The sequence below is a fragment of the Cornus florida genome, unplaced genomic scaffold, assembly GCF_030987335.1.
Source record: "Cornus florida cultivar Cherokee Brave unplaced genomic scaffold, ASM3098733v1 CherokeeBrave_3.0.0_Hap2_Chr04, whole genome shotgun sequence".
Lineage (NCBI taxonomy): Eukaryota > Viridiplantae > Streptophyta > Magnoliopsida > Cornales > Cornaceae > Cornus > Cornus florida.
Genome location: NW_026775574.1, coordinates 50,131,387 through 50,419,744, shown reverse-complemented (window position 1 = coordinate 50,419,744; position 288,358 = coordinate 50,131,387). Strand labels below are relative to the sequence as shown.

General features: G+C 37.3%; 1 protein-coding gene, 1 non-coding gene and 3 pseudogenes across 2 annotated transcripts in view; 3 read left to right on the top strand and 2 right to left on the bottom strand.

Annotated features, from left to right (window-relative positions):
* Positions 1-142,926: 142,926 nt before the first annotated feature.
* Positions 142,927-143,024, bottom strand: LOC132305798 (small nucleolar RNA R71; annotated as a pseudogene).
* Positions 143,025-147,614: 4,590 nt separating this feature from the next.
* On the top strand, positions 147,615-271,276 carry LOC132304954 (uncharacterized; annotated as a pseudogene).
* Positions 271,277-276,904: 5,628 nt separating this feature from the next.
* Positions 276,905-277,003, top strand: LOC132305796 (small nucleolar RNA R71; annotated as a pseudogene).
* An 8,295-nt stretch (positions 277,004-285,298) lies between these two features.
* Positions 285,299-285,370, top strand: TRNAP-UGG (transfer RNA proline (anticodon UGG)). The gene has a single exon. It is a non-coding gene; the product is annotated as a tRNA-Pro (tRNA).
* A 2,523-nt stretch (positions 285,371-287,893) lies between these two features.
* The window catches only part of LOC132303232 (uncharacterized), a 6,052-nt gene continuing 5,587 nt past the window's right edge, over positions 287,894-288,358 (bottom strand). The window contains exon 2 of the mRNA XM_059800414.1: positions 287,894-288,358. This exon is cut by the window's right edge and continues 1,218 nt beyond it. The gene's annotated coding sequence lies outside the window, so the exon portion shown is untranslated.

Below are 288,358 nucleotides of genomic sequence, written 5' to 3'. Positions count from 1 at the left end.
AGTTTTCACTTTTTAGAGGGGCCATTGTGCAATTAATGAAAGTTATTGCTAAATGCCTTGTTTTGAGCCTGGATCCTCATACGGGATTCATTTTCACTTTTCGTCGAGTCGTGTACTCATAGAATTTCCTTCTGGTTGTTTTTCTCCAGTTTCAGGGTTTTTGGCCCCAGTTGCCGCCGAACTTGTTCGGGGCATAACTTTTTGATCGGGACTCAGTTTTTGATGTTGTTTCTTCTGTTATTTGTATTTTCTCATTTTAGTTCTTTTCCGTTCATGGAGTTTTGCCGTTTGAGTGCGTCTGCGCGAATTTCACTTTTCCAGACCCGGTGGGGCCCGTTTAGGGCACTTTTTGAGATTTTCTATAAATAGGGGACCTTTAAGTGAAAAATCAGATTTCTCACTCTCTCTCCCCTCTCTTGGCCAGATTCCATGGTAGCCAAGGGCTGCCACATTCTCTCACCTCTTTTGAGCTTCTTCCTTTTAGTAAAACATCGTAGTGCCTTAGTGTTTAATGCTTGTCTTGATAGCGCGCATCTTTCACCCTTATTAGAACCCATTTTTGGCCAATTTTTGAGTTCGGGTTTAAGGCCAAGTTAGGATTTTGGAAGGTCCTCTTTGGAGTTTAATGTTCACGGCGATGTCCCCGACAAAACCCCGAAGTATTGTCAGATTTGAAGCTGTTTCATTTTGGTAGCTTTTGAGATTTTCATCTCAAATTGAGGTAGGGGATGTTTTAGGATTATGTATGTGTTGTATTGGGTGTTTTCTATGATTATACAACTTGTATGCATACTTTTGTTCATAATCTAGAATCTAATTTAATTATTTTTTATGGTTAAGATTTAATCCTCATGATGATGTATAACTTAGAATTAAATTGTGGCATGTGAAAAAATTATGTTTTAATATATTTGTTAACATATATTAAATTGGGATTAATTGAATAAGAATTGCACTTTTTATTTAATATTTTTCTTTTGTGAAAGATTAATTATCATGGTCGTACCTTCCATGAAATTAAGTTCTGATATGCTTTTAAATTAAGTCTTGGTATGTTCTTTAACATACTTTAATTTGAGAGCATTTGGATAAGTATGAAAATCTAGAAATTTTAATTAAAAGGATTAATTATGATCTATTTAAGGGTTCCATTGGCTTAATTGAGTTTTTAACTTGACATTTGGGATGACTAGGACATGTATGATAGTATATATTAAATTGGGACCATTTAAGGTTCTTTTAGAAGTTAGAGATTTAATTACCATGATTTAATTAAATTCTACTTTGTTGTTCCATTCGCCTAATTAAGATTTTTAATGGATGTGTGTAATGACTATGCTATGTTGTTTAACATGTGTTAATTGGGGTTATTTAATTGAGATTTGAAACTTAGAGAAATTAATTAGGTTATGTAATTAATTTTTGTTTCAATTACGTTAATGATATAATCATGTGTTTGACATAGGTTATATGTTTAAATCATGATTTTTGGACTTGTAATGGAATTATGAGTTATGCTTTCAATATTGAATTATATTGTTATAGCGTGTAACGAATCACACTCTGAAGATTTGATATTGTCATCCTATAGTAGTTGTGAATTTAGAGCATGTAATGTGTGGTTTTAACCTACTTGTGCATGGAAGGTGATTTCGTGCATTATATAAATTATGTATAAGTTGTGAACTTATTTGGATTATTTTGGAGTCTTGTGACATTGTTATAAGTGACATGGCTAGAGTTTGGCTCTAGTGCGGGAGGTATGAGTTCTCCCCATTTCAGATAGTGTGCACTAGGGTGGTCTTTCCAGCGGGTTAATACCCGGAATAACCATTTAGTTCTCGGCAGAAATCCGAGACGTGTTGTCCAAGTCTTCCACTATTTGATTTTGCATTCAATTCCAAGTTGACAATCATGTTTAATTGTGACTTGTGGTTTTGGCTATTGGCGATTTGATGTTTTAAGTACATCCATACTAAATTGTTATATTTAGTTGTTTTCACACTTTTAGATTTCAAGTTGATACTTAGAGAATATATATCTTGATGTGTGGTATTAGAAATTCTAATTGTACTAAATTGTTATATTTAGTTGTTATTGCATTTTAGATTTCAAGATGGTAACCTTGAGAATCTATATCTTGATACTTGTGTAGCATGCTTCTATGTTGGTTAATTGCGTAGATATTGTGATTGGTGCTTTGTTGTTCAAATATAACTTTGGAATGATCCTATAGATTTATTTGGAACATAGACTTTAGGTGGCATGATCCACTATAGTTGTTTTAGCATTTTAGATTTCAAGTTGGTGACTTTGAGAATCTATATCATGTGGCTTGTATAGCATGGACCTATGTTGTTGAAATTGCATGGAGAATGTGATTTACGTTAAAAATGATCTAAGGTAGTTTATGATACTCCCTAAGTCTCACCTTTGACATAGACGCTAGGTGGAATGAACCACAATGATTAAATCATTCAAACTTGTAAAACGTTAGGTCAATGCATGCTCATTTCCTAAGAATAGCTTTATGTTGCTCACCCTAAAGTTACTAGGGTTTATTTTTGGTACAGATTTCAAGATCTGGAGATTTGCACTTGCCTTGGGTGCTTTGTAGAATGAGCTTTCTTTTAATGCATTTTGTTCATATGCAAGTGTTAGCATGTTTGTGTTTTGCCTTAGAAATATAATTTTTCTAACTTTAGAGGTTTGAGATGTCAAATCTTGTAAATGTGATGTAATGAGGCCGTAGGCCATTGTAACATATTTAAAATACCATTTTAAACTTGCGTGTATGTTTACATCATCACACATTAGTATATAATGTAACTGATCATGCCATCGGGAATTCATATGAAACTTAGGGATTTTTCTTCATTTTGGTGCATAATAGGTTCATATGCACTTCCTCGAGCCATTTCGGTCGACCGAAATGCCAGTTCAGTCGACCAATTCCCTTTTTGGTTTCATTTGTTTAGCAAAAACACGCATTCCAGTAGGCTTTTCCTCATTTTTGACCTATTTCGGTTGACCGGTTTGTCATTTCGGTCAACCGAAATGAAGGTTCATTCCCTTCTTTTCTTGGCTTACTTCGGTCGACCATAGCATCATTTCGGACGACCGAAATGATGCTGTCGTGTAGGTTTTGGTTTGGTTTGTTTCCTGGGCATGTTAACTCTGTTTGTTGGTTCCCACAGGACCTTGCTTATTTCATTTAAGCCATTTAATGGCATACGTTGTCTAGTTTGAACTAGATTTTGTTCCTTTGGTTGTCATTGGTGCCATTGGGTACCATTTGACCTTTTTACTCTAGCTTTCGCTTCCGATTGTTTCCTTGAGTTCCGTGACTTCATGGAAGGTCACACTTGTGTGTTAGGGATTGTTTATATCTCTAGAGACTTTGGTTTTATGTTTTGCTTCCGCATTTTTGGATCCGGTTCGGGTCATCACTGACGTACCGGGTTGAAAAACTCGGGTCACGACATGTGGTATCAGAGCTCCTAGGTTTGAATACCTTAGAAGACAGGCTTTGGGTGCATATCATGTTTGTGTTGCCATGCTCTATGTGTTTGTATGCTTCATGATAACATGTTTTGGTTTGATAACATGTTTATGTGTTTATGTGCTATATGTGACATATTGTTTGTTTAGCACGTTTTTATTCTAATGTAAAGAGCATGACAGATGTATGCTAGATTACAAATGCATACACATAACTGTGTTGCATATTTAGCATGACACGGGATTGGTCATTGAGGCACGAGTTGAGGTTGATGGTGATTGTACTCACAGTTTCGTGGTTGTGTAGGTTGTTGTCGACTTAGCATTGGTTTTGAGGTAAGTGGTGAGTCACCTTTTGTGTAGGCCCTCGTGAGGTGGGTCATTTGGCATTGCCATAGTGCATGATTTGTTGGTTTTGGGCCATGATTAGGTTATGGACCTCTTAGGATCCTTGATTGTTCAGGATGATTCTTTTGGAACTTACGTTTTTCGTGGGTGGGTGCATTTGTGGGTGGGTGCAAGGCACTGTCATGTTACCGTACTGGCTAGCTACAAGTGCAGTTCGGATGGAACGAATGTTGGTTTTGTTTGATAGGCATTGTTCTTTTGATCAATGATGATGACAGTTGTTTTGGAGATCAGTCGTGGTGATTGATTTGGTTGTTGTTCGTATGGTTGTAGTTGCCATTTTCTTTGAGTTCTCCTTACGTGATGACGCTTTTGGGATCAAGTCGATTGATTGATGTTTTGGGTAAAGAGAACATTGCATTGTTAGTGTCACTTATAGTGCATCTTTAGATTCGGAGATGGATTGTTAGAGTCTTACCATTGTGGTAAGGGCTCACGTTTATTTTCAGATAGGTTGTTGTGGCACTAATTTTTGGAGTCAGTTTATGGCTAGGACTGGTCTTTCCTTTCACCTAGGCACTCTATGACACGATGTCCATAGGGTTCATTGTTGCTGTGACGACCCAAGTTTTTCAACCCGGTGCATCAGTGATGAACTGAAAGTTGATCCGATAACGGAACCGAAATGCAGAAGCAAATGATAAACCAAGGTCTTAAGAGATAAGATTCACTCCTAAGACACCAATGTTACCTTCCCCAAGATCACGGAACTTAAAGAGAACAAAAACGGTAGTAATGGTCCTAGGGGCAAAAAGGTTAATTCACAATAAAAGAGAGGAACTTGACTGTAAACAAGTCAACCAAGGTTAATAAAACCTAATCTAATCATTTTGAAACATTCCAAGAGGTTCCATAAACATTGGCTAAGAATCCCACATAATGCCCTATCCCGGTTGAAGTGAAGACTGACACTAGTTCAGTAAAATAAGAATAACTCCCACTGTGTTTGGAATCTGAAGATGGAATTGGTACCATTGGAAAGTGGACTCAAAATCTATGAATTTAGGCTCAAGAATCACCCCATTTGGATTAGAAACGAAGAAGTTATGACCCGTTGAACTCGGATGATCAGTGCTAAAACTCAACAGAGGTTAGGCTCGGATTCTAGCTATTTCGGTCGACCAAAATGAAGTTTTGGATGACCGAAATGGAGATACTGAGACCTAAAGTCATGAAGAAAAGATTTATCCCACTTCAGTAGACCGAAATAAGGGTTCGATCGACCGAAATGACCTTTGAATAGTGTATTTAGCTACTGGAATGATGAATTATTGTTCAAACACAAAACCATTTGACATCGGTCGACCGAAATACCGAAACACCTTGAAATCCTGCTGCTGAACCTGGTATGAGCCTAAGGTGTTAAGGTACTACCTCAACTTTGAATCCCATGATGAATTGGTACAAAATGAATGTGCAAAACTGATTTTTCATGAGTTTTGAGAATGTAAACATGTCAAGAAGTTTGATATGAGTAAATGAATATAAAACAATGGCCTATAGCCTCATGCACTTCATTTACAAGATTTTGATTTCTCAAACCTCAAAATTTGATTAAAAGACATTTAAAGCAAAACTTTGTTAGCAAAAGTGTCTAAGTACAAAAGTAGACATGCTTGGCCCTTGGCCTCATTACATTCATGCTTAAAATGTCAAAAGTTATTACTTAACATCTTTACACATCAAGAAAATTACATAATCTTCAAAAGTACCATACATACATGGTATACAAAATATAACTTCAAAAGTTAAGCATGCTAAACACTTGCATGTTAATATACAAAAATGCTTCAACAAGCTCAAAAGCTTCTAAGGATGATGAGCATCCATGAGCATAGTCTCTTTACCTGAAAAAACAACCCAAACCACTAGGGTGAGTAATTAAGTTACTCGTAGGAGAAACATATGCGTATACCCTAAAGTTTCAATATCATTGCAAGATCGATATAGACAAATACAAGGGATCATTCCACTTAACGTCTATGTTCAAGGTATTCTAAGGGATCATCTTAAGCTAACTTAAAATGATTCTTTAGCAACACAAATCAATATCAATGTACTTAACAACATCAATTCGTAATTAACCAAAAATTACAAGTTACAATTAAGCATTGGTTGTCAACTTGAAATTTAATGCGAAATCACATAATGGAAAACTTGAACATCTCGTCTCGGATTTTTACCGAGAACAAATATGGTTATTTCGAGCACCAACCCGTTGGGAAGACCACCCTAGTGCACACTATCTCAATTGGGGAGAACTCATACCTCCCGCACTAAAGCCGAACTTTAGCCATGTCACATGTAACAATGTCCCAAGAGATTCCAAAATATACATGAAGTTCAAAACTTATATATATATAATAAGGCATACCAACCACCTTCCATGCACAAGTATTTTGAAACCATACAAACCATGTCTTAGGGTTCCAAATCTAGAATGGCATGCCAAATGACAAGTACTTATCACGATATTATGCATAATACAACACCACTAACTTATCAATTCTAGTCATGCCTCAACAATGAGCTTTATATACTAATTATCAACATTTTAGCAATAAGCTTCTAAATTAATCACAATTTGTAATTCATAAGAATATAGAATTATTGTCACGACAATATAGCAATTCAAGGCAATACAAATTGCATATAACATTAATAATTCTATAAGAGTTCTATATCACAACACATGTAAAATTACTAGAATTTAGCATATCAGTAAATTATAAAATCCTTCTACACATGGTTCACACGTATCATACATGCTTAAATCAATAACCCTAAGTCAAGATGTGAGGGTTTCCTATAATATGCAAGACTATCATATTAAAAGCATGTACACAATATATATTAAACCACAAGGACTATAAAACACTTAGAATATAAACATACTACAACCGCTACCTCAATAGAGAATTGAATCTCTATAATCCAAGCAACCAAGCTCTAAATGGAAAACAAGTTTAGGGTTCTTGAAGAGGAGAGTGAGAGGAATCTTTTCTCTCCCAAGGTTTTTACTCTAAGGTGAATGGATGTGAGCCAAATTGAAGGGATAAGCTATGAACTAAGCTTTCCTCCAATGGAGTCTTTGCTAGGGTTATGAAGAACAAGTGTTAAAGATGAAGGAGAAGGTGAAAATGGTGAGTGGAGGGGCTAGTAATCCTCCACTCACTATATGCTCTTACACTACCTCTTACACACACACAATGCAAGACTAAATCATGAGCTTACAATTGTCACAAATCCAATGCCTCTTCCAAGACTTAATCCTAGACCTATACTTGTCAACAATTAATGGTTATATGTGTACCAATCCTAGGCCAACACATGGATGACTCTCCACCTTCCAATTATCAAGAAACTGTGGTACCAAGTCTCTTCACCCAAATGCTAACAAGTGGCTCCATGAGAATGTGATACTTGTTACATTTTCCAAAAATTACAAAATGGTCCTTTTTCAAAATATCATCTAAAATAAATTATAAAAAGGTCCCTAAAACAAAAAATAATTATTTTGCATAATTACACTAAAAGCCCAAAAGTTAAGAATAATTACACTAAAGTATGCATTCATACCCTTTACAAGAAAAACAAGCAACTAGCATGCTTTTCCACAAAAGTAAAAATACTAATGTCATGGAAATCAAATATCATGAATGCATGCAAAACCGAAATCAAATCCGAGCACAACAAGTGAGGTTATGCAAGGAAAAACAAAAAATAGGAAAAAGACAAAATAAGGAAAAGACAAAATAGGAAAAAGATGAAAAAAGAAAATCACCAAAATGAAAAAGGAGGAAAAAGACAGGGTCATTATAACCTACCCTTCTTAAAAGGATTTCGTCCCCGAAATCAAGTCGTACCTGAAAGAGAGAACAAATGGCGATACCGAGAGCAAACCTCCTGTTCGAGCTCCCAGGTAGCCTCTTCAACGCCGTGATGTCTCCACAAGACCTTAACTGAAGGAATGGTCTTGGTTCGCAAAACTTGCTCCCGTGAATCAAGAATCTAGACTGGACCCTCCTCGTAGGTCACATCCTCATCAAGAACAACATCTGTCCACCGTAAAACATGTGATGGATCCGGCTTGTACTTCCTCAACATAAATACATGGAAAACGTCGTGAACCCTATCTAGGTCTGGCGGCAATGCCAACCGATAAGCAACTTCACAGATGCCCTCCAAAATCTGAAATGGTCAAATGAACCTAGGAGACAGCTTGCCCGTTTGCCGAAATCTCAGAAGTCCTTTCTGTGGAGAAATCTTGAGAAAGATGTGGTCCCCTACCTCAAAGGACAAGGATCTCCTCCTCTTGTCAGCGTAACTCTTCTGCCTGCTCTGAGCTGTAGCTAACCGCTGCCGAATCAACTTGATCTTCTCTGTAGTCTCAAAGATAATATTGGGACCTAAGGTGACTGTATCACCTACCTCGGTCCAACAAACTGGAGATCTGCAAGGTCTGCCATACAACGCCTCAAAAGGTGCCATGCCAATACTAGTCTGGTAACTGTTGTTGTAGGCAAACTCAACTAAGGTTAAGTAGTCTTCCAAACTACCCCCAAAATCCAAAATACAAGCCCGTAGCATATCCTCCAATATCTAAATGGTACGCTCCGACTGACCATCAGTCTAAGGATAGAATGCTATGCTAAAATGAAGCCCCGTGTCAAGAGCCTCCTGAAAACTTTGCCAAAAGTGAGACGTGAACCTGGGATCCCTATCTAAAACAATAGATACTGGAACCCCATGAAGCCTGACAATCTGCCCCACATACAGTCCACTAAGTCTCTCTGCGTCATCTGTCACTTCCATAGGCAAAAAGTGAGCCGTCTTAGTCAATCTATCAACAATGACCCAAACAACATCATTCCCTGCCTTGGATCTCGGAAGTCCCGTCACGAAATCTATAGTGATGTGCTCTCACTTCTACTCTGCCACTGGTAGTGGTTGCAACAAACCTTCCGGTCTCTGATGCTCTGCCTTCACTTGTTGACAAGTAAGGCATTTAGCCACGAACTGAGAAACATCCCGTTTCATACCTTTCCACCAAAACTGTCTCCACAAATTCTGATACATCTTCGTACCACCAGGATGAACTACGAGTCGAGAATGGTGAAAATCCCGAAGAACAATGTCACGACAAGACAAAGGAATAACCATTTTCCCTCTGTACCTGAGACCACTATCTGAATGCAAGGTCCAACCCTCTACATTCTCGGCGCCTGAAATCTGATCGTGGATGGACTTCATCTCCCCATCCTCCCATTGTGCCTCAATAACTCTGCTAACAAGAGCCGGTTGAGCCACAAGGCTAAACAAAATAGGCGGCGAAACATCCTCATACAATTGCAAACTAAGATCTGCAAGCTCTTCTAGCATCTTCCATCTGTGAATGGAAATGCTAGCAAGAGTACCCCGCGACTTCCTACTCAATGCATCGGCCACCACATTAGCCTTTCCCGGATGATACTGCAACTCAAAGTCGTAGTCCTCCATGAACTCAACCCATCTGTGCTGTCTCAAATTCAAATCCTTCTGAGAGAAGAAATACTTGAGACTTTTGTGACCAGAGAAAACTTCAAACTTTTCCCCGTACAAATAATGTCTCGACCCTTTCAGGGCAAAGATAACTGCTGCCAACTCTAAGTCATGTGTCGGATAGTTTAACTCGTGAGTCTTCAACTATCGAGACCCATAAGCAACCAACCACTCAGTTTGCATCAGAACACAACCCAAACCTTCTCGCAAAGCATCACAATAGACTACGTAACCCAAACCACGTTCAGGTATGATCAAAACTGGAGCTGATGTCAACCTGACCTTTAAATCCTGAAAAGCAAAATCACAAGCCTCATTCCATATGAACTTGACCCCGTTGCGAGTAAGTCGAGTCATAGGTGCCGCTAGATGAGAGAAATCCTGAACAAATCTCATGTAATAGCCGGCTAGGCCAAGAAAGCTCCGAATCTCAAACACTATCTTTGGATGTTCCCAATCCATCACAGACTCAATCTTCAATGGATCAATTGCAACACCGCCCCTGAACATGACGTGTCCAAGGAACTTCACCTCTGGTAGCCATAATTCGCATTTCTCGAACTTGACATATAGCTGGTTATCCCTAAGAATCTGTAAAACTGCTCTCAAGTGATACTTATGCTCTTCCCTCAAAGCTGAGTACATGAGAATATCATCAACGAACACCACCATAAATTTGTCAAGATAGTCACTGAATACATGGTTCATCAAGTCTATGAAAGCTGCTGGAGCATTGGTCAAACCAAATGGCATCACCAGAAACTCATAATGGCCATACCGTGTTCGAAAAGCGGTCTTGGATATATCCTCATCCTTAACCCTCAACTGATAGTAACCTGATCTCAAATCAATCTTTGAAAAGCATGTCGCTCCCTTTAACTGATCAAATAAATCATCAATCCTAGGCAAAGGATACATTTTCATGATTGTAGCGTGATTCAACTTGTGATAATCGATACAAAGTCTCAAAGACCCATCCTTCTTCTTCGCAAAAAGAACTGGTGCTCCCCATGGTGAAGCACTAGGATGAATAAAGCCCTTAGCTTTCAAATCATCTAGCTGACCTTTCAACTCATCAAGCTCTGCCGGTGCCATACGGTACGGTGCCATAGAGATGGGTACCGTACCGGGAATGACATCAATGGCAAAAATAACTTCCCTTAAAGGAGGTAACTCTGTCAATTCCTTAGGAAAGACATCAACAAACTTTTCAACAATTGCTGGAAGAACACGGCCTGAACTACTATCCTCGTCAACTAGTAAACTAGCCAAGAAGGATCTATGGCGACTCCAGTCACCAATGCTGAAAACCATAGCCGGGTGGGAATCACTCCGATCTCCCATAAAATGGAAACAATCTCCCTTAGGAGTGCAAACAGAAACCCTCCTATGGAAGCAATCGATCATAGCCCGAAAGAATGACAACCAATCCATCCCAAGAATGACGTCAAAACCTGTCATGTCGAGAATAATGAAATCGAACTCTAAAGTCTACCCAGCTATCTCAATAGCACAACCCTGACAAACACGATCCAAAGACATTGGACCCCCAACTGGTGTGTCAATAGAAAGAAAACTGTCCCGAAGTGTTACCTCCAAACCCAATGAATGTGCAAATGATGCAGAAATGAAATGAAAGAACGAATGCATACGAAAAGGAAGGCTCAAACGAAAAAACTGAATAGAGGAGAGGTACTCGGTCAGTCAAAATCCCTGCAGAAGCATCCGCCTGTGGGAGAAAAACAACCATACGCGCCTTGGCATGCAGCTTTGGACACCCCCTCTTGAAGTGGCCCTGCTGCTTACAGTAGTTGCAAGTCCCGTGAACTACACTGACAGCAACAGCCGTATGCCGAATGATTTGAGCTTGAAGCCATGGGCAATGAGGCCTGATGTGCCTTGGCTGGTGGCAATGGTGACACATTATCTCATGAGTGGACCCTGTTGTCAAAGAAACTGTGGTCGCAGGAAGGATCTGTTGTACTGGCCCCCGCGAGTAAGCAATGTCCCCAACTTTAGCCATTTTTGCCTGCACCCCTAAAGATGAAGCCTCATCCTTACATCACTTCCTAGACTCCTTAACCCGTACTACATCCAAAGCCTCTGCCCCGATGAGTACAGCCCACTGAATCAAATCCTTATAAACCCTTAAGTCTGGGAGTGCAGACCGTGGCCTGACCTCAAGCTGTAAGCCATCTTGAAGTCCCCTAAGATACTCCGAAACCTCAAAGACTATTGGTGCCGGTACCGGTGCCGGAATCTGCATCCCTGCCACCTATCTGCGTACAACTCCTGTAAAGATTTAGCGATCTCCTGATTGATCCCATGAGCCACTCACTACTCATAAGTTGGTGCCCGTGGTGGATTAGCATCCACGCCACGATTTGGAATCCTGGGCCTCCCGGGACCCCGTGTGAACTCGGTGTCAGCCACCTACTCCTCAGTGCCCAAACGCGAAGACTCTCCACACATGACAACCATGATGCTAAACGTACGAAAGAAAGAAAGCCAACAATAACACAAGTTATTATGATTGAGTGCAACTCACACCATGAATGCATAAGATATGAAGCAAGACAAGATATGCAACATACTGTCATGCTAAAATAATTAACTAAAACTTCTTAAACAGTTAAGCACTTAAGCATATAAGCATACTGTTGGGATTTATATGCCCTGGCATAGCAAATTCCTGTTTGGATTAATTGACATATGTTCCTGACATTTCTGAAATATTTATGTTATATACAATTGGTGAATTCAATGTATTATATTTCGATTCACTATGAAATTGATAGTGTCCATGTAATTACAAGAAATATTTATATATATGTATGTGATGGCAATCAATGCATGATATATAAATAGTAATTATAAATTGTTCATAGTCGGTAATTATGGATGGACTCATAATTAATTAAGACTTGAACTGGATCCGCGTTAGGTTGAGATATATTGCGAGAGCCGTCGTATGCAATTGCTCCCTATCACCGTCATGGCATTTGACTCTTAAGCATGAGAAAAGTATAGACTCTTTTATTAATTAATAATTACTTTGATTTGTTCGGCGGATTCTTCGGGATCCTTAGACCGACACTTCGGGTAGTTATGTAATTAATAGTTAGAGGTTATATTTTCAATATTTGCATCTTTGCTACTTGTATTTATTTTGTATTGATTATGGTTGATCACAAAGTAAATTCGAAGGCCTTCGTATGATTTTAGACAAAATGATTTATTATATATTTATTTATTAAATTATTATTTTTGTCGAACAAATGTTTTATTGTGATCGAGCCAGAAATAATCAAAGGTACCAAAATAAATATATTAATTAAGTAGTCGGATTGATGGCATTATTTATCCGATAACTAATTATGCATAGAGGGGTCAAAGTGCAATATTGACTTAGAGGTTATTTATTATTTAATTGGAGTTCAATTAATTTCTTTTAGTGGAGTAGAAATTAATTTATGAATTAATTGAATTGGGTCCATGGACTGGGCCAATTATTAATTCATTGTAGCCAATAAAATAATAGGCCCAATGGATTCTCACTCATAGCCCAACTTGATATTGGAATCATATTAGATTTGAGACATATGAATTAGAGATGGAGAAGGATTTGTTGTTTCCTTTTCTTTATTTTTATATTGCCTATAAATATACATGGTCTATGTATATTTTGGGGGGTGATTTTTATGAGAAGGAAAAAGGAATAAATTTTCTCTCTCTAAAAAATTAGGGTTTATGTTCTCATCTAATGGAGGCTCCCACAAGCCTAGTTTTCCAAGGTAATTCATGGAGGCTTATGAGTGATTCCTAAAGGCAAAATAATTACCAAGAAGATGGAGATCCAAGGAGAAGGCATCTTGCTAAGGGATCTACAATAAGTGAGAACATTCACTTTAGAGGAAAGTTTTAAAGGTTTACTCAGACCTTTGATGTAAGTATTCAATCTGTTAATTGAATGATACATCATATTTTATTTTTGCGTAAAACTTGTCTCTATGTAATGAATCAAGATCTATGAATTTAAATCCCTCGAAAAGTTTTTAAAACTTGCACGTTTCCCAACAGTGGTATCAGGGCATGGTTTGATTCATTACTAAGGATCATGATTTTATGAAAATCATCATTCATGGATCCAAAATTATATTCATATATATTTTTATTGATGTATGATTTAATATGTTGATATATATTGATATATTATGATGTATGAATAATTGTGAGTGAATGATGATGTATGGTTGGGCCATGGATGAAGCTTATAGGAATATTGAATGTAATTTTATCTTTGGATGAATGTAATTAAGGCTTTGATTTAGCCGTTTGAAAGTTCAATGATGTAATTTATTTTTACCATTGTATTTCAAGTTGTAAATATTTTTAAAGCCATGTAATATTCATCAAAGGATGCTATGAAGCTTTAAGAAGATCCAAATTATGCTTCAGTAATTTTCTGGAATTTTTTCGGATTTTTTGGAATTTTTCTGGAATTTTTTGAGGCTTAATTTAATTTTCTGGGAATTTTTCTGGAATTTTTCGGCGTTTTTCCGGTGGCCGTAGCATCGCCGGCGGCGAGAAGAGGCGTCGGAGGAGGCTGGGATCAGATGTGGTGCATGTGGGGTGAGCCTGGCGCGTGAGGAACACGCGCCAGGAGGTGACATATGCTGGCGCGTGCATTGCACGCGCCAGCCAAGGTTGTAGGACCTCCACGTGCGTGCAGGCGCGTCCCACGTGCCCCGCGCGCATGCCAGCACGTGGGGGCGCGTCTCACGCGCCCCAGGCGCGTGCCAGCGCGTTGGGCCCCGTGCCTTCACCTGCAGCATGCCCAGGCGCGTGTGAGCGCGTGTGGGGCCCTCCAGGCGCGTTCCAAGTGGTGTTTTGCTTCTCCTGGTGCGTACCAGCCTTATGTGGGTGTTTGCAAGCCGATGGATGATCTTCCCGCGATACTTAGAGTAGTTAAATATTAAAAGCTGATTCCATTGGCCGTTTTATTTGTTTTATCTGTTATTTATTTATTTATGCAATGTATGAAATGCATGGAATATATAATTGTTAATTAATTATTTTTCATGCATTGGATCCATGATATTTATTTAAATGGCTTGATTTACATTAATAAAATTATGAAAATTAATTGGATTAGATTACTAATTAATTTGAGGGCACTTATTGGGAAACGAAAAATTATTTTTGAAAATTATTTTTAAAGTGTCCTCCAATTAAATATTAGTGAATCATTTAAAAGTCCAATTATTTTCTAAATTTAATTGGATTAAAATCAAGACATTTTGCATGCATTATATCATGTAAATGAATAAAATGAAAACCCTAATTATGGATGATTAAAAATTGAGTGGGAGCGGGGATTTTTATACATTGCCCCATGGCCTTCGTTATTAACACCATTGTAATTAGGTCTTCAAAAATAAGGCCCCACGCATGATTTGAAGAGTCTTAATATTACAAGAATGGTTATCTCATAAAAATAATAATATTAAATGTTCATTGTAATTAGATCTTTAAAAATAAGGCCCTACGCATGATTTAAAGAGTCTAGATTATAATGACAAGATATTTAATATTTTATTTTTCATTAGAGCATTAATAACGTTATACACTCAATCTAAAATCAATAGTGTTAGCTCCCCAATGGAGTGGTCTATACTAGGTGATTTTAGAAAGGGTAAACATAATCGGAAATCATTTCATATAAATAGACAAGGCATTGTCTTAAGAGATATGGAAATGATGGGATTTGCCTGCCAATAGTAATAATGAACTTCGCCAACCGAATAAATTATTGGCGTATTGGTTATTCGATTTTTCATGCAGTGGTTAAGGGACCTACATAGTATTATTTTAATGGAAGTGCTCGCCTAATAACAAATGAATCTCAATAATAGTAATAATAAACTCCTTCAACAGGATAAGTTATTGACATATTGATTGGTTGATTTATTATGCTACAGAGTTAAGGGGCCCACATTAATTAAAAGGGATTGTTCACCAATAATGATAATGATCTCTTGTTCGATTGAGATTTATTGTATTATGTGGTTAACAAGCTCATTTTAATTTTAAATATGCATGACATTATTAATAATTCACCTTGCATATTGTATGAATGCATTTATATTCAGATTAATTATGTCTAATCCAGTTTATCTGCTTGCTTACATATTCAATATAACTGGATCTTATTTATAATGACTGGAAAATGAGCTTAGATATTTTATTCACAACGTAAGGGTACAAAATGTGTTTATTACTCTTATACCTATCTCTTTTACTTTGAGATACAAAATTTGACATTAATGCTTTTAATAAATTAGATAAGGCAAATGATATGACTTGGTGCAATATTCTAGAGTTTAGCTCGAATATACTCCAAAGCTAACATTTGTATTATTTTATTTTTTTCAAGCCTCATATTAAATGTCAATGAGATATTTTGGTGAGATTAGATAGAGAGTATGCCAAAGTACTATGTCAGACTTGAATAGCATCAAGATAGCCTAAGGAACTCCAGTATGAAATCGAATTTTGAAAAATGATTGTTTATTATTTAAAAATTAGCTGGAGATCAATAAGGCTGACTTGGGTGGTAAGTTTCAAGTTGACATGATTATTGCCTTGTTACCAAACTCATTCGACTCTGTTAGAGTGAACTAAATAAGGAATCAGTTTGAGTTCTCACTCGCTGATATTCTTATAGAATTGGTAACAGATGAAGGGATAATCAAGAGTATGGGCGTTCCTATCAATCTAACCTAGTCTATACCATCTTCTTCTAGGCCCAAGTGGACGGGCAAAGCAAAGAAGAAGGATGATAATAGGACTAGACTAGCACAAAACATGGGTATTCAAAAAGGTTAAAGGGAATAAGGCAGTGTATGTTGAGGGCGAAGAAAACTGTTTCTTTTGTCGCTAACTAAAACACTAAAGGACGAACTATTTAAGCAATGACGTGGCATAGGAAAATATATATTTAATCATTGAGCCATATTATGTGGTTGTGTCTATTAATTCCTGATGGATAGATTCTGGAGCCACTAAACATGTTTGCAACTTATTGTAAGGATTTCAGGAATCCAGAAGCCTTGATGATATGGATATATATTTATCTTTTGGCCTGATGCCAAGGTTGTAGTTAAGTCAGTGGGAGTATTACATCTGAAATTAGAGAGTATGAGGATATTAGTATTAGAGAACTATCTTTATGCACAGAAGTGAAACGCAATCTCATTCTTATTTCACTTTTGGTTTATAAAAACTGTGTTGTTATTTTGTAAAACTGGTTTTATAAAATTGAATAGATATGCGATTGCTTCTGGTGCATTGAAAGATGGTTAACATACTATAATCACAAACTCTTAAGATTTGTAGGATGTAGAAACTAATGTTGCATCTTCTAGGTTGAATGTTAAGAGAAAAATTGTTATTCCTGACTCATTGTATTTTTAATGTCTATTTTTGGGTTGTAATCAATCAAAATGAGATTTAAAGATTGGTTAAAGAAGGTTTATTACCTAGTAAGGCAGAGGAGCCTAAACCAAACTTGTGAATCTTGTTTTGAAGGATAGATAACTCTAAGGGCTTAATCAGCCAAATAAAATAAACATAAAGAACAATTGGAGTCGGTACACACGTACACGTGTAGTCTTATGAACATCCAATCAAGATTACTCACGTTTTGGATAAATTTACCTGTTGCGACACAAGTCTTATACTTTTGGTATATTCCGAGAGGGTCAAGACTTATGTGGAGCACAGATTAGGTAAACTTATCAAGACACTTCGATCTGATCGAGTATTTAAGTATTTCTTGGGATAGTGCAAAGACTATATGGTCAATGAGGGTGTTGTGTACCAGTTTTCCGCAATTGACGCTAAATTAATTTAGGTGTCAAATAGGAATAACAGAATTCCACTTAACATGGTTAGATCTATGATTAGTAATGCCACATTATCTCTTTCATTTAAGAGTTTAGCGTTAATGACATCGATGCGCATTATGAACTGCATTCCATCTTAGTCTGTCTCAAGGATACCATTGAGCTGTGTTTTTGACAAAATATTAGTTTGAATCATATGCGCATATGGGGTAGTCTTGCACATGTGCGCTTAATATGGACAAGTAAGTTGGAAGCAGATCATAGGCATGCTAGATTTGATAGCTGCTCTAAATGTCACTAGGATGGATTATTTTATGATCTTAAAGATAAAAGTTGATTGTTTTCACTCACTGTTTATCTATAGGAGAATCATATTATGAATCACATACCTAGTAGCATAATGTTAGAGAATTTGGTATGAGTACCAGATGTACCAGATGTACCACATGTGAACACACTTATTATAGAGATTGAGAATAATATATGAATTCCCTATTGATGCGTTAGCATCATCTACTACACAGATTCTTGCATCGGTACATTGATGTAGTGGGAGGATTATCATCCAATTCGACAGAATCATGTTTTTAGGTGAGACCATTATGGACATCCCTGTTAAACATGAGTTGGACCCAGTAAGCTACACGGAAGCGTGAACCAATGTGGATACAGATCGTTTTGGTGAGTTACTATGAAATCAGAGTTGGAATCGATGTATTCTAATAAATTCTGGAATCTTGTAGAACTTTCTAGTAGGGTGATTCTTATGGAAGGCAAGTTAATCTACAAATAGATACCAGAAGATTTCTTAGTGAATAAATCATGATTGTACAAGGGAATGTCATTGTTTTTCTAATTCTATATATATATATATATTGATGACATCCTACTCATTTAGAATGATGTGGAAGTTTTGTCATTAATTAAAAGGTAGTTGTTCAATTACTTTTAAATGAAGGATTTTCAAGATGTAAGCTATATTCCTAGGATCAAGCTTTTGCAAGATCAGGTTAAAAGGAAAATAGGCTTATCTTAATAATCCTACATTGATAAAGTTTTGACCAGGTTTGGTATGCATAACTCAAAGAATGAGTTCTTGCTTTATTGATATGGATCGCTCTCTCTAGTAAGTAGTTTTTCAAGACTAGCAGAGGAGATTGAGCAAATGAGACTGGAACAATATGTTTCGGCATATGAGAGTCTCATATATGCCATGGTCTATACCAAATAGGACATCCGCTACATAGTAGGGATAGTCAGTAGAGATCAGTCCAATACTGGACTTGACAACTGGTCTATTGTGAAAAATATCATTAAGTACCTAAGGAGAACCAATGATATCATATTCATTTATGGATGTGATGATATGGTCCTAGTCAGGTATGCTAGTTCTGATTTTCAATCAGAAGTAGATACTATGAGGTTCATGACTCAGTGTAAGTTCACTTAATGGAAGGGAGATCAGTTGGTAGATTGTTAAGCAGATTTCAACTGCTGACTCAAACCTGTAGGTGGAATATATTACAGCCTTAAAGGCAGCAAAGGAAGCCTATTAGTTTGATCTCACTGATTTAGAGGTTGTGGAGTATACTAGCCTGCCTATTGAGCTACGTTGTGACAATAGTGCAGAAGTAGTCCAAACCAATGACCCAAGGTTCCATAGAGGAACAAGATACACTGAGAGGAAGTATCATGTTCTACATGATATTATCCGGCAAGAAAATGCACTTGTAGTTAGAACATTGCATTAGAACACAACTTTGTTAATCCATTATCAAAGGTGTCATTGATCAATAATTTTGATCATCATCTGGATAACATTGGAGTTAGGTGCAATTTGAATTGGCTATGAGGGCAAGTGGGAGCTGTTGGGATTTATATGCCCTGGCATAGCAAATTCCTGTTTGGATTAATTGACATATGTTCCTGACGTTTCTGAAATATTTATGTTATATACAATTGGTGAATTCAATGTATTATATTTCGATTCACTATGAAATTGATAGTGTCCATGTAATTACAAGAAATATTTATATATATGTATGTGATGGCAATCAATGCATGATATATAAATAGTAATTACAAATTGTTCATAGTCGGTAATTATGGATGGACTCATAATTAATTAAGACTTGAACTGGATCCGCGTTAGGTTGAGATATATTGCGAGAGCCGCCGTATGCAATTGCTCCCTATCACCGTCATGGCATTTGACTCTTAAGCATGAGAAAAGTATAGACTCTTTTATTAATTAATAATTACTTTGATTTGTTCGGCGGATTCTTCGGGATCCTTAGACCGACACTTCGGGTAGTTATGTAATTAATAGTTAGAGGGTTATATTTTCAATATTTGCATCTTTACTACTTGTATTTATTTTGTATTGATTATGGTTGATCACAAAGTAAATTCGAAGGCCTTCGTATGATTTTAGACAAAATGATTTATTATATATTTATTTATTAAATTATTACTTTTGTCGAACAAATGTTTTATTGTGATCGAGCCAGAAATAATCAAAGGTACCAAAATAAATATATTAATTAAGTAGTCGGATTGATGGCATTATTTATCCGATAACTAATTATGCATAGAGGGGTCAAAGTGCAATATTGACTTATAGGTTATTTATTATTTAATTGGAGTTCAATTAATTTCTTTTAGTGGAGTAGAAATTAATTTATGAATTAATTGAATTGGGTCTATGGACCGGGCCAATTATTAATTCATTGTAGCCAATAAAATAATAGGCCCAATGGATTCTCACTCATAGCCCAACTTGATATTGGAATCATATTAGATTTGAGACATATGAATTAGAGATGGAGAAGGATTTGTTGTTTCCTTTTCTTTATTTTTATGTTGCCTATAAATATACATGGTCTATGTATATTTTGGGGGGTGATTTTTATGAGAAGGAAAAAGGAATAAATTTTCTCTCTCTAGAAAATTAGGGTTTATGTTCTCATCTAATGGAGGCTCCCACAAGCCTAGTTTTCCAAGGTAATTCATGGAGGCTTATGAGTGATTCCTAAAGGCAAAATAATTACCAAGAAGATGGAGATCCAAGGAGAAGGCATCTTGCTAAGGGATCTACAATAAGTGAGAACATTCACTTTAGAGGAAAGTTTTAAAGGTTTACTCAGACCTTTGATGTAAGTATTCAATCTGTTAATTGAATGATACATCATATTTTATTTTTGCGTAAAACTTGTCTCTATGTAATGAATCAAGATCTATGAATTTAAATCCCTCGAAAAGTTTTTAAAACTTGCACGTTGCCCAACATATACATATCAAACAAAGGTGCTCTTAACCACATAGGCATATAAGCATAAAGACATGTCATACTACTAAGCTTGTTATCACGAAACACCTAAACATGTTATAAAGTCAAAACATGTTATCAAAGCATGTGAATGCATCAAAGTACATCAATAAAAGCATGATATGCACCCAAAACCCATCGTCCTAAGGTATTCAAACCTAGGAGCTCTGATACCACTTGTGACGGCCCAAGTTTTTTAACCCGGTGCGTCAGTGATGAACTGAAAGTTGATCCGATAACAGATCTGAAATGCAGAAGCAAATGATAAACCAAGGCCTTAAGAGATAAGAGTCACTCCTAAGACACCAATGTGACCTTCCCCAAGATCATGGAACTTCAAGAGAACAAAAATGGTAGTAAGGGTCAAAAAGGACAAGAATCGTTATCCTAGGGGCAAAAAGGTCAATTCACAATAAAAGAGAGGAACTTGGCTCTAAACAAGTCAAACAAGGTGAATACAACCTAATATAATTATTTTGAAACATTTCAAGAGGTTCCATGAACATTGGCTAAGAATCCCACATAATGCCCTATCCCGGTTGAAGTGAAGACTGACACTACTTCACTAAAATAAGAATAACTCCTATTGTGTTTGGAATCTGAATATGGGATTGCTACCATTGGAAAACTGACTCAAAATCTATGAATTTAGGCTCAAGAATCACCCCATTTGGATTAGAAACAAAGAATTTATGACCCGTCGAAGTCGGATGATCAGTGCTGAAACTCAATAGAGGTTAGGCTCAGATTCAAGCTATTTTGGTCGACCAAAATGGAGTTTCGGATGATAGAAATGGAGATGCTGAGACCTAAAAATATGAAGAAAAGGTTCGTGCCACTTTGGTAGACCGAAATAAGGGTTCGGTCGACCGAAATGACCCTCGAACAATGTATTTAGCTACTGGAATGACGAATTACAGTTCAAACACAAAACCATTTGACATTGGTCCACCGAAATGGAGTTTTGGTCGACTAAAACACCTCGAAATCCTGCTGCTGAACCTTTTATGAGCCTAAGGTGTTAAGGTACTACCTCAACTTTGAATCCCATGATGAATTGGTTCAAAATGAATGTGCAAAACTGATTTTTCATGAGTTTTGAGAATGTAAACATGTCAACAAGTTTGATATGAGTAAATGAAATCAAACAATGGCCCATGCCCTCATACACTTCATTTACAAGATTTTGACTTCTCAAACCTCAAAATTTGATTAAAAGACAATTGAAGCAAAACTTTGTTACTATCTCAATTGGGGAAAACTCATACCTCCCACACTAAAGCCGAACTTTAGCTATGCCACATGTAACAATGTCCCAAGAGATTCCAAAATATATATGAAGTTCAAAACTTATATATATATAATAAGGCATACTAACCACCTTCCATGCACAAGTATTTTGAAACCATACAAACCATGTCTTAGGGTTCCAAATCTAGAATGGCATGCCAAATGACAAGTACTTATCATGATATTATGCACAATACAACACCACTAACTTATCAATTCTAGTCATGCCTCAACAATGAGCTTTATATACTAATTATCAACATTTTAGCAATAAGCTTCTAAATTAATCACAATTTGTAATTCACAAGAATATAGAATTATTGTCACGACAATATAGCAATTCAAGGCAATAGAAATTGCATATAACATTAATAATTCTATGAGAGTTCTATATCACAACACATGTGAAATTACTAGAATTTAGCATATCACTAAATTATAAAATCCTTCTACACATGGTTCACACGTATCATATATGCTTAAATCAATAACCCTAAGTCAAGATGTGAGGGTTTCCTATAATATGCAAAACTATCATATTAAAAGCATGTACACAATATATATTAAACCACAAGGACTATAAAACACTTAGAATATAAACATACTACAACCGCTACCTCAATAGAGAATTGAATCTCTATAATCCAAGCAACCAAGCTCTAAATAGAAAACAAGTTTAGGGTTCTTGAAGAGGAGAGTGAGAGGAATCTTTTCTCTCCCAAGGTTTTTACTCTAAGGTGAATGGAAGTGAGCCAAATTAAAGGGATAAGCTATGAACTAAGCTTTCTTCCAATGGAGTCTTTGCTAGGGTTATGAAGAACAAGTGTAAAAGATGAAGAAGAAAGTGAAAATGGTGAGTGGAGGGGATAGTAATCCTTCACTCGCTATGTGCTCTTACACTACGTCTTACACACACACAATGCAAGACTAAATTATGAGCTTACACTTGTCACTAATCCAATGCCTCTTCCAAGACTTAATCCTAGACCTACACTTGTCAACAATCAATGGTTACATATGCACCAATCCAAGGCCAACACATGGATGACTCTCCACCTTCCAATTGTCAAGAAACTATGGTACCAAGTCTCTCCACCCAAATGCTATTAAGTGGCTCCATGAGATTGTGACACTTGTCACATTTTCCAAAAATTACAAAATGGTCCTTTTTCAAATTATCATCTAAAATAAATTACAAAAACGTCCCTAAAACGAAAAATAATTATTTTGCATAATTACACTAGAACCCCAAAAGTTAAGAATAATTACACTAAAGTATGCATTCGTACCCTTTACAAGAAAAGTAAGCAACTAGCATGCTTTTCCACAAAAGTAAAAATACCAATGTCATGGAAACAAATATTATGAATGCATGCAAAACCGGAATCAAATCCAAGCACAACAAGTGAGGTTATGCAAAGAAAAATGAAAAATGGGAAAAAGACGAAATAGGGAAAAGACAAAATAGGAAAAAGACGAAAAAAGAAAATCACCGAAATGAAAAAGGAGGAAAAAGACCGAGTCATTACAGTTGCATCGTTTTATCTTCTGCAGTTTCGTTTACTACCATGTTAGTTGTTGAATTATGATATTGTGATACATGAGTAGGTGGAGATCTATTCACATTTGCCTTCTTATTGTGTGGCATTAGCATGTCTTCTTTATATGCTTAGAGATGCCATGTTGTTACTGTACTTTAGTGACATGATTTTGTGCTTACGTGCAGATGTGCTGCATGTATCCTTGATTTTTATCTGTGCGAGTAGATTCACTTTCTTGGTAGTTGTATTTCCTCATTATTTGCATGACTTCCATGTTTTGTTGTTTTCCTTTTTGTTTCCCCTCGGTCGCAGTTAGTGTGTATGTGGGTTTCCGTAAAGGTTTCGTTATGACATTCCTCGTAGAGGAGTTGTCACATTTGTTTTGTCTTGAGCTGTCCACTTCCCTAAGGTGGGAAGGATGCTCCATTTTTGCGATTCTCATGTCGACACTTGTGGGAGAATGGGGCTTCTCCTCTTTTTCTTGGTTCGTGTTAGGGACTTCACAAGGAGTGAGTCTCTTCTTTTCGTCACCTTGTGCACGGTTTTGGGGTTTGTTGGTCCATGGGGATCACCATCATTGTCTTGAGTCCTTGGTGAGTATTGATGGATTTTAGTTGACTTACTTCCGTGTAAGGGGTGAAGTCTTTAATCATGTTGTCTTTCATTTCAGAGAGAGAGTCGTGGTGTTGTCCTTCTTAGGAGTTGTGGTTCCCTTTGTCTTCCCTTGGGGAGTTTTGCCATGGTTGTTGACGGAGTTGTGGTGCTTAGAGTGAATTGATTGGTGTGAGATCATTTAACGGAGACTTGTGTCCATTTGATTGAGGATTTGGTTGACTCGTTATGTGAGTTTGACACTGTTTAGGGATGTCGTTTGGAGACTTGTTTCAGTTTTGGAGACCTAGATATGGTTGACTCTTTGGAGAAGTTTTGGAGGATTGCTGTTGGATATGACTTGTTTGTGGAGTTTTCTCATCCTAGTTATGTCTGGGTGTAGTTTTGATGAATCGTAGGTCTAATGATTGGTCGTGGATTGAAATTGAAGAATTTTGATTGAACTTGGTGTTTCCAAGTACAATTTCGAAAGATTCATTTTGTGACCTTAATTGTCAGGATTTTGATGTGTGTGCCACTTGGTGGACTTGTGTTTTGAGGATTTAATTATCCATGATAGGAATGTGGATCTGATGGTTGATCACGGTGATTGGTCTTGTGGTTGATCTATTTCAGGGAGATATGTGGGACTTTCGATGAAATGTCTTGTTATAAGATTCGTTTTAAATTCTGGAGGTTTCATTTTTGCTTTTCAAGCTCTGGATTCGTGATTGATGTTGTTGATGGTAGTATTTTGAAACATAGGAGTTGTTAGTTTGTTGTATTGAGGATTTAAGGCCTTAAGTATAGCGGTACCTATGGCATTGTTGTCAAAGTTTGGGATTAGCCAGGATGGTTCGGCCGGACGTCTTTGGACCATATCTCAACTCTCACAAAATGTCTGGCCTCCGTGGTGCTTTTGGTAATGATCATTGTTGACATTGGTGTCATTTGTAATAAGAGGTTTTATGGGTAGACCTAATGGGGGGCAGGTTATGAACTAGTGCCTTATACTGTCATGCTACCATACAAAGTTATGTGTTGTGGGCGAGTGCTGGTTGCCATCGATACTACCTTATTGATGAGTAAGTGTGGCCGGGCACTTGGCACTGTCATTGCTACCATATATTTGAGTACGTTGTGGGCGGGTTCTGGTCGCTATTCGTACTGTCACATCGTCTTGTTCGGTACCTTGAGTTTATATGTGATTATCTTGGTGTTCCTTTGGTGGTTGTTTTTGGATCGGTATGATGGTTCAGCAGGAGGGATGGTTACGGTTATTGTTTTCTATTCCTTTATCTGATCTTAGGTTCTGAGTGTGACCTTTGACTTGTCGTGTAGCCATATAGTCACTTTTCCTTTGAGAGGTTGTCTTGTCATGAGCATGTGGGTGCAAATGACACTGGTTTGTGGGGTTCCTTTCAGCTTTGAGGTCACTGGTGTAGCGTGTTGTGTGGGATACTCAGAGATGTACTCTGTAGTTATCCTGGTTTTGCCTTTTGTTGGTTGGGGCTGGATTTCGGGGACAAAATCCCTTTAAGGTGGGATGGTTTTGATGACCCGGTCATTTTCATTCCTTTCCCTTTTCTCAGATTTTTATGGATATTTTTTTCCGTTGATCTTTTTCTTTCTGAGTTCAGTTCCTCATCGCTTAGTGTCATCTCGAGTGCTCTAGAGTGATTTCCGAGACTCTTTTCTTTGGATTGACAACTTCCTTTGAGGAACGAGTCATTTTCACATTTTTCGTTTTTCAACACTATTCACTTTTAATCCTTTTCCCAATTTTGCCTTTTCCCTGTTTGTCACTTTGTTGGGATAGCCTCACTCTTTGTGTTCGGAGTTGGTTTTTGACTTCGTGTATCTTCATTCTAAGTGGTTTCCATGAAATACGTATCTTTACTTTTGTAAGAAAGTACTCTGGTTGCTCCGGTGTCCATAGGGGCATGGATGCATACTTCTTTCGAATTATTTTCTTTTCTTGGGGTATTTTTCTTAAATATCTTTTCAAGATATTTTATTTCAGGGGTTTTTAAGAAAATATTTTTGGAAGATATTTTCATTCTGGGCCAGTTGTGCAGTTTTCACTTTTTGGAGAGGCCATTGTGCAATTAATGAAAGTTATTGCTAAATGCCTTATTTTGAACCTAGATCTATGTACAGGATTCATTTTCACTTTTCATTGGGTCATGTACTCATAGAATTTCCTTCTAGTTGTTTTTCTCCAATTTCTGGGTTTCTGGCCCCGGTTGCCACCGAACTTGTTCGGGGCATAACTTTCTGTTCGGGACTCAGTTTTTTATGCTGTTTCTTCTATTATTCATATTTTCTCATTTTGGTTCTTTTTCGTTCACGAAGTTTTTCCGTTTGAGTGCGTCTGCGCGAATTTCACTTTTTCAAACCCGGCGGGGCCGGTTCGGGGCACTTTTTGAGATTTTCTATAAATAGGGGACCTTTAAGGGAAAAATCAGATTTCTCACTCTTTTTCCCCTCTCTTGGCCGGTTTCCATGGCAGCCAGGGGCTGCCACCTTCTCTCTCCTCTTTTCAGCTTCTTCCCTTCAGTGAAACATCGTAGTGCCTTAGTGTTTAATTCTTGTATTGATGGCATGCATTTTTCACCCTTATTAGAACCCGTTTTTGGCCAATTTTTAATTTCGGGTTTGAGGCCAAGATAGGATTTTGGTAGGTCCTCTTTGGAGTTTAACGTTCCCGGCGTTGTCCCTGACAAAACCCCGAAGTATTGTCAGATTCGAAGCCGTTTCATTTTGGTGGCTTTTGAGATTTTCATCTCAAATTCAGGTAGGGGACGTTTTACGATTATGTATGTGTTGTATTGAGTGTTTTCCAAGATTATACAACTTGTATGCATGCTTTTGTTGATAATCTAGAATCTAATTTAATTATTTTCTATGGTTAAGATTTAATTCTCATGATGATGTATAACTTAGAATTAAATTGTGGCATGCTAGAAAATTATGTTTTAATATGTTTGTTAACATATATTAAATTGGGATTAATTGAATAAGAATTGCACTTTTTATTTAATATTTTTCTTTTGTGAAAGATTAATTATCATGGTCGTACCTTGCATGAAATTAAGTTGTGATATGCTTTTAAATTAAGTCTTGGAATGTTCTTTAACATACTTTAATTTGAGGGCATTTGGATAAGTATGAATCTAGAAATTTTAATTAAAAGGATTAATTATGATCTATTTAAGGGTTCCATTGGCTTAATTGAGTTTTTAACTTGATATTTGTGATGACTAGCACATGTTTGGTAGTATATATTAAATTGGGACCATTTGAGGTTGTTTTAGAAGTTAGAGATTTAATTACCATGATTTAATTAAATTCTACCTTGTTATTCTATTGGCCAAATTAAGATTTTTAATGGATGTGTTTAATAACCATGCTATGTTGTTTAACATGTGTTAATTGGGGTCATTTAATTAAGATTTGAAACTTAGAGAAATTCATTAGGTTATGTAATTAATTTCCGTTTCAATTGCGTTAATGATTTAATCATGTGTTTGATATAGGTTATATGTTTAAATTATGATTTTTGGACTTTTAATGGAATTATGAGTTATGCTTTCAATATTGAATTATATTGTTATAGCGTGTAACGAATCGCACTCTGAAGATTCGATATTGTCATCCTATAGTAGTTGTGGATTTAGAGCATGGAATGTGTGGTTTTAACCTACTTGTGCATGGAAGGTGATTTCGTGCATTATATAAATTATGTATAAGTTGTGAACTTATTTGGTTTATTTTGGACTCTTGGGACATTGTTACAAGTGATATGGCTAAGGTTTGGCTCTAGTGCGGGAGGTATGAGTTCTCCCCATTTGAGATAGTGCTTACCAGGGTGGTCTTCCCAACAGGTTAATGCCCGAAATAACCATTTAGTTCTGGGCAGAAATCCAATATGTGATGTCCAAGTCTTCCACTATTTGATTTCACATTCAATTCCAAGTTGACAATCATGTTTAATTATGACTTGTGGTTTTGGCTATTGGCGATTTGATGTTGTTAAGTACATCCATACTAAATTGTTATATTCAGTTATTTTCACACTTTTAGATTTCAAGTTGATAACTTAGAGAATCTATGTCTTGATGTGTGGTATTAGAAATTCTAATTGTACTAAATTGTTATATTTAGTTGTTATTGCATTTTAGATTCCAAGATGGTAACCTGGAGAATCTATATCTTAATACTTGTGTAGCATGCTTCTATGTTGGTTAATTGTATAGATATTGTGATTGGTGCTTTGTTGTTTAAATGTGACTTTAGAATGATCCTATAGATTCATTTGGAACATAGACTTTAGGTGGCAAGATCCACTATAGTTGTTTTAGCATTTTATATTTCAAGTTGGTGACTTTGAGAATCTATATCATGTTGTTTGTATAGCATGCGCCTATGTTGTTGAAATTGCATGGAGAATGTGATTTATGTTAGAAATGATCTAAGGTAGCTTAGGATGCTTCCTGAGTCTTACCTTTGACATAGACGCTAGGTGGAGTGAATCACAATGATTAAATCATGCAAACTTGTAAAACGTTTGGTCGATGCATGCTCATTTCCTAAGAGTAGCTTTATGTTGCTCACCCCAAAGTTACTGGGGTATATTTCAGGTATAGATTTCAAGATCTGGAGATTTGCACTTGTCTAGGGTGCTTTGTAGATTGAGGTTTCTTTTAATGTATTTTGTTCACATGCAAGTGTTAGCATGTTTGTGTTTTACCTTAGAAATGTAATTTTTCTAACTTTAGAGGTTTGAGATGTCAAATCTTGTAAATGTGATGTAATGAGGCCGTAGGCCATTGTAACATATTTAAAATACCATTTTACACTTGCGTATATGTTTACATCATCACACATTAGTATATAATGCAATTGATCATGCCATAGGGAATTCATATGAAACTTAGGGATTTTTCTTCATTTTGGTGCATAACAGGTTTATATGCACTTTCTCGAGCCATTTCGGTCGACCGATACCCTTTTTGGTTTTATTTGTTTAGCAAAAACACGCATTCCAGTAGGCTTTTCCTCATTTTTGACCTGTTTCAGTCGACCGGTTTGTCATTTCGGTCGACCGAAATGAACGTTCATTCCTTTCTTTTCTTGGCTCACTTCGATCGACCGAAGCATCATTTTGGACGACCGAAATGATGCTGTCTTGTGGGTTTTGGTTTGGTTTGTTGCCTAGGCATGTTAGCTTTGTTTGTTTATTCCCACAGGACCTTGTTTATTTCGTTTAAGCCATTTAATGGCATACATTGTCTAGTTTGAACTATATTTTGTTCCTTTGGTTGTCATTGGTGCCATAGGGTACCATTTAACCTTTTTACTCTGGCTTTCACTTCCGATTGTTTCCTTGAGTTCTGTGACTTCATGGAAGGTTACACTTGTGTCTTAGGGATCATTTATATCTCTAGAGACTTTGGTTTTATATTTTGCTTCCGCATTTTTGGATCCTATTCGGGTCATCACTGACGCACTGGGTTGAAAAACTTGGGTCACGACAGACAGAGAACTGAAATACGTAGAGAATCTTGAACGATGGGACAGAGAGATGAAAATATGTAGAGATGGTGTTCGATCGATCAAAAATCTCTTGTGATCGATCGAATAGGGCACTAAATGCCTAATTTTGAGATGAAACCGCAGAAAATCCTATGCTAAGCCCCAATGATGGTAACAAGAATGGAGATTGAAAAATGGATGGAACAATGTACACAAGAACAAAAAATAAAAAGAAATGAGGGATGAATGGAGTTTTGAAACACTACGAATACTAGTGTTTAACATCTCTAACAAGACGTATGGTCGATGCACTAGTCGAACAAATGAAAAATTGGATATAAAACATCCTTATTGACCCTCTTTTCCATTTTCTCATTTAATGCCTCACTTACAATAATGAAATCATCCTCTAAAATAATGAATTGAAAAGAAATGAAAGAGATGATTTCAGTCCTTTCATCCACAGTCTTGAAAATAAAATCAATGATAAGTGGCCTTGCACTTGGCAAGGCAAAGTCTTTCAAAGACTCAATTGGAATATCAAGAAACACCTTCTCTTCCTCCTTTTACTCTTCCTCAAAAATAACCATCTCTTCACCTTCCAAGTTAGCTAAGGAGTCCATTAGAGAGTTCATTTCATTTTTGGATCTTTCAAGGTCAAAACCACAATTTTCATACATTTCCAGAAGGCACTCCTCAAGAGGGTGTTTGGAGATAATAGAAGGAAGGCCCTCTTCAACAAATTCCTCCTATTCCTCTCCTACCTCTATAGTGGTAAATATCTCCTCACTCTTTAAAGTAGCAATGGTCGGGATAAAATCATGATCAAAACAAGGAAAGTCCTCATTAATCATGTTATGCTTTATTGGATTAGCCACTAACTCACTTGCCACTTCCTTATCTATTCAAGATAGAGTGTTAGGAATTAGCTCACTTGCTACTTCTTCCTCTTCACTCTCATCATCCTCATCTATATAAATTGAAGTTCTCGCCATTTTTTCATTTGCCTCTTCCTCCTTTTTTTGACGAGAAAGAGTACTTGCAATTTGCTCAACTTGAGCATCAAGCTTGGCTAAAATTTGAGAATGAGAATTAATAAGTAAAGTTTGTAAAAAATGCATATCAAGTAAAGCTAACACTTTATCTTCAAATCCGGGTGAGTACCTATAAGGTGGTGGAGTTGGTTCATCATAAAATGGTGGGGGAGGATAATAGTCACAAGAAGGATAATGAAAATAGTCAAGTCCATAATAAGATGATGCATGTTGAAATGAATTGGACTCAAACTCATAAGGATCACAATATGGTAGAGGGACATAAGGTGAGGGGAAGTAATTTTCCCCCAAACTTCGATCAAACAATGTATAATGACCCGATCTTTTTTCTCCTTTTTCATTTTCGGCGATTTTCTTTTTTTAGTCTTTTTCCCATTTATCAATTTTCCTTGAATAACCTCACTTTTTATGCTCAGATTTTATTCTGGTTTTGCATGCATTCATGATATTTGTATTTTCACTTTCCTAAAAAAGCATGCTAAATGTTTACTTTTCTTGTAAAGGGCATGAATGCATGACTTCTTGTAATTTTTCTTGATTTTGGGGGTTTTAGTGTAATTATGTAAAATAATTATTTTTCATTTTAGGGACCATTTTACAATTTATTTTGGAAGATATTTTCAAAAAGGACTTTTTTACAATTTCTGAAAAATGTGACAAGTGTCACATTCCTATGGTGCCACTTGTTGATTTTGTGGTGGAACCACATGGAGACTTAATCTCTTGACACATGGAGGGTGGAGATTCACCCATTTGTTGGCCTAGGATTGGACTACTTGTTGGCTTATATGGTTGACAAGTGTAGGCTTAAGATTGAGCCTAGGAAAGAGTTTTGGATTTGTGACAAGTGTAGGCATGAAATTAAGTCTTGCATTGTGTGTGTGTGAGAGGTAGTGCAAGAGCACATAGTGAGTGGACAATCCCACCACTTTTAACTTAGGGTTTTCATTTCATTTTATGTCATTCATCTCTTTCCTCTCAAACCCTAACCTAGCCACCATTGGAGAAAAGCTTGGTTAATAGCTTTCTTCTTTATTTTGGCCTCCTTCCACTCACCTTAGACCTAAAAACTTGGGAGACAAAAGTTTCCTCTTACTCTCCTCTTCATTAACCCTAAACCTATTTTCCATTTTAGGCTTGGTTGCTTTAGATTATAGATATTAAATTATCTATTGAGGTAGGGGTGGTAGTATGTTTATATTCTAAGTGTTTTATAATCCTTTGGGGTTTAATATATATTGTATACATGCTTTTAATATGATAGTTGTAATGACCCAGATTTTTCGGATAAATTTTTTTCCGTTGTCTTTTCCCTTCTGAGTTTGGTTTGTTGTCAATTAGGGTCGTCTCGAGTGTTCTGGAGTGATTTCTGAGACTCTTTTCTTTGGATTGACAACTTCATTTAAGGACCGAGTCATTTCCACATTTTTCGTTTTTTGACACTATTCATTTTTCGTACTTTTCCCTATTTCGTCTTTTCCTCGTTTCTCACTCTGTTTTCGTAACCACACTTCTTGTACTCGGAGTTAATTTCTGACTTCGCGTTTCTTCATTCTCAATGATTTCTATGAGATACGTATCTTTAATTTCGTGAGAAAGTACTCTGGTTGCTCCCGGTGTCCATAGGGGCATAAATGTAAAGTTCTTTGGAAACTTTTTCTTTTCTTGGGCCATTTTTCATAAATATCTTTTGAAGATATTTTATTTCAGGGGTATCTAAGAAAATATCTTTTGGAAGATATTTTCATTCTGGGGTAGTTTCGCAGTTTTCACTTTTTGGAGGGGTCATTGTGCAATTAATGAAAGTTATTACTCAATGCCTTGTTTTGAGCCTGGATCCTCGTACGGGACTCATTTTCACATTTCATCAAGTTGTGGACTCTTAGAATTTCCTACCGGATGATGTTTTCCAGTTTCAAGGTTTCTGGCCCCGGTTTGCGCCAAACTTGTTTTGGGCATAACTCTCTGCTCGGGACTCAGTTTTCAATGTTGTTTCTTCCGTTGCTCATATTATCTCATTTTGAATCTTTTTCATTCACAGAGTTTTTCCATTTGAGTGCGTCTGCGCAATTTCCACTTTTTCAGACCCGGCGGGGCCTATACGAGGCACGTTTTGAGTTTTTCTATAAATAGGAGGTCTTAGAAAGAAAAATCAGAATTTTCTCTTTCTCTCCTCTCTCATGGTCGGTCCAAGCTCCATCCATGGCTACCATCTTCTCTCTCCTCTTTTGGACTTCTTCCCTTTATTAAAAAGTGTTGATGCCTTTGTGTTTATTGTTCCCCTCGGCGAGGCCTTCGATTCCAACCGATTCGAATCTTGTTTTGGCCATCTCTTGAGTTTGGGTTTGAAGTCAAGTTGTGTTTTTGATGGGGCTTCCTTGGGATTCATGTTTGTGGTGTTGTCCCAGACAAAACCTAGGAGTTTCGTCGGATTCTGAGCCGACTTATTTTGGTGGGGATTTGAGATTTCATCTCAAATGAAGGTAGTGAATGTTTAGGATTTTATATGTGTTGTATTGTGTGTTTTCCATGTTTATACAACCTATATGCATGCCTTGTATCAAATCTAGGAAATTTGAAATATTTAATTCTTTGTATAAGATTTAATTTTCATAATGATGAGAAATTTGGTTTTGAATTGTGGCATGGTAAAACGCTTGTTTTAATATGTTTGTTAACATATATTAAATTGAAATTAATTAAATAAGAATTGCTCTTTTTAATTAATATTTATCTTTTGTGAAGGATTAAAGTTCATGGCCGTACCTTGCATGAAATTGAGTTGTATTATGCTTCTAAATTGAGTTTTGGCATGTTTGTTAACATACTTTAATTTGAGAGCATTTGGTTGAGTTTGGAAATCTAAAAACTTTAATTAAGAGAATTAATTAAAATCTATTTTTTTTTTGAGGTTTCATGGGCCTAATTAAGCTTGTGTGTAAATATATGTAATGACCATGATATGTCTATTAACATATATTAAATTGGGGCCAATTGGAAATGATTTGAAATCTAGAGAGTTTAATTATTTTGATGTAATTAAATTCTATCTTGTTTATCCATGGATATAATCATGTTTTAGAAGTTGTTTCTATTTTAAAAGCATGGATTTAGACTTGTGATGTATTCACTAGATTATGTTATATGCATTGAAGAGCATTGTTGTTAAGTTTATATTCATGAGAGTATGTTTCTAATATGAATATATTGTTGGCTTGTGATTTCGTAGCATTATGGATATGAAATGCTTATTATGCACATTTGAGAGTTATTTTGCTAACTTGTTACTGTGTAGCAGTAATATGTATAAGTTATGAACTTATTTGGCTTATTTTGGAATCTTGGAACATTGTTGAGTTGAGATGGCTAGGGTTTGGCTCTAGTACGGGGACGTGAGTCCTCTAAGTCATTGAGATAGTGCGCACTTAGGGTGGTCTTCCCTGCGGGTTAGTGCCCAGAATAACCATTGAGATCTCGGTAGAATTCCGAGCGTTATGTCCAAGTATTCTACTGTTTGTTTTTGCATTCAATTCCAAGTTGACAATCATGTTTACCTTGTTAACTTGTGGTTTTGGCTATTGGCGATTTTGATGTTATTAAGTACATCCATACTAAATTAATATATTTAGTTGATTTCACACTTTTAGATTTTCTAGTTGATAACCTAGAGAATCTATGTCTTGATGTGTGGTATTAGATATTCTAATTATGCTAAATTGTTATATTTAGTTGATGTTGCATTTTAGACTTCAAGTTGATAACCTTGAGAATCTATACGTTGTTCTTCGTGTAAGCATGCTCCTATGTTGTTGCTTTGTGTAAGCATGAACCTATGTTACTAAAATTGCATGAATGATGTGATTGATGCTAGAAATGATCTTAGTTAGCTAGGATGCTCCTTGAGTCTCACCTTTGACATAGACGTTAGGTGGAATGAACCACAATTATTAAATCATGCAACTTGTAAAATGTAAATCGATGAATGCTCATTTCCTACGAGTAGCTTTATGTTACTCACCCCTACGATACTGAGGCATATTTTAGGTACAAAAATCAAAGTTGAGGTCTTCATTATGCTTGGATGGTTTGTGGACTTGGAGACTCCCATTTTTGGTGAAGGTTGGCTTGGAATGCCAATTGTAGTCTTTTATGTCAACATGTGTACATTTGATTCCTTATATGTAATGTGTACATGAGTACACTCTTTACGATGTATTTGACATGTATGAGATGAGGCCAGAGGCCAATGACATGTAAATTGTATCGTATGTAAATTTTGACTTCATGGAATATTATGAAAGTATTGTAAAATATTAAGTTTTTGATTCACCATGTTTGCATTGGGTGTGGGAATTCCATTTTGATTCTTCCATTAGCATTCACTCACCATGTATGAAGTGTGGCCAAGGGCCAAGCGGCATTTTGAAACCATTTCATAGTTTTGAATTCCAAGTTTTCGTTCCAAACTTCATTTTTGGCATTTTCGCCGTTGGGGGGTTATATTTTGCATCGGCCATATTTTTGGGCCATGGACCATTGTAGCACATCTTACTAGGTAATTTACATTTGTGTGCATGGTTGTTTCCGGGCAAAGCTTCTTCTTTGGTGAAATGAGCCTCCTACGGACTCATTTTACACTTTTATTGCATTTTCTTACCTAAGGGTATTTTGGGAATTTTCTTTGGGAAATAAATTCTTTTCTTAACATAGTTGAATAGAAAATATGATTTTAGGAGGGGTTTTTTTTCGTGTTTTTCCAGAAAATGCCATCTTGGCATCGAAAATCGCATCCGAAGTTCAGCTCTCTGTTTTTAAATTTAGCAGCTTTTTGGACCCTCTGGACAGTTTTCTTGGGAGGGCATTTTGGGCATTTCACGTTGTGTATTTTTTTATTTTTCTTGCGAATCACGTAGAAAGCTCGATTTTGAGGGTGGTGTCTTCTTTGAGTTTTTCCAGAAAATGTCATCTTGACCCTTAAATTTCCATTTTTCCCAGAAAAACCCCTGCTGCCAGGTTTTTGGGTTGCACTTTACTGCCCTCTTCACATGTAAACGGTTACGAGGGCTTTCGTAACTGGTTACATGTGCATGGGTAGTGTTTTGGTCGTGAATTTTGGCCTCCTAACCGGTTAGGAAGGTCTCCTAACCGGTTAGATGTTCTTGGGTTTGCTATTTTTGATCGTGTTGCCCCTTCTTCTTCCAATGGTGTGCTCGGTGGCACCCACTTTTATGCTAGAAATGATAATTTTGCCCCTAGGTACATTCTTGACCATTTTTGAAACATTGTTTCCGCATTTGTTTCCTTTGGGTTCTGTGACCTCATTGAGTGTCACATTGGTGTCTTAGAGATGCGTGGTATCTCTAGAGACCGTTGTTTTTTCTTTTACTTCCGCATTTCGGATCCGTTATCGGGTCATCTTTCGGTTCGTCATTGGGGCACCGGGTTGAAAAACTTGGGCCGTCAAAAGTGGTATCAGAGCTCCTAGGTTCGAAAACCTTTGGACGACGGGTTTTGGGTGCATATCATGCTTTTGTTGCCATGCTCTATCTATTTATATGCTTTATGATAATATATTTTGGTTGATAACATGTTTATGTGTTTACGTGCTACATGTTATATGTCGTTTGTTTAACATTATTTTATTCTAATGTAAAGAGCATGACATGTGACATATGCTAGATTAGAATTGTATATGCATAATTGTGTTGCATATTTGGCATGACACGGGATTGGTCATTGAGGCACGAGTCAAGGTTAATGGTGATTGTAGTCACAGTCTCGTGGTGATGTAGGTTGTTATCGACCTAGCATTGGTTTTGAGGTAGGTGGATGGTCACCTTTTATTTAGGCTCTTGTGAGATGAGTCATTTGACATTACTGTAGTGGTGGATTTGTTGGTTTTTGGCCATTATGAGGTTATGGACCTCTTAGGATCCTTGGTTGATCAGGATGATTCCTTTGGGATTGCAATTTTCGTGGGCAGGTACGTTTGTGGGTGGGTGCATAGCACTGTCATGCTACTGTATTGGCGAGCTACAAGCGCAGTTCGGGTGGAATCAATGTTGGTTTTGTTTTGATAGGCGTTGTCCTTTGATCAGTGATGATGATGGTTGTTTTGGCGATCAGTCGTGGTGATTGATTTAGTTGTTATTGGTATGGTTGTAGTTGCCATTTTCCTTGAGGAGTTCTTGCGTGATGATGTTTTTGGGATCAAGTCGATTAATTGATGTTACGGGTAGTGAGAGCACTGCACTGTTAGTGTCACTTGTAGTGTCACCTCTAGATTCGGAGTTAGATTGTTAGAGTCTTACCGTTGTGGTAAAGGCTCACATTTATTTGGAGATAGGTTGTTATCACATTGGTTTTGGAGACAGTTTATGACTAGGAATTGTCCTTTCTTTTCTTAGACACTCTAGGACACGATGTCCATAGGGTTCATTGTTGCATCATGTTGTCTTATGTAGTTTCGTTTACTACCATGTTAGTAGTATGATTTATGATGTTGTGATGTATGAGTAGGTGGAATTTTGTCCACATTTGCCTTCTTGTTGTATGGCATTAGCATGCCTTCTTTATATGCTTAGAGATGCCATGTTGTTACTGCATTTTTGTGATATGTTTTTGTGCTTACGTGGAGTCGTGTTGCATGTACCTTTGATTTTTATCTATGTGAGTAGATTTTCTTTCTAGTAGTTGCATTCCTTGTCATATGCATGACTTCCAGGTTTGGTTTTCCCATTCGTTTCCCTCGGTCGCACGTAGTGTGTATGCGGATTTCCACAAGGTTTTGTGTTGGTTTGTGTGAGGGACTTTACAAGGAGTGAGTCCCTTCTTTCCGTTGTGTTGTGCACTGTTTTGGGGTTGGTTGGTCCATGAGAATCATCGTTGTTGTCTTGAGTCCTTGGTGAGGATTTGTTGGATTTTGGTCGGCTTACGTCCATGTAGGGGGTCAAGTCTTTGACCTTGTTATCTTTCGTTTCAGAGATAGAGTCGAGGTGTTATCCTTTTTAGGATTGGTAGCTCCCTTTCTTTCGTGTCTTTCCTTAGGGAGTTTTTGCCGTGGTTGTTAACGAAGTTGTGGTGCTCAGAGTGAGTTGATTGGTGTGAGATTATTTTTTTTGGGGACTTATGTCCATATCATTGAGGATTTGTTTGATTGTGAGGTGAGCTCGATGCTCTTTTGAGAATGTCTTTTGGAGACTTGTTTCTGTTTTGGAGACTTGGATGTGGTTAACTTCTAGGAGAAGTTTTGGAGGATTGCTGTTGGATATCGCTTGTTGTGGAGTTTCTCGTCCTAGTTATGACTAGGTATAGTTTTGAGGAATCGTAGTTCTGATGATTGGTTGTGAATCAAAAAAATTGAGGAATTTTGATTTAGCTTGGTGTTGCCAAGCATGGTTTTGAGAGATTTATCTTGTGACCTTAGTTGTTGGCATTTTGATGTGTGTGCCACTTGGTGGATTTGTATTTTGACGACTTAGTTATCCGTGATAGGAATGTAGATCTGATGTTTGATCATGGTGATTGGTCTTGTAGTTGATCAGTTTCAGGGAGAAATGTAGGCTTTCGATGAAATGCCTTATGGTGAGGTTCGTTTTGATCTCTGGAAGTTTTGATTTGCTTGTCAGGTTTTGGATTCCTTATTAATGCTGTTAATAGGGGAATTTTGAGACATTGGAGATGTTGGTTTTGCTGTATTGTTGTCAGAGTTTTGGGATTGGCCAGGATGGTCTGGCCAGACATCTTTGGACCATATCTCAACTCTCACAAAATGTTGGTCTCCGTAGTGCTTTTGACAATGATCATTTTTTACATTAATGTCATTTGTATCGAGAGGTTTCATGGGTAGACCTAGTGGGGGGCAGGTTATGAATTAGTGCCTTATACTGTCATGCTACCATACGAGTTGTGTGTTGTAGACGAGTACTAGTTGCCGTCGATGCTACCTTACTAACGAGTAAGTGTGGGCGGGCACTAGATACTGTCATTGCTACCATACATTCGAGTACGTCGTGGGTGGGTTCTGGTCACTATTCGTACTGCCACGTTGTGTTTGTTTTGTACCCTGATTTGATATGTGGTTATCTTGGAGTTCTTTTGGTGGTTGTTTTTGGTTCCTTATGATGGTTTGTCAGTAGGGATGCTTACGGTTGTTGTTTTCTGTTCTTTTGTCTGACCTTGCATTCTCTGTATGAGTTTAGACTTGTCGTGTGGCCATGTGGTCACTTTTCCCTTGAAGGGTTATCTTGTCATGAGCGCGCGGGTGCAATTGAAAGTGGTTTGTGTGTTCCTTTCCGCTTCGAGATCGCTGGTGTAGCGCGTTGTGAGGGATACTCGGAGATGTACTCTGTAGTTATCCTGGTTTCGCTTTCTGTTTCATTGGGTTGGATTTCGGGGACGAAATCCCTTTAAGGTGGGAAGGTTGTAATGACCCGGATTTTTCGGATAAATTTTTTTCCGTTGTCTTTTCCCTTCTGAGTTTGGTTTCTTGGCGATTAGTGTCATCTTGAGTGTTCTGGAGTGCTTTCCGAGACTCTTTTCTTTGGATTGACAACTTCCTTTGAGGACCGAGTCATTTCCACATTTTTCGTTTTTTAACATTATTCACTTTTCGTCCTTTTCCCTATTTCGTCTTTTCCTCGTTTGTCACTCTGTTTACGTAACCACACTTCTTGTGTTCGGAGTTGGTTTCTGACCTCGCGTATCTTCATTCTCAATGATTTTTATGAGATACGTATCTTTACTTTCGTGAGAAAGTACTCTGGTTGCTCCCGGTATCCATAGGGGCATAAATGCAAAGTTTTTTGGAAACTTTTTCTTTTCTTGGGGTGTTTTTCATAAATATCTTTTGAAGATATTTTATTTCAGGGGTATTTAAGAAAATATCTTTTGGAAGATATTTTCACTCTGGGGCAGTTTCGCAGTTTTCACTTTTTAAAGGGGTTATTGTGTAATTAATAAAAGTTATTGCTCAATGCCTTGTTTTGAGCCTGGATCCTCGTACGGGACTCATTTTCATATGTCGTCGAGTCATGGACTCTTAGAATTTCCTCCTGGACGATGTTTTCCAGTTTCAGGGTTTCTGCCCCTAGTTTGCGCCAAACTTGTTTTGGGCATAACTCTCTGCTCGGGACTCAGTTTTCAATGCCGTTTCTTCTTTTGTTCATATTATCTCATTTCGAATCTTTTTTGTTCACGATGTTTTGCCATTTTAGTGTGTTTGAGTGATTTTCACTTTTCCGGACCCGGCGGGGCCCGTTCAGGGCACTTTTTGAGTTTTTCTATAAATAGGAGGTCTTAGAAAGAAAAATCAGATTTTTCTCTCTCTCTCTCCTCTCTCATGGCCGGTCCAAGCTCCATCCATGGCTGCCATCTTCTCTCTCCTCTTTTGGACTTCTTCCCTTCATTAAAAAGTGGTGATGCCTTTGTGTTTATTGTTCCTGTCGGTGAGGCCTTCGATTCGAACCGATTGGAATCTCGTTTTGGCCATTTCTTGAGTTCGGGTTTGAAGTCAAGTTGTGTTTTTGATGGGGCTTCCTTGGGATTCATGTTCGTGATGTTGTCCCCGACAAAACCTAGGAGTTTCGTCGGATTCCGAGCCGATTTATTTTGGTGGGGATTTGAGATTTCATCTCAAATGGAGATAGGGAATGTTTAGAATTTTATATGTGTTGTATTATGTGTTTTCCATGTTTATACAATCTATATGCATGCCTTGTATCAAATCTAGGAAATTTGAAATATTTAATTATTTGTATAAGATTTAATTTTCATGATGATGAGAAACTTGGTTTTGAATTGTGGCATGGTAGAAACTCTTGTTTTCATATGTTGGTTAACATATATTAAATTGGAATTAATTAAATAAGAATTGCTCTTTTTAATTAATATTTATCTTTTGTGAAAGATTAAAGTTCATGGCCGTACCTTGCATGAAATTGAGTTGTATTATGCTTCTAAATTGAGTTTTGGCATGTTTGTTAACATACTTTAATTTGAGAGCATTTGGTTGAATTTGGAAATCTAAAAACTTTAATTAAGGGAATTAATTAAAATCTATTTTTTTTGAGGTTTCATGGGCCTAATTAAGCTTGTGTGTGAATATATGTAATGACCATGATATGTCTATTAACATATATTAAATTGGGGCCAATTGGAAATGATTTGAAATCTAGAGAGTTTAATTATTTTGATGTAATTAAATTCTATCTTGTTTATCCATGGATCTAATCATGTTTTAGAAGTTGTTTCTATTTTAAGAGCATGGATTTAGACTTGTGATGTATTCACTAGATTGTGTTATATGCATTGAAGAGCATTGTTGTTAAGTTTATATTCATGAGAGTATGTTTCTAATATGAATATACTGTTGGCTTGTGATTTCATAGCATTATGGATATGAAATACTTATTATGCACAATTGAGAGTTATATTGCTAACTTGTTACTATGTAGTAGTAATATGTATAAGTTATGAACTTATTTGGCTTATTTTGGAATCTTGGAACATTGCTGAGTTGAGATGGCCAGGGTTTGGCTCTAGTACGGGGACGTGAGTCCTCTAAGTCATTGAGATAGTGCGCACTTAGGGTGGTCTTCCCTGCGGGTTAGTGCCCGGAATAACTATTGAGGTCTCGGCAGAATTCCGAGCGTGATGTCCAAGTATTCCAATGTTTGTTTTCGCATTCAATTCTAAGTTGACAATCATGTTTACCGTGTTAACTTGTGGTTTTGGCTCTTGGCGATTTTGATGTTGTTAAGTACATCCATACTAAATTGATATATTTAGTTGATTTCACACTTTTAGATTTCTAGTTGATAACCTAGAGAATCTATGTCTTGAAGTGTGGTATTAGATATTCTAACTATGCTAAATTGTTATATTTAGTTGATGTTGCATTTTAGACTTCAAGTTGATAACCTTGAGAATCTATATGTTGTTGCTTTGTATAAGCATGCTCCTATGTTGTTGCTTTGTGTAAGCATGAACCTATGTTGCTAAAATTGCGTGAATGAGGTGATTGATGCTAGAAATGATCTTAGGTAGCTAGGATGCTCCTTGAGTCTCACCTTTGACATAGACATTAGGTGGAATGAACCACAATGATTAAATCATGCAACTTGTAAAACGTAGGTCGATGCATGCTCATTTCCTACGAGTAGCTTTACGTTACTCACCCCTATGAAACTGGGGCATATTTCAGGTACAAAAATCAAAGTTGAGGCCTTCATTATGCTTGGATGGTTTGTGGACCTAGAGACTCCCATTTTTAGTGAAGGTTGGTTTGGAATGCCAATTGTAGTCTTATATGTCAACATATGTACATTTGATTCCTTATATGTAATGTGTACATGAGTACACTCTTTATGATGTATTTGACATGTATAAGATGAGGTCAGAGGCCAATGACATGTAAATTGTATCCTATGTAAATTTTGACTTCATGGAATATTATGAAAGTATTGTAAAATATTGAGTTTTTGATTCACCATGTTTGCATTGGGTGTGGGAATTCCATTTTGATTCTTCCATTAGCATTCATTCACCATGTATGAAGTGTGGCCAAGGGCCAAGCGGCATTTTGAAACCATTTCATAGTTTTGAATTCCAAGTTTTCGTTCCAAACTTTATTTTTGGCTTTTTCGCCGTTGGGGGGTTATATTTTGCATTGGCCATATTTTTGGGCCATAGACCATTGTAGCACATCTTACTAGGTAATTTACATTTGTGTGCATGGTTATTTCCGGGCAAAGCTTCTTCTTTGGTGAAATGAGCCTTCTACGGACTCATTTTACACTTTTGTTGCATTTTCTGACCTAAGAGTATTTTGGGAATTTTCTTTGGGAAATAAATTCCTTTCTTAACATGGTTGAATAGAAAATTTGATTTTAGGAGGGGTTTCTTTTTTGTGTTTTTTCAGAAAATGCCATCTTGGCATCGGAAATTGCATCCGAAGTTCAGTTCTCAGTTTTTAAATTTAGTAGCTTTTTGGACCCTCTGGACCAGTTTTCTTGGGAGGGCATTTTGGGTATTTCATGGTGCATATTTTTGATTTGTCACACGCGTCACGTAGAAAACTCGATTTTGAGGGTTTGAGTTTTTCCAGAAAATGTCATCTTGACCCTTAAATTTCCATTTTCCCCCGAAAAACCCCTGCTGCCAAGTTTTTGGGTTGCACTTTACTGCCCTCTTCACATGTAAACGGTTACGAGGGCTTTCGTAACCGGTTACATGTGCATGGGTAGTGTTTTGGTCGTGAATTTTGGCCTCCTAACCAGTTAGGAAGGTCTCCTAACCGGTTAGATGTTCTTGGGTTTGCTATTTTTGACTGTTTTGCCCCTTCTTCTTCCGTTAGCCATATCTTCTTCATTCGGACTCCGAATCAAGTGATTTTTGAGACTAAGTTCATTAATTTTTCATTGTATTTCCAATGGTGTGCTCAGTGGCACCCACTTTTAAGCTAAAAATGACAATTTTTCCCCTAGGTACATTCTTGTCCATTTTTGAAACGTTGCTTCCGCATTTGTTTCCTTTGGGTTCTGTGACCTCATTGAGTGTCACATTGGTGTCTTAGAGATGCGTGATATCTCTAGAGACCGTTGTTTTATTTTTTACTTCCGCATTTCGGATCCGTTATCGGGTTATCTTTCGGTTCGTCACTAACGCACCGGGTTGAAAAACTTGGCCGTCACAATAGTCTTGCATATTATAGGAAATCCTTATGATTGACTTAGGATTTATTGATTTAAGCATGTATATTGTGTGTGTATCTTGAGTAGGATTATTAAAGATGTATAAAACTCTTATTGATTTGAATTACTATACTATTGTGATGTTAATTCTACATTCTAGTTGATTACTATTGGTAATTGAAATTATTTTAGAAGCTTGTTACTATAATGTTGTAATCTAGTATATGAAGCTTATTATTGAGGCATGGTTTAAATTGATGAGTTGGTGGCATTATATTGCATATTATATTATGTTAAGAACTTGTCATTTATTATGCCATTATAGACTAGGAACCCTAAGACATGGTTTGTGTGGTTTCAAAAATACTTGTGTATGGAAGGTGGTTTATATGCCTTAAATTATTATATATAAGTTTTGAACTTGATATATATAGTTTGGATTCTCTTGGGATATTGTTACAAGTGACATGGCTAAAGTTTGGCTTTAGTGCAGAAGGTATGAGTTCTCACCAATTGAGATAGTGCGCACTAAGGTGGTCTTCCCAGTGGGTTAATGCCTGGAATAACCGTATTAATCTTTGTTAAGTCCGAGACGTGATGTCCAAGTCTTCCATTAATTTATTTCGCATTAAATTCCAAGTTGGCAACCAATGCTTAATTGTAACTTGAAATTCTTGTTATTGGCGAATTGATGTTGCTAAGTACATTGATGTTATTATGTGTGTAAAGAATCATTTAAGCTAGCTTAAGATGATTCCTTAGAACACCTTGAACATAGACGTTAAGTTGAATGCTCCCTTGTATTCATCTATATTAATCTTGCAATGATATTGAAACTTTAGGGTATACGCATATGCTTCTTCCTACGAGTAACTTGATTACTCACCTTAGTGGTTTGGGTTGTTTTACAGGTAAGGAGACTATGTTCTTGGATGAACATCATCCTTAGAGGCTTATGAGTTATTTGAAGCATTTTTGTATATGGACATGCACTTGCTTAGCATGCTTTACTTTTGGATAATGTATTTTGTATACCATGGATGTATGGTATTTTAGAAACTAAGATGGCTTCCTTAATGTGTAATGAATATCTAACAATACTTGAAGATGCCTTATTTTGTATGTATAACATAAGGCCAAGTGCCACGTACATTTATGTCACATGTGTGCTAGTTTAATTCCATAGTTTGTTTTTATGAAATTATGAGAATTCGAGATTTGATAGGTCATATTTTGTATATGACGTACCATAAGGCCATGGGCTATTGAAACACGTGTATTTATTCATTTTACATATGCGTGCATGTTCACTTTGGCATTCAACACCATTCTTGATGAAATGAACACTTAGAGTAGCATTCATTCTCATATTTTTGATAAATCTAACCTTAAGGGAATTTTGGGGATTTTCTTTAGGAAATAAATTCCATTCTTGACTTCGTCACATAGAAAATGTGATTTTAGGGGGAGTTTCTTCTTCGTGTTTTTCCGAAAAATGTTATATTGACCTCATAAATTGCGCTCTAAGCTTAATATTCTGCAAAAAACACTATTTCTGCATTTTTAGAGGTTCCAGCCCACACCACTGCTGCATTTGGCGGGCCCCCGCAGCTTTTGGGTGGGTACCCATGGGGTTCTGCCATATTTGGTGGGCCCCCATAGCTTTAAGGCGGGCGCCCGCGGGGAACTGTTCCTACTCCTGATACCTTTCTTCAACGGGCCATATCTCACTTGTTTTAACTCCGAATTGTTCCGTTCTTGAGTCTAAAATGACCTTGTTGAAATAAGATTTCCAATGGTACCAATTAGAGCTTTACATTCCATTTTTAGCTCAAGTTATTCATGTTTTAGTGAAGTAGTGTCAGGATTTGGTTCGAACCGGGATAGGGTTTTCCTTCCTTCGACTTTGGGACTTGATATCTTTTACGTCCGGACTCCGAATCAGGTGATTCTTAAGTCTAACTTCACTATTTTTTCGTTGTCTTTCCAATGGTATGCTTCATAGCATCTATTTCTCTATGAAATTACCATTTTTCCCTTGGTTCATTCCTATAGGGTTTGACATTCTTGCTTCATTGCTTAGCCCAATCGAGTTTCATGGCTTCATGTGGGGTTATTTTGGTGCCTTAGGGATGATGTACATCTCTAGAGGTCATTTTTATCTTTTGCTTCCGTATTTCGTATTCGTCAATAGGTCTACGTTCGGTTCATCATAAGATGCATTGGCCTAAAAATCAGGGTCGTCACACAATGACTCCATCCACATTCAAAATCCAAATGTAACAAATAATGGACTCCACACGGGCCGATACTTGGACAAAAATTTAAGAAATATAATGAGCCTCAACAAGGGCTATCACAAGCATGCAAAGAAGTGCAACAATTAAACTACGAAATTTTCAAGAAAATGCTCACAAAGGTCCTTAAGCAACTTCAAATTCCAATGCTAGCTTTAAGCTCTAATGATTGCTTTAAGATCCAATGTTTGCCTTCCTTGTAGTCAAGTACCTAATTGAACAAATAATATCAAGAATGAGAAATGAACATACAATGGAAAATAAAATAAAAATAGAAGCAATCAAATGAACACTATTGTCTAGTCTAATTCCAACAAAACCGTTAATCCCCAGCAACGCTGCCAAAATCTGACGATGGCCGCTTGTATACGCCAAAATAATGTAGTGAATATGCAATTCAAGAAAAGCCTTTTAGGTCAAGTTTAAATTTATAAAAATCAATAACACCACTACTACTAACGTAGCAAGAGTGAGTAGGGATTGTCCCAAGGGATTATATGTGTTGGAATTTAGCTTCGACTTTAGTGAATCATAAGATTGCAAAGAGAGAGATTGGTTGATTAAACTAAGATGCAAACAGATTAAAATGCAATTAAAATAAACTAAACTGAGATAGGGATTTAAGAGATGAGAAGTGACGTCTTGGGGTTAATTGGAATCGCCACTAAGCTCGTTCACCAAACCACACACTTTCAACTAATTTGGGGAAAACATTCTTGTGAATAAAATGTGGCTACCAATTGCAATATTAAGTATGGACCATCAAATTCATGTATGAATCGTCTACCTAACCGACAAATAAACTAAGTGTAGCACAATCCATCAATTCTAAGCATGACCCACCAAACTAGTGATAATTGTAGCACACATCAATTTAGAGAATCATGGAATTTGCAATAATAAGCCATGGAATATCAAATCAAGTAAAGATTGTCCACCAACCTACAAGCATGAATTAAATTGTAGAACAACCCATCAAACATAAGAATAATCCATTAAATTAATTGACAAACCCATTCAATGAATACCATGCATAGCCATCACTAGATCCTTAATTAATCACACATAGACATGCAACCAACATAGAGAAAGTAGTGTAAAGATCAATTCCTAAATAATCACACATAAGACAACATGTAATCATAAAGAGAATCAATAGGAAGAATTAAACCATATGAATCATGTGAGACATAATTCCCAATTTAATCACATAGATATGTAAATAAATTAGAGAATTAATAGGAAGAATTAAACCACATAAATCATAAAAATATACCAAGATACATTAAATTCACAATGCTAGAACACTAATCATAAGATATTATTCCCTAAAAAGTATGAAAAAGATAGAGGTTTAGATTACAAACTTGGGGCTCATCCAAGCCCCAAGGAGAAGTCTAGCCAATCATAGAGGAGGTGGGTGTGATCTTAGAACCTTCAAGGGCAATCCCCAAACATGACTCCATCTTCTTCTTCTTATTCTTTGTTGAATTTGAGAGAGAGAGTGTGTGTAGATCTTGAGATGTGTTCTTGGAGCCTCCAGTCTTCTCTTTTCTTCTAACCCTAATCTCTAACTTTTCTAGAGAGAGAAAAAAAAATTTACAATGTAAAAATAAAATGATGAAAAAGCTTTTTTACAAAATGGTTCAATTCCCTTTAAATACAAGGTCCTTTTCTTAGTCACTAAGTCAGAAATACAGCCCCAAAAATATCTAATCCCGTAACTATGTAGTAGGTGGTGTTCAGGCGCGCGAGAATAAGACAGCTCGTTACCAACACATTTTTGATCGATCCAAAATATCTTCGATTGATCCAACTTGGCAGTTTTTTAAGCATCAGCCTCCTTTTGCTCCAAATCAGCCTCCTTTTGCTCCAGATTCTCACCAAGACTTAGTTTGACTCCAAAAAGGCCTTAAGAAACCATTTTGAGCCCATCTTAACATTATTGACCTGAAATAGACAAAAACATGAAATTAGACTAAAACTAGAAAATAAGATAGAATATGTGACGGCCCAAGTTTTGTAAACCCGGTGTGTCAGTGACGACCAAAAGATGACCCGATAATGGATCCGAAATACAGAAGCGAAAGGTGAAATAACAGTTTCTAGAGATACCATATATCGCTAAGACACCAATGTGACCCTTAATGCGGTCACGAAACCCAAAGGAAAACAAATGCGTTACTGACATTTCAATTACGGACAAAAAGGAACCTAGGGGCAAAATGGTTATTTTGCAAAAAGTGGATTCAGGTGCTATTGAGCACACCGCTGGAAAGACAATGACAAATTAGTCAAGTTCAAAAAAAAGTTTACTCAATTTGGAGTCCGGACGGGGGAGAAAGGTCAAAAACAAAAATGATGTCGTAGCGGCCCGATGAGGACAACCCACCACTGCTGCAACTGAGAGTAAAAACGGGCATCTAAACGGACTTTTTCTAGAAAAACTCAAAGAAGAAACCCCCCCTAAAATCAGGTTTCCTACCTTAACACATGAACAGAAACAAAAAAAAAAAAATGCATTGTAAAATGCCCAGAATGCCCCCAAGAAAATGAGGTCAAGAGGAAAAAAATAATCCGAGCTACTGCCCAAGTTTTGGAAATAGGGCTTCGGGAGGTTTTCAAATTGCCTAAATTGAAAATTCAATCTTAAAATACACCCACAAGACCCCCGGAAGTTTCGGATTGGTCGTCACGCTTTTCAAAAAAAAGTCGATGAATAGTACAAAGTACATTTGCACTAAAGTCTACGAAAAAACCTGGCAGCAAGTTTTCTGGAAAAAATGGGTTTTTGATTGCTACGATGGAATTTTCTGGAAAACCACAAAGAAGAAACCCCCTTCAAAATTGAGTTTTCTACGTGACTCGAGAGAAAAAATGAAAAAAATGCATTGTGAAATACCTAAAATGCCCCTGGAACATAATAGGATCAAAACTAAAAAATGTGCAACTTTAGGTTTTTGTTTCATCAAGAAAGGTATTGTTTGACAAAGTGAGTATGCAAGTGCATGCAATATGATAAAATAGATGTACCAACATGGCCTAAAGCCTTTTTACATTTCATTAACAAGTTTTAGCATACAAAGCCTCCATTTCTCACAAATAAGCTATGATGGCAATACTTGAGTTTTAAAGAGAACATGCTTGTAGTCTTTCATGTTAATGGCTCTTGGCCTCATGCTATACATACAAAAAAAGCATCAAAAGAGTACTTAGCTACACATTACATGAAGGAAGCCATCTTAGCTTCTAAAATACCATACATCCATGGTATGCAAAAGTATTACATCCAAAAGATAAAGCATGCTAAAGAAGTGCATGTCCATATACAAAAATACTTCAAGTACTCATGAGCCCCTATGGATGACGAGCATCCATAAATATTGTCTCCTTACCTATAAAATAACCCACACAACTAGGGTGAGTAATCAAGTTACTTGTAGGATGTGGTGCATGCGCATACCCTATAGTTTCAAATGTAATTTGAACCAAGCATAGATCATCATACAGGTGCATTCCACCTAATGTCTATGTTTTCAAGGTACTCTAAGGGATCATCTCAAGCTATACAAATATTTGAAATGACAATCACATAGCATCCAAGTATACATGAACAAGTACACTAACCACATTGAAACTAAAATCACCAAATCACAAGCTACAAGAACTCTATAATTTACAACTTGGAATATAATGCAAAATCAAATAATGGAAAGACTAGGATATGTGGCCATGAGACCATACAAGTTATTTTGGGTAATTATGACCCACAAGGTATTACCTAGTGCGCACTATGACTTAGGAGAATTCCTATCCTCCGTACTAGAGCCAAACTCTAGCCATCAAACATTTCATATCCTTACAAGCTTCCAAAAATCAACAAGTTCATGACATTTATACAATCTCAATGCATGAAACTACCTACCAAGCACAAGTAGGGTAAAACCACACAACCCATGTCTTAAGGTTACATGTCTAAAGTGGCAAGTTAATGATATTACATATCATGTTATATCAATTTACTATCAATATAGGCCATAATTGCAAATCATGAAATATAGTAATCTACCTACAAGTAATTATAAGAGCCACACACAAGATTTTCATACTAAGCTTTCAATGAAATCTATATTACTTAACATCATAAATGTAATCTCAAGATATCCATAATAAAACCTCAATGGAATCATAAGTATTAGGCAATTTATTAGACAATAGTCTACCTATATAATTTAATAGTCACATACATGCTTTAATCCACAAATCCTAAGTTAAGCATATAAAATCATTATTTACATGCTAGTACAAGAATTTAAAAAGGTCTGTAATTAATATATATTAAGCTCCAATATATATAAAACCCAAAGAAGATAAACATACAACCACCCCTACCTCAATAGAGAATTGAATCTCTATAATCTAAGCAACCAAGCTCAAAATGGAAAACAAGTTTAGGGTTAATGAAGAGGGGAGTGAGAGGAAGCTTTTATCTTCCAAGGTTTTATGTCTAAGGTGACTGGAAGGAGGCTAAAATGAAGAAGAAAGCTATTAACCAAGCTTTTCTCCAATGGTGGCTAGGTTATGGTTCTTGAAGACAAGTGAAAATGAAAATGATAAAGTGTAAAATGGTGAGTGGAAGGGCTAAAAATCCTCCACTCACTATGTGCACTTACACTACCTCTCTCACACACACAATGCAAGACTAAATGGTGAACCTACACTTGTCATGAATCTATGGTTCATTCTTAGGCTTAATCTCAAGCCTACACTTGTCTCCATCCTATGTAAACTTCCAAAACTTAATATTGAACCTACATTTGTTATCCATCCATGCCAACAAGTGTACCAATCCTAGGCCAACAAGTGGGTGAATCTCCACCCTCCACATGTCATCATCCAAAGCATCAAAGTGTTTCCACACAAATATCAACAAGTGGACCAATGAGAGTGTGACATTTGTCACACTTTCCAAAAATTGCAAACAAGTCCTTTTTGAAAATATTTTCCAAATTGAATTGCAAAATGGTCCCTAAGACGAAAAATAATTACTTTGCATAATTACACTAAAACCCCTCAAGTTTAGGTTAATTACCAAAAAGTAATGCTTTCATGCACTTTACAAGAAAAGTAAACATCCAATATGTTTTTCTACAAAAGTAAAAATGTAGATATCATAGAAATGAAATATCATGAATGTATACCAAACCAGAATCAAATTCGAGGACAAAAAGTGAGGTTAGGCAAGGAAAAATGAAAAATGACTAAAGGACGAAAAAGGGAAAAGACGAAAAAATGAATAGTATCAAAAAATAAAAAATGTGGAAATGACTCAATCCTCAAAGGAAGTTGTCAATCCAAAGGAAAGAGTCTCAGAAACCATTTTCGAGCACTTGAGACGACACTAAGAGGCGGGAAATCGAACCCGAAAAGAAAATGACAATGGAAAAAATTTATCCGCAAAATTTGAAGAAAGGGAAAGAAATGAAAATGACCGGGTCATTGCAGAATAAGGTCCTAGAATACTCAAGCTTAAGGGATTTAAATGTGCACTTTTCAGCACTCATAAATAGACTATGGAAACATTCTTTTATAAAAAATGTTGGAACACCATTATATGACCTCTATTCTTATGTCCAGCGGGGCTTTGCCAGATACCGTCTTATAAGATAGGTTGGGAATAGAAAATAAATAATTATATCTAAGACAAGGTAATAAGAGTTTATAATCTATTTAAAGCATGAAAACCAATTGAGTTGTCTCAATTGCTCATAGTCATATAATCATAACATAATATACATTAAAATAATCACAGAGTTAAGAACAATCAAACCATAATATTAGATTGAGTTACATCAATGCCCTAAGAGAGGAATTATCTACTGATGACGATATCGAATGTCATTTGTGTTGGAGTTGTCTCCATTGTCACGGACGGTACTTCTCTTCTCAGGATCATCACCTTCTAAGGTTGTGAAAACCCTAAAAGCCACCACCATAGTATTAGCCTTCTAAATCACACGAGAAAAAGGACTTGGAATTTCAGACCTCTTATATCGTGGCTTAAACCTTCTTTTATAGAAGAAAATAAGGATTTGGTGGGCTTTTAGGTCTTTTGGCCCATCTGGAATGAGATACGGCTTCAAAAGAAAGCAATCCCGTAACTTAATCTGACATGTCATAGAAGGCTCGACCTTTAGGAACAAAGGCTCGAGCTTTAAGGTTCAGGCTCGAGCTTAAGGAACAAGGCTCGAGCTTCTCTAGATTGATGCTCGAGCTTTAAGAATTGGTGCTTGATCTTCACTTTGACACTTAGCCAAATTTCTCCAATTACTTTCCAAAGTGTCTTTTTCTTCAACACTTAGAATATTCTCAGGCTTCATCTCTTTTAACATTGCTCGATCCAGGTTTCATGGGCTCGAGCATTTGGTACCACGCTCGAGCACTAAGTAAGGCTTGAGCTTCAATGGATGGTGCTCGATCCTTGGGCTAAGGCACGAGGTCTGGAGCTTGGAAATCAACTCTTCAAATTTTGATGCCTTGTGCTCGAGCTTAAGGGTCAAGGCTCGAGCACCCTATGGTCAGGCTCAAACACCCTTTGTTCAGGCTCGAGCCTGAAGGTACAAGGCTTGAGCTTTAATGCCTTGTTGATTTTTCTTCTTTCACTTGTCAGGCTCGAGCCTCAAGACTTGGGCTCGAGCTTTGGATATTAAACTCTCCTAAACTTCAGCATTTAAGCTCTCGGCTTGCTCTGAATGACCGGCAACGACTCTGTAAGCTTCAATATCATCATAAAGTCGTGGTTTTAACCATTTCTCTACGAGAGTACCTACAAACACACATTAAGCATAAATCAGTCTAATAATGGATAAAAGTATTACTTAAGGCCTTAACATAGTATATTTAAGGGCTCAAATATGCAAATATTCAAAGTCTGGATGAAGAAGATATGAAACTACAAAGTTTCATAAAATCAAACTTTTAGGTTTGAAATCAGTGCAGCATGGGTACTTTGTAAGGGGTAAAATGGTCCTTGTAGACAAAACTAGATACAAATAAGCATACCATCAGATAGTCAAGGAAAAATTAATAAATCTAGACTTAAGAATCACTTGATTTGGAGTCCGGATGAAAAAGATATGAAATGTCAAATTTTCAAAAAAACCAACTTTTGGGTTTAAAATAAGTGCGGCAAAGGTACTATGCAAGGGGTAAAATGGCATTTTTAGATAGCATTGGATGCAACCGTGTATACCGTTGGATAGAAAAGCAAAAGTTAATAAACTTAGACTTAAAAATCACTTGATTCAAAGTCGGGACAAAGAATTTATGAAGTGTCAAAGTTTCAAAAAAACTAACTTTCAGGGTTTCAAGCATATGCAGGTCCTGCACAGATTTTCGGAATTCAAATGGGGTTTTGAGGGCTTAAACAACATTTTTTGGAAAAAAGTTGTGAAGAATCCCCCCCCCCCTAAAAATCATGTTTTCTACATGACCATGTCAAGAATAGTTTTTATTTATCAAGTAAAATACCCGAAATGATCAACACTTTTTGTGGAAAAACCTGAAACACGCCAGGTTTCCAGATCTGCGAGTTATTTTCGGCATCAAAATAATATTTTTTTGTAAAAACATAAAAAAGAAACCCCCCCTAAAATCATGTTTTCTACCTGACTTTGTGAACGAAAATGAAAAAAACACAATATGAAATACCCAGAATTCCCCTAGATCAGAAATGGCCAAGAAGGTTAAAAAGCTGCTACAAGCGTAGCAGAAAACTAAACTTTGCACGGGATTTCTGGCACCAAGACGACATTTTCTAGAAAAACACAAAGAAGAAATCCCCCCTAAAATCACGTTTTCTAACTAACCATGTTAAGCGCGGAGTTTATTTCCTAAAGGAAAATCCCAAAATGCCCTTAAACCTGATTATATAAGAAAAATGTAAAATGAGTCTATAAGAGGCTCAAATCATAAAGGAGAGGGTTTTTCTTGAAAACAATCATGCACATAGACGTAACTTACCTATTAGGATGCACTACAATGATCCACAGCGTAAAAATATCACCGATGCAAAGTATGACCCCCCCGACGGCCAAAATGGCTAAAATGAACTAGAAATGGAAAATTTGAAAACCAAAATTAACAAATGATCTCAAATTACCATTTGGCCTTTGGACACAAATCAAACATGATTAATAAGACCCTATGAAAGAATAAAATTGGAATTTCCACACCCGATGCAAACGTGGTGAAGCAATGACTTGGCATTTTTTAATATTTTCATAATATTTCATGAAGTTAAAAGTTACATAGGATACATGATACATGTCATTGGTCTCCAGCCTCATCTCATACATGTCAAATATATCGTAAAAGGTGTACTTATGTACACGTTACATATATTAAATCAAAGATACAAGTTTTGACATATAAAGCTAACAAAAATGACTTTTCAAGCTAACATTTGCATGAAATGGAAAACTTTAAAACTACAAGTCGTCCAAGGAAGGATGTGTATCTCGAACCAAGGTATCCATACTTGAAAAATAACCCGGTAACTTTGAGGGGAGTAAACAAGTTACTCGTAGGGAATGAACATGCATAGACCTAGCATTTTACAAAATTATCACCTTAAGGTGAAACATGTTAAAGGGGCTCATGCCACCTAATGTCTATGTCAAAATGACACTCAAGGAGCATCCTAAGCTACCTTAGAGTATTTATGGCATAAACCACATCATTCATGCAATTTAAACAATATAGAAGCATGCGGTACATGCAACAAGATATTTAATATACAAGTATACGTACACAAGTATACAATCAAAATTGAAATGCACTTAAGACAAGTATACAAGACATAAGTATACTAGGTTATCTAGAAAGTAAATCATCAATGTACAAGTGTACATACCACGTGCACTAAGCAATATTGAAATAGAATACAATATATATATTCAAGCATACATTTCTAAGTATATTAAGCAATGTTGACATACATGGCATACAAGTATAAAAATCCAAGTATACAAAACATTTTTGATATATAGAAGGTGTACAAGTACACAAATACAAGTATACTAAGCAAGAAGTGAAGTACCATGCATCCAAGCACAAGTTAAAAGTAATCCACAATTACAACTAGGAATTGAATGCAAAATCAACCGATGGCGGAAAGACAAAGGACATATGGTCTCAATGACCAAATAAGTGATCTTGGGTTACTAGCCCGCAAGGAACGGCCTAGTGCGAGCTATATGTTGTAGAGGAACTCCCATCCCCCATACTAGAGACATACTGTAATGACCCGGTCATTTCTTTTCTTTCCTTTCTTCCTCAGAATTTTGCGGATGAATTTTTTTCATTGAAAAATTCTTTTCTAAGTTCAGTTTCTTGTCACTTAGTGTCGTCTCGAGTGCTCGGAAATGGTATCTAAGACTCTTTCCTTTGGATTGACAACTTCCTTTGAGGACCGAGTCATTTCCACATTTTTCGTTTTTCGATACTATTCACTTTTCGTCCTTTACCTATTTCGTCATTTTCCCTATTTTGTCTTTTCCCCATTTGTCACTTTGTTGGCATAACCTCACTCTTTGTATTTGGAGTTGGTTTTTTACTTCACACATCTTCATTCTAAGTGGTTTCCACGAAATACATATCTTTACTTTTGCAAGAAAGTACTCTGGTTGCTCCCGGTGTCCATAGGGGCATGGATGCAAAGTTTTTTGGAATTATTTTCTTTTCTTGGGGTGTTTTCGTAAATTTCTTTTGAGGATATTTTATTTCAAGGGTTTTTAAGAAAATATTTTTGGAAGATATTTTCATTTTGAGCCATTAGTGCAGTTTTCATTTTTTGGAGGGGCCATTGTGTAATTAATGAAAGTTATTGCAAAAATGTCTCATTTCAATCCTGGATCCTCGTACGGGATTCATTTTCACTTTTCGTTGAGTCGTGTACTCATGGAATTTCCTTCCAGTCGTTTTTCTCCAATTTCAGGGTTTCTAGCCCCATTTGCCGCCGAACTTGTTCGGGGCATAACACTTTGCTCGGGACTCAATTTTTGATGTTGTTTCATCCATTGTTTATATTTTCTCATTTTGAATCTTTTTTGTTCATAGAGTTTTGCCGTTTGAACGCGTCACCACGAATTTCACTTTTCCAAACCCGGTGGGGCCCATTCGGGGCACTTTTTGAGATTTTCAATAAATAGGGGGTTATAAAAATTAAAAGCCATCTTCTCCCCCAACTTTAATGGCAGCCCAAGGGGGCTGCCACCCTTCTTCTCTCATTTAAACCTTCTTCCCTTTGTTAAAAAGTCAAAGTGCCTTCGCGTTTTGCGTTTGTCTTGACCACGTGCATCTTTCCCCCTTATTAGAACCCATTTTTTGCCAAATTTTGAGTTCGGGTTTGAAGTCAAGTTGTAAGCTTGATGGGGTTTCTTAGGGGTACATGTAGACCGTGTTGTCCCTGACAAAACCCCGCAGTATCGTCGGATTCGGAGCACTTTTTTTCGGTGGGATTTTGAGATTTTCATCTCAAATCGAGGTTGGGGATGTCTTAGGTTTATATCATTGTTGTATTGATTGTTTTGTAAGCATATACAACTTGTGAGCATGCCTTGTTCAAGTTTTTAGAATTTAATTTATTTATTTTCTTTGTTTATGATTTAATTCCAATGATGGTATATAGTTCAGAATTAAATTACGGCATGGTAGTAAATTAGGCCTTGGTGAGTTGTGTAGCATATATTAAATTTGGGACATTTAAATAAGAATTGCAAAACTTATTTAATATTTATCTTTTGTAAAAGATTAATTCACATAGTTGAAACAAGCATGAAATCAACTTGTATTGTAATATTAAAGTAGGCCTTGGTGAGTTCTTTAACATATGTTAAATTGAGGTTATTTGGATATATTTGAAAATCTAGAGAAAAATTAATTAATTAGCTTAATTAATTTTATTTTAAGTGTGTTAGTCACTTAAATTGATATTGGATGTAATAGGCTGATAATTCCTTGAAATGTAGTCCGTTTAATTACCTTGTGAGCATGCTATTAACTTGTTGTAGAATTAGTACTTGTAGCCTCTAAAGATAGTAATTTGTCTTAGCATGATAGGTGTTGTCATTGTCTTGAATAGCTAATTAAAGATATCTTGTGTAGGTATATAGCTTGTTAGAATATTACAATTGCTTACCTTGAAAGCTTGTTACTAATTTTATAGCTTATTTAGTACTTGTGGCTTAGAATGATAATGTGGTTCAATTATTATAAAATATTCTTTCTTTGTGTATAAATTGCATAATGGAGACTTGACATGTCATATACTATGTAGACTTGAATTCTAGGACATGGTTTGTGTAGATTCAACCTTATTTGTATAGGTAAATTGATCCCTAAACATTATTTGAAATGTATAAGTTTGGTTTAACTTATTGATTTTGCATAAGTTTTGAACTTATTATTTTTAGAGTCTTGTAAGGATCATGTTCATGTGATGGCTAGGGTTTGGCCCTAGTACGGATTCATGAGTTTCCTAAGTCATATGAAGTGCGGAATAGGTAGTACCTTGTGGGTCGTAATTACCCAGAATAACTTATACACGTGCGCACTAGGTAGTACCTTGCGGGCTAGTAACCCGGAATAACTCGATTGGTCTGCAGCCAAGGATCTTAGTCTTTCCACAATTTGTTTTCACATTTAATTTCAAGTTGTTAATCATAGATTACTTGTAGCTTGAGAATTGATGCTTACTGTGGATATATAGATCTTATTTAGTATACTTGAAACTGTATACTTGCTTTGTGTATTTAGATCTCATTTAGCATACTTGAACTTGTATCCTTGGTTGTGCATCTAAACCCTATTTAGTATACTTACGCACTGCATGTTTGATTTGTATAATCGGATTTCATTTTGTATACTTGTGTCGTGTATGCTTGTATTGTGCGTAATTCATTTAGCTTAGTATACTTGTGCCTGTATACTTGATTTATAAGTTTTCCACGTTAATTATATAGTTGTATATGCATGCTTAGACATTGCATAACTTGTTTAATATGATTTAGTATACTTGTAAATGTATGCTTATATGTCGTATAAAATGTTTTAGCATTGTTTAGTATACTTGAACTTGTATACTTGCTTTGTGAGTTTAAATTTCATTTTTTATACTTGTGCTTGTATACTTGATCTATGAGTACCCTACACATGTCGAATACTTGCGTATGTATGTTAGATATTTCTTATCTTGTTTAACATGATTTAAGGTACTTGAGCATGTATGCTTGTACGTCGTGTATTATGTTTTAATACGGTTTAGTATACCTGAGCATGTGTACTTGTATGCCGTAGTTCATTTCAACTGCATGAGTAGCTTAGGATGATCCTTGAGTCTTACTTTGACGTAGACGTTAGGTGGCATGAGCCCCTTTGACATGTTCCGCCTTAAGGCGATAATTTTGTAAAATGCTAGGTCGATGCATGCTCATTTTCTACGAGTAGCTTTATATTGCTCACCCCAAAGTTGCTAGGGTATATTTCAGGTACAAGATTCAAGATCTGGAGGATTGCACTTTCCATGGGTGATTTGTAGATTTAAAGACCATTTAAATGTATTCTTGTTCACATGCAAGTGTTTGTATGTTTAAGTTTGCCATTTAAATGAAAATTTTCTAACTTGGAGGTTTGACATGTCAAATGTTGTAAATGAGTTGTAATAAGGCCATGGGCATTGTAGCATGTTTAAAATACCATATTACACTTGCGTGTATGTTCACATCATTACGCAATAGCATATAATGCAATTTGATCATGCTATGGGGAGTCATTTTGATGCCTTAGGGATGACGTACATCTCGAGTGGCCACTTAGTTTCTTTCGCTTCCACATTTCGGATCCGTTATTGGGTCATTCTTTTGGTTCATCACAGGACACACTGGATTGAAAAATTTAGGGTCGTCATAGGTGGTATCAGAGCTCCTAGGTTCGGAAACCTTAGGACGACTGGTTTTGGGTGCATATCATGCTTGTATTGCCATGCTCTATGTTTTTAGTTTATTCTTGATAACATGTTTGGTGTGATAATATGTTTACGTGTTTATGTGGATGTATGTTTAGAAGTTTACTTCAACTGCCTCAGCATGATATATGTACTTGTTTACTTTTGTACATTGTATATACTTGTGGGTCCTAGCATGTTGTATGTGCTTATCTGTTTGAGTACATTGTATATGTCTATTTGCATTAGCGTATTGTATGTGCTTGCTTGCCTTAGCATGCAGTGTATGCTTGTCAGCTTTAGTAGATTGTGTATGCTTGTCTGTTTTAGCATGTTGATTTACGCTGTCTGTTTAGCATGAGGGTTATGCTTGTTTGCTTTGGCGTATTGCATGTGCTTGTTATCTTTAGCATGGTTATTCAATGCATACATCGGCATGCCTTATGTGACCTTACTACTTGTTTGAGTATGTAGTCCATTGCTGTGTTACTTGTTAACTGCTTACTTTTTATATCTTGTTTAGGCATTGCTGGTTGTCCCAGCTTGGTTGGTTGAGATTGATGCTAGGGCATTGTCTCTTGGAGTCCGTTGTATCCCTTGGATGCATTCTTGTCTTGCGGAGTTTCTTCATTGGGTTAGAGAAATTCATTATGTAAGGGAACCACGACGGGAACCTTCTTGTCTATTTTGTTAGTTTGGGTGTTTCAAGACCTTAGTTTGATGTTTGATGAGAGTAAGGCTCATGTGAGTGTAGAGTCACAGTCCTTGTCTGGTGGAATGAGACGTGGGCCAGGGAGGCACCGTTTCATTTTTTTTCTTCTTTAATGGCTTCATGACGTAGTTAGGGTGTTGGTATCATCTCTTGGGGTTTCGTGGTGACATTGATGTGGTGACATCATTGGGGTCTTGTTCTAGCATCATAGGACGACAACTTGGGATCGTCTCAAGTCCTTCCTTGGGGATTGGGAGTTTTGTTTTCGTGAGCCTCAATGGCGAGGTCCTCGCTTCTTTTCTTCTTAGAGTCTTGGTTACGGATTTGATAGGTGTGTTGACCTAGGATATCTTTTTGTCTTGCCTTGGACAGCTCTTATGAGCTAAGGTTTGGATGTGAGTGTTTCCGTGTAATTAATTGCATTGGTGCAATTAATTACTCTCCCTCGTTATCGGAGACTTGGGGGTGGTGTTTAGGGTTCCGATAGGATCCTATAGAGTTCTCATCGAACTCGTCGATATCTTGCGTTGAGTTGGTGTCTCGTAATGGTTAGTATTGGGACTATCCATTACATTGTTGTTTATTTTGTGTGGTGTTAGGATTCCACCTTGTGTTTAAGTCAGTCTTGGGAAATACTTGTAGACTCCTTGTTTCGAGAACCTTAGTGTTCATTCTGGGGAGATGATTCCTTTCCTCGCAGTGAGAGATCGGACTCATCTGGGTTTTTGAGTTTCCTTTTTGTGAGTTGTCCTTCTGAGAGACATTCCATCCCTTCTTGCCTTTGATTTTGTGGGATTGTTAATTGCCTAGTCATTCTTATATGTTTATATGCCTTGTTGTTTTGAGCATGGCTTAGAAACATGTTAAGGGATGTGACTATTTGGTAGTTACGTGATGACATAAATGATGTGTTTTTCATTTACTATATCTGCTTGTCATGCTAGCGTCATAGGTGATGTGTAGCGTGTCACTGATGCTTGACCCCTATGTGATAGGTAGCATATTTAATTACCCTTGTACACTGTGTGTTTAGTTGTATGGTGCGTGGACTTTTATTTACATTTAGTATACTTGTACCTAGTATGCTTGTGCGTTGTTTATTTCAGTTCATTTTGGTTTAGTATACTTGAGCTCGTATACTTGTCTACCATGGATTTAGTACTACTTAGTACACTTATGAGTGTATACTTGTACATATACATATATTGCGTTTCTGTTTTGACATTTCTTAGTATACTTGTGAATGTATACTTGCATAGATATATATATGTTTCATGACTAATTGCCTTATTAGTTCATTCCTTTTTATCATTCCGTATTGTGCTGGGGGTTATATGACCTTAGTTGTCGGGATTGTGTATGTGAGCTTGATCAGATGTCTTGATTCCTAGGCGTAGCCTTGTAGTAGGTTAGATTTAGCATGACGTGGAGGATTTTGGGTGCATTGTCTTGTTGGGAGTCATTATGACTAAGGCGATGATGATGTTGTTTGATTTGTAAAGTCCGATCCATTGGCTTGAAGGCATAGACTTGTCAGGCTTTGGATTCGTGACTGGTGTGGTTGACAATAGTGTTTTGAGACTTGTGGTTGTTAGTTTTTCCAGTATTGAGGATTTAAGGCCTTAAGCATAGTGGTGCCTATGACATTGTTGTCAAAGTTTTGGATTGGCTAGAATGGTCCTGCCGGACATTTTGGACCATAACGCAACTCTCACAGAATGCCTGGTTTCCGTGGTGCTTTTGGTAATGATCATTTTAATATTGATGTCATTTGTATCGATAGGTTTTACAGGTAAGCTTGTTGGGGGCAGGTGATGAATTAGGGCTTTATACTGTCATGCTACCATACAGGTTGCGTGTGGGCGAGTGCTAGTTGCCGTCGATGCTACCTCGTATTACCTAGCTAGTGATGTGAGTGTGGGCAGGCGCTTGATGCTGTCGATGCTACCGCACCTTGAGTACGTTATGGGCGGGTTCTAGTCATTGTTCGTACCTCCATGTTGCTTCTAGTTATGTTTTCTTGTTTCGACGTGTAGTCACCTTGGTCGCTTTTGGGTGGTTGACATTGGGTTAGTATGTCAATTCGTTTGGAGAGGTGTCTCACTGTTCACGGTTTCGTGTCTCTTCATTGATCTTGAGACCTTTAGAGCTATCCTTAGGTACCTTATGATTTGTTCCTTGGTGTGACATTGTGTACGGTCCTTGTTCGGTTCTTCTGGGAGTGTTCCTGATTTTGGGGACAAAATTTCTTTAAGGAGGGTAGGTTATAATGACCAAGTCATTTCCTTCCTTTCCTTTCTTCCTCAGAATTTTGTGGATGAACTTTTTTTGTTGAAAATTTCTTTTCTGAGTTCAGTTTCTTATCACTTAATGTCATCTCGAGTGCTCGGAAATGGTTTCTAAGACTATTTCCTTTGGATTGATAACTTTCTTTGAGGACCGAGTCATTTCTATATTTTTCGTTTTTTGATACTATTCACTTTTCGTCCTTTTCCCTATTTCGTCCTTTTGCCTATTTTGTCTTTTCCCTGTTTGTCACTTTGTTGGCGTAACGCTACTCTTTGTGTTCGGAGTTGGTTTTTGACTTCACGTATCTTCATTCTAAGTGGTTTCCATAAAATACGTATCTTTACTTTTGCAAGAAAGTATTTTGGTTGCTCCCGGTGTCCATAGGGGCATGAATGCAAAGCTCTTTGGAAATTTTTTTTTCTTGGGTTGTTTTTCGTAGATATCTTTTGAAGATATTTTATTTCAGGGGTTTTTAAGAAAATATTTTTGGAAGATATTTTCATTCTGGGCATTAGTGTAGTTTTCACTTTTTGGAGGGCCCATTGTGCAATTAATGAAAGTTATTGAAAAAATACCTCATTTTGATCCTGGATCCTCGTACGGGATTCATTTTCACTTTTCGTCGAGTTGTGTACTCATGGAATTTCCTTCTGGTCGTTTTTCTCCAGTTTTAGGGTTTCTGGCCCTAGTTGCCGCCGAACTTGTTCGGGGCATAACTCTCTGCTTGGGACTTAGTTTTTAACACCGTTTCTTCCGTTGTTCATCTTTTCTCATTTTGAATCTATTTTGTTCACGGATTTTTGCCGTTTGAGTGCGTTTGCATGAATTTCACTTTTTCGGACCTGACGGGGCTTGTTCGGGGCACTTTTTGAGATTTTCTATAAGTAGGGGGTTATAAAATTGAAAAGCCATCTTCTCCCCTCTTGAAGCACAACCAGCAGCTTCAATGGCAGCCCCCTTAAAAAGGGGGCTGCCACCCTTCTTCTCTCATTTAAACCTTCTTCCCTTTGATAAAAAGTCAAAGTGCCTTCGCGTTTTGTGTTTGTCTTGACCACGCACATCTTTCCTCCTTATTAGAACCTGTTTTTGGCCAAATTTTGAGTTCGGGTTTAAAGTCAAGTTGTGATTTTCATGGGGCTTCTTAGGGGTTCATGTAGATCGTGTTGTCCCCTACAAAACCCCACAGTATCGTCGGATTCAGAGCACTTTTTTTTCGGTGGGCTTTGGAGATTTTCATCTCAAATCGAGGTTGGGTATGTCTTAGGTTTATATTATTGTTGTATTGATTGTTTTGTAAGCATATACAACTTGTAAGCATGCCTTGTTCAAGTTTTTAGAATTTAATTTATTTATTTTCTTTGTTTAGGATTTAATTCCAATGATGGTATATAGTTTAGAATTAAATTATGGCATGCTAGTAAATTAGGCCTTGGTGAGTTGTGTAGCATATATTAAATTTGGGACATTTGAATAGGAATTGCAAAACTTATTTAATATTTATTTTTTGCAAAAGATTAATTCACATAGTTGAAACAAGCATGAAATCAACTTGTATTGTGATATTAAAGTAGGCCTTGGTGAGTTCTTTAACATATTTTAAATTGAGATTATTTGGATATGTTTGAAAATCTAGAGAAAAATTAATTAATTAGCTTAATAAATTTTATTTTAAGTGTGTTAGTCACTTAAATTGATTTGGATGTAATAGGCTGATAATTCCTTGAAATGTAGTCCATTTAATTACCTTGTGAGCATGCTATTAACTTGTTGCAAAATTAGTACTTGTAGCCTCTAAAGATGGTAATTTGACTTAGCATGATAGGTGATATCATTGTCTTGAATAGCTCATTTAAATATTTCTTATGTAGGTATATAGCTTGTTAGAATATTACAATTACTTACCTTAAAAGCTTGTTACTAATTTTGTAGCTTATTTAGTACTTGTGGCTTAGGATGGTAATGTGGTTCAATTATTGTAAAATATTCTTACTTTGTGTATAAATTGTATAATGGATACTTGACATGTCATATGCTATGTAGACTTGAATTCTATGACATAGTTTGTATAGATTCAACCTTACTTATGCAGGTAAATTGATCCCTAGACATTATTTGAAATGTATAAGTTTGGTTTAACTTATTGATTTTGCATAAGTTTTGAACTTATTGTTTTTGGAGGCTTGTAAGGATTATGTTCATGTGATGGTTAAGGTTTGGCCCTAGTACGGATTCGTGAGTTTCTTAAGTCATATAAAGTGCGTAGTAGGTAGTACCTTGTGGGTCATAATTACGCGGAATAACTTATACACGTGCGCACTAGGTAGTACCTTACGAGCTAGTAACCCGGAATAACTCGATTGGTTTGCAACCAAGGATCCTAGTCTTTCCACTATTTGTTTTCGTATTTAATTTCAAGTTATTAATCATGGATTACTTGTAGCTTGAGAATTGATGCTTATTGTGGATATATAGATCTTATTTACTATAGAAACTGTATACTTGTTTTGTGTATTTAGATCTCATTTAGCATACTTGAACTTGTATCCTTGGTTGTACATCTAAACCCTATTTAGTATACTTACGCACTGCATGTTTGATTTGTATAATCGGATTTCATTTTGTATACTTGTGTCGTGTATGCTTGTCTTGTGCGTAATTCATTTAGCTTAGTATACTTGTGCCTGTATACTTGATTCATGAGTTTTCCATGTTAATTGTATAGTTGTATATGCATGCTTAGACATTGCATAACTTGTTTAATATGGTTTAATATACTTGTAAATGTATGCTTATATGTCGTATAACATGTTTTAGTATTGTTTAGTATACTTGAACTTGTATACTTGCTCTGTGAGTTTAAATTTCATTTTTTATACTTGTACCGTGTATACTTATCTTATGTGTATTTAGTTTAATTTAGTATACTTGTGCATGTATACTTGATCTATGAGTACTCTACACATGTCGAATACTTGCGTATGTATGTTAGATATTTCTTATCTTGTTTAACATGATTTAAGGTACTTGAACATGTATGTTTATATGTCGTGTATCATGTTTTAATACAGTTTAGTGTACTTGAGCATATGTACTTGTATGCCGTAGTTCATTTCAACTGCACGAGTAGCTTAGGATGATCCCTGAGTCTCACTTTGACATAGACGTTAGGTGGCATGAGCCCCTTTGACATGTTCCGCCTGAAGGCCATAATTTTGTAAAATGCTAGGTCGATGCATGCTCATTTCCTACGAGTAACTTTATGTTGCTCACCCCAAAGTTACTGGGGTATATTTCAAGTACAAGATTCATGATCTGGAGGATTGCACATTCCTTGGGTGATTTGTAGATTTAAAGACCATTTAAATGTATTCTTGTTCAGATGCAAGTGTTTGCATGTTTGAGTTTGCCATTGAAATGAAAATTTTCTAACTTGGAGGTTAGACATGTCAAATGTTGTAAATGAGTTGTAATAAGGCCATGGGCCATTGTAGCATGTTTAAAATGCCATATTACACTTGCGTGTATGTTCACATCATTACACAATAGCATATAATACAATTTGATCATGCCATGGGGAGTCATTTTGATGCCTTAGGGATGACGTACATCTCTAGTGGCCACTTAGTTTCATTCGCTTCTACATTTTGGATCCGTTATCGGGTCATTCTTTTGGTTCATCACAGGACACACTAGGTTGAAAAATTCAGGGTCGTCACACATACTATAGCCTTAACATATTACAATGTCCATACAAGCTTTCCAAAAATCATCAAGTTGTGCAACAAGTGTATCACATATGCACAATGCACATTGTCAATTACCATGCACAACCAAGTCATAGAAAACACACAAGCTATGCTCTAGGCTTTCAAACTATAATAGCATATTAAATGTCATATAAGTATAATATGTATACAACAAGTTAAATCATAACTTCTTCTCATGGAATACCATCTTGTAATCATACACCAAGTTGCAAATTATAAATTAAGTAAGAATATAACATCAATACTTAATTACCTCATTGTGAGCATACAAATAGAACTTAATTAAGTAAAATAATTAAATTCTCAAGATTTCAAAGCAACTCCAAGAATTCTAAATATAATATATATCAAAGGTCATAGCAAGGCCTAATTTAATTTCAAGTTACAAACCAATTCTACCTTAGTTAAAACAAGGTAAATTAAGATCAATGCCAAGAAAATAATTAAATAAATTTCTCTAAACTCATTCAAATATTCCCTATTTAATATATGTTAAAGAACATGTCAAGACATTATTTAAAATCAAGTTACAAGTTAATCTTACACTAGGTACAACTAGGTGAATTAACTTTCATACAAGAAAATAATTAAATAAAGTTTTCTAAACTCATTCAAATATTCTCAATTTAATATATATTAAAGAACATACCATACTCATTACATATATCAAGTCAAATGTCAATTTAAATGAATGTAACACTTGAATAGAAATTAATTAAACTAACTAATTAATTTCTCTAGAATTTAAATCAATTTCAAATGACTCCAAATAATTATATGCCAATGGTACTATCATGGTAATCACATATATCAACTCAAAAACTTAATTTAGTAAGTGGAATAATTAAATAGAAATTAATTAATTTTAAATAATTAAATCTCTAGATTCCGAAACAACTCCAAATGACTTTATACTAATACAAGTTATAGATCAAGTCATGGCCTTCAAGAATATCATGTCTTAGCTTAATTTCATGCAAGGTACTACAACCTATTAATTTAAAAATTTAGTATAAGACATGTAAACAGTTTATTGTAAGTTATAAAAACAATTAAAACACTTAGATTAAAAACCTAAATCACCCCCTACCCCACAAGAGGATTGTTCCTCTTGAATCTAAAGCAAACAAAGGAATTTTACAATTTCCTTCAAGGGTTATATAGAGGAAGGTGAGGCAAGCATTTTGTATTCCAAGCTTTTAGGTCTAAGGTGAGTGGAAGGAGGTCAAAACCAAGGTTTTAAGCTTAAGTTAATGGTTTCCTTCAATGGTGGCTAAGGTTCTAAGTGAGGAAAAAGAAGTTTAATGTGTAAAATGAAATAATGAAAACACTTTAGTGTATTCCTGCACTCGCTTGGTCAATGGAAGTCAAACACACCGAGTCTTGCACTATTCCCTCACATACACAAAAGCTAGAGTTTAATTAAAAGCCTATACTTGTCAACAATCCAAGCCAACAAGTGCACCAAAGCTATGCCAACAAGTGGGTGAATCTCCACCCTCCACATGTCATCATCCAAGGCTTCCAAGTGTTAACCAATGAGATGCTTACAAGTGGACCAATGAGCGCGCGACACTTGTCACAGTTTTCGGTAGTTACAAAAAGGTCCATTTTGAAAATATCTTCTAAAATGAATTGCAAAAAGGTCCTTAAGAAATAAAATAATTACTTTCTATAATTACAAAAAAAAAACCCCAAAACAAATAATGTTTCCGAAGAAACTATGCATCCATGCCCTTTACGGAAAAGTAAGCCACTAGTATGCTTTTATAAAAAAAGTAAAAATACAAATATCATGGAAATAACATATCATGGATGCATGCAAAATAGAAACCTAATCTGAGCACAAAAAGTGAGGTTACACGAAGAAAATCATTCTCGGGAAAAGACGAAAAGTGAATAGTGTCCAAAAAATGAAAAATGTGGAAATGACTCAGTCCTTAAAGGAAGTTATCAATCCAAAGGAAAGAGTCTCGGAAACTATTTCTGAGCACTCAAGACGATACTAAGTGATGAGTAACCGAACTCAGAAAAGAAAATGACCTAGTTATTACAACCTACCCTCCTTAAGGAAATTTGGTCCTCGAAATTAGGAACATCCCGAGGAAAACTGAGCAAGGACTGAACACAAGGTCCCACCGAGGAAATGATCTTAAAGAACTAAAGAACAACTCTAGAAGCCTCAAGATCTAACTGAAGGAACGCGAAACCACAAACCGAAAACAACTCCTCAAACGAATCGGCATGTCAACTCAATGTCAACCATCGAGAGAAACCCAAGACAACGAAATGTCGAAACACGACCAAAGAAAGGAGTGACATGGCAGTACGAACAGCAACCAGAACCTGCCCACGACATACTCAAATGTGTGGTAGCAATTACAGTGCCCGCCCACACTTACTCCTCAGTAAGGTAGCATCGACGGCAACTAGCACTCGCCCACAACATACAACTTTGTATAGTAGCATAACAGTATAAGGCACTAGTTCATAATCTGCCCCAACCAGGTCAACTCTGAAAAACCTATCGATATGAAGACATCAATGTCAAAAATAATCATTACCAAAAGCACTACGGGAACCAGGCATCTTGTGAGAGTTGGGGTAGCTAATCCCAAAACTCTGACAACAATGTCATAGGCACTGTTACGCTTAAGGCCTTAAATCCTCTGTACAAGTAGAGTCAGCAACTCTTACATTGCAAAACACCCTTATCAACATCCTCCGATCACGAATCCAAAGCCTGACAAGTCTATGCCCTCAAGCCAATGGATCGGACTCCACGAAACTGAAAGACACCGTCCTAAGCAGACCTATCCTAAGGTTACAAACGAAAACAAAATGCTGGATCAAAATCCCTATCATGGACAACTAAGTCCTCAAAATATAAGTCTACCACGTAGCTCACTCATGACAATCCCGACAACCAAGGTCTCAAAACCCCAACATAAGTGCAAGAAAATGAAACAGTACAACAACCTACTCACATAGCACATACTCGCAAAATTAAATTGCATAAATTAAATAATACCTTAGTACTAAGCACACAGTACACATTAGGTAAATGAAACATACCACCTATCACATAGGGGTCAAATAAACGACAACACGCTATACACCACTAACGGTACTAACATGCTAAACGGATACCATAAATGAAAATACACCATCTACGTCCACATACAACTACCACATAGTCATATATCCTAAACATGTTTCTAACGCATGCCCTAAAATAATGACTCATAAACATATAAAAAGGGATCATACAAATGGCAAGTTCGTAAAATCAAAAGAAATGAATGGAATGCCTCTCAAAAGACACCATGCAGAAAATGTACAACCGAACCTGGATGAATCCAATTTCTCACTATGAGGAAAGGAACCATCCCCTAGAATGAACACTAAGGTTCCCGAAACAAAGAGTCCACAAGTCTTCCCAAGAATAGCCCCTACCCAAGGTTGAATCTTAACGCCATATAAAATGAAACAACGACGCAATGCGTAGTTCCAATACTAGCCATTACGAGACATCAATAGAGAACTCAACTTAAGATGCCAATGAGTTCGATGAGAACTGGACAGGATTCTAACGGAACCCTAAAATGACAAAAGAGAGTAATTAATTACACCAATGCAATTAATTACACGAAACCGCCCACATCTGTAGCTCGTAAGAGCTACCCAAGGTAACCTAAGAAGGATCCTAAGTCAACGTACGTATCCAAATCCCTAATCGTCATTATAAGAAGATATAATGACCCGGGTTTGAATTCAACCAGGTATTACAGTGATGAACCGAAGATTGACTCGATAACGGATCCAGATGCAGAAGCAAGAAGCAAAACGATGGTCTTCCAAGGCACAAAACACCTCTAAGACCCTAGGATGACCCTCCATGAGGTCACAAAACTCAAAGAAACAAGGTGCGGAAGCAAAGGACCGGAAGAATGACAATTTAAACCCCTAGGGGCAAGGTAGTTATTTATGAAAGTATGAATTCAGATGTCACTGAGCACACCACTAAAAACACAATGAAAAACTAATCAAGATGGACTCAAGAATTGCATGATTCAGAGTCCGGATGAAGGAGAAACAATAAGATGAAGAGGAGCGAGCAAAACCCTTTAATTAAGGGCAAAATGGTCAATTTGCAATTAAAAAGGGGGATTTGACTCTAAAAAAGTAAAATGAGGTCCACACAACCTAATCCAATCATTTCACAACATTCCAAAAGGTTCTAAGAACCTTGGACAAGAATCCCACGAAATGCCCCTTCCCGGTTGAAGTAAAAACTGACACCCTCTCACTAAAACATGAATAACTCTCACCATAATTTGATTTTGAATGCATGGTTGGTTTCATTGGAAGTATGACTTCAATATAATGAATTTAGGCTCAAGAATCACCCCATTTGGGTTAGAAACAAAGAAGTTATGGCCGTTTGAAGTCGGAACAACAGTGCTGAAACTGAACTGAAGCAACTCTCGGGATCAGGCTATTTTGGTCGATCAAAATGACCCATCGAACGACCAAAATGGACAAAATTTGTGCTGAAATCAAGTTTTCAAGGCTTGGTTGGTTCAAGAGACCAAAAGGAGCCATCGGTCGACCGAAATGACCCTAAATGCTGACTTTGGCTACAAGAAAGTGAAGTTTCAAGGTTCAAACAAAACCCAAAAGGCTTTGGTCGACCGAAATGACTCGAGAAAGTGCAAAAACTTCATGTTATGCACTCAACACTGAAAGTCTACTTGGAATCCCCTATGGCATGTTCAATTCACAAAATATGCAAGTGTGTGACGATGTGAACATGCACGCAAGTGTAATATGGATAATTAAACATGTTGCAATGGCCCATGGCCTTATTACATTTCATATACAAGATTTGACATGTCAAACCTCTAAAGTTGGAAAAATTACATTTCAAAGGTAAAACTTAACATTTACATACATAGACTTGAACTTAAAGGTTTGTGGCCCTTGGCCTCATGTCATACATGTCAAATACATTAAAAAGAGTGTACTTATGTACACTTTACATACATAGAATTAAGAATACAAGTTTTGTCATGTGAAGCCATAAATCACCCAAGCAATGAAATCTTCAAGTCGTGAGTCCTGTACCTGAAATATGCCCCAATAACGTAGGGGTGAGCAACATAAAGCTACTCATAGCAGATAAGCATGCATCGACCTAGCATTTTACAATTTATATCACCTTATGGTGAAATATGTTAAAGGGGCTCATGCCACCTAACGTCTATGTCACAATGAGACTCAGGGAGCATCCTAAGCTACCTTAGAGTACTAACAACAAGAATCATGATATATACTCATATGAAACAAGTCAAGATTTGGGATAACCCAAGAACAAGACTAGAAGCATACTCGGAATCAAGAACTAGGCATAAAATCTATGCAAGTAAACAAGGATAGAATACATGACATGAAGTATACTTGAAATCACGAATGAAGCATAATATCTATGCAAGTAGACAAGGAAGGAACACTTCATAAAACACGAAAAGAAGTATACTTGAATCACAAATAGGGTATAATATCTACACTAATGACAAGATTGGAACATTCTAATTTACACGATAGGAGTTATACAAGGAATCAAGAATAAGGCCTAATATCTATGCAAATAACAAGATTGAGATAATCTAATTAGCAAGACGAGTTATACACGAAATCAGGAACAAGGTATAATATCTATGCGATTAACAAGGTTTTTGCATTTCATAAAACACGTCAAGAGGTAACATATGGAATCAAGGACAAGGCATACTATCTATGCAGGTAAACAAGGATGGAATATTCCATATAACACGACAATAAGTATACTTGGATATAAGTTAACAAGAATTGCGTTGTCAATGCAATTTACATGGTTAGACTATACCAATTTACATGACATGAAGTATACTTAAAATCACGAATGAAGCATAATACCTATGTAATTAACAAGATTGGAGCATTTCACATACTACAACAAGTTTGAAATCTTCAAGGAATAGCAACTTGAAATTTAAAGAGTGAAATCTACCAATGTGGAAACTCGGATATCACTCGGATTAAAACCGTACTCTTGGGATCACTTTAGGGTTACCAGCCCAAGGGTACCTTCCCCTAGTCTTGGGATCACTTTAAGGATTATCAACCCAAGGGTACCTTCCCTTATTCTTAGGATCACTTTAGGGATTATCACCCAAGGGTACCTTCCCCTATTCTTGGGATCACTTTAGGGATTATCAACCCAAGGGTACCTTCCCCTATCCTTGATTGATATCCCAAGTCCCAAAATCAACAAGTTTTGCAAGTCAAGATTGTATCAAAATACTAGAAACACATTAACCACGTTTCATGCACAACCAAGATTTTGAAACATACAAGTCATGCCCTAAGTTCGCATTCATATGATATGATGAATGTCGAATCTTCAGTGTGCGATTCGTAACACGCTATGCATGAAAGATATTAAATACGAAGTGTGCAAATCATTACACAAGGCAAGTCCAATATCAAGAAAAGTTCATTCTAAGCAAGTTACAACCATGTGAATTAAGTTCCATACAAAGGAATTAATTAAATATAAGTTTCAAAACTTATCCGATTATTCTTGATTTGATACATGTGAATGAACTTGTCTAGAAAATCATGAATACAAGGTTAGAAACTGAATCAAGACCAATGAACCATGAAATGGATTTTAATTACTTCATTTAATTAAAATCTCTAGGTTTTGAAATTCATCTAAATGATCTCAAATTAATATATGTTATACAACATGCTAAGACTTAATTTAAAACCACGACACAAGTGAATTCCATGCAAGAGAAGACCACGAGTATTAAACTCTAATACTAGAAAATAAATAAATGAAAGGTTTCAAAACCTAATCAAATATTCTAGATTTAATATATGTGAAACCATATAGCATGCATATCACGAATGTCAAGTCGGAATTCCAATGGGGTGAATAGTACACCCAGAGCAAATTAACTAATTAAATTAATTAATAAATACTTGATAAACGCCGAATATTGCATATTCAAGCGCGCCCTTAGCTGTATTAGTTAAATCCATTATTTGATTATTCTTTATAAATTATCTTTATTTGCACGTTTTTATATATTTTCAGGTTCATTGGCCAAAAAGGAGCAAAAATGGTGTTTTATTCAATCTTTGAATAGCAATGTGCTCAAGGCTAAGTTCTGGCAGCAGTGGAATCTAACTTTGCTCACCATTTTTGACCAATCAAACTCAAGAACTGGACTTCCATTAAAACACAACATATTTAGAGCTTCGAATTAACTTTCAAAATCTTTAAACGGTTTGTCATTTGGAGTTTGGAGCAGAAAGTTATGGCTGTTCTACCAAAGTAGTGCAAAGCAGGTCAAGAGGAAGGAGTTTACTGGTCTAACTTCGAGCGCTCGAAGTGCTAGTTCGAGCGCTTGAAGTGCTTAGTTCGAGCGCTCGAACTATGGGCAGATTACTCTCCGGGAACCATCACTTCAGCCCACTTGCACCTTGTTTCCCTCATCTCTGATTTCCATCTTTATGGGTTGGTTGGAGATGTCTTTTGGTGGTTTATTGTGCCTTGTTTGGTGGAGAGGAATGTCTACAAAGGAGGGGAACCACACAAACAAGATCATATCTGATCTTTGCAAGATTTGTGGAGAGAGAAAGAGGAGAAAAAGATAGAGTTCTTGAAGCCAAAGGAAGGGAGCTCGAAAATGGAGGTTGCAACCAAGCTTCTTCCTTCTTCTAAAGCTTCCATGGGTAACTAATCCTCCATCTAGGGAGGTGATGAGGCCCCTCCCTTGTAAGCATGTTCTAATTTAGGCTATATTTTGGGGATTACAATGTATATTCTTTGGTCTTTTCATGGTCTAGAGCATTTTGCCTTTTATAATGGATCTTCATGTTTTTAAATGATTAATGTTTAGTCAATTATCTATCTTTGATGGTTTATTCTTTTAATCATGTTGCTTGCACTCTCATGGTGATAATGGTAGTGAGATCATGAAATGGTTTAATGGCATGTTGATAAGGACTTTGATAGATCATTGCTTAGGTGAAACCTTTGATGATTTATGCTTATTTCTTACCTTCATGTGCTTCATCATTTTATCTAGGGCTTGATAGTCTTTCATTCAAGTAAATGTGGTTAAGCTACACCTTAGTTAGGTAGTCTAAACATGTTCACCTTTGATGGATCATGCTTGCTTGAGATTTAATGAACTTCTTGAGGATATTATAGCAACCAAGTGTGCTATGTATCATGACTATATATATATATTGTTTTCCCCCAATTTAGCTCTAATCTAGCATATGTATAGGGATGGAGGCAGATTCACTTCCCTAGTCCTCTTTACTTGTATTTCATCTCCCTTTAACTCTTGCAAACTTTTACTTTATGCACTTTAATTTCATAGCTTAAGTGACAACCAACAAATCCTCTATGAACACCTCTATCATTCTAAAAAGACTGTAGACACTTAGGTTGCCATAGATTAGCGCAGTCCCAGTGGTTCGACTTACCCGACCAATAGCCCTATTTTACAATGATTCGTGCTATTGCGAAGGTTGATTTATAATTGTAATCGACTCAACCGATCAATTTTTGGTGCCGTTGCCGGGGATTGCAAACGGTTTAGCAACCGAAGTTTTAGAGTTAATTTGAGTGTGATTGTTAATATCATGAATTGTGAATATTTCTTGTGCAGTTTGACCATCTTTGTGTTTTAAGTGTTTGTGAGATTCTAGGAACTCGGGGCTTACTGAGGGAACGCTAGCAAATTTGTAAGTCTAGGGGACTCCAGGTAAGTTTCTTGACCTTCTAGTTTCGAATTTGTAATATATTGTGCGTGTGTTAACCTTAGTGATAATTTAGTTTTAAAGCCCTGGTTGAGGCTATTATCTTGTTTAAATTTCCTGTACAAGCATCGGTCCTTGTCGTGGCCATTTAAATTCTGTCTTGATAATTAAGGAGAATGGGAACATCGTATGTGGAGTTGGGAATGATGAATAGTAGCATTGATAGCATTATATATTGTTGATGTTTGTTCGTAGATCGCTCTCCCTACCAACTCTTGACTCGCCAGTTGACATAAATTCACTTGAAAGAACGCTTAGACGAAACCTTAGGGAATCTTCTAGCGTAAGAGAGCTTGAAACTGAATTTAACACAATGGCTGAAAATGTAGGAGATGTTAGAAATGAGGGAATTATGGCCGAAATTCCAAATAAAGAGCCAATGACTCTCAGGGACCATTTCATCCCTACTACATGTGCTTCACCTTCATGCATAGTGATGCCAAACATTGATGCGGCTCAATATGAGATCAAATCAAGTACCATTCAAATGCTTCCATCTTTCCATGGCCTTGATAATGAAGATCCGTATAAGCATCTTGATGAATTCCTTGAAATCTGTTCGACCATCCGGTTGAGAGGTTTTCCTGAGAATGCACTCCATCTGCATCTTTTCCTATTTTCTTTAAAAGATAGGGTAAAGTATTGGTTAAACTCACTCACTCCAAATTCCATCACTTATTGGGCTCAATTACATCAAGAATTCCTTAAGAAGTATTATCCGGTGAGTAAAACCAACCAAATAAGGCGTTCCATTCTTAGCTTTTCTCAAACGGATGGAGAACAACTCTACGAGACTTGGGAAAGGCTACAAGACCTTCTTAGAAAATGTTCATATCATTTGATTCCAAAATGGCAATTAGTGCAAGCTTTCTATACTGGCTTAACCGAACCCCATAGATTCATGGTTGACTCTTCTTATGGTGGGATGTTCATGTCCAAGAATGCAGATGAGGCTTAGACCCTACTAGAGAATTTAAGCAAAAATTCACTTCAACATAATTCTCGTAGGGCTCCAACCTCAACCAATGTAAAGAACACCAACCCGTGTCAACTAAAATCAATAAGAGAGGAATCATCCCAAGTGGATGCTATAGCTCATAAATTCTATCAATTGATGGCACCACATCTTTCTCCTTCATTATCTCAAAATTTGGCAAGTTCGGTATGCTCATCATGTACTAGTCCATTCCATCTCACGGAAGATTGCCCCACACCAGAGCAATATTCCAATCCAAATGAAGAGCAAGCTAATGCCATGTTCTCAAGATCCGGGAATAATCCCTATTCCAATACCTACAATCCGGGATGGCGAGATCACCCTAATTTTTTGTGGCGGCAACAAGCCCCACAAAATTCCCAATTCCAAAATCAAGGGCATCAAAATCAGCCCCCTCCTCAATTTCAAAATAGGCAATTTCCAGCCTCCTCAAGCTACCATCCTCCGTATAATCCAAATGTCTCTAATCAACCTCCGGTCTACCCAACTGATGAAATTGTGGCTGCAAACAAGCAAATGATGGAGTCATTAAACAAGCAAATCATGGACTCCAACAAGCAACTCTTGACATCTTTGTAGCCTACTCTTCAAATGGTTCACTCTCATACTCAATCCATAGCTAAGCTCGAAAATCAAGTGGGCCAAATAGCTAACTTTGTGAACCAATTGCTTCAAAAGGACAAGGGTAAGCTTCCCGCTCAACCATTTGAAAATCCTAGAAGGATGCATGCGATTGATGAAACCCCTCCATCGAGTGGGCTGAGTCATGAGCATGTTCAAGCAATCACCACCCTTAGGAGTGGTAGAGTAGTTGACAACAAGGTTGATGGAGACAAAAATGGAAAAGAACCTCCTTTGAGAAATCCAAATTCAAGCTCTTCCAATCAAATTCCAAGCTCTTCTCGTCTAAGTACCATTCACGAAAATCCCACACATGTTAACCCAAATGTGGAAACTACTTATGAGCTAAAAGCTCCGTTTCCGCAACGTCTTCAAAAGTCAACACACATTGGGAACAAGAATTGTAAAATTCAAGACATGTGGGAAGTTTTCAAAGAAGTGAAGATGAACTTGCCCCTCTTGGATGCTATCAAGCAAATCCCTCCCTATGCGAAATTTCTCAAAGACTTGTGCACTCAAAAGTGCACTTCTAAAAGTCATTTGCCAAAGAAAGTGAGGTTAACTGAAAATGTTAGTGTTATCATTCAGCACAGCACTCCTCCAAAGTATAAGGATCCGGGTGCCCCCACAATCTCTTGTATCATTGGTGACAACAAAATCAAGAGGGCCCTCCTTGACTTAGGAGCTAGTGTGAATTTAATTCCATAATCAGTTTACTTACAGCTTGGCCTGGGAGATTTGAAGCCGACTTCCGTGGTTTTGCAACTTGCCGATAGATCGGTCAAGCATCCACGAGGCATTCTTGAGGATGTTATCATCCAAGTGGACAAATTCTACTTCCCGGTAGACATTGTGGTTCTTGACACGGAACCGGTCCACGATCCAAAAAAGCATATTCTAGTGATCCTTGGTAGGCCATTCTTAGCTACGGCTAATGCATCAATTAATTGCCGTACTGGGGTGATGGACATTGCTTTTGGAAACATGCAAGTCAAACTCTATACCTTTCATGTAACTCAACATCCTTCCAATGAGGATGATTGTTTTCTTCTTGATGTCATTGATGAAGTGGTTGAAGAATCTCTCCCCTTCATTCTAAGCAAGGACCCCCTTGAAACTTGCATGTCTCATTTCGACTTCTTAAACTTTGATATTGACCAATCCATCCAAGAAGTTAATTCTCTGCTTGATGTCGACGCTATCATGGATATTCCCCCTTGGAAAATTCCAAGAGAGCCGCTTCTTCAGCTTTCCACTACTCCTCCGGTTCCATCTTTGAAATCTCCACCACTACTTGAGCTTAAGCCGCTCCTGGCCCATCTCAAGTATGTATTCCTTGGTTCAAATCAAACTCTCCTGGTCATCATTGCATCAGATCTTCTAAAGGACCAAGAAACCAACCTTTAGCGGTGCTATAAGAGCACAAAGAAGCTATTGGTTAGGCAGTGGCTGACTTGAAGGGAATTGACCCTTCCATCTGTATGCACCGCATTCATATGGAGGATGACGCAAAGCTTACTAGAGAGGTTCAGCGCCGGTTAAATCCTAACATGAAGGAAGTGGTAATGAAGGAAGTAATAAAATTGCTAGATGCGGGAATCATCTACCCCATCTCTGATAGCAAGTGGGTAAGCCCCACACAAGTTGTTCCCAAGAAATCCGGTCTCATCGTTGTTGAAAATTCAGCGGGTGAGCTCATGCCATAACGAACCACCACCGGGTGGCGTGTGTGTATTGATTACCAGAAGCTCAATTTGTCAACTAGGAAAGATCATTTTCCATTACCATTTATTGATCAAATCCTAGAAAGGCTAGCCAGCCAAAGTTACTATTGTTTTCTCAACGGTTATTCCGGCCATAACCAAGTGGCAATCGCCCCTTAAGATCAAGAGAAAACAACATTCACATGTCCCTTTGGAACTTTTGCATATCGACACATGCCTTTTGGCTATGCAATGCTCCTGCAACGTTTCAAAGGTGTATGATGTCCATATTTTCCGATATGGTTGAAAATTCTTGGAAGTTTTCATGGACGATTTTTCTGCCTTTGGCTCCTCCTTTGATTCTTGTCTCAACAATTTATCTCTTGTACTCCAAAGATGTAAGGAGACAAATCTAATTCTAAGCTGGGAGAAAAGCCATTTCATGGTCTAAGAAGGCATTGTTCTAGGACATGTCATCTCTAAACGGGGAATCGAGGTAGATAAGGCCAAAGTTGAGTTAATTTCTAATCTTCCTCCTCCGAATTCCGTCCGTCAAATCCGTTCTTTTCTTGGCCATGCCGGATTCTATCGGCGTTTCATCAAAGACTTTAGCAAAGTCTCACGACCCTTGTGTAATCTCTTAGCCAAGGATGTTCCATTCAATTTTGATGAAGCTTGTATGGAAGCTTTCATTAAACTTCGCACTCTCCTCTCATCTGCCCCAATAATGAAACCGCCTAATTGGTCTCTTCCTTTTGAGATCATGTGTGATGCATCCGACTATGCATTAGGCGCAGTTTTGGGCCAACGTGTCGACAAGCTCCCATACATCATTTATTACGTAGTCGAACTCTTTCTGATGCTCAATTAAATTACACAACTACTGAAAAAGAGTTGCTAGCTGTAGTTTATGCCTTGGACAAATTCCGCTCCTATCTTCTAGGTTCCAAGGTCATAGTTTTCTCGGATCATACCGCCCTTCGGCATTTACTATCAAAAAAAGAGACCAAACCCTGCTTGATTCGATGGATACTCTTACTTCAAGAGTTCGACATTGAAATTCGGGATAAAAAAGGAGCAGATAATGTTGTCGCCGATCATCTCTCTCGCTTACTCATTGAACAATCTTCCGATTTCGCTGTTGTCCGTGATTCTTTTCCGGATGAGCAACTCTTCCAGATTTCCCATGCAAATCTTCCATGGTTTGCGGATATTGTTAACTACCTTGCGGTAGGTAAAATTCCAACTCATTGGTCCAAACAAGAGAAGGACCGGTTCTTTTCCCAAGTCAAGCATTTCTTTTGGGAAGATCCGGAGCTATTCAAATACTGCCTGGACCAAATCATCCGGCGATGTATTCCCGAAGCTGAGACCATAAGCATTCTCAATTTCTCTTATACTCTTGCTTGTGGAGGCCATTTCAGTGCCAAAAAGACCGCTCACAAAGTTCTTCAAAGTGGATTCTATTGGCCCTCCTTGTTTCGAGATGCATACAATTTCTGTAAGTCATGTGAAAGATGCCAAAGGCTCGGATCCATGTCCCAAAGAGACATGATGCCCCTCAATTCCATATTAATAATTAAAATTTTTGATGTGTGGGGAATCGACTTCATGGGACCATTTCCATCTTCTTATGGCTACGAGTACATCCTTGTAACGGTGGACTACGTTTCCAAATGGGTGGAAGCCACGGCCACCAGAACCAGTGATCATAAAGTTGTGATCGAGTTCATTCAATCTAACATCTTTAGTCATTTTGGTACGCCCCGAGCAATCATCAGCGATGGCGGATCCCATTTCAGAAATCGTTATCTTAAATCCGTCCTTTCTAAGTATTCCGTCATCCATAAGGTTGCTACACCTTACCATCCTTAAACGAGTGGTCAAGTAGAGGTTTCTAACCGGCAGATAAAGCACATTTTGGAAAAAATGGTTCGACCAGACCGCAAAGATTGGTCACTAAGATTAGACGATGCACTTTGGGCTTACCAGACGGCTTATAAGACACCCATTGGCATGTCGTCATATCGACTTATCTTTGGCAAAGCGTGTCATCTTCCAGTAGAATTAGAGCACCATGCTTTTTGGGCCATAAAAAGGCTAAATTTTGATCTCAAACAGGCCGGCTTTAATCATGCTTTGCAACTGAATGAACTTGAGGAAATCCGAAATGATGCATATGAAAATGCCAAAATCTATAAGGCAAAGACTAAAGCTTTTCATGACAAGCACATTGTTAGCAAGTCTTTCGCCTCGGGATAAAAGGTTTGGCTTTTCAATTCCCGCTTGAAACTCTTTCCCGGTAAACTCCGGTCAAGATGGGATGGTCCATACATCGTCACTACTGTCTTCCCTCATAGAGCAATCGAACTCCAAGATCCGGCAAGAGGATCGCTCTTTAAAGTTAATGGCCAACGGCTTAAGCCTTGCATTAACGGCATAGTCCCAACCCGAAAAATTGAGAAAGTCCTCTTGATAGACCCAATTTATGAGGATTGATGCCTGCTCTAGCTTCATCTAGCTATCAACTTTAAATTTAGCACAGCAAGAGAAGCACTTCTTTCTATTTCCAGGCTTCTCTACATTTTCAATTGCCTGGGCTTTGAAATTTTCTGGGAAATTGCTAAGGAAAACCAAAATTTAACCTTATCTGGAATTATCTTAAATTGTGTCCAAAAATTCAAACTGGTTTTCTTAGGCCTTCTACAACCCTTGTTTTCATACTTGGAAATTTTTAGCTCCATCCGGCAATTTTATTGGATCTTTGGAATGCTTCACATATGTGTTACCTCTAATTTTTAATGCATTATTGGAAAATTTTCTCCAAAATCCATTCATGCATTGAAGAGATATTGGTAAATTGGCAATTTCAGTCATTTCACCCAAGCTTTGCTCACTGGTCAAATTTCGAGCACTCAAAGTCCAAGCTTCGAGCACTTGAAACTTCCATTTTTCATTTAAGAGCCTACTGCCTCAACTTCGAGCGCTCAAAGTACACACTTCGAGCGCTCGAAAGTCCATCGAAGCTCACTGCCTCAACTTCGAGCGCTCGAAGTACACACTTCGAGCGCTCGAAACTCACTGCCTTAAGTTCGAGCGCTCGAAGGCCTAACTTCGAGCGCTCGAACCCTCCTTCCCCACTTTTTAAATCTGAACTCTCTCTCTCCCGCGTCTTTCTAGCTCCTCAACCCATGACCTCCTCCCTCCATTTTCAACTTCCTCTCTCCCATTACTTCTCTTCTACCCCCCCACTCCCTCCATCAACCCACAACCTCAACCTTTCCACCTTCCTCTCTCCCTCCATTAACTCCTAACCCATCCCACTTCTCTCCTTCATTTACCCACATCCCACTACTCTCCTTCCATAATTCATCCACCCATTTCACTTCTCTCCTTCTTCTTCATCCATCCCTATATATATAACCATCACCCCCACTATTCGTCCTCATTCCATCCGTACTTCTCTCCACTCTTCTTCCAAGGTATGTCTCTTCCCTCTTTCTCTTCAATCTTTGTGTTCCAATTATATTACATTTGAGGAGTATGGGCATCAAATCCTTGGAGTTTGATTGTGCTTGTTACTATGCTCTATCATAGAGAGCATTGTGTCTGAAATTTTTTGGGTTTCTTCATAGATTCCTCTCATTCTCACATCCTTTCTTTCTTTATGCATACCAGGTGCTCGCTGAAATTCCCCAACCAAGTTCGCCTCTCCAAATGTCTCGTGCTGGCCCTTCCCGTCGTCCTAGACCCTCTGAGGATGTTCCTATCATTCCTTATGAACAGCCCCGAGCCCCTTGGCTCGACAAAAAACTCAATTATGAGCTTCTCTTCCCGCTCATGGGTGTCTTTGACACTCTTCCCACCACTTCATGGGCTACCGCGGAGCTAGTTAACTGGCGCCTTCAGCACATTTGCCAACCCGTTGCCAAGGTCACCTACCCCCGTGTGGTGCGGTACTTCTTCCAGAATCTTAATTGCCCAGAAGAGCCGCCGGTCACTCTCACCACATCCATTGATGACATCCCTTTTTCCTTCACTCTTGCTGACATGGTGGCGGTCTCTGGCTGTCCTCTGGAGTGCCCCGATGACATTGTCAATCGCGAGAATCTCCCTTTATATGAGGAGCCGGATACTTTAACTGTGGAGCAGGTTGTCGCTGCCATTGGCAACGTGGATGACCCTCATCGACCTCGGAGCTTTACCCTCAAATCCACCCTTCCGGAGCGAGTTTGGTTCCTTGACTCCGTTCTCAAGCATAATGTTTACCCCTTGGTGCATAGCACCGAGTGCCGAGGCCTGATGTTGTAAGCCTTGTATGCCATGGACCAAGGCAAATGGTTTTCTGTCCCAGAACTCATTTGGGACACATTTATGCGGTTTTAGGACGAGTGTATCAACGCACGGCAGTAGCGTCTTAAAAATCGGCCTTTGCCATTACCATTCTTTGTTATCAAGCTCTTGAAGCACAAGGGCTTCATTGTTCCTCCTCATAAACCAAGGGGCAAAAAGATTCAAACTTTTACTCTCCGCCGGTGGACCAATGTTCTAAGCCATTCTCGGAACCCTCGGCTCGCTGCTCCTCCTTTGCCTCACTCTCCATCTCCTCCTTTTTCTGAGGATGACCCCATGGCGGAGGATGCTGAAAGGGACGAGCCTCCTGTTGATTTTCTGCCAGACCAAGCCTTCATCCGGGCTAGTCTTGCCCGTCTTCATGAGCGGATGGATCGTTTTGAGATTTCTTTGGCCGACTACACTCGGACTGTGCGTGATGACTACTTCCGTGTCGAAGAAGACCGTCGCCTTGCTGCAGACGATCGCCGTGTTACGGCGGAGGACCGTCGCGTGGCACAGGAGGACCGGCGTGAGACTCAATCTCTCCTCAATGCCATCTTCGCCCGTTTTCCCCCGGCCCCGTAGATAGTTGCCAGTGCTGGACTTTATCATCTTGTTTCATATTTGTGTATGTTTCCTTTTTGTTTTTCTTTTACTTTTCCACTTTAGGATTGTGCTATGCACAAGTTGCTCTGGTTCAACATGATTGACTTTCAATTCCTTTTGTAATCATGTTATTATGAATAAAAATCCTTTGGCATTTTTGTTATCTTCTTTTCAGAAATTTTCCGTCCATATTTTACTGTTTGTTACTATTTTTTTCGTTGTTCTGCCTTTTCTTCGTGTCCCATTACAGGTGGCACATTTCATGTTTGGGGGAAGCATTTTGCACTTTTATATAGCTGGAAACCTTTGCCTTCGTCGCTCCACTTGGTATTTTTGTTCCTTTTATCCCCTATGCCCTTTATTTTTCCATCTTTGTCTCCCACATTGAGGACAATGTGTGCTTCCAGTTTGGGGGTGCAACTTGCATTGTTGATTCCATATCTTTGCTAAGCAATGACAATATAATTTGAAACTTGTCGGAGATAAAGCATATGTTTAATACCGTGAATATAGAAGCAATTGTGAATTTTTGAAAATAAAGAAAAATGTGAATTTAAAGTGATCATGTGGATTCAAATTAGTCTGTATAAATGTCTCAATTAGATTCTCGCTAGATTTTACACTCTTTTATGCTTCACAATGCACAGATGCACATTGGAAACTTAACCGTGAGGCATATAACTTGATTAACCGTGATCTTGACCTAGTTAATCTGAATTGATGAACCTAATAGATGGATACCTTTGGTGTGTAAAAATAAAAAAATAAAAAATAAAAAAAAAATAAAAAATAATGACCAGTTTGAGTTTGTAGACTTTCCAACTTGAGTTATTAAGCCCTAGGAGTGTCTCTACACTCAACACCCTAAAGCCATCTGGTTTGGGAGTTGTTGGCCTAACGCTTGCTATATGGGTTGGTTAGAAAGCTTAAAAGACTTAGACATTGCACGGTCATTCAAAAATATTTTTATAAACATGGTTCGTTGGAGTTCGTAGCCTTGCCAATTCGAGCTATTAAGCCCTAGGAGTGTCTCTAGACTCAGCACCCTAAAGCCATCTGGTTTGGGAGTTGTTGGCCTAACGCTTGCTATATGGGTTGGTTAGAAAGCTTAAAGGATTTCAGCATTGCACAACCATTTTATGTATCATTTTTGAGTTAAAATAAACTGTCAACAAGCAACAAAGTTGTTTGTAAATTAATTCATGCCTTAGGGACTTCATTTAAAATGGAATTCAATGATTTGAAAACTTGTGTCTTGAAACTAGAAAAAGAAAGTAAAAGCCGCATGTTGTGAATCCAATCCACTTTCACTGAAGCTAGAGTTGATTTCCAGTCAAAAGATGACAATTGAGTTATTTATATAGACTAGGATGTTGATGCATGTATATTGAAATGTGTTTAACCAATTTTTTTTGTATCAATGCTTCATATATGCATGGTAGTCTCCTCAATGACCCCGTCTCCAGTCCTGTGTCTATTTCAAGTTATATTCGAGCTATGTATATATTTCATTTTGCTATAGTTGATTTTGTGTTAGCATTCCCATTGTTGTCATTTCATTGAGTTTTTCATTTTAGTTTTGCTAAGGGACTAGCAAAATGTAAGTTTGGGGGTGTGATAAGCGCCAAATATTGCATATTCAAGCGCCCTTAGCTGTATTAGTTAAATCCATTATTTGATTATTCTTTATAAATTATCTTTATTTGCACATTTTTATATATTTTCAGGTTCATTGGCCAAAAAGGAGCAAAAATGGTGTTTTATTCAATCTTTGAATAGCAATGTGCTCAAGGCTAAGTTCTGGCAGCAGTGGAATCTGACTTTACTCGCCATTTTTGACCAATCAAACTCAAGAACTGGACTTCCATTTAAACATGACATATTTAGAGCTTCAAATTAACTTCCCAAATCATCAAACGGTTCGTTATTTGGAGTTTAGAGTAGAAAGTTATGGCTGTTCTGCCAAAGTAGTGCAAAGCAGGTCAAGAGGAAGGAGTTTACTGGTCTAACTTCGAGTGCTCGAAGTGCTTAGTTCGAGCGCTCGAAGTGCTAGTTCGAGCGCTCGAAGTGCTTAGTTCGAGCGCTCGAACTATGGGCAGATTACTCTCCGGGAACCATCACTTCAGCCCACTTGCACCTTGTTTCCCTTATCTCTGATTTCCATCTTTATGGGTTGGTTGGAGATGTCTTTTGGTGGTTTTTTGTGCCTTGTTTGGTGGCGAGGAATGTCTACAAAGGAGGGGAACCACACAAACAAGATCATATCTGATCTTTGCAAGATTTGTGGAGAGAGAAAAAGGAGAAAAAGATAGAGTTCTTGAAGCCAAAGGAAGGGAGCTCGAAAATGGAGGTTGCAACCAAGCTTCTTCCTTCTTCTAAAGCTTCTATGGGTAACTAATCCTCTATCTAGGGAGGTGATGAGGCCCCTCCCTTGTAAGCATGTTCTAATTTATGTTATATTTTGGGGATTACAATGTATATTCTTTGGTCTTTTCATGGTCTAGAGCATTTTGCCTTTTATAATGGATCTTCATGTATTTAAATGATTAATGTTGAGTCAATTATCTATCTTTGATGGTTTATTCTTTTAATCATGTTGCTTGCACTCTCATGGTGATAATGGTAGTGAGATCATGAAATGGTTTAATGGCATGTTGATAAGGACTTTGATAGATCATTGCTTAGGTGAAACCTTTGATGATTTATGCTTATTTCTTACCTTCATGTGCTTCATCATTTTATCTAGGGCTTGATAGTCTTTCATTCAAGTAAATGTGGTTAAGCTACACCTTAGTTAGGTAGTCTAAACATGTTCACCTTTGATGGATCATGCTTGCTTGAGATTTAATGAACTTCTTGAGGATATTATAGCAACCAAGTGTGCTATGTATCATGACTATATAAATATATTGTTTTCCCCCAATTTAGCTCTAATCTAGCATATGTATAGGGATGGAGGCAGATTCACTTCCCTAGTCCTCTTTACTTGTATTTCATCTCCCTTTAACTCTTGCAAACTTTTACTTTATGCACTTTAATTTCATAGCTTAAGTGACAACCAACAAATCCTCTATGAACACCTCTATCATTCTAAAAAGACTGTAGACACTTAGGTTGCCATAGATTAGCGCAGTCCCAGTGGTTCGACTTACCCGACCAATAGCCCTATTTTACAATGATTCGTTCTATTGCGAAGGTTGATTTATAATTGTAATCGACTCAACCGATCAATACTAGATTTCAAAACAACTCCGATTACTCTCAATTTAATCTATGTTGAGGAGTATACTAGGGCCTAATATAATATGCTAACACATATTGATTTCAAGTTAGTTAAGGCCATGTGAATTAATCTTTCACTTAAGATAAATATTAAATAAAAGTTTTAATACTTATTCAATTGCTCTAAATTTAATACACGACAGTAAGCATATCAAGGGGTAATATAATATCATGCTACATGTTTAAACCAAGTCATGAGGAATTGGAAAAATCAGATCCCATACAAGAAAATTAAATAATAAAATCTCTAGATTTCATATTTAAGCATGTAATCAAATTGTATAAGCATCAATATCATGCTATATAATAAGAATTAAACCTAGAACATCCCCTACCTCAACTTGAGATGAAATCTCAAAAGCCCACCGAAATGAAACGGCTCCGAATCCGACGATATTGGGAGGTTTTGTCGGGGACTACGCCATGCACGATAAACTCCAAAGAGGACCTATGAAAAACCCAACTTGACCTCAAACCCGAACTCGAAATTTGGTCAGAAATGGGTTCTAATAAGGGCGAATGGTGCGCGACGTCAAGACAAGCGTTAAACATTAAGGTACCACTATGTTTCACTCGAGGGAAGTGGTCGAAAAGAAGAAACAAGGGCGGCAGCCATGGCTACCAAGGTGGTCCGGCCAGGAGAGAGGAGAGAGAGAGAAAATTCTGATATTTTCTCTTAAGACCCCCTATTTATAGAAAATCTCAAAAAGTGCCCCGAAAGGGTCCCGCCGGGTTCGGAAAACTGGATTTTGAGCAGACACGCTTAAATGGCAAAACTCTATGAACGAAAAAGATTCTAAATATTAAAATATGAACAACGGAAGAAACGGCGTCAAAAACTGAGTCTTGAGCAGAGAGATATGGCTCGAACAAGTTCGGCGCTAACCGGGTCTAAAAACTCTGAAACTAGAGAAAAATGACCAGAACGGAATTCTATGAGTACACGACTTGACGAAATGTGAAAATGAATCCCGTATGAGGATCCAGGCTCCAGACAAGATATTTTAGCAATAACTTTCGTTAATTGCACAATGGCCCCTACAAAAAGGGTTAACTGCAAAACTGGCCTAGAATGAAAATATCTTCCAAAAGATATTTTCTTAGATACCCCTGAAATAAAATATCTTCAAAAGATATTTACGAAAAACAACCTAAGAAAAGAAAAGAATTCCAAAGAATTGTGTATCCATGCCTATACGGATACCAAGAGCACCTAGAGTACTTTCTTGAAAAAATGAAGATACGTATTTCATGGAAACCACGCAAGATCAAGATATGTGAAGTCAAAAACTAACTCTGAGCACAAAAAGTGAGGTTATGCCAAAAACTGACAAACGGGGAAAAGACAGAATAGGGAAAAGGACGAAATAGGGCATAGTATCGAAAAACAAAAAATGTGGAAATGACTCGGTCCTCAAAGGAAGTTGTCAATCCATGGAAAAGTGTCTCAGAAATCATTTCTAAGCTCTCTAGAAGACACTAGGCGACGAGAAACTGAACTCAGAAAAGGAAATTAAACGAAAAAAATTCATTTATAAAATTTCAGGAAAAAGAAAAGGAAGGAAAATTTCCTGGTCGTTACAGAAGATGTGACACGAGGACCTTGCTGTTGAGGTTCACAAAGACAAACCTCCCAATTCCCCAAGAAAGGAGTGGAGTCAACCTCAACTCATCGTCCCATGATGCTAGAAGCAAGACCCCAATGATGTCATCACATCAAGGTCACCACGAAACCAAGAGACTATACCAAAACCCTGGACACTCCCAGACCTTGTCGTGAAGCCACAAAGGAAAGTAGATGAAACAGTGCCTACCTGGCTTGTGTCTCAATCCACCAGACAAAATTTGCAACTCTATACTCACCTGGGCTTACTCGCATCAACTATCAGACCAAGGTCTCGAAACAACCAAACCGACAACAAGGACAAGAAGGTTCCCGTCGTGGGTCCTTACAGAATGAATTACTCCTACCTAAGGAAGAAACTCCTTAAAACAAGAATATATCCAAGGGATACGATAGACCCCAAGAATCTCTCTACCAACCAAGCTGGAAGAATATGCAATGTCAAAACAAGACATAAAAAGTAAACAGCTAGCATACAACATAGCAACAGGCTACCTACTCACACAAGTAGTAAAAATCACATAAGGCATGTCAATGTATACAAGCGAAAGACGTAAAGCATGACGATATACTGCATATAATCATGCTAAGATGAACAGGCATATATAACATGTTAAAGCAGACAAGCATAAATAACATGGTAACTCAGACAAGCCCGTACAATGTACTAAGGCCAACAAGCATATACAGTATGCTAAGGCAGACAAGTACATACAACATGCTATGATAAACAAGCATATACCATATGCTAAGATAAATAAGCATAAATCGTACATTAAGGCGGCTAAGGTAAGCTTCTAAGCAAGTTGCCATATAAGCAAACAAACATGTTATCAATTCAAAACATGTTATCAAGAAGTAATTAAACACATAGAGCATGGAAACACAAGTATGATATGCACCCAAAACCCATCGTCCAAGGTATTCGAACCTAGGAGCTCTGATACCACCTGTGACGGCCCTAGTTTTTTAAGCTAGTGCGTCTTGTGATGAACTAAAGATCGACCCAATAAAGGATCCAAATGCAGAAGCAGAAGAAGAAAAGAAAACCCTGGAGATGCAATACATCTCTAAGAAGCCAGAGTGACCTTCTATGAGGCCACGGATCTCAACGAGAACAATGCGGAAATGAATGATCAAAAAAGACAAAACAGGCCCCTAAGGGCAAAATAGTCTTTTCACATGGGAACAACGTCCTTGGGAATGTACATCATTCCTAAGACACATCCGTGACTTCCTATGAAGTCACAGGACTCAAAAGAAAGTAGCGGGAACAAATTAAAAGAAAACCAGATAATTTTAGCCCCAAGGGCAAAATGGTCATTTTTTAAAATATAAAATCAGGTGCAACCGAGTACACCACTGTTAAGACAGTGAAAAATTAATCAAGCTAGACCCAAGAATCACTTGATTCGTAGTCCGGATGAAGAAGTTATGAAACTCCAAAGTTTCATAAAATCATACTTTTGGGTTTGAAATTAGTGCGGCAAGGGAAGTTTATAAGGGGTAAAATGGTCATTTTAGACAAAACTAGATACAACTGAGCATATCATTAGATAAACAAGGAAAATTAATAAATCTAGACTCAAGAATCAGTTGATTCGGAGTCTGGATGAAGAAGATATGAAACGTGAAAGTTTAAAAAAAATTAACTTTTGGGTCTAAAATCATTGCGGTAAGGGTACTTTGCAAGGGGTAAAATGATCCTTTCAAATAGAATTCGATGCAACTGTGCATACCGTTGGACAGACCAGCAAAATTTAATAAAGTTGGACTTAAAAATCACTTGATTTGGAGTCGGGAGGAAGAAGATATGAAGCATCAAAGTTTCCAAAAAACCAACTTTCTGGGTTTCAAGCATGTGCAGGGCCTGCACAGATTTTCGGAATTCAAATGGGGTTTTGAGGGTTTAAACGACATTTTTTGGAAAAAATTTGTGAAGAAACCAACCCCCCCCCCCCCCCCCCCCCTCGGGCCCCTAAAAAAAATCATGTTTTCTACATGACCATGTCAAGAGAATTTTTTATTTATCAAGTGAAATACCCGAAATGCCCCTTAGATCAGCACTTTTTTTGGAAAAACCTGGAACGCACCAGGTTCCCAGATCTGCGAGTTGTTTTCGGCATCAAAATGATTTTTTTTTGTAAAAATAGAAAGAAGAAACCCCCCTAAAATCATGTTTTCTACCCCACAACGAAGAGGAAAACAAAAAAAAACATAGAATAAAATACCCAGAATGCCACTAGATCAAAAATGGCCAAGAAGGTTAAAAAGCTGCTACAAGCATAGCAAAAAACTGAAGTTTGCACCGGATTTCCGGCACCAAGAAGACATTTTCTGGAAAAACACGAAGAAGAAACCCCCCCTAAAATCACGTTTTCTAAGTGACCATGTCAAGCGCGGAGTTTATTTCTTGAAGGAAAACCCCAAAATACCCTTAAACCGGATTTTGCAAGAAAAATGTAAAATGAGTCCATAGGAGGCTCAAATCACAAAGGAAAGGGTTTTTTCTTGAAAATGATCATGCACAAAGACGTAAGTTACCTATTAGGATGCGTTACACTGATCCAAAGTGTAAAAATATTGCCGATGCAAAATATGACCCCCCGACGGCCAAAATGGCTAAAATGAGCTAGAAATGGAAAATTTGAAAACCAAAATTAACAAATGATCTCAAATTACCATTTGGCCCTTGGCCACACTTCAAACATGATTAATAAGACCCTATGGAAGAATAAAATTGGAATTCCCACACCTAATGCAAACGTGGTGAAGTAATGACTTGGCATTTTTCAATATTTTCATAATATTTCATGAAGTTAAAAGTTACATAGGATACATGATACATCTCATTGGCCTCCGGCCTCATCTCATACATGTCAAATACATCATAAAATGTGTACTTATGTACATGTTATATATATCAAATCAAAGATACAAGTTTTGACATATAAGGCTAAAAAAATGACTTTTGAAGCTAACAATTCCATGAAATGGAAAACTTTAAAGCTACAAGTCGTCTAAGGAAGGATGTGCATCTCAAACCAAGGTATCCGTACCTAAAAAATAACCCGGTAACTTCGGGGTGAGTAAAAAATTTACTCGTAGGGAATGAGCATGCATAGGCATAGCATTTTACAAAATTATCACCTTAAGGTGAAACATGTTAAAGGGGCTCATGCCACCTAACGTCTATGTCAAAATGAGACTTAGGGAGCATCCTAAGCTACCTTAGAGTATTTTTAGCATAAACCACATCATTCATATAATTTAAACAATATAGAGACATGCGGTACATGCAACAAGATATTCAATATATAAGTATACGTAGACAAGCATACAATCAAAATTGAAATGCACTTAAGACAAGTATACAAGACATAAGTATACTAGGTTATCTAGAAAGTAAATCATCAATGTACAAGTGTACTTACCACGTGCACTAAGCAATATTGAAATAAAATATAACATATATATTCAAGTATACATTTCTAAGTAAACTAAGCAATGTTCACATACATGGCATACAAGTACACAAATCCAAGTATACAAAGCATTTTTGATATATAGAAGGTGTACAAGTATACAAATACAAGTATACTAAGCAAGAAGTGAAGTACCATGCGTCCAAGCACAAGTTAAAAGTAATCCACAATTACAACTAGGAATTGAATGCAAAATCAACCAATGGTGGAAAGACAAAGGACATATGGTCTCAATGACCAAACAAGTAATCTCGGGTTACTAGCCCGCAAGGAACTACCGAGTGCGCACTATATGTTGTAGAGGGAACTCTCGTCCCCCGTACTAGAGACATACTCTAGCCTTAACATAGTACAATGTCTATACAAACTTTCCAAAAATCATCAAGCTGTATACAAGTACATCACATGTACACAATGCACATTGTCAATTACCATGCACAACCAAGTCATGGAATACACACAAGATATGCTCTAGGCTTTCAAGTTACACTGGCATATTAAATGTCATATAAGTATAATGTGTATACAACAAGTTAAATCATAACTTCTACTCATGGAATACCATCTTGTAATCATACACCAAGTTGGAAATTATAAATTAAGCAAGAAGAAAACATCAATACTTAATTAGCTCAATGAAAGCATACAAATGGAACTTAATTAAATTAAATAATTAAATTTTCAAGATTTCAAAGTAACTCCAAGAATTCTAAATATAATATATATCAAAGGTCATAGCAAGGCCTAATTTAATTTCAAGTTACAAACCAATTCTACCTTAGTTACGACAAGGTAAAATAAGATCAATGCCAAGAAAATAATTAAATAAATTTTTCTAAACCCATTCAAATATTCCCTATTTAATATATGTTAAAGAACATGTCAAGACATTATTTAAAATCAAGTTACAAGTTGATTCTACACTAGGTACAACTAGGTGAATTAAATTTTATACAAGAAAATAATTAAATAAAGTTTCCTAAACTCATTCAAATATTCTCAATTTAATATATATTAAAGAACATACCATACTCATTACATATATCAAGTCAAATGTCAATTAAAATGAATGTAACACTTGAATAGAAATTAATTAAACTAACTAATTAATTTATCTACAATTTAAATCAATTTCAAACAACTCCAAAGAATTATATGCCAATGGTACTATCATGGTAATCACATATATCAACTCAAAAACTTAATTAAGTGGAACAATTAAATAGAAGTTGATTAATTTTAAATAATTAAATCTCTACATTCCAAAACAACTCCAAATGACTTTATACTAATACAAGTTATAGATCAAGTCATGGCCTTCAAGAATATCATGTCCTAACTTAATTTCATGCAAGGTACTACAAGCTATTAATTTCAAAACTTAGTATAAGACATGTAAACAATTTATTGTAAGTTATAAAAACAATTAAAACACTTAAATTAAAAACCTAAATCACCCCCTACCTCACAAGAGGATTGTTCCTCTTGAATCCAAAGCAAACAAAGGAATTTTACAATTTCCTTCAAGGGTTATATAGAGGAAGGTGAGGCAAGCATTTTGTTTTCCAAGCTTTTAGGTCTAAGGTGAGTGGAAGGAGGTCAAAACCAAGGTTTTAAGCCTAGGTTAATGGTTTCCTTCAATAGTGGCTAGGGTTCTAAGTGAGGAAGAAGAAGGTTAATGTGTAAAATGAAATAATTAAAATACTTTAGTGTATTCCTCCACTTACTTGGTCAATAGAAGTCAAACACACCTAATCTTGCACCGTCCCCTCACATACACAAAAGCTAGAGTTTAATTAGATGCCTACACTTGTCATTAATCCAATGGTTCATTCTAGGCTTAATCTAAAACCTACACTTGTTAACAATCCAAGCCAACAAGTGCACCAATGCTAGGCCAACAAGTGGGTGAATCTCCACCCTCCACATGTCATCATCCAAGGCTTCAAAGTGTTAACCAATGAGATGCTTACAAGGGGAACAATAAGAGCGCGACACTTGTCACACTTTTCGGTAATTACAAAAAGGTCCTTTCTGACAATATCTTCTAAAATAAATTACAAAAAAGGTCCCTAAGAAATAAAATAATTACTTTCCATAATTACGAAAAAAAACCCCAAAAAATGAAAATTAACTAAGTGTAGCCAAAATGTGAAATTTTTTAGAACTATCTCAAATTACATTCCAAAAGTCACTTTAGGCTTACTTAGTCATTTTAAGGTCTCGGTACCATTTTCGGAAATTTTTAAGGTCATTGCAGCAATTTTCTCAAAAATCCAAAAAAATCACGGGCAATTCGAACCCCAAAATTAGTGCTTTTGCAAATGAGCTCCGAATCCCGTTCTGAGTGTTATACAAGGCGTCTAGGGTCCATAGGAGCTTAAGTTTCTAATTGGAGAATTTTTTGACCCTGGCCCGGCCTCGGTTCGGCCAAAATGGCAAGGCAGATTCTGCCCAATAATACGGGCACCCGCCAATCCTTGTGGGCCCTCGCCGAGAGACACTAGCCCCTTCCAGCTACACGCTAGGCTTAGCTTGTGCCAAGCCTTGACAACCCGCGGGTGCCCACCATGCTTCACAGCCCCACTTAAAGGACCCATTTCCAAGGCCCATTTTGAATTATAACTTCCCCCCTCTCTTTCTAGCCGACTCATTCTCCCTTCTAACCCTATTTCCATCACAAACCCTCATCTCCAACCTTATTCCATCGACCCTTTTTCCATCCCCATCCATCTCTCATCAACATCACCATCCTTTTTGCACCAAGCAAGGGGGATATTGTTGAGTTCTCCATCAACTTAGGTAAGTTTCCTTCTCTCTTTCTCTCATTTTTTATCAATGGAGGACGGGATTGCATGTGTGGAGGATTTGTGATTGTTTGGGGATTGCATATTGCATTTGTAGGGACAAAATTTTTGGGATTTCAAATCTCTAATCATCCTTTATCTCTATTCCTATTTATCTTGCACACCAGGTGTTCGATAAATTGCCAAAGCCAAATCCCTCTTCCAAATGGTGCCCAAAATCTCAACCAAGCGTGCTCGCTCATCCCAGGGACCATCCGAGGAACCTCTCACGCCAAATTAGGCTGAGTGGCCCATTGAAACCGAGGCAAAATTTTTTATTAAAGATAGCTTCAACAAAAATCCAGAAACGGCGTGGGCGGTCAAAGAATTGAAGGACCTTGGCCTATAAGCTCTATTCAAACCATGCACTGGCTCTTTCTGTCCGCACATAGTCCACCAATTCTACTCCAACATGTTTTATTCATATGCGGGGCCGGAAGTCATTAAGACCACCATCGATAGCATATCTATTGAATTCAACCTTCATGACCTTGCTACGGCCTTGGACTGTCGATGAGGAGGACCGGCCTCTATACGTTGATCCTCCAGCTAAGCTAAAATTGTCAGAAATAATCGAAGAAATATGCCACAAAATGTATATTGGCAATTGCAAATCAAACACGAATAAGTCATTCTTTTTGTGCCGGCTGTGGTTCTTAGACTCCATCCTTGCCAAAAATATCCTTCATGTTCCTAAGCATTCTAAGTATAAAGGGGTTTTTCTACACACCCTTTATGCCGCTGAGAAGGGATATTGGTTTTGTGTCCCGCAGCTCATCTGGGACCAACTTCTTAAGGTCCACAATGATCTTTTTGTGACACAGTCTGATAATGCCCTCACTTGGGCACTTCCTTCTCCGTACTTGGTCACCAAGCTGCTTAAGAATAAAAGTTCAAGGTCCCCCAAAGTGAAGAAAAGGACACTGAGGTATTCCTTTTTGACCTTGGTGCATAGAGGTCGAGCACCGTCCAGCTGAAGACTTCTCGTCAAGCCCGTATTGGTGGTGTATTTGATTGGGGAGGCCCCGCTGCTCCTGTTACTCCTATGCTGGCTGCTCCCCACTAGTTGCGCCACCACCCACTGTTATGTCCCGTGCCGATTATGACTCTCTCAGCACCCATCTTGATTCCCTTCAACTGCGAGTCGAGACCATAGAGGGCACCCTTATGGACTTCTGTAAGGAGACTTAAGAGGGGCATCAGGTATTGTCAGCCATGCTACAGTCTCTGATTGACCGAGCCCTAGGGGGCGCCGATGGCTTATCCTTCACTCCAATGATTGAGTGATTTTCAGCTTTCAGTTCCTATTTTAATTTTTAGTAGTACCCTTTTGCTTTATGTTGGGCCGCGTTTGGCATTACTTTTGGTTCCTATTTTGAACTTATAACTACAACTGTTTTTGCTATTTTGCATAGACACATGGTTTTTGCTTCAATAAAATTGCAGTTGTTTATTTTTATCTCTATCTGGATTTGTATGATGCTTATTGTGCATAGATGTGTTCTTGACAGGTTTCTAGATTCAAGTTTGGGGGCGTGGCTTTTGGAATTCCCATAGGTGGCATATTGTCACACCACCATGGATTTTCCTCCTCTACTTGGTATTATTGCTCTTTATACCCTCTTAATTTTTCACTTCCAATTCCATTTTTTTCCTTCTCACATTGAGGATAATGTAACATTCAAGTTTGGCGGTACATTTTGGTATTGTATTTTTGCTTGCATGTTCTAACTTTATTTAATGTAAGTTAATAAATTTAAGTTTTAGGAAGAAATGGTCTTGTAATCTTGAAACTTGTTGGAAATTGAAGGATGTGTTTAATATTTTGTGTATATAGGCAAATGATAGTTTTGAAAATAAAAAAAAAAAAATCTAAAATGATCATGTTGATTCAAATCAGTTTGTATAAATGCTTCAATTAGATTTTCGTCGGATTTCATGCTCTTCTATGCTTCACACTTCACAGATGCACACTGGAAACTTAATTGTGAGGCATGCAACCCGATTTACCTTGACTTTGACTCAGTTAACTTGAATTGATGACCCTAATGAATGGATATCTTTGGCATTGAATCTTAAAAAATAAATAAATAAATAAATAAGGATAATGACTAGTTTAAGTACATAGCCTTGCTAACTCGAGTTATTAAGCCCTTGGAGTGTCCTTACACTTAGCACCCTAAAGCCATCCGGTTTGGGAGTTGCTGGCCTAACACTTGCTACAGGGTTAGCTAGAGAGCTCAAGGGACTTAGGCATTGCACGGTCATTCATAAAAATAAAAATAAATAAATATGGTTCGTTAGAGTTCGTAGCCTTGCCAACTCGAGTTATTAAGCCTTTGGAGTGTCCTTACACTTAGCACCCTAAAGCCATCCGGTTTGGGAGTTGCTGGCCTAACACTTGCTACATGGGTCGGTTAGAAAGTTTAAGGGACTTCGGCTTTGCACGACCATAATATGTATGTAAAAAAAAAAATATATATATATATATATATATAATAATAATAATAATAATAATTAAATTTGTATTTTGAATAAATTTATGCCTTAGAGACCTTATTTAAAAGGAAAATTCAATGATTTGAAGACTTGTGTTTTGAAATTGGAAAAAGAAGGTAAAAGTTGCATATTGGGAATCCGGTTCACTTTCATTGAAGTTAGAGTTAATTTCTATTGAAGAGATGACAATTGAAGTATTTATATAAACTATGATGTTGATGCATAAGAATTGAAATATGTTTAGTCATTCTGTTACATCAAGGCTTTATATACACAAGATAGTTTATATAATGATTCCGTCTCCAATGTTTTGTTTGTTCTAAGTTGCAAATGGCCTGTGTATTTTCCTGCACCATGGTTGATGTATATAGATAGCATTTCAAATGTTGTCATTTTGTTAAGAGCTTCATTTTTGGTTTTACTATGGGACTAGCAAAATGTAAGTTTGGAGGTGTGATAAGCACTGAATATTGCATATTCAAGTGCCCTTATGTGCATTAGTTAAGTTTGTTAGTTGATCATATTGTATATATTAGCTTTATTTGTATGTTTTTGTTTATTTTCAGGTTTGTTCCCTAAAGATAGTTAAAAGTGAGGCTTTGATGAGGTTTTGAAGAATCAAAGGATGTCGTTGCTGGGGACCTTCATTTTGGCCAAGCCAGTGATCCATTGAACTCATGTTTATCCTTGTAAAAAGTGCTAAGGAGGATGATCGCGTCATCGGGCCGAGCAAAAATCATTTTAAGAAGTAATGTGGTGCTCTGTAGCCTTACAAGCGCCTGCCATGCACCACGTGCCCCCGCCATATGCCATCTTAACACCCCACGGCAGCCCATTGACACCTCACATGTGCCCGCCCTGTGCTACTGGTGCCCGTCGATCTGCAGACAAAAGGTCGTGGGCTGCTTTATTCCACCTAATGTTATCCCCTTGATTCAAGGGATTGCTCTGCACTTCTCTAGGAGTTTTGGACCACAAAAATGGAGTTGTTGGAAGGCTATGGTTGCTTATTAAAGGCTTAATACAATGTAATAAACATATCTCTTACGGCAAGGCTATTTCTAGTGAGATGAATATTGTGTTCTTATGGGTTGTGTGTGTTTTGTGGCTCCTAGGTGCAAAAATGGAGGGTAAGATCACCTCTACTCCTTCATCCTTTGTTTCTATGGGTAACTAACTCCCTTTCTAGGGAGGTGATGAAGCATTTCCTTATAAGCATGCCTTAGTTTTGGTTTATTTTGGGGAATGAAATATGTATTGGCCAAGTTTCATAATCTAGAGCTATACACATGCTGGAATGAATATTAATGTTTATAAATGATCATTTGGATTTTATTTTCTTCTCTTAGATTGTTTTCTCTCATGATCATATGGCTTGTATTTTTATAGTGACAATGAAAATGAGATTGTGAAATGGTTTTAATGGCATGTTATGTAAGAAGTTTGATAGTCCATAGCTTAGGGCCTTCCTTTGATGACTATTCTTGGTTCTTAACTTCATGTGCTTTTATAATTTTATTGAGGGTTTGATAATCTCTAGCTTAGTGAGCATGTCTAAGGCTACACCCTAGTTTAAGTAGTTCAAGCATATAAAACTTTGATATATTATTCTTGTCTATTGATTTCATGAATTTCTTGAAGATAATATAGCAATTTTGTGTTGTTACATATCATAGTCATATATAGATGTTGTTTCCCCAAATTAATCATAATCTAGCATGTTCATATGGTAGGTAGTGGATTCACTTCCCTTGTCCTCTCTACATAAGTTTGTTTCCTCTTAATTTCCTTCAATTTATTGTTTTATGCAATCTTTAATTCCAAGTACCAAGTGACAAACTAAATAAAACTCTACACCTCCTTCATCAAACTAAAAGTGATTTTATAATCTTGGTTGCCATAACCTAGCAATCCCTATGGGTCGACTTACCCCTACGATAGCCCTATTTTACAATGATTAATGCTATTGCAAGGGTTGATTATAATTGAGACCGACCAGTGTATAGTGGGAATGCAAGTGCAAGTGGGATAGTGAAGGAAATAGGGAGAGAGGGATAAGGGTGGTCCTGAAAAATATGGGCAGCACTCTCTCACTGAAGTCACTAGGATGCACCTAATAACGGAGTCAATCATCAATAGATACATCAATATAAGATCGAAACATCCAAAATATCATGAATAATAAAAAATAAAAATAAAAATAAAAATAAAAATACAGTATAAGGTACATCACAGCAATCGGGCCAACAAACTGGCCGCAAAAATGGAATAAGAGTATCACAGTATCAGTCTAAAAACATAGGAAAATATATGAGATAAAGAGAGAGAGAGGTCAGGCAGATGAAGATGGTCTGGTGGGGCGTAAACCCTGGATATATCTAAAAATGTGTCTAGCACTGTCGTGAAATTTGTGTGGAAAGTGGTCACCTCTGCTCTAAAGGAGAGAACTGCATCCTCTAATGTCCGGATACACTCCCCTAAGCTATTTTTCTGAGCCTGAGTGTCAAAAATGACTGGGTCATCCCGACGGTGTAATTTGGAGTCATTAGAAGACTGATACTCTTCTTGGCTCTGGGAATGATGACTCTGCTCCGGAGAGTGATGTGGTGACCCCACTGAAGGCTCCTACACCAAATCAAAATCCATGTAAGCTCTCTTTGCCACCTGTGCTACCTCTACCTCTACCTCTGCTACTTCTACTGCCTCCTCCTCCTCTGCTACCGCATCCTCTACCACCTGGGCTGCCTTTACCTCCAGACTCTTAATAAGAGCATTATAGCTCTTATTCCAGTCCTTTTTCCTGTAGTGGCAAGCCCCAGTTTTAATGTCCTCATTCGGGTCAAATGGATAGTGCTGGTCCCGAAAGAGCTGTATAATCAAATAGGCATATGGGAAGAACTTTGGTCGCTTTGGGTTACTCTTGTTGATGAAATCGATATACAGATTCATCTTGACACTCCAGTATAGTGTAGGAATTGAAAACGAATGCCCTGTATAGATGGCATATAAAGCTGGATGGAAATTTGCCTGCCGCTAGATTTTGTGCCCAGCCATATATACATTTCGGAATAAAATCGAATCAAAGAACCATATGCTGTTAAGCAAGTAAGTCTGTTTGGCATAAGTGTCGGCAGCAGTAATGGTGCCATGAAGAGCTGTGGCTATATTTGCAAATGACGGCCGCTGCAAAATCGGGTAATCAATGCCCAGAGGGAAGATATGTAGGCATTAAGATACTATCGATAGTGATGTGGATAAGATGCCTGTCAATGGTAGTCCGTAGCTCAGACAGGTTACTCGAAGCTGGCCTGATGTTCTAGTAAAACAGCCGAACAAGTCTCTGGTAGACTGCGTTGGTCACTGGGGCCAAGATGGGAGAAAGATGTTGGTGGTAGATCTCGTCATACAACTACTTGGTCGTGACCGACCGTGCAAAGAATTCCTCATCAAATATAGCTCATGCGCCACTAAAAGGCACATAAACTTCTAAGCCACCCTGTCTCGGACTATGCCAGGCTGTGCCCGTGGTAGCACGAGAGCAGGTGAAGGAGGTGGTGTGGGCTCACCCTCCTAAGATGAAGAAGAAGAAGAGGAAGGATGCTCGGGCTGAGTAGGAGCTATCTCTGCAGGCTCCTCTATCCACTGCCTCACCCGACGGTCATAAGTCCGGTTAGCTGTAGTCTTGAACGTAGTCATGACCTGCAAAAAAAAAGAACACTTGCAATTATAGTCAGTAACAAGAAATAGTATATAAGATGCAGGAATGAAAGCACCAAAAGATAGAAACATGCTTATTAAATCAATATAGACAACACAGAATAGAACACATAAACCTATCTATGCAAGTGGTAATGCAAGCCAAGTATAAACAGTGAATGATCAAAAAGTGTGAAACATGCTAGACAAGATAAGAACAGAATGCAACCAATGTGGAAAACATAGGCATTGGGAAATATATGATAGCATGAAATACAATAGAGGGTATAGGAGTATCAATATGCAAATTAGTGCAGTTCGAATGATCATGGAAAAATGTGATCGATCCATGTTGGATCGATCATCACATACATTGGATCGATCGCGCCCTTAGTCGATTAAGGCACTGGTGTGATCGATTGAACCTGCTGAGAAATAAAAAGTCACCCCCATTCAAAACGTGGAAGACATGGAGCAAATCCCAGTGGTCACTTCAAGGCTCGTGACCCCCTATATACCTTAACAATACATAAATGGTCACTTAAAACTGCACGTGACCCCCGTACCAACTTCAGAAATAAAAATTATATATACACATATATACATATATAGATACATGCTTACAATTCCAAAAAATGGAAAGAAAATCAACATGGAAAGCATGGAATCTAAGCATGGCAACAAGAGAACACATGAATCAACATAAAAATTAAAAAGGAAGCTTGAACTTACTGAAATCCGAGAAGAGAGATGAAGAGAGATGAGATTGGAGATGGTGGACTTAGAACTTGGAGATGTCAGAATCTCGCTGGAGATGGGGAAGATGAGTGGAGAGCTTCGGGGGAGAGAGAATGGCTTTGGATCGATGAAGTAAACGATCCAAATAACCCTTGGGTCTTTTTAAAAAAAAAACTGTTCCTGACATGTGTGATCGATCACATGGCTCATCAGATCGATCTAACCTGGATCGATCATGAAGGTGCTCAGATCGATCGAACCTACAAAATAACAAAATATTTTTGGAATTTTTTTTAAAATTTTAAAATTTAAAATCTTTTTGGATTAAATTTTTTTTTTTTAATTGAAATTTGAAAATTTGAAAAGTCAAAGTCAAAAGAAAGTCAACAGAAAATTCTGAACGATCGGAGAATGATCAATCGAGACTCGATCGATCCAAGACTTGAAAACCTACAAACATATTCGAATGATAGACTAAGATCGATCGAAGGGATAACTGGATCGATCGAGGGAACATGGAATGATCAGAGAAAAAGTTCTAACGGTGGACAGAGCGATGAAATATGCAGAGAAAGTTTGAACGATAGAACAGAAAGATGAAAATATGCAGAGATGATCTTCAATCGATCGAATATCTCCTGTGATCGATCAAAAAGGCACTAAATGCCTAATTTGGAGATGAAAGAGCATGTATTTCCCATCAAAGTCTCAAACAACAGATAAAATCCCAGATTGTATCTAGACAACACAAGAAAGGAAAATAAAATAGAAATGAGGAAGGAATAGGGTTGGAAACCTTACAAAGCACTAGTGTTTAACGTCTCTAGCAAGACGTTAGGCTCTTTTAGCCTAGATCAAAGATTTTCGTATTCATCCCCTCCTTAATGGGGTGAATGGAATTTTGAACCCCACCCAAGAAACTATTCCCTAAAGAACTTATTGGACTTGGTTCAAATGAAATTGATGGTCCTTGGTCAACAACATCTTTGGGCTTCCATGCCCTTTTAACACTTGACTTGAAAACACTTTCTTTTGAAACCTTTTTGGAAAGCAAAATATTTGATTGTTCAATATCAAGCAAAGACTCATTTTTGTCATTTTCAAAACATTCTTCAACAACACACACATCTTCATGTTTGTCCATGGAGTTGGGGGCTAGATTGAAAATATTCAACTTCACCTTCATATGTCCAAATGAAATCTTCATTATCCCCGTCCTACAATTAATGTTGGCATTAGCGGTTGCCAAAAATGGACGGCCAAGGATAACGGTAATTTAGCTCTTGAGATTTAGGACCGATTCCGTGTCAATGACAACGAAATCAACCAGGATGAAGAACTTATTAATTTTAATCAATACATCTTCAATGATACCCCGGGACTTTTTAATGGATCAGTCGGCTAGTTGTAAAACTATCGACGTCGGTTTTAAATCACCTAAGCCCACTTGAACTTAGACTGAATATGGAAGAAGATTCATGTAACGACCCGGTCATTTTCTTTCCTTTCATTTTATCAGATTTTACGGATATTTTTTTTCCATTGTTTTTCCTTTTCTGAGTTTGGTTTTTCGTCTCTTGGTGTCATCTCGAGTTCTCGGGAATGGTTTCCAAGACTCTTTCCTTTGGATTGACAACTTTCTTGTGAGGACCGAGTCATTTCCTCTTTTTCAATTTTCGGTACTATTCACCTTTCGTCTTTTTCTCGGTTGTCACTTTGTTGGCATAACCCTACTTTTTGTGTTTGGATTTGATTCCAGTTTTGCATGCATCCACAATATTTAAATTCCATGCTATGTGTATTTTCACTTTTGTAGAAAATCATGCTAAGTGTTTACTTTTCTTTTAAAGGGTATAAGTGTATAACTTTTTTATAATTTTCTAAACTTTTGGGGTTTTTGTGTAATTACTGTAAAGTAATTATTTTTTGTCTTAGGGACCATTTTGTAATTTAATTTGGAAGATATTTTCAAAAAGGACCTTTTGCAATTTCTAGAAAGTGTGACAAGTGTCACACTCTCATTGGTCCACTTGTTGACATGTGTGTGGAAACACTTTGAGGCCTTGGATGAGTACATGTGGAGGGTGGAGATTTAATCACTTATTGGCCTAGGATTGGTGCACTTGTTGGCTTGGATGGTTAACAAGCGTATGTTTGAGATTAAGCCGAGGATGGAGCCTTGGATTTGTGACAAGTGTAGGCTCACAATTTAGTCTTGCAAATTACTTTTGGGACACTTTGGGATTATGGTTTTAAGGAGGGGTTTTTGTGCAATTGACCATAGTTGTGTGTGTTGACCATGGTGTAGGAACACATAGTGAGTGGAGGATTTCTATTTCCTCCACTCACCCATTTTTCACCTTATGTCATTTCTTTCTCATCACAAACCCTAGCCTCCATGGATGGAGCTTGAAACCCTTGGCCTTGACCTTGATTTTTGATGGCCTTCCACTCACCTTAGACTATGAAGCTTGGAACACTTTTTGTTCTCCTCATCCTCCTCTTTATAAACCTAGAAGTGTTTGCCATTTTGTGTTGATTTTGCCTTCGATTCTAGAAAGACACTTCTCTAGTGAGGTAGGGGATGTTATAGGTTTATATGTTTGTTATCTTGTATATTTTTGATGCTTATATGACTTGTATGCTTGTGTTGTCTTAATTTGAGAAATTATGATTAATGGTAGGTTGCTTATAACTCACTTTTGACTTGGTATATGGTATGGCCATGACTTGATCTTTGTTGTATGTTAATTTAGAATGATTTGAATAGGTTTTCAAATCTAGAGATTTAATGAATTTAATTTGATTTAAATTCTAGTATATTATGTATTGCTTGTATCCCATTTTGGACTTGATATATGGAATGACTATGACTTAGTGCTTGTTATATATTTATTTGGAATCATTTGAGTGACTTTTGAAAATTAGAGATTTAATACCTTTAGGATTAATTAAATTCTACATGATGGTATCTTGCCCATTTTGCATTTTTGATTTGATATATGTAATGACCATGATATGTCTTTTAACATATATTATTTTGAGGCCATTTGGAAATGAATTAAAATCTAAAGAGTTTAATTATTTTCGTTTAATTAGACTATATCTTATTATTCCATGGATTCAAGCATGTTTTAGAAGTTGCTTCTATGTTAGGATTATGGACTTAAACTTGTTGTATATTCACGTGGTTATGTTTGGAGCATTGAGTAACATTATTGTTATATTTATATTCATAAGATCATGTTTTCTTTATGGAATATATTGTTGTCTTGTGTAATAAGTTGCACACTTTATTTTTGACATCTTCCATGCCATAATAGTGGTGGACTTAGGGAATGTATTGTATGTGTTTATAAATTTGGTTGTGCGTGGTTGATAGTTGATTATCTTGTATATACATGTTGATATATATGTTGTTGCACAACTTGTTGATTTTGGAAACTTGGGGATGTCATTATTTGGCTATGACTAGGACGTGGTTCTAGTACGGGGAATAGTCCCTCTATGTAGTCTAGTGCGCACATAGGGCAGTTACCCGTGGGATAGTAACCCTAAAGTAACTTCGGTGTCGGTCTGATCTTGCGTGATGTCCAAGTATCCTCCTTGTTTGATTTCACATTTGAATTCCAAGTTGATAACTAGATGATGTTGTAACTTGTTGTTCCACATTTGATTTTCCATCTTAAGTTTCAAGATGTTAATTTTGGGAATTCGTGCTTTATGCATTGTATTGGATGTTCCAATGTTGGTTAAGTTGCATTGATATCGTGATTTGTGTTTTTATGTTCAAATGTAGCTTAGGAATGATTTTATAGACTCATTTGGAACATAGATGCTAGGTGGCATGAACAATCTTAGTTGATTTGTATTTTAGATTTCAAGTTGATGGCTTTGAGAATCTATGTCTTTTTGCCTTGTATAGCATGCTCTATGTTGTTTGAATTGCATGGACGGTGTGAATTATGCTATAAATGATCTAGGGTAGCTTAGGATGCTCCCCGAGTCTCACCCTTAACATGGACGTTATGTGGCATGAGCCCTTTAACATGTTTCACCTTAAGGTGATAAAATTGTAAAAAGTTAGGTCGATGCATGTTCATTTTCTACGAGTAGCTTTATGTTACTCATCCATGTAGTGGAGACATTTTTCAGGTACAGGAATCAAGGTTCGACATTCTCATTACGCTTGGATGATTCTAGACTTGAAGATTTTTAACTCTTGTAAAGGTTGGCTTGGAATGCCACTTATAGTCTTTTATGTCAAAATGTATATATTTGATTCCATATATGTAATGTGTACATGAGTACACTCTTTACAATATATTTGACATGTAGGAGAAGAGGCCAGAGGCCAATGACATGTATTTCGTATACTATGTAATTTTTGACTTCATGGAATATTATGAAAATGTTGATGATTATTGAGTTTTTGTTTCACCATGTTTGCATTGGGTGAGGAAATTCCATTTTGATTCTTTGGTAGGATCTCATTAGTCGTGTATGAAGTGTGGTCAAGGGCCAAACGGTCATTTGAAGTCACTTGTTGATTTTTAATTTAAAAAATTTCCATTTCAAGTTCATTTTCGCCTTTTTGGCTGTTGGGGGGTCGAATTTTGACTCGGCCATTTTCGGGAGCCATGGACCATTCCCACACGCTCAAAATCACTTATTACGTGTGCGTGCATATTCGTTTCAGCTTAGAAGTGCATTACGTGCGCGTGTATGCTTGGTGCAAAGTTGCATTTTCGCCGTTTTGAGCCTAAACTGATCTAAGTGTATTTTGGGGATTTTCTTTGGGAAATAAATTCCTTTATCAACTCCATCACATAGAAAATGTGATTTTAGGGTGAGTTTCCTTTTCGTGTTTTTCCGAAAAATGTCATCTAGACCTTGAAAACTTCGTCGCAAGTTCATTTTGCTGCTAAAAGTACTGTTCCTACAATTTTTGAGGTTCCAGACCACCCCTCTACCTCACTTGGTGGGCCCCCGCAGTGTTTTGGTGGTCACCTGCAAGAATCTGCCAAGTTTGGCGGGCCCCCGCGGGTCTTTGGCGGTCGCTCGCGAACACTATTCCTGCTCCAGACAATTTTTTTCAACGGGCCATATCTCACTCGTTTTAACTCCGAATTGGTCCGTTCTTGAGTTTAAATTGGCCGCATCGAAATGAGCTTTCCAATGGTACCAATTAGAGATTCATATTCCTCTTGTAACTCAAGATATTCATGTTTTAGTATGGTAGTGTCAGAATTTGGTTCAAACCGGGATAGGCCTTCGACTTCAGAACTTGATATATTTTCTATCCGGACTCCGAATCAAGTGATTCTTGAGTCTAACTTCATTAATTTTTCATTTTACTTCCAATGGTACTAGTTTTAGTTTCAGAACTCTCTCCTAGCTCAAGATATCCTTGTTTTAGTGTGAGGGTGTTGGATTTGCTTTGAACCAGGATAGGGTGCATCTGGGATTTCACTTCCTTTGGCCTTGGTACTTCATGTGAAGTTACCAAAGGATGTTTTAGATCTAATTTGACTTGTTGAAAGTTAAATTCCTTATTCTTGGCGTAAAATGACCATTTTAGCCCTGGCTCTTCTCTTGTAGGATTTTGATGCCCTTCTCAACATTTTGTTTCCATTGAGTCTCGAAACTCTTTGAGAGTCCATTCTTGTGCCCTAGGGATGACGTACATATCTAAGGACTTGTCTTTGTCTTGCTTCCGCACTTTATTCATTTGAATTCCGTGACTTTATAGGGAGTCATCGTGGTGTGTAGGGATGACGTACATCTCTTGAGGCCGTTTTGCTTCTTTTACTTCTGCGTCTTGGATCTGGTTTGGGTCATCACAAGACACACTGGGTTGAAAAATCCAGGGTCGTCATAGGTGGTATCAGAGCTCCTAGGTTTGAATATCTTGGACGACGAGTTTTGGGTGCATATCATGCTATGTTGCCATGCTCCATGTTCTTACATGCTTCATGATAACATGTTTATATGGTTATGTGCTTATGTGGTATATGTAGTATGACATTTGTTTAAGTATGATTTTATTCTAATGTAAGGAGCATGACATGTGATGTGTGCTAGATTAGAATTGTATATGCATAACTGTGTTGCATATTCGGCATGACACGGGATTGGTCATTGAGGTACGAGTTGAGGTTGATGGTGTTTGTAGTCACAGTCTCGTGCTAGTGTAGGTTGTTGTAGCATTGGTTTTGAGGTAGGTGGTGAGTCACCTTTTGTTTAGGCTCTCCTGAGGTGAGTCATTTGGCGTAGCCATAGTGCTAGATTTGTTGGTTTTGGGCCATGATGAGGTTAGGATCCTTGGTTGTTTGGGATAATTCCTTTGGGATTGCGATTTTCGTGGGCGGATACGTTTGTGGGCGGGTGCATGGCACTGTCATGCTACCGTACTGATCAGTTGATTAACTATACATCAACCTTCGCAATAACAAGAATCATTGTAAAAAAGGGCTATTAGTTGGGTAAGTCGAACCACTGGGACTGCGCTAGTCTATGGCAACCTAAGAGTCTAGATTACTTTTAGAATGATGAGGGGGTATATAGAGTTTTGTTGGTTTGTCACTTAGTCACTAGAATTGAAATGTGCTTAAAGAAATAAATGCAAGGAATTTAAAAGGAAGAAGTCTAGAAAAAGAGGTCTAGGGAAGTGAATTCACCACCAATCCTATAAACATACTAAATTTCTATTAACTTGGGAAACAATTTCACTACATGGCAATGATATGTAGCAATACTAGATTGCTACATTATCCTCAAGAAAATCATAGGATCAAGATTTAAGTATAATCCCTCAAAGAGCCACATACTAGAACTACGTAGATTAGGGTGTAGCCATAACATGCTCACTAAGCTAGGGACCATCAAACCCCTCAATCACTATGGTAATAGCACATGAAGTCAAGATACAAGATTAATCCATCAAAAGGAAGGCTTAAGCTATGGATTAACAAATTTCTCATACAACATGCCTTTAAACCCATTTCACAATTTCATTTCCATTCTCACTATGAAGATGCAAGTTATATAATCATGAGAGGATAAAATCTAAGACAAGATAATGAACTCAACATGATCATTTATAGGCATTGAAATCCATTACAACAAGTGTAAGTGCTCTAAATTATGAAACTACCATGTACATGAATCATTCCCCAAATTAGATGAAATTAAAGCATGCTTACAAGAGAGAGCTTCATCACCTCCCTAGATGGAGGTTTAGTTATCCATGGATACAAAAATGGAAGAAGGAAGCTTAGAAGAATAAGCCATTTTTGAGCACCCTTCCTTTGGCTTCAAGAACACACCCTCCTTGCTCTCTTCTCTCCCCTCTATCTTCTAAAAAAAAAAAGCTTAATGAAATTGTGGCCTTCCTCCCTTATCTTCTAGAGATAAGCCTCTAAAAGCCCCCACCAACCAACATCTCCAACCAACCATTAAAGAGGGAAATTAGAATTGAGGAACCCAAGATGCAAGTGGCTAAAAATGGGCCATTTCCGGATGCAATTCTGCCCTAATTTCAAGCACTCGAAATAAGGGCTCGAGCACTCGAAATTGGAGCAGAATGCACCTTGCTCCGCCCGGACCTACTTTGATGAAATGGCCATAACTTTGCGTTCCAAACTCCGAATGACAAACCGTTTGAATATTTCAGGAGATAATTCAGAGAGTTAAATACTTCATGTTTTGGTGGAGATCCAATTCTCAAGGATTGTTGGTCGAAAATGAAGATCAAGGCAGAATTTCATTGCTGCCAGGCAGTTCTGCGCACCTCTGGTAAGAAGATCATAACTCTCTGCTCCGAACTCCGAATGATAAACTGCTTGAATATTTGGGAAGCTGATTCAGATCTCTAAATCTTTCATGTTATGATGGAAGTCCAGTTCCTGAGCTTTCAAGGTCAAAATGGCGAGCAAAGTTCAGGATCCACTGCTGCCAGAAATTCAGCCTTGTGCCTTTTGATGGCCAAAACTCCACAAAGCCTTGATTTTGCTCCTTTTTTGGCAAATGGACCTGAAAATATATACATACACACAAATGAAGATAATCTACTAAAATAATCAAACGATGGACTTAACTAATGCAATTTAAGGCGCTTAAATATACAATATTCGGTGCTTATCACACCCCTAAACTTACATTTTGCTAGTCCCTTAGCAAAACCAAAATGGAAAACTCAATGGAATGACAACAAATCTCCTCTTTCGTGAGAGCGACGGTTGCATTTAGCAAATGCAACAAGCCTTTTAAACCCCTAGGCATCCCTAGAGGACGAGTGAAGTCTCATGAGGGTTTAACAGAAATGATACCCTTAAACATCAACATGGTGCGTGAAGATGCACGAAGCTCATTTGAAAACTTAGAATATAGAGAACACTGGAGATGGAATCATTATGAAGACTACCTTGTGTATATGAAGCATTGATAGAACAAAATGGTTATTCAAGTTTCAACTTTTATGCATTAGCATCATAGTCTATATAAATACTTCAATTGTCATATCTATAATAGAAATCATCTCAAGCTTCAGTGAAAGTGGATTGGATTCTCAGCATGCGGCTTTTACTTTCTTTTCTAATTCTAAGGCACAAGTTTTCAAATCATTGAATTCCCTTTTAAATGAAGACCCTAAGGCATGAATTTATTACAGAACAAAGCCGACAATTTATTGTAACTCAGAAGTGAAACATAGAATGGTTGTGCAATGCTGAAATCCTTTAAGCTTTCTAACCAACCTATGTAGCAAGCGTTAGGCCAACAACTCCCAAACCAGATGGCTTTAGGGTGTTAAGTGTAGAGACACTCCAAAGGGCTTAATAGCTCAAGTTGGAAAGGCTACGAACTCTAGCGAACCATGTTTATTACAATTTTTTTGAATGACCGTGCGATGTTTAAGTCCTTTAAGCTTTCTAACCAACCCTTGTAGCAAGCGCTAGGCCAACAACTCCCAAACCAGACGGCTTTAGGGTGCTAAGTGTAGAGACACTCCTAGGGCTTAATAGCTCGAGTTGGAAAGGCTACGAACGTCAACTGGTCATTATTTTCTTTCTTTCTTAGTTTTTTTATTTTTTTATTTTTTTATTTTTTTATTTTTTATTATTAGATACATGCCAAAGGTATCCATCTATCAAGTTCATCAAATCAGATTAACTAGGCCAAGGTCAAGGTCAATCAAGTTGCATGCCTCACAGTTAAGTTTCCAATGTGCATCTGTGCATTGTGAAGCATGGAAGAGAATGATACTTGAAGATAATCTAATTGAAGCATTTATACAAACCTTTTTGAATCCATATGTTCATTTCAGATTTTTCTCAATTCAAAACTATCATTTACCTCTATACACAAAGTATTCAACACATGCTTTAATCTCCAACAAATTCCAAAATTCCAAAATCATTGCTTTCATTTTTTTTTTTTTTTTAAATTTTCAGTTTTATACAAATCGATTTGAACAAAATAGCAAATGCAAATACTCTACAATATACAATACCGTACACTATACCCCCAAACTTGAATGTCACATTGTCCTCAATGTGAGAAGACAAGTAAATGAAAATAAGAACAGAGAGGGTTAAAGAACAATAATACCAAGTGGAGTGACGAAGGCGAAGATGGTCAGCTATGTGAGTGCGCAACTGCGTCCCCCAAACTTGGACAGGAAAACCTAACAAAACACAACTAATGTACACAGGTAAAAGCATAGGCTTTTAAGAAAAATCATAACAGAAAAAAAAAAAAAAAAAAAAATACAAACATGAATGTTATTGAAAGAGAGAAATCTATACAAAAACACAAATTGGCATACATTAGGCAGAAATTTAAAATAGAAAACAAAATAATGCCAAAAGCCATGCATTTAGAGAGATGAACACAAAATGAGCACAACAAAATGAGAAGATGGGTTGAGGATGGATGCCGAGAAGAGAAGAGTGGATGGGGGGGTGTGTGTGATGGTGTTGGGATGGTTGTAGGGTTGCTTGGGTTGCTTGGGTTGCATGGAAGGAAGTTGGGTTTAGGATCATGAATGGGTAGTAGCCGAGATTGGGTGGTGTGGAAATGGAGCAGCTGCGAGCACTCGAAGCTTGGCTTCGAGTGCTTGAAAATTTTGCAGAGAAATGGTGTTAGGTTCGGTTAAGGTTGCATGGTGAAGTGGGTTGAAGGAGGGAGATAGGAGTGGATGCCGAGAGGGTAGGGTGTTGTGAGGTTGGTTGATGCTTGGTTTGTATGGTTGAGGTGGTTTATGATTGGTAGGTTGATGGAGCTTGAAGTTTGTGGTAGCCGAGATTGGTTTGTGGTGGCCCCTGCATGGTCACATGCATGCATGGTGTGTGGTTAGGTTCGGGTTGGTATTTCGAGCACTAGAAATGTGGCTTCGAGTGCTCCAAAAACAAGCAGAAGTGAGCACTTGAAGTTTTGAGCATGCTGAATTTTTGGAGTGGAGGCTCGAGCACTCGAAATACATGGTTCTAGTGCTCGAGAAACAAACAGAGAAGTGCCCAAATTTGGATGAGGAAATTCGAAATGGCACATGAAATTTTAGAGCACTTTAAATGGAAGCTAGAGTGCTCGAAATGAAGGCAGTGTCCTCGGCAAGGTGGTGTGGTAATTTAAAGCAATCTGAATGGGATTTAGAGTGCTCCAAAATTGGGCAGTGAGCTTGGGATGAGATTGGTTCACAATTGGAGCACTCTAAAATGGAATTAGAGTGCTCGAAATACAAGCAGTAGCCTCGGAATGATGGTGAGGAAGTTTTAGAACAATCTTAGGCAACATAGCAACATTGAAGTTGAATTTTTGGATGAATTCCCTGGGAAGAAATGAAACTTGGCAACATGATTCCCAAACAATGCTTGGATGCAATTTGCATGCCATTCCCATGCATGGACAAATGCATGGATGGAAAATTTTTAAACTTAGCATGGATGGAAAATTTGCCAAGCTCTAAGCTTCAATGCAATGCATGGAAAAATTTGAAAATTTTTCAGACTGAGCAATTTTTCTCCAATGCTTGGATGAATTTAGGAGAAAAAAAAAAAAAATTTGAAATTGCACATCATCTCAAATGCGTGGAAAATTTTTTAAAACTTTGCAACTCTATTTTAATTCAATGCATGGAAAATTTTAAACTTTGCACTTCATCTCAAATGCAGGGATGGAATTTGGTCTATTCAAATGCATGGATGAATGTAGGAAAATTTTTAAACCTTTGCAACATCACACAATGCATGAATTAAATTGCTGAAATTTTATTTTTTATTTTTTTAAAACTTTGCAAATTCATTCCAATGTAATGCATGGATGGAAAATGTTGAAAACTTTTCAACTTCTTTCTAATGCATGGACAATTCTTAAACTTTTGAACTTCAATCCATTCTAATGCAAGGAGGGAAAATTGTCAAACTCTACACTTCATTGCAATGCATGGAAAATTTAGAAAATTTTTCAAATTGTGCAAATTTTTTTTTTTTTTTTTTTTTCAATGAGTGCATGGATGATTTCAAGAAGATTTCCCAACTTTTGAAACCTCACACAATGCATGAATGATTTTGAGAAAATTTTCAAGCTTTGGAACATCTCTTCAATGCATGAATGAGATTAAGAACATTTCAACAATGCATTGAAGATGAGAGGTTATGCATGTGACTGCCATGTCGAAAGTCCGAGAAAATTGCCTGATAAAGCCGGAAACTTCCGGGAATGAAAACAAGAGTTGAGAAGGTCTAAGAAGCCGGTCTAAAACTGTGGAACACAACTGAAGAGCATTCCAAAAAAATCAAATTTTTGGCTTTTCGAAACCATTTCCTAGAAAATTTCAAGGCTCAGGCAATTGAAAGGAGGGAAGCTTGGAAATTGAAAGAATTGCTTCCCATGAGTGCTAAATTTAGCGTCGATAGCTAGACGCACCGAGATCAGGTTAGTCCTCATCACCCTATGCCATGTATCTCAAGAGATTCAAGCTTCCCCAAATAAGAAAGTTCTTTTGGAAGCGGAAGAAAAAGAGCTTGAAGACAAAAGTTGGAAAGAGGTAATGGAAAGACCTCTATCCACTCTTCATCCTCAATGAAGAATTTTGGACTATGGGGCTGATTTGGATTATAGGAAGATGGAGTAGGTGAGAGTGCACCTAGCAAAGGCTTTTGAAGGGTCATATTGAGCACGGGAATGCTCGACAACTTATCCTTCAAAATTTCAACATCCTCCTCACACTTATCCGGCGGTTCAGGCTCAACAACTTGAGACAACTCAAGTGAGGGAATGGGATGAGATGCAAGCTCCCAAGAAAGAGATATCTTTGATGTTAACCAAGGAAGAGAATGAATAGGTGGAGGAATATTAAGCAAAGAATTCACCTCCGAAATGGAATTGTTAACATTAAAATCCTCACAATTGAAATGAGCCAAACAAGCTTTTAGAGGATCCTCCATTGAAGGAGGTGCATCAAGCAAAGGATTATTTAGGGGTTGTTCTGGAGTTTTAAAGGATGCAATCTCATTATCTTTTTCCTCATTTTTAACCACAAATTCTTCCATTTTATGAATGGCAACAATTTGATTTTCAACCACCATTTCATCATTTTCATATGTGATGACCACTTGATCATTCTCATGATGAAAGTTACTAGGAGTAATCTCATCATTCATAGAATTTTCTTTTGGATTGGCCACAAGTTCAATGGAAAATTCTTCTTCATTTCCATGATTTAGAGCATCAACCATTTGTTGAATTTAGGCTATTTGGTCATCTAACTCTACTCTAGATTGGGAATGAGAATGAGTAGTGGATTGCATGCCAACAATGTCATCCAACATTTGCTTATTGGTCTCTATCATTTGCGTGTGGAAAGACTCCATCATTTGTTCATTGGCAGCAATAAATTCATCCAATGAAGACGGTGAACAAGGAGAAGAGGGCAGGAAAGAATGATCATTGGGTTGAAAAGGTTGCATATGAGATTATGGGGTTGAATTTCCTATGTCATGCCACAAGAAGTTTTGTTGGTCTCCCCAACCCGAGTTATAACCATTGAAGTATGGATCACTACCCAGTTCAAAGAAATTTTCATTTGGTTGCTCTAGATAAAAATCCGAGAATTGTCTCGTTGGAAGACAATCTCTTGTATGATGTGTATTACTAGAGCAAAAAGCACAAAACGCATGTGGTGTGTAGAATTGAGTTGGGAGATAATTATTCTCCATCTAGGAGTTAAACATCAACAACACACAACATAATCAACACAACAATTCTTTATCATCAACTCCACATACAATGATATTCCCTTTCTCCTCAATTATCAAGACAAAAATTAAAATGGCCACGACAAGGACCGATGCTTGGAATTGAAAATACACAATTGAAATAGCCTCGACAAGGGCTTGCAATTTAACTACTTCTAAGCTTAACGCATGCACAATATCCACAATTCGAAACTAGAAGGTCAAGAGACTTACCTGGGGTCCTTTAGACTTACAATTTGCTAGCATTCCCCACGGCGAGCTTCGAATTCCTAGAATCTCACTTACAACACAAAAATGGTTAAACCACACAAGAAATATTCACAAAACACAGTATTCACAATCAAACTAAATTTAAACTTAGAACTTTGGTCGCTAAACCGTTTGCAGTCCCCGGCAACGGCGCCAAAAATTGATCGGTTGATCAACTATACATCAACCTTCGCAATAGCACGAATCATTGTAGAATAGGGCTATTGGTCGGGTAAGTCGAACCACTGGGACTGCACTAGTCTATGGCAACCTAAGAGTCTAGATTACTTTTAGAATGATGAGGGGGTATATAGAGTTTTGTTGGTTTATCACTTAGTCACTAGAATTGAAATGTGCTTAAAGAAATAAATGCAAGGAATTTAAGAGGAAGAAGTCTAGAAAAAGAGGTCTAGGGAAGTGAATTCACCACCAATCCTATAAACATACTAAATTTCCATTAACTTGGGAAACAATTTCACTACATGGTAATGATATGTAGCAATACTAGATTGCTACATTATCCTCAAGAAAATCATAGGATCAAGATTTAAGTATAATCCCTCAAAGAGCCACATGCTAGAACTACCAAGATTAGGGTGTAGCCATAACATGCTCACTAAGCTAGGGACCATCAAACCCCTCAATCACTATGGTAATAGCACATGAAGTCAAGATACAAGATTAATCCATCGAAAGGAAGTCTTAAGCTATGGATTAACAAATTTCTCATACAACATGCCTTTAAACCCATTTCACAATTTCATTTCCATTCTCACTATGAAGATGCAAGTTATATAATCATGAGAGGATAAAATCTAAGACAAGATAATGAACTCAACATGATCATTTATAGGCATTGAAATCCATTACAACAAGTGTAAGTGCTCTAAATCATGAAACTACAATGTACATGAATCATTCCCCAAATTAGATGAAATTAAAGCATGCTTACAAGAGAGAGCTTCATCACCTCCCTAGATGGAGGTTTAGTTATCCATGGATACAAAAATGGAAGAACGAAGCTTGGAAGAATAAGCCATTTTTGAGCTCCCTTCCTTTGGCTTCAAGAACACACCCTCCTTGCTCTCTTCTCTCTCCTCTATCTTCTCAAAAAAAAAGCTTAATGAAATTGTGGCCTCCCTCCCTTATCTTCTAGAGATAAGCCTCTAAAAACCCCCACCAACCAACATCTCCAACCAACCATTAAAGAGGGAAATTAGAATTGAGGAACCCAAGATGCAAGTGGCTGAAAATGGGCCATTTCCGGATGCAATTCTGCCCTAATTTCGAGCACTCGAAATAAGGGCTCGAGCACACGAAATTGGAGCAGAATGCTCCATTCTTGCCTTGCTCCGCCTGGACCTACTTTGATGAAATGGCCATAACTTTGTACTCTGAACTCCGAATGATGAACCGTTTGATGATTTAGAGAGCTAATTCAGAGCTTTAAATACTTCATGTTTTGGTGGAGATCCAATTCTCAAGGATGGTTGGTCGAAAATGAAGATCAAGGCAGAATTTCATTGCTGCCAGGCAGTTCTGTGCACCTCTAGTAAGAAGATCATAAATCTCTGCTCCAAACTCCGAATGATGAACCGCTTGAAGATTTGGAAAGCTGATTCATAGCTCTAAATCTTTCATGTTATGATGGAATTCTAGTTCTTGAGTTTTCAAGGCCAAAATGGCGAGCAAAGTTCAGGATCCACTGCTGCCAGAAATTCAGCCTTGTGCCTTTTGATGGCCAAAACTCCACAAAGCCTTGATTTTGCTCCTTTTTTGGCAAATGGACCTGAAAATATATACATACACACAAATGAAGATAATCTACTAAAATAATCAAACAATGGACTTAACTAATGCAATTTAGGGCACTTAAATATACAATATTCGGCGCTTATCACGTACTGGCTAGCTACAAGTGCAGTTCAGATGGAATCAGTGTTGGTTTTGTTGTGATAGGCGTTGTCCTTTTGAATGATGATGATGATGTTTATTTTGGAGATCAGTCGTAGTGATTAATTTGGTTATTGTTGGTATGGCTATAGTTGCCCTTTTCTTTGAGTTCTCCTTGTGTGATGATGCTTTTGGGATCGAGTTGATTGATCGATGTTTTGGGTTAGTGAGAGCATTGTACTATTAGTGTCACTTGTAGTGTCACTTTTAGATTCGGAGTTGGATTGTAGGAGTCTTACCATTGTGGTAAAGGCTCACGTTTGTTTTGAGACACGTTATTGTCGCATTGGTTTTTAGAGATAGTTATGGCTAGGAATTGTCCTTCCTTTTACCTAGATACTCTAAGACACGATGTCCATAGGGTTCATTGTTGCATCATTTTATCTTCTGTAATTTTGTTTACTACCATGTTAGTAGTATGATTTATGTTATTGCGAGGCATGAGTAGGTGGAGGTCTATCCACATTTGTCTTCTTGTTGTGTGACATTAGCATGCCTTCTTTATATGCTTAGAGATGCCATGTTGTTATTGTATTTTACTGACATGACTTTGTGCTTATGTGGAGACGTGCTGCATGTGACCTCGATTTCATCTATGTGAGTTGATTTACCTTCTTGGTAGTTGCATTTCCTTGCTATTTGCATGACTTCCATGATTAGTTCTTCCTTTTGTTCCCCTTTCATACTTGTCATGTTGACATTTCTTCTCTTTTTTTGGTTCGAGTAAGGGACTTCACAAGGAGTGAGTCTCTTCTCTTCATTACATTGTACACAGCCTTGGGGTTTGCTAGTCCGTGGGGATCACCATTGTTGTCATGAGTTCTTGGTGAGGATTTGGTTGATTTTGGTTGACTTACTTCCATGTAGGGGGGGAAGTTTTTGACCTTGCGTCTTTCGTTTCAGAGACAGAGTTATGGTGTTGTCCTTCTTAGGACTAGTGGTTCCCTTTGTTCCGTGTCTTCCCTTAGGGAGTTTTTGCCGTGGTCGTTGACGGGTTGTGGTGCTCAAAGTGAATGGATTGGTGAGAGATCATTTTCAGGGACTTGTGTCCATATCATTGAGGATTTGTTTGATTCGTGAGATGAGCTCGATGCTCTTTTGAGTATGTCTTTTGGAGACTTGTTTCAATTTTGGAAATCTTGATGTGGTTAACTCTTAAGAGGAGTTTTGAAGGATCGTTGTTGGATATGGCTTGTTTATGGAGTCGTCTCATCCTAGTTGTGACTAGGTATAGTTTTGAGGAATCGTAGTTCCAGTGGTTGTTTATGGATCGATGGAAAATTGAGGAATTTTGATTTAGCTTGGTGTTGCCAAGCACGGTTTTGAGAGATTCATTTTGTGACCTTGGTTGTCAGGATTTTGATGTATGTGCCATTTAGTGGACTTGTATTTTGAGGATTTAGTTATCCATGATAGGGATGTGGATCTGATGTTTGATCGTGGTGATTGGTCTTGTAGTTGATCTATTTCAAGGAGAAATGTAGGACTTCCGATGAAATGTTTTGCGGTGAGGTTCGTTTTGATTTTTGGAGGTTTTGATTTGCTTTTCAAGTTTTGGATTCTCGATTGATATTGTTGGTAGTAGCATTTTGAGACGTTAGAGATGTTGGTTTTGCTGTATTGAGGATTTGGGGCCTTAAGCATAATGGTGCCTATGGCATTGTTGTCAGAGTTTGGGATTGGCTAGTATGGTCCGGCCGGACGTCTTTGGACCATATCTCAACTCTCACAAAATGTCTGGCCTCTATGGTGCCTTTGGTATTGATCATTTTTGGCATTGATGTAATTTGTATTGAGAGGTTTCATGGGTAGACCTAATGGGGGCAGGTTATGAATTAGTGCCTTATACTATCATGCTACCATACAAGTTGTGTGTTCTGGGCGAGTCCTAGTTGCCGTCGATGCTACCTTACTGACAAGTAAGTGTGGGTGGGCACTAGGCACTGTCATTGCGATCACACATTTGAGTACGTCGTGGGCGGGTTCTGGTCACTATTCGTATTGCCATGTCGTCTTTGTTCAGTACCCTAATTTGATATGTGGTTATTTTGGAGTCCTTTTTAGTGGATGTTTTTGGATCCGCATGATGGTTCAACAAGAGGGACGATTTCGGTTGTGGTCTTCCATTCCTTTGTTTTACCTTGAGTTCTGTGTGTGACCTTTGACTTGTCGTGTGGCCGTGAGGTCACTTTTCTTTTGGAGAGGTTTTCCTATTGTGAGCACGTGGGTGCGAATGACATTGGGTTGTATGTTGTCTTTCGGTTTTGGGATTAGTTTTCGTAGCATGTTGTGTGGGATACTCGGAGATGTACATCATAGTTATCCTGGTTTTGCCTTTTGTTTTGTTGGGGCTGGATTTCGGGGACGAAATCCCTTTAAGGTGGGAAGGTTGTAACAACCTGATCATTTTCCTTCCTTTCATTTTCTCAGATTTTACGGATATTTTTTTTCTGTTGTTTTTCCTTTTCTGAGTTTGGTTTTTCATCTCTTGGTGTCGTCTCGAGTGCTCGGGAATGGTTTCCAAGACTCTTTCCTTTGGATTGACAACTTTCTTATGAGGACCGAGTCATTTCCTCATTTTCATTTTTCGGTACTATTCACCTTTCGTCTTTTTCTCGATTGTCACTTTGTTGGCATAACCTTACTTTTCGTGTTCGGATTTGATTCCGGTCTTGCATGCATCCACGATATTTAAATTCCATGCTATGTGTATTTTCACTTTTATAGAAAAGCATGCTAAGTGTTTACTTTTCTTGTAAAGGGTATAAGTGCATAACCTTTCTATAATTTTCTAAACTTTTGGCATTTTTGTGTAATTACTGTAAAGTAATTATTTTTCGTCTTAAGGACCATTTCCTAATTTAATTTGGAAGATATTTTCAAAAAGGACCTTTTTGCAATTTCCAGAAAGTGTGACAAGTGTCACACTCTCATTAGTCCACTTGTTGACATGTGTGTGAAAATACTTTGAGGCCTTGGATGAGGACATGTGAAGGGTGGAGATTTAACCACTTGTTGGCCTAGGATTGGTGCACTTGTTGGCTTAGATGGTTAACAAGTGTAGGTTTGAGATTAAGCCTAGGATGGAGCCTTGGATTTGTGACAAGTGTAGGCTCACAATTTAGTCTTGCAAATTACTTTTGGGACACTTTGGGATTATGGTTTTAAGAAGGGGGCTTTTGTGCAATTGACCATAGTTGTGTGTGTTGACCATGGTGTAGGAACACATAGTGAGTAGAGGATTTCTATTTCCTCCACTCACCCATTTTTCACCTTATGTCATTTCTTTCTCATCACAAACCCTAGCCTTCACAGATGGAGCTTGAAACCCTTGGCTTTGACCTTGATTTTTGATGGCCTTCCACTCACCTTAGACCATGAAGCTTGGAACACTTTTTGTTCTCCTCATCCTCCTCTTCATAACCCTAGAAGGGTTTGCCATTTTGTGTTGATTTTGCCTTGGATTCTAGAGAGACACTTCTATAGTGAGGTAGGGGATGTTATATGGTTATATGTTTATTATCTTGCATGTTTTTGGTGCTTATATGACTTGTATGCTTGTGTTGTATTAATTTGAGAAATTATGATTAATGGTAGGTTGCTTATAACTCAATTTTGACTTGGTATATGGCATGGCCATGACTTGATCTTTGTTGTATGTTAATTTAGAATGATTTGAATAGGTTTTCAAATCTAGAGATTTAATGAATTTAATTTGATTTAAATTCTAGTAAATTATGTATTGCTTGTATCCCATTTTCGACTTGATATATAGTATGACTATGACTTAGTGTTTGTTATATATTTATTTGGAATCATTTTAGTGACTTTTGAAAATTAGAGATTTAATTAATTTAGGATTAATTAAATTCTATATGACAGTATCTTGCCCATTTTGCATTTTTTATTTGATATATGTAATGACCATGATATGTCTTTTAACATATATTATTTTGAGGTCATTCGGAAATGAATTGAAATCTAGAGAGTTTAATTATTTTCATTTAATTAAACTATATCTTATTGTTCTATGGATTCAAGCATGTTTTAGAAGTTGCTTCTATATTAGGATTATGGACTTAAACTTGTTGTATATTTACTTGGTTATGTTTGGAGCATTGACTAACATTATTTTTATATTTATATTCATAAGATCATGTTTTCTTTATGAAATATATTGTAGTCTTGTGTAATAAGTTGCACACTTTATTTTTGACATCTTCCATGCCATAATAGTGGTGGACTTAGAGCATATATTGTATATGTTTACAAATTTGGTTGTGCGTGGTTGATAGGTTATTATCTTGTATATACATGTTGATATATATGTTGTTACACAACTTGTTGATTTTGGAAACTTGGGGATGTTGTTGTTTGGCTACGGCTAGGACGTGGTTCTAGTACGGGGGATTGTCCCTCTATGTAGTCTAGTGCGCACATAGGATAATTACCCGTGGGTTAGTAACCCTAAAGTAACTTTGGTGTCGGTCTGATCCGGCGTGATGTCCAAGTATCCTCCTTGTTTGATTTCGCATTTCAATTCCAAGTTGATAACTAGATGATGTTGTAACTTGTTGTTCCACATTTGATTTTCCATCTTAAGTTTTAAGATGTTAATTTTGGGAATTCGTGCTTTATGCATTGTATTGGATGTTCCAATATTGTTTAAATTGCATCGATATCGTGATTTGTGTTCTTATGTTCAAATGTAGCTTAGGAATGATCTTATAGACTCATTTGGAACATAAATGCTAGGTGGCATGAACCATCTTAGTTGATTCGTATTTTAGATTTCAAGTTGATATCTTTGAGAATCTATGTCTTGTTGCCTTGTATAGCATGCTTCTATGTTGTTTGAATTGCATGGACGGTGTGAATTATGCTAGAAATGATCTAGGGTAGCTTAGGATGCGCCCCGAGTCTCACCCTTAACATAGACGTTAGGTGGCATGAGCTCTTTAACATGTGTCACCTTAAGGTGATAAAATTGTAAAAAGTTAGGTTGATGCATGTTCATTTTCTAGAAGTAGCTTTATATTACTCAACCACGTAGTGGGGACATTTTTCAGGTACAGGAATCAAGGTTCGACATTCTCATTACGCTTGGATGATTCTAGACTTGAAGATTTTTAACTCTTGTAAAGGTTGGCTTGGAATGCCACTTATAGTCTTTTATGTCGAAATGTATATATTTTATTCCATATATGCAATGTGTACATAAGAACACTCTTTATAATGTATTTGACATGTAGGAGAAGTGGCCAGAGGCCAATGACATGTATTTCGTGTACTATGTAATTTTTGACTGCATGGAATATTATGAAAATGTTGATGATTATTGAGTTTTTGTTTCACCATGTTTGCATTGGGTGAGGAAATTCCATTTTGATTCTTTGATAGGATCTCATTAGTCATGTATGAAGTGTGGTCAAGGGCCAAACGGTCATTCGAAGTCACTTGTTGATTTTGGATTTCAAAATTTTCCATTTCAAGTTCATTTTTGCCTTTTTGGCCGTTGGGGGTTTGGATTTTGACTCGGCCATTTTCGGGAGCCACGGACCATTCCCTCACACTAAAAATCATTTGTTACGTGTGCGTGCATATTCGTTTCGGCTTAGAAGTGCATTTGGGGTCAAATGTATGCTTGGTGCAAAGTTGCATTTTCGCCGTTTTGAGCCTAAACTGATCTAAGGGTATTTCAGGGATTTCCTTTGGGAAATAAATTCCATTCTCAACTCCATCACATAGAAAAAGTGATTTTAGGGGGAGTTTCCTTTTCGTGTTTTTCCGAGAAATGTCATCTAGACCTCGAAAACTTCGTTGTAAGTTCATTTTGCTGCTAAAAGCACTGTTCCTACAATTTTTGAGGTTCTAGACCACCCCTCTGCCTCACTTGGTGGGCCCCTGTAGTGTTTTTGTGGGCACCCATGAGAATCTGCCATGTTTGGTGGGCCCCCACGGGTCTTTGGCGTGCGCCCGCGAACATTGTTCCTACTCAAGACAATTTTTTTCAATGGGCCATATCTCACTTGTTTAAACTCCGAATTGGTCCGTTCTTGAGTCTAAATTGACCGCGTGGAAACTAGATTTCCAATGGTACCAATTAGAGCTTCATATTTCTCTTGTAGCTCAAGATATTCAAGTTTTAGTAAGGTGGTGTTAGAATTTGGTTCGAACCGGGATAGGCCTTCGACTTCAGAACTTGATATCTTTTCTATCCGGACTCCGAATCAGGTGATTCTTGAGTCTAAATTCATTAATTTTTCATTTTATTTTGAATGGTACTATTTTTAGTTTTATAACTTTCTCCTAGCTCAAGATATCCTTGTTTTAGTGAGAGGGTGTCAGATTTGCTTTAAACCGGGATATGGTTCATCTAGGATTTCACTTCCTTTGGCCTTGGTACTTCATATGAAGTTACCAAAGGATGTTTTAGATCTAATTTGACTTATTGAAAGTTAAATTCCTTCCTCTTGGGGTAAAATGACCATTTTAGCCCTGGCTCTTCTCTTGTAGGGTTTTGATTCCCTTCTCAACATTTTGTTTCCATTGAGTCTCGAAACTCTTTGAGAGTCCATTCTTGTGCCCTAAGGATGATGTACATCTGTAAGGACTTGTCTTTATTTTGCTTCTGCACTTTATTCATTTGAATTCCATGACTTCATAGGGAGTCATCGTGGTGCCTAGGGATGACGTGCATCTCTTGAGGCCATTTTGCTTCTTTTACTTCCACATCTTTGATCTGGTTTGGGTCATCATAGGACACACTGGGTTGAAAAATTTAGGGTCGTCATAAATCGCACTTTCTCCTAAATCAAGAAGAGCCCGATTGATCACATGATCACCAATAATGCAAGAAGTGGTTGATGAACCGGTGTCTTTGAATTTTGGGAGGGTGTTGTGTTGCAAAATTGAGCTTACTTGCTTGGTTAAGACAACTTTTTTCGGTGCTTGGCTTTTGTTCTTCCTCTTAAGGGTGCAAAGATCTTTCAAAAATTTGGCATAAGTCAGAATTTGTCTAATTGCATCCAAAAGAGGAAGATTGATTTTCACTTGCCTAAACACATCAATTGTCTTATTTGCCTTGCTTTGTTGCTTTTCAAAAGAATTGGATCCTTTTAAGGCATCCGAAAATGGAGCCTTAGGCTCAAAAAATTTTTCACAATCATTTCTTAAATCTTTCTCAACAAAGGGTTCTTTCACATGCAATGAAGGAGGAATAGGATGTGAGACGGGATGGGTGTCAATTTTTGCTTGCACCAGTTCATTCTCTTCATTTTGAACACCAACTTAATTATTAACAACTCTTCCACTTCTCAAAGTGGTCACCCCATTCACATACTCAATTGTGTGACCTTTTGAAGAGGAATTAGTCTCCACAACAAATTATTGCTTGGGTGGTAGATTCAAAGGCATTTTTCCTTTTTCCCTAAGCATTCAAGGTACTAGCTATTTACCTGACTTGGGTTTTTAGCTTTGCAATTGATTGGGAATGAGAATGAAGTAGTTGGGTATTTGCCTCCAAAGTACCCAAAACGGTTAGAACTTTTTCTTCAAATGTGGGACTTCTTGAATTCCCTTGAGAATATGAAGATTGATTTAGAAAATGAGAGTTTGAAAATTGGTTTCCATGTGGTGCTTGGTAAGATAAGCGGTAACCTTGGGAACCTTGGCTTGAAAATCACTCTGGGGAGGGTTTGAGCCTTCCCCTCGGCTTTTCCAAGAGAAGTTTGGATGGTTCCTCCACCTGGCATTATAATGAGTGCCATAGGGATTATTCCCTTGGTTGGCAAAAGCGTCATTCACTTGTTCATGGTGTTCAGTTTGCATATGTCCATGGGGATAATTGGAAGTAGAATATAAAACACTAAAACAAGTCATGTAAGATTCATTGGAAGTATGATGAATATGACTAGAGGAGGAAGACATTTGATTCACCGAATTTCGGTTGATAAAAAATTAATCAAACCTTTGGGATAAAGACTTCACTTCAGCGGCTATATCATTAGAATGGTCAACATGATACAAGCCGACGTTCTTCCTCCCACCTAGATTTTTACCATTTTTAGATGATAAAGATCTATGTATTGAATTCTCACTCATGCTCTCATATAGAAGCCATACATCATCTTCATGCCTATCAAGATAAAAACCACCCATGGAGGCATCAACCATTCCTTTATAATTATCCGACAACCTTTCAAAGAAAAATTAAACCAATTGCCATTTAGGAATGTAGTGATGTGGACACTTCCTAAGAAAGTCATTCAATCACTCTAATGCCTCATGAAACATTTCCCCTTCCCCTTGAAAAAATTATTGAATTGAAGTTCTCATTGCATTGGTCTTTGAAACTAGATAGTACTTGTTCAAGTACTCTTGTTACATCTCTGCCCAATAAGTTATCGTAAAAGGCCTTAAATTGTTGAACCAATATTTTGCTTTATCCTTAAGGGTGAAAGGGAAGAGTTTTAATCTCAAAACCTCTTCTGGCATGTCCGTGTATTTCACGATAGAACATACTTTAGGAAACTCATCCAAAGGCTTGTAAGGTTTTTCACTTGGTAGCCCATGGTAATTGGGAAACATTTGAATTGTTTGTGGTTTAATTTTATAATGGTGTGCTCTAAATTGAGGTAATTGAATGCATGTTGGTGCATTATACTCATTTGGTACATACTGATCTCTCAAAGCAAGAGGAGGATTCACAACCGGTGGCACCACACGAGGACCATGATTTCCTTGAACAATGGGAGGTTGGAGTGGAACAAAAATTGGCCGAGGCATTCCCATTGGAATGTGGCCTTGTTGTTGTGGAATGAAGGGTCTAGGCATGCCTAATGGTACTTGAATATTGTCATGATGGTGTTGCACATTAGGGTGAAGGATGCCTTGTTGGTTTATGTAACCAAGGTCCTCCACATGGTCCTCATTATGTTCCTCTATTGATGAAATGGAGTCACTAGAATTACCCCTTCCCCTAGGATTACGAACAATGGATTCAAGATTCCAATTAAGCGGGACAAGAGTAGGATTCAATAAACTACGACCATACATGCACAATCAAAACAAACAACAAGTCAACAACAAGCAAATAGCAATCACTTCTCCTCCGCAACAACTCAATCAACAAATCTGCACAAACATTGATCCCATACTCCTATGCTTTCAACAATATGTAAGAAAAATAAATTGCCTCCACGCAGGCCGACGATCTATCTAAGACATTAAAATTTGCCACTTTGTGGAAGAAAAGCTCACAAAGGGTTCTTAAGCAACTTCAAATTATTACTATTATTTTTTTTCTTGCTTTGCTTGGCTTCGCAATTTTTTTATTTTTAGCTTTTTATGCATTTGCTTTGCTTAGCTTAGCTTATATCTTTGCTTTAAAATCCTTTTATTTCACTTCCCTTGCTCAATGCATCTAACCAATCAAGAACAAACACAATAAGTAACCAAAATTAAATAAAATTTAGACAAGATCAAAATATGGCAACAGCGCCAAAACATGGTGTGCTGTTAATACCAATGCTCAAAAGTGGTAATAAAATATAGTGTGGCCAAGTTTGAATTTATAGAATTCCACTACCACTACTAACTATTAAAGTAGTTAGAGTAAGTAGGGATCGTCACAAGGGAAAGGAGGCGTATTCTTGGAATCAACGTTGGATTAGTAGGTCGAATGATCAAAAGATAGTTTGTGGTTGAATTATACTACAATTTAGACTAAATAAATACAATGTAAAATAACTAAAACAATATGAGGTGTACAGAATATGAGAGGGGAGTCTTGGAACATAGATTTCACCACTAAGCATTACCTTCCTAGACATTCAATATTTGATGGCTCAGGGGGATTGTGATACTGTAAATGAAAGTGTGTGTCATTAATTGAAATATCAAGCATGGATGGCCAAGTAAGCATACATTATCTAGTCAATCTAGTGAATAACACAACATATTGGTGTGCACAAATGTGTACCAATTAAAAATACCACTTATAACAATAGCATATATATCAATGTAGAATAATGTTATAGTAAGGGGTTGTCGAACCACAAGAATTGCTAGTTTATGGCAAACAAAATTGTAAAATTGCTCATTAGTTTGACAAAAGAGATGATTATTTGATTGGTTTGTCACTTAACCTATGAATTTAAATTGCATAAAATAGTAAATAAATTGAATATAATGGATTGAACTGATGAAGAGAAGGCTAGACTTCACCTCAACCTCATAAACATGTCAAATTGTACTCAACTTGGGGATAGACAACTATATATATATATATATATATAATGATGTGTAGAAGCAAAAAACAACCACAACATCTTCAAGAAAATCATACATCTCAAGACTAAGCATAACCCATCTTTGGTTGGCATGTTTCATCCACCTAAACTAAGTTATGGTATGAACCATCTTCCCTAGACATGGCCTATTAAGGTCCTTCAATGGTATGTTGCAACACATGAAACTAGTTAAATATCATAGATTATCTTCAGTTGTTATGGGCCATCTACCTAACTAAATTAAACTATAGGTGTAGCATGGTCCATCTTCCTTAAGTATAATCTATATAAATACTCAATTTCATGCCAATATAACCATTCCATAAATTCTTTCCCATTGTCACTATAGGAAATCAAGTGTATAATTGTGTCAATGTGATTTCTAAGACAAGATAAACATATCAACATAATTATATATTCAAATGGTAATCGCATACATGAATTCAATGTAAAACATTCATTCACTGTAAATACTTATAATTTATGAAATCAAATATATACACAAGAAGAATCCCTAAATCAAAATACAAATTACTACACATTTACTTGGTCTAGGCTACATCAACTCCCTAGAAAGGAAATTAGCCTCTCATGGATATGGTGGCAACTTCAAGGATTGAAATAGAGAAAGATCTTCCCTCTTTTCCCATTGTTGCAAAACTCAACATAAGAACTGATGGGTGCTGAAAAGTGCGTATTTAAACCCCTTAAGCTTGAGTATTCTAAAACCTTTATCTATCTTATTTTCCTGTCTTAGACTAATTTCATGTTATTGCCCTTTCCAGGTGCTTATCCCTAAAATAAGTCAATTCAGCCAAATTAGAGCATAAAAGAAGCTATCTCAAGCTGAATGGAAGAAAGGAGCAAAGTGGTGGAAAAACAACAAGCTTCGATTGATCTGACATATCTTCGATCGATCTCACAGTGATCGATCCAGCCTCATCAAGATGGATCAAACCATTTGTCCTTATCCTCAAGAATTTCAATCTTCGATCGATCTCACCATTCCTTCGGTCGATCAAACTTCATTAATCTTATCCCCACTTACCACTTTTGTCTTTGTCCCAAAATATCCCAAAATATCTCAGAGATTTATCGTATTCCAAAAAGGCGCCGCCATGGTTGATCGATCTTGCCAAACTTTAATGAATCTGGCAAGAGTTCAATCGATCTCATCAGAATTCGATCGATCGAACCTCCTCAAGTCCGAAATAAAACAGAGTCCAACTCATTAAAAGATGGCTCATGGTGCAATCCTTGGAAGGGCCCTGGTGCACAAGACCTGACCATTGGGTGTGACACTTGAGCTATCTATAAATATTGAGAGGAGGCTAGAGATAAGAAAGCTATACACCATTTGAGAGTTCTTCCATTCATCTAGGGTTTCCATCAAGAAGGAGATCATTCCTACCATGGAGATAGCCCTTGAGGGTTGGATGACTACTTCAATGAGTGGTTAAACATCTACTTGGGGCTAGAGTTAGCCCCTAAGTTTGCTTGCTAAACCTAGTCTTTTGTATATTTTTGGGGATTTAATTGTAATAAATGTTTTGATCTTGGATTTATATATATCTTGTGGTTTCTACTTGATGTGTATAGGTTAATGCTTTCAATTGATTATCTATTTCTAATCATATGGCTATGTATGCTAAAATGGATGATTCATGTGCTTTTCTCTAGATCTAATGGAATTTATGCATGTCTAAGTGTATTAATGAAGTTAATCTAGTGATGATCAAAATATAGAGCTTAATTGCACACTCTTGTAATTTATTTGATGGTTCACACTTGTTTCTTGATGGATTGTGCCACACCTTTAGCTTAATTAGTTTAATTTTCAAGTCTTTAGTCTAGATGTAGTGTAGTTGCTTTAAATTCCTAGATAGGTGGACAATCTATTCTTGTTCCTTGGTGTTCCATACTTATGAATGTAAATGGTGTATGTCTTTAGATAGTTGTGTGTTCACAAATTGTGGTTTCATTAAATGGATTTTGGTTTCATTTGATAGGTTGTGCTTTCCATTTAAATTGACTAGACAATCTATATTTATTTGCCATCCATGCTTAGTTTCAATTAATGTTACACACACACAAGTTGCCATTCAATTTCCCCATTGATGTACAATTACTAGTGTCTAGTGAAGTCAAGCTTAGTGGTGAGCTCTAAAACCCCAAGTCCTCTCCTCTATATCTTTTCCTTACTTTCTAAATTATTTTCTTTTGCTTGCTTTAATTTTAATTGCATTGTAGTTTAACAAACCAAACAAACCATCTTTTGATCACTCGACTTACTAATCTAACCTTTTTTCCATTTCAAATACGCACCCAATCCCTTGGGATGATCCCTACTCACCCTAGCTATATTTAGTAGTTAGAGTAAGTAGTTTCATTTTATAAATTTAAAACTTGGCCACACTTTTATTGCACAAATTTGGGTGCACCACAACGAGCACACCAAGTTTTTGGCGCCGCTGCCGGGGATTGAATTGGCAACGCCGTATTTTGGAAACAATTTGGTATTAGTACTCTTTTGATCGTGTTTTTACTTTGTTTTATTTTTAGTTACTTATTATGTTTATTCTTAATTGGCTAGGTGAATGAGCAAAGGAAGTCAAATGAGGGTGAATTGAAAAGCAAGGAGCCAAGCTAAGCATAAAAAAGGTTAAAATCTAAAAATTGCAAGGCATAGCAAAGCCTGAAAATTGAAAACTAAATTGAAGTTGCTTAAGGACCCTTTGTGAGCTCTTCTTAACTAAATCTGTAGTTAAATCGTCGACCCGCGTGGAGGCATGTTTTTACTTTCCTAGATAGATTGTGAGCTCGCGTGAAGGCAAATTACTTTTCTTACATATTGTTGAAAGCATGGGAGTATGGGATCAATGTATATGGAGGATTGTTGATTATTGATTTGTTGCGGGGGCGAAATGCTTAATTCTATTGTTTTGTTGGTGTGTTACTTAATGTTTTGTGTGGTCAATCCCTTCCCTTCATCTTAGGTATTCTAATGGAAAATCTAGAGGTTAATGTTGGCTATTTTGGCCTACGTTTCATGGGACATCCCCCTATTAACCAACATTCCCATGGAGTTCAAGCTCTGATTCTTCTAATGATTCTTCGTGATCATTATAATCTTCATGAATATCGTGCACCAACTTGCATCATGCTTCCTAATTTTGGGGCCAATCAATATGAAATTAAGCCCGAGACCATTCAAATGTGTCCACTTTTCTATGGCTTAGAGGATGAGGAACCATATAAACATCTTGATAAATTTCTTACAATATGCTCCACCGTGAGGTACATGAATGTCTCGGAAGAAGTCCTTAGACTACTTCTCTTCCCTTACACTCTTAAAAATAAAGTAAAACATTGGTTCAACAATTTGAGGGCAAATTCAATAACATCTTGGATACAAATGCAAATTGAATTTTTGAAAAAATTTTACCTTATAAACTTGACCAATTCAATGAGAACCGCCATTAAGGAATTTTCTCATGGGGAGGGAGAACTTTTACATGAGGCTTGGAAAAGATTGAATGATTTGCTACGGAAATGCCCACACCATGGTATTCCAAAATGACAAGTTGTCTAATATTTCTATGAAAGCCTATCCGACATTCATAAGGACATAGTTGATACTTCATGTAGAGGTTCATATTTTGGGAAACATGAGGATGATGTTTGGCACCTTTTTGAAAAAATGAGTGAAAACTCTTTGCATAATATCACACTTCCCGGTTGGGTCATGATTCTAATGAAAGGAAGAAAAATGTGAAAGTGTGTCAAATTGAAAGTCCAATGGAGATTGTAGTCGAAGTTAAAACTCTTTCTCAAAAACGTGATAAATTTTTATTAAGTCAAAAATCGGTTATCAAATCACCTCATTTTCGTCACTCCTATCATCTTTGTGAGCCTTACATAACTTGCTTTAGTATTCTACATTCCACTTCCAATTATCCTCATGGACATGTGTTTAATGAACACTTTGAACAAGTCAATGCTACATTTGCTCGCATGGGATGAAAATTCAAGTTCCTTACAAGCTAAAAATTTTTGAAAATAAGTATGGTCCTCCTCATAAAAGAAGTGAAAATTCTCAAGGATTTGTTTCATCTTCTTATCATCAAAGAATGAATCACTTCTCACATCCTCAAATGTATGATTCTCAAAACTATTCTCATCATTCTCATGCACTGTCTAGTAATTCTACATTCGAAGATAAGGTTTTGGTGGCTTTAGGTAGTTTAGAAATGAACACTAACCTATTGCATTCTCATTCTCAATCGATATCGAAGCTTGAATCTCAAATTGGGATAATAGCTAATGCATTGAATGTAAGAGAAATTGGTAAATTGCCTAGCTAACCCGAAAGGAATCCAAAAGCCCAATACCTTATGGAAGTAAACTCTACATTGGGGTGTCCTTATCAAGAATAAGTGCAAGCCATTACTACCTTAAGAAGTGGCAAGCAAATTGACAATAGGGTTGAGAAACCAAGTGAAGTTAGTGAATCGGTTCAACCAAAAGTTGACACCTGTCCCGTGCCCAATCTTACTCCTACTTCCTTGGAGGAAAATGTTCTAAATATGAATTTTCAATCTTCTTCATTGTTTCCTCAAGTTGCAATGTTTTATGAACCAAAAGCTCCATTTCCATATGCTTTAAAAGAGACCTCGCCTTTTGGGAGGCAACAAGGAAAAATCCATGACATGATGGAAGTCTTCAAACAAGTTAATATAAATATTCCTCTTTTGGATGCAATTAGGCAAATTTCGCCTCATGCAAATTTTTTGAAAGATCTTTGCACACAAAAGAGGAAAAGTAAGAGACAAGGCCCTAAAAAAGTATTCCTCACGGAGCAAGTGAGCTCCATCATTCAACATAACACTCCACCTAAGTTGAAGATCCCGGTGCTCCGACCATCTCATGCGTAATTGGAAACCATGAAGTTCGTAGAGCTCTTCTTAACTTAGGAGTGAGTTAATTTGATTCCTTACTCCGTGTATGTCCAACTAGGTTTCAATGAATTGAAGCCAACCTCGGTGGTGCTTCAATTGGCCGATAGATCCATCAAAACTCCTAGAGGCGTGGTTGAGGACATTCTCATTAAGGTTGACAAGCTCTATTCCTCGGTTAATTTTGTGGTCTTTGATACCGAACCGGTTGCTAATCCTACCATCCACATTCCAATCATCTTACGAAAACCATTTCTTACTACCGTAAATGCTTCCATTAATTGTAGATCCTGGGTTATGGACCTTTCTTTGGTAACATGATGGTTAAGCTTAATGTTTTCAATACAAGTCGACATCCCATAGATGACGACGAGTGTTGTCTCATAGATGTCTTCGATAAGGTTATGGAGGAGTCCGTTCCTTCCATGATTATAAGAAGCCAACCGAGGACAATCTTTCATCTCTTCTTTCTGAGGAACCTCTTGCATCTTGTCTCCTTGAAATATATGAGAATTATGGGTTTGACAATGAAGGATCAATGAGTGACGTTAATGAATTAATGGAATCCGTTATAAGTTTGGATTTTCCACCTCGGAAAGCTCCAAAAGAACCTCTTCCTCCATTCTCTAGCACTCCACTGGTCCCATCTTTAGTCTGTCCACCCACTCTCGAGCTTAAAACTCTTCCTTCCAATCTTAAGTATGCCTTCTTGGGCCCAAAAGAGACTCTTTCGGTCATCATTTCTTCAAGCCTTGAAGAGGACCAAGAGAATGATCTTTTAAATATGCTTAAAGAAAATAAGGAAGTGATTGGATGGACTATGGAGGATCTAAAGGAAATTGACCCTTCTATTTGTATGCATCGTATACTTATGGAAGAGGATGCAAAAACCTTTTCGGGATGCCCAAAAGAGATTGAATCCTAACATGAAAGAAGTGGTTAAAAAGGAAGTTGTTAAACTTTTAGATACCGGTATAATCTACCCAATCTATGACAGTAAATGGGTGAGTCCAACTCAAGTAGTTTCCAAGAAATCGGGGATTTACGGTGGTTGAAAATTCAAAAGGTGAGGAAATTTCTAAGCGTACCACCAATTCATGGCATGTATGCATCCATTATCGCAAATTAAATGTTGCGACTAGAAAAGATCACTTCCCTTCACCATTCATTGATCAAATTCTAGAGAGATTGGCTGGGTAACAATATTATTGCTTCCTTGATGGCTATTTGGGCTACAATTAAGTAGCCCTTGACCCTTTAGACTAAGAGAAAACTACCTTTACTTGTCCTTTTGGCACATTTGCTTATAGATGGATGCCTTTTGATTTGTGCAATACTCCTGCAACATTCCAAGGTGTATGATGTCAATTTTCTCGGACATAGTGGAAGAGTATCTAAAAGTCTTTATGGATGACTTTTCTATATTTGGGTCTTCATCTAATGCATGCCTCAAAAATCTAAATTTGGTGCTTAAAAGATGTTGTGAAACGAACCTTATTCTTAGTTGGGAAAAGAGCCACTTTATGGTTCAAGAAGGTATAGTCTTGGGGCATGTCATTTCAAAAAGGGGAATTGAGGTTGATAAAGTAAAAGTTGAGCTCATTTCTGAATTACCTCCACCTTCTATAGTGTAAGAGGTTTGCTCCTTTTTAGGTCATGCCGGCTTTTATCGCCGTTTTATCAAAGACTTTAGCAAGATTGCTAGACCATTGTGCAATCTTCTTGCCAAGGAAACACCATTCGTCTTTGATCAAGCATGCCTTGATGCTTTGCATAAATTGCGTGACTTGTTGTCTTCTGCTCCTATTATGCAACCTCCGAATTGGTTATTACCGTTTGAAATAATGTGTGATGCCTCTGATTATGCCATGGGAGTAGTTTTGGAACAAAGGGTAGGAAAACTCCCATGCACCGTATACTATGCAAGCAAGACCCTCTCAGGAGCTCAATTAAAGTACTCCAATACCGAGAAGGAGTTATTTGCCGTAGTGTACGCTCTTGATAAATTTTGGTCCTACCTCTTAGGATCAAAAGTCATTGTATATTCTGATCATGCTGCTCTGAGGCATCTTCTGACAAAGAAAGAAACAAAGCCTCATTTGATAAGATGGATTTTGCTTCTTTAGGAATTTAATTTTGAAATCAAAGATAAGAAAGGCGCCGAAAATGTGGTTGCCGATCATCTCTCAAGGTTGGTAGTAGAATTTTCCCCGAGCCTACCAATTCATGATTCATTTCCAGATGAACAATTGTTCCAACTCTCTAATGGGCAAATGCCTTGGTTTGTTGGTATTGTAAATTTTCTCACAATTGGCAAGCTTCCCACTAATTGGTCAAAGCAAGCAAAGAAGCGTTTCTTTGCCAACATCCGGAGCTACTATTGGGAAGATCCTATCTTATTTCGATATTGTCCAGATCAAATTGTGAGAAGATGTATTCCAGAGAGTGAAATTCCAAGTGTCCTTGTGTTTTATAACACCTTTGCATGTGGTGGGCATTTTAGTGCAAAGAAGACCGCTTAATAGGTGCTTCAAAGTGGGCTATTTTGGCCCACCATCCATAGAGATGCCTACAATTTTTGCAAGGAATGCGAGAGATATCAAAGAATGGGATCAATTTCGAGAGGAGATATGATGCTGATGAGCACTGAAAAGTGCGTATTTAAACCCTTTAAGCTTAGGTATTCTTGTACCTTTATCTATCTTACTTTACCGTTTTAGATTAATTTCATGTTATTTCTCTTTTCAGGCACTTATCCCGAAAATAAGCTAACTCAGCCAAATAAGAGCTTAAATGAAGCAATTCTGAGATAAAACAAAGAAAGGAGTAAAGTGGAGAAAGAAAGAAGCAAAAGGAAGAAAGGTGGACATTCAGCATTTCTCGATCGATCTAAGATGAAGGTTCGATCGATCCAACATGGATCGATCTCAGCATTTCAAGATAGATCCAAACCTCGAACGGAAAGCAGAAAGCCCAAAGTCCGATCGATCCAACACCATCCTTCGATCGATCGAACACCTTTGTCCTCATCCAAATGATTGATCTTATCCATTTATACCACCCTACCAACCACTTTTGTCCTTTTCCCCATAAATATCTTTAAAATATCTCAGCTTTGTTCTTATCCGGAGAGCGTACCCCAGTTGGATCGATCTAGCCTTAGTTCGATAGAACTCAGCCAAGTTCGATCGATCCAAGTCCAAGGTTTGATCGATCGAACTTCCTCCAGTGCGAAAAAGTTAAAAAGCCCGCTCATTCAAGTTGTCTTGTATCCAATCAATGGGGAATATGCTTTGCATGACCCCAGCTCATTTTGTGTGTTATTTGACCTACCTATATAAGGAATATGATACACTTTTTCAGAAAAAAGGAGGAGATTTTTAGCAATTTGGTAGAGGCAAGTTGTAACGACCCGGTCATTTACCTTCCTTTCCTTTCTCCTGAAATTTTACGAATGAATTTTTTTTCACTTAATTTTCCTTTCTGAGCTCTGTTTCATGTCACTTAGTGTCATCTCGAGTGCTCAGAATTGGTTTCTAAGACTCTTTCATGTGAATTGACAACTTCCTTTGAGGACCGAGTCATTTTCACATTTTTCGTTTTTTAATACTATACGCTATTTCGTCCTTTTCCCTATTTCGTCTTATCTCCGTTTGTCAGTTTTTGGCACAACCTCACTTTTCAAGCTCGGAGTTGGTTTTTGACTTCACGTATCCTTATCATGAGTGGTTTCCATAAAATATGTATCTTTACTTTTGCAAGAAAGTACTCTAGTTGCTCCTAGTGCCCATAGGGGCATGGATGCAAAAATCTTTGGAATTAATTTCATTTCTTGGGGTGTTTTTCATAAATATCTTTTGAAGATATTTTATTTCAGGGGCATCTAAGAAAATATCTTTTGGAAGATATTTTCATTCTGGAGCAGTTTCGTAGTTAACCCTTTTTGTAGGGGCCATTGTGTAATTAACGAAAGTTATTGCAAAATGTCTTGTTTGGAGCCTGGATCCTCGTACGGGATTCATTTTCACTTTTTGTTGACTTGTAAATTCATAGAATTCCATTCTAGTCATTTTTCTCCAGTTTCAGAGTTTCTGGACCCGGTTGCCGCCGAACTTGTTCAGGGCATAACTTTCTGTTCGGGACTCAGTTTTTGATGCTGTTTCTTCCGTTATTCATATTTTATCATTTTGAATCTTTTTTGTTCACAAAGTTTTTCCATTTGAGCGCGTTTGCTCAAATTTTACTTTTTCAGACCCGGCGGGGCCCGTTCGGGGCACTTTTTGAGATTTCTATAAAAGAGGGGTGAGATATTTCATTTTTCATCTTCTCCCCTCTTTATGCACGACCTGGAGCTCCCATGGCAGCCCAAGGGGTGCTGCTATCTTCTCTCTCCTCTTTTGGTTCACTTTTCCTTGATGGAAAGTCTTCGGCCTTAACGTTTGTTGTTTCCCTCGCCGTGCTCTACCTTGCCCCCTTATTAGAATTCAGTTTTGACCATTTCTTGAGTTTGGTTTTGAGGTCAAGTTATGATTTTGATAGGGCTTTCATGAGGGTTATGTTTACGGCGTTGTCCCCGACAAAACCTAGTAGTTTCGTCGGATTCGGAGCCGTTCCATTTTGATGGCATTTGAGATTTTCATCTCAAATTGAGGTAGGGGATATTTTAGGTTTAAATTCTTGTTATATAGCATGCTTGTGATGCTTATACTACTTATTTGCATGATTAAATATAAAATCTAAAGATTTTATTATTTATTTTTCTTGTACGGGATCTAATTTTCCCGGTTACTCATGACTTGGTTTAAACATGTAGCATGATTTTATATTGCCCCTTGATATGCTCATTGTCGTGTATTAAAATTGGAACATTTGAATAAGTATTAATGATTTTATTTAATATTTATCTTAGGTGAAAGATTAATTCACATGGCCTTAACTAGCTTAAAATCAATATGTGTTAGCATATTAAATTAGGCTTTAGCATGCTCTCCAACATAGTTGAATTTGAAAGTGATTGGAGGTGTTTTGAAAATTAGTAATTATTAATTAATTTGATTAATTAATTTGCCTCGAGTGCACTATTCACTCTATTTAAATTCTGACTTGATATTCTTGATTTACATGCTATATAGCTTCACATATATTTGATTTAGAATATTCGGTTAGGTTTTGAAACCTTTTATTTAATTAAATTCCATGTTTAAGATTTAATCCTCATGGTGATATACAACTTGGAATTGTATTGTGGCATGCTAGACAATTAAGTTTTGGTATGGTTGTTCACATGTATTAAATTGGGATTTATTGCATGAGAATTGCAATTTTTGTTTTATATTTAACTTTAGTGAATGTTTAATTCACATGGTCTTAAATTGAATGAAATAAGCTTGTAATGTCATATTACATTAGTCCTTGGCATGTTCTCTAAGATATGTTAAATTGAGAATATTTGGTTAAGTTTGAAAATCTAGAGATTTTAATTAAAAGAATTAATTAAAAATCTATTTTGTAGTCCCATTAGCTTAATTAAGATGTTAACTTGATATTTGTATTGGCCATGACTTGTTTACTAGTATATATTAATTGTGGACCATTTGAAGTTACTTTAGAACCTTGGTAATTAAATTAGCCTAATTTAATTAAAGTTCTACCTTGTTGTTCCAACAACCGAATTGAGTTTTAGAATGGATATAGGTGATGACCAAGCCATGTCCTTTAACATGTATTAAATTGAGGTTATTTGAAATTGGATCGGAATCTAGAGAATTTAATTATGTTTATCTATTTAAATTCTATCAATTTGCTCCATGATCTAGTTGTGTTTTAGAAGTGGTTTCTATATTCAAATCATGGACTTGGACTTGTTGTATATTCATTTGGCTATGTTTCAAACATTGGATAACATAGTTGCTATGTTTGTATTCATGAGAATATGTTTTCCTTATTGAATATATTGTTGCCTTGTGTAATGATTGGCACACTTCATATTTAACATCTTTCATACATAGCGTGTAACGAATCGCACACTGAAGATTCAACATTCATCATATCATATTAGTTGTGGATTTAGAGTATGTATTGTATAGGTTTCCAAATTTGGTTGTGCTTAGAAGATAGTTGATTATCTTGCATATTCCTGTTGATATATGCGTTGTTGCACAACTTGTTGATTTTGGAAACTTGGGGATGTCGTTGTTTGACTATGGCTAGGACGTGGTTCTAGTACGGGGGATAATCCCTTTATATATAGTCTAGTGCGCACATAGGGAGGTTACCCATGGGCTAGTAACCCAAAAGTAACTATGTTGTCGATCTGATCCGGCGTGACGTCTGAGTATCCACTTTGTTTGATTTCGCATTTCATTTTCAAGTTGATAACTAGATGATGTTGTAACTTGTTGTTTCTTATTTGTCTTTCCATTTTAAGTTGCAGGATGTTAACTTTGCGAAATTGTGCTTTATGCGTTGTATTGGAAGTTCCAATGTTGGTTAAATTGCATCGATATTGAAAATCGTGTTTTGACGTTCTAATAAAGCTTAGGATTGATCCTATTGATTCATTTATAACATAGACGTTAGGTGGCATGAACCACTACTGGTATTTTATGCTTTAGATTCTAAGTTGATGGCTCTGAGAACTTAAACCTTGTTGCATTGTATAACATGCTCTTTTGTTGTTGAATTGCATGGATAATGTGATTCTTGTTAACTTGTATTCAAATATGCTTTTGTTATGTTGTATGGATTACTCTAGACCTAGTTCAATTGTATTGAAAATGCAATTCATGTTAATATATGCTCAAGCATTCTTCTTGTCGTGTTCTTTAGATTATCCTAACCATGATTCATTTCATACACGTATGTATATCATGATTCTTGTTGCTTAGACTCTAAGGTAGCTTAAGATGCTCCCTGAGTCTCACTTGGACATAGACATTAGGTGGCATGAGCCCCTTTAACATGTTTCACCTTAAGGTGATAAATTTGTAAAATGCTAGGTCGATGCATGCTCATCTCCTACGAGTAGATTTATGTTACTCACCTCTACAATACTGGGGCATATTTCAGGTACGAAGACTTGGTTCATGAAGCCTAGCATTCCTTGGATGTCGAGTTGCTTTCAAGTTCCATTTCATGCAAATGTTAGCATGAAATGTCATTTTGTAGACTTATATGTCAAAATATGTATGTTTGATTCCATGTATGTAATGTGTACCTAAGTACACTCCTTTCAATGTATTTGATAAGCATGAGATGAGGCCGGAGGCCAATGACATGTATATTGTATTCTATGCAACTTTTTAACTTCATCAAATGTTATGAAAAACTTGAAAAATCGCAAGGCATTGCTTCACCACGGTTGCATCGGGTGTGGGAATTCCATTTTCATTCTTTTATAGGGTCTTATTAATCTTGTATAAAGTGTGGCCAAGGGCCAAACGGTCATTTGATCCCGTTTTACATTTTTGGATTCCATGTTTTCCATTCCAAGTCCATTTTTGCCTTTTTACCCGTTGGGAGGTCGGATTTTGCATTGGCTATATTTTTAAGCCATGGACCATTGTAGCGCGGCTAAATAGGTAAGTTACGTTTGCGTGCATAGTTGTTTTCGGGCAAAACCTCATCGGTTGTGTTTTGAGCCTCTTGTGAATTCATTTCACATTTTTTTTGCATATTCTGATCTAGGGGCATTATGGATCTTTCACATCAGTTTAATTTCTTCTTTCGACATGGTCGCTTAGAAAACGTGATTTTAGAGGGGGTTTCTTTTTCGTGTTTTTCCATAAAAGGTCGTCTTGGTGCCAGAAATCGATCGTAAAGTTCAGTTTTCTGTTATGCATATAGTAGCTTTTTAATCCTCTTGCCCTTTTCTGATCTAGGGGCATTCTGGGTACTTCATAGTGTTTTTTTTTCATTTTCGTCTGCGATCCGGGTAGAAAACGTGATTTTAGGGGCTTCTTCATGTTTTTACAAAAAAAATCATCTTGATACCGAAAACAACTCGCAGATCTGGAAAATCTGGTCGTTCCAGGTTTTTCAGGAAAAAGTGCTGATCTAAGGGACATTTCGGGTATTTCACTTGTAAAATAAAATCTTCTCTTGACATGGTCATGTAGAAAACATGATTATACCGGGGGGGGGGGGGGGGGGGGGGGGGAGGGGGCGTTTGTTCACAACTTTTTGCCAAAAAATGTGGTTTAAGCCCTCAAAACCACATTTAAAGTCCAAAAATCTGGGCAGGTCTTGCCCAGATTTGAACCCAGAAAATTGTTTTTTTGGGAACTTTGAGACTTCATATCTTCTTCATCCCGACTCCAAATCAAGTGATTTTTGAGTCTAAGTTTATTAGTTTTTGCTGGTCTATATAACAGTATGCACGATTGCATCAAATTATATCTTAAAAAACCATTTTACCCCTTGTAAAGTATCCTTGCCGCACTGATTTTAAACCCAAAAGTTGGTTTTTATGAAACTTTGACGTTTCAAATCTTCTTCGTCCGGACTCCGAATCAAGTGATTCTTGAGTCTAAATTCTTTAATTTTTCCTGGTCTATCTAACGGTATGCTCAGTTACATTTAGTTTTGTCATAAAAGACCATTTTACCCCTTGCGAAGTACCCTTGCTGCATTGATTTCAAACCCAAAAATGTGATTTTTATGAAACTTTGGAGTTTCATATTTTCTTCATCCGGACTCTGAATCAAGTGATTCTCGAGTCCATCTTGATTAGTTTTTTGTTGTCCTTCCAGTGGTGTGCTCGGTGGCACCCGAGTCCATAGTTTTCAGAAATGACTATTTTGCCTCTGGGGGCTTATTTGTCATATTGTTGGTCTTTTGCTTCCGCGTCAGTTCTCATTGAGTTCTATGACCTCATGGAAGGTCATTTTGACTTCTTAGAGTCTTGTTTTCTGTTTTCGCTTCCGCATATCGGATCCGTTATCGGGTCAACCTTCGGTTCATCACAGGACACACTGGCCTAAAAACCAGGGTCGTCACATAAGTTTAGAAGTTATTCTTAGTGTAGAAGAAAAGATGAGGAGGTTAGAGACACCATTGGAGGTTCTTCATCAACAAGGAGGAACACTACCATGAGTGGCTAGACATCCTCTTGGGGCTAGAGTTAGCTCCAAATATGCTTTCTATATCTTAATCTTGTGTATTATTGAGGGATTAGTGTTGTAATACATGTTTTGACACTTTGTTATATATAGATCTTGTTTATTCAATGATTTATATGGTTTAATGCTTTCAATTGATCATTTCATTCTATCCATATGTCTATGTATGCTATAATAGATGTTCATGTGCTTGTCTCTAGATTTTGTGTTATTGATGCATGTCTATGTGTATTAATGCTATAGATCTAGAGATTGTCAAAACATGGTGTTTAATGGAATGTTCTTGTGATTTACTAAATGGTTCATACTTATTCCTTGATGGATTGTGCCTCTCCCTTAGTTTACTTTCATGCTAGTAGTATAGATATAGTGTAGTTGTAGTGTAGTGTTAAATGGGAGGACAATCCATGCTTGTTGTTTGATGTTCCATACTTTTGAATGGAAGTAGCATATGTCTCTAACATTGTGGTATATTTGGATTGTGAGCTTAATGAAATGATTAATGACTTGTTTTAATCTATTGTGCCTTTCACATGTTATTTAGACAATATATGCTTCATTGATTAGATATATTGTGCCTTTCACGTGATGTTTAGACAATACATGCTTAACTAGTTATCCTTACTTGTTGAATCAACCAAATACACACACACACCAATATTGCAACACACCATTTGCCCTTATTAGTCACTTGTCAATGGTATAGAAATGCATTACTTGGTAGTGATCTCTAAACCCCAAGACTCTTCTCTCTCTTATTTACTCTTAATTGCATTCTATTACTTAGTTTAATTTAGTTGCTCTCTAGTTTAAACAACCAACCAACCATTTGTTTGATCACTCGACCGACGAACCCTAATCGCGATTCCACAACACAATTCGACCTAGCACAATCCACAATCCCTTGGGATGATCCCTACTCGCCCTAACTATATTTTTAGTGAAGGTAGTAGTGGCTTTTATAAATGTAAAACTCTTGGCCCTCACCTTGATGCACACTCTCAAGCTTATGGTGCGGCGACACACCACCAATTTTTGGCGCCGTTGCCGAGGATTGATTTGATTTGGCAACGTCGAATTTGTGGAATTCAATTAGGATTAGTAATCTTTTAATCATGTTTTTACTTTGTTTTTATTTTTCATTTGATTACTTATTGTGCTTGTTCATCTTTGACTAGGTGCATTGAGTTGGAGAAGAAGGAAAGCAAATGAAGCAATCCAAGGAAAGCAAAGCAAAGCAAAAAGTAAAAAGCTATAAGTTAAAAATAAAAAATAAAAAAATAAAAAAAATAAAAAAATTTGCTAAGCTAAGCTATTAATTTGGAGTTGAAGTGCTATAGGACCTTTGTGAGCTTTTCTCTACTCAATCTCCTTAGTTAAACCGTGAGCCTGCGTGGAGGCATTGCATTTCATTTGCAAATAAATCGTGAGCCTGCGTAGAGGAATTTTTCTTGTCATTGCATTATTGTTGTTTCAAACATGAGAATTATGTTTGTGGAAGAAGTCTAATTGCATTGTTGTGAAGGCATAGTGTTTGTCATTCTTTGTGCTTGTTGTGTTTTGCATTATGCATGTATGGACGTCGTTCATTGAGACCTACTCTTATCCCTTTAGATTTGCATCTTCAATCCATCGTTAGAAATCCTAGGGGAAAAGGAAGTTCAAATAGAACCAATCTATCAATGGAAGACCATAATTATGATCATGTTGAGGACCTTGGTCACATAGACCAACAAGGTATTCTTCATCCTAATGTGCACAATGAGGGCATACAAGTACCATTAGGCATGCCAAGGCCATACATTCACCAACCTCAATAACAACAAGGCCAAGTTCCATTTGGAATGCCAAGGCCAATGTATGTTCCACAACCTCCCATCACCAATCAAGGAATTCAAAATCAAGGTGTTCATGTTATATCTCAAGTAGCTAACCCACCACTTGCTTTAAGAGACCATTATGTGCCAAATGAGTATAATGCACCAAATGAGTATAATGCACCCACATGCATCCAATTGCCACCATTTAGAGCACACCACTATGAGATCAAAGCACAAACCATTCAAATGCTTGCTAACTTTTATGGACTTCTAAGTGAATAACCTTACAAACATTTGGATGAGTTTCTTGAAGTTTGTTCTACCGTTCGATATACGGACATGCCGGAAGAGGTCTTAAGGCTTAAACTTTTTCCATTCACCCTAAAGGACAAGGCAAAGTATTGGTTCAACAACCTTAGGCCTTTTTCAATCACTTCTTGGGCAGAAATGCAACAAGAGTTCTTGAAGAAGTACTATCCGGTTTCAAAGACCAATGCCATGAGAACGTCCATTAGAGAGTTTACACATGGGGATGGGGAAACATTTCATGAGGCATGGGAACGCTTTAATGAATTGCTTAGGAAGTGTCCACACCATGACATGCCCAAATGGCAATTAGTTTAATATTTCTTTGAGAGCTTATCGGACAATTACAAGGGTATGGTTGATGCTTCCATGGGTAGTTCTTACATTGATAGGCATGAGGATGATGTGTGGCATCTCTATGAGAGCATGAGTGAAAATTCATTGCATAGAATATTATCTTCAAAGAATGGTAGAAATACACAAGGTAGGTAGAGTGTTGGCTTACATTAAGTCGACCATTCAAATGAGATAGCTGCCAAGATGAAAACTCTATCTCAAAGGTTTGATCAATTCTTGATGAACCAAAACTCGATGAACCAAGTATCTTCCTACACTAACCATTCTCATCGTACATCTAATGAATCTTATATGACTTGCTCTAGTGTTCTTCATTCTACTTCTCATTGTCCTCATGGACAAGTGCAAAGTGAACCTAAAGAGCAAGTCAATGCAACTTTTATGAATCAAGGGGGAAATCCTTATAGTACTCATTATAATCCAAGTTGGAGAAATCATCCGAACTTTTCTTGGAAAAACCAAGGAGAGGGCTCAAACCCTTCCCAAGGCAATTTCCAAGGGAAGTATATTCCACCTCCACTTTAAAACCAAGGATCCCAAAGTTATAGGTCTTACCAATCACAAGGGAATTAATTCTCGAATTCTCATTTTCCCAATCAATCATATTCCCAAGGTAATTCTAGAAGTCCCACCTTTGAAGAAAAAGTTTTGAATGCTTTGGGCACTTTTGAGGCAAACACACAATTGCTTCATTCTCACTCTCAATCTATTGGAAAGCTAAAAACCCAAGTAGGGCAAATAGCTAGCACTCTTAAAGCTAGAGAGAAGGAAAAGATGCCTATGAATGCCCCACCTAAGCAACAATGTGTTGTGGAAACCCAATCCTCATCGGAAGGGTGTACCATAGAACATGTCAATGCGGTGACCACCTTGTGGAGTGGTAGAGTTGTGGATAATCAAGTTGAAATGACCAATGAAGAGAGTGAACCGGTGCAACCTCAAGTTGTCACCCATCCCGTTTCATTGCATGTGCATGATTATGTGAAGAGAAATCATCAAAATGTGATTTGAAAAGTGATCTTGAAAATGATTCATTGAAGAAAGTCTTGTAAAATGTGTTTGAAAGAGAAGTTTCGAAAAATAATGTTGAGAAAATTTTGTTGAAAAGTGATTTAAAAAATGATTTAAAAACTTCTTGTGTTGAAGAGGCTTTGAAAGAAAATTCTGAAAAAGTTTTTGAAAAAGCTCCATTTCCGGATGCCTTGAAAGGGTCCATTTAAAAAAAAAAAAAAGCAAAAGGTTAAGACCAATGAGATTATGGAAATGTTTAGGCAAGTAAAAGTTAATCTTCCATTTTTGGAAGCAATCAAGCAAATACCGACTTATGCCAAGTTTTTAAAAGATCTTTGCACCCAAAAGAGGAAGAACAAAAGTCAAGCACCAAGGAAAGTGGTTTTGACCGAGCAAGTGAGCTCAATTTTGCAACACAACACTCTCCCAAAGTTTAAGGACCCCGGTTCACACACTACATCATGCATCATTGGTGAGCATATCATTAATCGGGCGCTTCTTGACCTAGGATCAAGTGTTAACCTTCTTCCATACTCGGTTTATGTCAAACTAGGCTTAGGTGAATTAAAACCGACGTCGGTAGTTCTACAACTTGCCGACCAATCCATCAAAAAGTCTAGGGGTATCATTGAGGATGTTTTAATTAAAATTGATAAATTCTTCTTCCCAGTTGATTTTGTTGTCATAGACACGGAACCGGTTCCAATCCTGAAAGCCAAATACCCGTTATCCTTGGCCGTCCCTTCTTGGCTACCGCGAATACCAACATGAATTGTAGGACGGGGGTAATGAAGATCTCTTTTGGCCACATGAAAGTGAAGTTGAATATATTCAATCCAACCCCTAACTCATTTGACAAGTATAAAGGAGAGGTTAATGTTGTGTAAAAATGTCATGAGTTCAATTGTGAAGGAAATGAGTTTTTGTGTGATTCAAAAGTTTCTAAAGCTTTATCTTCAACATTGCATTCTAAAGACATGAATTCAAATTCTCATTGTGAAAGGGCATGGAAGCCTAAAAATTTTGATTGCATAGACAAAGGATCAAAACCTTCTTTTGAGCTAAATCCCACCAGTTCTTCCAAGAACCATTTGTTGGGTAAAGCTCAAGGTATCTATCACCCTAAAAAGGAGGGGATGAGCAACAAGATCTTTGATACGGGCTAAAAGAGCCTAATGTCTTGCTAGAGACGTTAAAGACTAGCAAAAGCATTCGTAGGGTGCCAAAACCCTATTCCTCCCTCATTTCTATCTTTCATTTTGTTCTTGCGACGTCTAGATATTTGTTTTGGGTTCATACACATGGATAGGAACTTTAATTTAGGATTGCATGAGCTTTCATGTCATTTTTGAGCATTCTACATGAATTCAATCGATCCAACTCTGGATTTCGATCGATCGAACTCCCATTTGCAGCCAACACTTAGGAAAATTTTTGAGCCTGCATCCAAACGACCTCTCTGTCCCATCGATCCAAGAAACTTTGCATATTTTTGTTCTCTGTTAGATCGATCAGAGTACCTTTGATTGATCCAACTTCACAGTTCGATCGATCTTGAGTTTCAACACGTAGAATATTTTCGAGCCTGCAGAACCTACATCCAAACCACCTCTCTGTCCCATCGTTCGAATTTGTTTTCAGATCGATCATAAACATTCAATCGATCCAACTTCATAGTTCGATCGATCTCAAGTTCCAACACTTAGCCAAATTTTTTGAACCAAAAACCTGCATATTTCTACTCTCTGTCTGATCGATTGAACTTTTGTTCCGATCGATCTCGCTTCTCCATTTCATTATTTTGACTTTTCAAATTTCAAAAATCCAAAAATATTTTTATTTTATTTTATTTTCCAAAAATACAAAAAGATTTTATTTTTATTCTTCAAAAATCCAAAAATATTTTCTATTTTTTAATTTTAATTTTTTATTTTTACTTTTAGTTTTTAATTTTTTTTCAAAAATTCCAAAAATATTTTGAAGAGAGAAAGTGCGATCGATCGCATTGAAGGTTCGATCGATCGAACTCTGTTGGGGATGTTTTTAAAAATAGAAACCGAGGGTTTCAAGATTGATTCATTAGATCGATCCACCCTCTCTCAAACCCTACCCCCCTTCTCTCTTGTTGCCGTCACTGTTCATCATCTTCTCCATCTCTGGCGAGATTTTCGGCGAGATCCAGGCTTCGAATCTCTCTTTCTTATCTCGATTTTCATCTCTCCCTCTTCGCATCCACTTTTCTCCTAGATTTGAGGTAAAATCTGAGATCTCATCTATGATTAAGCTTCGATTTGATGATTACATACTTTACTTGTTGCATTCATGCTTTTACATGATTGAATTCGCCATTGATGAACCTTCGAAGCAGTATGTATATATATGTATATATGTTTTTATATATTTTTTTGTGTTTTGATTTGATTTGTTGCACTATGGGCTCCACTAAGTGACTCAAAATGTTGATTTAATGTGTAGATGGGCCCACGAACATGTTCGTGTGGGCCCCGTGCTTCCATTTTCATAGATCTGTGACCTTTCAGTTTTCACATCGTACAGTTCGATCTATCGAACTTGTGTCCTGATTGATCGAAGTAGTGAGATCGATCTCACTTATCTTCAATCGATCCAACTTTTGTGATCGATCGAACTTCACAGATCTCACATACACACTTCATTCATCATGTATCGTGTTCATGCTATCTTATTTATGCCCAATGCTTGTGATATTCCATATTGGATGCATTTCATACTTATATTGCGTAGCATGCTTCACATTTTATCACTTGCATAGATTCATGTGTCTATATTGTGCTTTCAATTCTTTATTCTGGCATTAACTTCCATTGCAAGTGTTTCTTTTCCTTTTTGCAGGCCATGGTTAAGAGGAAGACTGTTACCAACAGGCAACACGGACCTCCGAGATCACAAAGACGTATCCGGCATAGGACAGCCGAGCCAACAGAGCCCTCTCATATTTAAGAGCCAGCACAGTCTACTCCACCTCAGTCACCCTCTCATACAGCTGAGGATGAGCATATTACTTCTACATCTTAGGCTCACGCTGAGTTTACACCATCTCCGTCTCCATCTCCTGATCAGGCCGAGGTTGAGCACACCCCATCACCATCTCCACCAGCTCAACCAGCTCAGCCAGCTCGCCAGCTTGACCGGCCATTGCCAAGATATACACAGATGACCATGGCCCACGAGTCATTCTTTAACATAGCTTTCTTTTCTCGATCGTTGCTGACCCGATCAGGGTATGATGATATTGTTCGGAGGGCCTTTAAGCTATTCTTGCCCCAGTTACTGAGGCCGTCTATCCGAGGCTTGTCTGAGTGTTCTTCCAGAACCTCCAATCGTCCCTGCGTACTACAGCAGAGATGGTCACTTCTATTGATGGCCACCAGATTACTATCACTGTGGACACACTTTCCAGATCATGCCATTGTCCACACAGATGCCCTCCAGAGCTTCAAGAGCTATATCCGAGGCTATACAGGCCTTCTTATGCTGACATGGCAGTTGCTTTGACAGGTCACCATGTCGCTGGCGAGACTTTCGCCACCCACACATATCTTTCAGACGACTTGTGGTTTGTTGATTCCGTTCTCTTTCGAAACATTTATATGGCCGGCCACAAGATTCAACGGCTAGGAGATTACTTGACAGCCCTCTGCGCATTCTATATAGGGTGCTGGGTGAACATTCCCGCACTCATCTGGACCGTGATGAGGCAGTTGTATGACACTTATATTAGCAAGGAACAGCCCAAGCGGGCCAAGTTCCTTCCTTTTGGCCACCTCATCACCCAGATTCTTATTGACCAGCGCTACCCATTCCATCTATGGGAGCACCCAGAGATAGGATCCTATTCCTTCCAGAAAAAGGATTTGGATAAGAACTACAATTCCATCATTGGGCGTCTTCAGGACCACGCTATACAGGCAGTAGATGATTTAGAGGAAGATGAGGCAGAGGCAGCCCCAGCAGCAGCAGATCCAGCAGAGGACGATGCACCAGTTGATCCAGCTGCCAAGCGCATGGACATTGATTTAGAGCGACCTGCAGATGAAGAGGAGCAGCACTCTCCAGCTAGGCTGCCTATTCATGAGCAGAAGCTGTGACGACCCTTGTTTTTAGGCCAGCATGTCCTGTGATGAACCGTAAGGATGATCCGATAACAGATCCGAATGCGGAAGCGAAAACAGAAAACATGACTCTAAGAAGTCGTGGGACTCAACAAGAACTGATGCGGAAGCAAAAGATCGAAAATATGACAAATAAGCCCCCAGGGGCAAAATAGTCATTTTTTAAAATGGTATATTCAGGTGCCACCGAACACACCGCTGGAAGGACAACAAAAAACTAATCAAGATGGACTCAAGAATAGCATGATTCGGAGTCCGAACGAAGGAGAAACGGCATGACGAAGAAAAACGAGCACTTAAGGAAAAAAGGGTAAACTGGTAATGATCCAGGAAGAACCGGGTACAACCGAGTACACCGTTACAAAGACAGCGAAAAATTAGTCAAGTTAAAAAAAAAATTCACTTGAATCGGAGTCCGGACGAAAGAGAAAGGCCCAAATGAAGAGTTGACGTCGCGGCGGCCCGACGAGGGGGCCATGGCGCACATGGCGCCCATGCGCAAGCCCACCGGCGTGCATGCCGGCGCCCAAAGACATGGCTGGTGGCAGCCCTTGGCTGCTGCTATATTTTTTTTGATCTGCCCAGAACTGAGGCTTGAAACGGAGGTCAAGATGAGTTTTTATGGAAAAACACGAAGAAGAAACCTCCCCTAAAATCGAGCTTTCTACCTGACTGCGCGGACGGAATCGAAAAAAACTCAATATGAGATCCCCAAAATTCCCCTAGATCAGAATTGAACAAGAGGGTCATAAAGCTGCTAAATGAAAACTGGAAGCTAAAACTTCACGAGGGATTTCTGGTACCAAGATGACATTTTCTGGAAAAACACGAAAAAGAAACCCCCCCCCCCCTAAAATCACGTTTTCTAAGCGACCATGTCGAAAGAAGAAAATAAAACTGAGGTGAAAGGTCCATAATGCCCCTACATCAGAATATGCAAAAAAAAATGCGAAATGAACACAGGAGGCTCAAAACACAAACGATGAGGTTTTGCCCAGAAACGACTATGCACGCAAATGTAACTTACCTATTTAGACGCGCTACAATGGTCCATGGCTTAAAAATATAGCCGATGCAAAATCCGACCCCCCAATGGGCAAAAAGGCAAAAATGAACTTGGAATGGAAAACATGGAATCCAAAAATGTAAAATGGGATCAAATGACCGTTTGGCCCTTGGCCACACTTCATACGAGATTAATAAGACCCTATGAAAGAATGAAAATGGAATTCCCACACCCGATGCAACCATGGTGAAGCAATGACTTGCGATTTTTCAAGGTTTTCATAATATTTTATGAAGTTAAAAAGTTATATAAAATACAATACACATATCATTGGCCTCCGACCTCATCTCATACCTATCAAATACATTGAAAGGAGTGTACTTAAGTACACATTACATACATGGAATCAAATATACATATTTTGACATATAAGTCTACAAAAAGACATTTCATGCTAACATTTGCATGAAATGGAAACTTGAAAGCTACACGACATCCAAGGAATGCTAGGCTTCACGAACCAAGTCTTCGTACCTGAAATATGCCCCAGTATCGTAGGGGTGAGTAACATAAATCTACTCGTAGGAGATAAGCATGCATCGACCTAGCATTTTACAAATTTATCACCTTAAGATGAAACATGTTAAACGGGCTCATGCCACCTAACATCTATGTCCAAGTGAGACTCGGGGAGCATCCTAAGCTACCTTAGAGTCTAAGCAACAAGAATCATGATATACATACATGTATGAAACGAATCATGGTTGGGATAATCCAAAGAACACGACAAGAAGAATGCTTGAGCATAGGTTAACATGAATTGCATTTTCAATACAATTGAACTAGGTCTAGAGTAATCTATACAACATGACAAAAGCATATTTGAATACAAGTTAACAAGAATCACATTATCCATGCAATTCAACAACAAAAGAGCATGTTATACAATGCAACAAGGTTTAAGTTCTCAAAGCCATCAACTTAGAATCTAAAGCACAAAATAATAGCAGTGGTTCATGCCACCTAACGTCTATGTTATAAAAGAATCAATAGGATCAATCATAAGCTTTATTAGAACGTCAAAACACGATTTTCAATATCGATACAATTTAACCAACATTGGAACTTTCAATACAATGCATAAAGCACAATTTCGCAAAGTTAACATCCTGTAACTTAAAATGGAACGACAAATAAGAAACAACAAGTTACAACATCATCTAGTTATCAACTTGAAAATGAAATGCGAAATCAAACAAAGTGGATAATCGGACGTCACGCCGGATCAGACCGACAACATAGTTAGTTTAGGGTTACTAGCCCATGGGTAACCTCCCTATGTGCGCACTAGACCATATAGAGGGACTATCCCCCGTACTAGAACCACGTCCTAGCCATAGTCAAACAACGACATTCCCAAGTTTCCAAAATCAACAAGTTGTGCAACAACGCATATACAACAGGAATGTGCAAGATAATCAACTATCTACTAAGCACAACCAAATTTGGAAACCTATACAATACATGCTCAAAATCCACAACTAATATGATATGATGAATGTCAAATCTTCAGTGTGCGATTCGTTACACACTATGCATGAAAGATGTTAAACACGAAGTGTACAAATCATTACACAAGGCAACAATATATTCAATAAGGAAAACATATTATCACGAATACAAACATAGCAACTATGTTATCCAATGTTCAAAACATAACCAAATGAACATACAACAAGTCTAAGTCCATGATTTGAATATAGAAACCACTTCTAAAACACAACTAGATCATGGAGCAAATTGAAAGAATTTAAATAGATAAACATAATTAAATTCTCTAGATTCCAATTCAATTCCAAATAACCTCAATTTAATACATGTTAAAGGACATGGTATGGTCATCACCTATATCCATTCTAAAACTCAATTAGGTTGTTGGAACAACAAAGTAGAACTTTTATTAAATCATGCTAATTTAATTACCAAGGTTCTAAAACAACTTCTAATAGTCCCAAATTAATATATACTAGTAAACAAGTCATGGCCAATACAAATATCAAGTTAAAACCTTAACTAAGCTAATGGGACCACAAAATAGATTTTAATTAATTCTTTTAATTAAAATCTCTAGATTTTTTAATTTAACCAAATGCTCTCAATTTAACATATCTTAGAGAATATGCCAAGCACTAATGTAATATCACATTACAAGTTTATTTCATTCAATTTAAGACCATGTGACTTAACCTTTCACTAAAGTTAAATATAAATTAAAAGTTGCAATTCTCATGCAATTAATCCCAATTTAATATATGTGAACAACTATACCTAAGCTTAATTTTCTAGCATGCCACAATTCAATTCCAAGTTGTATATCACCATGAGGATTAAATCTTAAATATGGAATTTAATTAAATAAAAGGTTTCAAAACCTAACTGAATATTCTAAATCAAATATATGTGAAGCTATATGGTATGTAAATCAAAAATATCAAGTCGGAATTTAAATAGAGTGAATAGTGTACTCGGGGCAAATTAATTAATAATTACTAATTTTCAAAACACCTCCAATCACTTTGAAATTCAACTATGTTGGAGAGCATGCTAAGGCCTAATTTAATATGCTAACACATATTGATTTTAAGCTAGTTAAGGCCATGTGAATTAATCTTTCACCTAAGATAAATATTAAATAAAATCTTTAATACTTATTCAAATGTTCCAATTTTAAAACAAAACAATGAGCATATCAAGGGGCAATATAAAATCATGCTACATACTTAAACCAAGTCATGAGCAACCGGGAAAATTAGATCCCGTACAAGTAAAATAAATAATAAAATCTCTAGATTTTATATTTAATCATGCAAACAAGTAGTATAAGCATCACAAGCATGCTATATAATAAGAATTTAAACCTAAAACATCCCCTACCTCAATTTGAGATGAAAATCCCAAAGGCCCACTAAAATAAAAGTGCTCCGAATTCGACGATACCGAGAGGTTTTGTCGGGGACAACACCGTGAACATAAATCCGCAAGAAGCCCTATAAAAATCATAACTTGACCTCAAAACCAAACTCAAGAAATGGTCAAAACTGAATTCTAATAAGGGGGAAAGGTAGAACACGGCGAGGGGAACAACAAACGTTAAGGCCGAAGACTTTCCATCAAGGAAAAGTGAACCAAAAGAGAAGAGAGAAGATGGCAGCACCCCTTGGGCTGCCATGGGAGCTCCAGGTCGTGCATGAAGAGGGGAGAAGATCAAAAATGAAATATCTCACCCCCCTTTTATAGAAATCTCAAAAAGTGCCCCGAACGGGCCCCGGCAGGTCTTAAAAAGTAAAATTTGAGCAGACGTGCTCAAATGGCAAAACTTTGTGAATAAAAAAGATTCAAAATAATAAAATATGAACAACGGAAGAAACAGCGTCAAAAACTGAGTCCGGAGCAGAAAGTTATGCCCAAAACAAGTTTGGCAAAAATCGGGGCCAAAAACCCTGAAACTGGAAAACATCGACCAGGAGGAAATTCCAAGAATACACAACTCAACAAAATGTGAAAATGAATCCCGTACGAGGATCCAGGCTCAAAACAAGACATTTTGCAATAACTTTCATTAATTGCACAATTGCCTCCAAAAAGTGAAAACTGCACTTATGGCCCAGAATGAAAATATCTTCCAAAGAATATTTTCCTAAAAACCCCTAAAATAAAATATCTTCAAAAGATATTTACGAAAAACACCCCAAGAAAAGAAAATAATTTCAAACAATTTCGCATCCATGCCCCTATGGACACCGGGTGCAACTAGAGTACTTTCTTGCAAAAGTAAATATACGTATTTCGTGGAAACCACTCAAGATGAAGGCACGTGAAGTCAAAAACCAACTCCGAGCATGAGAAGTGAGGTTGTGCCAAAAACTAACAAACGAAGATAAGACAGAATAGGGAAAAGGACGAACTAGCGCATAGTGTCGAAAAACGAAAAATGTAAAAATGACTCAGTCCTTAAAGGAAGTTGTCAATCCACAGAAAAGACTCTCAAGAACCAATTCTGAGCACTCGAGATGACACTAAGCGACATGAAACAGAGCTCAGAAAAGAAAATTAAACGAAAAAAATTCATTCATAAAATTTCAGGAAAAAAGGAAAGGAAGGCAAATGACCGGGTCGTTACAGGAGCATACTCAAAATTCTCAGTCTTTTGATTCTTCTATACCTGAGTCTCCATATCAGACCCCTGGCTTTGGAGTACGCCTGCAGACTCTTGAGGATGTTGTTGTTGCTTTGCGAGCTGATCTTATGGCCCACAAAGTTGATCTTATGGCCCATAGAGCTGATTTTACTACCTTCCGCACGGATGTCACGACTATGTTCCGAGATCTATCCAGAGATATCCGCGGAGCCCGACCTACCCATCCTACCTCATCATCCTGAGCTCCCAGTTCTTTTTATCTTTTTATGATCCTTCTCTATCTTTGATACTCTATTTTTGATACTATATATCTTTTTTGCAGTCGGTCTATCGGCTTAGATCTTTTGATGGACCAGTACTTTATTTCATTTATCCATGCTTTTATTATGGATGTCATATGATTATGTTCTTATATCTGAATGTTTGACTCCATCAGGTGCGTCACAGTAACTTCAGTGAGAGAGGACTACCCGATTTTCAGGACCACCCTTATACCTCTCTCATTTCTTTATCTCTTTATCCCATTTACACTTGTATGTCCACTGTGCACTGATTATCCCATTTTGTTATCTGATGAGTTTATCCAAGTGCCAATTTTCAGGACCACAGTTAATCTTAAGTTTGGGGGGGCTATGTCACCCACTTTGGATATTTCAGTCCCGATCATTCTTGCTTAGTTGCCTTGGTATACTCTCTCCTTTGTTCTCTTTGCACATTAAGGACATTGTGCCATTTAAGTTTAGGGGGAATGGTGCTTTGCAGTGTTAATTTTAAATTGCATATCTTTTGAGCATGTGCTGTGTATTTGAGGATATTTCTATGATTGGTCCATATCTAGCTATGATTTTGATCTTTTGAGGACTATATTGCTTAAAATTTAAAAATTGCTTGACTTGAGAGTCCAATACTCCTTGTATACCCTTTTAATGCCATTTAAGATTAAATTTTTCGAAAGATTAATATCATGCTTGCACTTGGGGTCCACATCATCTTGATTTTGTGATTATTTTAAGATTCACTCTAGTTTTCTACACTAGCACCGGCGCACACTAGCATTCATTTGTGAGGTACATGCTTTGTTGATTATTGAATTAGTTATATCCCAATTGAGCTAGTAGTGCATTAAAAGCTTTCATTCTTGATAAAGGTAGATAACAACCCCTTTTCACTAAGTAGCCGGGATTCTAGCCTCATCAAGCACTGAACTTATCACGCCGAAAGGTGGAGGGCCCAAACTCTAGGTTAATAATTGAAGTAAAAAATAAAAAAAATAAAAAAAAGAAGAAAAAAAAAAAAAGAAAAAGTTGCAAAAGCAATAAAAAATGAGGACTTCTCCCAAAAGGTGAGAAGTGAGAAATGATTAGATAGAAGTTGTCTTGATTTGTAGCCTAGTTGATTTGAGCTTGTAAGTCCGTAGGGGTATTTGAATGCCTAGTGCCCTAAAGCCATCTGGTTTGGGAGTCATTGACCTAACGCTCGACATCATGAATCGCTAGAAAGCTTAATAGATCAACACATTGTACCATTCTTCCATCTTTGATCCTTTCAAAAAAAAAAAAAAAAATTGAGTGAAAAGAATAAGCGCACCTAGATCAATAAAGCTTTAATAAAAGGTCCACTTTTTGTCTTGATGATCGGTACTAGATTTGTATGCTAGTTTAAGGGTAAGAATGTAATTAATTCCTTAGTTGGCTAAGATAGCAACACATTTGATGCTTGTCCACTCAAAAAGGATTCTAGAATTGTTTTGATTTGCATGATCATTTTCTTGATGTGTGGAGAACCATACTTGCTTGCTTGATGTTGAGATTCTGAGAGATTGCTTAGAAATGGTTAAAAGAATGCATACTTGACGTAGTTTTCTCCCAATGATTGTTTATAATATTGGTACCTCTTTAGAAAGAATGAGCTTAATGTTTGTGGGTATCATTTTTGGAAACCCTCACGAGACTTCACTCGTCCACTAGGGGAAACCTAGGGGTTTAAAAGGCTTGTTGCATGTGTTAAATGCAATCGTGTTCCCTACGAAAGTGGTGTTATCCATTTATTGATTTGTAGTTATAGTTGTTTAGTTATTCATTTCATTCCTTTACTTTATAGTTTATTACTAGGGACTAGCAATATTTAAGGTTGGGGGTGTGATGAGCACTAAAAAGTGCGTATTTAAACCCTTTAAGCTTTGGTATTCTAGTACATTTATCTATCTTACTTTACCGTTTTAGATTGATTTCATGTTATTTCTCTTTTCAGGCACTTATCCCGAAAATAAGCTAACTCAGCCAAATAAGAGCTTAAATGAAGCAATTCTGAGATGAAACAAAGAAATGAGCAAAGTGGAGAAAGAAAGAAGCAAAAGGAAGAAAGGTGGACATTTAGCATTTCTTGATCGATCCAAGATAAAGGTTCGATCGATCCAACATGGATCGATCTCAGCATTTTAAGATAGATCCAAACCTCGAACCGAAAGCAGAAAGCCCAAAGTTCGATCAATCGAACACCTTTGTCCTCATCCAAATGATTGATCTTATCCATTTGCACCACCCTACCAACCACTTTTGTCCTTTTCCCCATAAATATCTTTAAAATATCTCAACTTTGTTCTTATTTGGAGAACGTACCCCAGTTGGATCGATCTAGCCTTAGTTCGATAGATCTCAGCCAAGTTCGATCGATCCAAGTCCAAGGTTCGATCGATCAAACTTCCTCCAGTGCGAAAAAGTTAAAAAGCCAGCTCATTCAAGTTGTCTTGTATCCAATCATTGGGGAATATGCTTTGCATGACCCCAGCTCATTTTGTGTGTTATTTGACCTACCTATATAAGGAATATGATACACTTTTTGAGAAAAAAGAAGAAGGAGATTTTTAGTAATTTGGTAGAGGCAACTTTAGAAGCTAAAGACACTATTGGAGGTTTTTCATCAACAAGGAGCAGATTTCTTCCATGGAGCTTACCCTTGAGGGTTGGAGGAGCACTACCATGAGTGGCTAGACATCCTCTTGGGGCTAGAATTAGCCCTAAGCATGCACTTTCTATATCTTAATCTTGTGTATTATTGAGGGATTAGTATTGTAATACATGTTTTGACACTTTGTTATATATAGATCTTGTTTATTCAATGATTTATATGGTTTAATGCTTTCAATTGATCATTTCATTCTATCCACATGTCTATGTATGCTAGAATAGATGTTCATGTGCTTATCTCTAGATTTTGTGTTATTGATACATGTCTATGTATATTAATGCTATAGATCTAGAGATTGTCAAAACATAGTGCTTAATGGAATGTTCTTATGATTTACTAGATGGTTCATACTTATTCCTTGATGGATTGTACCTCTCCTTTAGTTTACTTTCATGCTAGTAGTATAGATATAGTGTAGTTGTAGTGTAGTGTTAAATGGGAGGATAATCCATGCTTGTTGTTTGATGTTTTATACTTTTGAATGCAAGTAGCATATGTCTCTAACATTGTGGTATATTTGGATTGTGAGCTTAATGAAATGATTAATGACTTGTTTTGATCTATTGTGCCTTTCACATGTTGTTTAGATAATATATGATTAACTAGTCATCCTTACTTATTGAATCAACCAAATACACACACACACCAATATTGCAACACACCATTTGCCCTCATTAGTCACTTGTCAATGGTATAGAAATGCATTGCTTGGTAGTGATCTCTAAACCCCAAGACTCTTCTCTCTCTTATTTACTCTTAATTGCTTTCTATTACTTAGTTTAATTTAGTTGCTCTCTAGTTTAAACAACCAACCAACCATTTGTTTGATCACTCAACCTAAGAACCCTAATCGCGATTCCACAGCACAATTCGACCTAGCAAAATCCACAATCCCTTGGGACGATCCCTACTCGCCCTAACTATATTTTTAGTAAAGGTAGTAGTGGCTTTTATAAATGTAAAACTCTTGGCCCTCGCCTTAATGCACACTCTCAAGCTTATGGTGTGGCGACACACCACCAGATGCCCATAACAAATATTCTTGTTGTTGAAATCTTTGATATTTAGGGCATTGATTTTATGGGTCTTTTTCTTCTGTCTTATGGATATCAATATATTTTGCTTTCCGTTGACTATGTTTCTAAATAGGTGGAGGCTTGTGCTACCAAAACAAATGATCACTCTGTGGTTGTCCAATTCCTTAAATCCAACATTTTCACTCATTTTGGTATGCCAAGAGCTATGATTAGTGATGGAGGAAAGCATTTTTGCAATCAATTCTTAAGGAAATTCTTTCTTAAGTACTCTGTTACTCATAAAGTCGCCACTCCTTACCATCCTCAAACAAGTAGGCAAGTAGAAGTTTCAAACCGGGAAATTAAACATATTTTTGAGAAAATGGTTAACACAACCCGGAAGGGTTGGTCACGTAAGTTGAATGACGCTTTGTGGGCTTACCGAACGGCATATAAGATTCTCATTGGCATGTCTCCTTATAGACTTGTTTATGGAAAGCCTTGCCATTTTTCGGGTGAGCTAGAACACAAAGCTATGTGGGCAATTAAAAAGCTCAATCTTGACCTTGACAAAGCCAGAGAGAACCGATTACTCCAATTGAGTGAGTTAGAAGAGTTGAGATACAATGCCTATGATAATGTCAAACTCTACAAAGAGAGAACTAAAGCTTTTCATGACAAACACATTGTGAAGAAATCTTTTGAGCCTGGTCAAAAAGCTTGGCTTTTCAACTCTAGGTTAAAACTCTTCCCCAGGAAGTTACGTACCAAATGGGAAGGTTTGTATGAGATCATCTCTGTTGCACTGCATAGGGTGGTTGAAATTCAAAGTTTAAAGAATGGTAACACATTCAAGGTGAACGGGTAAAGGTTGAAACCCTACATTGAGGGACAGGTTTTTCAAAGGTATATGGAGGCTGCCCTTTTGGTAGATCCAATTTATGAAGAGATATAGTGATGCACTCAATGTTTTCAATGATAAGTTCAAATTCTTACTTATTTTTGGCTGTTCGATCAATCTCAAAAGAGTTTTGATCGATAGAACATCATCTCTGCATCCAATCATCTTTTTATTCCATCGTGCGAACATTTCCTGCATATTTCAACTCTCTGTGTATCATGCGAATTTTCTTTCCGATCGATCTGAAAATTCCAAGATCGATCTGGTTTTCCTTGGATCGATCGGAGTTCTATACTTAGAAAATTTTTGGATCTCTGCATTTTTCATCTCTCTGTGTATCGTTCGAAGTTGTATATAGACTTTCAGGTTTGGATCAATCATGATTTGATCGATCTTTGTTTGATCGATCAGGACATTTCAAAAAAAATAAATAATAATAATAATAATAATAGTAATAATAATTAAATCGATCTTTCAAAGCAGCATTCTGTCTAGCTAGAGACATTAAACTTAGCACTCATTGTCCATATTTTCTTGCATTTTGTATATACTTGTTTTCATTAAACAAAAATATAAAAACTTTTCACCATGGTGCCCTTATGTGTAGTCATGCATACTTTATGCTTTAATTAGGGCTAAATCTCATATCTCTCTTACATCTTGTGTTATATTGTCTTAAAATGCATGATTTGATTATTCTTATCCCATTTGATATTTGATGTGAGTTTGCTAGTGTGGTTATTCAAGTAGGTTGTTGATTCCAAGTTTGGGGGAGATGCCTCTTTATATTGGATCATTGCCGGGCTTCATGATTTGCCACCACGGTATACTCTTTCCATCTTTTCCATTGTTTGCATTGCACATTGAGGATAATGTGTGGTTTAAGTTTGGGGGTAAGGTGTCTTTGTTACATTCTACTTAAGTTTGAGACTTAATGCATGATTGACATTGGAGATCCATGCTAGCTATGATTTTGATATTTTAAGGACTATATTGCTTAAAATTTAAAAATTGCTTAACTTAAGAGTCCAATACTCGTTGTATGCCTTGTGGATGCCATTTAGGAGTAAATTTTTCGAAAGATTGATATCTTGCTTGCACTTATGGTTCACATTATCCTGATTTTGTGATTGTTTTGAGATTCACTCTAGGATTCTACAGTAACACAGACGTACACTAGCATTCATTTGTGGAGTACATGCTTTGTTGATTATTAAATTGGTTATATCCCAATTGAGCTAGTAGTGCATTGAAAGCTTTCATTTCTGATAAAGATGGATAACAAACCCTTTTCATTGAGTAGCCGAGATTCTAGCCTCATCAAGCACTGAATTTCTCGCGCCGAAAGGTGGAGGGCCCAAACTCTAGGTTAATAATTGAACTTGAAAAAATAAAATAATAATAAAATAAATAAAATAATAATAATAATAATAATAAAATGTTATTGCAAAAGCAAAAAATAAAATAAAATAAAAGTGAGGAAATCTCCTAAAAGGTGAGAAGTGGGAAATGATTAGATGGAGATTGTTTTGATTTGTAGCCTAGTTGATTTGAGCTTGTAAGTCCTTAGGGGTGTTTAAACACCTAGTGCCCTAAAGCCATCCGGTTTGGGAGTCATTGACCTAACGCTCAACCTCATGGATCGCTAGAAAGTTTAATAGATCAATACATTGCGCTATGCTTCCATCTTTGATCCTTAGGGTTAGAAAAAAAAAAATTTGAGTGAAAAGAGTAAGCACACCTAGAACAATAAAGCTTTAATAAAAGATCCACTCTTTATGTTGATGATCGGTACTAAATTTGTGTGCTAGTTTGAGGGTAAAGATGTGATCATTTCTTTAGTTAGCTTAGATAGCAACATATTTGATGTCAGTCCACTCAAAAAGGATTCTAAAGTTGTTTTGATTTGCATGATCATTTTCTTGATTTGTAAAGGACCATACTTGCTTGCTTGATGTTGAGATTTTGGAAGATTGCTTGGAAATGTTTGAAAAATTGCATACTTGAGGTAGTTTTCTCCTAATGCTTGTTTACAATATTGGTACCTCTTTTGTGAGAATGAACTTAATGTTTGTGGGTATCATTTCTGGAAACCCTCACGAGACTTCACTCGTCTGCTAGGGGTAACCTAGGAGTTTAAAAGGCTTGTTACATATGCTAAATGCAATCGTGTTCCCTACGAAAGTGGCGTTATCCTTTTATTGCTTTCTAGACCATAGTTGTGTAGTTGTTCACTTCATTCCTTTACTTTATAGTTCCTTGCTTAGGACTTACAATATTTAAGTTTGGGGGTGTGATGAGTGCTGAAAAGTGCGTATTTAAACCCCTTAAGCTTGAGTATTCTAGAACCTTTATCTATCTTATTTTCCAGTCTTAGACTAATTTCATGTTATTGCCCTTTTCAGGCGTTTATCCCTAAAATAAGTCAATTCAACCAAATTAGAGCATAAAAGAAGCTATCTTAAGCTGAATGGAAGAAAGGAGCAAATAGAAGCAAAGTGGTGGAAAAATAGCAAGCTTCGATCGATCTCATAGTGATCGATCCAGCCTCATCAAGATGGATCAAACCCCTTGTCCTTATCCTCAAAAATTTTCATCTTCGATCGATCTCACCATTCATTCGATCGATCAAACTTCCTTGATCTTATCCCCACCTACCACTTTTGTGTTGTTCCCAAAATATCCCAAAATATCTCAGAGATTTGTTGTATTCCAAAAAGACGCCGCCATGGTTGATTGATTTAGACAAACTTCGATGGATTTGGCCAGAGTTCGATTGACCCCATCGGAATTCGATCGATTGAACCTCCTTAAGTCCAAAATAAAACAGAGTCCAGCTTATTGAAAGATAGCTCGTGGTATAATCAATGGAAAAGCCCTTGTGCACGAGACCTGACCATTGGGTGTGACACTTGACCTACCTATATAAGGATTTTGAGCCATTTTTACACATAGATTCAATCATACAATCATAGAGAAATATTGGAGAGAAGGCTAGAGATAAGAGAGCTATACACCATTTGAGAGTTCTTCCATTCATCTAGGGTTTCCATCAAGAAGGAGATCATTCCTACCATGGAGATAGCCCTTGAGTGTTAGATAACTACTTCAATGAGTGGCTAAACATCTACTTGGGGCTAGAGTTAGCCCCTAAGTTTGCTTCCTAGACCTAGTCTTTTGTATATTTTTGGGGATTTAATTGTAATAAATGTTTTCATCTTGGATTCATATATATCTTGTGGTTTCTCCTTGATGTGTATAGGTTAATGCTTTCAATTGATTATCTACTTCTAATCATATGTCTATGTATGCTAGAATGGATGATTCATGTGATTTTCTCTAGATTTAATAGAATTCATGCATGTCTAATTGTATTAATGAAGTTAATCTAGTGATGATCAAAATATAGAGCTTAATTGGACACTCTTGTAATTTATTTGATGGTTCACACTTGTTTCTTGATGGATTGTGCCACACCTTTAGCTTAATTAGTTTAATTTTCATGTCTTTAGTCTAGATGTAGTGTAGTTGCTTTAAATTCCTAGATAGGTGGACAATCTATTCTTATTCCTTGGTGTTCCATACTTATGAATGGAAAGGGTGTATGTCTTTAGATAGTTGTGTGTGCACAAATTGTGGTTTCATTGAATGGATTTTGGTTTCATTTGATAGGTTGTGCTTTCCATTTAATTTGGCTAGACAATCTATAATTATTTGCCATCAATGCTTAGTTTCAATTAATGTTACACACACACAAGTTGCAATTCAATTTCCCCATTGATGTACAATTACTAGTGTTTAGTGAAGTCAAGCTTAGTGGTGAGCTCTAAAACCCTAAGTCCTCTCCTTTATATCTTTTTCTTTCTTTCTAGATTATTTCCTTGTATTTGTTTTAATTTTAATTGCATTGTAGCTTAGCTAACTAAATAAATCATCTTTTGATCACTCTACCTACTAATCCAACCTTGTTTCCATTTCAAATACGCACCCAACCCCCTGGGACGATCCCTACTCACCCTAGCTATATTTAGTAGTTAGGGTAAGTAATGGCATTTTATAAATTTAAAACTTGGCCACACTTTTACTGCACTAATTTGGGTACAACGCGGCGAGCATACCAAGAACCCTAAAGAAAATCCTCTCCCTCACAATCTTTTGTTAGAATCCAAAACTAACTGACTTGATTCAAGCCTCTACCCTCTCTTTATCCCCGGATGAGTTTCAAAACAAAACAACTCGTCAAAATTCAAATCCCCCCTTTATCTGGAACAGAATATGACTTATTCAAAATGGGGGCCCGTAACCTTGCGTCCGGACATGAAGAATGGTGTTTGGACACGATGTCCTAACAGTTGGCGTCCGAATGCCAATTCATGTATCTGGACGCGAAGTTCTAATAGGTGTCGTCCGGTTCTTGCGTCTAGACGCGAGGCATGCTACTTGGCTTCTTCTTTCATTTCTCCTTCAAAACCACTTGATATGTAGGCCCGATATGACTTATGCTCCAAAAGCCCTTAAAACCTAATTCTTATTCCTTTTTAGCAATAAAACCTCCAAAAACACAAAAACATAAAAATGTAGTTAATCTATATAAACATATCAAATAAAGGGCTTAACTAATGCAATTAAGGGTGCTTAAATATACAATATTTGATGCTTATCACACCCCTAAACTTACATTTTGCCAGTCCCTTAGCAAAACAAAATTGAAACACAAATGTCTCCTCTTTCGTGGGAGTGACGATTGCATTTAGCACATGCAACAAGCCTTTTAGACCCCTAAGTATCCCTAGAGGACGAGTGAAGTCTCGTGAAGGTACCAGAAATGATATCCACAAACATCAAGCAACAAGGCTCATTCTAGTATAAATTGAAACATATGACTTTGGGGGAAAGACTCTATCATGAAGACTACAACAAGTATGCATACAATGACTTCTCAAAACAATATTCAATTCCCAGCATTGATGCATCAACAAAATAGTCCACATACATAATCTTCAACATCTCATTTATAATAGAATTTCATCTCAAGTTCCTTAGAAGTGAACCGGAATTTTATTTTCTTTTTATAATGCACTTTTAACCCTTTTATGGCTCATACAATGTCTTTCACATCCTTAATTTATCTTTTGAAATCATAATCCAAGGCATGAATTTATTTGAACACATTTTGTGTTGCTTTTTATTTTTATTTTTTTATTATGCATGACCATGTGCAATGTCTAAGTTCTTTAAGCTCTCTAATCACCCCATATAACAAGCATTGAGCCAACGACTCCCAAACCAGATGGTCATAAGGCGTTAAGTGTAAAGACACTCCTAAGGGCGTAATGACTCAAAATGGTTAAGCTGAGAACTTAAACTAATCATACATCTTACATTCTTTCCTTATCTTCCTTTTTAATTAGTTGACATATTGAAAGAATGCATTTTTATTAATTTTTTTTTTCAATGCCAAGGATTATTTCATTCATCCGACTTACTAATTCAGGGAGCCAATTAAGTAAAACCACAAGGAAGGGAATGCAATTTCTGGTGTGCTCAATGTGCATTGTGAAGTCACTTAGAGATGAAAGACTCCAAAATAAAACATTTAAATCATGCAGTGGACCTTTTTCATTTGAGCACTCAAGCCAGCAACTTCTAATCATTCATTGATATCATATATAAGTATACAAGTTGTCTTAATCACATAAATTCCCCCCAAACTTAGTTCCAATATCACCAAAAATCATTTGCCTACACACATTTTTTTTTCCTTTTCAATTCAACTATATGTACACAATTCAACCATATTCAACAATGACAATGTGCCTGTGAATAACAACTCTCAACACCCCCAAACTTACATATACATTGTCCATAATGTATGAAAACAAATATAGAAAAATTAAGTAAAGATGTGTAAAAGGAGAGAAACTACCGAGTGCGAGATAGAAACTCCAGTGCAACCAGTCTTAGTCAGAAAACTAAACTTCTCTCCCCCAAACTTGGACCTGATAATCTATTCACAAAAAAAAAAATTGGGTACCAAGTATAAAAGCATAAACATATATAAAGATATCAATATGAAGTAAAATGTCATACTTTATTCAAAACTGGGAAAGAAAACCAAAATATGCACACATCAAAAAGTGTACCCACAATTGTCATGCCAAAATGGCCCAAAACCTAGAATTACTTAAAACACACAAGGCAGAAATAAATAGCATTAACTAGATAAACTAAAGAGCAACACAATGCTCAATCCTCCATAAAGGTGAAGGACGATGGACAAGGACCAGCACCACCACGGTCGATAAGTGACTGCATCATTGTCTACAGAAGTTGTTATCCTTCTCTTGTCTCCTTATGAAAGTCTGTAAGGGTGCCCTCCATGGTACCGACCCGCAGCTGAAGAGCATCAAGCCGAGTGCTAAAAGAGTTATACTCTGCCCTAGTCATGACAGGTGGCATTGGACCAGCAGGTGCAGGATCATCATGCTCAGCCTCCAAAGGAATATCCACATCACCCTAATTAAACTCATCACTGATGCGTAGCTGTCTACCCTTTTTCAATTGAGAGCAGCTCTTCTTCCATTTAGTGAGATTGTACTGATACACATCCTCCTTCTTCTCCTCACTTCGGCACACCTTGAGTCCCTTTTTCTTTAGCATTTTTATGATCAAATAAGGAAAGGGAAACACCCATGTCAAAGCATTATCCACTTGCTTCACAATGAGTTCACGATAGAGTTTCAGAATTTGATCCCAAATTAACTGTAGAACACAAAACCAATATACCCTTTTCGCAACATAGAGGATAGTCAGAAAAGCACCCTTTCGTTCTGAATGCCTAGCAACCGGAAAGATGTTCTGACTAAGGACAGAGTCTAAAAACCAAAACCGGCATGAAATGTAAGACTTGTTAGTGCTCGTTGTGCAATGATGTGTGAAGTTGTTGTGACAAATTTTACGCACAATGTCCGGTAAGGTAATTATGTTCAGGCAACCGCCATAGATAGGCTCATTCTTATCATTTAAAGGGGAAGTCATACGAACGTCCCAAGCTGTGGTAATTTCATTGATGGTTAATGTGAAAGGCATGCCATTAATTGTTGTCCATATCACGTTTGGCTCGGCACATGAGTGTGACGTGTTGGCATAAAATTGCTGGCTGATTTGCGGAAGGAAAACACGAGCACATGGCTTAAATAAATTGTCAAGACCACGATTTTTCAACTCTAAAACTAACCAAACCATTTCTGGATGGTCTTGAAATTCATGCTCAATTGTGAATTCAGTCACATATTCAATGGGCCAGTCAGTCCAATCCAGGGCAGGAACTTCCTCAGAAGACCCCTCTGAAGTGCGAGGGCACTTAGAAGCAGAAGAAGATGCCATTTGAGTGAAGGAAGTTGGTTCAAGACTTTTGTTAAACACGTGATGTGCAGGACTGAAAAGTAAAGAACACTTTTGAATATTAGAATGATTGTAATCCAACAAACATGAATCTAGAATGCAAGCATAACAATTTCTCACTTAATAAATCAATCTCCCATAAAATCAAGTTTTAATCTCTATGAAGTATTCAAGAATCAAAAAAAGGAAGATAAAAGAACTTACCTTAATTTGAAGATTTAAACCTTGCCTTCTTTAATGGAATGATGATAATGGAAGAGGAAGATTTAATGAATAATGGAGATGGAGAGGGTAAAAAACAAGTTTTAGAAGGTGTGTAAGGTAGGGTTAGAAGGTGGGAGGCAGAGGTTGTGAAGATGGAATAAAGGAAGTGCAAATATATAATGAAGGGTAGGAAATATTAAAACCCAAGCTGGGCTCGGGTTTACTTACTGGGCTTTCGCATCCGGACTCAAGAGCTGGCATCCGAACGCGGACGGTAATGTTACGCACACTGGGAGATGTATGTGCGTTATGGGCTGCTATATATGAAATGGTGTCCGGATGCAAGTTTTGGCATCCGGACGCGAGAAGTAGTAGGTGTTGGCGTCCGAACGCATGTGCTTCTAGGTGGTGGCATCCAGACACAGTATGTGGCGTTCAAACGTGAGATACTTCAGTTATTGGCATCCGGACGCGGGAAATGGCATCCGGACGCAAATATGCTCAGTCTTTTTATGGATTATAGCTTAAAGACTCCCGAAAATGTTACCAAACCTTTATATGACTAAAGAAACCCACAATGACCACTAGAATGGAAATTTAAATGATTCTTGAATAATGCAAAGTGGAGTCCCTACATAGGCATTTTTAGAGATTTTTTTTTTTTTTTTTTGGTTCATGGTAACAATGATATAAGGAAGCTTAGAATGGAAAGAATTTGCTTCCTTGAAGTGCTAAATTTAATGTTGATAGCTAGACGATATGGGAATCTATCTAGTCCTCGTAAATTGGATCCGTCAAGATGATGGAATCCACATATCCGACCAGAACTAGATTGTTAATGTAAGGCTTACGCCGCTGACCATTAACTTAAAAAGATTCCCATTCTTTAGGCCTTTGAACTCAACTGCACCAAGGGGGAAGACAGAAATGATTAGGAAGTGACCTTCCCAACGTGAACGGAGCTTCCCAGGGAAGAGTTGCAATCGGAAATTAAAAAGCCAAACGTTTTGACCCAAATCAAAAAACTTCTTGACGATATACTTGTCATGGAACGCTTTAGTCTTTGCTTTATAAAGTTTGGCATTTTTGTAAGCCTCTTTTTGGATTTCTTCTAGCTTATTGAACTGCAATCTTTGGTTAGAGCCGGCCTGATCAAGATTGAAATTGAAACTTTTTATGGCCCAAAAGGCACGATGCTCTAATTCAACCGGGATATAACATGCGTTACCGTAAATGAGCCTGTATGGGGACATGCCAATTGGCGACTTAAATGCAGATTGGTAGGCCCAAAGCGCATCGTTCAGTCGTAATGACCAATCTTTGCGATCCGGTTGATCTATCTTTTCAAGAATATGTTTGATTTCCCGCTTTGAGACTTCCACTTGACCACTTGATTGTGGATGGTAAGGCGTGGCAACCTTGTAAGTGACAAAGTACTTAAGGAGGATGGATCAAAGATAGCGATTGTAACAATGAGATCCTCCATCACTTAAGAGTGCTCGAGGTGTACCAAACTGACTGAATATAATTTTTTGAATGAACTGGACCACTACAGTGTGGTCATTGGTTATGGTTGCCTCAGCCTCTATCCATTTAGATACATAATCCATCGTTAGGAAAATATAAACATAAGCATAAGAAGATAGAAATGGTCCCATAAAATCTATTCCCCAAACATCAAAGATTTCGATAATTAGAATTGAGTTCAATGGCATCATGTCCCTTTTGGACATGGCCCGAAGCTTTTGACACCGTGTACAAGACTTACAAAAATTGTAAGTGTCCCTGAATAATGACAGCAAATAAAATCCACTCTGAAGGACTTTGGATGAAGTCTTTTTGGTACTAAAGTGTCCTCCACATTCAAGAGTGTGGCAGAATTTTAAAATATTTTGGACATCAGATTCAGGAATGCATCTCCGGATTATTTGATCTGGGCAATATTTGAACAGTTCCGGGTCTTCCCAAAAGAAATTTTTGTTTGAGCGAAGAATAGGTCTTTCTCTTGCTTAAACCAATGAGATGGAATTTTTCCAACCGTAAGATAGTTTACAATGTCAGCAAACCAAGGAGACGACACATGAGAAATCTTAAATAGCTACTCATCTAGAAAGGAATCATGAACTAGAGAAAAATCAAAACTGTTCTCAATAGAAAGCCTAGAGATATGGTCTGCAACCACATTGTCAGTTCCTTTCTTGTCCTTCATTTCAATGTTGAACTCTTGGAGTAAGAGTATCCAATGAATAAGTCAAGGTTTGGTCTCTTTCTTTGCAAGTAAATGCCTTAACACTGCACAATTCGTGAAGACAATGACTTTGGATCCAAGAAGATATGAATGGAATTTATCCAATGCATAGACAACTGCTAGCAACTTTATCTCAGTTGTTGTATAATTCAATTGAGCATCTGAGAGGGTCTTGCTAGTGTAGTAAATAGCATAAGGAGTTTTATCCACACGCTGGCCCAAAACAGCACCTAATGCATAATTGGATGAATCGCACATGATCTCAAAGTGAAGAGACCAATTAGGTGGTTTCATGATTGGGGTAGAAGAGAGTAATGAACAGAGCTTTTGAAGAGCTTCCAAACAGGCTTCGTCAAAGTTAAAATGAGTGTCCTTTTAAAGAAGATTCCATAAAAGCCTAGATATCTTGCTGAAATCCTTGATAAAGTGGTGATAAAAGCCAGCATGTCCAAGAAAAGATCGAACTTGTCTCACCGAAGAGGGAGGAGGAATGTTATGAATTAATTCAACTTTTGCCTTATCAACCTTAATCCTTCTTTTAGACATATTGTGTCCCAAGACAATCCCTTCTTGTACCATGAAGTAACTTTTCTCCCAACTGAAAATCAGATTGGTACCTTTATATCTTTGAAGCACAAGTGAAAGATTATGAAGATAGGAGTCAAAGAAGATCCAAAGACAGAAAAATCATCTATGAATACTTCAAGAAATTTTTCGACCATATTGGAAAATATGAACATCATGCATCTTTAAAAAGTGGCTGGTGCATTACATAACCCAAAGAGCATGCGACGATAAGCGAAAGTTCCAAAAGGACAAGTGAATGTGGTCTTCTCTTGATCTTGAGGATCTACAGCCACTTGGTTATAACCAGAATAACCATCAAGAAAATAATAATAACTTTGGTCAGCTAACCTTTCTAGGATTTGATCAATGAATGGAAGTGGGAAATGATCTTTCCTAGTTGCAGAGTTGAGTTTCCGGTAATCTATGCACACACGTCAACCAGTGGTGGTGCGTTGTGGCACAAGTTCTCCCGCTGAATTTTCAACAACAGTGAGGCCGGACTTTTTTTGAATAACTTAAGTGGGGCTTACCCACTTGCTATCCGAGATGGGGTAAATGATCCCCGCATCTAATAGCTTGATTACCTCTTTCATAATAACCTCCTTCATGTTAGGATTCAATCGATGCTGCACTTCTCGTGAAGATTTGGCATCCTCCTCCAAAAGAATGCGGTGCATGCAAATGGAGGGGTCAATTCCTTTTAAATCAGCCACCGACCAATCAATAGCTTCTTTGTGCTCTTGTAGCACAGCTAAAAGGCTGTTTCCTTGGTCTTTGGAAAGTTCTGATGCAATGATGACCAGAAGAGTTTTATTTACACCAAGAAGAACATACTTGAGATTAACCGGGAGTGGCTTTAACTCAAGTTGAGGTGGAGATTTCAGTGAAGGAATGGGAGGAGTGCTGGAAATTAATGGAAGAGGTTCCTTTGGCACTTTCCAAGACTCAACCAAAGAGTTGACTACACGAATGGATTGATCAATATCAAAATTTTTTAAATTAAAATGAGCCAAGCAAGTTTCAAGAGTGGTGGTGGTTGTGTTGCCGCACCAATACCGAAGCTTGAAAAGTGTGTTTTTAGAAAGTGTGTGAGTGTACAATGTGGCCAAGTTTTAAATTTATAAAAGCCAATACTATCTCTAAATAAAAATATAGCTAGGGTGAGTAGGGATCATCCTTAGGGATTGGTGTCGTATTGAGGTGTGGAAACAATATTAGGGTTAGTAGGTCGAGTGATCAAAAGATAGTCGATTTGTTTGATTACGTTAAAAATTAAACTAATCAAGCTCAATTTAAAACAAGTAATTAAAGGATAGAGAAAACAAGAGATAGAGATCTTGGGATTTAGAGATCACCACTAAGCATAACCTTTCTACATACTTAATGAACAATTAATAAGGGGAAAACATGTGTTGCAATATTGGTGAGTGTGTGTGGTTGTTTCAACAAGCATGGATAACCAATTAAGCATATATTGTCTAAGCAACATAGTGAAAAGCACAATATATCAAACTAAACCATTAATCATTCCTTTAAGCTCACAATCCAAACACATCACAAGGATAGAGACATATGCTACTTGCATTCAAAAGTATGGAACATCAAACAACAAGCATAGATTGTCCACCCATCTAACAACTAAGGCAACTACACTACTACTAAGCTAATGGCATGAAATTAATTAAACTAATTAAACTAAGGGAGAGGCACAATCCATCAAGAAATGAGTATGAACCATCAAATAAACCACAAGAGCATTCTATTAAGCACTATGCCTTGACAATCTCTAGATCTATAGTATCAATACACATAGACATGCATCAATAACACAAAAGCTAGAGATAAACACATGAGCATCTATTCTAATGTACATAGACATATGGATAGAATAAAATAATCAATTGGAAGAATTAAACCACATAAATCATTGAATAAACAAGATTCATGTATAAATAGGTGTCAAAACATGTATTACAACAAAAATCCCCTTTAAAATACGTAAATCAAGATGTAGAAGGCATGCTTAAGGCTAACTCTAGCCCCAAGAGGATGTCTAGCCACTCATGGATGTGCTTCTCCAACTCTCAAGGGCTATCTCCATGGTAGAAATGCTCCTCTTCTTGATGTGGATGGAAGAACTCCTAAGAATGTGTCTCTAGCCTCCTCACTTCTTTTCTTTCTTTATAAGAATTAATCTCCAAGATCTAAAATTGGTATATGTGTAAAAAGTAGCTCAAATCCTTATATAGGTAGCTTAAATGTCACACCCAATGGTCTGGGCTCGTACACCAAGGCTCCTCCAATGATTAGACTATGAGATAACTTTTGATGAGCTGGAAATCACTTTAATTTGCACTTGAGGAGGTTCGATCGATCGAACCTTTGGTGTGATCGATCAAACATGGTTGAGATCTATCAAACTTTGGCTGGATCAATCCTCCTATGGCGGTGCCTTTTTAGATATAGACAGATCTAAGATATTTTTAAGATATTTTAGGAAAGAGACAAAAGTGGTAGGTGGGGTGGTACAATAGGATAAGATGGAATCTTTTCGATCGATCTGAAGAATGTTGGATCGATCAAACTTTGTGGAATCTTTGGATAAGGACAAAAGAGCTTAGATCCATCTTGAGGTGCTAAGATCAATTAAAGTCAGATCGATTAAAGAAATTCTGTGATCGATCGAACTTGCTAAACTTCCACCACTTTGCTTCATTTAGCTTCCACTTTGCTCCTTTCTTTGATTCATCTCAAAATTACTTTAATTATGCTCTTATTTGGCTGATTTAACTTATTTTGGTCATAAGTGCCTGAAAATGGAAATAATACAAAATTAGTCTAAGGTGGTAAAGTAAGTTAGATAAAGGTTCTAGAATGCTCAAGCTTAAGGGGTTTAAATGCACACTTTTCAGCGCTCATCATACCCCCAAACTTAAATATTGCTAGTCCCTAACAATAAACTATAAAGTAAAGGAATGAAATGACCAAATAAACAACTATGAACTAGAAAGCAATAAATGCAAACGCCACTTTCGTAGGAAACACGATTGCATTTAGCACATGCAACAAGCCTTTTAAACCCCTAGGTTACCCCTAGTGGACGAGTGAAGTCTCGTGAGGGTTTACAGAAATGGTACCCACAAGCATTAAGCTCATTCTCACAAAAGAGACACCAATATTACAAACAAGCATTGGGAGAAAACTACCTCAAGTATGCAATTTTTCAACCCTTTCCAAGCAATCTTCCAAAATTTCAACATCTAGCAAGCAAATATGGTCCTCCACACATCAAGAAAATGATCATGCAAATCAAAACAACTCTCGAATCCTTTTTGAGTGGACCGGCATCAAATATGTTGCTATCTTAGCCAACTAAAGAAATGATCACATCCTTACCCTCAAACTAGCACACAAATCTAGTACCGATCATCAAGACAAAGAGTTGATCTTTTATTAAAGCTTTATTGATCTAGGTGCGCTTATTCTTTCCACTCAATTTTTTTTTATTTTTTTTTTATTTTTTATCCTAGAGGATCAAAGATGGAAACATGGTACATTGTGTTGATCTATTAAGCTTTCTAGCGATCCATGAGGTCGAGCGTTAGGTCAATGACTCCCAAACCAGACGGCTTTAAGGCACTAGGTGTTCAAACACCCCTAAGGACTTACAAGCTCAAATCAACTAGGCTACAAATCAAAACAACCTCCATCTAATCATTTCCTACTTCTCACCTTTTGAGAGAAGTACTCACTTTTTTATTGCTTTTGCAACTTCTTTTTTTTTTTTTAATACAAGTTCAATTCTTAACCTAGAGTTTGGGCCCTCCACCTTTCGGTGCGAGAAATTCAGTGCTTGATGAGACTAGAATCCCGGCTACTCAATGAAAAGGGTTTGTTATCCACTTTTATCAAGATGAAAGCTTTCAATACACTACTAGCTCAATTGGGATATAACCAATTCAATAGTCAACAAAGCATGTACCCCACAAATGAATGCTAGTGTGCACCTGTCCTAGTGTAGAATACTAGAGCGAATCTCAAAACAATCACAAAATCAGGATGATGTGGACCACAAGTGCAAGCAAGATATCAATCTTTCAAAAAATTTACTCCTAAATGGCATTCAAAAGGCATACAAGGAGTATTGGACTCTCAAGTCAAGCAATTTTAAAATTTTAAGCAGCATAATTTTCAAAAGATCAAAATCATAGCTAGTCATGGACCAATCATAGAAAATCCCTCAAATACACAAGTCATACTTAAAATTTTGAATTGAAAGCAAATACTGTAAACAACACCCATTACCCCCAAACTTAAATGGCACAGTGTCCTCAATATGCAAAGAGAACAAAGGAAAAAGTATATCAGTGTAGCTATGGCAAGGAATGGCCGGGACAGAAGTATCCAAAGTGGGTGGTAGAACCCCTCCAAACTTAGGATTAACTATGGTCCTGAAAAGATGGCATTAGGAGAAAAGCTAATCAGATAATAAAGGGGATAATAATGGTGCACAGTGGCCATGTAAGTGTAAATAGGATAATAAATGAACTAAGGAGAGAGGTAAAAGGGGTGGTCCTGAAAAATTCGGGCAGCACTCTCTCTTATTGAAGTCACTGGGATGCACCTGATGGAGTCAATCACAGACAGAAGTCACTGGGATGCACCTGATGGAGTCAATCACAGATAGATATATCAATACATAGATATGACATCCAAAAGTAAAGCATGCATAAACAAAGAATAGACAGTATATAATATATCCAGTGATAAAGCTAATAGACTGGCCGCAAACATATCGCAACAGTATCCAAAGAGTAATAATGTATCACAGATATAATAGAATAGATAAAAAAGAGATATAGAGATTAAGTAGAGGAGGTAGGACGGGCAAGGCGTGATCCGCGTCTGTCTCTAGAAATGTCTCGCAGCGCAGCTGTGACATCCGTACGCAGAGAAGAAATGTCAACTCGGATGGAGATAGTGTTTGCTCGGATGGAGACTACGACATCCTCCAAAGCCTGGATGCGCTCTCCAAAGCCGAGTGTCTGTGCTAGAGCCTCAAGTACAACTGGATCTGGAGAATGATGTACATCTTGAGTCTGCTCCTGGACATGAACTGGCGACCCAACTGGAGAGTGATGCTGTAACTCCTCTACTGGAGGCTCTCGCTCTAAATCTAAATCCATATGTACTACAGCCTCTGCTGCTGGTGCGTCTGCTGCTACTGCCATCTCCTCCTCCTCAAGCTCCTCAGCTGCTAGAACAGCGTCCTTCACTAGACTCTTGATAGGAGCATTATAGCTCTTGTTCCAATCCTTCTTGCCATAGTGGCAAGCTCCTGTCTCTTTACGCTTATCCGGATAGAAGGGATAACGCTGATCTCGAAGGATCTGTGAGATAAGACGGCCAAATGGGAGAAAAGTAGCTCGTTTGGGGTTGGCCTTGCTAATGTAGACCGTATAAAGTCTCATCATGACACTCCAGTAGAGTGCTGGCATAGATACCCAGTGGCCTATATAGAATACATATAAAGCAGTTAAGAAGTCTACACGCCTCTGGATCTTATGGCCTGCCATAAATATGTTTTGGAATAGTACCGAATCATAGAACCAAAGCTCGTCGGGCAGATAACTCCAGGTGGAGAAAGTCTCACCATCTGCATAGTGGCCAGTGAGTGCCACGGCTATGTCTGCGTAAGAAGTCCTCCACTCCAAGATAGGATAATGAACATCAGGAGGGCAGACATGAGGGCATCAAGAAGATCTGGCTAATGTATCAATGGTGATCCGGATGGGGTGGCCATCAATAGTAGTCTGCAGCTTTGACAGGTTACTTCGGGCTGGCCAGAGGTTCTGGTAGAACAACCGAACAAGCCGCGGGTAAACTGGATAAGTGACTGGGGCAAATATAGCTGAAAGGCCCCTCGGGTCATGATTGTCATAAGCTGGCCGGGACAGGAGATACCGGGAGAAGAAGGTGATATCGAACACAGACTCATGTGCCACCTGAAGGCGTGAGTATCTCGTGATAGGTTTGTCTCAGACCTGGCCTAGCTGTGCCAGTGGTGGTGAAGGAGAAGGTAGATGCTCAATCTCTGCTGAAGAAGATGATGCAGAAGCTGAAGACTGTAGTCTAGAGTCAGATGATGGGGACTGAGATGGATCTGCCTTGGGATAATCCTCTAACTACTCAGGCTCATCATCCTGCTCTAGAGCTGGCTCTGGAATGGGGTCCTGAATATAAGATGGTCCTGCCTGTTCCTCTGCTCTCTGCCTGACTTGGCGTGTGTAATGTTTACGGGCAACAGTCTTTACCCTATCCATGGCCTGCAAAACAGAAAGAAAAACGCTTCTAGAATAAGTCAGTACTGGAATAAAGAAATAAAGTACAGTATATAAAAACATGTATGTCAAATAAGATAGACAAAACAGTATAAAGGACATGAATCTATGCAAATCATAAGGAATAAGTGACATTAAGTGAAGCATGCTTAGATAGTATAGGTATGGAATGCATCCAATGTCGAAAACACAGGCATAGGGCATGTATTAGATAGCATGGAATCACAAAAGATGGTGTGTGAAGTGTATATGTAAATCTGTAAAGTTCGATCGATCAGGAAAATATGAGATCGATCTAAGTTGGATCAATTTGGAATTAAGTGAGATCGATCTCTCTCAGATCTATCTGAGAAAAATAGAGATCAGTCGAACTCTGCAAATAATGCAAACAGTCATACATCTGTGACGTAGATGGCACGGGGGTACCCAAACAAGTTTGCGGGACCCACAACACCACAACAGCACAAGAATAATCACCTATCTTAGCACATAACCCTCAAAACTGAAATCAAAATTGAGATATATACAAAATTATATACACATATATACACATGCTTCATAAACTCAAAAATGGCACGAATCAAACATGAGAAGCTCAGATCTAATATGGAAACATCACAAGCATGTAAGTTGAAACTCGAAAATGGAAATGGAAACACAACTTACCTAATCCGAGGAGAGAAGTGGATCGGGAGAGAGAAAGACAAGATCTGAGACGAGGGAGAGAGATTCGAGGCTCGGGAAGCTTGCCGGAGACACGCCGGATGTTGGGAAGATGGGTTGCAGCAGTGAGAGGAAGATGGGTCTGAGATCGATATACAAATCGATCAAAATGACCTTAGGGTTTCATTTTAAAAATTGGTCCCGACAAGTTCGATCGATCTGGAAAAAGCTCAGATCGATCGAACATAAATCGATCTTGAAAGAACACAGATCGATCTATGCTTCAAAATGGCAAAGTATTTTTGGATTTTTGAAAACTAAATATATTTTATTTTTTGATTTTTGGATAATAAATTAATAAAAATCTTTTGGAATTTTTGAAAAATATATATATGTATATTTTTAAAAAATAATAATAATAAAATAAATAAATAAATAAAATTAAAATTAAAATTAAAATAAGATAAAATGAAAATATTTTTAAATTTATGAAAAATTTCCTAAAATTGTTTTTGGATTTTTTCAAAAATAAAATAAAAATTCAAAATATATATATATTTTTTGTAGTTTTGACATATTAAAATTAAAAAGCAGGGAAAGTCAAAATCAACCAAGGAACATAGATCGATCAATTCAAGATCGATCTAGAAGACACTTCGATCGATCGAACAGGTTAAAAACCTACAGATAATTCGATCGATGCACAGAGAGGCCTTTTTCATGGATCTCAAAAAAATTTTAAGTGTGGAGTGAAGATCGATTCAAGAAAAAGTTTGATCGATATAGGGACTTTCAAATCGATCCAAGAAAATTTTCGATCGATACACGGAGAGCTGATTTATGCAGGAAATTCTCGTTCGATGGAACAGAGAGATGATTGGATGCAGGAAGGAATGTTCAATCGATCGAACCTCTATTGAGATCGATCGAATAGGAACAAAATGCCTATTTTTAACATGAAAGTGCATGCATTCTCAATCATAGTTCCTATCAATGTGTATAAACCCTAAAACATATCTAGACAACGCAAGAAATGAAATTTTAAAATAAAAATGAGGGAGGATTAGGGTAGTGAAACCCTATGAAATCCACTAGTCTTTAACGTCTCTAACAGGACATTGGGCTCTTTTAGCCTAGATCAAACATCTTGTAGTGCATCCCCTCCTTGACAGGGTGTTAAGTACCTTGAACTTCGCCCAACAAATGGTTCCCTAAAGAACTTGTTTGATTAGGATCAAAAGATGAACTTTCGAAGCAAGTTTAAAGCAATCTTTGGGCTTCCATGCCCTTTCGAAGCAAGGATTTAGAACTACATTCTTTGAATTTAAGGTCAAAGATGAACTTTTTAAAGTTTTGGTTTCAAGCAAAGACTCTATTCCTTCATATTCATTGTCATGACATTTTTCTACAACACTTACTTCTTCATGCTTGTCAAATGAATTCGGGGTTGGATTGAAAATATTCAATTTCACCTTCATGTGGCCAAATGAGATCTTCATTATCCCCATCCTACAATTTATGTTAGCATTCGCGGTTGCTAAAAAAGGACGGCCAAGGATAACGAGAATTTGGCTCTTGGGATTTGGGACCAGTTCCATGTCAATAACAATAAAATCAACGGGAAAAAAGAATTTATCAATCTTAATCAAAACATCCTCAATGATACCCCGATGATTTTTAATGGATCGATCGGCAAGTTGCAAAACTACCGATGTCGGTTTCAAGTCTTCTAAGCCTAATTTGACATATACCGAGTATGGAAGAAGGTTAACACTTGCTCCTAAGTCTAAGGAGCCCGATTTATGACATGTTCACCAATGATGCAAGAAGTAGTAGGTGAACCGGGGTCTTTGAACTTTGGGAGAGTGTTATGTTGCAAAATTGAACTCACTTGCTCGGTCAAGACCACTTTTCTAGGTGTTTGGCTTTTATTCTTCCTTTTTTAGGTGCAAAGATCTTTTAAAAACTTGGCATAAACTGGAATTTGCTTAATTACATCCAAAAGTCGAAGATTAACCTTCACTTGCCTAAACACCTCTATGATTTCATTTGTTTTGGCCTTTTGTTTGTCAATGGAAACGGATCCTTTTAAGGCATCCGAAAATGGAGGTTTTGGCTCAAAAACCTTTTCAGAATTTTTCTTTGAAGTTTCTTCAACACAAGAATTTTGCAAATCAGTTTTCAAATTTTCCTTTTTCAAATCACTTTTGAAATCACTTTTCAACACTTTCTCATTTGAAAGATCATGCACATGCAATGAAGGAGGAATAAAATGTGAAACGGGACGGGTGTCAACTTTTGGTTGCACCGGTTCACTCTCTTCATTGGACATACCTACTTTGTTGTCCACAATCTTCCCACTCCTCAAGGTTGTCACAACATTGACATATTCAATTGTAGGACCTTCTGATGAGGAATGAGTCTCCACAACACATTGTTGCTTTGGTAGGGCATTCAAATGCATTTTCCCTTTCTCTCCAACATTTAAAGTACTAACTATTTGCCCTACTTAGGTTTTTAGCTTAGCAATGGATTCAGAATGAGAATGAAGTAATTGAGTATTTGCCTCTAGAGTGCCCAAAGCAGTCAAAACTTTCTCTTCAAATGCAGGACTCTTAGAATTTCCTTGAGAAATTGATTGATTCGGAAAATGAGAATTAGAGAATTGGTTTCCATGTGATTGATATGATGATCTAAATCATTGGGATCCTTGGCCTTGCATTGGAGGTGGAGTATACTTCCCTTGAAAACCACCTTGGGGAGGGTTTGAGCCTTCCCCTTGGCTTTTCCAAGAAAAGTTCGGGTGATTCCTCCAACTAAAATTGTAATAGTTGCCATAAGGATTGTTCCCTTGATTAACAAATACTGCATTGACTTATTCATGATGCTCATTTTGCACATGTCCATGTGGACAATTGGAAGTAGAATGTAAAACACTAGAACAAGTTATAAATGTCTCATTGGATGAATGATGAGAATGGTTAGGTGATCGGTTGAGTCGATTACAATTATAAATCAACCTTCGTAATAGCACGAATCATTGTAAAATAGGGTTATTGGTCGGGTAAGTCGAACCACTGGGACTGCGCTAATCTATGGCAACCTAAGTGTCTAGAGTGTTTTTAGAATGATAGAGGTGTTCATAGAGGATTTGTTGGTTGTCATTTAAGCTATGAAATTAAAGTGCATAAAGTAAAAGTTTGCAAGAGTTGAAGGGAGATGAAATACAAGTAAAGAGGACTAGGGAAGTGAATCTGCCTCCATCCCTATACACATGCTAGATTAGAGCTAAATTGGGGGAAAAAAATATATATATATATGGTCATGATACATAGCACACTTGGTTGCTATAATATCCTCAAGAAGTTCATTAAATCTCAAGCAAGCATGATCCATCAAAGGTGAACATGTTTAGACTACCTAACTAAGGTGTAGCTTAACCACATTTACTTGAATGAAAGACTATCAAGCCCTAGATAAAATGATGAAGCACATGAAGGTAAGAAATAAGCATAAATCATTAAAGGTTTCACCTAAGCAATGATCTATCAAAGTCCTTATCAACATGCCATTAAACCATTTCATGATCTCACTACCATTGTCACCATGAGAGTGTAAGCAACATGATTAAAAGAATAAACCATCAAAGATAGATAATTGACTCAACATTAATCATTTAAATACATGAAGATCCATTATAAAAGGCAAAATGCTCTAGACCATGAAAAGACCAAAGAATATACATTGTAATCCCCAAAATATAGCCTAAATTAGAACATGCTTACAAGGGAGGGGCCTCATCACCTCCCTAGATGGAGGATTAGTTACCCATGGAAGCTTTAGAAGAAAGAAGAAGCTTGGTTGCAATCTCCATTTTCGAGCTCCCTTCCTTTGGCTTGAAGAACTCTATCTTTTTCTCCTCTTTCTCTCTCCACAAATCTTGCAAAGATCAGATATGATCTCATTTGTGTGGTTCCCCTCCTTTGTAGACATTCCACTCCACCAAATAAGGCACAAAAAAAACCACCAAAAGACATCTCCAACCAACCCATAAAGATGGAAATCAGAGATGAGGGAAACAAGGTGCAAGTGGGCTGAAGTGATGGTTCTCGGAGAGTAATCTGCCCATAGTTCGAGCACTCGAACTAAGCACTTCGAGCGCTCGAACTAGCACTTCGAGCGCTCGAAGTTGGACCAGTAAACTCCTTCCTCTTGACCTGCTTTGCACTACTTTGGTAGAACAGCCATAACTTTCTGCTCCGAATTCTAAATGACAAACCGTCTAAAGATTTGGAAAGTTAATTCGAAGCTCTAAATATGTTATGTTTTAATGGAAGTCCAGTTCTTGAGTTTGATTGGTCAAAAATGGCAAGCAAAGTCAGATTCCACTACTGCCAGAACTTAGCCTTGAGCACATTGCTATTCAAAGATTGAATAAAACACCATTTTTGCTCCTTTTTGGCCAATGAACCTGAAAATATATAAAAACATGCAAATAAAGATAATTTATAAAGAATAATCAAATAATGGATTTAACTAATGCAGCTAAGGGCGCTTGAATATGCAATATTCGGCGCTTATCACACCCCCAAACTTACATTTTGCTAATCCCTTAGCAAAACTAAAATGAAAAACTCAATGAAATGACAACAATGGGAATGCTACCACAAAATCAACTATGGAAAAATGAAATATATACATAGCTCGAATATAACTCAAAACAGACACAGGACTGGAGACGGGGTCATTGAGGAGACTACCATGCATATATGAAGCATTGATACAAAAAAAAATTTGGTTAAACACATTTCAATATACATGCATCAACATCCTAGTCTATATAAATGACTCAATTGTCATCTCTTGACTGGAAATCAACTCTAGCTTCAATGAAAGTGGATTGGATTCACAACATGCGGCTTTTACTTTCTTTTTCCAATTTCAAGACACAAGTCTTCAAATCATTGAATTCCATTTTAAATGAAGTCCCTAAGGCATGAATTAATTTACAAACAACTTTATTGCTTGTTGACAGTTTATTTTAACTCAAAAATGATACATAAAATGGTTGTGCAATGCTGAAATCCTTTAAGCTTTCTAACCAACCCATATAGCAAGCGTTAGGCCAACAACTCCCAAACCAGATGGCTTTAGGGTGCTGAGTGTAGAGACACTCCTAGGGCTTAATAGCTCAAATTGGCAAGGTTACGAACTCCAACGAACCATATTTATAAAAATATTTTTGAATTACCGTACAATGTCTAAGTCTTTTAAGCTTTCTAACCAACCCATATAGCAAGCTTTAGGCCAACAACTCCCAAACTAGATGGCTTTAGGGTGTTGAGTGTAGAGACACTCCTAGGGCTTAATAACTCAAGTTGGAAAGGCTACAAACTCAAACTGGTCATTATTTATTTATTTATTTATTTATTTATTTTTTTTACACGCCAAAGGTATCCATCTATTAGGTTCATCAATTCAGATTAACTAGGTTAAGATCACGATTAATCAAGTTACATGCCTCACGGTTAAGTTTCCAATGTGCATCTGTGCATTGTGAATCATAAAAGAGTGTAAAATCCAGCGAGAATCTAATTGAGACATTTATATAGACTAATTTGAATCCACATGATCACCTTAAATTCACATTTTTCTTTATTTTCAAAAATTCACAATTGCTTCTATATCCACGGTATTAAACATATGCTTTATCTCCGACAAGTTTCAAATTATATTGTCATTGCTTAGCAAAAATATGGAACCAACAATGCAAGTTGCACCCCCAAACTGGAAGTACACATTGTCCTCAATGTGGGAGACAAAGATGGAAAAATAAAGGGCATAGGGGATAAAAGGAACAAAAATACCAAGTGGAGCGACGAAGGCAAAGGTTTCCAGCTATATAAAAGCGCAAAATGCTTCCCCCAAACTTGAAATGTGCCACCTGTAATGGGACACGAAGAAAAGGCAGAACAACGACAAAAATAGTAACAAACAGTAAAATATGGACGGAAAATTTTTGAAAAGAAGATAACAGAAATGCCAAAGGATTTTTATTCATAATAACATGATTACAAAAGGAACTGAAATTCAATCATGTTGAACCAGAGCAACTTGTGCATAGCACAATCCTAAAGTTGAAAAGTAAAAGAAAAACAGAAAGGAAACATACACAAATACGAAACAAAATGAATAAAGTCCAACACTGGCAACTATCTACGGGGCCGGGGGAAAACGGGCGAAGATGGCATTGAGGAGAGATTGAGTCTTACGCCAGTCCTCTTGTGCCACGCGACGGTCCTCCGCCGCAACACGGCGGTCGTCTGCAGCAAGGCGACTGTCTTCTTCTGCACGAAAGTAGTCCTCACGCACAGTCCGAGTATAGTCGGCCAAAGAAATCTCAAAACGATCCATCCGCTCATGAAGACGGGCAAGACTAGCCCTGATGAAGGCTTGGTCTGGCAGAAAATCAACAGGAGGCTCGTCCCTTTCAGCATCCTCCGTCATGGAGTCATCCTCAAAAAAAGGAGGAGATGGAGAGTGGGGCAAAGGAGGAGCAGCGAGCCGAGGGTTCCGAGAATGGCTTAGAACATTTGTCCACCGGTGGAGAGTAAAAGTTTGAATCTTTTTGCCCCTTGGTTTATGAGGAGGAACAATGACGCCCTTGTGCTTCAAGAGCTTGATAACAAAGAATGGTAATGACAAAGGCCGATTTTTAAGACGCTGCTGCCGTGCGTTGATACACTCGTCCCAAAACCGCATAAATGTGTCCCAAATGAGTTCTGGGACAGAGAACCATTTGCCTTGGTACATGGCATACAAGGCTTGCAGCATCAGGCCTCGGCACTCGGTGCTGTGCACCAAGGGGTAAACATTATGCTTGAGAACGGAGTTAAGTAACCAAACTCGCTCCGGAAGGGTGGATTTGAGGGTAAAGCTCCGAGGTCAATAAGGGTCATCCACGTTGTAAATGGCAGCGACAACCTGCTCCACAGTTAATGTATCCGGCTCCTCATATAAAGGGAGATTCTCACGATTGACAATGTCATCGGGGCACTCCAGAGGACAGCCAGAGACTGCCACCATATCAGCAAGAGTGTGAAGGTAAAAGGGATGCCATCAATGGATGTGGTAAGAGTGACCGGTGGCTCTTCGGGGCAATTAAGATTCTGGAAGAAGAGCCGCACCACACGGGGGTAGGTGACCTTGGCAACGGGTTGGCAAATGTGCTGAAGGCGCCGGTTAACTAGCTCCGCGGCAGCCCATGAAGTGGTTGGAAGAGTGTCAAAGACACCCATGAGCGGGAAGAGAAGCTCATAATTGAGCTTTTTGTCAAGCCAAGGGGCTCGGGGCTGTTCATAAGGAACGACGGGAACATCCTCAGAGGGTCTAGGACGACGAGAAGGGCCGGTACGAGACATTTGGAGAGGCAAACTTGGTTGGGGAATTTCAGCGAGCACCTGGTATGCATAAAGAAAGAAAGGATGTGAGAATGAGAGGAATCTATGAAGAAACCCAAAAAATTTCAGACACAATGCTCTCTATGATAGAGCATAGCAACAAGCACAATCAAACTCCAAGGATTTGATGCCCATACTCCTCAAATGTAATATAAATGGAACACAAAGATTAAAGAGAAAGAGGGAAGAGACATACCTTGGAAGAAGAGTGGAGAGAAGTACATATGGAATGAGGAGGAATAGTGGGGGTGATGGTCATATATATAGGGATGGATGAAGAAGAAGGAGATGAGTGAAATGGGTGGATGAATTATGGAAGGAGAGTAGTGGGATGTGGGTAAATGAAGGAGAGAAGTGGGATGGGTTAGGAGTTAATGGAGGGAGAGAGGGAGGTGGAAAGGTTGAGGTTGTGGGTTGATGGAGGGAGTGGGGGGGTAGAAGAGAAGTAATGGGAGAGAGGAAGTTGGACAGGGAGGGAGGAGGTGGTGGGTTGAGGAGCTGGAAAGACACGGGAGAGAGAGAGTTCAGATTTAAAAAGTGGGGAAGGAGGGTTCGAGCGCTCGAAGTTAGGCCTTCGAGCGCTCGAAGTTAGGCCTTCGAGCGCTCGAACTTGAGGCAATGAGTTTCGAGTGCTTAAAGTGTGCACTTCGAGCACTCGAAGTTGAGGCAGTGAGCTTCGATGGACTTTCGAGCGCTCGAAGTGTGTACTTCGAGCGCTCGAACTTGAGGCAGTAGGCTCTTAAATGAAAAATGGAAGTTTCAAGTGCTCGAAGCTTGGACTTTGAGTGCTCGAAATTTGACCAGTGAGCAAAGCTTGGGTGAAATGACTGAAATTGCCAATTTGCCAACATCTCTTCAATGCATGAATGGAATTTGGAGAAAATTTTCCAATAATGCATTAAAAATTAGAGGTTACACACATGTGAAGCATTCCAAAGATCCAATAAAATTGCCGGATGGAGCTAAAAATTTCCAAGTATGAAAACAAGGGTTGTAGAAGGACAAAGAAAACCAGTTTAAATTTCTGGACACAATTTAAGATAATTCCAGATAAGGTTAAATTTTGGCTTTCCTTAGCAATTTCCCAGAAAATTTCAAAGCCCAGGCAATTGAAAATGTAGAGAAGCCTGGAAATAGAAAGAAATGTTTCTCTTGCTGTACTAAATTTAAAGTCGATAGCTAGACGAAGCTAGAGCAGGCATCAATCCTCGTAAATTGGATCTGTCAAGAGGACTTTCTCAATTTTTCGGGTTGGGACTAAGCCATCAATGCAAGGCTTAAGCCGTTGGCCATTAACTTTAAAGAGCGATCCTCTTACCGGATGTATGAGGGAAGACAGTAGTGATGATGTATGGACCATCCCATTTTGACCGGAGTTTACCGGGAAAGAGTTTCAAGCGGGAATTGAAAAGCTAAACCTTTTGTCCCGGGGTGAAAGACTTGCTAACAATGTGTTTGTCATGAAAAGCTTTAGTCTTTGCCTTATAGATTTTGGCATTTTCGTATGCAAAGCACGATTAAAGCCGATTAAAGCCGATTTCCTCAAGTTCATTCAGTTGCAAAGCACGATTAAAGCCGGCCTGTTTGAGATCAAAATTTAGCCTTTTTATGGCCCAAAAAGCACGGTGCTCTAATTCTACCGGACGATGACACGCTTTGCCAAAGATAAGTCGATATGGCGACATGCCAATGGGTATCTTATAAGCCGTCCGGTAAGCCCAAAGTGCATCGTCTAGTCTTAGTGACCAATCTTTGCGGTCCGGTCGAACCGTTTTTTCCAAAATGTGCTTTATCTACCGGTTATAAACCTCTACTTGACCACTCATTTGAGGATGGTAAGGTGTAGCAACCTTATGGATGACGGAATACTTAGAAAGGACGGATTTAAGATAACGATTTCTGAAATGTGATCCGCCATCGCTGATGATTGCTCGGGGTGTACCAAAATGACTAAAGATGTTAGATTGAATGAACTCGATCATAACTTTATGATCACTGGTTCTGGTGGCCGCGGTTTCCACCCATTTGGAAACGTAGTCCACCGCTACAAGGATGTACTCGTAGCCATAAGAAGACGGAAATGGTCTCGTGAAGTCAATTCCCACACATCAAAAATTTCAATTATTAATATGGAATTGAGGGGCATCATGTCTCTTTGGGACATGGATCCGAGCCTTTGGCATCTTTCACATGATTTACAGAAATTGTATGCATCTCGAAACAAGGAGGGCCAATAGAATCCGCTTTGAAGAACTTTGTGAGCGGTCTTTTCAGCACTGAAATGGCCTCCACAAGCAAGAGTATGAGAGAAATTGAGAGTGCTTGTGGTTTCAGCTTCGGGAATACATCGCCGGATGATTTGGTCCGGGTAGTATTTGAATAGCTCCGGATCTTCCCAAAAGAAATGTTTGACTTGGGAAAAGAACCGGTCCTTCTCTTGTTTGGACCAATGAGTTGGAATTTTACCTACCGTAAGGTAGTTAACAATATCCGCAAACCATGGAAGATTTGCATGGGAAATCTGGAAGAGTTGCTCATCCGGAAAAGAATCACGGACAACAGCGAAATCGGAAGATTTTTCAATGAGTAAGCAAGAGAGATGATCGGCGACAACATTGTCTGCCCCTTTTTTATCCCGAATTTCAATGTCGAACTCTTAAAGTAAGAGTATCAATCGAATCAAGCGGGGTTTGGTCTCTTTTTTTGATAGCAAATGTCGAAGGGCGGCATGATCCAAGAAAACTATGACCTTGGAACCTAGAAGATAGGAGCAGAATTTGTCCAAGGCATAAACTACAGCTAGCAACTCTTTTTCAGTAGTTGTGTAATTTAATTGAGCATCAGAAAGAGTTCAACTAGCGTAATAAATGACGTATGGGAGCTTGTCCACACGTTGGCCCAAAACCGCGCCTAATGCATAGTCGGATGCATCACACATGATCTCAAAAGGAAGAGACCAATTAGGCAGTTTCATTATTGGGGCAGATGAGAGGAGAGTGCGAAGTTTAATGAAAGCTTCCATACAAGCTTCATCAAAATCGAATGGAACATCCTTGGCTAAGAGATTACACAAGGGCCGTGAGACTTTGCTAAAGTCTTTGATGAAGCGACGATAGAATCTGGCATGGCCAAGAAAAGAACGGATTTGACAGACGGAATTTGAAGGAGGAAGATTAGAAATTAACTCAACTTTGGCCTTGTCTACCTCGATTCCCCGTTTAGAGATGACATGTCCTAGAACAATGCCTTCTTGGACCATGAAATGGCTTTTCTCCCAGCTTAGAATTAGATTTGTCTCCTTACATCTTTGGAGTACAAGAGATAAATTGTTGAGACAAGAATCAAAGGAGGAGCCAAAGACAGAAAAATCGTCCATGAAAACTTCCAAGATTTTTTCAACCATATCGGAAAATATGGACATCATACACCTTTGAAACGTTGCATGAGCATTGCATAGCCCAAAAGGCATGCGTCGATATGCAAAAGTTCTAAAGGGACATGTGAATGTTGTTTTCTCTTGATCTTGAGGGGCGATTGCCACTTGGTTATAGCCGGAATAACCGTCGAGAAAATAATAGTAACTTTGGCCGGCTAGCCTTTCTAGGATTTGATCAATAAATGGTAATGGAAAATGATCTTTCCTAGTTGACGAATTAAGCTTCCGGTAATCAATACATACACGCCACCTGGTGGTGGTTTGTTGTGGCATGAGCTCACCCGCTGAATTTTCAACAACGGTAAGACCGGATTTCTTGGGAACAACTTATGTGGGGCTTACCCACTTGCTATCAGAGATGGGGTAGATGATTCCCACATCTAGCAATTTTATTGCTTCCTTCATTACCACTTCCTTCATGTTAGGATTTAACCGGCGCTGAACCTCTCTAGTAGGCTTTGCGTCATCCTCTATATGAATGCGGTGCATACAGATGGAGGGGTCAATTCCCTTCAAGTCAGCCACTACCCAACCAATAGCTTCTTTATGCTCTTGTAGCACCGCTAAAAGGTTGGTTTCTTGGTCCTTTAGAAGATCCAATGCAATGATGACCGGGAGAGTTTGATTTGAACCAAGGAATACATACTTGAGATGGGCTGGGAGTGGCTTAAGCTCAAGTAGTGGTGGAGATTTCAAAGACGGAACCGGAAGAGTAGTGGAAAGCTGAGGAAGCGGCTCTCTTGGAATTTTCCAAGGGGTAATATCCATGATAGTGTCGACATCAAGCAGAGAATTAACTTCTTGGATGGATTGGTCAATATCAAAGTTTAAGAAGTCAAAATGAGACATGCAAGTTTCAAGGGGGTCCTTGCTTAGAATGAAGGGGAGAGATTCTTCAACCACTTCATCAATGACATCAACAAGAAAACAATCATCCTCATTGGAAGGACGTTGAGTTGCATGAAAGATATGGAGTTTGACTTGCATGTTTCCAAAAGCAATATCCATCACCCCGGTTCGGCAATTAATTGATGCATTAGCCGTAACTAAGAATGGCCTACCAAGGATCACTGGAATATGCTTTTTTGGATCGTGGACCGGTTCCGTGTCAAGAACCACAAAGTCTACCGGGAAGTAGAATTTGTCCACTTGGATGATAACATCGTCAAGAATACCTCGTGGATGCTTGACCGATCTATCGGCAAGTTACAAAACCACGGAAGTCGGCTTCAAATCTCCCAGGCCAAGCTGTAAGTAAACTGAGTATGGAATTAAATTCACACTAGCTCCTAAGTCAAGGAGGGCCCTCTCGATTTTGTTGTCACCAATGACACGAGAGATTGTGGGGGCACCCGGATCCTTATACTTTGGAGGAGTGCTGTGCTGAATGATAGCACTAACAATTTCAGTTAACCTCACTTTCTTTGGCAAATGACTTTTAGAAGTGCGCTTTTGAGTGCACAAGTCTTTGAGAAATTTCGCATAGGGAGGGATTTGCTTGATAGCATCCAAGAGGGGCAAGTTGATCTTCACTTGCTTGAAAACTTCCCACATGTCTTGAATTTTACAATTCTTGTTCCCAATGTGTGTTGACTCTTGAAGACGTTGCAAAAACGGAGCTTTTGGCTCATAAGTAGTTTCCACATTTGGGTTAACATGTGTGGGATTTCTGTGAATGGTATTTGGACGAGAAGAGCTTGGAATTTGATTGGAAGAGCTTGAATTTAGATTTCTCCAAGGTGGTGATTGCTTGAACATGCTCATGACTCGGCCCACTCGATGGAGGGGTTTCATCAATCCCATGCATCCCTCTAGGATTTTCAAATGGTTGAGTGGGAAGCTTACCCTTGTCCTTTTGAAGCAATTGGTTCACAGAGTTAGCTATTTGGCCCACTTGATTTTCGAGCTTAGCTATGGATTGAGTATGAGAGTGAACCATTTGAAGAGTAGGCTGCAAAGATGTCAATAGTTGCTTGTTGGAGTCCATGATTTGCTTGTTTAATGACTCCATCATTTGCTTGTTTGCAGCCACAATTTCATCAGTTGGGTAGACCGGAGGTTGATTAGAGACATTTGGATTATACGGAGGACGGTAGCTTGAGAAGGCTGGAAATTGCCTATTTTGAAATTGAGGAGGGGGCTGATTTTGATGCCCTTGATTTTGGAATTGGGAATTTTGTGGGGCTTGTTGCCGCCACGAAAAATTAGGGTGATCTCGCCATCCCGGATTGTAGGTATTGGAATAGGGATTATTCCCAGATCTTGAGAACATGGCATTAGCTTGCTCTTCATTTGGATTGGAATATTGCTCCGGTGTGGGGCAATCTTCCGTGGGATGGAATGGACTAGTACATGATGAGCATACCGAACTTGCTAAATTTTGAGATAATTTATGAGCTATGGCATCCACTTGGGATGATTCCTCCCTTATTGATTTTAGTTGACACGGGTTGGTGTTCTTTGCATTGGTTGAGGTCGGAGCCCTACGAGAATTATGTTGAAGTGAATTTTTGCTTAAATTCTCTAGTAGGGTCCAAGCCTCATCTGCATTCTTGGACATGAACATCCCACCACAAGAAGAGTCAACCATGAATCTATGGGGTTCAGTTAAGCTAGCATAGAAAGCTTGCACTAATTGCCATTTTGGAATCAAATGATGCGGACATTTTCTAAGAAGGTCTTGTAGCCTTTCCCAAGTCTCGTATAGTTGTTCTCCATCCGTTTGAGAAAAGCTAAGAATGGAACGCCTCATTTGGTTGGTTTTACTCACCGGATAATACTTCTTAAGGAATTCTTGCTGTAATTGAGCCCAAAAAGTGATGGAATTTGGAGTGAGTGAGTTTAACCAATACTATGCCTTATCTTTTAAAGAAAACGGGAAAAGATGCTGATGGAGTGCATTCTCAGGAAAACCTCTCAATCGGATGGTCGAACAGATTTCAAGGAATTCATCAAGATGCTTATACGGATCTTCATTATCAAGGCCATGGAAAGATGGAAGCATTTGAATGGTACTTGATTTGATCTCATATTGAGCCGCATCAATGTTTGGCATCACTATGCATGAAGGTGAAGCATATGTAGTAGGGATGAAATGGACCCTGAGAGTCATTGGCTCTTCATTTGGAATTTCGGCCCTAATTCCCTCATTTCTAACATCTCCTACATTTTCAGCCATTGTGTTAAATTCAGTTTCAAGCTCTCTTACGCTAAAAGATTCCCTAAGGTTTCGTCTAAGCGTTCTTTCAAGTGAATTTATGTCAACTGGCCAGTCAAGAGTTGGTAGGGAAAGCGATTTACGGCCAACCATTAACAATATATAATGCTATCAATGCTACTATTCATCATTCCCAACTCCACATACGATGTTCCCATTGTCCTCAATTATCAAGACAGAATTTAAATGGCCACGACAAGGACCGATGCTTATACAGGAAATTTAAACAAGATAATAGCCTCAACTAGGGCTTTAAAACTAAATTAACACTAAGGTTAACACATGCACAATATATTACAAATTCGAAACTAAAAGGTCAAGAAACTTACCTGGAGTCCCCTAGACTTACAAATTTGCTAGCGTTCCTTTAGTGAGCCCCGAGTTCCTAGAATCTCACAAACACTTAAAACACAAAGATGGTCAAACTACACAAGAAATATTCACAATTCATGATTTTAACAATCACACTCAAATTAACCCTAAAACTTCGGTTGCTAAACCGTTTGCAGTCCCCGGCAACAGCGCCAAAAATTGATCGGTTGAGTCGATTACAATTATAAATCAACCTTCGTAATAGCACGAATCATTGTAAAATAGGGTTATTGGTCGGGTAAGTCGAACCACTGGGACTGCGCTAATCTATGGCAACCTAAGTGTCTAGAATCTTTTTAGAATGATAGAGGTGTTCATAGAGGATTTGTTGGTTGTCACTTAAGCTATGAAATTAAAGTGCATAAAGTAAAAGTTTACAAGAGTTGAAGGGAGATGAAATACAAGTAAAGAGGACTAGGGAAGTGAATCTGCCTCCATCCCTATACACATGCTAGATTAGATCTAAATTGGGGGAAAACAATATATATATATGGTCATGATACATAGCACACTTGGTTGCTATAATATCCTCAAGAAGTTCATTAAATCTCAAGCAAGCATGATCCATCAAAGGTGAACATGTTTAGACTACCTAACTAAGGTGTAGCTTAACCACATTTACTTGAATGAAAGACTATCAAGCCCTAGATAAAATGATGAAGCACATGAAGGTAAAAAATAAGCATAAATCATCAAAGGTTTCACCTAAGCAATGATCTATCAAAGTCCTTATCAACATACCATTAAACCATTTCATGATCCCATTACCATTATCACCATGAGAGTGCAAACAACATGATTAAAAGAATAAACCATCAAAGATAGATAATTGACTCAACATTAATCATTTAAATACATGAAGATCCATTACAAAAGGCAAAATGCTCTAGACCATGAAAAGACAAAAGAATATACATTGTAATCCCCAAAATATAGCCTAAATTAGAACAGGCTTACAAGGGAGGGGCCTCATCACCTCCCTAGATGGAGGATTAGTTACCCATGGAAGCTTTAGAAGAAGGAAGAAGCTTGGTTGCAACCTCCATTTTCGAGCTCCCTTCCTTTGGCTTCAAGAACTCTATTTTTTTCTCCTCTTTCTCTCTCCACAAATCTTGCAAAGATCAGATATGATCTTATTTGTGTGGTTCCCCTCCTTTGTAGACATTCCTCTCCACCAAACAAGGCACAAAAAAAAACCACCAAAAGACATCTCCAACCAACCCATAAAGATGGAAATCAGAGATGAGGGAAACAAGGTGCAAGTGGGCTGAAGTGATGGTTCCTGGAGAGTAATCTGCCCATAGTTTGAGCGCTCGAACTAAGCACTTCGAGCGCTCAAACTAGCACTTCGAGCGCTCGAAGTTAGACCAGTAAACTCCTTCCTCTTGACCTGCTTTGTACTACTTTGGTAGAACAGCCATAACTATCTGATCCGAACTCCAAATGATGAACCATTTAAAGATTTGGAAAGCTAATTTGAAGCTCTAAATATGTCATGTTTTAATGGAAGTCCAGTTCTCGAGTTTGATCGGTCGAAAATGGCAAGCAAAGTCAGATTCCACTGCTGCCAAAACTTAGCCTTGAGCACATTGCTATTCAAAGATTGAATAAAACACCATTTTTGCTCCTTTTTGGCCAATGAACCTGAAAATATATAAAAACTTGCAAATAAAGATAATTTATAAAGAATAATCAAATAATGGATTTAACTAATGCAGCTAAGGGCACTTGAATATGCAATATTCGGCGCTTATCATTAAGGGAGGAAGTCAATTGATTCGCCGAGTTTTGGTTGATCAAGAATTGATCAAACCTTTGAGATAAGGATTTCATCTCAGCGGCTATTTCATTTGAATTGTCGACTTAATATAAGCCAACATTCTTCCTTCCACTAGAATTTCTACCATTCTTGGAAGATAATGATCTATGCATGGAATTTTCGCTCATTCCAAACATCATTTTCATTTTTGTCCAGAATAGAGCCACCCATTAATGCATCAACCATACCCTTGTGATTATCCGGCAAACTTTTAAAGAAGTATTAAACCAATTGCCACTTAGGCATGTCATGATGTGGACACTTCCTACGCAATTCATTAAATCTTTCCCATGCCTCATGAAATGTAACGACCCGGTCATTTGCCTCCATTTCCTTTTTCCTGAAATTTTACGGATAAAATTTTTCCGTTTAATTCTCTTTTCTAAGATCTGTTTCTCGTCGTTTAGTGTCATCTTGAGTGCTTAGAATTGGCTTTTGAGACTCTTTCATGTGAATTGACAACTTCCTTTAAGGACTGAGTCATTTTCGCATTTTCACTTTTCGGACACTATGCGTCTTTCGTCCTTTTCCCTGTTTCGTCCTTTTCCCTATTCTGTCTTTTCCCCATTTGTCACATTGTTGGCACAACCTCACTTTTCATGCTCGGAGTTGGTTTTTGACTTCACGTGCCTTCATCTTGAGTGGTTTCCTCGAAATACGTAACTTTACTTTTGTAAGAAAGTACTCTGGTTGCTCTCGGTATCCATAGGGACGTGGATGCACAATTCTTCAAAATCTTTTTCTTTTCTTGGGGTGTTTTTCATAAATAGCTTTTGAAGATATTTTATTTCAGGGGTATCTAAGAAAATATCTTTTGGAAGATATTTTCATTTTGGGGCAGTTTCACAGTTAACCCTTTTTGTTGGGGTCATTGTGCAATTAACGAAAGTTATCACAAAATATCTCGTCTGGAGCCTGGATCCTCGTACGGGATTCATTTTCACTTTTCGTTGACCCGTAAATTCATAAAATTTCCTTCTCATCGTTTTTCTCCAGTTTCAGAGTTTCTAGACCCGGTTGCCACCGAACTTGTTCGGGGCATAACTTTCTGCTCGGGACTCAGTTTTTGACGCCATTTCTTCCATTGTTCATATTTTCTCATTTTGAATCTTTTGTATTCATAGAGTTTTGCCATTTGAGCACATTTTCTCAAATTCCACTTTTCTGGACCCGGCAGGGCCCGTTCGGGGCACTTTTTGAGATTTCTATAAAAGGGGGGTAAAATATTTTATTTTTCATCTTCCCCACTCTCCTTGCATGACCTGAAGCAGCCATGGATGGCCATGAAGCTGCTACCTTCTCTCTCCTCCTTTGATTTACTTTTCCTAAGTGAAAAGTCTTCGGCCTTCATGGTTTTTGTTCCCCTCGACGTGTTCTACCATTCCCCCTTATTAGAATTCATTTCTGACCACTTCTTGAGTTTGGGTTTGAGGTCAAGTTGTGATTCTCATGGGGCTTCCTTCAGATTCATGTAGATCGTGTTGTCCCCGACAAAACCCTTCGGTTTCGGCGAATTTAGAACACTTTTTTTTCGGTGGGGATTTGGGGTTTTCATCTTAAAATGAGGTAGGGGGTGTTATAATTTACTTTCTTGATATATTACATGCTTGTGATGCTCATACAACTTGATTGCATGCTTGAATCACAAAATCTAGAGGTTTTATTATTTATTTTTCTTGTGAAGGATTTAATTTTCCCGGTTATCCATAACTTTGTTTAATCATGTGGCATAACAGAATATTACCCCTTGATATGTAGATTGACATATATTAAATTTAGATTATTTAGATAAGTAATGAAGATTTTATTTAATATTTATCTTCAATAAAATATTAAATCATGTGGCCTTATCTAGCTTTAAATCAACATATGATAGTATATTATATTAGGCCCAAGCATGCTCTTCAACATAGATTACTTTGAGAGTAATCGGAGAAGTTTTGAAATCTAGTAATATTTATTTAATTAGATTAATTAAATTGCTCCGAGTGTACTATTCACTCCATTGGAATTCCGACTTGATATTCGTGATGTGCATGCCATGTAGTTTCACATATATTAAATCTAGAATATTTGATTAGGTTTTAAAACCTTTCATTTATTATTTTTCTAGTATTAAAGTTTAATATACATGGCCGTAACTTATATAGAATGTACTTGTATCTTGCTCTTAAATCAATTCTTGGTATGTTTAAGAACATACATTAATTTGAGATCATTTAGATGACTTCCAAAATCTAGAGATTTTAATTAAATGAAATAATTAAAATCCATTCAATGGTTCTATGCACTTGATTAAGTTTCTAACCTTGCATACATAGTTTCCTTGACATGTTCCTTCATGTGTATTAAATTGAGAACAATCGGAGAAGTTAGAGACTTACACTTGCTTGTTTTACTCGTATGGGACTTAGTTCACTTAGTTGTGACTTGTATTCCATGGAACTATTAGCTTTTCATCATGTAACTAGACCCCATGTATCTTAATTTCATTAATGTACTTGATGAACTAGCACAATTGTCTTTGAATGATTTAATTATCCATGTATTGCTTAGTAAATAATTAAATCATTAATCTTATACTTGTGGTATTTTTACATCGATGGATTCTATGTGACATATATCCTAGTTTATAGTCTATGTAGATGCATACTATAATTTCTTGACATTTCACATGCCATGTTAATTGAGAACTTAGGGCATGACTTGTATATTTCCAAAATCTTAGTTATGCATAAAACGTGTTCAATGCATTACTTGTGTCTTAATGCTATCTTGACTTACACAACATGTTGATTTTGGAAACTTGGTGATATCAATCAAAATTGACATGGCTAGGACTTGGTTCTAGTACGGGGAAAAGTCCCTCTACACTATAGTGCGTACTCAGGGAAGGTACCCATGGGTTAGTAGCCTTAAAGTGATCCCAAGATTCCGGTTTTCTATAGTACGCACTCAGGGAAGGTACCCATGGGTTAGTAGCCCTAAAGTGATCCCATGAGAACGGTTTTAATCCGGGCGATATCCAAGCTTTCACATTGGTTGATTTCACTCTTTAAATTTCAAGTTGTTATTCCTTGAAGATTTAAAACTCTTTTCTTGTTATATGAAATGTTCCAACCTTGTTTGATTTCACTGATTCTATGCCTTATCCTTGATTTCATGCCTTGTCCTTGTCGTGCTAATTAAATTGTTTCAATCTTGTTAAATTTCTTATTTTACCTTGTTTCATGTTACTTTATGCTACCATGACTTAGGAATGATCTTCTACATGTAACTTGACTTAGATTCTAGGTGGCATGGACCACGAGTAATGATTTATACCAACATGCAAAATCTCTAAATTCTTAGACTTCTAGTGTTATCTCTTAAAGATCTAAAAACCTTGTCGTGTTTTATGGAGTATTTTCCCACCTTGTTTAAATTGCATAGATGATGTAATTTATGCTAGAAATGATCTAAGATAGCTTAGGATGATCCCTGAGTCTAATCTTTGGCATAGACGTTAGGTGGCATGATTCCTTTTGAACTATATCATGTTAGTCCTAAAAATCTCTAAAGAAATCGAGTCGATGCATGCTCATCCCCTACGAATAAACTTGTTAGTCTTGTTTATTCACCCCGAAGTTACTGGGTGTTTTGCAGGTAAAGAAGCTTTGTTGTGGGATACACAACACTCTTAGATAGGCTAGAAGTCTCGAAGTATTGTTGATGACATTGATTATGCACATGTTAGCATATCATGTTTACTTTTGTTTATTTTGATAAAACTTGTATTATGTGCTTAAGCACACTTTTTGGTATTCATTCTATGTGTATAATATGTGGCCAAGGGCCAAACTTCATTTGTAATCCATGTATATTCAAAAATGTAGAATTTTGCCTTTAATGAGAAAAGCATGAAAACTTGGGCTTCAATATGTCATTTTCACACTGGTGTGTGCATTATGTATGTAATTCATCCTTTAGCATTCATTTGCCATATGTGAGGTGTGGCCAAGGGCCAAACACCATTTAGTTTTCATTTTTGCATTTTAGTTCACATATTGCATTTTTAGGCTAAATAGTAGAATTCGAGCCTTTAAGGGTTCATTTTCAAATCGGGTAGTGCAAAGTGTGTTCCGGCACCTCCACTAGGTCTCATTTATCTTGTATGAAGTTTGGTCAAGGGCCAAACAATCATTTGAAACCATTTCCTAATTTTAGTTTTCAAATTTCCCATTTCTAGTTCATTTTTGCCATTTTGGCCGTTGGGGGGTCAAATTTTGCATCGGTGGTATTTTTAAGCCGTGGACTATTGTAGCACGTCCTAATAGGTAAGTTACATTTGTGTGCATGGTCATTTCCGGGCAAACCTTTTCCTTTGGTGAAATGAGCCTCCTATGGATTCATTTTGCACTTTTGTTACATAATCTGATTTTAGGGCATTCTGGGGTCTTTCTTCGGGAAATAAATTCCGGCCTTCACATCGTTGCTTAGAAAACATGATTTTAGGGGTGGTTTCTTTTTCGTGTTTTTCCAGAAAATGTCTTCTTAGTGTAGGAAATCGATCGTAAGTTTAGCTTTCTGTTTTTTTTAGCAGCTTTTTGGACCTCCATGACCAGATTTCATGGAGGGGAATTTCAGGCATCCAATATTGCATTTTTTTTAATTCTCTTGCGAGTCACGTAGAAAATTCAATTTTTAGGGGGGTTTCTTCTTTGTATTTTTTCAGAAAAATTCATCTTCTAACCTGTTTTTGCTCTCAGTTGCAAACAGTCACTGTAGCAACTTTTAACCCTCTTGTTTAGTTTTGATCTAGGGGCATTTTGGGGATTTTACAATGAGTTTTTTTTTATTCTGTTCATGTAGTTGGGTAGAAAACTCGATTTTAGGGGGGTTTCTTCTTCGTGTTTTTCCAGAAAAATTCGTTTCGGCCTCCGTTTCAAGCATCAGTTCTGGAACCTCACTTTTTTCTTTTTCTTTTTCTTTTTTCTTTCTGTCAGCTGGTGCATGCCATTGGGCGCCGGCATAGGCGCCGGTGGGCTCGTGCATGGGCGCCGTATACGCCATGGCCTTCGTCGGGCTGCCGCGACGTCTCAACTTCAAACCCTCGTTTCTCGCTTGTCCGGACTCTAAATCGAGTGAACTTTTTTTTGAACTTAACTAATTTTTCACTGTCTTTCCAACGGTGTGCTTGGTTGCACCCGGATCTTCTTGGATAATTACCAGTTTACCCTTTTAGCCTTAAGTGCTTGTTTTTCTTCGTCAGGCCGTTTCTCCTTCGTCCAGACTCCGAATCATGCGATTCTTGTGTCCATCCTAATTATTTTTTTGTTGTCTTTCCAGCGGTGTGCTCAGTGGCACCCGAATCCACATTTTAAAAAAATGGCTATTTTGCCCCTCAGGGCTTATTTTTCATATTTTTGATCTTTTACTCCCGCATCAGTTCTCATTGAGTTCCATGACCTCATGGAAGGTCACTTTGACTTCTTAGAGTCTTGTTTTCTGTTTTTGCTTCCGCATATCGGACCCATTATCGGGTCAATCTTCAGTTCATCACAGGACACACTGGCCTAAAAACCAGGGTCGTCACATGAAACATTTCCCCATCCCCTTATGAAAACTTTCGAATTGAGGTTCTCATGGCATTGGTCTTAGAAACCGGATAGTACTTTTTCAAGAACTCTTGTTGCATTTTTGCCCAAGAAGTTATCGAAAAGGCCTAAGATTGTTGAACTAATATTTTGCCTTGTCTTTAAGGGTGAATGGAAAAATTTTAAGTCTTAAAACCTCTTCCGGCATGTCCGTGTATCTCACGGTGGAACATACTTCAAGAAACTCATTCAAATGCTTGTAAGGTTCTTCACTTGGAAGTCCATGAGAGTTAGGAAGCATTTGAATGGTTTGTGGTTTAATCTCAAAGTGATGTGCTCTAAATGGTGGCAATTGAATTCAAGTTGGTGTATTATATTCATTTGGCACATAATGATCTCTTAAAGCAAGAGGTGGATTTACAACCGGTGGTGCTACATAAGCGCATTGATTGCCTTGGACTATAGGAGGTTGTGGAGTAAACAATGGCCTAGGCATTCCCAATGGAACTTGACCTTATTGTTGTGGTGGGTGAATGAATGGCCTTGGCATGCCTAATGGAACTTGGATGTTGTCATGATGCACATTAGGGTGAAGGATGCTTTGTTGGTCTATGTGACCAAGGTCCTCAACATGGTCCTCATTATGTACTTCCATTGAAGAAGTAGAATGATTAAAATTACCCCTTCCCCTAGGATTTTGAATAACAGATTCAAGATTAAAATTAAAAGGGACAAGAGTAGGATTCAATGATCTTTGACCATGCATGCACAAACAAAACACAAGCAAGCAACAAACATTAAGCAATCACTTCACCTTCGCAACAATTCAACAATCAACAAATTTCCTCCACATACAATGATCCCATACTCCCATGCTTTCAACAATATGCAAAGAAAAATAAAATTGCCTCCACGCAGGCTCACGATTTATCTATGAATTGAAAAACAAGCCTCTACGCGGGCCGATGATTGAACTAGAGATTGAGTTTAGGAAGAGCTCACAAAGGGTCCTTAAGCACTTCAAATCACTTTTCAACTTAAGGTTTGCAAAAAAATTTTATATTTTAGCTGTTTATGCTTTCTTTGCTTAGCTATTTGCTTAGAATGCTCCCTTGCTCACTTTCCTTATTCTAATGTACCTAGTCAAACAAGAACCAACACAATAAGTAACCAAAATCAAAATAAAAATATAGCAAAGACACGATCAAAAGAATACTAATTCCTAATTGTTTCCACAGTACGACGTTGCCTAAAATCAATCCCCGGCAATGGCGCCAAAAACTTGGTGGTGGTTGTGTCACCGCACCAATACCGAAGCTTGAAAAGTCTGTTTGCACTAAGAGTGTGAGTGTGCAACGTGGCAAAGTTTTAAATTTATAAAAGCCACTACTACCTCTAACTAAAAATATAGCTAGGGTAAGTAGGGATCGTCCCAAGGGATTGGTGTCGTATTGAGGTGTGGAAATAATATTAGGGTTAGTAGGTCGAGTGATCAAAAGATAGTCGATTTGGTTGATTAAGCTAAAAATTAAACTAATCTAGCTCAATGTAAAACAAGTAATTAAAGGATAGATAAAACAAGAGAGAGAGATCTTGGGATTTAGAGATCACCACTAAGCATAACCTTTCTACACACTTAATGAACAATTAATGAGGAGAAAACATGTGTTGCAATATTGGTGAGTGTGTGTGGTTGTTTCAACAAGCATGGATGACCAATTAAGCATATATTGTCTGAGCAACATAGTGAAAAGCACAATATATCAAACTAAGCCATTAATCCTTCCTTTAGGCTCACAATCCAAACATATCACAAGGTTAGAGACATATGTTATTTACATTTAAAAGTATGGAATATCAAACAACAAGCATGGATTGTCCTCCCATCTAACAACTAAGGCAACTACACTATAACTACACTACTACTAAGCTAATGGCATGAAATTAAACTAATTAAACTAAGGGAGAGACACAATTCATCAAGAAATGAGTATGAATTATCAAATAAACCACAAGAGGATTCTATTAAGCACTATGCCTTGACAATCTCTAGATCTATACTATCAATACACATAGACATGCATCAATAACACAAAAGCTAGAGATAAACACATGAGCATCTATTCTAACATACATACATATAGATAGAATAAAATGATCAATTGGAAGAATTAAACCACACAAATCATTGAATAAACAAGATTCATGTATAAATAGGTGTCAAAACATGTATTGCAACACAAATCCCCTCAAAAATACATAAATCAGGATGTAGAAGGCATACTTAGGGCTAACTCTAGCCCCAACAGGATGTCTAGCCAACCATGGATGTGCTCCTCCAACCCTCAAGGGCTATCTCTATGGTAGAAATGCTCATCTTCTTGATGTGGATGGAAGAACTCCCAAGAATGTGTCTCTAGCCTCCTCTCTTCTTTTCTTTCTTTCTAATAATTAATGTCCAAGATCTAAAATTGGTATATGTGTAAAAAGTAGCTCAAATCCTTATATAGGTAGCTTAAATGTCACATCCAATGGTCTGGGCTCGTACACCAAGGCTCATTCAATGATTGGACTATGAGACAACTTTTGATGAGCTGGAAATCACTTTAATTTGCATTTAAGGAGGTTCGATCGATTGAACCTTTGATGTGATCGATCGAACATGGCTGAGATCTATCAAACTTTGGTTGGATCGATAGTCCCATAGCGGTGCCTTTTTAGATAAGGACAGATCTGAGATATTTTTGAGATATTTTAGGAAAGACACAAAAGTGGTAGGTGGGGTGGTACAATAGGATAAGATGGAATCTTTTTGATCGATCTGAAGAATGTTGGATTGATCGAACTTTGTGGAATCTTTGGATAAGGACAAAAGAGCTTGGATCCATCTTGAGGTGCTGAGATCGATCAAAGTCAGATCGATTGAAGAAATTCTATGATCGATCAAACTTGCTAAACATCCACCACTTTGCTTCATTTAGTTTCCACTTTGCACATTTCTTTGATTCATCTCAAGATTGCTTTAATTATGCTCTTATTTGGCTGATTTAACTTATTTTGGTCATAAGTGCCTGAAAATGGAAATAATACAAAATTAGTCTAAGGCGGTAAAATAAGTTAGATAAAGGTTCCAGAATGCTTAAGCTTAACGAGTTTAAATGCGCACTTTTCAGCGCTCATCAAAAAAGGTCTTGACTTAAAATAAATGGGAGAGATTCTTCAACCATTTCATCAATGATGTCAAGAGAAAAACACTCATATTCCCCTTGAGGATGTTGAGAAGCACTAAAGATCTTAAGCTTCACCTTTATATTTCTAAAATAAATATCCATCACCCCGGTTTGGCAATTAATTAAAGCATTAGTCGTACCTAAGAAGGGCCGACCAAGGATCACAGGGATATGTTTTATTAGATTATGGACCGGTTCAGTATCTAGAACCACAAAGTCTACCGGGAAGTAGAAGTTGTCCAACTTGATGAGTACATCTTCAATGATACCATGACGTTATTTTACAGATCTATTCGCAAGTTGCAAGAAAACCGATGTGGATTTGAGTTTTCTTAAGCCAAGTTGCAAGCATACTAAGTAAGGAATCAGATTTACACTTGATCCTAAGTCAAGGAGGGCCTTTTCTATCTCATTGTCTCCAATAACACACGAGATTGTCGGGGCACCCAGATCCTTAAACTTCAGAGGTGTATTATGCTGAATGATAGCACTTGCTTGCTCAGTTAACCTCACCTTTTTGGGAATATTACTCTTAGAAGTGCATTTTTTAGTACACAAATCTTTAAGAAATTTTCCATAAGATAGAATTTGCTTAATGGCATCAAGGAGAGGAATGTTGATCTTTACTTGCTTAAAGACTTCAAAAATTTCCTGAATTTTATCGCTTTTTTTCCCAAAATATGTGGACTCTATGAGGTATTGAGGAAAAGAAGCCTTAGGCTCATAAGATGTCTCAACATTTTGGATTAACATATTTGGAATTTCTGGACTAACTTTCAGAATTTTGGATGAAGAAGTTGAATCCTTGGGAGCAAGAGTTTCAATTTTTTCATCAACCTTATTGTCCACAATTCTTCCACTCCGAAGTGTGGTGATTGCTTAAACTTGCTCAAGATTTTATCCACTCGGAGGAGTAATTTCATCAATATATATTGCCCTTTCGGGTTCACCACAGGTTAAGCTGGAAGTTTTCCTGTATCCTTCTTGTGAAGCTGATTTATTGAATTAACCAATTGTCCCAGTTGGGTTTCAATATTGGCTATTGATTGGGAATAGGTACTAACCAATTGAAAGTTGATTGTATACCACTAAGGGTAGCTATTATCTGATTATTGGAGTTTACTAGGTCATCCAATTGAGACTGTTGAGAAGGAACAGGATTCTGATTAGAAAAATTCGCATTATATGAAGGAGGACAATAGCTTGAAGAAGCTTGAAATGGCCGGTTCATGGACTGAGAATTTGATTGAGTTGATTGCCCATGACCTTAAAATGATGAATTTTGTGGGACTTGTTGCCTCCACGAGAAATTTGGTTGATTTCTCCAACCCGGATTGTATGTATTGGAATAAGGATTATTTCTAGGGCGAGAGAACATGGCATTAACTTTTTCTAGCATACCTTCAGAAAATTGCTCCGGTGTGGGGCAATCTTCTGTATTATGAAACATGCTTGTGCAATATGCACACATAGCACTAGATGAAGAATTCTGAGAGGATGAGAGATGTGGTGCCACAAGATGAAAAACTTTGTGAGAAGATTCTTCCCTACGAATCCGTGGTTGACATGGATTTGAGGGTTTAACCACATTAGATGTAGAAGCTCTACGAGAACTATATTGCATAGAATTTTCGCTTATGTTCTCAAGTAGAGTCCATGCATCATCTTGATTTTTGGACATGAACATGCCCCCACACGAAGAATCAATTAATTATCTATATGGTTCTGTTAAACCATCATAGAAAGCTTGCACTAATTGCCACTTAGGAATTTGGTGGTGCGGACACTTCCTCAGTAAATCTCGAAGTCTTTCCCACGTCTCATAGAATATTTCCCCATCAATTTGGGAGAAACTAAGAATGGATCGATGCATTTGGTTAGTATTACTCATAGGATAGTACTTTTTAAGAAATTCTTGTTGTAATTGGACCCATGAAGTGATGGAATTTATAACAAGAGAGTTCAACCAATATTTTGATTTATCTTTCAAAGCGAATGAGAAGAGAAGCATATAAAGTACATCTTGGGGGTAGTCCCTCATCTTGATGGTGGAGCAGATTTCCAAAAACTCATCAAGATGTTTGTAAAGATCATCATTATCAAACCCATGATATGTTGGAAACATTGAATTGTGGTAGATTTCATCTCATAATGATGAGCCTCAACATTGGGCATGATAATGCATGATGGAGATATATATATAGAGGGTACAAAGTGATCCCTAAGAGTCATTGGTGCTAAATTTTCATTTTCAGCATTAACCTTTTCGAGATTATCATGTTCATTAGCCATTTTGTCTACTTAAATTTCAAGTTCTCTTATAGCTTCAGGATCCCTAAGGCTCCTTCTTTGTTGCCTAAGAGTTCTTTCAAGTAAAGCCACATCAACTGGTTCCTCAAGATGTGGTAAAGACGATGATCTATGACTTACCATCAACTATCAAACACAACAATCACAACAACCCTTCACCAATACATCCATATACATTGATCCCTTTCTCCTCAATTCAACAATAATGAAAACAGATTAAATTGGCTATGACAAAGACCTATGCTTTGAATAAAATAGGAAATTGCAATAGTCTCGACAAGGGCCAACAATGAATAAACTAGAAACTTCAAAACTTAGCCAAAGTCCTCAAGACTTTAAATTTTGCAAGTAAATCTCTTGGAAAGTCTTTGGTCCCTAGTAACACAAAAACATCAAAAACATAAAAATATATATACAATAAAACACAAATCAATTTTTAAATTTTGATTACAAAATCATATGCAATCCCCGGCAACGGTGCCAAAAGATGGTGTGCACAAATGTGTACTAATTAAAAATACCACTTATAACAATAGCACATATATCAATGTAGAATAATGCTATAGTAAGGGGTTGTGGAACCACAAGGATTGCTAGTTTATGGCAAACAATATTGTAAAATTGCTCATTAGTTTGACAAAAAAGATGATTATTTGATTGGTTTGTCATTTAACCTACGAATTTAAATAGCATAAAACAGTAAATAAATTGAATATAATGGATTGAATTGATAAAGAGAAGGCTAGACTTCACCTCAACCTCATAAACATGTCAAATTATACTCAACTTGGGGATAGACATCTATATATATATAAAATGATGTGTAGAAGTATAAAACAACCACAACATCTTCAAGAAAATCATATATCTCAGGACTAAGCATGACCCATCTTTCTTTGGCATTGTTCAACCACCTAAACTAGGTTGTGGTATGAACCATCTTCCCTAAGCATGGCCTATCAAGGTCCTTCAATGGTATGTTGCAGCACATGAAACTAGTTGTATATCATAAATTATCTTCAGTTGGTATGTGCCATCTACCTAACTAAATTAAACTAAATGTGTAGCATGGTCCATCTTCCTTAAGTATAATCTATATAAATACTCAATTTCATGCCAATATAACTATTCCAAAAATTCTTTCCCATTGTCACTGACGAGGCCGCTTGTATACGCCAAAATAATGTAGTGAATGTGCGGTTCAAGAAAAGCCTTTTAGGTCAAGTTTAAATTTATAAAAACCACTACCACCACTACTACTAACGTAGCAGGAGTGAGTATGGATCATCCCAAGGGATTATTCGTGTTGCAATTTAACTTCGACTCTAGTGGATCACAAGATTGCAAAGGAGGGTTGGTTATTTGATTAATTTAGAAAACAATTAAATTTAAATGCAAGTAAAGTAAACTAGTGAGAGATAGGGATTTAAGAGATATGAAGTGAGGTCTTAGGGTGTTGGAATCACCACTAAGCTCATGTAATTAACCACTTGCTATCCATTAATGGGGAATACATTGTTGTGAACAAAATGCGACTACCAATTGCAATATTAAGCATGGACCATCAAATTCATGTATGAATTGCTTACCTAACCGACAAATAAACTAAGTTTAGCACAACCCATCAATTCTAATCACGACCCATCAAACTAGTCACAATTGTAACACACATCAATCTAGAGAATCATGTAATTTGCAATAATAAGCCATAAAATATCAAATCAAGAATAGATTGTTTACCTACCTACAAACATGAATTAAATTGTAGAACAACCCATCAAGCATGAGTATAATCCATCAAATTAATTAACAAACCCATTCAACGAAAACCCATGCTTAGCCATCACTAAATCCTTAATTAATCACACATAGACATGTACCCAACATAGAGAATCTAGTGTAGAGATCAATTCCCAAATAATCACACATAAGACAACATGTAATTAAAATAGAGAATCATAAGGAAGAATTAAATCAACAATCACAAGGCTAAGAACTAATCACAATAATATATATATAAATCCCCAAAAATAGAAATATAAGGGTCTAGATTACACAAGACTTAGGGCTCATCCAAGCACTAAGTGTAGATCTAACCAATCATGAAGGAAGTGGATGTGGTCATGAAGACCTCAAGGGCAAGCTCCAAACATGGCTCCATCTTCTTCTTCCTCTTCTTCTTCTTTGACGCTCAAGGGATAGAGAGTATGTGGATCTAGAGATGTGTTCTTGAGATGTGCCTCCACTCCCCTCTTTTCTTCTAACCCTAATCTCTAACTTTCTAGAGAGAGAAACTAATAAAAATATAGAAATTACAATGTAAAAATATCAATCTCTCTACAAAAATGATTTAATCTCTCATATATACAAGGCTTTGAGAGCCCAAAAATGTGAGAACTCGGCCCTAGGATCTTCTATTTCAAGCTCTGCTCGAGTTGGTTCGAAATGAGCTTCTGATTTACTTTTTAATAACTTTCGTGAACAGTTCAATCGATCAGACTTTTCTTCGCTCGATCAAGGTTCGATCGATCAAACTTGGCAGTTTTTTAGCATCAGCCTCCTTTTGCTCCAGATCAACCTCCTTTTGCTCTAAATTCTCACCAAGACTTAGTTTGACTCCAAAAAGGCCTTAAGAAGCCATTTTTAGCCCGTTTTAACATTATTGACCTAAAATAGACTAAAACATGAAATTAGACTAAAACGAAAAAATAAGATAGATAAAGGTCCTAGAATGTTCAAGCTTAAGGGGTTTAAATGCGCACTTTCCGTGCTCATCACACCCCCAAACTCAAATATTACTAGTCCCTAGCAATGAACTACAAAGTAAAGGAATGAAATGAACAACTATACAACTATATCTAGAAAGCAATAAATGGATAACGCCACTTTCATAGGGAACACGTTTGCATTTACACATGCAACAAGCTTTTTAAACCCCTAAGTTACCCCTAGTGGACGAGTGAAGTCTCGTGAGGGTTTCCAGAAATGATACCCACAAACATTAAGCTCTTTCTCACTAAAGAGGCACCAATATTCCAAACAAGCATTGGGAGAAAACTACCTCAAGTATGCAATTTTTCAACCGTTTCCAAGCAATCTCCCAAAATCTCAACATCAAGCAAACAAGTATGGTCCTCCACACATCAAGAAACTGATCATGTAAATTAAAACAACTCTAGAATACTTTTTAAGTGGACCGGCATCAAATATGTTGCTATCTAAGCCAATTAAAGAAATGATCACATCCTTACCCTCAAACTAGCACACAAACCTAGTATCGATCATCAAGACAAAGAGTGGACCTTTTGTTAAAGCTTTATTATTCTAGGTGTGCTTATTCTTTTCACTCGAATATATATATATTTTTTTCTAATCCTAAGGATCAAAGATGGAAGCATAATGCAATGTGTTGATCCATTAAGCTCTCTAGTGATCCATAAGGTCGAACGTTGAGTCAATGACTCCCAAACCGGACAGCTTTAGGGCTTTAGGTGTTTAAACACCCCTAAGGACTTACAAACTTAAATCAATTAGGCTACAAATCAAAACAACCTCCATATAATCATTTCTCACTTCTCACCTTTTGGGAGAAGTCCTCACTTTTTTATTTGTTTTTGCAACTTTTTTTTTTTTTTTTTTAGCATTCAATTATTAACCTAAAGTTTGGGCCCTCTACCTTTCACCCTCTACCTTTCGGCGCGAGAAATTCAGTGCTTGAATTGGCTAGAATCTCGGCCACTCAATGAAAAGGGTTTGTTATCCACTTTTATCAAGATGAAAGCTTTCAATGCACTACTAGCTCAATTGGGATATAACCAATTCAATAGTCAACAAAGCATGTACCCCACAAATGAATGCTAGTGTGCGCTTGTGCTAGTGTAGAATCCTAGAGTGAATCTCAAAATAATCACAAAATCAGGATGATATGGACCACAAATGTAAGCAAAATATCGATCTTTCAAAAAATTTACTCTTAAATGGCATCTACAAGGCATACAAGGAGTATTGGACTCTCAAATCAAGCAATTTTTAAATTTTAAACAATATAGTCCTCAAAAGATCAAAATCATAGCTAACATCAATCTTAAATATCAATCATACATTTAAAGCTTAACTTAAATAGAATGCAACAAAGTTACCTCACCCCCAAACTTAAACCGCACATTGTCCTCAATGTGCAATGAGAATAATAGAAAAGATGGAAAAAGTATGCCGTGGTGGCGAAAACATGAAGCCTGATAATGATCCAATATTTAAAGAGTTTCCCCCAAACTTGGAATCAGCAACCTATTTGAATAACCACACTAGCAAACTCACATCAAATATCAAATGGGATAAGAATAATCAAATCATGCATTCTAAGGCAATATAACACAAGATGAAAGAGAGATATGAGATCAAGCCTTAACTAAAGCATAAAGTATGCATGACTACACATAAGGGCACAATGGTAAAAAGTTTTTATATTTTTCTTTTTATGAAAGCAAGTATATACAAAACGCAAGAAAAATAAAGAAAGTAAAATACAATGAAAGAATATGTACAATGCAAGAAATGAAAAACAAAAAGTAAAAAAGGATGCAAGAACACAATAATGAAAAATAAAAGTAAAAACTCTCTTTTTATTTATTTATTTATTTATTTATTATTATTATTATTATTATTATTTTGAAACATGCAAAGAAAAATGAAACATGCAAGTAATATACAAAATGGGTGCTGAGTTTAACGTCTCTAGCAAGACGGAATGCTACTTTGAAAAACAATCATCATTTTTTTTTTTTTAGACAAAACAAGTATGTACACAAATAAAAATAAAAAGGCAAGTAAATGAAAATGCAAGAAGTAAAAATGTAAAGAAATAAAGAATGCAAAGAAATAAAATTTTTTTTTTTTTTAAGAGAAAAGAAACTAAATAAAATAAAAGAAAATGACAAAAGTAAAAAAAAAAAACGAAAAATAAAATAAAATAAAAATAGAAAGAAGAAAAAGTCAAAAGTAAAAGGGGCAAAGCTGTGATCGATCTAAGGATGATCGATTGAAACTTGATCGATCCAAGATGTGAAAACCTGTAGACAACTTCGAACGATACATAGAGATCTGAAATATACAGAGATTCAAAAATTTTCTAAGTATAGAATTGAGATCGATCGAAGGGATAACTGGATCGATCGAGAAATAATTGGATCGATCTGAAAGAAAGTTTGCATGATACACAGAGAGCTGATTTCTATAGAGAATTGACTGCAAAGAGGTTCGATCGATCGAATGGACACTTGTGATCGATTGAATTGGCAACAAATGCCTAATTTTGAGATGAAAGTGCAGAAAATCATACACTAGGCCCCAATGATCGTAACAAGAATAGATATTGAAAAATGGATGGAAGAATGTACACAAGAACGAAAAATAAAAAGAAATGAAGGAGGAATAGAGTTTTGAAACTCTACAAATAACTAGTGTTTATGCCTAACATGTATGAAATCTTTAATGAAGCTCAATGGAACATATCTAGACACCACAAGAAGTGAAAGATAAAAAGAAATGGGAGAGGAATAGAGTTGAAAACTCTACGACTGCTAGTGTTTAACATCTCTAGCAAGACGTTGGTTCGACTCACTAGTCGAACGTATCAAAAACTAGATATGAGACATCTGTATTGATCCTCTTTTCACTTTTCTCATTTGATGCCTCAATTAGGATGATGAAATCATCCTCTAAAAGAATGACTTGAAAAGAAATGAAAGAGATGATATTGTTCCTTTCATCCACGGTCTTGAAAACAAAATCAATCATGGTTAGGCTTGCCTCTTTGTTGTGTTCTTGAAACACATTCAAATGATCATTCACTTTGATAATTGGTAAGGCAATGTCTTTGAAAGACTCATTCGCAATATAAAGAAACACATTCTCTTCATCCTTTTCCTCTTCCTCAAAAATCACCATCTCCTCACCTTCCAAGTTAGCTAAGGAGTCCATTAGAGAGTTCATTTCATTTTTGGAGCTTTCAAGGTCAAAACCACAATTTTCATACATTTCCAAAAGGCATTCATCAAGAAGGTCTTTGGAGATAATAGAAGGAAGGCCCTCTTCAACAAGTTCCTCCTCTTCCTCTCCTACATCTATAGTGGTCAACATCTCCTCACTTTCTAGAGTAGTAATGGATGGGAAGGAAAGTCCTCATTAATCATATTATGCTCTATTGGATTAGCCACTAACTCACTTACCATTTCCTTCTCTATACAAGATAGAGTGCTAGGCATTAACTTGCTTGCTACTTCTTCCTCTTCACTCTCATCATTCTCATCTATATACATTGAAGTTCTTGCCATTTTTAATTTGCCTCTTCCTCCTCCTCTTGACGAGAATTAGTACTTGCAATTTGCTCAATTTGAGCTTTTAACATGGCTAACATTTGAGAATGAGAATTAATAAGTGGAGCTTATGAAATATGCACATCAAGTAAAGCTAACACTTTTTCTTCAAATCCGGGTGAGTGCCTAGAAGGTGGTGCATTTGGTACTTCATAAAATGGTGGGGGAGGGTAATAGTTACAAGGAGGATCAAAAGAGTGATCAAGTTCATAATAAGATGATGCATGTTGAAATAAATTGGACTCAACCTCACAAGGATCAAAATATGGTAAAGGGACATAAGGTGAGGGGAAGTAATTTTCTCCCAAACTTGGATCAAACAATAGCTCCATCCACATTCAAAATCCAAATGCAACAAATAATGGTATCCACACGGGCCGATGCTTGGACAAAAATTTAAGCAATATAATGAGCCTCAACAAGGGCCACCACAAGCATGCAAAGAAGTGAAACAATTAAACAACAAGATTTTCAAGAAATGCTCACAAAGGTCCTTAAGCAACTTTAAACTCCAATGTTAGCTTTAAACTCAATAATTGCTTCAAGTTCCAAAGTTTGCCTTTCTTGTAGTCAAGTACCTAATTGAACAAATAATATCAAGAGTAAGAAAAGAATATACAATGGAAGATACAATAAAAATAGAAGCAATCAAATTAACACTATTCTCTAATCTAATTCCAACAAAATCGTTAATCCCCGGCAACGGCGCCAAAATTTGATGAGGCCGCTTGTATATGCCAAAATAATGTAGTTAATGTGCGGTTCAAGATGTGATGACCCTGGTTTTTAGGCCAGCGTGTCCTGTGATGAACCGAAAATTGACCCGATAACGGATCCGATATGCGGAAGCAAAAACAGAAAACAAGACTCCAAGAAGTCAAAATGACCTTCCATGAGGTCGTGGAACTTAATGAGAACTGACGCGGACGCAAAAGACCAAAAATATGACAAATAAGCCCCTAGGGGCAAAATAGTCATTTCTTAAAACTGTGGACTCGGGTGCCACTGAGCACACCACTGGAAGAACAACAAAAAACTAATCAATATAGACTCAAGAATCACTTGATTCGGAGTCCGGATGAAGAAAATATGAAACTCCAAAGTTTCATAAAAATCACATTTTTGGGTTTGAAATCAATGCAGTAAGGGTACTTCGCAAGGGGTAAAATGGTCTTTTTTGACAAAACTGAATGTAACTGAGCATACTGTTAGATAGACCAGGAAAAATTAAAGAATTTAGACTCAAGAATCACTTGATTCGGAGTCCGGACGAAGAAGATATGAAACTTCAAAGTTTCATAAAAACCAACTTTTGGGTTTAAAATCAGTGCGGCGAGGGTACTTTACAAGGGGTAAAATGGTCTTTTAAGATATAATTTGATGCAATCATGCATACTGTTATATAGACCATCAAAAACTAATAAACGTAGACTCAAAAATCACTTGATTTGGAGTCCGGATGATGAAGATATGAAGCCTCAAAATTTCAAAAAATTAGACTTTCTGGGTTTCAAGTATGAGCAGGGTCTGCACACATTTTCCGAATTCAAATGGGATTTTGAGGGCTTAAATGACATTTTTTGGCAAAAAGTTATGCACAAACCCCCCCCCCCCCCCCTCCCCCCCGCCCAAAAATTATGTTTTCTACATGACCATGTCAAGAGAAGATTTTATTTTACAAGTGAAATACCCGAAATGCCCCTTAGATCATCACTTTTTCCGGAAAAAACTGGAACGACCAGATTTTCCAGATCTGCGAGTTGTTTTCAGCATCAAGATGAATTTTTTTGTAAAAACACAAAGAAGAAACCCCCTCTAAAATCACGTTTTCTATGTAGATCGCAAACAAAAATGAAAAAGAAGCACTATGAAGTACCCAAAATGCCCCTAGATCAGAAAAGGGCAAGAGGATTAAAAAGCTGCTATATACATAACAGAAAGCTGAACTTTGCATGGGATTTTCGGCACCAAGGAGACATTTTCTGGAAAAACACGAAGAAGAAACCCCCCCTAAAATCACGTTTTCTAAGTGACCATGTCAAGAACGGAATTTCTTTCCTGAAGGAAAATGCCAAAGTGCCCTAAAATCAGATTATGCAACAAAACTTCAAAATGAGTCCATAGGAAGCTCAAAACACAAACGATAAGGTTTTGCCCAAAAACGACCATGCACACAAACGTAACTTACCTATTTGGACATGCTACAATGGTCCATGACTTAAAAATATAGCCGATGCAAAATCCGACCCCCCAACGGGCAAAAAGGCAAAAATGGACTTGGAATGGAAAACATGGAATCCAAAAATGTAAAATGGAGTCAAATGACTATTTGGCCCTTGGCCACACTTCACACAAGATTAATGAGACCCTATGAAAGAACGAAAATGGAATTCCCACACCCGATGCAACCATGGTGAAGCAATGACTTACGATTTTTCAAGGTTTTCATAACATTTCATGAAGTTAAAAAGTTGCATAGAATACAATATACATGTCATTAGCCTCCAGCCTCATCTCATACATATCAAATATATTGAAAGAAGTGTACTTAAGTACACATTACATATAAGGAATCAAATGTACACATGTTGACATATAAGACTACAATTGGCATTCCAAGCCAACCTTCAGAAAAATAGAAGTCTCCAAGTCCACAAACCATCCAAGCATAATGAAGACCTCAACTTTGATTCTTATACCTGAAATATGCCCCAGTATCGTAGGGGTGAGTAACATAAAGCTACTCATAGGAGATGAGCATGCATCGACCTAGCATTTTACAAATTTATCACCTTAAGGTGAAACATGTTAAAGTGGCTCATGCCACCTAACGTCTATGTCCAAATAAGACTCGGGGAGCATCCTAAGCTACCTTAGAGTCTAAGCAACAAGAATCATGATATACATACATGTATGAAACGAATCGTGGTTAGGATAATCCAAAGAACACAACAAGAAAAATTCTTGAGCATAGATTAACATGAATTGCATTTTTAATACAATTAAACTTGGTCTAGAGTAATCCATTCAACATGACGAAAGCATATTTGAATACAAGTTAACAAGAATCACATTATTCTTGCAATTCAACAATAAAAGAGCATGTTATACAATGCAACAAGGTATAAGTTCTCAAAGCCATCAATTTAGAATCTAAAGCATAAAATATCAGTAGTGGTTCATGCCACCTAACGTCTAAGTTCTAAATGAATCAATAGGATCAATCCTAAGCTTTATTAGAACGTCAAAACACGATTTTCAATATCGATGCAATTTAACCAACATTCGAACTTCTAATACAACGCATAAAGCACAATTTCGTAAAGTTAACATCCTGTAACTTAAAATGAAACGACAAATAAGAAACAACAAGTTACAACATCATCTAGTATCAACTTGAAAATTAAATGCGAAATCAAACAAAGTGGATACTCGGACGTCACGCCGGATCAGACTGACAACATAGTTACTTTAGGGTTGCTAGCCCATGGGTAACCTCCCTATGTGCACACTAGACTATATATAGAGGGACTACCCCCCGTACTAGAACCACGTCCTAGCCATAGTCAAACAACGACATCCCCAAGTTTCCAAAATCAACAAGTTGTGCAACAACGCATATATCAATAGGAATATGCAAGATAATCAACTATCTACTAAGCACAACTAAATTTAGAAACCTATACAATACATGCTCTAAATCCACAACTAATATGATATAATGAATGTCGAATCTTCAGTATGCGATTCGTTATACGCTATGCATGAATGATGTTAAATACGAAATGTGCAAATCATTACACAAGGCAACAATATATTCAATAAAGAAAACATATTCTCATGAGTATAAACATAGCAACTATGTTATCCAATGCTCAAAACATAACCAAATGAATATACAACAAGTCCATGTCCAGGATTTTGATAAGAAAACGACTTTCAAACACAAATAAATCCATGGCTCAATTCGATAGAATTTAATTAAATAAAAATAATTAAATTCCCTAGATTCTAATTCAATTCCAAATAACCTCAAATTAATATATATTAAAGAACATGGCATGGTCATCACCTATATCCATTCTAAAACTCAATTAGGTTATTGAAACAACAAAGTAGAACTTTAATTAAATCATGCTAATTTAAATCCCAAGGTTCTAAAACAACTTCAAATAGTCCCAAATTAATATATACTAGTAAACAAGTCATGGCCAATACAAACATCAAGTTAAAACCTTAATTAAGCTAATGGGACCACAAAATAGATTTTAATTAATTCTTTTAATTAAAATCTCTAGATTTTCAAACTTAACCAAATGCTCTCAAATAAACCTATGTTGGAAAACATGCCAAGAACTAATGTAATATCACATTACAAGTTTATTTCATTCAATTCACGACCATGCGAATTAAACTTTCACTAAAGTTAAATATAAATTAAAAGTTGCAATTCTCATGCAATTAATCTCAATTTAATATATGTGAACAACCATACCAAAACTTAATTTTCTAATATACCACAATACAATTCCAAGTTGTATATCACCATGAGGATTAAATCTTAAACATGGAATTTAATTAAATAAAGGGTTTGAAAATCTAACCAAATATTCTAAATCAAATATATGTGAAGCTATATGGCATATAAGTCAAGAATATCAATTCGGAATTCAAATAGAGTGAATAGTGCACTCGGGGCAAATTAATTAATCAAATTAATTAATAATTACTAATTTTCAAAACACTTCCAATTACTTTCAAATTCAACTATGTTAAAGAGCATGCTAAGGCCTAATATAATATGCTAACACATATTGATTTCAAGCTAGTTAAGGCCATTTGAATTAATCTTTCACCTAAGATAAATATTAAATAAAATCCTTAATACTTATTCAAATGTTCCAATTTTAATACACGGCAATGAGCATATCAAAGGGCAATATAAAATCATGCTACATGTTTAAACCAAGTCATGAGCAACCGAAAAAATTGGATCCCGTACAAGAAAAATAAATAATAAAATCTCTAGATTTTATAATTAATCATACAAACAAGTAGTATAAGCATCACAAGCATGCTATACAACAAGAATTTAAACCTAGAACATCTCCTACCTCAATTTGAGATGAAAATCCCAAAGACCCACCAAAATAAAAATGCTCCGAATTCGACGATACCGAGAGATTTTGTCGGGGACAACACCGTGAACAAGAATCCGCAAGAAGCCCCATGAAAATCTCAACTTGACTCCAAACTTGAACTGGAAAAATCGTCGAAAATGGATTCTAATACGGGGGAATGGTAGAGCACGACGAGGGGAACAACAAATACTAAGGCCGAAGGATTTATACCAAGGAAATCAAGTGGAGGAGAAGAAAGAGTGAAGGTAGCCCCTTGGGCTCCCATGGCTGCCAGCCAAGAGGAGGAAGAAGGTCTAAAAATCTGATTTTAAAAATTAGGGCAACCAATTTATAGAAATCTTAAAAAGTGCCCCGAAATGGCCCCGCCGGGTCCGAAAAAGTGGATTTTGAGTAAACGTGCTTAAACAGCAAAACTCCATGAACAAAAAAGATTTAAAATAAGAAAATACGAACAACAGAAGAAATGGCTTTAAAAACTGAGTCCCGAGCAGAAAGTTATGCCCCGAACAAGTTCGGCGGCAACTGGGTCCAAAAACTCCGAAACTGGAGAAAAACGACCAGAACGGAATTTTATGAATTTACAAGTCAACAGAAAGTGAAAATAAATCCCGTACGAGGATCCAGGCTCCAGACGAGACATTTTGCAATAACTTTCGTTAATTGCACAATGGCCCCTACAAAAAGGGTTAACTGCGAAACTGCCCCAAAATGAAAATATCTTCCAAAAGATATTTTCTTAGATGCCCCTAAAATTAAATATCTTCAAAAGATATTTATGAAAAACACCCCAAGAAATGAAATTAATTCCAAAGATTTATGCATCCATGCCCATATGGGCACCGAGAGCAACCAGAGTACTTTCTTGCATAAGTAAAGATACGTATTTCATGGAAACCACTCAAGATGAAGGCACGTGAAGTCAAAAACCAACTCCGAGCATGAGAAGTGAGGTTGTGGCAAAAACTGACAAACGAAGATAAGACGAAATAGGGAAAATGACATAATAGGGAAAAGACAAAATAGCGCATAGTGTCCGAAAAACAAAAAATGCGAAAATGACTCGGTCCTCAAAGGAAGTTGTCAATTCACATGAAAGAGTCTCAGAAACCAATTCCAAGCACTCGAGATGACACTAAGCGACACGAAACAGAGCTCAGAAAAGAAAATTAAACGAAAAAAATTCATTCGTAAAATTTCAGGAAAAAGGAAAGGAAGGCAAATGACTGGGTCGTTACACAAGAAAATCCTTTTAGGTCAAGTTTAAATTTATAAAAACCACTACCACCACTACTACTAATGTAGCAAGAGTGAGTAGGGATCGTCCCAAGGGATTATACGTGTTGCAATTTAACTTCGACTCTAGTGGATCACAAGATTGCAAAAGAGGGTTGGTTGTTTGATTACTCTAGAAAACAATTAAATTTAAATGCAAGTAAAGTAAACTAGTGAAAGATAGGGATTTAAGAGATATGAAGAGAGGTCTTAGGGTGTTGGAATCACCACTAAGCTCATGTAATTAACCACTTGCTTTCCATTGATGGGGAATACATTGTTATGAACAAAATGCGACTACCAATTGCAATATTAAGCATGGACCATCAAATTCATGTATGAATTGCCTACCTAACCGAAAAGTAAACTAAATTTAGCATAACCCATCAATTCTAATCATGACCCATCAAACTAGTCACAATTGTAGCACACATCAATCTAGAGAATCATGAAATTTGTAATAATAAGCCATAGAATATCAAATCAAGAATAGATTGTCTACCTACCTACAAACATGAATTAAATTATAGAATAACCCATCAAGCATAAGTATAATCCATCAAATTAATTGGCAAATCCATTCAATGAAAACCTATAGTTAGCCATCACTAAATCCTTAATTAATCACACATAGACATGCAACCAACATAGAGAATCTAGTGTAGAGATCAATTCCCAAATAATCACACATAAGACAACATGTAATTAAAATAGAGAATCGTAAGAAGAATTAAATCAACAATCACAAGGCTAAGCGCTATTCGCAACAATATATATATAAATCCCCAAAAGTAGAAATACAAGGGTTTAGATTACACAAGTCTTAGGGCTTATCCAAGCCCTAAGTGTAGATCTAGCCAATCATGGAGGAGGTGGATGTGGTCATGAAGCCCTCAAGGGCAAGCTCTAAATATGGCTCCTTCTTCTTCTTCCTCTTCTTCTTCTTATTCTTTGAAGCTCAAGAGATAGAGAGTATATAGATCTAAAGATATGTTCTTGAGATGTGCCTCCACTCCCCTCTTTTCTTCTAACCCTAATCTTTAACTTTCTAGAGGGAGAAACTAATAAAAATATAGAAATTACAATGTAAAAATATGGATCTCTCTAAAAAAATGATTCAATCTCTCATATATAGAAGGCTTTGAGAGCCCAAAAATGTGAGAACTTGGCCCTAGGATCTTCTCTTTCAAGCTCTGCCCGAGTTGGTTCGAAATGAGCTTCTGATCTACTTTTTAATAACTTTCACGAATAGTTCAATTGGTCATACTTTTCTTCAATCGATCAGGTTCGATCGATCCAACTTTTCTTCGATCAATCAGACTTTTCTCAGATCGATCAGACTTGGCAGTTTTTCAGCATCAGCCTTCTTTTGCTCCAGATCAGCCTCCTTTTGCTCCAGGTTCTCACTAAACTTAGTTTGACTCCAAAAAGGCCTTAAGAAGCCATTTTTAGCCCGTTTTAACATTATTGACCTGAAATAGACAAAAATATGAAATTGGACTAAAACTGAAAAATAAGATAGATAAAGGTCCTAGAATGTTCAAGCTTAAGGGGTTTAAATGCGCACTTTTCAGTGCTCATCAGTCACTATAGGAAATCAAGTGTATAATTGTGTCAATGTGATTTCTAAGATAGGATAAACATATCAACATAATTATATATTCAAATGGTAATCACATACAAGAATTCAATGTAAAACATTCATATGTTTTATTCAATGTAAATACTTCTAATTTATGAAATCAAAAATATACATAAGAAGAATCCCCAAATCAAAATACAAATTACTACATATTTACTTGGTCTAGGCTACATCAACTCCCTAAAAAGAAAATTTTCCTCTCATGGATATGGTGGCAACTTCAAGGATTGAAGAAGAGAAAGATCTTCCCTTTTTTTCCCATTGTTGCAAAACTTAGCATAAAAACCCTAAAAAAAATCCTCTCCCTCACAATCTTTTTGTTAGAATCCAAAACTAACTAACTTGATTCAAGCCTCTACCCTCTCTTTATCTCTAAATGAGTTTCAAAACAAAATAACTCGTCAAAATTCAAATCCCCCCTTTATCTGGAATAGAATTTGACTTATTCAAAATAGGGGCCCGTAACCTTGCGTCCGGACGCGAAGAATGGCGTCCAGACGTGAGGTTCTAATGGTTGGCATTCGGACGCCAATTCATGCGTCCGGATGCGAGGTTCTAATAGGTGGCATCCGGACGCCAATTCTTGTGTCCAGATGCGAGGCATGCTACTTGGCTTCTTCTTTCTTTCTTTAGCTCTGGTTGTATCCATCGCCTATTTAGGTAATTTCTCTTTGAAAACCACTTGATATGTAGGCCCGATATAACTTGTGCTCCAAAAGCCCTTAAAACCTTATTCTTATTCCTTTTTAGCAATAAGACCTGCAAAAACACAAAAACATAAAAATGTAGTTAATTTATATACACAGATCAAATAATGGGCTTAACTAATGCAATTAAGGGTGCTTAAATATGTAATATTTGACGCTTATTAATATCAAATTAAGCCATTAATCCTTCCATAAGTCCACAATTATTGCACACTCATCAAATTAAAGAAATATACCACTTGCATTCATAAGCATGTAACATCAAACAACAAGCATGAATTATCCACCTATCTAAGAAAATAAGGCACTTACACTACAACTAAGCTAGTGACATAAAAATTAAACAAATTAAACTAAAGAGGTGGCACAATCCATCAAAAAAATAAGTATGAACCATCAAACAAACCACGAGAGTAATACATTTAAGCACTATGCCTTAACCATCACTAGATTCATAAAATCAACACATATAGAAATGCATCAATGTCACAAAATCTAGAGATGAACACATAAACAATAATTCTAGCATACATAGACATATGGATAGAATTAAATGATCAATTTGAAGTATTAAACTACACAAATCAATGTAGAAACAAGATTTATATATATAAAATGTCAAGACAAGAATTACAACACAAATCCCCATTAATTACAAAACATCAAAGTCTAGGAGGCATACTTAGGGCTATCTCTAGCCCCAAGAGAATGGTTTAGCCACTCATTGATGTTGTCATCCAACCCTCAAGGGCTATCTCCATGGTAGAAATCATCCTCCTCCTCTTGTGTTCTTAGTAGAAACCCAAGATGAGTGGAAGAACTTTCCCAAATTATATGTTTCTCTCTTTAATCTCTAGCCAAGTCTCTCTCTCTATAACCAACCTCTACTCAAAATAGCCAAAATCTTTACATAGGTAGCTCAAATGTCACACCCAATGGTCAGACCTCGTGCATTAGGACCTCCAAATGATTTCACCATGAGCACACCTTTAATTTGGCTTGAACTCTATTTTTCACGCAACTTGAGGTAGTTCGATCTATCACAAGGTTGCTCGAATCGATCGTACTATGTCGGTGCACTTTTTAGATAATGACAAGGTTGAGATTTTTTGGGAAAAGGACAAAAGTGGTAGGTGAGGATAAGATCAAAAGGGTTCGACCGATCGAAGGAAAGATTGGATCGATTGAATAAGAAATTTTCCTGAAGATAAGGACAAAAGGCTCGATTTATCATGGCAAGGTTAGAACGATCACAGTGTGATTAATCATAGCTTAGTTAGATCAATTAGAGAAGGCTTCTTCACCACTTTGCTTCCACTTTGCTCCTTTCTTCCACTAAGCTTGAGATTGCTTCTTTTAGTGCTTTAATTCAACTAAATTAACTTATTTTGGGGATAAGTGCCTGAAAAGGGAAATAACATAAAATTAGACTAAAACGGAAAAATAAGATAAAATAAGGTCCTAGAATATTCAAGATTAAGGGGTTTAAACGCACATTTTTCAACTCTTATCAAAACTCCTATGTAGATAATCCGAAAGAGTGAAGTAGACTGATCCCTGACCAACACGAATAACCTCTACTCCTGACAAACACCTGAAAAATAATGGTGGGTCAGGCCCACAAACAAGTTCTACTTACTACAGTCCAAGTAAAAATCCGATACACATATACATCCTAGTCAATCCAACAATAACTAATATAGTCCGTATATATATATACACATACTAAGGAACCTTACTGGACTATAGGGCGACCTTAACCTGAATAGTAGGCAACATGCAAAACGTACATATACTGGGCATGAGTACCTAGACCTACTTGGGCACATAATGAACAACTATATCCTTCATGATCCTAAGACTTAAGCTCATATCATGGCATCATAATCGTTTATATAAAATCCATTCTATCCAACTATAAGTAATCCTCTACAAATAATCCTCTATAAGTCATTCAACTTGTTCAGCTGATCTGACTTGAATATAGGAAGGACTTAACAATCTTTTGGTTAATCCATCTCTTTACATAAAAATAAGTAGGACTTAACTGATAAGTTAATCCGTCCCTAGAATGCCACCATCCCATACCGGTGCATTACATTCATACAATCCAATTATTGATAAAAGAAATAAAACAATACATCAATAAATTCGGGAATAAGCATAATAACAATCAGATATAAAGAATCAAATTATGCAACCAACACAAGATTAAAATCATATAATCTCCATTTAACTTGCTGAAATAGTTCAAAGCAATTAAATACTCCATTATCAATATGCAAATTTAAATAAAATTTTATACCGATTAATCTTTAGTATAACAACATCAGAAACAATCCATGATTATATTATACTGCTACTACATGATAAAAATCACATATTATCTAATTAAATATTACCGAAATTATATTAAGCAATGAAATTATCCATTAACAATATGATAATTCCATTAAAATTCCATATTGTTCAAGTTATTAGCATAAGAGCACAAATTATGCATTCTGGGATTTTAATCTACTCATTTAAAATTATTTAAAACCCCTATGACCTTTTAAAACAACCCTAGAACTTCAAATTCCAACCATAGTAGCAAAAACCCATGCACATGTGAGTTTCCAGCAAAGGAGCCGGCTCTCACCGGCATGGAGCCAGCTATCTCCAAAAAAGAGCCGGTTCTCAGACTAGGGGAGCCCGCTCTTTTCTCTATAAAGCCGGCTCTCTCTTCTGAGAGCCGTGATTTCTTACAGAAAGAGTCGGTTCTCTCCCCTTGGGACCTGGCTATAACGACCCGGTCATTTGCCTTCCTTTCCTTTTTTCCTGAAATTTTACGAATGAATTTTTTTCGTTTAATTTTTTTTTCTGAGCTCTATTTCGTGTCGCTTAGTGTTATCTCGAGTGCTCGGAATTGGTTCCTAAGACTCTTTTCCGTGGATTGACAACTTCCTTTGAGGACCGAGTCATTTCTGCATTTTCACTTTTCGGACACTATGCGTCTTTCGTCCTTTTTCCTGTTTCGTCTTTTTCCCTATTCTGTCTTTTCCCCATTTGTCACATTTTTGGCACAACCTCACTTCACGTGCCTTCATCTTGAGTGGTTTCCACGAAATATGCATCTTTACTTTTGCAAGAAAGTACTCTGGTTACTCTCGGTGCCCATAGGGGCATGGATGCATAAATCTTTGAAATTATTTTCTTTTCTTGGGGTGCTTTTCGTAAATATATTTTGAAGATATTTTATTTCAGGGGTTTTTAAGAAAATATTTTTGGAAGATATTTTCATTCAGGGCCATAAGTGCAGTTTTCACTTTTTAAAGGGGCCATTGTGCAATTAATGAAAGTTATTGCAAAATATCTTGTTTTGAGCCTGGATCCTCGTACAGGATTCATTTTCACATTTCATCAAGTTGTGTACTCTTGGAATTTCCTCCTGGTCGATATTTTCCAATTTCAGGGTTTCTGGCCCTAGTTTTCGCCAAACTTGTTTTGGGCATAACTTTCTGTTCGGGACTCAATTTTTGACACCGTTTCTTTTGTTGTTCATATTTTATCATTTGAATCTTTTTCGTTCACAAAGTTTTGCCATTTGAGCGCGTCTACTCAAATTTTACTTTTTCGGACCCGACGAGGCCCGTTCGAGGCACTTTTTGAGATTTCTATAAAAGGGGGTGAGATATTTCATTTTTCATCTTCTCCCCTCTTTATGCACGACCTGGAGCTCCCATGGCTGCCCAAGGGGTGCTGCCATCTTCTCTCTCCTCTTTTGGTTCACTTTTCCTTGATGGAAAGTCTTCGGCCTTAACGTTTGTTGTTCCCCTCACCGTGCTCTACCTTTCCCCCTTATTAGAATTCAGTTTTGACCATTTCTTGATTTTGGTTTTGAGGTCAAGTTATGATTTTGATGGGGGCTTCTTGCGGATTCTTGTTCACGGTGTTGTCCCCGACAAAACCTCTCGGTATTGTCGGATTCAGAGCACTTTCGTTTCGGTGGGGATTTGAGATTTTCATCTCAAATTGAGGTAGGAGACGTTCTAGGTTTAAATTCTTGCTATATAGCATGCTTGTGATGCTTATACTACTTGTTTGCATGATTAAATATAAAATCTAGAGATTTTTTCTTGTACGGGATCTAATTTTCCTAGTTGCTCATGACTTGGTTTAAACATGTAGTATGATTTTATATTACCCCTTGATATGCTCATTGTCGTGTATTAAAATTGGAACATTTGAATAAGTATTAAAGATTTTATTTAATATTTATCTTAGGTGAAAGATTAATTCACATGGCCTTAACTAGCTTGAAATTAATATGTGTTAGCATATTATATTAGGCCTTAGCATGCTCTTCAACATAGTTGAATTTGAAAGTAATTGGAGGTGTTTTGAAAATTAGTAATTATTATTTAATTTGATTAATTAATTTGCCCCGAGTGCACTATTCACTCCATTCGAATTCCGACTTGATATTCTTGATCTACATGCCATATAGCTTCACATATATTTGATTTAGAATATTCGGTGAGGTTTTGAAACCTTTCATTTAATTAATTTCCTTATTTAAAATTTAATCCTCATGGTGATATACAACTTGGAATTAAATTGTGGCATGCTAGAAAATTAAGCTTTGGTGTGGTTGTTCACATGTATTAAATTGGGATTTATTACATGAGAATTGCAACTTTTATTTTATATTTAACTTTAGTGAAAGTTTAATTCGCATGGTCGTAAATCGAATGAAATAAACTTTTAATATGATATTACATTAGTCCTTGGCATGTTTTCAACATAGGTTAATTTGAGAGCATTTGGTTAAGTTTGAAAATTTAGAGATTTTAACTAAAAGAATTAATTAAAATCTATTTTGTGGTCCCATTAGCTTAATTAAGGTTTTAACTTGATATTTGTATTGGCGATGACTTGTTTACTAGTATATATTAATTTAGGACTATCTGAAGTTGTTTTAGAACCTTGGGATTTAAATTAGCATGATTTAATTAAAGTTCTACTTTGTTGTTCTAATAACCTAATTGAGTTTTAGAATGGATATAGGTGATGACCTTGCTATGCCCTTTAACATGTATTAAATTGAGGTTAATTGAAATTGAATCGGTAATCTAGAGAATTTAATTGTGTTTATCTATTTAAATTCTATCAATTTGCTCCATGATCTAGTTGTGTTTTAGAAGTGGTTTCTATATTCAAATCATGGACTTAGACTTGTTGTATATTCATTTGGTTATGTTTTGAACATTGGATAACATAGTTGCTATGTTTGTATTCATGAGATTATGTTTTCCTTATTGAATATATTGTTGCCTTGTGTAATGATTTGCACACTTCATGTTTAACATCTTTCATGCATGGCGTGTAACGAATCGCACATTGAAGATTCGACATTCATCACATCATATCAGTTGTGGATTTAGAGCATGTATTGTATAGGTTTCCAAATTTGGTTGTGCTTAGTAGATAGTTGATTATCTTGCATATTCCTGTTGATATATGCGTTGTTGCACAACTTGTTGATTTTGGAAACTTGGGGATGTCGTTGTTTGACTATGGCTAGGACGTGGTTCTAGTACGGGGGATAGTCCCTCTATATGGTCTAGTGCGCACATAGGGAGGTTACCTATGGGCTAGTAACCCTAAAGGAACTATGTTGTCAGTCTGATTCGGCGTGATGTCCGAGTATCCACTTTGTTTGATTTCGCATTTCATTTTCAAGTTGATAACTAGATGATGTTGTAACTTGTTGTTTTTTATTTGTCGTTCCATTTTAAGTTACAGGATGTTAACTTTGCGAAATTGTGCTTTATGCGTTGTATTGGAAGTTTCAATGTTGGTTAAATTGCATCGATATTGAAAATCATGTTTTGACGTTCTAATAAAGCTTAGGATTGATCCTATTGATTTATTTATAACATAGACGTTAAGTGGCATGAACCACTACTGTTATTTTGTGCTTTAGATTCTAAGTTGATGGCTTTGAGAACTTAAACCTTGTTGCATTGTATAACATGCTCTTTTGTTGTTAAATTGCATGGATAATGTGATTCTTGTTAACTTGTATTCAAATATGCTTTTATTATGTTGTATGGATTACTATAGACCTAGTTCAATTGTATTGAAAATGCAATTCATGTTAATCTATGCTCAAGCATTCTTCTTGTCGTGTTCTTTGGATTATCCCAACCATGATTCGTTTCATACACGTATGTATATCATGATTCTTGTTGCTTAGACTCTAAGGTAGCTTAGGATGCTCCCCGAGTCTCACTTGGACATAGACGTTAGGTGGCATGAGCCCATTTAACATGTTTCACCTTAAGGTGATAAATTTGTAAAATGCTAGGTCGATGCATGCTCATCTCCTACGAGTAGCTTTATGTTACTCACCCCTATGATACTGGGGCATATTTCAGGTACGAAGACTTGGTTCATGACACCTAGCATTCCTTGGATGTCGTGTAGCTTTCAAGTTTCCATTTCATGCAAATGTTAGCATGAAATGTCATTTTGTAGACTTATATGTCAAAATATGTATGTTTGATTCCATATATGTAATGTGTACTTAAGTACACTTCTTTCAATGTATTTGATATGTATGAGATGAGGCCGGAGGCCAATGACATTTATATTGTATTTATGCAACTTTTTAACTTCATGAAATGTTATGAAAAACTTGAAAAATCGCAAGTCATTCCTTCACCACGGTTGCATCGGGTGTGAGAATTCCATTTTCATTCTTTTATAGGGTCTTATTAATCTTGTATGAAGTGTGGCCAAGGGCCAAATGGTCATTTGATGCCGTTTTGCATTTTTGGATTCCATGTTTTCCATTCCAAGTCCATTTTTGCCTTTTTGCCCGTTGGGGGGTCGGATTTTGTATCGGCTATATTTTTAAGCCATGGACCATTGTAGCGCATCTAAATAGGTAAGTTACGTTTGCGTGGATGGTCGTTTCGGGGCAAAACTTTATCGTTTGTGTTTTGAGCCTCTTGTGAATTCATTTCGCATTTTTTTTGCATATTCTGATCTAGGGGCATTATGGACCTTTCACCTCAATTTTATTTTCTTATTTCAACATGGTCGCTTAGAAAACGTGATTTTAGGGGGGGTTTCTTTTTCATATTTTTCCAGAAAATGTCGTCTTGGTACCGGAAATCCCTCGTGAAGTTTCAGCTTCCAGTTTTGATTTAGCAGCTTTATGACCCTCTTGTTCAGTTCTGATCTAGGGGCATTTTGGGGATTTCACAGTGAGTTTTTTTTTATTCCGTTCGCGTGGTCGGGTAGAAAACTCGATTTTAGGGGGGGTTTCTTCCTCGTGTTTTCCAGAAAAACTCGCCTTGATCTCTGTTTCAAGCCTCAGTTCTAGGCAGATAAAAAAAAAAATGTGTAGCAGCAGCCAAGGGTTACCACCAGCCATGTCTTTGGGCGCTAGTGGGCTCGCGCATGGGCGCCGTGTGCGCCATGGCCCCCCGTCGGGCCGCCGCGACGTCAATTCTTCTTTTGGGCTTTTCTCCTTCGTCCGGACTCCGATTCAAGTGAATGTTTTTTTGAACTTGACTAATTTTTTGCTGTTTTTCCAACGGTGTGCTCGGTTGCACCCGGTTCTTCTTAGATAATTACCATTTTACCCTTTTTGCTCTAAGTGCTCGTTTTTCTTCGTCATGTCGTTTCTCCTTCGTTCGGACTCTGAATCATGTGATTCTTGAGTCCATCTTGATTAGTTTTTCATTGTCCTTCCAGCGGTGTGCTCGATGGCACCCGAATCTACAGTTTTTAGAAATGACTATTTTGCCTCTGGGGGCTTATTTGTCATAGTTTCGATCTTTTGTTTCTGCATCAGTTCTTGTTGAGTTCCACGACCTCATGGAAGATCACTTTAACTTCTTAGAGTCTTGTTTTCTGTTTCCGCTTCCGTATTCGGATCCGTTATCGGATCATCCTTACGGTTCATCACAGGACACGCTGGCCTAAAAACCAGGGTCGTCACACTGGCTATCGACCTGTTACAACCCACCTTCTCCATCTCCATCGACCTTCAACCCCTCTATTCTCCATTGTTAATGGCCCTAAGGTTCTGAACTATGTCCCAAATCATTCTAGATAAATATATAAGTAGATATGCATCTTAAACACAGTTTAAAACAAACTATTATGCAATTTATTTCAAGATTAATCAAGAACACAAAACAACACATAAAATCAGTTTTAAATCAATTTTAAGCATGCATACATGATCAATTAAAGTCTGATTAGTTCCTGGAATTAACTTATGCCCGTATAGAACACGAAGTCTAAGGGAAGGAGTAAGAGAATAACTTACCTTTAAGGTTTCGGTTTGAAACCTTCTATCGTCGTCTTCCTAGGTTTTTCGGCGACCTTGATTGCCGTCAACCCTCTCTACTACTCGGTCCTAGTCCATGAGCAAGCCCCCAACTTCCCACCTTAGCTCAATCTATGATTCTTGGACAAACCCTAGTTCCTTCTCTTTCTCAGTTTCCTCTCTTTCTCTCTGTAAAACTGTAATGACCCTGTCATTTTCCTTCCTTTCATTTTTCTGAAATTTTACGGATAAATTTTTTTTTCGTTAAATTTTCTTTTCTAAGTTTGGTTACTCATCACTTAGTGTCATCTCGAGTGCTCATAAATGGTTTCCGAGACTCTTTCCTCTAGATTGAGAACTACCTTTAAGGAATAAGTCATTTCCACATTTTCATTTTTTAGACACTATTCACTTTTTGTCCTTTTCCCGTTTATCACTTTGTTGGCACAACCTCACTTTCCATGTTTGGAGTTGAGTTTTGACTTCACGAGTTTTCATTCCAGTTGATTTCCTCGAAATGCGTAGCTTTACTTTTGGAGAAAAGCTCGTCGGTTGTTTTTTTTTTCCCGTAGGGGCGTGGATGAAAGGATTCTTCAGAAACATTGATGTTTCTTGGGTGTTTTTCGTAAATATCCTTTGAAGATATTTATTTATCTTTTGGAAGATATTTTTATTCAGGGTAGTTTTGCAGTTATCCTTTCTTAGAGGGGCTATTGTGCAATTAACGAAAGTTATTACAAAGTGCCTCATTTTGAGCCTAGATCCTCGTATGGGTTTTATTTTCACATTTCATCATGTCGGGAACTCTTAGAATTTCCTTCCGGTCGTTGTTCCCAGTTTTAGGGTTTTCGGCCTTAGTTGCCGCCGAATTGTTCAGGGCATATCTTTTTGCACGGAACTCGGTTTTCGATGTTGTTTCTCTCGTTATTCTTTTTTTTTCATTTTGACTCTTTTTCATTCATGGTATTTTACCATTTGAGAGCGTCTGCGTAAATTCCATGTTTAAGGACCCGGCGGGGCCCATTCGGGGCACTTTTAGGGTTTCACTATAAATAGGATGCCTTAAAGTCAAAATCAAAATTTTGACCCTTCTTCTTCCCTCTTTGGCTGGCAGCCATGGCAGCCCCTTGGGCTACCACCTTCTTTCTTCTTCTCCACTCATTTCCCTTTGTTATTTGCCTTGGGCCTTAACATTTTTCGAAGGCCTTGGGGAGGCGCACCTTTCATCTCTTCTTTCCTAGGACCCTCTTGCATCTTGTCTCCTTGAAATGTATGAGAATTATGGGTTTAATAATGAAGGGTCAATGAGTAAGGTTAATGAATTAATGGAATCCATTGCAAGTTTGGATTTTCCACCTTGGAAAGCTCCAAAAGAACCTCTTCCTCCACTCTCTAGCACTCCACCGGTCCCATCTTTAGTCTCTCCACCCACTCTTGAGCTTAAAACTCTCCCTCCCAATCTTAAGTATGCCTTTTTAGGCCCGAAAGAGAATCTTTCGGTCATCATCTCTTCAAGTCTTGAAAAATATCAAAAAATGCTCTCTTAAATGTGCTTAACGAAAATAAGGAAGCTATTGAATGGAGTGTGGCGGATCTAAAGGGAATTGAACCCTTCTATTTACATGCATCGCATTCTTATAGAAGAGGATGCAAAACCTTTTAGAGATGCCCAAAGGAGATTAAATCCAAACATGAAAGAAGTGGTTAAAAAGGAAGTTGTTAAACTTTTGGATGCCGGTATAATCTACCCAATCTCTGACAGTAAATGGGTGAGTCCAACTCAAGTAGTTCCTAAGAAATCGGGGATTACGGTGGTTGAAAATTTGAAGGGTGAGGCAATTTCTAAGCGTACCGCCAATTCATGGCGTGTATGCATTGATTACCGCAAATTAAATGCCGCCACTAGAAAAGATCATTTCCCTTTGCCATTTATTAATCAAATTCTAGAGAAATTGGCCGGGCAACAATATTATTACTTTCTTGATGGCTATTTGGGTTACAATCAAGTGGCCCTTAACCCTTTAGACGAAGAGAAAACCACTTTTACTTGTCCTTTTGGCACATTTTCTTATAGACGGATGCATTTTGGTTTGTGCAATGCTCCCGCAACATTCCAAAGGTGTATGAGGTCAATTTTCTTGGACATGGTGGAAGAGTATCTAGAGGTCTTTATGGATGAATTTTCTGTCTTTGGGTCTTCATTTGATGCATGCCTCAAAAATCTAAATTTGGTGCTTAAAAGATGTCGTGAAACAAATCTCGTTCTAAGTTGGGAAAAGAGCCATAGCATGGTTCAACAAGGTATAGCTTTGGGTCATGTCATCTCAAAAAGGGGAATTGAGGTTGATAAAGCAAAAGTTAGGCTTATTTCTGAATTGCCTCCACCTTCAATGGTGCGAGAGGTGTACTCCTTTTTAGGCCATGCTGGCTTCTATCGCCGTTTCATCAAAGACTTTAACAAAATTGCTAGACCTTTATGTAATCTTCTTGCCAAGGAAACACCATTCATCTTTAATCAAGCATACCTTAATGCTTTTCATAAATTGCATGATTTATTGTCATCTGCTCCTATTATGCAACCTCCCAATTGGTCATTACCGTTTGCAATCATGTGTGATGCCTCTGATTATGCCATGGGAGCAATCTTGGGGCAAAGGGTAGGAAAACTTTCATGCACCATATATTATGCAAGCAAGACCCTCTCGGGAGCTCAATTGAATTACTCCACTACCGAGAAAGAATTACTTGCTGTAGTATATGCTCTTGATAAATTCCGATCTTATCTTCTAGGATTAAAAGTAATTGTTTATTCTGATCATGCTGGTCTGAGGCATCTTTTGACAAAGAAAGAAACAAAGCCTAGTTTGATAATATGGATTTTGCTTCTTCTGGAATTTGATTTTGAAATCAAAGATAAGAAAGGCACCGAAAATATGGTTGTCGATCATCTTTCAAGGTTAGTGGTAGAATCTTCCCCGAGCCCACCAATTCATGATTCATTTCTAGATGAACAACTGTTCCAAGTCTCTAATGGGCAAATGCTTTAGTTTGCTGATATTGTGAATTTTCTCACAATTGGCAAGCTTCCAACTAATTAGTCAAAGCAAACAAAAAAACATTTCTGTGCCAACATCCAGAATTACTATTGGGAAGATCCTATCTTGTTTCGATATTGTCAGATCAAATTGTGAGAAGATACATTCCAAAGAGTGAAATTCCAAGCGTCCTTGTGTTTTGTCAAACCCTTACATGTGGTGGGCATTTTAATGCAAAAAAAACTGCTTTAAAGGTGCTTCAAAGTGGGCTATTTTGGCCCACCATCTATAGAGATACCTATAATTTTTGCAAGGAGTGCGAGAGATGTCAAAAAATGGGATCAATGTCGAAAAGAGATATGATGCCGTTGACAAATATTCTTGTTATTGAAATCTTTGATATTTGGGGTATTGATTTTATGGGTCCTTTTCCTATGTCTTACGGATTTCAATACATATTGCTTGCCGTTGACTATGTCTCTAAATTTATGGAGGCTTGTGCTACAAAAACTAATGACCACTCCATGGTTATTCAGTTCATTAAATCCAACATTTTCACTCGTTTTGGTATGCCAAGAGCAATGATTAGTGATGGAGGAAAGCATTTATGCAATCAATTTTTAAGGAAACTCTTTCTCAAGTACTCTGTTACTCATAAAGTCGCCACTCCTTACCATCCTCAAACAAGTGGGCAAGTAGAAGTTTCAAACCAGAAAATTAAACAAACTTTTGATAAAACGGTTAACACAACCCGGAAAAATTGGTCGCACAAGTTGAATGACGCTTTGTGGGCTTACCGAATGGCATATAAGACTCCCATTAGCATGTCTCCTTATAGACTTGTTTATGGAAAGCCTTGCCATCTTCCAGTTGAGCTAGAACACAAAGCTATGTGGGCAATTAAAAAGCTCAATCTTGACCTTGACAAAGCCGGAGAGAACCGATTACTCCAATTGAGTGAGTTGGAAGAGTTGAGACACAATGCCTATGATAATGCCAAACTTTATAAAAAGAGAACTAAAGCTTTTCATAACAAACACATTGTGAAGAAATTTTTTGAGCCTGGTCAAAAAGCATGGCATTTCAACTCTAGGTTAAAACTCTTTCCTGGAAAGTTTTGAACCAAATGGGAAGGTCCGTATGAGATCATCTCTGTTGCGCCACATGGGGTAGTTAAAATTCAAAGTTTAGAGAATGGCAACACATTCAAGGTGAATGGGCAAAGGTTGAAACCCTACATTGAGGGACAGGTTTTTCAAAGGCATATGGAAGCTGCCCTTTTGGTAGATCCAATCTATGAAGAGATATAGTGATGCACTCAATGTTTTCCATGAGAAGTTTGAATTCTTGCTTATTTTTGGCTATTCAATCGATCTCAAAAGAGATTCGGTTGATCGAACATTGTCTCTGCATCCAATCATCTCTCTGTTCCATCGTGTGATTATTTCCTGCATATTTCAGCTCTCTGTGCATCATGTGAACATTCTTTCCAATCGATCTGAAAATTCCAAGATCGATCCGGTTTTCCTTGGATCGATCAGGGTTCTATACTTAGAAAATTTTTGGATCTCTATATTTTTCATCTCTCTGTTTATCGTTCGAAGCTATATGCAGACTTTCAGGTATGGATTGATCAAAATTCGATCTTTGTTCGATCGATCAGGACATTTCATTTTCTTAAAAAAATTAAAAATTAAATAAAAATAATTAAATAATTAAATAATTAAATAATTAAATCAAATCGATCTTTCAGAGCAGCATTCCGTCTAGCTAGAGACGTTAAACTTAGCACTCATTATCCATATTTTTTTGCATTTTGTATATACTTGCTTTCATTAAATGAAAAATATAAAATAAAAAAAATTCACCATTGTCCCCTTTTGTGTAGTCATGCATACTTTATGATGTATATTGGGCGTTATCTCTCTTTCATATTGTGCTATATTGTCTTAGAATGCATCATTTGATTATTCTTATCCCATTTAATATTTGATGTGAGTTTGTTAGTGTGGTTATTCAAATAAGTTGTTGATTCTAAGTTTAGGGGAGAACCTTTTCATATTGGATCATTGCCGGGCTTCATGTTTTCGCCACCACGGTATATTCTTTCCATCTTTTCCATTGTTCTCATTGCACATTGAGACAATGTGCGGTTTAAGTTTGGGGGTAAGGTGACTATGTTACATTCTACTTAAGTTTGAGACTTAATTGCATGATTGAGATTTGAGATCCATGTTAGCTATGATTTTGAACTTTTAAGGACTATATTGCTTAAAATTTAAAAATTGCTTAACTTGAGAGTCTAATACTCCTTTTATGCCTTGTAGATGCCATATAAGAGTAAATTTTTCGAAAGATCGATATCATACTTGAATTTGTGGTCCACATCATCCTAATTTTGTGATTGTTTTGAGATTCACTCTAGGATTCTACATTAGCACAGGCGCACACTACTATTCATTTGTAGGGCACATACTTTGTTGACTACTGAATTGGTTATATCTCAATTGGGTTAATAGTGTATTGAAAGCTTTCATCTTGATAAAAGTGGATAACAAACCCTTTTCATTGAGTAGCCAGGATTCTAGCCTCATCAAGCACTAAATTTCTAGCGCCGAAAGGTGGAGGGCCCAAACTCTAAGTTAATAACTTGCTAAAAAAAATAAATTGTTGTTGCAAAAGCAAAATAAAAAAAGTGAGGACTTCTCCCAAAAAGTGAGAAGTGGGAAATGATTAGATGGAGGTTGTTTTGATTTGTAGCCTAATTGATTTGAGCTTGTAAGTCCTTAGGGGTGTTTTAACACCTAGTGCCCTAGGTAGTACCTTGTAGACTAGTAACCCGGAATCACTTCTTTGGTCATTGAGACCTTATGTCCTTTATCTTTCCGTCATTGGCTGATTTTGCATTCAATTCCTAGTTGTAATTGTGGATTACTTTTAACTTGAACTTAGGTGCACGATAATTCATTTCTTGCTTAGTATACGTGGATTTGTATACTTGTATGCCTTCTATATATAAAAAATGCTTAGTATACTTGGATTTTTATACTTGTATGTCATGTATGTCAACATTGCTTAGTATACCTAGAAATGTATACTTGAATATATATGTTGCATTTCCATTTCAATACTTGTAATAACCCGGTCATTTGCCTCCCTTTCCTTTTTCTTGAAATTTTACGAATGAATTTTTTTCGTTTAATTTTCTTTTTTGAGATCTGTTTCTTGTCGCTTAGTGTCATTTCGAGTGCTCAAAATTGGTTTCTGAGACTCTTTCATGTGAATTGACAACTTCCTTTGAGGACCGAGTCATTTTCGCAATTTTACTTTTCGGACACCATGCGCCTTTCGTCCTTTTCCCTATTTCGTCTTTTTCCCTATTCTGTCTTTTCCCCGTTTGCCACTTGTTTGGCAAAACCTCACTTTTCATGCTCGGAGTTGGTTTTTGACTTCACGTGTCTTCATCTTGAGTAGTTTCCTTGAAATACGTATCTTTACTTTTGCAAAAAAGTACTCTAGTTGCTCCTGGTATCCATAGGGGCATGGATGCACAATTCTTTGGAATTAATTTCCTTTCTTGGGGTGTTTTTCGTAAATATCTTTTGAAGATATTTTATTTCAAGGGTATCTAAGAAAATATCTTTTGGGGCAGTTTCGCAGTTAACCCTTTTTGTGGAAGCCATTGTGCAATTAACGAAAGTTATTGCAAAACATCTTGTCTGGAGCCTGGATCCTCGTATGGGATTCATTTTCACTTTTCATTGAGTCGTAAAATCTTAGAATTCCCTTCTGGTCGTTATTTTCCAGTTTCAAGGTTTTTGGCCCTAGTTTGCGCCAAACTTGTTTTGGGCATAACTTTCTGCTCGGGACTCAGTTTTCGACGCCGTTTCTTCTGTTGTTCATATTTTATCATTTTGAAATCTTTTTTGTTCACAGAGTTTTGTCATTTGAGCACGTCTACTCAAATTTCACTTTTCCGAACCCGGCGGGGCCCTTTCGGGGCACTTTTTGGATTTTCCTATAAAAGGGGGATGAGATATTTTGATTTTCATCTGCCCCATTCACCTTGCACGACCAGAGCTCCCATGGCAGCCCAAGGGAGGCTGCCACCACCTCTCTCCCCTTTTGAACTTCATTCCTTTGTTAAAAAGTTGAAGTGCCTTTGTGTTTTGTGTTCCTGTTGACTACGTGCTTCTTTCCCCCTTATTGAAACCTATTTCTGACCAAATTTTAAGTTTGGTTTTGAAGTCAAGTTATGATTTTCATGGGGCTTCCTTTGGATTCAAGTAGATCATGTTGTCCCCGACAAAACCTAGCAGTTTCGGTGGATTCGGAACACTTTTTTTTCGGTGGGCATTTGAGATTTTCATCTCAAATTGAGGTAAGAGGTGTTATAGGTTTAATTATTGTTATATAACATGCTATTGATGCTTATACAACTTGTTTACATGCTTAAATATGAAATCTAGAGATTTTATTATTTAATTTTCTTGTGAAGGATTTAATTTTCCCGGTTGTCCATAACTTTGTTTAATCATGTGGTATGATAGAATATTACCCATTGATATGTAGATTGACATATATTAAATCTAGATTATTTGGACAAGAAATGAAGATTTTATTTAATATTTATCTTGAATAAAATATTAAATCATGTGGCCTTATCTAGCTTTAAATCAACATGTGGTAGCATATTATATTAGGCCTTGGCATGCTCTTCAACATAGATTAATTTGAGAGTAATCGGAGAAGTTTTGAAATCTAGTAATATTTAATTAATTAGATTAATTAATTTGCTCCCAGTGTACTATTCATCCCGTTGGATTTCTAACTTGAAATTCTTGATGTGCATGCAATATAGTTTCACATATATTAAATCTAGAATATTTGATTTGGTTTTGAAGCCTTTCATTTATTATTTTTCTTGTATTAAAGTTTAATATACATGGCCGTAACTTGTATAGAATGTACTTGTATCATGCTCTTAAATCAAGTCTTAACATGTTTAATAACATATATTAATTTGAGATCATTTGGATGAGTTTTAAAATCCAGAGATTTTAATTAAATGAAATAATTAAAATCCATTCAATGGTCCTATGCACTTGATTAGGTTTCCAACCTTGCATACATGATTTCCTTGACATATTCCTTCACGTGTATTAAATTGAGAATAATCGGATAAGTTTGAAACTTATATTCATTTACTTCCTTTGTATGGAACTTAATTCACATGGTTATGTCTTGCATGAAATAGACTTGTAACTTAACATTAAACTTGACCTTGATATGATCCTTGACACACTTTGTTCAAAGAACATTTGGACTTGCCTTGTAATCATGATAATTTAATCCCTTAGGTTGATTAAATTTTCCTTTTTATGCTTCCATCGGTTTAATCATGACCCCTTGTATCTAGGTTTCATTAATGTACTTAATGAACATGCACACTTGTCTTGGAATGATTTAATTACTCATATGTTGCTTAGAAAGTAATTGAATTATGTATCTTATACTTGTGGTATATTTACTTTAGTGAACTCCATGTGCTATATATCTTGGATGTTGTCTATATAGTTGCATACTATGATTTCTTGTCATCTCACATACCATGATAGTTGATGAACTAGGGGCATGACTTGCGTGTTCCAAAACCTTGGTTGTGCATGAAACGTTGTTAATGTATTTATTGTATTTGATACAATCTTGACTTGCACAACTTGTTGATTTTGGAACTTGGGATATCAATCAAGAATAGGGGAAGGTACCCTTGGGTTGATAATCCCTAAAGTGATCCCAAGAATAGGGGAAGGTACCCTTGGGTTGATAATCCCTAAAGTGATCCTAAGAATAGAGGAAGGCACCCTTGGGTTAGTAACCCTAAAATGATCCCAAGAGTACACTTTTAATCCGGGCGATATCCAAGTTCCACATTGTTTGATTTCACTCTTTAAATTTCAAGTTGCTATTCCTCGAAGATTTAAACTTTTCGTGTTAATTAGAATACTCCAATCATGCCAATTGCATTTATAATGTAATTCTTGTTAACTTATATCCGAACATACTTTTTGTCGTGTTAAATAGTATGTTCCAATCATGTAAAGTGCCTTGACAATGTGAACTTGTATCCTAGTAACTCCTTGTCGTTTTTTATTATATTTCCAAACTTTGCCTAATTGCATTGATAATGTAATTCTTGTTAACTTGTATTTAAGCATCCTTCTTGTCATGTTCGTTGAATTATCCAAATCTTGATTCATTTCATAAGTGTTTAAGTATCATGATTCTTGTTGATTATTACTCTAGGGTAGCTTAGGATGCTCCCTGAGTCTCATTGTGACATAGACGTTAGGTGACATGAGCCCCTCTGACATGTTTCACATTAAGGTGATAAAATTGTAAAATGTTAGGTCGATGCATGCTCATCTCCTACGAGTAGCTTTATGTTGCTCACCCCTATTACTGGGGCATATTTCAGGTACATGACTCAAGACTTGAAGGTTTCATTGCCTTTGATGATTTGTAGCTTCTCATGACAAAACTTGTATTCTTTGATTCTATATATGTAAAGTGTGCATAAGTACACTCTTTTCATTGTATTCAACATATATAAAATGAGGCCCGAGGCCAATAACATGTATTATGTATTCTATGCACTTTACTTTTAAAGTTATTATGAAAACATTGATAATTCACAAGTCTTTTATTCATAACTTTTGCATTGGGCATGGGAATTCCACTCTTTCTTTTTCATAGGGATTCTATAATCATGTATGGGGTGTGGCCAAGGGACAAACACCATTTAGTGTTTATTTTTTTGCATTTTAGTTCACATATTGCATTTTGGGCTAAAATAGTAGAATTCGAGCCTTTAAGGGTTCATTTTCAAATCGGGTGGTGCAAAGTGTGTTCCGGCACCTCCACTAGGTCTCATTTATCTTGTATGAAATGTGGCCAAGGGCCAAACGGTCATTTGAAACCATTTCCTAATTTTGGTTTCCATATTTTCCATTTCAAGTCCATTTTCGCCTTTTTGGCCGTTGGGGGGTCAGATTTTTCATCGGTGGTATTTTTAAGCCATGGACCATTGTAGTGCTTCCAAATAAGTAAGTTACATTTGTGTGCATGGTCGTTTCCAGGCAAACCCTCTTCGTTGGTGAAATGAGCCTCCTATGGACTCATTTTGCATTATTGTTGCATAATCTGTTCTAGGGGTATTCTAGACCTTTCACATCAGTTTTATTTTAGTCTTTCAACATGGTCGCTTAGAAAACATGATTTTAAGGGGGGGGGGGGGGGTTTCTTTTTTGTGTTTTTCAAGAAAATGTCGTCTTGGTGCTAGAAATCGATCGCAAAGTTCAGCTTTCTGTTTTTTTTTAGCAGCTTTTTGGACCTCCATGACCAGATTTCATGGAGGGGCATTTCGGGCATTCTACATTGTATTTTTTTTTAATTCTCTGATGAGTTACATAGAAAATTCAATTTTGAGGGGGGTTTCTTCTTTGTGTTTTTCCAGAAAAATTCATCTTCTAGCCCGTTTTTGCTCTTAGTTGCAAATAGTCACTGTAACAACTTTTAACCCTCTTGTTCATTTCTGATCTAGGGGCATTTTGGGGATTTCACTGTGAGTTTTTTCGATTCCGTTAACATGGTCGGGTAGAAAACTCGATTTTAGGGGGGGTTTCTTCTTCGCGTTTTTTCAGAAAAATTCGTTTTGGCCCCGTTTCAAGCCTCAGTTCTACAACCTCACTTTTTTTTTCTTGCTGTCAGCTGGTGCATGCCATTGGGCGCCGGTGGGCTCGTGCATGTGCGCCATGGCCTTCGTCCGGCTGCCGCGACGTCTCAACTTCAAACCCTCGTTTCTCCCTCGTCCGGACTCCAAATCGAGTGAACTTTTTTTTGAACTTGACTAATTTTTCGTTGTCTTTCCAACGGTGTGCTCGGTTTACCCAGATCTTCCTGGATAATTACCAGTTTACTCTTTTAGCCTTAAGTGCTCGTTTTTCTTCGTCAAGCTGTTTCTCCTTCGTCCGGACTCCGAAACATGCGATTCTTGAGTCCATCCTGATTATTTTTTTGTTGCCTTTCCAGGGTGTGCTCGGTGGCAACCGAATCAACATTTTTTAGAAATGATAATTTTGCCCCTGGGGGCTTATTTATCATATTTTTAACCTTTTGCTTCCGCATTAGTTCTCATTGAGTTCCACGACCTCATGAAAGGTCACTTTGACTTCTTAGAGTCTTGTTTTCTGTTTTCGCTTTCACATATCGGATCCTTTATCGGGTCAAATCTTCGGTTCATTACAAGGCACGCTGGCCTAAAAACCAGGGCCGTTACAATACTTCTTAGCATACTCAGTGTGTACACTTGTATAGTGATGATTTACTTTTGAGATAACCTAGTATACTTATGTCTTGTATACTTGTCTTAAATACATTTTAATATTGATTGTATACTTGTGTACGTATACTTGTAAATTGAGTATCTTGTTGCGTTGTACCGCATGCTCCTATGTTATTTAAATTGCATGAATGATATGGTTTATGCTAGGAATATTCTAGGTAGCTTAGGATGCTCCCTGAGTCTCACCTTAGACATAGACGCTAGGTGGTATGGACTGTTTATATTGATTTATATCAATTTAATAAACAGTAAAATGCTAGGTCTATGCATGCTCATCTCCTACGAGTAGCTTTATATTACTCACCCACATAGTGGGGACATTTTTCAATTACAGGAATCAAGGTTCGAGATTTTCATTATGCTTGGATGATTTGTAGACTTGAAGGTTTCAATTCTTGTAAAGGTTGGCTTGAAATGCCACTTGTAGCCTTATATGTCAAAATGTGTATATTTGATTCTAAGCATATAATGGGTACATAAGTACACTCTTTACTATGTATTTGACATGTATGATATGAGACCATAAGCCAATGACGCCTAATTGGTATTCTATGCATTTTCATTTTCTAGGTTTATTATGAAAAAAATAGAAAAATGACAAGTCATTGCCTCACCATAGTTGCATCGGGTGTGGAAATTGCATTTTTGTTCTTCCATAGAGTCTCATTAATCATGTATGAAGTATGGCCAAGGGTCAAATGGTAATTTGAAATCATTTGTTAATTTTGGTTTTCAAACTTTTCATTTCTAGTTCATTTTTATCATTTTTGGCCGTCGAGGGGTTGTATTTTGCATCAGCCATTTTAGGGAGCCTCGGACCATTCTCACGAGCTCAAAATCACTATTTACGTTTCATGCATGATCTTTTTCAAGTTTAAGGTCATATTTCAAAAAATGAGCACTTTATGGATTTATTTTTGACATTTTCTGCACAATCTGATCTAGGGGCATTCTGAACATTTCACAGTAGTTTTATTCTTTTTCTTTCGACATGGTCGGATAAAAAACATGATTTTAGGGGGGGTTTCTTCTTTGTGTTTTTCCATAAAATGTCATCTTGGTACCATAAATCCCTTGTGAAGTTCATTTTTTTGTTATGCATGTAGTAACTTTTTAACCCTCTTGACCTATTCTGATCTAGGGACATTTTAGGGATTTCATAGCATGTTTTATCCATTTTCTTCCCCTTAGCCGGGTGAAAAACTCGATTTTAGGAGAGGTTTCTTCTTCGTGTTTTACCAAAGAAATTTGTTTCGGGCCTCGTTTTGGCTCTGAGTTTTGACAGAAAAATGTTTTTCTTACACCAGCAGCCTTGGAGGCTGTAGTAGCCTTGTGCATGCGTGCTTGTGGGGCTACCTCTAGCCCTTGCCACTTCGTCGTCTAATTTTCAAACCCTCATTTCTCCCTTGTCCAAACTCCAAATCAAGTGATCTTTTTTTTGAACTTGTCTAACTTTTCGTCGTCTATCCAACGGTGTACTCAGTTACACTTGGGTCTTGCTGGATAATTACCAATTTACCCTTTTAGCTTTATTTGCTTATTTTTCATCGTTAGACCATATCTCTTTCGTTCGGATTCCGAATCATGCTATTTCTTAAGTCCATCGTGATTAGTTTTTCACTGTCTTTCCAGTAATGTGCTCGGTAGCACCCGATTTTATATTTTCAAATATAACCATTTTGCCCTTGGGGCTAAATTTGTCTGGTTTTCTGTTTCCGCTTCCGCATTCGGATCCGTTATCAGATCAATCTTCGGTTTATCACAGGACGCACTAGCTTGAAAAACTAGGGCCGTCACAGGTGGTATCAAAGCATCCGAGTTCGAATGCTTTGGACGACGGGTTTTAGGTGCATATTATGCTTATGTTGCCATGTTCTATATGTTTAATTGCTTCTTGATAACATATCTTGATTTGATAACATGTCTGTTAGCTTATGTGGCAACTTGTTTAAAAGCTTACTTTGTTTGCCTTAGCATATGATATATGCTTGATTACCTTAGCACTAGTATATGTCTGTCTATCTTAACATGTTGTTTACACTTGTCTGCTTAGCATGTTGTATATGCTTGTTTGCTTTAGCGTGTTATGTGTGCTTGTTCATCTTGACATGATTATGTGCGGTATATCGTTATGCTTCATATCCTTCTCTTGTATATACTGACATATCTTACTTGATTTTTACTACTTGTGTGAGTGGGGAGCCCGTTGCTATGTTGTATACTAGTTATTTACTTTTATATCTAGTTTTGACATTGCATGTTGTCCCAGCTTGGTTGGTTGAGATTAATGCCAGGGCATTGTCTCTTAAGGTCTATCGTATCCCTTGGATGCATTCTTGTTTTACGAAGTTTCTTCCTTGGATAGGAGAAATTCATTCTGTAAGGACCCATGTCGGGAACCTTCTTATTTGTTTTCTTGGTTTGGTGTTTTGAGACCTTAGTCTGACGGTTGATGCGAGTAAGGGTCATGTGAGCGTAGAATCGCAGTCCTTGTTTGGGGGAGTGAGACGTGGGCCAGGGAGGCACCGTTTCATTTCCTTTTCCCTTCGTGACTTCACGACGGGGTTGGGGAGTGTCTGGGGTGTTGGTTTCAACTCTTGGGGTTTTATTGTGACCTTGAGGTAATCATGTCATTGGAGTCTTGTTTCTAGCATCATGGGACAATGAGTCGAGCTTAACTCGAGTCCTTCCTTGGGGATTTTGCATTGAGGATTTAAGGCCTTAAGGGTAACGGTGCCTATGACATTGTTATCAAAGTTTTGGGATTAGCTACCCCAACTCTCACAAGATGCCTGGTTCTCATAGTGCTTTTGGCAATGATTTTTTCTGACATTGATGTCATTCGTATCGATAAGTTTTTTCGGGTTGACCTGGTTTGGGCAGGTTATGAACTAGTGCCTTATACTGTCATGCTACTGTACAGGTTGTGTGTTGTGGGCGAGTGCTAGTTGCCGTCTATGCTACCTTACTGATGAGTAAGTATGGGCGGGCACTAGGCACTGGCATTGCTACCACACATTTGAGTACGTCGTGGGCGGGTTTTGGTCGCTGTTCATACTGTCATGTTGCTCTTTTCTTTTGTCATGTTTGGACATTTCGTTGTCTTGGGATTCTCTCGGTGGTCAACATTGAGTTGACATGCCGATTCGTTTGAGGAGTTATCTTTCAGTTTGTGGTTTCGCGTTCCTTTAGTTGGATCTTGAGGCTTCTGGAGTTGTCCTTTAGTGATTCGTAATCCTTTCCTCGGTGTGACCTTGTGCTCGATCCTTGTTCGGTTCTTTCGGTGATGTTTCTAATTTCGGGGACGAAATTTCCTTAAGGAGGGTAGGTTGTAATGACATTGTCATTTTCCTTCCTTTCCTTTTTCTGAAATTTTGCAGATAATTTTTTTTTTTTAGATAAATTTTCTTTTTTGAGTTTGGTTAGTACTCATCACTTAGTGTCATCTCGAGTGCTCGGAAATGTTTTTCAAGACTCTTTCCTCTAGATTGACAACTTCCTTTAAGGACCAAGTCATTTCCACATTTTCATTTTTTGGACAAGATTCACTTTTCGTCCATTTCCTATTTATCAGTTTGTTGGGACAACCTCACTTTCCGTGTTCGGAGTTGAGTTTTGACTTCACGAGTTTTTATTCCAGTTGATTTCCTCGAAATGCGTAGCTTTACTTTTGGAGAAAAGCTCATCGGTTGTTTTTTCTCCCGCAGAGGCGTGGATGAAAGGATTCTTCAGAAACATTGATGTTTCTTAGGGTGTTTTTTGTAAATATCTTTTGAAGATATTTATTTTATTCTGGGTAGTTTTGCAGTTATCTTTTCTTGGAGGGGCCATTGTGCAATTAACGAAAGTTATTGAAAAGTGCCTTAGTTTGAGCCTAGATTCTCGTACGGGATTCATTTTCACATTTTGTCGTGTCGGGAACTCTTAGAATTTCTTTCTGGTTGTTTTCCCCAGTTTTAGGGTTTTCGGCCTCAGTTGCCGCTGAACTTGTTCGAGGCATATCTTTCTGCACGGGACTTAGTTTTCAATGTCGTTTCTTCCGTTGTTCATTTTTTTTTCATTTCGGTTCTTTTTTATTCACGGTGTTTTACCGTTTGAGCGCGTCTGCGCAAAATTCCACTTTTTCAGACCCGACGAGGCCCGTTCAGGGCACTTTTAGGGTTTTACTATAAATAGGTTGCCCTAAAGTCAAAATCAGAATTTTGACCCTTTTTCTTCCCTCTTTGGCCGGCAGCCATGGTAGCCGCTTGGGCTGCCACCTTTTTTCTTCTTCTCCACTCATTTCCCTTTGTTATTTGCCTCAGGCCTTAACATTTATCGAAGGCCTTGGCGAGGCGCACCTTTTCTCCTTATTAGCAACCATTCCCGACCATGTTTGAGTTCGGGTTTCGAGTTCGGATTTGAATTTTCATGGTGCCTCAAAGGTTAATGTTGTTTCCCTCATTATCCCTGAAATAACCTAGGAGTATCGTCGGATTCAGAGTACTTTTCTTTCGGTGGGGATTTGAGATTTCATCTGAAATTGAGGTAGGGGTGTCTTAGGATCATATGTTTGTTGTGTTGAATGTATTTCATGTTTATACAATCTATTTACATGCCTTTGTATCAAATCTAGAAACTTTAATTAATTATTTCTTTGTGTAACATTTAATTCTCCCAGTTTATTATAGCTTGGATTAAACTTGAGGCATACTATTAAATTAGACCTTGATATGTTCATTGACATATATTAAATTGGGAGCATTTGGACAAGTATTGAAACTTTTATTTAATTATTTTCTTGAACGAAAATTTAATTCATATGGTTGTACCTAGCTTGAAATCAACATGTAATGTGATATTAAATTAGGCCCTAGCATACTCTTTAACATATGTAAATTTGAGAGTATTTAGAGATGTTTTAAAATCTAGTAATAATTAATTAATTAGATTAATTAATTTTATTCCAAGTGTACTATTCACTTCATTGGTGATATTGTTGATGAGCATGCCATATACTTTCATATATATTAAATCGAGAATATTTGATTAGGTTTTGAAATCTTTTATTTAATTGTCTTCCTGTATGAAGGTATAATCCTCACGGTTGTATCTTGCATGAAACTCGCTTATATTATGCCATTAAATTAAGTCTTGACATGTTTAATAACATACTTTAATTTGAGAGCATTTGGATCAGTTTCAATGGTTCCATGGACTTAATTAAGCTTTTAACTTGATACTTGTTATGACTAGGACTTGATTACTAGCATGTATTAATATCGGAGCCATTCGAAGTTATTTTAGAATCTGGGGACTTAATTATCATGATTTAATTAAATTCTACTTTATTGTTCCAATTTCTAACTTGATATCGTTGATTATCTTGGCAAGTTCCTTCCCATATATTAAATAGAGAATAATCGGACAAGTTTTGAGACTTTTATTTAATTATTTTCTATGTATGAAATTTAACTCACATGGTTGTACCTAGCTTGGAATGAACTTAAAATGTGATATTAATGTAGGCCTTGATATGTTCATTAACATGTCTTGAATTGAGAATATTTGAATGAGCCTTGAAAACTTTATTTAATTATTTCTTTGTATGGAATTTAATTCACTTAGTGATGCCTATTGTAGAATTAACTTGTATCATGAAATTAAAATAAGCCATGATATGACCTTTGACATGTATGATTTGTAGAATTTTTGGAGTTACTTTGAAATGTTGAGAATTTAATTATTTAAGTTAATTAAATTCCCTTTTATGCTTTCATTGAGGTAATTAGGCATTGATGTTATATACTTGCTTAATTTGTAGTTTGGAACTTGTTATGTGATTACATGATAGTATTCCATGAGTTGAAGTTATGATTTAACTTGTAAGTATTCACATTTTTCTTGTATGACATTTAATATGCCATTGTAGCTTGAATGCCTAAGGCATGGCTTGTGTGTATTCTATGACTTGGTTGTGCATGGTAATTGATTTTGTGCATTGTGTATATATGATATACTTATTGCATAACTTGATGATTTTTTTAGAAAGTTTGTATGGGCATTGAAATTTGTTGCGGCTAGGGCATGGCTTTAGTAGGAGGGACGAGAGTTCCGTCCCGAGCAGAAAGATATGCCCCGAACAAGTTCGACAGCAACCGGGGTCAGAAACTCTGAAACTGGAAAAAAATAACCATAACAGAATTCTAAGAGTACACGACTCAACGAAATGTGAAAATGAATCCCGTACGAGGATCCAGGCTCCAGACGAGATATTTTTGCAATAACTTTCATTAATTGCACAATGGCCCATCCAAAATGGGTTAACTGCACTAATGACTCAGAATGAAAATATCTTCCAAAAATATTTTCTTAAAAACCCCTGGAATAAAATATCTTCAAAAGATATTTATGAAAATCACCCCAAGAAAATAAAAAGATTCCAAAGAACTGTACATCGATGCCCCTATGGACACCGGGAGCAACCAGAGTACTTTTTTGCAAAAATAAAGATACGTATTTCGTGGAAACCACTCAGGATGAGGGCACGTGAAGTCAAAAACTAACTCCGAGCACGAAAAGTGAGGTTGTGCCAAAAACTGACAAACGAGGAAAAGACAGAATATGGAAAAGGACGAAATAGTGCATAGTGTCTGAAAAGTGAAAATGTGGAAATGACTCAGTCCTCAAAGGAAGTTGTCAATCCGAACGAAAGAGTCTCAGAAACCATTTCCGAGCACTCGAGATGACACTCAATGACAAGAAACAGAGCTCAGAACAGAAAATTAAACGGAAAAAATTCATCCGTAAAATTTCAGAAAAAAGGAAAGGGAGTCAAATGACCGGGTCATTACAAAAGACCACAGTTGCCAACTCCAAGTTATGTGTTGGATAAGTAAGCGTATGAGGCTTAAGCTTCCGAGATCCATACAAAATTGGTTGGTCCTCCTCCATCAAAACACATTCAAGACCCTGCAAAGAAACATCTGTGTAAACAAGATACTCCATCCCGCTCTGTGGGGTAGACAAAATTGGTGCAGAAGTCAACTTTGTCTTCTGCTCATCAAAAGCTTCCTGACAATGTTCATCCCACACGAACCGTACACCTTTTTTTAGTCAAATGAGTGAGTGGTCCTACTATCTTGGAGAACCCCTGGATGAACCTACGATAATATCCTACCAAACCGAGGAAACTCCAAATCTCGGTAGGTGAAGTAGGTCGTCCCCACTCAACCACTGCTGAAACTTTGGCTGGATCCACCGCTATTCCTCTTTCTGACACCATGTGACCCAGAAACTTCACCTCCTGCTGCCAAAATTCACATTTCTCGAACTTGGCATACAACTGGTGCTCACGAAGCGTCTGCAAGACTATCCGAAGATGTCTAGCATGATCATCCTTAGACCTAGAATAAATCAAGATATCATCAATGAAAACAAAGACAAACTGATCCAAATAGGCCCTGAAGACCGTTAGTGCATTAGTTAACCCAAACAGCATCACTCGAAACTCATAAGATCCGTATCTTGTGAGAAACGTCGTTGATGCGACCTGAGCGTGTGCACAAAATAATGCACAACACTTTGGTTTTGGAAATGGTATCAAGCGGGCATCATAATTTACATTTATAAACCGCTAGACACTTATACTATATAGTATGAAGTGAGAAGGGATCGAACCCAAGAGACCTTTGGCTTGGATTTAAATAAGACAGTTGGTTTTAACAAGTGATTACCATAAGAGAGAGAAAGAGAGAATAAAATAGATGGTTGGTTGATTAAGCTAGTGAACAATTAAATTAAAATGCAATAAAAATAAACTAAGTTAGAGTTAGGGGTTTAAGAGATAGAAGAAAATTCTTAGGGTTTATTGGAAGCACCACTAAGCTCATGCAATTAACCACTTGCTTTCCATCAATGGAGAGAACATTGTTGTAATTAAAATGTAGCTACAATCAATGGCACAATTTGCATATGTAAGCATGATCATCCAATTCATTTGTAATGCATTGCCTACCTAACCAACAAGTAAACTACGTGTAGGACAACACACCAATCTTGAGGCTTAACCTATCTCACCAATCCACAAATGCATCCAATGAGAGCACACATCAATGTGATAACATAAATTTCAATCATGATGATGGATTGATTAATAAAGTGTAGATTGTCTACCTAATGACAAGTAAACTAGGGTGTAGTACAACCTATCAAGACAAAACCATAACCAAACAAATCCATTGACCATTTGCATATAATCCACAATCAAGAAGACGATACAAATTGCATATAATAAGTGTGGAATATCAATTTCAAGTATGAATTGTCTAATCATAACACAACCCATCAAGAATAAAGTATAAACCATCAAACTAGTTAACAATTGCATCCATTAAATACCATGTCATGGTCTTCAAGTATAATTCTCAATTAATAACACATAGATATGAAATTAACATAGAGAATTAATGAAAGAAATAATCTTTAACATCTAATCATGAGTATAAACCCTAGATTGATCACACATAGACATGCAACCAAAGATAGAGAAATAATGGAAGGATTAATTAACATAAATCTTGGAACATCCAAGTATGAAATCACAAGACCACAACATCAACTACAACAATATATTAATCTCCCCAGAAATAGAAATTGCAAAGGTTTAGATTACAAGAGACTTAGGGCTTAACCAAGCCCTAAGTGAAGAGCTAGCCCATCATGGTTGTGGTAGTCCAGGTGTCAACAAGATCCACCTCCATGCTTTGCTCCTTCTTCTTCTTCTTTGATGCTCAAGAGAGATGAGTGTGTAGATATTCTTCCAAACTTGTGCCTCCACTCTTCCCTCTCTTCTCCCCCTAGCCTGTTCTCCAGAGAGAACGTGATATCTCGGTACAGAAACAAAAATAAAAATTTAATAATTAAAACTTAATAATAAAATAATAAAACTCTCTCCTAAATAAAATAAAAACTAACCCTAAACTAATGGCTCACTGGGCCTTAAATAATAACCCTATTAAAGCCCAATAGTTCACAAAATAAGTCCTGGGGGATCGATCCCCCACCCTGGGGGATCGATCCCCCCAGAGTTGGAAATTTCTTTTAAGCCCTATTTAGCTCCATTTTAGCCCCAAGCTCATTAGTTTGCTTCTTCATCTTTGGGAACATCATCAAAGGCCTGAGATTGACTGCTTTTGAAGAATAAACACACTATATAAGCAATGGGTTGCGACCTCCTTTTTGCCATTTTCTAAGCTTTTTCTGAATATCTTTGCTTGACTCTAAAAAGGCTTTAATGGACCGTTCTTAGCTCATTTTAACTTTATTGCCTTGAAATACACAGAAACATAAATTAGGACTAAAACATGAAATTAAGATAGATACAAAGACTGAAATATCCTAACTTAGGTGTTGAAATGTGCAACATTTAAGCACTTATCACGCCCCCAAACTTAGATATTGCTAATCCCTAGCAATGAACTACAGCATGGAAATGAAATAAACATATATACAACTATGAACTAATAAAACAAATAAGGATAACACCACTTTCGTAGGGATCACGGTTGCATTTAGCATATGCAACAAGCCTTTTAAACCCCTAGGTTACCCCTAGTGGACGAGTGAAGTCTCGTGAGGGTTTCCAGAAATGGTACCCACAAACATCAAAAGCTCTTTCTTACTTGAGAAGCAACGACACATATTAAACAAGTGTTGAAAGTAGACTACCTCATGTATGTAAATTTCTGCCATTTCTAAGCTATTATCAACATTTCAACATCATGTAAGCAAAAATGGTCCTCCACACATCAATCAATTAATCATACAAATTGAATCAATTCTATCATCCTTTTTGAGTGAACCGGCATTAAAATGTGTTGCTATCCTAGCAAATCAAAGTAATGGCATAGCCTTACCCTCAAACTAGCATACAGATATAGTACCAGACATCAAGACATTGAATGAACCTTGTTATTCAATCAAACATTCTTTCATTTTTTATTTTTTTTTTTATTGATTTCATTTTTTTTTTTTTATTGTTATTTTTTTTTTTTTATGTATGACCATGTGCAATGTCCAAGTTCCTTAAGCTCTCTAATCACCCCATGTAACAAGCGTTGAGCCAACGACTCCCAAACCAGATGGTCTTAGGGCGTTAAGTGTAAAGACACTCCTAAGGGCGTAATGACTCGGAATGGCTATGCTACGAACTCAAACTAATCATACATATTACATTCTTTCCTTGTCTTCCTTTTTAATCAGTTGACATGTTGAAAAAATGCAGTTTTTTTTTTTTTTATTCCTCACTTTTGGTGAGTGCTTTTATTTCATTTTTTTTTATTATTATTATTTTTTTTTTTTGCAAGGTCATTTTATCAGGAATGAAAGCTTTCAAAGCATACTAGCTCAATTGGAATAAACCAAGACAATAATCAACTAAGCATGTACCCCACAAATTGAATGCTAGTGTGCGCAAGTGCAAGTGTAGAATTCTAAAATCAACTCTCAATGCATTTTCAACCAACAAGATGATGTGTACCACAAAAGCAAATATGATGTCAAAAATTAAAATTTTCCCCTAAATGGCATCCTAGAGCATACAAGAAGTATTAAACTCTAACAACTTGCCTTCCAATGGCACTATGTTTCAAAAGTTCAAAATCATTGCCAAACACATCTCAAATCTCAATTATGTATTTAAAGCTCAACTTAAAGTAGAATGTAACACGACTACCTTACCCCCAAACTTAAACTGCACATTGTCCTCAATGTGCAATGTGAACAATGAAAGAAATGGAAAGAGTATACCGTGATGGCAAAAGTTAATGACGCCCGGTAATGATCCATGACGAAAGAGGTCTCCCCTAAACTTGGATGCAAAAATCTACTGGAAAAGCCACACTAACAACTCACATCAAATATCAAATGGGATAAGTAAAGCATACATTCTAAAACAATCTAGAATAAGATATAAAGAGATATGATATCAAGCCCTTTGTAAAAGATGAAAACATGCATAACTAAGCAGAAGGGCATAACGGGAACACATATTTTTGAAATTTTTATTTATTTATTTATTTGTTTGTTTGTTTTGTTTTTTTAATTGTATTTTAAAAAAAACAAAGAAAAAGAACATGTATATACGACCTAAAAAATAAATAAATAAATAATATGCTAAGTTTAACGTCTCTAGCAAGATGAAATGCTACTGAAATTTTTTTTTATTTAAAATAAATCAATTCAAAAAATTTTTTTTTTTTAAATTATCAATGCAATTGTTTTTAACAACAATTCAACTGTTATTTTATTTATTTAATTTTTTTTTTTTTTTTAGAAGAATAAAATTTTATTTTATGTATTTTTTATTATAATTATTTTTGTTATTTAACTTTGTTATTTTTTTTTTATTATTATTTTTTTTTTTTTTCTTTTCTTTTTCTTTTTTTTTTTTTACACATCACAAGCTCGCCGGAGAAGACAACCGGCAGCGCTGGGTAAACCCAGTCCAAGAATGGCCGGCGAGAACCAGCAGCCAAGCCGCGACGCCGGAGAAAAACTACGAACAGCCGCGAGAAGAGCCCAGCCGCGTTCGTCGGAGAAAGAGCAGTCGCGATGGCGATTAGAGAAGAACCCGGAGATTCAAAAGCTCGCTGGAAGAAAACGGTAATTCAGAAATTTGCTGGAAGGAAACGCAACCCAGAAAAATCAGCGAAGAACAGCGACCCATCGCAACCCAACCGAGATTTGAAGCAGAACCAGTCGAAATCCAGCCAAAATCGCTGGAGAATGACGTTTCGCATTCTCGCCGTAAAGACCCAGTCAAAATCGCTGAAGAGAATCCAGCCGGTGCCGGAAATCAAGAAGCGAAGAACCCAAATTGTCGGAAATTGCGGCCGGAGAAGAACCAGCCTTGATCGCTGTTGGAAGAAGCAGCCGCGATCTGAATCGCCGGAAGGAACAACGAATAGCCGCGACGCCGGAAAACGACCCAGCCACGTTGGAAAATAAAAGGCGAAGCAAACGGCACCGGAATTTTTTTCAGACCTACAACCTACCAAATCGGCAACCCAACTTCCCCAATCGCACCCAACCGAGACCCAAAGAGGCGAAGCAAAGGGCGAACCTCAAACCGCAATCGCCGGAGAAGAATTGGAAGCCATGGCGTCGGAATTTGATGCCTTCGGCACCGCGGTAGAGAGAAGCGAACAGAGAAGGATGATCTAAGAACTTGAGAATTTGGATTTGGGTGAAGAAGTTTGAGGGTTGGGCAGTCAATGGAGGCAAGAGAGAGATGGTAAGGGCAAGGTTAAGGGGTTCGATCACCCTAAGCAAGGGATCGATAATTTTATACAAAAAAAAGTTCTCCTTCACTGTGTAATGTGAGAAATTGGTTGGGGATTGATCCCCATTGTTGGGGATTGATCCTCATGAGCCTTTTTTTTTGCTAGTCTCTGCCAGAAAAATGGGATCGATTTCCCACGCATTTTGGGGATCGATCTTCTTTTTTCTTTTTTTTTTATTATATTTTTTTTTAAGCAAAACTAAAAATACTATATACACTAATATAGATAAAATAAAATAAAATAAATAATAAATAATAAAATTACAAAGCAACCTATATGAACTAGTACTATTTTTTTTACTTTTTTTTTAAAAAAAAAAAAATTTAATTTAAGCAAAACTAAAAAGAAAAATATATATACTAAAATGAAATATATATAAAAATAAAATCAAAAAAATAATACTACTAAAAATTGTAATAAAATCAAATACTAACCTAAACTACCCATCACAACATTTTTTATTTTATTTTGTTATTTATTTATTTTTCTTTTTGAATTTAAAAATGCATAAATGTACAAACGGAAAAGAAAATAAAATAAAAATAAAAATGCAATTTTTTTTTATTTTTTTTTTCAAATCAACGAAAAACTAGTGTTTAACGTCTCTAGCAAGACGTTGGGGCGACTCACTAGTCAAAAGAATCAAAAACCGGATATGAGACATCCTTATTGATCCGTTTATCTATTTTCCCCAATGGATCCACTCTCACAACAACAAATTCATCTCCCAAAAGAATGATATGCACATATATGGAAGACGGTGGTTCTTTCCTTCCATCCATGGTCTTGAAAACAAAATCAATAATAATGGTTGGCTTTACCTCTTCTTTATGCTCATGAAGTGTTTTCAAAGAATCACTTCCTTTGGTACATAGTAAAACATTGTTTTTCAAAGACACAATTGGACTTTGTGGAAGGCCACTCTCTTCATCCTTTTCCTCTACCTCTAAATTGGTCACCTCATCCTCACTTTCCTCTAAGGTGTCATTGGCCTCAATTTCCTTCTGATTAAAATCACAAGGTATGTCTTGCCTCTTCCTTTTTCTCTCATTTATCATATTTTGCTCACTTTGATTAGTCATTAATTGACATGCCTCTTCTTCCTCTTTCTCTTGACGAGGAAGAGTACTTGCAATTTCCTCAACTTGAGCTTCTAGCATGGCTAGCCTATGAGAATGAGAATGAATAAGTTGTCTCCTTTCATTAAGTTCATCAACTAGAGCTAATATTTTATCTTCAAATCTGGGAGAGTAAGGTGATGGAGGTGATTCTTCATAAAATGGTGGGGGAGGGTAGTAGTCATAAGAGGGATTATAAGAGTAAACAAGTCCATTATATGACGATGATTCATGAAATGCATTGGACTCACTCTCATAAGGAACATAATATGATGGAGATGCATAAGGATAAGGGGTAAAAATTTTCCCTAAACTTGGATCAAACAAGGGCTCCATTCACATTCACAATCCAAAAATAATAAAATAATTGCCTTGACAATGGCTCATGTATATAACAATGAAAGTAATGGCCTCGACAAGGACCTATGCTTGGATAAAATATTTAAGCAATTTGATAGCCTCAATAAGGACTATCTCGCAAGCATAGAAAAATGAACAATTAGGGTACGAATTTCTCACAAAGGTCCTTAAGCGACTTCAAATTCTAATGATAGCTTTCAGCTATAGTGATTGTTTTAAGCTTCAATGTTTGCCTTTCTTGTATCAAGTACCTAATTGCACATTAGAGAGAGAAAAATAAGAAAATAGTAAGAATATACAAATGATCAAATGAAAACTAAAATCTAATTTAACTCCAATTAAACCAATGGTCCCCGGCAACGGCGCCAAAATTATGATGCGACCTGAGCGTGTGCACAAAATAATGCACAACACTTTGGTTTTGGAAATAGTATCAAGCGAGCATCATAGTTTACATTTATAAACCGCTAGACACTTATACTATGTAGTATGAAGTGAGAAGGGATCGAACCCAAGAGACCTTTGGCTTGGATTTAAATAAGACAGTTGGTTTTAACAAGTGATTACCATAAGAGAGAGAAAGAGAGAATAAAATAGATGGTTGGTTGATTAAGCTAGTGAACAATTAAATTAAAATGCAATGAAAATAAACTAAGTTAGAGTTAGGGGTTTAAGAGATAGAAGAAAATTCTTAGGGTTTATTGGAAGCACCACTAAGCTCATGCAATTAACCACTTGCTTTCCATTAATGGGGAGAACATTGTGGTAATTAAAATGTAGCTACAATCAATGGCACAATTTGCATATGTAAGCATGATCATCCAATTCATTTGTAATGCATTGCCTACCTAACCAACAAGTAAACTACGTGTAGGACAACACACCAATCTTGAGGCTTAACCTATCTCACCAATCCACAAATGCATCCAATGAGAGCACACATCAATGTGATAACATAAATTTCAATCATGATGATGGATTGATTAATAAAGTGTAGATTGTCTGCCTAATGACAAGTAAACTAGGGTGTAGTACAACCTATCAAGACAAAACCATAACCAAACAAATCCATTGACCATTTGCATATAATCCACAATCAAGAAGACGATACAAATTGCATATAATAAGTGTGGAATATCAATTTCAAGTATGAATTGTCTAATCATAACACAACCCATCAAGAATAAAGTATAAACCATCAAACTAGTTAACAATTGCATCCATTAAATACCATGTCATGGTCTTCAAGTATAATTCTCAATTAATAACACATAGACATGAAATTAACATAGAGAATTAATGAAAGAATTAATCTTTAATATCTAATCATGAGTATAAACCCTAGATTGATCACACATAGACATGCAACCAAAGATAGAGAAATAATGGAAGGATTAATTAACATAAATCTTGGAACATCCAAGTATGAAATCACAAGACCACAACATCAACTACAACAATATATTAATCTCCCTAGAAATAGAAATTGCAAAGGTTTAGATTACAAGAGACTTAGGGCTTAACCAAGCCCTAAGTGGAGAGCTAGCCCATCATGGTTGTGGTAGTCCAGGTGTCAACAAGATCCACCTCCATGCTTTGCTCCTTCTTCTTCTTCTTTGATGCTCAAGAGAGATGAGTGTGTAGATATTCTTCCAAACTTGTGCCTCCACTCTTCCCTCTCTTCTCCCCCTAGCCTGTTCTCCAGAGGGAACGTGATATCTCGGTACAGAAACAAAAATAAAAATTTAATAATTAAAACTTAATAATAAAATAATAAAACTCTTTCCTAAATAAAATAAAAACTAACCCTAAACTAATGGCTCACTGGGCCTTAAATAATAACCCTATTAAAGCCCAATAGTTCACAAAATAAGCCTAAACAATAAGAAAATCCTATAATATTGCCAAGTCCTGGGGGATCGATCCCCCACCCTGGGGGATCGATCCCCCAGAGTTGGAAATTTCCTTTAAGCCCTATTTAGCTCCATTTTAGCCCCGAGCTCATTAGTTTGCTTCTTCATCTTTGGGAACATCATCAAAGGCCTAAGATTGACCACTTTTGAAGAATAAACACACTATACAAGCATTGGGCTGCGACCTCCTTTTTACCATTTTCTGAGCTTTTTCTGAATATCTTTACTTGACTCTAAAAAGGCTTTAATGGACCGTTCTTAGCTCATTTTAACTTTATTACCCTGAAATACACATAAACATAAATTAGGACTAAAACATGAAATTAAGATAGATACAAAGACTGAATTACCCTAACTTAGGTGCTGAAATGTGAAACATTTAAGCACTTATCAGTCGTCCTCGAAACATCCTGCTCCCGAACCCAAAGTTGATGATATCTAGACCGCAGACCAATCTTAGAGAAGTACGTAGCTCCCTTCAACTGATCAAAAAGATCATCAATCCTAGGCAACGGATACTTGTTACGAATGGTAACCTTTGTTCAACTCCCTGTAATCTATATATAGGCGAAGTGAACCATCCTTCTTCTTCATAATTAAAACCGGTGCTCCCTAGGGTGAAGTACTCCTGCGAATAAAACCCTGGCTGAGTAATTACTAAATCTGATCCCTCAGCTCTCGCATCTCCACTGGTGCCATCCTATACAGTGCCCTAGCAATAGGCGTAGTGCCTAGAGCTAAGTCAATCACAAAGTCGATCTCGCGACTAGGCGGCAACCCTGGAATTCCCTAAAATACATCTGGGAAATCCTATACAATTGATATGTTATCCAATGATACAGTATTTCCCTCATCCGCTTCCCCCTCTATATGAAACAAGTAGGCGCTAACGACCCCGCTAGAACACGGCACAGCGACGACTTACATGTCCTGACCAGGTATGGTGAACACAATAGACCCATCCAAAACAAATAACTTGAGCATGGCAGTGACAACCAATCCATCCCAAGTATCACGTCATAAGTGTGCATGTCCAGGACTAAAAGATTAGCAGAAATCTGAGTCTACCAATATCTAGTGTCACAGGCCCATCACTCTCATGTAAAACAAAATGGCGGTCTTGCCTAACGGTGTAAAAACATCCTGAGGTGTATTGCATACGTGTGTCACCAACTAATCTATAAAAATCCCATGTTTCTGAATACTCTGTAGAGCAAAACACATAAGGTAAAACAAAAATGCTCCAAAATCTTCCCATTTTTAGATTATTGTTCTATTCTGGGAATTCCTCCTTCTAAACCAAACCTACCACATTGATTTACACCAGTTCTTTTATAAACTCCTTGGTAATCATCCTGTCTCACCACAACGTACGTACAAGCAAATATTTGTTTGTCCGTTCAAACCCAATCATTCCACTATGACAATCATCTATTATCACAACATACACATCCCAATATAGTCTAATAAAACCACATGTGTATATATCACTAAAAGAATGCTATCATAAACACAATGAAGATAGCCAAAACCGCTAGTTCACTTTATTAAGAACCTTTCTCAACCATAAACTGTCAAACGAATAATCGTAAAATATTCTTTAACATAATACTAATGTACATGATTAAATCTGTACTATGCTTTTAGTAATATCTCCACTACTACTAATAACTAAAATTACTCTTAAAGGAGCAATCATCCTTGAACACCGGTGCCCTCCTCCTTAGATGCTCCGGTATCTCCTCCATCCTGATCTGCTTCGGGGTCTTCCTCTCAGCTTGGTTCAGCTTTGAGCACCACCGAAGTTGTGTTAGGTCCACAGTATGGTGGCCAATCTCGCACACCCGAAACCTTCCTTGACTTGTACTCCGTAGCAACACCTATTGGAATCAACCCCTTAGTCTCCAATTCTGCCTTCTTGGGCGGCCTTCATAGGGGAATCGTCGGAGTAACCTTCTTCTTCTGTGGGTCCTTCTTTGCTTTCATTGCGGACCATATCCTTTTCCTAGTGCCAAACATTCTGCAATTATAGAATATGATTGACATCAGTACTTTCCAACAGAACCGTAAAGGACTACGATGAATCCTAAACGTAAGCTCTAATCAAGAGAAAATGCTACGTGGAAGCCTTAATATGAAACATCCTGGAGACACTTGAACCTGGAGTGCTCTGATACCAACTGTGATACCCCTCGAATCCAAGACACGGGTTGATCAAGCTCAGGCCCAAAACCGAGGGAATATCAAACAATTAAAGTATTTTAAAATGAACACAGAATAAAAGAACGAAATAATAAATAGAATAAAGCTATCAAAAATATCCAATATCAAATCCTCCAAACTATAATGAATAAAGTGAATCCAAATCCCCAAAGCCTCCAAGAGTACAACTCGGGAATCCATCTTGTGGACCCCTAAATAAAATCCCAACTGAACTGAAAAAAAAAAACTGAAATTAGATTAAACTAAAACTTCAAGAGAAGTCCTATGTAATCTGATGAATGGGAAACTGTCCTCGAATAGCACAATTAAGCTCTAAGGCTAGAACCGTCCTGTACCTGAAAAGAATAAAAGAGTGGGTCAGACTCACGAACAAGTTCTAATCTAACTGCAATCCATACAGTGATCCGATACGCAGATACACCCTAGATACCTCACAATATCTATTTAATCCATACATATATACATCCACACTAAAGGACATTCACTGGACTATAATAGGGGTCTCAACCTGAATAGAAGGCAACATGTGAAAATGCACCCAAAGGTGGGCATGAGTACCTAGACCTAACAGGGTACACCTACCTACTATATCTAGCTACGCATCCACTGCATATACGCACCCTAACCAACGAGCCTGAGACTCAAGCTCATCTCGTGGTACCATAATCATATACTTAAAATCCTATCTTGTCCATCCACAATACATCCAATTAGCCGTTCAGCTTGTTCAGCTGCATAGAGTTACATATCCATAGCAAGCCGTTCAGCTTTTTTAGCTGCACAAACTTACATATCCATAGCAAGTAATCCAGTTAGTCATTCAGCTTTGTTTCAACTAACCTAACCTAAATATAAGTAGGATTTATTTTATAATCCATTCCCTTATTCCGTATAGATAGGATATAGTCTTTTGAAACTAATTCGTCCCCAGTATGCCACCATCCCATACTGGTGCATACAATCCATCCATCTAGTAGTTGATAATATAGATAATGCATATAAATATTAACTAATCCATAACTCCAACAATTGATAATAATCCATTACATAAAAATTTCAATTGTTCCATAATAAGCATAACAACATTTAAATTAACATGCTTATCTGATACTACTCCAACAATTTTCATATAATTGATTACACATATAAAGTATGTAAGCATCAATTATTTACTAATAAGCATCCAAGACATTATATGAATCAACATGCTTATTTTATCCACAATTCCAACCAATAATTGATGCAACTGAAAACACAATTACACAATTAAGAATCCAGCACAACATCCCTTTAATTAATGAAATAGAATCTTAACAGTTTATTAATTAAAATCCAACCCAAGTACAAGTAAAATCTAACCGTTACATGACCCTATTATGAATCCAATTATAGATTTCAAAATCCTCCTCCAGTCATCTAAGTTGCTTAAATAAATTTAACCAACTGGATACCTTATATCCGTCAACAGTGTGTGACATTGTTTAAAATGTCCACACTGTGAACACCAATAGAATATAAAGATAAATTATGCATTGGGGGACCTAATATAGCCTAACATCATGTTTAGAGGCCATGCTACAATCCGTTAAATTTTTAAAACAAGATTTAGCAATTTAGTCCTTCCTATCTGTTAGCAGCTTGCAAAGTTGTTTATTTTTACACTGTTTCTTCTATTTGCTCTATGGATCAAAGCATACAATTAGAGAACTTAGAATCCAATGAAAATTACATTTAAAATTCTCATTCCAGTCCCTGAAACCATTTAAAATCCCAAACACGTCCCAAACAGTGCCTGAACAATCTCAAAACCCATCCAAACAGAGCCAAACCAAGGGAGCCTGCTCTCAAATAAGTAGAGCAGGCTCTAGACCACTTAGAGCCAACTCCCTAGCCCTTGGAGCCGGCTCTATAAAGTGGGGAGCCGGCTCCCAACTTCCTGGAGCTGGCTTTCTCCTCCTTTGAGAGCTCCATTTTGCTTCCTTCTCTGTTTCCGACCTTCTGCCTCACCTTCGGCCCTTTTCTACCCGTCTGTTCTTCCTTAAAATTGGTCCTAACTATCTAATATATATCCAGTGAAAACCCCCAGTCCTTAGTTTACCACAACAAGAACTAATACAACGTTTTAAAAAAATAACAATTTATATGCTTAAAACAGACGACAAAGAACACAGTTGCAAGAATTATTTCAGACAAAGTGCAGCCTTTACAGACAATAAAATTAACATATATTAGACATGCAAGGTTTAATTAATATTCAATTAACATCCTAGAGATCCTCTAGGTATGCACAGAACACGGGCCAAGGAAGAGAGGAAGAAAAGAACTTGCCTATACAGTTTTGTAACCAAAACCTTGTCGCCATCTTTCTAAGCTTTTCTGATGATGTCCGTCTACTGTACACCTTCAAGCCTCCTACTATTCTAACTCTAATCCACAATCAACCTCCTTGGCCCTCTCTGTTCTCCTCCTAAGCCTCACTCTATTTTCTTTCTCTCAGTTTTGTCACAAGTCTCTGTTATAATGATCTGCCTTCTCTGTGTCATGAATAGGGTTCTAAAACCCTAGGCAGACATATAACTTACTTATTTATAGACAATTCCAAATCCTAAGTGTAATAAAAACCCTAAACCGTAAACGTAATTTAATCCTAACCGGCCCAAAACCAACACGTGATACAGGAAAATAAAACCCTAACTTAGACCAATAAATGAAACAAATAATTACAAATCCACCTAAGTATATATAAAAACAGAAAAATAATTAAAGTAAAATTGTTAAATCAAATAAGTCAATTAAATAAACAATTCCACTAAATACACAATTAATTCAAATAATAAGCACAAATAAATAATTAAACTAATTAAAAATGCAATTTAACAATAAATTAAATTCCTGGTCTATCCTTTTGAAATTAAGGGTATTACATCTTACAGCTTGCCGACAAATCGGTCAAGCACCCACGGGGCATTCTTGAAGATATCATAAATAAAGTGGACAAATTCTACTTCCCGGTAGACTTTGTGGTTCTTGACACGGAACCGGTCCATGATCCAAAGAAGCATATTCCCGTGATCCTCAGTAGGCCATTCTTAGCTACGGCTAACGCTTCAATTAATTGCCGAACCAAGGTGATGGATATCGCCTTTGGAAATATGCAAGTCAAACTCCATATTTTCCATGCAACGCAACATCCTTCTGAAGAGGATGATTGTTTCCTTATCGATGTGGTAGATGAAGTGGTCGAAGAATCTCTCCCCTTCATTCTAAGCAAAGATCCTTTGGAAACTTGCATGTCTCATTTTGACTTCTTAAACTTTGGTATTGACCAACCCATCCAAGAAGTAAACTCTTTGCTTGACATTAATGCTATCATGAATTGTCCTCCTTGGAAGGTGCCAAAAGAACCACTTCCTCAGCTTTCCACTACTCCTCCGGTCCCTTCCTTGAAATCTTCATCACAACTTGAATTAAAGCCGCTCCCGGCCTACCTCAAGTATGTTTCTTGGTGAAAGTCAAACTCTTCCAGTCATCATTGCTTTGGACCTTTTAAAGGATCAAGAAAATAGCCTTTTAGCGGTGCTACAAGAGCACAAAAAAGCTATTGGCTGGGCAGTGGCTGATTTGAAAGGAATCGACCCTTCTATTTGTATACACCGCATTCATTTGGAGGACGACGCTAAACCTTCTAGAGAGGTGCAATGCCGGTTGAATCTTAACATGAAGGAAGTGGTCATGAAAGAAGTGATCAAGCTACTAGATGCGGGAATCATCTACCCCATCTCTGATAGCAAGTGGGTGAGCCCCACTCAAGTTGTTCCTAAGAAATCCGGCCTCACCGTTGTTGAAAATTCAGCGGGGGAGCTCATGCCACAACGCACCACCACCGGGTGGCGTGAGTGCATTGACTACCGAAAGCTAACTTCTACCACTTGGAATGATCATTTCCCACTTCCATTCATTGATCAAATCCTAGAGAGGTTAGCAGGCTAAAGCTACTATTGCTTCCTTAATGGTTATTCCGGCTATAACCAAGTGGCAATTGATCCGCAAGATCAAGAGAAGACCACATTAACATGTCCCTTTGGAACATTTGCCTATAGGCGCATGCCCTTTGGGCTATGTAATGCACCGGCAACCTTCCAAAGGTGCATGATGTCTATATTTTCCGATATGGTTGAAAAATTCTTAGAAGTATTCATGGACGATTTTTCCGTCTTTAGATCTTCCTTTGACTTCTGTCTCCAAAATCTATCCCTTGTGCTTCAAAGATACAAGGAGACAAATTTAATTCTAAGTTGGGAAAAGAATCATTTTATGGTCCAAAAAGGCATTGTCTTGGGACATGTTATTTCTAAAAAGGGAATTGAGGTCGACAAAGCCAAAGTCGAATTGATCTCTAATCTTCCCCCTCCAAATTATGTCCGTCAAATCTGTTCCTTCCTTGGACATGCCGGCTTCTATCGCCGCTTCATCAAAGATTTTAACAAAATATCTCAGCCTTTGTGTAATCTACTTGCCAAGGATATTCCCTTTAATTTTGATGAAGCCTGTTTGGAAGCTTTCAAGAAGCTCCGTACTCTTCTCTCATCAACCCCAATCATGAAACCGCCTAATTGGTCTCTTCCATTTGAGATCATGTGTGATGCATCTGATTATACATTAGGTGCGGTTTTGGGCCAGCATGTGGACAAGCTTCCGCATGCCATCTATTACGCTAGCAAGACTCTCTCTGATACTCAATTAAATTACACCACCACGGAAAAAGAATTGCTAGCTGTGGTGTATGCCTTGGATAAATTTCGTTCCTATCTTCTTGGATCCAAGGTCATTGTCTTCTCGGACCATGCCGCCCTTAGGCATTTGCTCTCCAAAAAAAAGACCAAACCTTGCCTAATTCGATGGATACTCTTGCTCTAAGAGTTTGACATTGAAATCTGGGATAAAAGGGGGATAGATAATGTTGTCGCAGACCATCTATCTCGTTTACTCATAGAGAGAACTTCTGAATTTGCTACAGTTCGCGATTCCTTCCCGGATGAGCAACTGTTTCAGATTTCTCACTCAAATCTCCCTTGGTTTGCGGATATTGTAAACTACCTTGCGGTAGGTAAAATTCCTTCCAAATGGTCCAAACAAGAAAGAGACCGTTTCTTCTCCCAAGTCAAGCATTTCTTTTGGGAAGATCCGGAGTTATTCAAGTATTGCCTGGATCAAATTATCTGGCGATGCATTCCTGAAACTGAATTCACAAGTGTCCTAAATTTCTGCCACACCCTTGCTCGTGGGGGTCACTTTAGTGCCAAGAAGACCGCTGACAAGGTCCTTCAAAGCAGATTCTATTGGCCTTCCCTATTTTGGGATGCTTATAACTTCTGTAAATCTTGTGAGCGTTGTCAAAAGCTCGGCTCCATTTCTAGAAGAGACATGATGCCCCTCACTCCCATCTTAATCATAAAAATTTTTGATGTGTGGGGGATTGACTTTATGGGACCATTTCCATCTTCTTATGGCTATAAGTATATTCTTGTAGCGGTGGATTATGTGTCTAAATGGGTTGAGGTCGAGGCTACCAAAACCAATGATCATAAAGTTGTGGTCAAGTTCATTCAATCAAACATTTTTAGTCATATTGGTATGCCCCGAGCACTCATCAGTGACGGCAGCTCTCATTTTCGAAATCGCTATCTTAAATCCGTCCTTTCTAAATACTCCGTCATTCATAAGGTAGCCATGCCTTACCACCCTCAAACGAGTGGTCAAGTGGAAGTATCTAATCGGGAAATCAAGCATATCCTAGAAAAAATGGTTCGACCAGACTGTAAAGATTGGTCATTGAGACTAAACAATGCACTTTGGGCCTACCAGACAGCGTATAAGACGCCCATCGGCATGTCTCCCTATCGGCTTGTCTTTGGAAAAGCTTGTCATCTCCCAGTCGAATTAGAGCACCGTGCTTATTAGGCCATAAAAAGGCTCAACTTTGATCTCAAACAAGCCAGCTCTAATCACAAATTGCAGCTTAATGAGCTTGAGTAAATTAGCAATGATGCAATTGAAAGCGCCAAAATCTATAAAGCAAAGACTAAAGTATTTCATGACAAGCACATTGTCAGCAAGTCTTTTGCCCCTGGACAGAAAGTTTGGCTTTTCAATTCTAGATTGAAACTCTTTACCGATAAACTCCATTCACGGTGGGATGGTCCATATGTCATCACTTCCGTCTTTCCTCATGGTGCAATTGAACTCCTAGATCCTACTGATGGATCTCTATTTAAGATTAATGGCCAAAGGCTTAAGCCTTATGTTGATGGCATAGTCCCAACTCGCAAAGTAGAGAAAGTCTTATTGACGGATCCAATTTACGAGGACTAATGCACCATGCAATCCTGATTCGTCTAGCTATCGACGTATAATTTAGCACTCTAGGGAAGCAATTCTTTCAACTTCCAAGCTTCCCTCCTTCAAGTTGCCTTGACCAAGAATTTTTTGGAAATTAACTAGGTTTAACCAAAAATGTAAACTTTTTCGGAATTGACTTGAACTTTTTCGAAATTAGCTAACCTCATTTTTGGAATTTTTTAAGGTCATTCATGCAATTTTCTTGTCCAATCCAAGCATTATGGGAAATTCGGGCCTCGATGATAATCGCTTCTGAATTTGCACTCCGAATTCCATTCCGACATGTTCTACACGGTGTCTCGGTCTAAAAGAGCTTAAGTTTCCAATTTCAGGAATTTTCAATCCCGGCCCAGCCTTCCTTAGGCCAAATATCATTTCTAAGAAGGTTCTGCCAAGCAGCTTAGCGGGCGCCCACCCAAGTCTCGCGGGCGCCCACTAAAATGTCTAGTTTCAGCAAGCCCCCGCGGGTGCCCGCGAAACATGGCAGTATGCTCATGTTATGGCCGGCGCCCGCCGCCTGTCGCTGGCCCTCTTTAAATGGGCGTCCAAGCCCATTAATTTAAATCCTAACTCTCCCCTCTCTATCCCCTTCGACCCAACCTACTTATTTCCCCTATTTCTCACTTCCATCTCTTCTTCTCCCATCTCCATCATTCTTCTATCAAACCCTCTCACCCTCATCACTCCATCCATCTTCCACCAATCAAGAGGAATTTTGTAGGTTCTTCCATCCATTTGGATAAGCTTTCTCTTCTCTCTTTTTCTTTCAATTTTTGGAATAATGGAGGATGGGATTGCATGTAATTAAGGTTGGTGATTGTTTTGGGGCTAGTGTGTGTCAATTATAGGATAAAATTTTTGGGTTTTCTCATCTCTAACCATCACTTAGCTCTCTTCCTTTTTGTCTTGCACACCAGGTGTTTGACAAATTGCCCGAACCAACTTTTTCACTCAAATGGCTCCCAAAACCTCTTCCAAGCAAGCTCGTTCTTCCGAAGGACCTTCTGGGGAGGCTCCCACGCCAAATTGGGTGGATTGGCCCATCAACACCGAGGCCAAATTTGACATCCAAGAGGGCTTCGAAAACAATTCGGAAACAGCGTGGGCCGTCCGAGACTTGACGGTGCGTGGCCTCGAATCTCTTTTCAAGCCACGTGCTAGTGCTTACTATCCGTGTGTGGTCCGCCTGTTTTACGCAAACATATCCGATTCATGTGATAACCCGGACGTCATTAAGTCCACTATTGATGGCATCACTTATAAGTTCAAACTTCGGGACCTGGCCACGGCTTTGCTCTGCCCATTGGCATCCCCGGGGGATGAGGTGGGTCAACCTCTATATGTTGAGCCTCCAGACAATCTAACGATGGCATACATTATGGAGAAAATTTGCCATAACTAGTATACCAGCAATCACACAACCAGCACCAATAAGTCATTTCTCCCATGCCGGCTCTGGTTCCTAGACTCGGTCCTGGCTAAAAATGTCCTTCCTGTGCCGAAGCATTCTGAACGTAAAGGTGCTTTTTTGAACGCCCTTTATGCCGCTGAGAAAGAACAATGGTTCTGTGTCCCGCAGCTTGTCTAGGATCAAATTCTTAAGGTCTACAATGACCTAATTATGATGCGGTCAAGCAATGCTATCACCTGGGCATTTCCTTTTCCATACTTAATCACCCGGTTGCTCAAGAACAAAGGGTTTAAAGCGCCCCGAAATGAGGAAAAGCTGACCGATGTGTCACATTTTGACCTTGGGGTTTGGAAGTCCAGTACAGTTCAACTCAAGACTTCCCGTCAAGCTCGCATAGGTGATGTATTGGATTGGGGAGCTTCAGCTGCTCCTGTTGCTCCGGCTCTGCCTGTTGCTCCTATTGCCCCGCCTCTGCATGCTATGCCTGAGGCCATTTATGACTCGCTCAGCATTCGTCTTGATACACTCCAGCTGCGAGTCGAGGGTATTGAGGGCATCCTTACGGACTTTCGTAAGGAGACTCTGGAGAAGTTTCAGGCGACTCAGGATGGACAGTAAACATTGCAAATCATGCTCCAGACCTTGATTAACCGTGCCCCAGGTGGCGCCGACGCCTCATCCTCCACTCTGATGATGGAGTGATTTTATGCTTTTCGTATCTATTTTGCTTTTTAGTAGTATCTTTTAGACTTATTATGGGCCGCGTTTGGCATTTACTTTTTAGTTCCTATTTTGAACTTTTAACTACAATACTTTTACTGCTTTATAGGGATAATTGGTTTTTAGCTAAATAAATTTGCAGTTATTTATATTCATTTTTGTTGGATTCATTTGATGCTTGTGGTGTATAGATGTCTTTTGACAGGCTTTTGAATTCAAGTTTGGGGGCATGCTCTTGGAATTCGCAATGTGGCTTATTTTTGTGCCACCACTGAATTTCCTCCTCCACTATGTACTATTGTTCCATGTACCCTCTTTTCAATTGCATTTTAATTCTTTGTCTTCTCACATTGAGGACCATGTGACATTCCAGTTTGGGGGTGCATTATTGTATTTTTTGGTATTACACTTTTGCTCGCATGTTTAACTTGATTCATGTAAGTTAATAAAAATCATTTTTGGGAAACAATGATAGAGTAATCTTGGAACTTGTTGGAGATTGAAGCATATGTTTAATACTTTGTATATAAAGGCAAATGATAGTTTTTGAAAATAAAGAAAAATTTGAAAGGATCATGCTAATTCAAACGGGTTTGTATAAATGCTTCAATTAGATTTTTGTCGGATTTCATACTCTTTTATGCTTCACATTGCACAGATGCATACCAGAAATTCAATTGTGAGGCATGCAACCTGATTGACCTTGACCTTGACTCAGTTGATTTGAATTGATGACCCTAATGAATGGATATCTTTGGTATAAAAAAATAAAAAATAATAAAAAATAAAAAATAAAAATAAAAAAAATTAATAAGAATATTGACTAGTTTAAGTTCGTAGCCTTGCTAACTCGAGTTACTAAGCCCTTGGAGTGTCCTTACACTTAGCACCCTAAAGCCATCTGGTTTGGGATTTGTTGGCCTAACGCTTGCTACATGGGTTAGTTAGAAAGTTGAAGGGACTTAGGCATTGCACGGTCATTCACAAAAATAAAAATAAATAAATATAGTTCTTTGGAGTTCGTAGCCTTGCCAATTCAAGTTATTAAGCCCTAGGAGTGTCTTTATACTTAGCACCCTAAAGCCATCTGGTTTGGGAGTTGCTGGCCTAACACTTGTTACATGGGTTGGTTTGAAAGCTTAAGGGACTTCGGCATTGCACGACCATAATATTCATCATAAAAATAAATAAATAAATAAAAATAATAAAATAAAAAATAAAAAAATAAAAAACAACCAAACAAACATGCCTTAGAGACCTCATTAAAAAAAAAAAAAAAAAAAAAAAAAAAAAAAAAAAAAAGAAGAGAAATTCAATGATTTGAAGCTTGTGTTTTGAAATTGGAAAAAGAAGGTAAAAGCCGTATATTGGGAATCCAGTTCACTTTAACTGAAGTTAGAGTTGATTTCTATTCAAGAGATGACAATTGAAGTATTTATGTAGACTATAATGTTGATGCCTGATATTTGAAATATGTTTAGCCATTTTGTATATCAAGGCCTCGTATATGCAAGGTAGTCTGCTTAATGATCCCATCTCCAATATTCTGTCTGTTCCAGGTTACATTTGAGCTATGTATGTATTTTCTTGCACCATGATTGATGCATGTTGATAGCATTTCAAATCTTGTCATTTTGTTAAGAGTTTTATTTTTGGTTTTGCTATAGGACTAGCAAAATATAAGTTTGGGGGTGTGATAAGCGCCGAATATTGCATATTTAAGCGCCCTTATTTGTATTAGTTAAGTCCATTAGTTGATTCTATTGTATATTTTAGCCTTAACTGCATTCTTTTGTCTATTTTCAAGTTAGTTCCCTTAAGAGAGGTAAAAGTGACGCTTTAATAAGTTTTTGAAGATCAAAGCACGCCGTTGCAGGGAACCGTCATTTTGGACAAGTCAAGTAATCCACAGAACTCATGATGTTCGATGCACAAAGTCTAAGGAAGAAGAGTGGTGTCAGCAGTTCGTGCAAAAAGGAGGCTAAGATATATGTTTTCAGAGCTGAGCCAAGAAGGCGCGGGCGCCCGCCAAAACCTCCAAATTCATCTAGCCAGCACGGGGCCCCGCCGTGTCTCTCGGGCCCCCGCCATCATGCACCGCGGGTGCCCGCCAGGCCGGCCAGTGGCCTCCTCAAGACACGGGTGCCCATCGTTTTACAGACAGCTCTGCATTGTTTGGTTTAAGGCTGTCCACTTGACCCATTGTGTGGACCAAAATGCTCATAGGGATGCTAGGGCTCAAAAATGGGGGGGAAAATGAGATTTTTTCTTGGCTAGATAAGGGCTTGGAGGCTAGAATAGAGATATACAATTTTTGCTAAGTTTAGAGAGAGAAATATTGGGTTCAAGTGGGTTATGTACTAAGGAGCCCCTAGGTGCGAAAATGGAGGGTGAGGCCTCTTTTTCTCCTTCATTCCTTGCATCCATGGGTAACTAACTCTCTATCTAGGGAGGTGATGAAGCCCTCCCTTCTAAGCATGCTTTAGTTTCATTTAATTTGGGAAATGATTCATGTATATGGTGGTTCCATGATCTAGAGCACCTTACATTTGTAATGGATCTTTATTTATATAAATAATTATGTTGAATCTATCATCTTGTCTTAGATTATATTCTCACATGATTGTATAACTTGCATTTTCATAGTGAGAATGGAAATGAGATTGTAGAATGGGTTTTGTTGGCATGTTGTATGAGCAGCTTGTTAGTCCATTGCTTAGGCTTTCCTTTGATGGATTTTATCTTGATTTTTAACTCCATGTGCTATCACCATAGTGATCGAGGGGTTTGATAGTCCCTAGCTTAGTGAGCATGTCATGGCTACACTCTAATTTAGGTAGTTCTAACATGTAGTACTTTGAGGGATTATACTTAAGTCTTGATCCTATGAATTTTTTGAGGATAATGTAGCAATCTAGTATTGCTATATATCATTGTCATGTAGTGAAATTGTTTCCCAAGTTAATAGCAATTTAGCATGTTTATAGGGTTGGTAGTGGATTCACTTCCCTAGTCCTCTTTACCTAGATTTCTTTCCTTTAAATTTCTTGCAAATTGTTGTTTTATGTGAATTTCAATTCTAGTTACTAAGTGACAAACCAATCAAAACTCTATACCCCTTTCATCAAATTAAAAGTGAATTCAAAGACCTTGGTTGCCATAAACTACCAGTCCCAGTGGTTCGACTTACCCGTTCAATAGCCCTATTTTACAATGATTTGTGCTATTACAAAAGGTTGATTTATTATAGATCGAATCTCAAACCGATCAGTGGACAATAAGGTTGATGAAAAAATTGAAACTCTTGCTCCCAAGGATTCAACTTCTTAATCCAAGAATCTGAAAGATAGTCCAGAAATTTCAATCCGCCAAACCAAAATGTTGAGACATCTTATGAGCCCAAGGCTCCTTTTCCTCAACGTCTCATAGAGTCCACAAATTTTGGGAAAAAAGGCAATAAAATTTAGGAAATGTTTGAAGTCTTTAAGCAAGTAAAGATCAACATTCCTCTCCTTGATGCCATTAACCAAATTCCACCTTATGAAAAATTTATTAAAGATTTGTGTACTCAAAAATGCATTTCTAAGAGCAATATTCCTAAAAAGGTTAGGCTAACTGAGCAAGCAAGTGCTATCATTTAGCATAATACACCTCCGAAGTTTAAGGATCCGGGTGCCCCAAAAATCTCATGTGTCATTGGAGACAATGAGATAGAAAAGGCCCTCCTTGACTTAGGATCAAGTGTAAATCTGATTCCTTACTTAGTATACTTGCAACTTGGCTTAGGAGAACTCAAATCCACTTCAGTTGTCTTGTAACTTATGGATAAATCTGTAAAGCAACCTCGTGGTATCATTGAAGATGTACTCATCAAGGTGAATAATTTCTACTTCCCGGTAGACTTTGTGGTTCTAGATACTGAACCATTCCATAATCCAATAAAATATATTCCTGTGATCCCTTGTTGGCCTTTCTTAGTTACGGGCTAATGCTTCAATTAATTGTCGAACTGGGGTGATGGATATTTCTTTTAGAAATATGAAGGTGAAGCTTAACATCTTTAGTGCTTTTCAATATCCTCAACAGGAATATGAGTGTTTCTCTCTTGACATTATTGATGAAATGGTTAAAGAATCTCTCCCATTTATTTTAAGTCAAGATCCTCTTAAAACTTGCTAGGCTCATTTTGACTTTAAAAATTTTGATATTGATCAATCCATTCGTGAAGTCAATTCTTTGCTTGAAGCCAATGTAGTCTCAGACTTTCCTTCTTGGAAAGTGCCAAAGGAACCTCTTCCATTAATTTCCATCACTCCTCCTATCCCTTCACTGAAATCTCCACCTTAACTTGAGTTAAAGCCGCTCCCGATTAATCTCAAGTATGTATTTCTTGGTGTAAACAAAACTCTTCCGGCCATTATTGCATCGGATCTTTCTCAAGACCAAGAAAATAGCCTTTTAGTGGTGCTACAAAAGCACAAAGAAACTATTGGCTGGTCGGTGGCTGATTTAAAAGGAATTGACCCTTCCATTTGGATGCACCGCATTCTTTTGGAGGAAGAAGCTAAACCTTCTCGAGAGGTGCAGCGTCAGTTGAATCTTAACATGAAGGAGGTTGTCATAAAAGAGGTAATCAAGCTATTAGATGCAAAGGATTGTCTACCCCATCTCGGATAACAAGTGGGTAAGCCCCACTCAAGTTGTTCTAAAGAAGTCCAGCCTTACCATTGTTGAAAATTCAATTGGAGAACTTGTGCCACAACGCACTACCACTGGTTAGCGTGTGTGCATAGATTACCAGAAACTAAACTGTGCAACTAGGAAAGATAATTTTCCCCTCCCATTCATTGATCAAATCCTAGAAAGGTTAGCTGGCCAAAGTTACTATTATTTTCTTGATGGTTATTCTGGCTATAACCAAGTCGATGTAGATCCTCAAGATCGAGAGAATACCATATTCACTTTCCCTTTTGGAACTTTCGCTTATCATCGCATGCCCTTTGGGTTATGTAATGCGCCGGCCACTTTTCAGAGATGCATGATGTCCATATTTTTGGATATGGTCGAAAAATTTCTTGAAGTATTCATGGATGGTTTTTCTGTCATTGGATCTTCTTTTGACTTTTGTCTCCATAATTTATCACTCGTACTTCAAAGATGCAAAGACACCAATCTGATCTTAAGTTGGGAAAAGAGTCACTTCATGGTACAAGAAGGGATTGTCTTGGGACACATTATCTCTAAAAGAGGGATTGAGGTTGATAAGGCAAAAGTTGAATTAATTCATAGCCTTCCTCCTCCCTCTTCGGTGAGACAAATTTGATCTTTTCTTGGCCATGCTGACTTTTATCGCCACTTCATCAAGGATTTTAGCAAGATTTCTCGGCCTTTATGCCATCTTCTTGAAAAGAATGCTAATTTCAACTTTAATGAAGTATGTTTGGAAGCTTTTAAGAAGCTCCATTCACTACTCTCTTCTACCCCAATCATGAAACCACCTAATTGGTCTCTTCCCTTTGAGATCATGTGTGATGCATCCGATTATGCATTAGGTGTTGTTTTGGGCCAGCGTGTTAATAAAACTCCTCATGCTATTTACTATGCTAGCAAGACTCTCTCAGATGCTCAAATGAATTATACAACAACTGAGAAAGAGTTGCTAGCAATTATCTATGCCTTTGATAAATTCCGTTCATATCTTCTTGGATCTAAGGTCATTGTCTACACGGATCATGCCGCGTAAAGACATTTACTTGCAAAGAAAGAGACCAAACCTCAACTCACTCATTGGATACTTTTACTTCAAGAGTTCAACATTGAGATTAAGGATAAGAAAGGAACTGATAATGTAGTCGCAATCATCTCTCTATGCTTCTTATTGAGAACACTTCTGATTTTTCTCCAATTCATGATTCCTTTCTGGATGAGCAACTATTCCAGATTTCTCATGTGTCGCCTCCTTGGTTTGCTAACATTATCAACTATCTTGCGGTTGGAAAAATTCCATCAAAATGGTCTAAGCAAGAGAAAGACCGGTTCTTCGCTCAAATCAAAAATTTCTTTTGGGAAGACCCGGAATTGTTCAAGTATTGTCCGGATTAAATAATCCGGAGATGTGTTCCTAAATTCGAAGTCCAAAATATCTTAAAATTTTGCCACACTCTTGAATGTGGAGGACACTTTAGTGCCAAAACAACTTCATCTAAAGTCCTTCAAAATGGATTTTATTGGCCTTCATTATTCAAAGATGCTTACAACTTTTGCAAGTCTTGTACGCAATGTCAAAAGCTTGGGGCAATGTCTAAAAGGGACATGTTGCTATTGAACTCCATTTTAATTATTGAAATCTTTGATGTTTGGGGAATAGATTTTATGGGACCATTTCCATCTTCATATGGTTATTTTTACATTCTCCTAGTGGTGGACTATGTATCTAAATGGATAGAGGCTGAGGCAACCATTAATAACCACACTGCTGTGGTTCAGTTCATTCAAAAGAACATATTCAGTCAGTTTGGTACACCTCGAGCACTCTTAAGTGATGGAGGGCCTCATTTCTGCAATCGTTATCTTCGATCTGTTCTCCTTAAGTACTCTGTTCATCATAAGGTTCCCACGCCTTACCATCCTCAATCGAGTGGTCAAGTGGAAATCTCAAATCGGGAAATCAAGCATATTCTTGAAAAGACGATTATACCGGACCACAAAGATTCGTCATTATGACTGAACAATGCACTTTGGGCCTACCGAACTATGTTTAAGATGCTAATTGGCATGTCACCATACCGGATTGTTTACGAGGCATGTCATCTTCCGGTTGAATTAGAGTATCTTGTCTTTTGGGCCATAAAGAGGTTTAATTTTAATCTTGATAAGGCTGGCTCTAACAGAAAATTGCAGCTTAATGAGCTAGCAGAAATCCAAAATGAGGCTTATGCAAATGCCAAAATTTATAAAGCAAAGACTAAAGCATTTTATAATAGACATATCATTAATAAGTATTTTGCTTTAGGTCAAAAAGTTTAGCTTTTCAATTCTCGATTGCAACTCTTCCCAAGGAAGTTTCGTTCATGGTGGTCACCGCAAGCACATAGCTTAGAAGGTGCATTAAAATGAGGGGCCAAGTTTTACATTTATAATTGCCACTACTACCTTTCACTAAAATATAGTTAGGGCGAGTAGGAATCGACCCAAGGGATTGGTGGGTCGTAATGGTTGTGGAAACAAGATTAGGGTTAGTAGGTCGAGTGATCAAAAGATTGGTTAGTGAATTATACTAATGTGTAATTTAAATTAAAGTAAACAATAAAATGCAATAGAAATAATAAAAGAGAGAGAGAGATCTTAGGGTTTAGAGGTCACCACTAAGCATAGCTTTTCTACAAACTTAATGAATGATTAATGAGGGGAAAACATGTGTTGTAATATTGGTGAGTGTGTGTATAGTTGTTTAAATAAGCATGGATGACCAATTAAACATATATTATCTAAGCAACAAAGTGAAAAGCACAATATATCAGACTAAGTCATTAATCCTTCCTTTAAACTCACAATCCAACACATCACAGGGTTAGAGACATATGTTACTTCCATTCAAAAGTATGGAACATCAAACAACAAGCATGGATTGTCCTCTCTTTTAACAACTAGGGCGACTACACTACAACTACACTACAACTAAGCTACTAACATGAAATTAAACTATTTAAACTAAAGGAAAGACATAATCCATCAAGAAATGAGCATGAACCATCAAATAAACCACAAGAGCATTCCATTAAGCACTATATCTTGACAATCTCTAGATCTATAGCATCAATACACATAGACAAGCATCAATAACACAAAAGCTAGAAATAAACACATGAACATCTATTCTAACATACATAGACATATGGATGGAATGAAATGGTCAATTGGAAGCATTAAACCACATAAATCATTGAATAAACAAGATCTATGTATATATAAATGTCAAAACATGTATTACAACACAAATCCCCTCAAAAATACATAAATCAAGATATAAAAAGCATGCTTAGGGCAAACTCTAGCCCCAAAAGGATGTCTAGCCACTCATGGATGTGCTCTTCCAACCCTCAAGGGCTAACTCCATGAAAGAAATTGCTCCTCTTCTTAGTCGATGGAAGAACTCCAAGCTTGTTTCTCTAGCCTCCTCTCTTCTTTTTTCCTCACTAAGAATATGATATGGAAATTGTGTCAAAAGTCATTTTGTAAAAGTGGCTCATATTCCTTATATAGGTAGGTCAAATGTCACCCCCAATGACCTGGGCTCGTACACCAATATTCCTCCCAATGATTGGATATGAGACAACTTTTAATGAACTGGAAATTGAATTTTCTCATACTTGGGGAAGTTCGATCGATCAAACCTTGGCTTTGATCGATCGAACTTGGCTGAGATCTTTCGAACTAAGGCTGGATCAATCCTCTATGGCGGTGGCTTTTTGGATGAGGACAAATCTGAGATATTTTGGAGATATTTTTGGGAAAGAGACAAAACTGGTAGGTGTGGTGGTACAACTGGATAAGATGGAATCTTTTCGATCGATCGAAAGAAAGTTGGATCAATCAAACTTTGTGGGATCTTTGGATAAGGACAAAATAGCTTGGATCCATCTTGAAGTGCTGAAATCGATCAATGTTACTTCGATCGAAGAGATTCCCTGATCGATCGAACTTGCTGAATTTCCACCCTTTGTTTCCTTTTGCTCCCACTTTACTCCTTTCTTTGATTCATCTCAAGATTGCTTTAATTCTGCTTTTATTTAGCTGAGTTAGCTTGTTTTGGGGATAAGTACCTGAAAACGGAAATAACACGAAATCAATTTAAAGCAAGAAAATAAGATAGGTAAAGGTTCTAGAATACCTAAACTTAAGGGGTTTAAATGCGCACTTTTCAGCGCATTTAAATCTAACATGGAAAGCAGTGACACATATATATACAGAGCTTTAAAGCTTCATCAATGGCTATAATCATCATCACCATCATAAATCTAACATGGAAAGCAGTGATTCATCAATATAAAGCTTGAAATCAAAAGAGGGATCTCGGATCTTTACCTAAACCGAGAGATGAGATGAGATGAAGATGAAATTGGAGATCCGAGATGAGGGAGAGAGATTCGGGATGAGATGCAGTCGCCGGAGGGTTCGCCGGAGTTAGAAGAGAAGGGTTTGCAGCGATGATGGACTCTAGGGTTTGAAGATCGAGTTCTTTGAAATCAATCGAATGACCCTAGGTTCGATTTTTAAAAACATTCCCTTTTTAGTTTGATCGATCAAACTAAATCCTTAAATCGATGGAATTGGAATCGATCTCTCCTCTTAAATGACAAAAATTATTTTTGAAACTTTTGGATTTTTCTAAAAAAAATAATTAAAAATTAAAACTATTTTTGAATTTTGGAAAATTAAAATTTTAAAATCAAAATTTTAAAATTTAGAAATTAAAAATCAAAAATGTTTTTCAATTTTGTTTGGAAAATGAATAAAATAAAAATAAAAATAAACAGAAAATTAAAAATGGAAAATTGAAAATTTGTAAGTTTTTCAAAAATAAAATAAACAAAATTATTTTTGTATTTTTGACAATTTCTTCATTTTTTTTTTTTTTTTTTTTTTTTGAATAAACAAAAGTCAAAGTCAAAGTCAAAATGGTGAATCAAAGAACAGAGATCGATCTCCACAAGATCGATCTCAGAAAGACTCAGATCAATCGAACATGCAAAATCTTGCAAAACATATTCGAACGATGGGACAGAGAGGCCTTTGGATGCAGGTGGATGTAGGTTCAAAATTTTTCTAAGTGTGGAGATTGCAGATCGATCCAAGATGAAATTGGATCGATCTGAGAACTGAAGATCGATCTGACAGAGAGCTAAAATATGCAGGTTTTCTTCGCTCGATTGGACAAAAAGGTGATTGGATGTAGGTTGGAAGTTCGATCGATCGAACCTCCTTGGAGATCGATCAAACTGGAACAAAATGTCCATTTTCAACATGAAAGTGCATGCAATCCTAATCACAAGTCCCAGCAATGCATATGAACCCAAAGCAAGTATCTAGACTTTGCAAGAAATGAAATTCAAAATAAAAATGAGGGAGGAATAGGGTTGTGAAACCCTACGAAATGCACTAGTCTTTAACGTCTCTAGCAAGACGTTGGGCTCTTTTAGCCCAGATCAAACATCTTGTAGTGCATCCCCTCCTTGACGGGATGATAAGTACTTTGAACTCCACCCAACAAACGGTTCCCTAAAGAAGTGGTTGGATTAAGCTTAAAGGAACTTGTTGGCCCTTTTTCAATGCAATCTTTGGGCTTCCATGCCCTTTCAAAACAAGACTTTGAAATTACGTTCTTTTGTTTCAAGGTTAAAGATAAACTTTTTGAAATTTTGGTTTCACACAAAAACTCTATTTCTTCACATTCATGGTCATGACATTTCTCTACAACATTCACTTCTTCATGCTTGTCAAATGAATTGGGGGTTGGATTGAAAATATTCAACTTCACCTTCATGTGGCCAAATGAAATTTTCATTATCCCCGTCCTACAATTAATGTTGGTATTTGAGGTTACCAAGAAGGGACAACTAAGGATAACGGGAATTTGGCTCTTAGGATTTGGAACTGGTTCCGTGTCAATGACAACGAAATCAACAGGAAAGAAGAATTTATCAATCTTGATCAATACGTCCTCAATGATACCCTTAGGCTTTTTGATGGATCGGTCGGCAAGTTGCAAAACCACCGACGTCGGTTTCAAGTCTCCTAAGCCTAATTTGACATACACCGAGTATGGAAGAAGGGTAACGCTTGCTCCTAAATCAAGGAGAGCCCAATTAATGATATGATCACCAATGATGCATGAAGTGGTAGGTGAACTAGTCCTTAAACTTTGGGAGAGTGTTATGTTACAAAATCGAGCTTACTTGCTCGGTTAAGACCACTTTTCTAGGTGCTTGGCTTTTGTTCTTCCTCTTTTGGGTGCAAAGATCTTTCAAGAACTTGGCATAAACCAAAATTTGCTTAATTACATCCAAACGCGGAAGATTAACTTTCACTTGCCTAAACATATCTATAATTTCATTAGTCTTGGCCTTTTGCTTGTCAATAGAAATGGATCCTTTTAAGGCATCCGAAAATGGAGCCTTTGGTTCAAAAACCTTTTCAGAATTTTTCCTTGCAGTTTCTTCAACACAAGAAGTTTTGAAATCATTTTGCAAATCACTTTTCTTCAAATCATTTTTCATCATTTTCTCATTTAAATGATTATGCATATGCAATGAAGGAGGAATAGGATGTGAAATCGGACAGGTGTCAACTTGTGGTTGCACCGGTTCACTCTCTTCATTGGACATACTCACTTAGTTGTCCACAATCTTCCCACTTCTCAAGGTCATCACCGCATTGACATGCTTTATTGTGTGACCTTCCGATGAGGAATGAGTCTCCACAATGCATTGCTGCTTTGGTGGGGCATTCAAAGGCATTTTTCCCTTTTCTCTCGCATTTAAAGTACTAGCTGTTTGCCCTACTTGGGTTTCTAGCTTTGCAATGGATTGAGAGTGAGAATAAAACAATTGTGTGTTCGCCTCTAGAGTGCCTAAAGCGGTTAAAACTTTCTCCTCAAAAGCGGGACTCCTAACATTTCCTTGAGAATATGATTGATTGGGAAAATGAGAATTTGAGAATTGGTTTCCTTGTGATTGATATGGTTTATATCCTTGGGATCCTTGGCCTTGCATTGGAGGTGGGATGTACTTCCCTTGAAAACCACCTTGGGAAGGGTTTAAGCCCTCCCCTTGGCTTTTCCAAGAGAAGTTCGGGTGATTCCTCCAACTAGAATTATAGTGATTGCCATAAGGATTGTTCCCTTGATTAACAAATGTTGCATTGACTTGTTCATGGTGCTCACTTTGCACATGTCCATGGGGACAATGGGAAGTAGAATGTAAAACACTTGAACAAGTCATACATGTCTCATTAGATGCATGATGAGAATGGTTGGGGAAGGAAGATACTTGATTTGCCGAGTTTTGGTTGATCATGAATTGATCAAACCTTTGAGATAATGATTTCATCTTGGCGGCAATTTCATTAGAGTGGTCAACTTGATGTAAGTCGACACTCTTCCTTTCACTAGAATTTCTACTATTCTTCGAAGATAAAGTTCAATGCAAAGAATTTTCACTCATGCTCTCATAAAGACGCCACACATCATCATCATACCTATCAATGTAAGAGCCACCCATGGAAGCATCAACCATGCCTTTATAATTGTCCAATAGACTTTCAAAGAAATATTGAACTAATTACCATTTGGGCATGTCATGATGTGGACACTTCCTAAGCAATTCATTGAATCATTCCCATGCCTCATGAAATGTTTCCCCATCCCCATGTGAAAATTCCCTAATTAAAGTTCTCATGGCATTGGTCTTAGAAACCGGATAGTACTTCTTCAAGAACTCTTGTTGTATTTCTGCCCAAAAAGTTATTGAAAAAGGCCTAAGATTGTTGAACCAATATTTTGCCTTGTCTTTGAGGGTGAATGGAAAAAGTTTAAGCCTAAAGACCTTTTCCGGCATGTCCGTGTATCTCACGGTGGAACATACTTCAAGAAACACATCCAAATGCTTGTAAGGTTCTTTACTTGGAAGTCCATGAAAATTAGGAAGCATTTGAATGGTTTGTAGTTTGATTTTTGTGACGACCCTGGTTTTTAGGCCACCATGTCCTGTGATAAACCGAAGATTGACCCGATAACGGGTTCGATATGCGGAAGCGAAAACAGAAAACAAGACTCTAAGAAGTCAAAGTGACCTTCCATGAGGTCGTGGAACTCAATGAGAACTGATGCGGGAGCAAAAGATCAAAAATATGACAAATAAGCCCCCAGGGGCAAAATAGTCATTTCTAAAAAATGTGGATTCTGGTGCCACCGAGCACACTGCTGGAAAGACAACAAAAAATAATCAAGATGGACTCAAGAATCGCATGATTCGGAGTCCGGATGAAGGAGAAACAGCCTAATGAAGAAAAACGAGCACTTAAAGCTAAAAGGGTAAACTGGTAATTATCTAGGAAGATCCGAGTGTAACTAAGCACACTGTTGGAAAGACAGTGAAAAATTAGTCAAGTTCAAAAAAAAGTTCACTCGATTTGGAGTTCAGACGAGGGAGAAACGAGGGTTTGAAGTTGAGACGTCGCGGCGGCCCGACAAAGGCCATGGCACACTTGGCGCCCATGCACGAGCCCACCGGCGCCCATGCCGGCGCCCAATGGCATGCACCAGTTGACAGCAAGAAAAAAAAAATTTGAGGTTCTAGAATTGAGGCTTGAAACGAAGGCCGAAACGAATTTTTCTGGAAAAACACAAAGAAGAAACCCCCCCTAAAATCGAGTTTTCTACCCGACTAAATGGACGGAATTGAAAAAAAAATCAATTTGAAATTCCCAAAATGCTCCTAGAACAGAACTGAACAAGAGGGTTAAAAGTTGCTACAGTGACTGTCTGCAACTGAGAGCAAAAACGGGCTCGAAGATGAATTTTTCTGAAAAAACACAAAGAAGAAAACCCCCTCAAAATTGAATTTTCTATGTAACTCACGAGAGAATTCAAAAAAAAAATGCAATGTAAAATACCCGAAATGCCCCTCCATGAAATCTAGTCATGGAGGTCCAAAAAGCTGCTAAAAAAAAACAGAAAGCTGAACTTTGCGATCGATTTCCGGCACCAAGACGACATTTTCTGGAAAAACACAAAAAAGAAACCCCTCCCTAAAATCACATTTTCTAAGCGACCATATTGAAAGAATAAAATAAAATTGATTTGAAAGGTCTAGAATGCCCCTAGAACAGATTATGCAACAATAATGCAAAATGAGTTCATAGGAGGCTCATTTCACCAACGAAGAGGGTTTGCCCAGAAACGACCATGCATGCAAACATAACTTACTTATTTGGAAGCACTACAATGGTCCATGGCTTAAAAATACCGCCGATGCAAAATCCGACCCCCCAACGGCCAAAAAGGCGAAAATGGACTTGAAATGAAAAATATGGAAACCAAAATTAGGAAATGGTTTCAAATGACCATTTGGCCCTTGGCCACACTTCATACAAGATAAATGAGACTTAGTGGAGGTGCCGGAACACACTTTGCACCACCCGATTTGAAAATGAACCCTTAAAGGCTCGGATTCTACTATTTTAGCCCAAAATGCAATATGTGAACTAAAATGCAAAAAATGAACACTAAATGGTGTTTAGCCCTTGGCCACACCTCATACATGATTATAGAATCCCTATGAAAAAAGAAAGAGTGGAATTCCCATGTCCAATGCAAAAGTTATGAAGAAAAGACTTGTGAATTTTCAATGTTTTCATAATAACTTTAAAAGTAAAGTGCATAGAATACATAATACATGTTATTGGCCTCCGGCCTCATTTTATACATGTTGAATACAATGAAAAGAGTGTACTTATGCACACTTTACATACATAGAATCAAAGAATACAAGTTTTGTAATGAGAAGCTACAAATCATCAAAGGCAATGAAACCTTCAAGTCTTAAGTCATGTACCTGAAATATGCCCCAGTAACGTAGGGGTGAGCAACATAAAGCTACTCGTAGGAGATGAGCTTGCATCGACCTAACATTTTACAATTTTATCACCTTAAGGTGAAACATATCAGAGGGGCTCATGCCACCTAACGTCTATGTCACAATGAGACTCAAGGAGCATCCTAAGCTACCCTAGAGTAATAATCAACAAGAATCATGATACTTAAACACGTATGAAACGAATCAAGATTTGGATAATTCAAAGAACATGACAAGAAGGATGCTTGAATACAAGTTAACAAGAGTTACATTATCAATGCAATTAGGCAAAGTTTGGAATAATCCATACAACACGACAAGGAGTTACTAGAATACAAGTTCACATTGTCAAGGCACTTTACATGATTGGAACATACTATTTAACACGACAAGAAGTATATTCGGATATAAGTTAGCAAGAATTACATTATAAATGCAATTGGCATGATTGGAGTATTCTAATTAACACGAAAAGTTTAAATCTTCGAGGAATAGCAACTTGAAATTTAAAGAGTGAAATCAAACAATGTGGAACTTGGATATCGCCCGGATTAAAACCGTACTCTTGGGATCACTTTAGGGTTACTAACCCAAGGGTACCTTCCCCTATTCTTAGGATCACTTTAGGGATTATCAACCCAAGGGTACCTTCCCCTATTCTTGGGATCACTTTAGGGATTATCAACCCAAGGGTACCTTCCCCTATTCTTGATTGATATCCCAAGTTCCAAAATCAACAAGTTGTGTAAGTCAAGATTGTATCAAATACAATAAATACATTAACCACGTTTCATGCACAACCAAGATTTTGGAACACGCAAGTCATGCCCCTAGTTCATCAACTATCATGGCATGTGAGATGACAAGAAATCATAGTATGCAACTATATAGACAACATCCAAGATATATAGCACATGGAGTTCATTGAAGTAAATATACCACAAGTATAAGATACATAATTCAATTACTTTCTAAGCAACATATGAGTAATTAAATCATTCCAAGACAAGTGTGCATGTTCATTAAGTACATTAATGAAACCTAGATACAAGGGGTCATGATTAAACCGATGAAAGCATCAAAAGGAAAATTTAATCAACCTAAGGGATTAAATTATCATGATTATAAGGCAAGTCCAAATGTTCTATGAACAAGGTGTGTCAAGGATCATATCAAGATCAAGTTCAATGTCAAGTTACAAGTCCATTTCATGCAAGACATAACCATGTGAATTAAGTTCCATACAAGGGAAGTAAATGAATATAAGTTTCAAACTTATCCGATTATTCTCAATTTGATACAGGTAAAGGAATTTGTCATGAAAAGCATGAATTCCAAGTTAGAAACTTAATCAAGACCAATGAGCTATTGAATGGATTTTAATTATTACACTTAATTAAAATCTCTAAGTTTTGAAATTCATCCAAATGATCACAAATTTAAATATGTTATACAACAACCATGACATGATTTAAAAACACGACACAAGTGAATTCCATCCAATGAATAGCCATGAGCATTAAACTTTAATACTAGAAAAATAATAAATGATAGATTTCAAAACCTAGCCAAATATTCTAGATTTAATATATGTGAAACCATATAGCATGCATATCAAGAATGTCAAGTCAGAATTCCAATGGAGTGAATAGTACACCCGGAATAAATTAATTAAATATTACTAGATTTCAAAACAACTCCGATTACTCTCAAACTTACCTATGTTGAAGAGTGAATTAAAGCCTAAGATAATATGCTAACACACATTGTTTTCAAGCTAGTTAAGGCCATGTGAATTAAATATTTATTCAAGATAAATATTAAATAAAATCTTTAATACTTGTTCAAATTCTCTCAATTTAATATATGTCAATGACCATATTATAGAGTACTATATGACCATGCTACATGTTTAAAACAAGCCATGAGCAATCGGGAAAATCAAATCCAATACAAGAAAAATAAATAATAAAATCTCTAGATTTCATATTTAAGCATGTAAACAAGTTGTATAAGCATCAATAGTATGTTATATAACAAGAATTAAACCTATAACACCCCCTACCTCAATTTGAGATGAAAACCTCAAAGGCCCACCGAAAAAAAAGTGTTCTGAATCCGCCGAAACCGAAGGGTTTTGTCGGGGACAACACGATCTACATGAATCCAAAGGAAGCCCCATGAAAATCACAACTTGACCTCAAACCCAAACTCAAGAAATGGTCCAAAATGAGTTCTAATAAGGGGGAATGGTAGAACACGTCGAGAGGAACAAAAACCGTGAAGGCCGAAGACTTTTTACTTAGGAAAAGTAAATCAAAGGAGGAGAGAGAAGATGGAAGCTCCATGGGCATCCATGGCTGCTTCAGGTCGTGCAAGGAGAGTAGGGAAGATGAAAAATAAAATATTTCACCCCCCTTTTATAGAAATCTCAAAAAGTGCCCCGAACGGGCCCCGCTGGGTCCTGAAAAGTGGAATTTGAGAAAACGCTCTCAAATGGCAAAACTCTATGAACAAAAAAGATTCAAAATAAGAAAATATGAACAACGGAAGAAACGGCGTCAAAAACCGAGTCCTGAGCAGAAAGTTATGCCCCGAACAAGTTCGGCGGCAAGTAGGTCCAGAAACTCTGAAACTGGAGAAAAACGACCAGAAAGAAATTCTATGAATTTACGAGTCAACGAAAAGTGAAAATGAATCCCGTACGAGGATCCAAGCTCCAGACGAGATATTTTGAAATAACTTTCGTTAATTGCACAATGGCCCCTACAAAAAGGGTTAACTACTAAATTGCCCCATAATGAAAATATCTTCCAAAAGATATTTTCTTAGATACCCCTGAAATAAAATATCTTCAAAAGATATTTATGAAAAACACCCTAAGAAAAAAAAAAGATTCTGAAGAATTGTGCATCCACGTCCCTATGGACACCGGGAGCAACCAGAGTACTTTCTTACAAAAGTGAAGATACGTATTTCAAGGAAACCACTCAAGATGAAGGCACGTGAAGTCAAAAACCAACTCCGAGCATGAGAAGTGAGGTTGTGCCAACAATGTGACAAACAGGGAAAAGACGGAATAGGGAAAAAGACAAAACAGGGAAAAAGACGAAAGGCGCATAGTGTCCGAAAAGTGAAAATGCGAAAATGACTCAGTCCTCAAAGGAAGTTATCAATTCACATGAAAGAGTCTCAGAAAAAAATTCCGAGTACTCGAGATGACACTAAGCGACACGAAATAGAGCTCAGAAAAGAAAATTTAATTTAAAAAAATTCATTCGTAAAATTTCAAGAAAAAGGAAAGGGAGGCAATTGACTGGGTCATTACAATTTCATAGTGGTGTGCTCTAAATGGTGGCAATTGATTGCCTGTGGGTGCATTATATTCATTAGGCACATAGTGATCTCTTAAAACAAGGGGAGGATTAGCAATTGGTGGTGCAACATAAGCACCTTGATTGCCTTGGACTATGGGAGGTTGTGGAGCATACATGGGCCTTGGCATTCCCAATGGAACTTGGCCTTGTTGTTGTGGTTGGTGAATGAATGGCCTTGGCATGCCTAATGGTACTTGCATGTTTTCATGATGCACATTGGGATGGAGGATACCTTGTTGGTCTATGTGACCAAGGTCCTCCACACGGTCTTCATGATGTACTTCCATTGTAGAAGTAGAATGATCAAAATTACCCCTTCCCCTAGGTGTACGAACAATAGCTTCAAGATTCAAATCAAGAGGGACAAGAGTAGGATTTAATGACCTACGACCATGCATGCACAATAAGACACAACAAGAAACAAGCAATGAACAAACATTTCACCTTCACAACAAATCAATCAACAACAAACTTCCTCCACATACAATGATCCCATACTCCCATGCTTTCAACAATATGCAAAGAACAATAAAATGCCTCCACGCGGGCTCACGATTTATCTAAGAATTGAAATACAAGCACGGGCCGACGATTTAACTAGAAGTTGAGTTAAGAAAGAGCTCACAAAGGGTCCTTTAGCACTTCAATTCATTTTCTATTTTTAGCTTTGCAAATTTTTTTATTTTTAGCTTTTTCCTTGCTTTGCTTACCTCATTTGCTTGGAATGCTCCTTTGCTTGCCTTCTTAGCTCAATGTACCTAGTTAAACAAGAACCAACACAATAAGTAACCAAAATGAAAATAAAAAAATGAAAGTAAAAATACGATAAAAAAAAAGTACTTATTCCTAATTGATTCCACAAATACGACGTTGCCTTCAATCAATCCCTGGCAACGGCGCCAAAAACTATGGTGGTCGTCGCAAGCACATAGCTTAGAAGGTGCATTAAGGTGAGGGGTCAAGTTTTACATTTATAATTACCACTACTACCTTTCACTAAAATATAGTTAGGGTGAGTAGGGATCGTCCCAAGGGATTGGTGGGTCGTATTGGTTGTGAAAACAAGATTAAGGTTAGTAGGTCAAGTGATCAAAAAATTGGTTGGTGATTGAATTATACTAATGTGCAATTTAAATTAAAGTACACAATAAAATGCAATAGAGAGAATAAAAGAAAGAGAGAGAGATCTTGGGGTTTAGAGGTCACCACTAAGCATAACTTTTCTACAAACTTAATGAATGATTAATGAGGGGAAAACATGTGTTGCAATATTGGTGACTGTGTGTGGTTGTTTAAATAAGCATGGATGACCAATTAAGCATATATTGTCTAAGCAATAAAGTGAAAAGCACAATATATCAAACTAAATCATTAATCATTCCTTTAAGCTCACAATCCAACACATCACAAGGTTAGAGACATATGCTACTTCCATTCAAAAGTATGGAACATCAAACAATAAGCATGGATTGTCTTCTCATTTAACAACTAGGGCAACTACACTACAACTACACTACAACTAAGCTACTAACATGAAACTAAACTATTTAAACTAAAGGAAAGGCACAATCCATCAAGAAATGAGCATGAACTATCAAATAAACCACAAGAGCATTCCATTAAGCACTATGTCTTGACAATCTCTAGATCTATAGCATCAATACACATAAACATGTATTAATAACATAAAAGATAGAAATAAACACATGAACATCTATTCTAGCATACATAGACATATGGATGAATGAAATGGTCAATTGGAAGCATTAAACCACACAAATCATTGAATAAACAAGATCTATGTATATATAAATATCAAAACATGTATTACAACACAAACCCCCTCAAAAATACATAAATCAAGATATAGAAAGCATGCTTAGGGCTAACTCTAGCCCCAAGAGAATGTCTAGCCACTCATGGATGTGCTCCTCTAACCCTCAAGGGCTAACTCCGTGGAAGAAATTGCTCCTCTTCTTGGTCGATGGAAGAACTCCAAGCTTGTGTCTCTAGCCTCCTCTCTTCTTTTCTTCCTCACTAATAATATGATGTGGAAATTGTGTCAAAAGTCTTTTTGTAAAAGTGGCTTATATTCCTTATATAGGTAGGTCAAATGTCACCCCCAATGACCTGGGCTCGTACACCAATATTCCTCCCAATGATTGGATTTGAGACAACTTTTAATGAGCTGGAAATTGAATTTTCTCGCACTTGGGGAAGTTCGATCGATCGAACCTTGGCTTTGATCGATCAAACTTGGCTAAGATCTATCGAACTAAGGCTGGATCGATCCTCTATGGCGGCAGCTTTTTGGATAAGGACAAATCTGAGATATTTTGGAGATATTTTTGGGAAAGAGACAAAAGTGGTAGGTGTGGTGGTACAACTAGATAAGATGGAATCTTTTCGATCGATCGAAAGAGAGTTGGATTGGTGTCATATGCCCAGGTTCGGGCCCGTCCATCCCCATTATATTCCCTGACTGAAATTGGTGTTGAGATATGAGGCCATTGACAGCATCCTCAGATTTATAGTTTAAAGTGGGTCCCGAAGGGGCCCTACCTAGGAGAGTTCTTGGTGCCAACCAAAAAAAAAAAAATTGTTTCTCAAAGTTGTAGAAGAATAGAAGAACATTATGGTTCGCGAGAGTTTAACTTGTCTGTCAATAAGCCAATATAAAATAACTTAGTCCCTATAATATTTATAGTTACTTTGTAAAACTGTAATAACCGAACGGGCATTTGGTCTAGTGGTATGATTCTTGCTTTGGGTGCGAGAGGTCCCGAGTTTGATTCTCGGAATGCCCCTTTTGATTTACTTTTTTATTCTTTTAGTAGCGTCCCTTCATTAACAGTGAGTCATCAATTTTTTGTTCTTGCAATATTTATTAAACCACCCACAACCAACACCCCCCGCCCCCCGCGGCGATATTTTTTATCAACATCATCCTTACTTTTGTCCAATAAAAATTTGCATCCCTCCATAATTCTCCTTTTCTACTATTTTCTCTTATACATCATACATTCTATTAAATTTAATTATCTATAATCATTACATATTAATTTTGGTCGACTTCTTTGTACCTAAGCTCTATACAAATTACTCCCTCTCCCCTCACTAGTGCATCTAGAGGTCGACATTGAATATTCCCATATTACATAAGTCTACTATCTCATATTTTGTCACTAATAGGCAGAGTGTATAGTCTCTCCCTAATCAATTAATTATTAATCTTATTTTTACTAATTATTCTTAACATCTATCTTAACCAATGGCGGAGGCACATCGGGACTAGTGGGGCTACTGCCCACATTGGACTCTTCATTAGGCTCCATTTGTTTGGATGTAAAATTTTTTATTATTTTTTGGTATTTGGTTGTCGTAAAATATTTATGAAATAAAAAATATTAAAATTTAACAAAAATAACTTATTTATCAATTTTCGGCAAATTATTTTACATAATTTGTCCGATGGATTCGACCTCAACCTCGACGTAGACCTTTGCCAAATACCGACAAAAAAAAAAATAAAATAATATTTTACCTAGTATTTTACATCGAAACAAACAGAGCCTTAATGTAATTTTTTATACACATTTTTGAATAATTATAGTTGTGCCCCCCCTCTAAACTCCTTAAAATTTCATAAAAGTCCTTAAGAAAAAATTTTAAAATTCAAAAAGACCCCTCCTTTCTATTTCAGTGGTCCAACAAGTTTCTCAAAATTCAAAAAACACCCATGTCTTTTCTCCAGTGGTACAACAAAATTTTAATGAATAAATTTTTTGAAAAGGCACCTTATTTCAAAATTTGTTATTACATTTTTGTTAATGGTTGTCCACCCTAAAATAAAATTTTGACTCACCATTGATCTGTTCACATTTTCACAAATGAATACATTCTACGTGTTTCCTTTTTAGTGTCCTACATTCGGTACCATATAACATAGTCGATTTTATCATTGAGCTTTGGCATCGCTAATCGGTGATGCTCAATTGGGAGCTATATACAAGTAGAATTGAGCTTTGCCTCATTATTTATAAGGTACATTAAGATCTTCAACATAGAATTTGCACTTGTTCTAATGAACAAACAAGTTATTTCAATGATTCTTTAAATGGGTTGAGTTTGTTCAATTCAGTCAGATGATTTCCCAAATTGATGAAGTGTTGATCAATAATAGTTAATAATTTACATATTCAAATTATCAACATTAGTTGAATATATAAGTTATTGAAATGTTATACGAGTCCAATTACCATTAGCATCAACAAGGTGTGCCTCAATTATATTCAACCAATCTCATTTTAAGTTTTTTTTTTTTTTTCCCTAATATTTTCGAATTTGTACCAATGCATGTTATTGTCATCTGATTCTTGTTTTGGTAAGATCTTTTGGCAGATGGAGATCTTGAGAGAGAGGAATCATGAGTTGAGAAGGAAATTCAGACTATTGTAAGGAGGAAATCGTAAATTTGCCGTTCGATTAACAAAATGAAAACGGCTGCATTTTTAGTGTAACTTTAAAAATTGAAGATGTATAATATCTCTAACTGTTGGATGTTCTACTCGGGAGAATGTCTTTTAACCAAGTGGAACCGGATCTTTGGTATTATGTTGATGGAAACATTTACGAAAAAGATACCCACTGATGAAACATGTCCGAGGAGGATATGAGCTTTTAGAGTTGGGTAAAAGAGTTACTATTTCATACAATAACTCAGGTTATAGATCTGAACTTGCCAAGGCAAAAGGACTCTTCATTACTGTAGAGCATGGTTTATCATATCGCCCAATACACAACGTATCAATTCCAATTCGTAACCCTTTTTTAAAAATCCGATACCGCTACACACCCCATACCTCCATGAACCAAACGGTTCGGTTGGTTTACACTGATATTCACATGAATCCGTTATATCACAACTGCAAACACTTATATTTGTTTGAGTCCATTACACCACAATCGCGACGATACCACAACTGCAAACCATGCTGTAAAGGTTCAGTTTGTTTCATTTATCATGAAATTAGCTCTGAATTGCTATGCAGAATCACCCCAGGAGAGGATCAACACTAAAGATGCTCTAGTAGCACTCAAGAAGATCAAACTTCAATTACTCGCAGAATGCAAGTGAATTGAAAGATGAAAGTAACTATTTACGCTAATTCTGTTTTTGACATTCCAAGTTACAGAGAGCATGTTTATTTTAATTTTCACAAGACATTCAAATCCAAATGGTCCTTCAATAATTTAGAATATTAAATATTATGCAGGTGCGCAATTGAAGACGGTAAGTAGACGCACCGAATGAGGGTTTAAGACAGACAGACAAAAAAATATGAGGGTATATATTACTTGGCAAACACATACAAGAGTAGGATCCATTTGGGATTCGGCAGTGTACCGGTTATTTTTCTCAGAAATGTACTACTAATGTTGTGACATGCGCCTGGGAAGCTAAAAGCTTTGATAAGTTTGTAATAGCTTATAAGAACTCGCCATACCAAGTATAATGAATCATACATTACAAAGACAGCAGATATGTGAAGTGAAAACAAAAACACATTCAATTCCCTCCCAAGGAAAAGCAAATGTATCCGTTACAACAGGCACGATATATCTGAGCAGCTGAGCCACAACTTGCTGTCCAGAATCCTGCTGGGGACGAGCGAACAAGTCCTGCTGGGGACGAGCGAACAAGGCATCTCTGCATTCATTCTCAAGCATCAACATTAACCCACATTGGGTTAGTATTACTATAGAGTACATCCAGTACTTCTAAAAAGAAGTTC